Below are 249,201 nucleotides of genomic sequence, written 5' to 3' on the forward strand. Positions count from 1 at the left end.
CTCATGCCTATAATCCCAGCACTTTGGGATGCCAAGGCAGGCAGATCACCTGAGGTCAGGAGTTTGAGACCAGGCTGACCAGCATGGCGAAACCCCATCTTTACTAAAAATACAAAAATTAGCTGGGCATGGTGGCATGCACCTGTAATCCCAGCTACTCGGGAGTTTAGTTGGTTGTGGTGGCACATGCCTGTAATCCCAGCTACTCGGGAGTTTAGTTGGTTGTGGTGGCACATGCCTGTAATCCCAGCTACTTGGGAGGCTGAGGCAGGAGAATCACTTGAACCTGGGAGGCAGAGTTTGCAGTAAGCCAAGATCACACCATTGCACTCCAGCCTGGGCAACAAGAGTGAAACTGTCTCAAAAACAAAAAATTATGTTGCTTATGTGAAATAACAAAATTGACTCTGAACATTGACCTTTTATGCAGCTACCTTGTTTTACTCTATTATTAATTCCAATGATTGTTTGTATATTTTCCTGGGTTTTCTCTTCTTCAACTTTTAATAATGAAAATAATAATTAAAGCTACTATGAATGTTCTTTCCCTGCCTCTAGATGAAATCTTGAAGAGTTCCAGGGATGATCCAGTCTCTTTAAATAACAAGAACACCCTTGACTTTAGTAAAATGCCTATTTAATTCAGTGCAATAATAACAGCTCCCAACTACATTCAAAGTTAAATCCTCCCTTCTTCCTCTCTAGCTTGAGACTCCCTCATGCTTGGATACTGAATTAGGGAGGGATGCATAAATGGCTTTTCTTTTCCCCCATCGTCTTTTCTTCCTCCTCCCCTATTCAAGACCAGAATAAGAGAACTGCAGAGCAAAGACATTATTAAATGTTATTATTGCCTGTCTTCATTTAGAATTTGACACTTTGAATTACTGATGATCCATCTGTGTTGGCTTAAAAAAATCTTAGAAGAAATTATAACTTTCAGGAATACATACAGACCTGTCAGTTGAAATATTAGTAATGGTGCAACAAATTTATCAAGTAAAAATCTTAAAGGTTGAAGGATATTTTCCTAGAACCTAGCAGCAGTAACAGCATAGCAGCCTGGGTTTCTTACAAGTCTCTTTTGTATAAGTAATACTTCCATGGACATATTAATAACTATAGAAAGAGAAATACACACACACATAAGTTTCAATAAAAGACAGCATAATGTTCTTGTGTATATTCTTAGTTCAAACTGTATTTTTTGAACTAATATCTCCTGCTGCTACCAGAGTGGGGAGGGAAACATCTTTTTATCTTTCTGAGATTGTTTTCCAAAGGTAGTTGTCAATTAAAAATATTTATATTCTGGCCAGGTGTGGTGGCTCACACCTGTAATCCCAGCACTTTGGGAGGCTGAGGTGGGTGGATCATGAGGTCAGGAGATTGACACCATCCTGGCCAACATGGTGAAACCCCATCTCTACTAAAAATACAAAAAATTAGATGGGTGTGGTGGTACGCACCTGTAATCACAGCTACTCGGGAGGCTGAGGCAGGAGAATCACTTGAACCCAGGAGTTGGAGGTTGCAGTGAGCTGAGATCATGCCACTTCACTCTAGCCTGGGCAACAGAGTGAGACTCCATCTTAAAAAAAAAGAAGAAGGAAAAAAAAAAGGCTGGGCACAATGGCTCATGCCCGTAATCCCAACACTTTGGGAGGCTGAGGCAGGCAGATCACTTGAGTTCAGGAGTTCAAGACCAGCCTGGCCAACATGGTGAAACCCTGTCTCTACTAAAAATACAAAAATTAGCTGAGTGTGGTGGCACATGCCTGTAATCCCAGCTACTCAGAAGGCTGAGGCAAGAGAATTGCTTGAACTTGGGAGGTGGAGGATGCAGTGAGCTGAGATTGTGCCACTACACTCCAGGCTGGGCAATAGAGCGAGACTCCACCTCAAAAAAAAATACTTATATTCTTAAGACATAGTTCTGAAATTTTATTATTAGAAAGAGCTAGACTAAAAGACTTAAAATTTCCTTTCCCATTACCTCTCCAAGCAGCATAACTATATTTAAATATAGTAAAAATCTCATGCACTTACCATGAGATTAAAAAGTATTATTTTTTGCATTTTTTTCATTTCTTTCAGACTTGAAGAGTAACACAGAAACCACTGAGTCAACTGCAAAGAATACCATTTCACAGGAACAGTTATATCATGGCATTATGATGGAACGGTTCATGAGGGATGATATAATTTATTCCACATTGAGAAAAGTCTCCACATATGATGATGTCTTAGAAAGGCACCAGGAAACTTGTGTGAGAGATGTGAGACAAGCCATCTTGACCCACAAGGAGAGAGTCCAAGAAACTAACAAATTTGGGGAAAATACCATAGTGAGTTCAAATGTTATTATTGAACAGAGGCACCATAAGTGTGATACACCTACAAAGCGGAACAAGTACAAATTAGATTTGATTAATCATCCAACAGGTTACATAAGAACAAAAACCTATGAATGTAATATATGTGAAAAAATCTTCAAACAACCAATTCACCTTACTGAACATATGAGAATTCATACTGGTGAGAAACCTTTCAGATGTAAGGAATGCGGAAGGGCCTTTAGTCAAAGTGCATCCCTCAGTACACACCAGAGAATCCATACTGGTGAGAAACCCTTTGAATGTGAAGAATGTGGGAAAGCCTTCAGACATCGCTCATCACTTAATCAGCATCATAGAACTCACACTGGCGAGAAACCCTATGTATGTGATAAATGTCAGAAAGCTTTCAGTCAGAACATTAGCTTGATTCAACATTTGAGGACTCATTCTGGAGAGAAACCCTTTACTTGCAATGAATGTGGGAAAACCTTTAGACAGATTAGACACCTTAGTGAACATATAAGAATTCATACTGGGGAGAAGCCCTATGCATGCACTGCATGTTGTAAAACCTTTAGTCACAGAGCGTATCTAACACATCACCAGAGAATCCATACTGGGGAGAGACCGTACAAATGTAAAGAATGTGGGAAAGCCTTCAGGCAGAGAATACACCTTAGCAACCACAAAACTGTTCATACAGGAGTGAAAGCATATGAATGCAACCGCTGTGGAAAAGCCTATAGGCATGATTCATCCTTTAAAAAACACCAGAGACATCACACTGGAGAAAAGCCTTATGAATGTAATGAATGTGGAAAAGCCTTCAGCTATAACTCATCACTTAGTCGACACCATGAAATACACAGGAGGAACACCTTCCGAAATGATGTGTAAAAACAGGTATTTGACATGAGAACAAAAGCCAAGTTTAAGTTGGCGATTTAGGATGCTTTAAAATTTCAGGACTGAAATATGAGGAATTGGTGTAATTAAGCCAACTTTTAATTTTACCCATTGTGTAAATAAACATTACATTGATAGCTACTGACTACTAATACCTCCATAGAAAGTACTTAAGATTAAAATCTGGTCCTTCAAGTTAAATTACTTCAGCATTAAGAAAAACTAGCAGCATAGTTTTTTTTTTTCTGGTTTCATGGTGGATTAATAAATTATTCTTCATGGGTATTCAGTGATTTGTAAACCAGCATTTGGAAACTATAACTTAAAATATCACCACCCCTATTTTTTAAATTAAAATTTTATATTTTTGGCCAGGCATGATGGCTCGTGCCTGTAATTCCAGCACTTTGGGAGGTCAAAGAAGGAGGATAACTTGCCAGAAGTCAAGACCAACCTAGGCAACATAGCAAGACCCCATCTCTACAAAAAAGTTTTTAAAAAGTTAGCAAGGCTCCCAGCACTTTGGGAGGCCAAGGCAGGTAGATCACAAGGTCCAGAGATCGAGACCATCCTGGTCAACATGGTGAAACCCCGTCTCTACTAAAAATACAAAAAATTAGCTGGGCATGGTGGCACATGCCTGTAATCCCAGCTACTCGGGAGGCTGAGGCAGGAGAATTGCCTGAACCCAGGAGGCGGAGGTTGCGGTGAGCCGAGATTGCGCCATTGCACTCCAGCCTGGGTAACAAGAGAAAAACTCAGTCTCAAAACAAAAAAAAAAGTTAGCGAGGCATGGTAGCATGCGCCTGTAGTCCTAGCTGTCCAGGAGTCTGAAGCAGAAGGATCACTTGAGCCCAGGAGTTCAAGGTTGCAATGAGCTGTGATCACACCACTGTACTTCAGGTGGGTAACAGAGTGAGACCCTGTCTCTACAAAAAAGAATAAATGTGTTTTTTAATGGGGAAAGCTTTCACATGAGATAAAGTCCAGAAGGTGGAGACAGCTGTATCAGTGAAAAGCCTCCTTTCTGCATTTCTGACCACTGATTTTGCACAGAGGTAACCATTTTTAATAATTTTTGTGCATCCATTTTTAATTTTTTTGTGCATCCATTCAGCTTTTTAATTTATATCCAAGAGAATATAAATACTCAGTTTCCTTTGTCTTTTTAAGCAGAAATGGCCACCTCCTATACAAACACATCTGCATGCTACTTTTATTACATAACAATATAGGCTGGTTGCAGTGGCTCATGCCTATAATCCCAGCAATTTCGGAGGCCAGGGCAGAAGATCTGAACCCAGGAGTTTGAGACCGGCCTGGGCAACATAGTGATATGCTGTCTTTAGAAAAAAATTAAAAATTAGCTGGGTGTTGTGGTGGCACTCACCTGTGGTCCCAGCAACTTTGGAGGCTGAGGTGGATTGAGCCTGGGAGGTTGAGGCTGCAGTGAGCCATGATCATACCACTGCACTCCAGCCTGGGCAACAGAGCGAGGCACTGTCTCAAAAGTAAAAACCAAACAATGTATCATAGATATCATTCCACTTCACTATATAAAGTGCCTACTTATTTTTTATAGTTGCATAGTATTCCGTGGTATAAATGTATTCTAACACTTCACTGTGGATGGATTTTGGTTATTTTCAGTCTTCTGTTTATACAACGTTCAATGAATAGTCTTACACATTTTCATTTCACACATGTAAGTATGTCGGGTAAATTTCTAGAACTGGAATTTTGTGCTACAGCATATATATGAGTTTTTTGTTTGTTTGTTTTTTTGGGGGATTTTGTTTGTTTTTTTGAGACGCAGTTTCTCTCTAGCTCCCAGGCTGGAGTGCAGTGCCACAATCTTGACTCACTGCAACCTCTGCCTCCTGGGCTAAATGGTTCTCCGCCTCAGCCTCCTGAGTAGCTGAGATTACAGGCATGCACCACCATGCCTGGCTCATTTTTGTATTTTAGTAGAGACAGGGTTTCACCATGTTGGCCAGGCTGGTCTTGGACTCCTGGCCTCAAACAATCTGCCTGCCTTGGCCTCCCAAAGTGCTGGAATTACAAGTGTGAGCCGCTACACCCAGCCGAGAGTATACATGTTTTTATTATTGATATTGGCAAATGGACCTTCATAGAGGTTTGGACCTATATGTTTTCCCATCAGCAAGATATGGAATTGTAAGAACCATATCTGGTGCTGAACCATCTTCTAGACCTGGATCAACAGGCCTGTCTGCCATCTGAGGAGCATCAGCTTGTTTCAATAAAATGGCCTAGAAGGACCAGCTGAACTGCACTCCCTAGAAACAGCAACATTTTCCGTACCTGAAGCCAGAGAGGAATCTGCATCTTCTTGATTGGTAGCCAACCCCACCAATGTCTCAGCTGGAGAAGGAGACACCTTTCCACCAATTGCTCTAGTCTCTGACTTAATAAGCCTGGAACTGTTGGATGGATGGGAGTCCTTTTAAAGAAACTAATCCTTTTAGATTATAAAAGATAAAACAAAGATAAAAGGATCAGTCTCTTTAAAAGGACTCATTGCAGTGAATATAATCTTGGCTGTGATCCTTCTGATTGGAATGGAAGAGAACTGATCATTGAGGCAAGGTATTTAGGATGGCAGGGTCTACCATGAATGATAGCATGAACAAACATAGCATTTTACAGGATGCTTGTGTTAGGAGTTAACACATGGCAGGAGACACAACTTTCTAATAAAAATCAATGCATAAGCATTTATTAGTTAAAATTGCTTACGATGTGTTGAAAGCTGAATACCAAAGCCAGGACCACAGTGATTTTGAACATGTTTTATTTTTCAATCTGATAACATTTTATGAAAGTTTTAGTGATTCTGTGTTAATGGATTTCCCATCAGGTCCCTCCGCACAGCCACTTATTCCAGTTACAATCCAAAGCCTAGCACTTAAAATCCTGATTATATCTAGTCCTACCTTATAGCTTCAACTTCCATTTACTTTTCTCCTTCCCATATGGGCTGTGACCAAAGTCAGTATGTTAGAACTCTAGGTTGCAAATAGCTAGAAATCAACTGGGGCTATCTGAAGCCTCAAGGAGGATATTATTAGAAGAATATCAGAGTATCTCATGGAATTCAGGGGCTGTGATACATGCTAACAGTGGACTGGGACCAGGTCTTGAAGGATTTTGGAAAACCTGAATCGTTTTTCTCTCCATCTCTCACCTCTGTTTCTGTCTTCATTCTGGCCCTGCCTTTTTCATCACCTGATTGTAAATAATAGCTAGTGTCAGTTCCATATTTTACATATATTCAGTTTCCATCACCCAGACAAAAGCTGTCTTCTCTTTCTCATTTCCAGTGTAAAATTCCTGGGGTGAGGATTCTTATTTGCCCAGCTAGGTCAGTTGCCCACCCTTAATTGTAGGCAGAGATGTCAGCTTTTGTGAGAACTATACGGATGGAGCGGTGGCTGAAAGCGCAGGAGAGCAGTTCCCAGAGGAAGGGCTTACTGTTTGTAGAGTTCCAAATCTTACCCATTCTTCAATGCCATCTCATAGAATCAGGATTTTAGAACTGAGAAGGGTTTAGGAACTCACCTAATCTAAACCCACAACCACCTTAAATTACTCGTATCCTTTAACTGAGTCACATTTTGAGTACATTTACTCCAAATTTGTCATCCTAGCTTTCCATACACCTGCTTTCAATTGGCTGAATATAGCCACACTTTGCCATTTTAAAGAAGTTTACTTCTTAGATTTACTACTGCTCCTGGAAGCCTTATATTCTGCTTTAGAGCCTACCCACTGGCTTAGCTTGTTATTAGTGCCTGTTTGTTTATTCTGTTTACCCCATATGCACTATTCCCTCCTTTTGCTGATCATAGAAATGTCCCTCCCTAGGGCTGTGGCAGTAGGCATAGTCTCCTGTCTAGATAGACATTTTGTGAGATTTTTTTTTCAGACAGAGTCTCACTCTGTCACCCAGACTGGAGTAAAGTAGCACGATCTCAGCTCAGTGCAACCTCTGCCTCCCGGGTTCTAGCGATTCTCGTGCCCCAGGCTCCCGAGTAGCTGGGATTACAGGTGTGCAATACCATGCCTGGCTAATTTTTTTGCATTTTTAGTAGAGATGAGGTTTCACCATGTTGACCAGGCTGGTTTCAAACTCCTGACCTCAAGTGATCTGCCTGTCTCAGCCTCCCAAAGTGCTGCAATTATAGGCATGAGCCACTACGCCCAGCCTGTTTGATTTATTTTATTGACATCCCAACACTTCTTTTTTAAAAGCTAATTTTATTTTTATTTTTATTTTTTTTAGAGACGGGGCCTTGCTCTGTTACCTAGACTGGAGTGCAGTGGCTCAGTCATAGCCTACTGCAGCCTTGAACTGGGCTCAAACGATCCTCCCACCTCAGCCTCCCAAGTAGCTAAGACTACAGGCTCACACCACCACATGCAGCTAATTTTTAAAAATTTATGTAGAGATAGGGGTCTCACTTTGTTGCCCAGGCTAGTCTCAAACTCCTGGCCTCAAGTGATTTCCCACCTCAGCTTCCCAAAGTGCTGGGATTACAGGCATGAGCCATCGCACCCAGCCCAAACACTTCTTACCCTTTATCTCTGTCTTAGAAATCTCTCCTGAGCTCCATATCATTGTATTCAGTGTCCAACTGGATATCTCCACTTGGATAGCCTATAGGCACTTCAAAGTCAACATGTCCAAAACTCAACTCATAATCTTTTCAATAAAATCTGTATTCTGTAACCCAGGAAGTGGTACCACCATCTACCCAATTCCCCAAACTTCTTCCTCTCATCCATTACCTCCCAATCAGTCACCAAGTCCAGTATATTCTCCTCAGTCTATCTTTTTCTCTCCATTCCCATCAGCAACGTGTTAATCAGCTTCTTAGCACTTTCTAGCTGCTGTAATCCCAGCACTTTGGGAGGCTGAGGTGGGCCAATCATGGGGTCAAGAGATTGAGACCATCCTGGTTAACCTGGTGAAACCCCGTCTCTACTAAAAATACAAAAATTAGCTGGGCATGGTGGTATATGCCTGTAGTCCCGGCTACTTGGGAGGCTGAGGCAGGAAAATCACTTAAACTCGGGAGGTGGAGGTTGCAGTGAGTTGAGATCGCACCACTGCACTCCAACCTGGCAACAGACCAAGACTCCATCTCAAAAAAAAAAAAAAATTCCAAAATGTTTTTTCTATTTGTAATTTGGATTAATCTCTCTATCCTCCCTACTGCTTCTAAAGTAATCATTCTAAAATGTATGTCTAATCAAACCACATTATTGCTTAAAATTCCTCAATGATTTCTCATAACTTTAAGATAAAGGTAAGCCTGAGTAATATAGTGAGAACTTCTCTCGACAAAAATTTAAAAACTAGCTGCGTGTGGTGGTGCATGCCTATAGTCCCAGCTACTAGGGAGGCTGAGGTGGAGGACTGCTTGAGCCCAGGCGGCAGAGGTTAGTGAGCCAAGATTGCACCACTGCACTCCAGCCTGGGCAACAGGTTAAGACTCTGTCTAAGAGAGAGAGAGAAAAAAAAAACAAAACTGTAAATTTCTTAGTACAGACCACTTACTATAGAGCATTTCCTATTTGTCTAGAAGTGGCTCCCAAATTTCCACCCAAGCATATTTTGTGCCAGCTATAAAGATCTTCTGGTTCCCTAAATATTTCATGCTATTTCGTGTTTTCTGGTCTTCACTGGCACAATTTCCTCTTCTGTCCAACTTTTTTGAGATGGAGTCTCACTCTGTCACCCAGGCTGGAGTACAGTGGCACCATCTCGGCTTGCTGCAAACCTCTGCCTCCTGGGTGCAAGTGATTCTACTGCCTCAGCCTCCCAACTAGCTAGGATTACAAGTGCTGGCCACCATGCCTGGCTAATTTTTGTATTTTTAGTAGAGACCGGGTTTTGCCATGTAGGCCAGGCCGATCTCAAACTCCTGACCTCAGATAATCTGCCCTCCTTAGCCTCTCAAAGTGCGGGATTACAGGCTTGAGCCACAGTGCCCAGACCAACTTCTTTTTTTAGTTAGCTCCCACTCATCCTCCCAGATTTAGTTTGCATCATACAAGAAAATAACCTCACAAAATTTATACCTTTCTTGGATGAGCCCTTGAATTCTTGGCTGGATTGACTAAATAAAGAGATAAGGTTTATCCTACAGGATTTGGAACCAGAAAATGACAACTGGGGTTTAAATTTTATAAAATTACTATGAAATCAGTTTGGAAGAACCACATCTCAACATGAGGCAACAGCCAAGTACAGTAACTTACTTCAATTTGCTTACATTGTTACTTGCTCCATGTCCCTCTTTTCTTACCTTGCCATCATGGGCTTAACATCTTCCAAATTAAAAAAAAAAAAAAGGTATTCTTAATCCTTGCCTCGGGCTCTGTTTTCTAGAAGACTCTGGCTAAGACAGGCATACAGTTTAACCCAAGTTTACCAATAAGGACCAATTTCTGTACTTATGTTTCACCTATTAGGGAAACAGACTTCTTTTTTTCCCCTCAATAGACACAAATCTGGGAAGCTTTCATAGTCTTGGAAGCTGCTAGCAGTGGAAGAGGAGGAAGGCTGCCTGGATATGGAGCAAACATAGGAGAAACAGATCCAAGAAATGGAAAAAGAAAACCCCTTGACTCAAGGGTTCATAATGCACCATATCCCACGCTGCCTTATTTTAGCAGAAGCATGACCCAGTCCTTGATCCTTACCCCATTCTCACTCCCCACAACTTCCTAGTCTAGGGCTACCTCCTCCTGCTTTCTCTGACTAAAAATGCCCCTTTCAACTACCAGAAATTGGAACTTGTCTCAAGAGAGAAGCTTGTCATATAAAGGAGAGGAGATTCTCAAATACAGAATATTGTCAATAGACTTCTCTTGAGCATATAAAGAGTATGCCAATTACTGCTCCGCACCTGTGAGGAACACAATTTGAGCAAGATAAATTCTCTTCCTTTAAGGCTCTGATATTCTGGAGTGACAATGCACAACAGAAATATAATGTAAGCCAAACACAAATGCAAACATAGATGTAATTATACATTTTCTAGCAACTACATTAATACAACAACAAAACAGCAAGTAAAATTAATTTTTTTTTTGAGACAGAGTCTTACTCTGTCACCCAGGCTGGAGTGAAGTGACACAGTCTTGGCTCACTGCAACCTCTGCCTCCTGGGTTCAAGTGATTCTCATGCCTCAGCCTCCTGAGTAGCTGGACTACAGGCATATGTCATCATGCCCGGCTAATTTTTGTATTTTTAGTAGAGACGGTGTCTTGCCATATTGGCCAGGCTGCTCTTGAACTCCTGATCTCAGGTGATCCATCCACCTTGGCTTCCCAAAGTGCTGGGATTACAGGCATGAGTCGCCACACCCAGCTTAATTTTAAAATGTTTTATTTAACACAGTTGTTTTAGTCTGTTCTTATTCTGCTAATAAAGACATACCTGGGGCCGGGCACGGTGGCTCATGCCTGTAATCCCAGCACTTTGGGAGGCTGAGGGGGGTGGATCACAAGGTCCAGAGATCAAGACCATCCTGGTCAACATGGTGAAACCCCGTCTCTACTAAAAATACAAAAAACTAGCTGGGCACGGTGGTGCATGCCTGTAATCCCAGCTACTCAGGAGGCTGAGGCAGGAGAATTGCCTGAACCCAGGGGGCGGAGGTTGCAGTGAGCCGAGATCGCGCCATTGCACTCCAGCCTGGGTAACAAGAGTGAAACTCCATCTCAAAAAAATAAATAATAAATAATAAATAAAATAAAATAAAGACATACCTGAGACTGGGTAATTTATAAAGGAAAGAGATTTAATGGACTCACCATTGCACATGGCTGGAAAGGCCTCATAATCATGGTGGAAGGCAAAGGAAGAGCAAAGGCATGTCTCACATGGCAACACGCAAGAAGTTTGTGCAGGGGAACTCCACAGTTCCAATTATGGAACTGACCCCCCATGATTCAATTACCTGCCACAGGGTCTCTCCCATGAAACATGGAGATTATTAAAACTCAAGATGATCTCCGGCTGGGCGCGGTGGCTCACGCCTATAATCCCAGCACTTTGGGAGGCTGAGATGGGTGGATCATGAGGTCAGGAGATCAAAACCATCCTGGTCAAAAAGGTGAAACCTCGTCTCTACTAAAAATACAAAAATTAGCTGGACATAGTGGTGCGCGCCTGTAGTCCCAGATACTCAGGAGGCTGAGGCAGGAAAATTGCTTGAACCCAGGAGGCGGAGGTTGCGGTGAGCCAAGATCGTGCCATTGCACTCCAGTCTGGGTAACAACAGCGAAACTCCATCTAAATAAATAAATAAATAAATAAAACTCAAGGTGAGATTTGGGTGGGAACACAGAGCCAAACCATATCACCAGTATATCCAAAACATTATCATCTCAACATTTAATCAATGTAAACATTATTAGTGAGTTATTTTACATTCTTTTTTTGTACTAAGTCTTCAAAGTGTTTGTATATTTTATAGTTATAGCACATTTCATTTTGGACTAGCCTCATTTCAAGGGTTCAAGAGCCACACGTAACCAGTGGCTACTGTATTGGACTGCGCAGCTCTAGGAGTAATCATGTAAAGGCTTACTCTCATGCATGGTAGACTGTAGTCAGTACAGTGTTAGACATACAGTCCTGTGCTCCAAAAGACCAAGAAGGGAAGAATGAACACAGAGGAAAATTTTCAGACCATTTGTATCTGACAGTATTTGTATGGTTACAGACCTGGAGATGGAAGAACCAAATCAATGACTTTTGCATACAGGTGGACCTTAAGGACTCAGGCTTCCTAGGACAGGCTTTTGGGGAAAGGGCATTCTTTTCTCAGTTTTGAGACCAACAGTCTTTAGGGTGAAAGCTTTGGGGAATATGGTACTATGTTTTGGATATTTATTTTCCCCACAAATTCCATGACTGTTCCTAAACCTCTTCTGCTTCACTCTGCTCAGTAGCATTGCCCCCTCAAACTCCATTTGAAGAGTGGTCCATGTGTGAATGGGTTGGGGAGGGGTTTTCCTAGCATTCAGTTTACATCTCAAGTAAGAAAGGTTATGTTGGGAAAGAGGCAGAAAGTTTTTTTAGCCTCAATTCAGAAATGCCTTCTCATATCTCAATGGAGTAAAAAGCACCTCCTCAATGATATGGTTTGGCTCTGTCCCTACCCAAATCTCACCTTGAATTGTAGCTCCTATAATTCCCATGTATCACTAGAGGGACCTGGTAGGGGGTAATTGAATCATGGGGGCAGGTCTTTCCCATGCTGTTCTCATAATAGTGAATAAGTCTCACAAGATCTGATGGTTTTGTTTTGTTTTTGTTTTTGTTTTTGTTTTTGTTTTTGTTTTTTTAATTTTTTATTATAGGTTTTGGGGTACATGAGCAGAGCATGCAAGACAGTTGCGTAGGTACACACATGGCAGTGTGCTTTGCTTTTCTTCTCCCCTTCACCCACATTTGGCATTTCTCCCCAGGCTATCCCTCCCCACCTCCCCCTCCCACTGGCCCTCCCCTTTTCCCCCCAATAGACCCCAGTGTTTAGTACTCCCCTTTCTGTGTCCATGTGTTCTCATTTTTCATCACCCACCTATGAGTGAGAATATGCAGTGTTTCATTTTCTGTTCTTGTGTCAGTTTGCTGAGGATGATGTTTTCCAGATTCATCCATGTCCCTACAAACGACACGAACTCATCATTTCTGATTGCTGCATAATATTCCATGGTGTATATGTGCCACATTTTTCCAATCCAGTCTATTATCAATGGGCATTTGGGTTGATTCCAGGTCTTTGCTATTGTAAACAGTGCTGCAATGAACATTCGTGTACATGTGTCCTTATAGTAGAACGATTTATAGTCTTTTGGATATATACCCAGTAATGGGATTGCTGGGTCAAATGGAATTTCTATTTCTAAGGCCTTGAGGAATCGCCACACTGTCTTCCACAATGGTTGAACTAATTTACACTCCCACCAACAGTGTAAAAGTGTTCCTTTTTGTCCACATCCTCTCCAGCATCTGTTGTCTCCAGATTTTTTTGTTTTTGTTTTTGAGACAGAGTTTCAATCTTGTTGCCCAAGCTAGAGTGCAGTGGCATGATCGTGGTTCACTGCAACCTCCACTTCCCTGGTTCAAGCAATTCTCCTGCCTCAGCCTCCTGAGTAGCTGAGATTACAGACATACACCACTATGCCTGGCAAAGATTTTGTATTTTTAGTAGAGATGGGGTTTCACTATGTTGGCCAGGCTAGTCTTGAACTCCTAACTTTAGGTGATCCACTAGCCTTGGCCTCCCAAAGTGCTGGGCTTATAGCATGAGCCACCACACACAACCAACCTGATGGTTTTATTTATAAAGGTGTGTTCCCCTGCACATGCTCTATCTTGCCTGCCACCATGTAAGAGGTGACTTTGTTCCTCCTTCACCTTCTGCCATGATTGTGAGGCCTCCCCCGCCATGTGGAGCTGTGAGTCAATTAAATCTCTTTCCTTTATAAATTACCCAGTCTCAGGTATATTTTTATTAGCAGCATGAGAACCGACTAATACACTCAACTTCCATATTTCTAAGAAAAAGAACATTTTCCTACATAACCACAAAATCATTATGACACTCAGGAGATCTATAATTGATTGATAATATTATCTAAAACACAAGTCGCTTCAAAAATTTCCCAACTGACACATCAGAGTAGCTGGGACTACAGGGGCACATGACCACCTCAAATAATTTTTGTATTTTTTGTAGAGACGAGTTTTCCCCATGTTGCCCCAGCTGGTTTCTAAACTGAGATCAAGGGATCCACCCACTTCAGCCTCCCAAAGTACTAGGATTACAGGTGTGAACCACCACACTCAGCCTGTAGTTGTCTTAATGTTTCTTTGTGTTTGTGTTTTTGTTTTGTTTTGTTTCTTGAGACAGAGTCTCATTCTGTCACCCAGGCTGGAGTGCAATGGCCTGATCTCAGCTCACTGCAAACTCAGCCTTCCAGGACCCCCTACCAGGTCCCTCTAGTGATACATGGGAATTATAGGAGCTACAATTCAAGGTGAGATTTGGGTAGGGACAGAGCCAAACCATATATTCTCCTGCCTCAGCCTCCCAAGTAGCTGAGATTACAGGTGCCTGCCACCACACTTGGCTAATTTTTTGTATTAGATGAGGTTTCGCTATGTTGGCTAGGCTGGTCTCAACTCCAGAGCTCAAGTGATCCACCTACCTGGGCCTCCCAAAGTGCTGGGATTACAGGCGTGAGACACCATGCCTGGCCAAGTTAATGCTTTTCTATTTTTGTTTTAAAATATTTACCTATTCTGAAGTCTAAAGATACTTTCCTGTATTATATTCTAAAAGCTTTATAGTTTAAGATTTCACATTTAGGTCTTTAATACACCTGGAATTGATTTTTATGATGAAGTGAGATAGACGTTCTGTTTCATATTTTTTTTCATAAGGGTATCATATTGTCATGGAACCTTCATTGAACGAGCCATCTTTTCTCCATGGCTGGCTGATGTCACCTTTGCCATAAATCCAGATTTCAAGTGATAAACCGTAAAGAAAAGCAAAGAATCAAGTATCTGCTTTCGGTGGGGGGAAAAAATTAGAAAAGCAAACTGTCATAAAAGTTGGGCTAGTGGTTTTCTCAGGAAGTGTATTTGCGAAGAGCCTGACACTTCTTTCTTCGCTCTAATGATGACTTATCTGTTCATAAAAATTACACTTTGCTTTGTATTTCATAATAAAAGGTTAAAAGTAAGCAAACACACACAAAAAAGAATATGGATCAGAGGAGTGCCAGCATCTCCGAAAAATGAGTTCGTGGTTTTGCTCTCACTGGAAAAGCCGGTGGGAGGTGCTATGGTGGGGACGCTGAATCCACCGCAGGCCAAGCGAAGCAGACGCGGCACTTCACCCGGGGGCAGCTACGGGCCCAGACCTTGGTCGGACTGTCCCCGCCAGATAGGGAGCTTACAGTCAGCCGCGCCCGGAATTAAACGACCCGCAGATAGCGGAGCAAACGGAGGGACTGCCAGGCTTTAGCGGGCTCCCAAAACCGGCTCTCACATAAGCAGCACCCTCCCCCTGCCAGCAGAGACTAACTTCCACCCATGCCGCCTCCTCGGAAGACAGGCGGCGTCGCGAAGGCCTCTGGGAAGGCGGTACGTGAGCAGCTGCGGGGCACTCTGGGACTGACTGGGCTCTGGGCGGCTTTTTGCGACTGGCGGGCAGACGTTTTAGGCTGCTTCGGCAGCGCGCTCTGCCCGGCATCCTCAGTCTCCTCGTGGGGAGAGTCCGGGAGCAGTTCCGAGGCCACGGTGAAACCAGGTGGAATCCGAGGTTCGGATGAGTATCCGAGATTAGGGGAAGGCCAGAGAATGGAGTGGGAGGGTTTCGGAGCCCAGGGTTCGGTCCCTGCGATCGCCGCGTCCCCTTCCTTGGTGGGAGCGGCTCCCGGGAAGCGGTTCGTCTCGTCTCCCCTCGCAGGCCGGGTTCCGTTCTGGAGCTTCGCCCTTGGAACGCCGTGCGGTCGGCTGGAACTCCTTCCCGAGGTGGACGGCTCTGCTCTCATTGCTGGCTCTGCCAGGACTGTAGGAAGTGCGCAGTATGCTTGGTAGGCAAGGCACTCCCTGGGAGACAGTGCTTTAGGGCCAGAGAAAGGTCTCCGCTGAAGGCAAATGCCCGCGGAGCGCACAAATCCAGGCTGCACTGAACAAGTCAGGATGTTGCCACTGGTAATTCCGCAGACAGCTGGAACCCATCAGAGAGGAAGAGCCACTGTCATAAGGTCTCTTGACTGAGCTGTAGGGTTGAGACTGGAACTGGAAGAGGGAACTGATCTCGGAGCCCCTCGGGGACCTTGGTTATGTTTGACCCTTTTATTTGCGGGGAGCCGGGATTGAATGAAGTAACTATATCCAAAATGCAGGGAAAACGAAGAAATCATGGAGAGTTTGCCCCATAAGTGAGCGTTATGTAAGCTAGGATCTGAGGTGGTTAACAGTCTGCAGTTTGAATCTGAGAGGAGAAAACACCCAATGTGAGGGAATGGTCAGGTGAGAAAGGACCAGAAGTTCCGGTTCTACCACAGCAAGGACCCAAGTTGCTCATTTAGGTTCTTTGATGCAGATCTCGTCTTTCAAAACTTCTTTCTCTTTCCTAGCCTTGTCATTTCAGCCCTCTGGCCTTCCCTATGAGGAGGAAGATCAACTAAGTCACAGGTGAATAGGAGTTATTTCTCTTCTAAAGTTTAATTTCCTTTGTCAGGGGGAGTCGATATACTCTCATCTCTTCCTTGGGAAAAAGATCTATCTTTATCGAGTGCTAATTATGTGTATGATATGTTATCACTCAATGGTCGGATAACTGAGTAGGGTTAGAAGGTGTAGCCTTATTTTAAAGATGTGTCAGTAACTTCAGGAAAACTAAAACTTTTCCAAGCTTACTCAAAAGGCAAGTAGCATCCTACTAAATGCTACTGAATTACTCAGGATTAGGTTCAGAATCCAGATCTGTAGGACTCCGAGACTCTTGGCATTATGCTGGTGTTTCCCAACATCCCATTCACCTACTACCTAACAATTTTGCCAGACCGATGTACTACCTGTATTGTTCTCATATTTTTTTAACTTAAACATTTTTTTAAAAGTTCAAACTTGTCCTAAGAAACAATATCTGTGAAATTAGGCATTTGATGGCTGCTCCAATAATATTATAGTTATTCTAAGGTGTATTTAAAAATGTTAGTCCATGCAGTATGTAAAATCATCTCGTGTCAGAGACACAAACTACATTGTGAGACACAGTGCACTACATTATGCTCTCTCCTGGATTCTTTTCTGCATAGGAAAGTCCCAGCCACACATCTGAATGTCAGTTATCCATCCTTAGTGTATGTTTTATTCTTATAGATGAATAATTTCACAGAGGGAATGCTCTGCTTTGTATCTTCTCCAAAAGACATTTCACTCCAAAAGACAGTCCTGTTTAGGACTACCTGTTATCAATGTTGTATGTAAAACAAGTAGGAGCTCGATACATTTCAGGAGGTTACTCTCTCTTTGGGGAGTTAATGTGTACACAGGAATAGTCTAACTCTGTATTGTTCAGTAGAGCTTTCTGTGATCAGGGAAATGTTCTGTATCTGTGCCTTATCTGTGTCCACTAGCCACATGTAGCTGCTGAGCACTTAATATATGGCTAGTGCAACTGATGAATGAGTTTTATTTTAATTAATTTAAATTTAAGTAGCCATATATGACTAGTGGCTACCATATTGGACAGCCGGTTCTAGATATTTGAAGTAAAATTTTTTTTTAGACGGAGTTTCACTCTTGTTGCCCAAGTGGGAGTGCAATGGCACGATCTCAGCTCACTGCAACCTCCACCTCCTGGTTTCAAGCGATTCTCCTGCCTCAGCCTCCCAAGTAGCTGAGATTACAGGCGCGTGCCACCATACCTAGCTAATTTTTTGTATTTTTAGTAGAAATGGGGTTTCATCATGTTAGTCAGGCTGGTCTTAAACATCTGACCTCAGGTAATCTGCCCTCCTTAGCCTCCCAAAGTGCCGGGATTACAAGCATGAGCCATCGTGCCCAGCCTGAAATAAACCATTTTAAGGTTAATTGATTTGGTCTTGGAGTCCCCACTCTCCTCCACAAAAACCTTATAGCCTATGTTATAAATGTCCTTTAATTTTAGTTTCTTGGTGAAGGGTAGAGATTCTTTCCAATTTTCAGAGACTTCACAGTTCAAATAAAGTTTCTTGAAATTATCATAATTTAAAGCACATTTAGTTTATAACACTTGTGCAGATGTATAGCTTCTGTATTTTGTTACTATTGAAATATCCAATAAAGCAGTAACTATATAGGATACTCTATAAGCAAAAGTCTTACTATTGTATTATTTTTATTCATTGCAGATAATTTTTCTTCTAGCTCTCTATGTTTTCTTTCATTATTGATGTTTAGACTATTTAAAAATCAGTTAAACACAATACAGCTATATTAATGATGTTTTCAGGACATCACTTCTTACTTTGACGTAGAAATTGATGCATTCACCTTATTTCACTGCTTATTAGAATAGCAAGAAGAAGACATTTTGGTACATAGCTATTTCTGTTAGCTTAAATTCTGTGTCAAATTTATTTTCCTGGCACTCAAACACTAGTGGACTAGTGATACCTTGTTTTCTTTATTCTTTATGCAGGTTAGATATGTGGGATTAGGAGGAAGGCTTAAAAAGAGTATCTTAGAGGGCAGGTAGGGGGAAAAAAGGGTATCTTAAGATAGTTTGCCTAGCTTCTTAAGATTAACAATACTTGAAATACAAAACAATCAAACATAATGTGTGGTCTTTGTTTCCTGGATTAAAGAAAAGCTGTTTAGGATGTTTTTAGGACAGTTGGGGAAATTCAAATATGAACTGGAATGTTAAGGAATTACTAATTTTGTCAGATGTGATAATGTACTTATGTGGAGAATGTCATTTGGAAGACATTATTGTGGTTATGAAAGAGAATGTCATTTGGAAATGTATGCTGAAACATTTGGATTTTGAAGTGTTATGATGTCTATAATTTACTTTAAAATAGTTCAGCCAAAATAAAAAAAAGTACACATACAAGAAACAAATACAGAAAAATGTTAACAGCTGTTCATCTACATGATGTGGATATTGGTGTTCATTGTTCTGTTCTTTCTACTTCTCTGTATGTTTGAAAAAAAATTTTTTTTTTTGAGATGGAGTCTTCACTCTGTCACCCAGGTGGGAACGCAGTGGCGCTATCTCAGCTCACTGCAACCTCTGCCTCCCAGGTTCAAGCAGTTTTCCTACCTCAGCCTCCCATATAGCTGGGATTAAAGGTACCCGCCACTACACCCAGCTAATTTTTGTATTTTTAGTAGAGACGAGGTTTCACCATATTGACCAGGCTGGTCTTGAACTCCCGACCTCAGGTGATCCACCTGCCTTAGCCTCCCAAAGTGCTGGGATTACAGGCTTGAGCCACTGTATCTGGCCTTAAAAATCTTTCTAGTGAAAAGTTGAAAGAGGAAAAAGAGTACAGTCCCCATCCCACAGTAGGGTGGTGAGATATTTGCTGTAAAACACTTGGCTCAGTGTCTGGCACACAGCAAATAACCGCACAATAAATATTCTCTGTGATAGCAGTAAATTTTGAGTTTTTAATAATTCTCTAATAGGCAGATTTTTTCCCATTATAAGCTAGTTTCTTGTGGAGGGGAAAATAAACATAATGGGAAACACCAGTTTAGTGACAGACACCAGTTTCTATAATATTAAGAGGATAATTTATGAAGTCAAGCTACTGATTGCCATGTGTCTCTGTAACATCCTCTTATTATTTTATGCATTAAGTTGTGTTAGACTGTATTTATTTGTATTTATCTATAGTTGATCTTTGAATTTTGCCATACTGGGTTCCTTGAACTGCATTTAGAAACAGTTAATGTGCCAGATGCGGTGGCTCATGCCTATAATCCCAGCACTTTGGGAGGCCAAGGCATGTGGATCACAAAGTCAAGAGTTCAAGACCATCCTGGCCAACATGGTGAAACCCCGTCTCTACTAAAAATACAAAAATTAGCTGGGCATGGTGGCACATGCCTGTAGTCCCAGCTACTCGGGAAGCTGAGGCAGGAGAATCACTTGAACCCGGGAGGTGGAGGCTGCAGTGATCCGAGATCACACCACTGCACTCCAACCTGGTGACAGAGCAAGACTCCATCTAAAAAAAAAAAAAAAAAGTTAATGCATAGCTGCTTTTTTTTAAGGAACAGCCTGTAATTGAGATTCATTTTCCTGGCCAAGGGCTTTGTATCAAGGGAATTATAGAAGGTGGCCCATGGTAACCTTGTCAAAAATTGCTCCTACATTTACAAAGATCTATATTCACTTAAAATAATGAAATATTCTTTAAAGTCAATAGAATTTTGAAGCAGAAAAGGCAAACCTCAAATCTCCATGTTTTTTTCTTTTCTTCAGACAGAGTCTTGCTCTGTCACCCAGGCTGGAGTGCAGTGATGTAGTCTCAGCTCACTGCAACCTCTACCTCCCTGTTTAAGCAATTCTTTTGCCTCAGCCTCCCAAATAGCTGGCATTACAGGCATGCGCCATCATACTCAGCTAATTTTGTATTTTTAGGAGAGATGCGGTTACACCATATTGGCCAGGCTGCTCTTGAACTCCTGACCTCAAGTGATCTGCCTGCCTCGGCCTCCCAAAGTGCTGGGATTATACACATGAGCCACTGTGCCTGGCCTCAAATCTCTTTTTAAATCTGAAGAAACTGAGGCCAAGAAAAGTGATTTGCTTAAAGTTACACACAGTATGTTAGTGGAAGATCCAGGAATAAAACTGTTTTTCCACTTAAAATATTCTGCCAAGCAGATATATTTGGATTATGTAAGAAACCCTATTACAATACATCCTGTACTATATCTCTATGGCATTACTAATTGGTTGTAAACTGGTGTCTTTAAAGAATGTAAATAAATAATTTGTCAGGATTTTGTTTTTATCTCGCTGAAATTTGAAAGTGCTTTTGAGAAAGTTTTAATTTGGACAGTGCATTTCTTTAACATGTTATGCAGGGCCCTTCTAGCCCAATCCAGAGCTGTGCCATGGCAGACCCAAGAGAAGAAGAGACAGTGTCAGCAGAAGCCTCAGGGTTCTCAGACTTAAGTGACTCAGAGTTCCTAGAGTTTCTGGACCTAGAAGATGCCCAAGAGTCAAATGCTTTAGTTAACATGCCTGGTCCATCTTCTGAATCCCTTGGGAAGGATGACAAACCCATAAGCTTACAAAACTGGAAAAGGGGATTGGATATCTTATCACCCATGGAGAGATTCCAGCTTAAATATTTATATGTCACTGACCTGGCTTCTCAGAACTGGTGTGAACTGCAAACAGCATATGGGAAGGAACTTCCTGGTTTCTTGGCACCTGAGAAGGCAGCTGTTTTGGACACTGGTGCCAGCATACACCTAGCTAGAGAACTAGAACTTCATGATCTTGTTACTGTCCCGGTCACCACTAAAGAAGATGCTTGGGCAATTAAGTTTCTGAACATACTTTCGATGATTCCTACCCTGCAGTCAGAAGGGCACATCAGAGAGTTTCCAGTGTTTGGGGAAGTGGAGGGTGTACTTCTTGTTGGAGTGATTGATGAGCTGCACTATACAGCCAAAGGGGAGCTGGAACTAACTGAACTCAAGACACGCAGGCACCCTATGCTCCCTCTGGAAGCTCAGAAAAAGAAAGACTGTTTTCAAGTCAGGCTGTACAAATATATCTTTGATGCCATGGTACAAGGAAAAGTGACCCCTGCTAGCCTAATCCACCACACAAAGTTGTGTCCAGAAAAGCCACTGGGGCCATCAGTGCTGAGGCATGCCCAGCAGGGAGGCTTCTCTGTGAAGTCTTTGGGTGACCTCATGGAACTAGTCTTCTTGTCTCTAACACTGTCAGACCTCCCAGTTATTGATATCTTGAAGATTGAGTATATCTACCAAGAGACTGCCACTGTGCTGGGTACAGAAATTGTAGCCTTTGAAGAGAAGGAGGTGAGAGGCAAGGTGCAGCATTATATGGCCTACTGGATGGGCCACCGAGAGCCTCAGGGAGTTGACGTGGAGGAGGCTTGGAAGTGCCGGACATGTACCTATGCAGACATTTGTGAATGGAGAAAGGGTAGTGGTGTGCTTAGCTCTGCAGTGGCACCCCAAGCCAAAAAAGCCAAATGAATAGAAGGTATGCTTTCAAGAATGTTGATCCTTCCTGCTCCTGCTATACCTAAGCAAAAGAGGACCAGTGTCTGAGCTTGGCTTTTATGGAGAGTGTTCTTACTTTGGTTCTTTCTTTATTTTCACAACCTCTAACCACTTTCAGTCCAGGACCAAGACTCAGGGATAAGTGGGAGAAGATTAAGGGGTTATACTGTCCCTGGAGCTTTGCCATGAATTGCCTAAGAAGACAAATGCTCATCATGGCTGGAACAAAGGTATCCTTTAGTAAACATTGCTTCCTAAGAAAATTCTTCAGTTTCTGATAAGTTGTCCCTATTTTTATTTTGATCAAGGCTTTGTACATTTTACATAATAAAATGAAATGCTTTCCAGGACAGTTGAACTGATGGTTTTTCATGATTGCAGTCCTTCAAAGATGACCACCATATGTAATTGTGTACATGTTATTCCAAGCCTTTAAATACATACATAAACATATTTTTGAATCAGAATGAGCAGACCAAAACATAAACGTAATAAATATTCTCAAAGAGACAAGGGAAGATGAAGTAGAAACAGGAAGTCATAAGAAGTGAAAATATTAGATATGAAAATATCTAATATTAGTTATGAAAAACATAACACATAGCTGGGCGCTATGGCACATGCCTGTAACCCTAGCACTTTGGGAGGCTGAGGGGGGTGAATCACCTGAGGTTAGGAGTTGAAGACCAGCCTGACCAATATGGTGAAAGCCCATCTCTACCAAAAATACAAAAATTAGCTAGGCATGGTGGCATGCGCCTATAGTCCCAGCTACTTGGGAGGTTGACACAGGAGAGTTGCTTGAACTCAGAAGGTGGAGGTTACAGTGAGCTGAGATCATGCCACTGCACTCCAGCCTGGGCGACAGAGCAAGACGGTCTTTTAAAAAAAAAAAATACATGAAGTACGTGTAACATTCACACGTTACAATCTAGCAGTACCACTCCTGGGTATATGCTGGGAGAAATGTACATGTACAATAGAAAATATGAACACAAATATACTTTGTAGTCCTTTCACAATAGCAAAAGCCTAGAAGCTACCCAGGTGCCCATCATCAGAAAATTGGGTAATGTTGTACAGTAGCCAAAACAAATGAGCTTCAGTGATATAAAACAATATGCACGAATATTAACAGCACATTAGGTGAAAAAAGTCCTAAAAATTATATACAGCATGATACCCTTTTTGTAAGGTGAAAACATTTAAAGGAAAATGTAAAGATAATGGAGAGGAATCCCAGTGCATCTTAGAAGGCAGTGGAGGTCTTAGCTACAAACATTAGCAAAGAAGCTAGAGAAAGGAATAATATGGATGTCCACAGGAAGATATGGACTTGTTTTTGGTGACACTACTGGAGAATTTGCAGATGTCGATGCATGGGGAGGGAAATGGCAGGGGTAGAGTGTCCGTATTAACTGGAACGTTTAAGAGCCAGCAGAACGTGGTGAATGTTGTTAGTATAATTCCATTTATACACAAGCTGATAAAACCTGGACATCTGTAGGAGATAAGGTAGGTTGTCTCTGGAGGCCCTTCTTAACTACACAGCCTTATGGACCCTGGAATCTTATGATGACTCTTCACATTTACTGAGTGACCCTTATGTGCCAGGCACTGTGCTAAGCAAATTATAATTAAATCTGTATCCATTATCTCCAGTGAGGGAACTGAGGCCTAGGAGGGTTATATAATTTTCTCACCTGGGTGTGGTGGCTCACACTTGCCATCTTAGCACTTTGGGAGGGCAAGGTAGGAAGATCACTTGAGGCCCCAGGAGTTCAAGACCAGCCTGGGCAACATAGCAAGGCCCCAACTCAAAAAATTAAAAAGCCAGGCATGGTGGTGCCTGCCTGTAGTCCTAGCTACTTGGCATGCTGAGGCAGGAAGATCACTTGAACTCAAGAATTCAAGGTTACAGTGAGCTGTGATCATGCCACTGCAAAAAAAAAAAAAAAAAAAATGTTCCCATGGTTCCGCTGTTTGAAAGTGGTAGACTCCAGGCTAGATATGTCTGACAGCAGTGCTTATGCTTTTAGTCATTACGCTGCAAAGGTTTTCTTGTTGAACCTCCTGGACTGTATGTTATAGGCCCTAGTAAGTTTAGAGTTAAATTGGGAGCATAGTAAGCTGGACTTCAAGGATAAACAATTTTAAGCTAATAGTCTTGAAGAAAAAAACTTGCTCAGTTTCTATAGCATCATCTTATACTAAAAATTTTAAGAACAGGAAAAGACGGTGGCTCATACCTATAATCCCAGCACTTTGGGAGGCCAAGGTGTGTGGATCACCTGAGGTCAGAAGTTCAAGACCAGCCTGACCAACATGGTGATGAAACCCCGTCTCTACTTAAAATACAAAAATTAGCCAGGTGTGGTGGTACCCGCCTATAATCCCAGCTACTTGAGAGGCTGAGGCATGAGAATTGCTTGAACCTGGAAGGTGGAGGTTACAGTGAGCCAAGATCATGCCACTGCACTCCAGCCTGAGCAACAGAGAAACTGACTCAAAAAAAACAAAACAAAACACCACACACACACACACACACACAAACGAAAAACAGGAAAAAGAAAATCTGTTTTCAGATACTGACATCATTGAGAATTTAGTAATTCCTTGAGACTTCAAATTTTTATTTTAAGTTAACATCTGGTTATAACTTTATGGTTTCTCATAAGTTGAGGCATCTTTAGTTGGGATCACCCCAGGATCACAGCTTATTAGTGTTTGTGCCCCCTCAAATTAGTGTGTTGAAATCCAAACCCTCTAGATGATCGTATTAAGAGATGGGCCTTTGGGAGGTGATTAGGTAATGCAGGAGCAGCCCCCACGAATGGGATAGGTGCCCTTAAAAGAGTTCCAATGGAGCTCTTCAGTCTTTCCATCATGTAAGGACAGTGAATTTGCCTCCAAAACTATGAGAAATACATATTTGTTGTTTATAAGCCACTCAGTTTGTGGTATTTTGTTATAGAAGCTCGAATAACTAAGACAATCACTGATGCTGTTTTCTATAACAGATATCTCCCTGATTGAGCCTTCACGTCTAATAATGTCATCTCTCCTTTGTGAATTCTGCCTAACATGTCTGAACTCCAAATTACAGCCCTGTTGGACGTTTGTTTAGTGAGTGCATAAAAGAAAAGAGGTCACAGCAACGCTATTTCTTGATTTTTTAAAAATTGCTTTCTGGGCCAGGAAATGAGTGGCACACCTTAATTGGGATTAGGATCAATTGTTTATAATAGAAATCACCAAAACAATAGTGGTTAAACAAATTAGAAATATAGTTCTCACTTAAAAGAAGCCTAACTATCGTTAGTCCAGAACTGGTGTGGCACCCTGTGATGTCAGGAGCCCAGATTCCTTCCCTCTTGTTTGTCCAGCATAAACATGTATCTTCTTCATAGTCCAAAATGGCTGCCCAAAATCCAGTCACCCATTACACATTCAGCATAAAGTTGGAATAGCAGAAAAGCACCTCTTTAAGGACACTTTTAAAATGTATATTTCTACTTTCACTTACAGCCCATTGGCCAAAATTTGGCCACCTGGTCATAGCTAGCTGCAAGAGGTTGGGATGTAGTTTTTATTCTCAGCAAGCATATGACCTGACCAAAACTAAATTTATGACTGCAAAAAAGGGAGAATGGAGAGATAATTTGGAGAAAATGGCAGAGTAGAAAGCACCAAAAATCTGTCTCCCAGCCTAAACAGCAGCTGCATTGGCAGAATCTATCTAATGTAACTATTTTGGAATCTGGGGTCTATTGAAATCTTGCAACTTCCAGGGGAAGATGACAAATTGTAGTTTTGGTCAATTTCAACTCTTAGAACTGTGGTAACTACCCATTCCCCACCCCTCAGTCCTATGGCAGCAGCTGTGCACATGTTTCTGTGAGCAATTTGCACAGGGCTTGATTTTTTTCCCCCTTCATTTTTCTCTTTTAACCCTTTTTGGGAGCAAGACATTGAAGACTAGGAGATTTAAAAGCAACTGCATATATAAGGGAAACTAGAAAATCACCGTGTATCCTGAGGGGATGTGAAGGATTAGAAAAGACCTGAGTATAAAAGTTTATATCTCATGCTGACTCTTGGGACAGACACAGCCCAAACAATGAAAGAAATGGAAATAAAAAGGAAACCCTGAGGAATGGGGAAAATCTGATATCCAGAGTTACCACATTAGATTAAAATGTTTAGTTTTCAGCCAGGTGTGATGGCTCACTCCTGTAATTCCACCACTTTGGAGGTCAAGGTGGGTGGATTGCTTGAGGTCAGAAGTTCAAGACCAGCCTGGCCAACATGGCAAAACCATGTCTCTACTAAAAATACAAAAATTAGCTGGGCGTGGTGGCTTTGAAGTTTTGGGACTTAGACTGGCTTCCTTGCTCCTCAGCTTGCAGACAGCCTATCTAGGGACTTCACCTTGGGATAATGTAAGTCAATACTTCTTAATAAACTCCACTTCATATATACATCTATCCTGTTCTGTCCCTCTAGAGAACCCTAACCAATACACTGAATGACAGCACATCTGTTTATAGCATAGACGACTATTTTAAGCCCATTGTTGAGAGCTGCTCAGAAAAAAAGATTCCTTTCAAACAGACTGCTCATTGATAATATACCTGTTCATCCAAGAGTTCTGATGAAGATATACAAAGAGATTATTGTTTTCATGCCTTCCAGCACAACATCCACTCTACAGCCCATGGATCAAGGAGTAACTTTGAATTTCAAGGGTTATTATTTAAGAAATATATTTCATAAGGCTGTAGTTGCAATAGATGGAGATTCCTCTAATGGATTTGGGCAAAGTAAATTGAAAACCTTCTGAAAAGGAGTTGCCATTTTAGATGCCATTAAGAATGTTGATATTTTAACCTCCAACCAAGACAACTAGAATTAGAAGTGGAGCCTGAAGATGTGACTGAATTACTGTAGTCTCATGATAAAATTTGAACAGATTAGAAGTTGTTTCTTATGGATGAGCAAAGAAAATGGTTTCTCAAGATGGAACCTACTCCTGGTGAAGATGCTGTGAATATCGTTGAAATGGCAACAAAGGATTTACAATATTGCATAAACTGAGTTGATAAAGCACTGGCAAGGTTTGAGAAGATCCACTCCAATTTTGAAAAAAGTTCTACAGGGATAAAGTGTTATCAAATGGCATTGCATGCTACAGAGAAATTTTTTTTTTGAGATGGAGTTTCGCTCTTGTTGCCCAGGCTGGAGTGCAGTGGTGTGATCCTGGCTCACTGCAACCTCTGCCTCCTGGATACAAGCAATTCTCCTGCCTCAGCCTCCCTAGTAGCTGAGATTACAGGCATGTGCCACCACGCCCAGCTGATTTTGTATTTTTAAGAGAGAGTGTTTCACCATGTTGGCCAGGGTGGTATCAAACTCCTGACCTCAGGTGATCCACCCACCTCAGCCTCCCAAAGTGCTGAGATTACAGGTGTGAGCCATCGCCCCAGCCTGAGAAGTCTTTGTGAAAGGAAGAGTCAGTCAATGGGGTAATCTTCATTGTTGCCTTATTTTAAGAAATTGCAAGGTGGAGCATAGTGGCTCACGCCTATAATGCCAGAACTTTGGGAGGCCAAGGTGGGAGGATCACTTGAGGCCAGTAGTTTACAACTAACCTGGGAAACATAGTGAGACCACGTCTGTACAAAAATTTAAAAATTAGACAGGTGTGGTGGTGGGCACCTCTAATCCTAGCTACTAGGGAGGCTGAGGGGGAGGACTGCTTGAGCCCAGAAGTTTGAGGCTGTAGTAAGCGATGATTATGCCACTGTACTCTAGCACCTGGGCAACAGAGTGAGATCTGTCTTAAAAAAAAAAAAAAAAGGCTAGGCACGGTGGCTCAAGACTGTAATACCAGCATTTTGGGAGGCTGAGACAGGCAGATCACCTGAGGTTGGTAGTTCAAGACCAGCCTGACCAACATGGAGAAACCCCGTCTCTACTAAAAATACAAAAAAAAATAGCCGAGTGTGTGCCTGTAATCTCAGCTACTCATGCGACTGAGGCAAGAGAATCACTTGAACCTGGGAGGCAGAGGTTGTGGTGAGTTGAGATCCTACTATTGCATTCCAGCCTGGGTAACAAGAGCAAAACTCCATCTAGAAAGAAAGACACACGCACACGCACACACACACACACACACACACACACAGAGAAACAACTTTATAACTCTGGAGAGAGAGAGAGAAACAACTTTACGACTTTCTGGACAACAAGAGGGAAGAAAAAGAAGGAAGAGAGAGAAAGAAAAGAAACGAAAGAGGAACTTAACTACAATTCAAGGAACTAGAAAAAGAATGAGGCTAGGGAAAGCAAGAAAAGAAAGAGAGAGAAAGAAAAAAGAATGAAAGAAAAGAGAGAAAGAGGAACTTAACTTTAAAATTCAAGGAACTAGAAAAAGAGCAAGGCCAGGGAAAGAAAGAAAAGAAAGAAGAAATAGATGAACAACTTTACAACTCAAGGAACTAGGAAATGAACAAGGCTAGGGAAAGAAAGAAAAGAAAGAAGAAATAAATCAACAACTTAACTTTACAACTACTTAAGGAAGTAGAAAAACAACAAGGCCAGGTGCAGTGGCTCATGCCTGTAATCCTACCACTTTGAGTTTGCGAAGTTAGGAGCATCACTGAAGCCAGTATTTCAAAACTAGCCTGGGCAACCAAGCAAGACCCTGTCTCTGCAAAAAATTCAAAAATTAACAGGGGAGATTTCCAAGATGGTGCGGTAGGAACAACTCAGGATTGCAGCTCTCAGTGAAGGCACAGGGGGTGAGTCCTAGTCGCATTTCCAGACGGATCTTTTTTGCCCACAGAACGGGGAGATTCCCAGGTGTAGGAGAGACACAGGACGCCAGCACAGCCCTTTTGGCTTGCGCAGCCATTTCGGCCGGCACCACAGCGCAGCGGCACCCTGCACAAAATGCACTGGTCTGGATGCCCTGTTAAACCAGCAATCTGAGATTTGGGAGGGCAGATTAGCATATCCATCTGATTAAATGGAACTCGGACAGTGAGCCAGACCAGGAGATTCCCAGGAAGCAACATTTGAGCCGGTGCAGTGGGTCACTGCATGGGAAATCACACAGATCCCGGTGCCCTATCAGCAGGCAACTGAAACACCTGGGAGAGAGTCATCCATTCAACTTAAAAAAAAAGAGAGAGAAAAAGGGCTCTGAGGCAGGGAGCCGGGTGATCAGGCTTGGTGGGTCCCACCCCCACAGGGACAAACAAATAGGCGATTCGAAACGCTCGGGGTTGAGAGTTTCACTGCGGGCACAGCTGAACCCAGGATGGTGCAGCTCGGTGGGGGAGGGGTGTCCGCCACTATTGAGGCGTTCTGCCCCTACTGAGGTACACTCCCATTGCTGCTGCAGCCTGCCATTGCTGAGGAAACCTGCCATAATAGAGAGACCCCGCCAACAGGGCAGAGCCCATGACAGCAGGGCAGAGCCCACGGGCAATAGGGTGGAGCCCACGGCAGCAGGGCAGAGCCCACAGCAACAGGGCGGACCCTGCGGTAGCAGGGCAGAGCCTAGGCAGGCAAATAGTGACTAGACTGCCTCCTAGCTGGGCAGGACAGTGCAACAGATACTCATAAAGAAAGCCCTAACTCCCCGAGACAGAGCATCTGAGGGAAAAAAAGCGGTTTTCTAAGTTCTGCTGCAGCAGACCTAAACCTGCCTAACAGCCCTGAATGAACAACGGAGCTCACAGCTCAGCACTTGAGCACCTATAAAGTACAGTCCGTTTCCTCAAGCAGCTCCCTGACCCCTGTATATCCAAAGAGTCACCTCAAAAAGGACTGATCAGACTGACATTTGGTGGGCATCATTCTGGGACAAAGATAGCAGAAGAAGAAACTGGTAGCATCCCTCACTGTTCCATAGATGCTACAGGTGTACCCCAGACAAACAGGGCCTGGAGTGGACCTCAGCAGTCATACAGCAGAGGGGCTAGACTGGTAGAAGGAAAACTAAGTAACAGAAATACTTCATCATCAACAATCTGGGTGTCCACTCAGAGACCCAATCAAAAAGTCAGCAACTACTCAGATGTCAGGTGGATAAATCCACAAAGATGGGAAGAAACCAGTGCAAAAAGGAGGAAAACACCCAAAACCAAAACACCTCGCCTCCTACAAAGGACCAAAACTCCTCACCAGCAAGGGAACAAAGCTGGACGGAGAATGAGTGTGACGAAATGACAGAATCAGACTTCAGAAGGTGAATAATGAGAAACTTCCATGAGCTAAAAGAACATGTTCTAAATCAATGCAAAGAAACTAAGAACCTTGAAAAAAGATTCGAGGCAATGATAACAAGAATGGACAACTTAGAGAAGAATATGAATGAATTGAAGGAGCTGAAAAACACAATATGAGAACTTTGCGAAGCATGCACAAGTTTCAACAGCCGAATTGACCAAGCAGAAGAAAGAATATCAGAAGTCGAAGATCAACTCAATAAAATAAAATGAGAAACGAAGATTAGAGAAAAAAGTGCAAAAAGGAATGAACAAAGTCTCCAAGAAATGTGGGACTATGTGAAGAGACCTAACCTACATTTGATAGGTGTACCAGAATGTGACGAAGAGAATGAATCCAAGCTGGAAAATACTCTTCAGGATATTATCCAGGAAAATCTCCCAAACCTAGCAAGGCAGGCCAATATTCAAGTCCAGGAAATACAGAGAACACCACAAAGATATTCCGCAAGAACAGCAACCCCAAGGCACATAATCATCAGATTCACCAGGGTTGAAATGAAGGAGAAAATACTAAGGGCAGCCAGAGAGAAAGGTCGGGTCACCCACAAAGGGAAGCCCATCAGACTCACAGCAGATCTCTCGGCAGAAACTCTACAAGCCAGAAGAGAGTGGGAGCCAATATTCAACATCCTTAAAGAAAAAACCTTTCAACCCAGAATTTCATATCCAGCCAAACTGAGCTTCATAAGTGAAGGAAAAATAAAATCCTTTGCGAACAAGCAAGTACTCAGAGATTTTGTCACCACCAGGCCTGCTTTAAAAGAGCTCCTGAAAGAGGCACTATACATAGAAAGGAATGACCAGTACCAGCCATTCTAAAAACATACCAAATGCTAACGAGCATCAACAAAATGAAGAATCTGCATCAACTAACAGGCAAAACAGCCAGCTAGCATCAAAATGGCAGTAACAAATTCACACATAACAATATTAACCCTAAATGTAAATGGGCTAAATGCACCAATCAAAAGACACAGACTGGCAAATTGGATAAAAAGCCAAAACCCATCGGTGTGCTGTATCCAGGAAACCCATCTCACATGCAAGGATACACAAAGGCTCAAAATAAAGGGATGGAGGAAGATTTACCAAGCAAATAGAGAGCAAAAAAAAAGCAGGAGTTGCAATTCTTATCTTTAATAAAATAGACTTTAAAGCAACAAAGATCAAAAGAGGCAAAGAAGGTCATTACATAATGGTAAAAGAATTGATACAACAAGAAGAGATAACGATCCTAAATATATATGGACCCAATACAGGAGCACCCAGATATGTAAGGCAAGTTCTTAACGACTTACAAAGAGACTTAGACTCCCACACAATAATAGTGGGAGACTTTAACACTCCACTGTCAATATTAGACAGATCAACCAGACAGAAAATTAACAAGGATATCCAGGGCTTGAACTCAGACCTGGAACAAGCAAACCTGATAGACATTTACAGAACTCTCCACCCCAAATCCACAGAATATACATTCTTCTCAGCACCACATCACACCTACTCTAAAATTGACCACATAATTGGAAGTAAAGCACTCCTCAGCAAATGCAAAACAACTGAAATCATAACAAACAGTCTCTCAGACCATAGTGCAATTAAGTTAGAACTCAGAATTCAGAAACTAACTCAGAACCGCAAAGTTGCATGGAAACTGAACAACTGGCTCTTGAATGTTGATTGGATAAACAATGAAATGAAGGCAGAAATAAAGAAGTTCTTCAAAACCAACGAGAACGAAGACACAACATACCAGAATCTCTGGGACACATTTAAAGCAGTCTCCAGAGGAAAATACATAGCAATAAGTGCCCACATGAGAAGAGTGGAGAGATCCAAAATTGACACCCTATTGTCAAAATTGAAAGAGCTAGAGGAGCAAGATCAAAAAAACTCAAAACCTATCAGTAGACAAGAAATAACTAAGATCAGAGCAGAACTGAAGGAGATAGAGACACAAAAAACCCTTCAAAAAATCAATAAATCCAAGAGCTGGTTTTTTTAAAAGATCAACAAAATAGACCACTAGCCAGACTGATAAAGAAAAGAGAGAACAACCAAATAGATGCCATAAAAAACGATAAAGGGGAAATCACCACAGATTCCACAGAAATTCAAACCATCATCAGAGAATACTACAAACAACTCTATGCACATAAACTAGTAAACCTGGAAGAAATGGATAAATTCCTGGACACCTGTGTCCTCCCAAGCCTAAACCAGGAGGAAGCCAAAACTATGAATAGACCAATAACAAGGTCTGAAGTTGAGGCAGCAATTAAGAGCCTACCACACAAAAAAAGCCCAGGTCCAGATGGGTTCACAGCCGAATTCTACCAGACACACAAAGAGGAGCTGGTACCATTCCTTCTGAAACTATTCCAAATAATTCAAAAGAGGGAATCCTTCCCAAATCATTTTATGAGACCAACATCATCCTGATACCAAAACCCGGCAGAGACTCAACAAGAAAAGAAATCTTCAGGCCAATCTCCATGATGAACATAGATGCAAAAATCTTCAATAAAATACTGGCAAACCGATTGCAACAGCACATCAAAAAACTTATCCATCATGACCAAGTAGGATTCATCCCGGGGATAAAAGGCTGGTTCAACATATGCAAATCTATAAACGTAATTCACCACATAAACAGAACCACAAACAAAAACCACATGATTATCTCAATTGACGCAGAGAAGGCATTTGACAAAATTCAACAGCCCTTTATGCTAAAAACCCTCAATAAACTCGGTATTGATGGAACGTATCTCAAAGTAATAAAAGCTATTTACGACAAACCAACAGCCAATATCATACTTAATGGGCAAAAACTGGAAGCATTCCCTTTGAAATCCGGCACTAGACAATGATGCCGTCTCTCATCACTCCTATTCAATATAGTACTGGAAGTTCTAGCCAGAGCAATCAGGCAAGAAAAAGAAATAAAGGGTATTCAAATAGGAAAGGTGGAGGCCAAATTGTCTCTATTTGCAGATGACATGATAGTATACCTAGAAGACCCCATTGCCTCAGCCCAAAAACTCCTGAAACTGATAAGCAACTTCAGCAAAGTCTCAGGATATAAAATCAGTGTGCAAAAATCACAAGCATTCCTATACACTGATAACAGACTTAAAGAGAGCCAAATCAAGAATGAACTGCCATTCATAATTGCTACAAAAAGAATAAAATACCTAGGAATACAACTTACAAGTAACGTAAGGGACCTCTTCAAGGAAAACTACAAACCACTGCTCAATGAAATAAGAGAGGATACAAACAGATGGAGAAACATTCCATGTTCATGGTTAGGAATAATCAATATTGTGAAAATGGCTATACTGCCCAAAGTAATTTACAGAATCAATGCTATCCCCCTCAAGCTACCATTGACTTTCTTCACAGAACTGGGAAAAAACCACCATGAACTTCATATGGAACCAAAAGAGAGCCCGCATAGCCAAGTCAATTCTAAGCAAAAAGAACACAGTGGGAGGCATCACACTACCAGACTTTAAACTATACTACAAGGCTACAGTAATCAAAACAACATGGTACTGGTACCAAAACAGAGATATAGACCAATGGAACAGAACAGAGGCATCGGAGGCAACACAACATATCTACAACCATACAATCTTTGATAAACCTGACAAAAACAAACAATGGGAAAAAGATTCCCTATTTAATAAATGGTGTTGGGAAGACTGGCTAGCCATGTGCAGAAAGCAGAAACTGGACCCCTTCCTGACACCTTACACTAAAATTAACTCCAGATGGATTAAAGACTTAAACATAAGACCTGGCACCATAAAAACCCTAGAAGAAAATCTAGGCAAAACCATTCAGGACATAGGAGTAGCCAAGGACTTCATGACCAAAACACCAAAAGCATTGGCAACAAAAGCCAAAATAGACAAATGGGACCTAATCAAACTCCACAGCTTCTGCACGGCAAAACAAACAGTCACTAGAGTGAATTGGCAACCAACAGAATGGGAAAAAATTTTTGCAGTTTACCCATCTGACAAAGGGCTGATATCCAGAATTTACAAAGAACTAAAACAGATTTACAGGAAAAAAAGCAAACAAGCCCATTCAAAAATGGGCAAAGGATATGAACAGACACTTTACAAAAGAAGACATACACGAGGCCAACAAACATATGAAAAAATGTTCATCATCACTGGTCATTAGAGAGATGCAAATCAAAACCACATTGAGATACCGTCTCACGCCAGTTAGAATGGCGATCATTAAAAAATCTGGAGACGGGCCGGGCGCGGTGGCTCAAGCCTGTAATCCCAGCACTTTGGGAGGCCGAGGCGGGTGGATCACGAGGTCAACAGATCGAGACCATCCTGGTCGGCATGGTGAAACCCCGTCTCTACTAAAAATTACAAAAAATTAGCTGGGCACGGTGGTGCGTGCCTGTAATCCCAGCTACTCAGGAGGCTGAGGCAGGAGAATTGCCTGAACCCAGGGGGCGGAGGTTGCGGTGAGCCGAGATTGCGCCATTGCACTCCAGCCGGTAACAAGGGCGAAACTCCGTCTCAAAAAAAAAAAAAAAAAAAAAAAAAAAAAAAAATCTGGAGACAACAGATGCTGGAGAGGATGTGGAGAAATAGGAACACTTTTACACTGTTGGTGGGAGTGTAAATTAGTTCAACCATTGTGGAAGACAGTGTGGCGATTCCTCAAGGCCTTAGAAATAGAAATTGCATTTGACCCAGCAATCCCATTACTGGGTATATATCCAAAGGACTATAAATCGTTCTACTATAAGGACACATGCACATGAATGTTCATTGCAGCACTGTTTACAATAGCAAAGACCTGGAACCAACCCAAATGCCCATCGATGATAGACTGGACTGGGAAAATTTGGCATATATACACCATGGAATATTATGCAGCAATCAAAAATGATGAGTTCGTGTCCTTTGTAGGGACATGGATGAATCTGGAGAACATCATTCTCAGCAAACTGACACAAGAACAGAAAATAAAATGCCACATAGTCTCACTTATAGGCAGGTGAGGAAAAATGAGAACACATGGACACAGGGAAGGGGGTACTACACACTGGGGTCTATTGGGGGGAATAGCGGAGGGACAGTGTGGGGGGGAGCTGGGGAGGGATAGCCTGGGGAGAAATGCCAAATGTGGGTGAAGGGGAGGAAGGCAGCAAAACACCCTGCCATGTGTGTACCTAAGCAACTATCTTGCACATTCTGCATATGTACCCCAAAACCTAAAATGCAATTAAGAAAAACCACAAATATTAAAAAAAAAATTAACTAGGCATGGTAGTATATGCCTGTAGTTCCAGCTACTTGAGTGGCTGAGGCAGGAGGATCACTTGAGCCCAGGAGTTGCAGGCAGTGAGCTATGATCACGACACTGCACTCTACCTAAGGAACAGAGTGAGACCCCATCTCTCAAATAAATAAATAATCAACCCAAAGTTATCAGAAGGGAGGAAATAATAAAGATGAGAGCAGATATAAACAAAATCATGAATAGAAAACAATAGACAAAATCAATGAAACAAAAATTTGGTTCTTTAACCCAGTGTATGCCAACAAATTAGATAAGCTAAATGAAATGGACAAAATACTAGAAACATAAACATACCAAGACTAGGACTAAATCATGAGGAAATGTAAAATCTGGATAGACTTATATGTCAAAGCCATTTCATTGCACATTGATTACTTTCACAAGTCTGGTTAGATGGAACACACACAAAGCAAGTTAAATGCAGTGGATTTGTTACTTACAGTTACTTACATCAAGGGATAACTGAAGCTTAGAATTCAGGATAAGCCATCTGAAAGACTCAGGAAAGCTACCCAGGGTTGATGGAGGCCTGTCTGTAATGTCTCATGTGCACTGCACCTGAAAGGCCCCAGAAAGCTGCCCACCCCTGGGATTTATTTATTTATATACTTATTTTTGAGACATGGTCCTCTCTGTCTCCCAGGCAGGAGTGCAGTGTCACAATCTCAGCTCACTGCGACCTCTGCCTCCCAGGCTTAAGTGATTCTCATGCCTCAGCCTGCCAAGCAGCTGGGATTACAAGCTGCCCGCCATGACACCTGGCTAATTTTTGTATTTTTAGTAGAGACAGGGCTTCACCACGTTGGTCAGGCTGGACTTGAACTCCTGACTTCAAGTGATCTGCCCACCTCGGCCTCCCAAAGTGCTGAGATTACAGGCATGAGCCACTGTGCCCAACCCATCTGGGTTTTATACCATAGGGATCATGAGGACAACATGACAGAGTGGGCTAAAATGTTAAAGGGCATTCTGTTTCTATGGGGGCAGGAAGAGAGCCTGGGCTCTTCCAGCCATCTCCTTTATCTTGGAATGTTGCATTCCCAGCATATTCTACATTTATCCTTTTTTTTTTTCTCGAGACGTAGTGTTGCTCTGTCACCCAGGCTGGAGTGCAATGGCGTGATCTTGGCTCACTGCAACCTCTGCCTCCCAGGTTCAAGTGATTCTCCTGCCTCCACCTCACAAGTAGCTGGGATTATAGGAACCCACCATCATGCCTGGCTAATTTTTGTATTTTTGTAGAGACGGATTTCATCTTGTTGGCCAGGCTGGTCTTGAACTCCTGACCTCAGGTGATCCACCTGCCTTGGCCTCCCAAAGTGCTGAGAGTACAGACGTGAGCCACCATGCCTGGCCTCTATGCTTATTCTTGAGAACTACGAGTGAGAAAGAGGAGAGAACTAGGTTGCTCCAAGGCCACCCAGAGAATTGTCCTGTACTATTAACTAGTAGTGAGATTGAGTCAGAAATCAAAAATCTCTGATGAAAGCCCAGGATCTGATGGCTTCACTAGTTAATTATACCAAACATTTAAAGAAGCAATACCAATTCTCAAACTTTCCCAAAAAAATTGAAGATAAGGTAACACTTTCTAACTCATCCTATGGGGCCAGCCTTAACCTGACATCAAAGCCAGACAAAAACACTGCAGGAAAAAACAACATACCAATATATCTTATGAACCTTGATGCAAAAATCCTCAACAAACAACTAGCAAACCAAATTCAGCAGCACATTAAAGGAATATACACCATGATAAAGTGGGATTTATTCCTGGGAATGCAAGGGTGGTTCAATATTGGAAAATCAATTAATACAATACATCATATTAACAAATGAAGGGAGGAAAGCATGCAATCATGTCAATTGATACAGGAAAAGCATTTGACAAAATTTAGCACCCTTCCATAATAAATAAAACAATCAACAAACTAGGACTAGAAATACAACAATTAGTAGCATTTCTATATATGAACCACAAGCTAGCCAAAAAGGAAGTCAAGGAAATCCCATTTATAATTGCTACCAAAAAAATTTAAATACCTAGGAATAAATTTAACTGAGGAGGTGAAAGACATCATGAGGAAAACTATGAAATACTGATGAAATAAGTTGAAGAGAATTCCAACAAACAGAAAGACATCAATGCTCATGAATCAGAATTAATATTGTAAATGACCATGCTACCTAAGGCAATCCACAGAGTCAGTGCAATCCCCATCAGAATACCAATGACATTCTTCACAGAAATTTTAAAAAGTCTTAAAATTTGTAGGGAGTCACACAAGACCCCAAATAGCCAAAGCAATTCTGAACAGAAAGAACAAAGTTAGAGGGATCACACTACCTAACTTCACAATATAGTACAAAGCTGTAGTAACCAAAACAGCCTGATACTGGCATGAAAACAGATAAATCAATGCAACAGAATAGAGAAACTGGGAATTAATCACATATCTACAGATAAATAATTTGTGACAAACGTGCCAAGAATGCTTTTTGGGGACAGAACAGTCTCTTCAACAAATGCTGCTGAGAAAAACAGTATCAATATGTTGAAGAATGAAACTAGACTCCCATCTTTCACCCTATACAAAAATCAACTCAAAATGTATTAAAGACCTAAATATAAGACCGGAAACTATAAAACTACTAGAAGAAAATATAAAGGAAATGTTTCAGAATATTGGTCTAGGGAAATGTTTTATGAATAAGACCTCAGAATCAAAGACAACAAATATCAAACTAAAAAGCTTCTGCACAGCAAAGGCAACAACAGAATGAAAAAGCAACCTACAGAATGGGAGAAAATATTTGCAAACTATTCTTTCAACAAGCAATTCATATGCAGAATATACAAGGAACTCAAATGTCTCAACAGCAAAAAAAATGAGCAATCCAATTAAAAGTGGGAAAATGATTTGGACATTTCTCAAAAGAAGATATACAGATGTCAAAAAAAAAAGAAAAAAAATGTTCAACATTACTTAATCATCAGGGAAATGCAAATCAAAACCACAATGAAATATCATTTCACCTTAGTTGGGATGGCTATTATCAAAAAGAGAAAAAAAATCAGAAATGCCCACAGGGATGTGAACAAAACAAAACTCTTACACTGTTGGTGGGAATGTAAGCTAGTACAGACACTGCAGAGAATAGTATGGAGTTTCCTTTAAAAACTACAAATAGAGTTATAAGATCCAGCAATCCCACTGGGACATTTATCCAAAGGAAAGGAAATCAGCATATCAAAGAGATACCTGCATCCCCATATTTATTGCAGCACTATTCACAATAGCCAAGATATGGAATCAACCTAGGTGTCTAACAACAGAGGAATGGATGAAGAAAATGTGGCATATATGCACAATGGAATACTATTTAGCCATAAAAAAGAATAAAATCCTGTCATTAGCAGCAGCACATATGTAACGGGGACATTATGTTATGTGAAATAAGCCAAGAAAAGAAGGTTAAACAATGCATGTTCTCACATATATCCAGAAGCTTTAAAAAGCTGATCTTATAGAAGTAAAAAGTAGAAAGGAGGATACTAAAGGGTAGGAAGAGTTTGGGGAAGGAGGGGATAGGAAGATATTTGTTAAAGGATAGAAAATTACAGTTAGATAGCAGGAATGAGTTTTCATGTTCTATACCACTGTAGGATGACTGTAGTTAATATAGTTGCAGATAGCTAGAAGGAGGGTATTGAATATTCCCAACACAAACAAAAGATAAATATTTCAGATGATGTATATGTTAATTACCCTGATCCGAACACTATACATTATACATATACACTATGTATATGTATACATATATTATATAATATACATACATTATACATATATACTATGTATATGTATAGACATGCACTATACATATACACTGTATGTCAAAATATCACTGACATAAATATGTACAGTTATTATATGTCAATTTTTACAAAATCTCACCAGGGTCCTACAAATTTAGGTACTGTTATTATTCTCATTTTACATTCGAGGAAACTGAGGCACAGATAAATTTATAAACTGGCCCAGTGTTGCATACCTAATAAGAAGTAGTGCACTGATTCAAATCCAGGCAGTCTATCTCTGCAGCTCATGCTGTTTGCCGCTAGTATGTCTGAGAGGTTAAAAACTTAAAAGTCAACGTCTAACCAACCCAGGAATAGTGAACACCAACAGATGCCTGATGAAGGTCTTGAAATACTATCTCCCATTAAAAAGAGCCAGGCTCCTTGGAAAGATGGCTGATTTAAGGTCTGGGTCAGGAAATGAACAAGAGAAACCTAAAGCACCTTGTCATATAGATAACAAAGAAGCTATTGAAGACTCAATAGGATCATTCCAAAAGAAAAGGACTCTCAAGAACCAACTTAAAGAGGCTCCCAATGGCCAAAGATGTGACAATTTGAGCATCAGTAGGGATAACAACAGCAGTAGATTGAAGTACATCAATTATGTTTATGAGTTCATAATGATGCTCAAAAATTGATCATGTTTAGAAGATGATTGGAAATTGCTAAATTAAAAACTGGTAAATACATTTTTTCCTTTCATTCCTATGTGAACTGTATACCTGAATAACTAAATAGTACATGAGGTAAAGTTCCTCTTTACAGAAATAATCCAGCTGCTAAATGACAAAGGAATGATAGAATTAGAGTGTCCCTTTTCTACAACCTCTAAAGTTATGGTGTGATCATAGCTGACTGCAGCCTCCAACTCCTGGCCTCAATCAATCCTCTTTCTTCTTCAGCCTCCCAAAGTGCTGTGGTTACAGGCATGTGGTTACAGCCACTGTGCCCAGCATTTGTACTTAATTTTTTTTAAACTCTAAAAGAAATTGCATTTATAAGAAAATTGATAATTTGAATGACTCAGTGTTTGATGATGTTAAGGAAATATTGTTAATATTTTAGATATGATAATATGTTTTTTTAAGTATTTATTTATTTATTTGAGACAGTCTCACTCTGTCACCCAGGCTGGAGTGCAGTGGTGTGATCTCAGCTCACTGCAACCTCTGCCTCACAGTTTCAAGCAATTCTCCTGCCTCAGCCTCCTGAGTAGCTGGGATTACAGGTACCTGCAACCACCCCTGGCTAATTTTTTTGTGTTTTTAGTAGAGACAGGGTTTCACCATATTGGCCAGGCTGGTCTTGAACTCCTGACCTTGTGATCCACCCACCTCAGCCTCCCAAAGTGCTGGGATTACAGGCATGAGCCACTGCACCCAGCCTAAGTCTTTGTTTTTATTGATGAAATTATATGTTCTGGAATTTGCTTCAAAATACTGTGCAGTGGGGTTGGGGGTAGAGATAAACAGAATTAGCCATGAGCTGATAATTATTAAAATTGGGGGATGGATACATGGAGGCTCATCACTATTCTTTTTACTCTTGTATAGTTTAAAATTACCATAATAAAATGTTTTCTAAAACTAAGTGCCTAAGTTTTGGATTGCACAAAGTACATACTGTTTCTAATAAAAATAAGCAATTTGGTCCAAAATACTTTAGATATTAAAATGTGATGAATCTTATTCTACCACCCATGTCTTTAATGTATGTCCTTTCTGTTGAGAGAGAGAGGAAAGAAGAAAGACAGAGAGAGATGTTTATGGCATAGAAAATGCCAGTAAAGTCAATATCACTTGATCTTAGCCAAAAGGCCAAAAAGCAATGGCTACTAATATCAAGCCAGCTCTTAATGGCCAGGCAATAGTACTACATTTCCTTAATCTATTCACTTACTCACATTCATAAACAACATTTTATTGAATCTCAGATGCCATTGATTATAAATTGTATTATTATTTTGTGTACTAATAAAAAAAACAATGTTTCTGATTAAACTATGGAATGCCATCACTTGTAAGATAGCAATTTTACAGATGTTAAAATATGAAAAAAGCATATATCAGAATCATCATAATACAGTATTTATCTTTTCTGTCAAGCCTCCAGTACTTTCCCCCATCTTCAATTTCAGCTTCCTATTTCACTGGGAAAACAGAAGCACTCAGAAGAGGGCATCCTCCTTCTCCTACCCCCAAATTTGTCCACCTGTTTGCATTCGTACTTAAAAACTTTGCCTTCCCTTTTATTTCAATGGAGATGAATTATCCATACTCTTACTTTGAATGATCCTTTTTCTCCTCAAGGACTTTCCTCCTGTAACTACTAGCCTATCTATCCTGAATTGTGTATTTTCCCCCTACTGGATCTTTTATTTTATATTATTTATTTATTTGAGACGGAGTCTTGCTCTGTCACCCAGGCTGAAGTGCAGTAATGTGATCTTGGCTTACGGCAACGTCTGCCTCCCAAGTTCAAGCAATTCTCCCACCTCAGCCTCCCAAGTAGCTGGGATTATAGGCACGTGCCACCACGCCCGGCTGATATTTTGTATTTTTAGTGGAGATGAGGTTTCACCATGTTGGCCAGGCTGGTCTCCAACTCCTGACCTCAAGTGATCTGCCCACCTTAGCCTCCCAAAGTCCTGGGATTAGGTGTACAGGTGTAAGCCTCTGCACCCAGCCTGGCTCCTTTTAATTAGCACATAAACTTACTATAATTTCTTCCATCTTGATTTTATTTTTTGAGACAGATACTAGCTCTGTCGCCCATGCTGCACTGCAGTGATGGAATCACAGCTCATTGCACCCTCTACTGTCTGGGCTGAAGTGATCCTCCCAACTCAGCCTCTCAAATAGTTGGGACTTGAGGCCAGGCAAATTTTTCATTTTTTGTAGAGATGAGGATCACACTATGTTGCCTAGTAGTTTCAGACTGCTGGGCTCAACCAATCCTCCCACCTTGGCCTTCTGAAGTGCTAGGATTACAGGCATTAGCCACCACACCCAGCCCCACCTTTAAATTAAAAAAAAAAATTAGAACATGTAGAAAAAGGCAACAACAACAAAAGATTTCTGGATCCAAAATCCCTATCGAATGATAGATAGCCTTATTTTTCTGCTCATCTTAAAAACAAAACTTCTTAAAAGTATTGCCTATATTTGCTTTCTCCATTTCCTTTCCTCTCATCCTTTCTTCCAACTCCTATTAAGTTTTCATCAGACTTTATCAAACGTCCACCACTCTGCCAAAAGGGAGTTTCAACATCACTAGTGACCACTGCTACAGTGGTCCATTCTTAGCTCTCATTTTACTTGACCTATGAACAACATTTGAGACAGTGGGTCACTCCCTTATTCCTGAAACACTTCCTTCCCTTGGTTTTGCAGATCTAAACTTTCCTACTTTTCCATTTACTTCATCTACTTCATGGATTATTCCTTCTCAGTCTTCTTTGTTGGACCTTCTTCACCTACCAAACTTAACCTGGTGCATTGTTAGAAGAAACCCTACTGAGTAAGAGCAAATTATTCTTTTAGCATACTGCTTTTACCTTCCAATATTTAAACATTTTGTTTATCCTTTTAAATGAAAATGATTTAAAAAGCGCAGCTCTCAAGCTAGCAATAGAGATACCAGCCCAGGAATCTCCGCACCACCCCCAACAGAGAGCAGCGTCTGATGCCTTCCGGAAACAAGCTCCACTGGCCTTACGGGAAATGTGGTCTCCTACAGATAGTCTACACCCGGGAGGAGCCTAGGAACTCTAGGTGGACAGTTACTTCCGCACACGCGCAGTAGGGCAGTAAGCGGTATTCAATCTTCAAATCGGCTCTGCGAGAAGTGCTGGCGGGGGCTGCTCCCCCAGTCTCTGGACGATACTGTGACTAACCCCAGGCTTGGAGCCGGAGCTGCGAGCGAGGCAGTGAAAGGGTGGCAGGTATGGCTTTGCTGGACTCGGAGGACGTAAGACAAAGGCGGGGACTGGCTTCTGTCTACCCTACCGAAGATAAAACTTTACAGTCTCCAAGTGCAGTGACTTCAGGTTTGGATACGTGGGTCCCGTTCAACTCGAGTAGCTGAGAGAAAGCAAGAGTTGGGCTCCGACTGGCACTGGGTAAATGCATTCCTGCTCTTGTAGGTCAAGGTCACTGTATAGGAGTCTGTTCATCTAACTGTACCTTTCCGGGTTCCAAGAGCATAGTTGGCCCGACGGGAGCAATTTTAAGCCATTTCAAGGGATCCAGTGGAAACTGTAAGCCATTTCAAGGGATCAAGGAAGAAAGCATTCTTGAGAAACTGCTGTGCATTCGAAGGGTATTCTCCAGCAATCATTTGAAGTAAATGTTATCATCATTTTGCATATGAATTAACTGAAAGGTGAAATTACTTGCCTGGACTGACAGCTTAGTAAGTGGAAGAACTGAGATTCAAACTCAGATACATTTTCTTCAAATTTCATTTTTTTTTTTTTTTACAGTATAGCATTCCTGCATAAAACAGAGTTGGGTTTATTCTCCTGAAATATTTGAGCAATGAATGCTGAGTAAATTTCGATTCGTGGTCATTTTGTAGAGTCACTTGGTGTATCTGCAGATCTTCCAGTGCACACTGTGTAAATGAAGATGTGAGTCCCCAGTTTGCCCATTTTACCCTTTCTAGAGCCCCAGCAGTCTAAGCTCATAGGAGATGGTGAGTTCCTAGAGAGAGAAACATTTGGAGTTTAAACAGAAGGGTGCAGCTTAAAAAAAAAAAAAAGTATTCCTGGGTTCCTGACTCCAGCCTTCTCAAGAAAGCCCAACCTAATTTGCAATCTCTTATCCCAGCTTCAGAGCAGAAACCAGAGAATCACAGAAAGGAATCATTTCTAGACATATGGAACTTCAGAGACCAAGCTTTTAAGTTAGTCTTTCCATTCATTTCATTATTTCTTCAGGATAAATTTCTGGGAGGAAAAAAAATAACTGTTTCAAGAGGAACAGTTGGTGTTAGATCAGTAGGACAGAAACATAACACGCTTATCTAAGCTCCATATATTCCGAACAATCACAAGTAGAGATCTGTGCTTATGGAACATGGACTTTTCTGACTTGCAAGAAATGTCATTTTCCCCCACTAGGTGGCACTTTCTGAGGCTGCAGTGTGGGTACTAACGGTCTGATAGAGCAGGGTTCTACTTTACATGCAGTCCTAGTATCTCAGGTCTTTCTGTTCTCTTTCCCATTTCTGCTTTCATAGATTTCTGTCTGAGAGCTGCAGAAAATGATCAACTTCCAGGTAAGGCATCCATCTATTCATCCAGTTGTTTAAATCTCCCAAAAGTCCATATGATCAAAAGGAAATGTTTGGTCAGGAAAAATGTAAACTGAATAAAAGATCAAGTCTGAAAGCAGATATAGAAGATTGGTAAGTTGATATCCAAGTCATAGAGTTTGCAGATAGTTGGAACAAATTTGAGCTGCAAATGTGTACTCAGTCTTCCTGGAAATTGTAGTAAATGGATAACCAGCCAGTTAAAAAGTATTGGCATTGTCCGTGAAGATAAAGCAAAATTATTCTCCTTATAAGTAAACCTTTTCCTGACACGTTTCTTTGAAGAAAATATTTTCTAATGAGTTTTTACATAGATAACATTAGAAATAACATTCACAGCAGCAGACTGCAATAAACATAGCATCAGGTTTCCTGCTACTTTCTTAGCGTATTCCCTAGAGTAAGAACATAGTGCCAGCAGCACTAAATGAACTCAATTTATTAGTCTAGGTATATAGCCTTTTTAATGCCCACCCGGATCCATACGTAAATCTTATACCTTTTCCATTCTGTAGCTATCTTAAGCATTTAATCTTCTACATGAATTTTAATGTCATTGAAATAACAAATATTGTCAAGGTCCATAAATCAGTATGTTAGCTATTCATTTTTTCTGAGACAGAGTCTTGTTCTGTTGCCCAGGCTGGGGTATAGTGATATGATCTCAGCTTACTGCAGCCTCCACCACCCAGGTTCAGGTGATTTTCCAGCCTCAGCCTCCCATGTAGCTTGGATTACAGGCATTCACCACCACACCCAGCTAATTTTTGTGTTTTTAGTAGAGATGGGTTTTCACCTTGTTGACCAGTCTGGTCTTGAACTCCTGACTTCAAGTGATCCACCTGCCTCAGCCTCCCAAAGTACTGGTGGGATTACAGGTGTAAGCCTGTAAGCCACACCCAACCAGATATTCTTATTACAATTGAATTAAACTTAATAGGTTAATTTGGAGAGAATTGAATTCATGACTTATCAATGAGTCATATTTATTCAGGTTTTCTTATAGGTCTGTTATTACATTTTTTTTTCTTTTTTGAGACACAGTTTCACTCTGTTGCCCAGGCTGGAGTGGAGTGGCATGATCTCGGCTCACTGCAACCTCCGTCTCCAGAGTTCAAGTGATTCTGCTTCAGCCTTCTGAGTAGCTGGGCCCACCACCATGCCCAGCTAGTTTTTATATTTTTAGTAGAGACAGGGTTTCACCATGTTGGCCTGGCTGGTCTCAAACTCCTGACCTCAGGCGATTCACCAGCCTCACCCTCCCAAAGTGCTAGGATTACAGGTGGAAGCCACTGTGCCTGGCCTTTTTATTATAATTTTATAGGTTTTATAGGTTTCTTATTTTAATTCTTGTACATTTCTTATATTTATTCTTACATATGGGTTTAGTCGCTATTGAGAATGGGGTAGACCTTTTTTTTCATTATCTCTTCTAATTGGCTGTTTTGGTAAATAGAAAAATATGGTCTTCTCTTGGCTGGGCATGGTGGCTCATGAGCCCCGATTGTACCACACTCCACTCCACTCCCGCCTGGGTAACAAAGAAAGACCCTATACCAAATAAAAGAGAGGAAAAAACATAGTTGCTGCACCATTTTGTAATCCCAATGTACAAGAGTTGAGTAATGTACAAGAGTTTCCGTTTCTCCACATCCTGGCCAACACAGGTCATTGTCTGCCTTTGATTTTAACTGTCTTTATAGAAGTGAAGTGCTGTCTCATGATGGTTTTGATTTGCATTTCACTAATGACTAATCATTAATGATGTTGAGCATCTTTTTTCTCTTTTTTAAATTTTTTTTTCTTGCTTGCTTAGGATTCAGACCCTGATGTTGAGCATCTTTTCATGGGCTTATTTACTATACATACACCGACACATGCACATACAGCCATATATGTATATCCTTGGAGAAATGTGTGTTTACTTTGCCCATTTTAAAATTGTGTTGTCTTTTTATTGTTGATTTTTTTTCTCCCCTCCCCCATTGCTGAATTTTAAGTTATTTATATATTCTAGGTATAAGCCTCTTATCAGATATATGATTTGCAAATATTTTCTTTCATTCTGTGGGGTTTCTTTTCACATTCTTGGCAGTGTCCTATGTAGCACAGAAGTTTTTAATTTTGATGAATTCCTATTTTTATTTTGTCACTTCCACTTTTTCTGTCCTATTTCACAAACCACTGCCTAATCCAAGGTCACAACTTTTTTTTTCTGTTTTCTTCTAACTGTTTGATAGGTTTGTTTCTTACTTTTAGCTCTCTGATCCATTTTATTTCTTTTTTTTATATGATTGTAAGATGAGGGGAGTCCAGTGTCATACTTTTGCATGTGGATGTCTAGTGGGCTCAGTACCATTTGTTGAAAAGACTTTTCTGTGTTGAACTGTTCTGGCAATAGTTGGTTATGTTTAATATGATTTTTGTTACTATCACAAAATATATTTCTGAATCAAGCATGTAAACATTATATATAATTTTCTGCAAACTCAACAATGAACATGATATGATATTAAGGGGCTGCCTTTGTTCTCTTGTGAGTTCTCTAATGATGCACACTTTAGTTTGAAGATGAATGTGCTGTTACAGGAATCAGTGACATTCCAGGATGTGGCTGTGGATTTCACCCCAGAGGAGTGGCAGCTGCTTGATTGTGCTGAGAGAACCCTGTATTGGGATGTGATGTTGGAGAACTATAGAAACTTCATCTCAGTGGGTAAGGATGGTGAGCGGTAACTTTTCAGTGTAACTCAAAATATATCAGTGTGCCGTTCTTTTAAGACTTGTGAAAGCTGGCCAAGATCCCAGCACTTTGGGAAGCAGAAGAATTGCTTGAGCCCAGGATTTCAAGACCAGCCTGAGCAACATTGTGAGACCCTGTCTCAACAAAATTTAGCCAGGTGTGGTGGCACTGCCTATTATTTCAGCTACTTAGGAGGCTAAGGTGGAAGGATCACTTGAGCCTAGGCATACCACTGCATTCTAGCCTGGGTGACAGAGTGAGACCCTATCTCAAAAAAAAAAAAGAAAAGAAAACGTATGAAAGCTGTGGGCATTCTGAAGCATTAATCAGCTTGGCCCTAAATTTTAGTTGTCAAAGATTCTGAATTGAGGTTCAGATAGTCTGCTTATGCTTCTACTTCCCAAATGGAAGGGAAGGGTCTGTTCTGTTTTAAAGCCTGCTTGTCATCCTTTAAGAACTCTGAGACTCAAGGAGGCAACCCGAGTTGTGAGCTGGTTGTTTGCCTAGCACCTTGGCCCCACTTCTATGTTGTTTTCCTACTAACAGGATGTCCAGTTACCAAAACAAAAGTGATCATCAAGGCCGAGCAAGGACAAGAGCCATGGATGGTGGAGAGAGTTAACCCACACCAGAGCTCTCCAGGTGAGTGAGAGAAGGTCAGATGGGGGTGTGTGGAGTTGAGATCCCAGTTGGTCAGTGAAGGACAGGCACCTCTGAAATACTCTTAGAAGCACCTCTTAAAAGCCACAAACCTTTGGCATAACATCATCAGCTAGTTCCCCAAAATCTACCTTCACCCTCACTGTCCCCACACGTGTTCTTTCTCTTTGCTCAGCTGTTGTGTGGAAGGTCGTCCCTTTCCTGTCTCCTCTGGCTTCTCATGCTGCCTGTTTCATCTAGGTCCTTGCTTTGCTTCTGTTCTCTTAAGTCCTAAAACCGTCATTCTTCTTCCTTTCTCAACATAGATCTCTTTCTATTGCTTAGTCCTTACAATGAAGTTAAATTATGTGAATTTGCAGTTTTACTCTACCAATCACTGTCTAACCTTAAGCAGATTATTTTGTAGCACAGTTTCCTTTGTTTATAAAATAGGAATATTAATCCTTACCTCAGGTTTCCTATAAAGATTATATGAGGTAATATATGCAAAACACTTCAAATAGTTGGCACATAGTAAATATTCAGTATATGCTAATTGTTTTCTCCAAAACTTTTAGGGACATCTTGCTCTATTTTGTTTTCCTTTTTTTTTAACTTACTCCTTTCCTTGCATCATAAACCTCATCTTGCATGTTTAGTCTCCCTGATAATTTGGGATATCTGTCTCGTAGCACATCTTTCTGTTTCACTTGCTAATATTGATAAATTTTTGAAATTCTCCAGCTTTTTGTGGCCTTACTAATCTGTCCTCACCCTTTCTTACTGCTTATTCACCTTTTGCTCAGGTCTTCTCTTCCATCTCCATAACTCCCTCAGAAGCCTCATCACTGTGAAGACTAAAGTTACTTGTTTTATGCCAACTCTAGCATCTTTGCCTCACCAACTTTTCATTCCCCTAATTTTACCTGACCTGGCCTTCATGGTAACTAATGTTTTTAATTATTCAATTGACATCCTTATCTTTACATCACAATAAATAATAATGAATGGGTCCCTGCTTTGCACTCTGAAAATCACTACAGTAAGCAATTTGATTTTTTTTCTCTCAATAGTTTTATTTATTTAGTTTAATTTTATTTCCTCTCAAAATAAAATAAAATTTTCCCTTTCTGCAGAGTTAATAAAAGAACTCATTCAAATGATTGACACCAATTAAATATATTTCAGATTCCCTTGATCCCAACTTCTGTTGACAAAGGCAAAATGAATTTTTTTTTAGAGACACGGTCTTACTCCATCACCCAGGCTGGAGTGCAGTGATGCCATCTTAGCTCACTGCAACCTTGAATTCCTTGCCTCAAGCAATTCTCCTGCCTTTGTCTCCCAAGCAGCTGGGACCACAGGCTCATGCCACAGTCCTTGGCTGAATTTTAATTACTCATACTGCATCTAGACTGTTTATGTTACTATTTTACCAATTCCATTCTATTTTCTAGTTTATATTAGATGTTTCTCCAAGATTTATCCAAATTGTTCTTGTTTCTCTTGTCACTCTCCTGAAAAATGTATATTATTCCCTTATAACCTGTGTTGTGATATTTAAATGACTTTTAATGTCCTCTATAACGTAGTCCCATTTTGCTTATCCAGAATGATCCATCTTTTTCCTATTCCATGGGAACTGGGCTTTTTAATGTCCATTATATACAGTTTTCTTCTCTGCATCAATCCTTTTGATTCTGGTCTGCTCCACCTAACTAAAACCAGCATTTTACTAAGTCTGAGTTCAGCTTTTCCTCTCTCATTATAACTCCAGTCTAATCTTTACCTTCTTTGAACTCCCAAGCCAATTCTACTATGACTCTGTCATAAAAAATTGACATATACTGTCTTGGATATATTTTTCTAATCCTTGTGGCTTTTAAGGCATTTATTTTAAATGATAGTTCCTGCAGAGAATGATCTGGTTTGTTTTTGTTTTTGTTTTTCTGAGATGGAGTCTCACTCTGTCACCCAGGCTGGAGTGCAGTGGCCCAGTCTCAGCTCACTGCAATCTCCGCTTCCCAGGTTCAAGCGATTCTCCTGCCTCAGCCTCCTGAGTAGCTGGCATTATGGATGCCTACCACCACACCGGCTAATTTTTGTATTTTTAGTAGAGACAGGGTTTCACCATGTTGGCCAGGCTGGTCTCCAAACTCCTGACCTCAGGTGATCTGCCTGCCTCAGCCTCCCAAAGTGCTGAGATTACAGGCATGAGCCACCACGCCTAGCTGAGAATGATCTGTTTTATGCTGAGCACATAATGGCATTCAATGAACATTTCATTAATTTATCGTTATAGAGCCAGACATTATGGGGGATGTTTCTTTTCTTATTTTTCTTTTTTTTTTCTTTTTTCAGTATCCCTGTCATAGCAATGTGGGGGATGTTTTTTATTCTTCCATTCAACGAGGCTTTTAAAAATGTTGCCTGAAAAGGTTCAAAGAAAGCAAAAATCTCATTACTATTTTCTAAGTGTATGAATGGTAGTTGGAACAGCAAAACGTGTTTATATTAAAATATTTTCCCTGGTGGTCTAGTGGTTAGGAAAACAATATATAAACAAAAAAGTATTTTAAAATTCAACAAGTGAGTATGAAACATTTCTTCAATGTACATTAACGTTGCAGTTGTGTTCTAATTAATTGTCAAAATAAATGGTAGACAGCAGCAGTGACTATCTGAGAAATTAATAGAAAATGGAGCTTAAAGTTTAAAGTATGCAAAATTCGGAGAAGTCTTTTTTTGAGATCATGGAACAGTGATCTTTAGGAATCTTTAGCTTCCTCCCTAAAGAATATCTGAGTTCTAGATAAAATGAAAGGAGATAAGGGAGGGCAAATTAAGGTAGAGAACGAACATGAGCAAAAGATTGAAGTTAGGGGTCTAGAATCCGTGGAGTAGAAGGTATTTGTTGAGGACTAGTGGAACCCATGCTTCCCATGAGTGAATTCACGTTTTGCATAATTCTATTTCCAGGCTGATTATGTTGACTTTTTCAGTGGATTATTGTTGGTAGAGGTAACACAGGATGCTGCTTACCATCAGTTGAAGTAAGAGTGGTAAGAAGAAAGGAACCAAATCCCTAGAGTCAGAAACACTCTATAAAGCAATGTGTACTGGCTGTAGCCCACTACTCAGTCTAGCTCCGCAGAGAATAAGGCATAGAGGAGGAGGCTCAGGGTATTGTACAAACACTCCCCATGGAGGGAAACTTAAGAGTGGGGAATTATGACCCTCCCTCCCCAATTTTTTTTTAAATGGGAACAGATTTGGGATTTATAGTGTTTTGGGGATAGTGAAAAAATGTGAATTCAGGAGCAAAACAGCTTTCTGAAGACCAGTTTGTTAGATTGAAAGAGGATGTAAAAACAGTATTTGCCAAATAGAAGTATAACTGATAGTTGTCATATACAGAAACTCAGCCAGAATAAAAAATAGCAAATAGACAGAATCTATTTGCTATTATTATCCCAAGCTAAGGATGACTTACCCTTGGATAACTTGCTGGACATTTGTGTCCCTGGGCTTACAAGTACAGGTACAAATGAATTCTAGCTCTCAGTAGAGCTGGAGCCATGACTACAGACATGCTTCAGCTGTGGTTTAGTTGGGGTTAGAGGACTGGAGATATGAGAATGTTTAGAAAGGAAACTGATATTGTGCAGAGTGATTAAGAGGAAAAGACATAGTGAGAGAAATGGGGAATTATCCTACCAAGGTGATCTAGAAATTAATTATGTAGTGATTTATATAACTGCTTGCTACCACCTCCTCCAAACCTAGTCTGTACTCTGATATTTTCCCTTAACCCCTTTATCTCCTGTTTTCCTAGTTGTCCTATCCATTAATCAGATCTCCACAATGGGCCATCTTCATTTTATGAGCTAACCCTGCACCCTTGTTGAGCACCCTTTTGACTTCTTTGTACCCTCACTCTACCTTGTACCTATTTTACTGTCTTTCCACAGGTCACAAGCTAAGGCATCTGCTCCCATTTGCTCTTCAGCAGTTTTATTCTTAAAGCTCAGGAGGAGTGAGGCAAATATAAGATTTGTTTCAGAATAAGATACTAGCTTTGAAACTATAGACTGTTTTCTCCATAACATGGTGGGAAAAAGTAACTAGGAATGTTTTGTTTTACTCCTTTTTAGAATCTGACTGCCCTCTTGTTGATGAACCAGGGAAGCGTTGGGAAAGCAAAGACAAGTTTTTGAAGTCAGTTTTGTTCAGGTTCAATAAACTTTTGACTATGGAGAGAATCCACCATTATAATATGAGCACAAGTTTTAATCCAATGGAAAAAAAATCATATAAATCATATGAGAAGCATTTGCCACCTAATTTAGACTTACTTAATTATAATAGAAGTTATGCTGGAGAAAACACTTATGAATGCAGGGAATGCGGGAAAGCCTTCAAAAAGAAGTTTCATTTCATTAGACATGAAAAAAATCATACAAGGAAAAAACCTTTTGAATGCAATGACTGTGGGAAAGCCTACAGCAGGAAGGCACACCTTGCGACTCATCAGAAAATTCATAATGGAGAGAGACCCTTTGTGTGCAATGATTGTGGGAAGGCGTTTACGCATAAAGCCCAACTCGTGGTCCACTACAGACTTCACACTGGAGAGAAGCCTTATGAGTGCAGTCAATGTGGGAAAACATTCACTTGGAACTCCTCATTTAATCAACATGTGAAATCTCACACACTTGAGAACTCATTTGAATGTAAGGAATGTGGGAAAACCTTCAGGTATAGTTCATCCCTTTACAAACATTCCAGATTTCATACAGGAGAGAAACCTTACCAATGTATCATATGTGGCAAAGCCTTTGGCAACACATCTGTGCTTGTTACACATCAAAGAATTCATACAGGAGAGAAACCTTATGGATGTATTGAATGTGGCAAAGCCTTCATCAAGAAGTCTCATCTCCTCAGACATCAGATAACTCATACAGGAGAGAAGCCCTATGAATGTAGCAGATGTGGGAAAGCATTTTCCCAGAAGTCTAATCTTATTGTACATCAGAGAATTCATACATAATATTCACTTTATGAACATGAGAAGGCCTTATGAAATATTTGCTAAATCTTATTAAATACTAAAGAATTCATGGTAAGGAGACATCTACAATTTAAATGAATTTGTAAGAGTAGATTCCCTTAAAAAACAATGCCAATCATGTTCTGGAAGTGATAATAAACTTTTTACAGAAAACAACTATAAATAATAGAACATAAAACTTGAAAATTAAGCATAACTTAAATAATCAAAGAACCAGTGAAAACTGAATTTACCATTCCTGACTTTTACTTTTTATAATAAAATAATTATGCAAGTGAGTATAAAATATATGCTTATACATTATATTAAATTATGCCTATTAAGAGTTTCTGCAGTAAATAACACATTTTTTCTTCCAGTGTTAACATGCATAATTAATCAAGTGAGAAAATGTTTAATATGTAGTATGAATTTCAGTAATATTTTCATCCATTTGCTGGCACTTGTCATGGGCATGACAATGTTACTGAATCTGAGTGTCCTTTAATTGCACAACTGAAGACTTCTTATTAAAATTCGTAAAGATATGCTCCTATGTATGTAAGTACCAGAACAAAAAATTTAACAAGACACTAATTGAGGAGAGAAAGGCACTTGTATTCTGTATTACATGAGTATTCAGCTGAGGAAAAGAATTATTTAAATATGTAAATAAATAATTTGCACTTCAAATATTTCTGTTCTTTTTCATTGATATATCTACATAAGCTGTAAGCATAGCTTAAGTGGTATTTAACTGGAGTATCCTCTGTATTTGAGTTTAATAAAGTAGAGTGTCATGATACTTTGCAACTTTTGGGGAGACAGTTTTGGGGATTTTGTTGTTTTATAGAGACAAGGTCTCATTCTGTCCCTGAGGCTTTATCGCTGTGGCACAATTATAGCTAACTGTAACCTTGAACTCCTGGGTTTAAGCATTCCTCCTGCCTCAGCCTCCTAAGTAACTAAGACTACAGGTGCAAGCCACCACACCTGACTAATTTTTTATTTTTTTGGTAGTGATGGCATCTCACTATGTTGCCCAGGTTGGTCTTGAACGCCTGGACTCAAGCGATCCTCCTGGCTCTCATTCTCCCCTTCAGCTTCCCAAAGTGCTGGCATTACAGGAATTTTTTTTTTAAGAAGTCAATATGCTTTTAGCTCCGAAGGTACCTGGAATTTTCCATATGAACAGCATAGGCATCATTAATCAAGATGAAAACTTGTTAGAAAAGAGCAAGTTTTTCTGCTTAGCAACTTTGGAATGTGACATTTTGTAAGTTCTACATATTCCCTTCAAAGGATTAATTAACCATTATTTAAAGTTTTCTTGCTATTCACTATATTCCTTGGTAATGCCAAAAAACTTTTCTTGAGTGGTGACAAAACTTAGCCTTGAACCTAAATTCAGAAATCAAGCCTTCTAAGTTTAAGCTCAGTTAAAATTATGTTCCATTGTTTTTCTTTCATTAGCCATTTTTTGAAAGAGTAGTGTTGTATAATAACTATAAATGAGTAATAGTGCTGTTTTGAATAAGCATACTGGGACTTTAAAGACCTAAATTAAATCTTGTCTTTCTAAGTTATTTTAGGAGACTATATGCTAATTTCACTTATGAGGTTATTCCAAAATTTCTGGAACCTTCTTTTCATGGAGTTGTCTTCAAAATCACTATGCCAGCTACAGAGGAAAATCTTGGTATTTATAGTCACAGGACATGCCTTTTTCAGCCCAGGAGTTTTCTTATCATTTCCTACATGAAGTCCTCACTTTATCCTATGTAGTGCTTGCCATTTCCATTGTTTCTCTCCTTCCCCTGGCTGTAACCATCATCTGAGAAACTTTCTACACAAATAAAGAAAGAGAGATAGGGGGCATGGATCTCCACTGTTGCTGCATAGTATGAGATGCCCCTGAAAGAGCAGCTGTGTAGGTCAAGGTGACAAGAAGTGTGCAATAGTCTGCTCCAGCTCACTGAAAATAAAATGTAGCCAGGACATTTAAATTGTAATATATCAGGATAATATGTATCTGTTTTCATAATTTTGTTTGCTCCCTTTCTTAGGTGGAAAAAGACAGAATGAAAATATTTCAAGTTCTGTACAAATATAGCCTCCTATCTAGAGACTTCCTATCAGTGACCATTCTTAAACTGTGCAGGATTTTGGCAAAAAGAAAAAATAGTATGCCCAGTTCCATCCAGACATCTTGGATTCCCAGAATAGCCCAGTGGTCTCCAACCTTTTTGGCATTCCATCATTAGGCATTAGTTAGATTATCATAAGAAGCACGTAACCTAGATTCCTCACATGTGCCTTTCACAATAGGGTTCAGGCTCCTATGAGAATCTGATGCCACTGCTGCTCTGACAGGAGGCAGAGCTCAGGCAATAATGCTCAACTTGCCCTCAGGTATTTCCTTTGAGTTCATGAGACCATCAGACAGAAGAGAAACTTGTGTATGTGAATAATGCGTTAAAAGCTTTGGCCCAATTCCTTTTGGAATACCCACAATAGAGGGGCCTTATAAATGTATGGCATGAGTTGTAGGTTTCAGCTAGTATAAACATTTTTAAATTATGCGTCAGGTGTAGTGTGGCTCACGCCTGTAATCCCAGCACTTTGGGAGGCCAAGGCAGGAGGATCAGGAGGTCAGGAGTTTGAGACCAGTCTGACCAATATGGTGAAACCCTGTCTCTACTAAAAATACAAAATTTAGCTGGGCATGGTAGTGTGCACCTGTAATCTCAGCTATTCAGGAGGCCGAGGCAGGAGAATCACTTGAACCGAGGAGGTGGAAGTTACAAGAGGTCGCGCCACTGCACTCCAGCAGATCCACATGGGACTTAGGAATCATATGGGAGAGCAACCCTACCTGTGTGGTGAGTGGAGTGAGAGCTTCACCAGGCTTTCCTCTCTTCTTTGTAGTACCCTTCATTCAGGAGATAAAGCACATCATTGTCATAAGAGCAGTGAGAATTTTGCGTTCATGCAAAATTATAGGGAGAGACCCTATAAACGTGATGAGTTCAGTACAGGCTTCTCTCAAGCCTCAGAAGTTCACATGCACCAGAGAATCCATGCAAAAGAAAATTGTTATTAATGAGTGTAATACGGCCTCCAGTAAAAAAAGGAAATATTCACTTTTAGCAAAATCTAGGCAGAAGAGAATCAATGTGATAATAAAAACTGTGAAAATAGTCAAAGACATTCAACTTATGAAATTGCAGAATAGATAACTACTATAAATGTGACAATTAATTTGGGGATGGGGTGAGGAAGTTTACCCAGAATCTTAAAACTCATAACAAAATTACACATAGGAAATAAACAATGCCAATAACCTAAATGAAAATATTATTTGCCAAGTGTTTTAATGTTACAAAATGTAGAGGGGTTACCATAAGGTTCTGTTTGTAAGGAAGCAAGGAAATTGAAAAGACTGATCTCTTGGCCAGATGGGGTGGCTCATGCCTGTAATCCCAGTACTTTGGGAGGCCAAGGCCTGCAGATCACCTGAGGTCAGGAGTTTGAGGCCAGCTGGACAACATGGAGAAACCCCAGCTCTACTAAAAATACGAAAAATTACCCAGGCATGGTGGTGGGTGCCTGTAATCTCAGCTACTCGGGAGGCAGGAGAATTGCTTGAACCCATGAGGCAGAGGTTGCAGCGAGCCGAGATCACACCATTGCACTCCAGCCTAAGCAAGAGTGAGACTCTATCCAAAAAAGAAAAAAAGACTGATCTCTTATCAAACATCTTGGAGCCACAGTGAGCCCAAAACAAAAACAAAATCACAACCTCAGGGAGAGTTGGTTTCATAACATGACTCACCCAGTGGTAGGAGATTCTGCCAAGAATGCAAGTAATCATGGAGATAAGGCCACAATGCTATTTTTCCTGGGTAATGATGTTCTATGCAATTGTGTGAAATCTTGTCTTATTTGAGACGTGTGAAACTTTCCATTTTAACATCTTTTACAAGGGTATATTAGTTTCTCAGACTGGTTTACCGACCCCCTGTATCAGAAGTACTCAAAGTAAGTACTAAAGTGTAAATAGTACTTCTTTAGTATTTTGTACACAAAAACTTTACTGTATGTAATTATGTGGGGGTACTTGAAAAATGCCGATTCCTGAGCCTCATCCCATATCTACTGAATCAGTCAGTGGGTATAGAGACTTTTTGCATTTACAAAACCTCCTCCCCAAGAGCTGGGCGCAGTGGCTCGCACCTATAATCTCAGCAACTTGGGAGACTGAGGGAGGAGGATTGCTTAAGGCCAGGAGTTCAAGACAAGCCTGGGGAACAGAGTGAGGCCCCTGTATTAGTCCATTCTCATGCTGCTATAAAGAACTGCCTGAGACTGGGTAATTTTTTTTTTTTTTGAGACGGAGTTTCGCTCTTATTACCCAGGCTGGAGCGCAATGGCTCAATCTTGGCTCACCGCAACCTCTGCCTCCTGGGTTCAGGCAATTCTCCTGCCTCAGCTTCCTGAGTAGCTGGGATTACAAGCACGCACCACCATGCCCAGCTAATTTATGTGTTTTTAGTAGAGACGGGGTTTCACCATGTTGACCAGGATGGTCTCAATCTCTTGACCTCGTGATCCACCCGCCTCGGCCTCCCAAAGTGCTGGGATTACAGTCGTGAGCCACCCGTGCCCAGTGAGACTGGGTAATTTATAAATAAAAGAGGTTTAACTGACTCACAGTTTCGTATTGCTGGGTAGTCCTCAAGAAACTTACAATCATAGTGGAAGGCAAAGGAGAAGCAGGCACCTTCTTCACAGGGAGGTTGAATGGAGTGAGCGCAAACAGGGGAAATGCCAGACACTTATTAAACCATTATATCTCATGAGACTCACTATCACAAGAATAGCATGAGGGAAACTGCCCCCATGATTTAATTACCACCACCTAGTCCTGCCCTTGACACATGGGGATTACAGGGATTACAATTCAAGTTGAGATTTGGGTGGGACACAGACCCAAACCATATCAACCCTGTTCATTAAAAAAAAAAAAAAAAAAAAAAAAGCTCTTCCTCCTGTTGCAGGTGATTTTTATGCAAAAGCTGGAGAATTATTCTATGAGATGTTTGGGTAATGTCAAGAAAAACAAAATCTTAGGTGGTACTTTTGCTAGTGTCCTGAATCTACTGGATATGGAAATTTTTACCAACAAATTGATAGAAATCAGAAAGTAAAATACGGGAAACTTGAACTACACATCAACTGGCCCAAGGGAATATTAACAAATGGTTGACAGCACGCAGGACAAGATGGGTGATGGCCACAAATGAAAACTAATGGAGCCGGGCGCGGTGGCTCACGCCTGTAATCCCAGCACTTCAGGAGGCCGAGGCAGGTGGATCACGAGGTCAAGAGATCGAGACCATCCTGGTCAACATGGTGAAACCCCGTCTCTACTAAAAAATACAAAAAATTAGCTGGGCATGGTGGCGCGTGCCTGTAATCCCAGCTATTCAGAAGGCTGAAGCAGGAGAATTGCCTGAACCCAGGAGGCGGAGGTTGCGGTGAGCCAAGATCACGCCATTGCACTCCAGCCTGGGTAACAAGAGCAAAACTCCATCTCAAAAAAAAAAAAAAAGAAAACTAATGGAGTCAAGCAGCCACAATTCAGCTCCAAATAGCAATCTAATAAGGAGAATCTGGAATGGGTCTATTATATCTGAAAAAACAAGAAATGGATTGAGAAGTTCTTATTTTAGAGTTGGATAATAGTTAAATTATCCTTAGTGCGACAAGGATTATATTAAAAACACTAGGATTGGCCAGGCACGGTGGCTCATGCCTATAATCCCAGCCCTTTGGGAGGCTGAGGTGGGTGGATCACCTGAGGTCAGGAGTTTGAGACCAGCCCGGCCAACTTGGCTAAAAATACAAAAACTATTCAGGAGGCTGAGGCAGGAGAATCTCTTGAACCTTGGAGGCAGAGGTTGCAGTGAGCCAAGATCATGCCATTGCACTCAAGGCTGGGCGACAGAGTGAGACTCCATCTAGAAAAAAAGGAAAGAAAAGAAAAGAAATGCCAGGATAAATTCAACCTGTCACTGAAATAATCCACACCGACTCTGGCATCAGCCTATTTAGTTCAAAATATGGAATGGCATAAGTATGCAATTTATACCTTAATCTGAATCTATGTCAGTGGTTCTCAAATGTAGCTGGGCTTCAGAATCCACTCTACAGCTTGTTAACAATATAGTTATCTTGGCTTCCACTTGAGGAAGCTGTGATTCAGCATTTCTGAGGAGGCCTGAGTAAGCATGTAAGTTCCTGGTTTGGGAACTGCTGCTTTATGCACCTTACTAAATGAACCCTGCTTCCTAGTGGCTGGCTTGTTCAGCATCTTGGTTATGGAGAATAAGATGGGGCCTCGAACATCTGGTGAAATTACTGATGCTTAACGGTTTCCTGCATAGTCATTAAGAGAAGTAAAGGAACCAGCCAAGAAGGGGGCTTCCACTCGTGCTAATGACCAGGCAATGACAAGCTGAATTGTTAAAGCAGCTTCTCATCACTCTGCCTCAGGGTGATGAATAGGTTCCACAAGACCTGTTTAAAGAATATAAAAATAATTTTGCACCTGTCAGCAATTCCTCACTGAAAAATGTTTCTGGTACTGGAACATTTTGCTCTATTAAGTAAGAAGTTGTTGGTCCTGGAGCAAATAAGACCCTGGCCAGGCGCAGTGGCTCATGCCTGTAATCCCAGTCTTTTGGGAGGCCAAGGCAGGCGGATCACCTAAGGTCAGGAGCTCCTGGCCAACATTGTGAAACCCTGTCTCTACTAAAAATGCAAAAATTAGCTGGGCATGGTGGTGGGTGCCCATAATCTTAGCTACTCAGGAGGCTGAGGCAGGAGAATCGCTTGAGCCCAGGAGGTGGAGATTGCAGTGAGCTGAGAAGGCGCCACTGCACTCCAGCCTGGGTGACAGAGGGACACTCCATCTCAAAAAATAGATAGGACACTCCATCTCAAAAAATAGATAAATAGGCCCCTATTTTTTTGGCATGGTACCATAGGGATGAGTGAACTAGTAGCATCAAGCGCCCCTCCCAGCTTCTGTAAGGAAAGCTTAAGGTGGGGCTCTGATACTTTTGCAAAGACATTCAGTAAAGTTCAACAAGGAGCAGGCGTCTGCTTCTGAAAACAGGCTGGAGAGCAACAAAGAGACCAAAAAGATTGAGCAGCTGTCAGGAGCAGGGCTACATTGCGTCTATCTGTTCTGATAACACTTTAAGACATTCAATGCCTTGGCTTCTCTTAAACCAGCAAACAGTTTAGAGGTGGGAACCCTTCAGTAAACAAGCCACTGTCAGGAGCAGTCTTCTCAAAAGTGTTTTGCTAGCGAACCTGTCTGGGACTAAGGGAGGGACATTTTGAGGTGGGGATAGAGGGGTCACTATTTTGGCCGATCCACTGCATCCCAACAAAGAAGCCTTCATTTTAAGAATGTACCATTGAACAACTATTGATCAGTCCATATGGGCAGGTAGAAGAGATAAACACTTCTTCTTCTCTTACACAGCCAACACAACACTCCCGACACAGCTGTGGAGGGTTTTTCCTCCGTTGGACACTCTCCACTGGAAAATTTGCCATTGAACGAACACTCGCTGGGCGTCCTACAGTTTAACTCAATTGTAACACTATCTATCTGGAGTTAGCATCAGATCCCACAGGTTAAGGGCTCAGTCCAACACTGCACCCGACTTCAGGCCCCAGTTGAAGGCAGTAGGTTGTACCTGTACTTCTGACCAACTGGCTATCCATCAGAGATCTCACGATCCCCACCTCCAGTTTGGTTAATTTGCTAGAGTGGCTCACAGAACTAAGGGAAACTACTTGCATTTATCCGTTTATTCTGAAGGATATCACAAAGGATACACATGAACAGCCAGATGGAAGAGACGCATAGGGCAGGATGCACATGAAGGTGATGGGAGGGTGGCACACCTGAAGAGGGCATGGAAGCTCCATGCTTTCTGAGTATGTGGAAGGGGCACAGGACTTCCAAGGCCTCTCCAGGTGTACCGCCCTCCCATCACCTCCATGTGTCCAGCAGTCCAGAAGCTCCATGAACCTTGTCCTTTGGAGTTTTCATGGAGGCTTCATTATATAGGCATGATCATTGACCCATCATTGGCCTTTGGTGATCAACTCAACCTTCAACCTGTCTCCCCTTTTTGGAGGTCCAGGGGTGGGACTGAAAGTTCCAACCTTCATGATTCATTCCCTGGCAACAAGCCCCCATCCTGGGGCTGTCCAGAAGCCCACTGAGAGGCACCTCATTAGAACCTACCACTAGGAAATGCTCCTACCACTCAGGAAATTCCAAAGGATTTAAGACCTCTGGGTCACATGCTAAGATTCTCCTAGTCCCCAGTCTGCAATAGCATTAGGAGCTCAGCTCCGAACTGGAGGCAGAGACCAAATATATACTTTTTGTTATATCACAATATCACAGTAGGTTATGCAGGATTCGAATGAACCGTTCTCCTTTCCCTCCTCTGATTCCTCCAGCTGACCAGGGCCATCTGGAACACCAAAATATACTTGGCAAATTCACCAAGAAGCAGCTCAAGCTATGTCTTTATGAAGGCTTTCTCCCAACTTAAAATGTCCTCTTAAATAGGAAATCATCACTTTTGTTATTTTTAAAAAATCCTGGGTATGTTAAACCATGTAAAATGAATGCCTAAGTCCTGAAGGGCTAAGTTTCACTGAAGGATTTGTTTCTCTCCTCTCCCACAGTCCCTGTTCCCTGGATCTTAGAAATGTCACCCTCAAGTGACTAAGATTTTACTTTTGATCTATTTCTCATCTGCCCTTTGCCTGCATACTGATCTTCAGAACTGGAAATGAGCAACATCTCTCAGGCTAGGGTCATCCTGTTCCTAAATAGACTATAAGGGTGTAGCTCTCGGTAATCTTTACTGAGCTTTTTGTGTTTTAGTCCCTCCACCAGCCAGAATTTTGATTCAAATTCCTTCATCCAAACATGAAGAAGGACCCTGGCTTATTTCAAAGACTCTCGGTGGACATAATAATAATAAGTAAGCACTAAATAATAAATACAATTTTATCATATAAGTAGAGGAAAATGGTACATTGAAGGTAGTTGTGTTGGCACTAGGTAGCTGGTACTCTCTCCCAGACTTTTGTTCATCCTTTCCACCACTTCTGAATATATTTTTTAAGCACCTGTATACATGTGTGACGCAGAACCAAGCTTTGCTTAATTTATTCATATTGTTCTAGATAAATGAATTGCAACCTTCCAGACTCAAAGTCCTTGGAGTCAATTACTCGCTTGCTCTTAACATTTCCAGAATGACTCAATAATTACATACAATTTTATCTGTCAATTAAAAAAAAGTCCAGAGTTTCACTTACCAATTCAAATTGACCTAAAACCAACCATGAATTGTCCTTAACAGTCTAATTTGATGGATAGTAAATATTCCTGCACTGAAAGGCATTCATACATTTTTTTTTTTTTTTTTTTGAGACAGAGTTTCGCTCTTGTTGCCCAGGCTGGAGTGCAATAGCACAGTCTTGGCTCACCTCAACCTCCGCCTCCTGGGTTCAGGCAATTCTCCTGCCTCAGCCTCCTGAGTAGCTGGGACTACAGGCATGAGCCACCATGCCCAGCTAATTTTTGTATTTTTAGTAGAGACAGGTTTTCACCACATTGACCAGGATGGTCTCAATCTCTTGACCTCGTGATCCACCCGCCTCAGCCTCCCAAAGTGCTGGGATTATAGGCGTGAGCCACCGTGCCCGGCCGAAAGGCATTCACACATTTAAGAAACATTCAGTGAGTGCCCATCCTGTGCCAGGCAATCTGTTGCATAAAGGCTGGGCTGCTCATTCCTTCACCATGTGCTCCTCTGTGTGAGCTGGAAATGCCTGTCCTCAGTGTGATTTATCCAAGGTTGGCAAGTACCACATCTGTCACTCAGAGCATTTTGGAATTTTAATAAGAATTTTTGAGACTCTGTCTCAAAAACAAACAAATAAATAAAACTCATGTTTATTGTTTCTGTGCTATTCAGAACGCTTGGAATAAAACTGACCTTTTCATCTTGATAACATGCTGTCCTATAAACTATGATGTCCACTTGAATGAATACTGTATTTTCTAACACCAATTTCCCCTTTGTTTTCTGTGGGTTTTCTTGGGAAATAGCCCTTAGATTTTCCCTTACTCTCCCTTCCCATTGAACACTGCTAAGCCAGGTCCCCATCATCCATGACCAAAATACTAAATTTCTTACTAGCATTTACTGCTGTCACATTCTTTTAAAATAGTCTTGATGTCTCTGTCCAATTTTTTTACTGCAACATCCTATTTTGTTTATTCTATAGCTGGCATAAACTTAAGCTTCTCCTTATTCACTGCTTTAAGTCATAAGCATCTACCTAAATTTCTAGGCCTGCATACTTGATCCTACTATTACTGAATGCCTTCCATTAACTCTGAGCTCCAGTTTCTCATAGAAAATGAATAGAGGAAACTATGTGCTCAGGGATTTCACCAATATCCTCAATCATATTTCTTCTTCTTCTTTTTTTTTGAGACAAGGTCTTGCTCTGTCACCCAGGCTGAAATGCAGTGATCATGGATCACTGCAGCTTTAGATTCCTAGGCTCAAGCAATCCTCCCACCTCAGCCTCCTGAGTATTTGAGACTACGGGCAAGTGCCATCATGCCCAGCTGCTTTTAAATTTTTTGTAGAGACAAGATGTCACTATGTTGCCTCGGCTGGTCTGAAACTCCTAGCCTCAAGCAATCCTCCCACCTTGGCCTCCCAAAGTGCTGGTATTACAAGCATGAGCCACTGAGCCTCGCCTCTCCCTTAAAGAGTACTAAATACCACCCAAGGATCCCACATTTTACTAATTAGCCTGCTGCCTGCTTTCCAAGACAACTTGAAAGGCCAGGCCTTGGTATCTGAAGTTTTAGAGCCTAGATTCAAGTCATCTCTCTGCCGGCTTAGCTGGGTAACCTTAGACAAGTTGTTTAACTTCTCTCTGCCTCACTTCTAAAGAACGAGCTCAAAATGTTGTTTAATTTACAGGTTGTGAGGATTAAATGAGTTGACACCAACACAGGACTTAGAGCGTTACCTGATGCCTAAGAAGCGCTCAGTCATTGTTACCAATCATGACTATTTTCTCCCCTTTCTGTAAGCCAGCTGCAGCTCACTCCATTCTTCATAACTTTGCCTCATATTTTATTGAGAGAATAAGACAACCACAAAGAATGCCAGGAAGCTCCCTTCTTCCTCCCACGACATCTACCTGTGTGCCTGCATCTGTACTAATATTCTTTCTTTCCTCTGCCCATTAAAAATGTCCTTGCAGGCCAGGTGCGGTGGCTCACACCTGTAATCCCAGCAGTTTGGGAGGTTGAGGCGGACAGATCTCTTGACATCAGGCCTTCGAGACCAGCCTGGCCAACATGGGGAAACCCTGTCTCTACTAAAAGAACAAAAATTAGCCGGGCATTGCGGCACGTGTCTATAGTCCCAGCTACTTGGGAGGCTGAGGCAGGAGAATCGCTTGAACCTGGGAAGGGGAGGTTGCAGTGAGCTGAGATCGCGCCATTGCACTCCAGGCTACGTGACAGAGCGAGACTCCATCTCAGAAAAAAACAAAAAAAAAAAACGTCCTTGCTGACTCAACCTGTGCTCAGGATCCCACCCTGTTTACCTTGAAGGATTTCTTCAGCTTCACCTTCTTTCCAGCATTGTTCATATCCCCCTCTGACAGCATGCAGACATCTTTTAAAACAAGAGCCAAAAACCAAAGCCGTCCTCAACCCTGCTCTCCTCGGCAGCCTTTGAAAGATGCGATGGGAGAGTAGAAGAGGGTCCCCACATTTCCCTCAAGGGGCTGCTAAGAGGAATAATTAGGTAATAAATGACGTCAAGTCCCAAGCATAGCATCTAGCTTATAGCAACCACATAAATATTAGCCATTCTTCTTGTCACTGTTGCTATTATTATCGTAAGTGTTCATTTCAGTGCTTGCTGCCTCAAAGAGGAGTCTCTTACGAAGATATTTTAGGCACCAATTAGGGTTCCAAATTTAAGAGACAATTCACAGCACTCACTGGAATTAAGGAAAGGATGGTGAATATTGCCTGTTCCCACTTGATCAGCCAGACACTATCTTCCTCTGCCTGCCAGCTGGCGAATTTTAATTTTCTTGCTCTTTTAGTTTTTTTTTTCATTAATACGTCTAATATCAAAGTAAGGCAGGAGACTGGCAGGACTTGCTTTCTGGTCACAACCTGGCTGACCAAAAAAAGATCTGGCCAACAGGACAAGGTGAAGAAACCACTGAAACCAGCAGATGGAGACAAAAGCCATTCCTAGCTGTCCTCGTTACTCATTAGCATAAGACATTCCCACCAGTGACAGTTTACAAATTTAAGAGACAATTCAGCCACACATAGTGACTCACACCTGTAATCCCAGTACTTTGAAAGGCTGAGGCGTGTGGATCACAAGGTCAGGAGTTCAAGACCAGCCTGGCCAAGGTGTCTCTACTAAAAATACAAAAATTAGCTGGGCATGGTGGAAGCCTGTAGTCCCAGCTACTCAGGAGATTGAGGCAGAGAATTGCTTGAACCCGGGAGACGGAGGTTGCAGTGAGCCAAGAATGTGCCACTGCATTCCAGCCTGGGTGACAAATTGAGACTCTGTCTCAAAAAAAAAAAAATTCACGGAACTCACTTGAAGTTTATAAATGCTATGGCAATGACCCAGAAGTTACTACCTTTTTCCTAGAGTTCTAAATAACCCACCCCTCAATTTGCATTAACCTACCCCTAAATTTGCATGTAATCGAAAGTAGGTCTAAATGGGTATAAATAGAATTGCCAAAAGTCCATAGGTTACTGATTCCGGGTGCACTGCCTGTGAGTTAGCCTTGCTCCTTGTGATGGCTATTATTAAGTGTCAGCTTGATTGGACTGAAGGATACAAAGTATTGTTTCTGGGTGTATCTAGGTGTTTCTAGTGTGGCAGAAGAGGTTAACATTTGAGTCAGTGGACTGGGAGAGGAAGGCCCACCCTCAAGAAGACTCACCCTCATTGTGGGTCTTGGCATCATCCAATCAGCTGCCAGTATGGCTAGAAAAAAGCAGGGAGAAGAAGATGGAAGAAGCTGACTTGCTGAGTCTTTCGGCCTCCATCTTTCTCCCATGCTGGATGCTTCCTGCCCTCGATCATCAGACTCCAAGTTCTTTGGCTTTGGAACTCTTGGACTTACACCTGTGGTTTCCCAGGGGCACTTAGGCCTTCAGTCACAGACTGAAGGCTCCACTGTCGGCTTCCCTACTTTTGAGGTTTTGGGACTCGGACTGAGCCACTACTGGCTTCCTTGCTCCACAGCTTGCAGACAGCCTATAATGGGACTTCACCGTGAGATCGTGTGAGTCAATTCTCCTTAATAAACTCACTTTCATGTATACATCTACGCTATTAGTTCTGTCCCTCTATCCTGACTAATACACTCATTGAGGAGTAGCACCGTTCAGTAAAGGATTGCTGTGTAACACCACCAGCTGGCCCTTGAATTCTTTCCTAGGCAAAGCCCTAAGCCTCAATCTGGGGGCTCCTCTGTCCTGCACAAAAGGGTCACACGTTCTAAACATTTCAAAAAACACATTATTCTTTAATTGTTTTAGAATGTGTGGTGTGGTCTTTCTCTACCATCACCTCCTTTGGCCAAGCGGGCTCCTGTGGAGTTTCTAGTGACACTGTGTTTTCCCTGCTGCAACACTCTCTCTTCTCTCTGGACTCATAAGAGCTGAGTTCTTTGGAGATTTGGCAAAGACAGGCAGTTGTCAGAAAATATTTTCTCATTTTATATCTCTTATATTCCTGTTTCGTAATGTAAAAGTGAATGTTTTAAAAAAGATACATAGCCTTCTAACTCCTACCCCTTACCCAAAATAGCCCAGTCTCACATAAGTTTAGTGTCAGCAGATGATCAGGCTCCTGCTATCTCCTGCTCCAGGACAAAGGGTCCTCTTGCTCACTCTTGGCTGCTGCCAGATAATGTCAATCTCTGCTTTCAGCTCCCACGTGCTTCTGTGGGGCCCACTAACATTTCAAACACCTGTCTCATTCAAGATTTCCTTGAGATCAGGTGCAGTGGCTCACACCTATAGTCTCCGCATTTAGGGGGGTCGAGGTGGGTGGATCATGAAGTCAAAAGATTGAAACCATCCTGGCCAACATGGTGAAACCCTGTCTCTACTAAAACTACAAAAATTATCCAGGTGTGGTGGCGCACACCTGTGGTCCCAACTACTCGGGAGGCTGAGGCAGGAGAATTGCTTGAACCCAGGAGGCGGAGGTTGCAGTCAGCCAAGATCATGCCACTGCACTCCAGCCTGGTGACAGGGTGAGAATCTGTCTCAAAAAAAAAAAAAAAGATTTCCTTGAGGCACACACAGGTTGCACAGTGATGCCAACTGTATCCTTTATGTTGTAATACTGGTGTTTCTCAAAGGCAGCAAATAGCAAGAATAAAACCTGGTCCTTATCAGCCTGCACCCTCTTTCCCTCTTCTTTCTTTTTCTTCTCATATGCAGTATTATACTGATGATTAGCAACAGGTTTATAACCGGCTGTGACAACCTTGTCCAGTGTCTGCAGGGTTTTGGCAGATTTGGCAGATTCCTGTGTTTGCATTCTCTTCCGTCTCATGGAGTTTTAATTTGTAGCTGGTTGGCATTCCCCTCGCTGTACTGTTCCTTCCAGTGAGAGCTTACTCGGCGCACGCTCAGTCAACACTGAGGATCTGCCCTCTGAGCCCCTGCACAAGAAATGGAGCCTCCCTAGGCGTGCTGACTGGGTGGGTTGTCCATCAATATCGTGAATGTTTTTAAGATCCTCATTCAAAGTAAATGACAGCGCAGACTTTCTTTGATTCTTGGCAGTCTGCAGCTTCCCTACTTCACTGCTTCCAGAAGCTTCAGACCACTCTTATGACAGGTATTTGGGAACCTCCACTAGCCACAACAGCTGTTCTGTTGGATTGCTTCCAAGTTGAGTTGCATGCTCTGGGTCTTGGGTTTGCAGCCTCCAGGTGCCATGCACACCTGAGCTGAAGGTGCAAAGGGTAGGTGAGTATGGTACCTCTTTAAAATGAAGTACTGCAACAATTCAAAATATAGTGGCTGGGCGCAGTGGCTACGCCTGTAATCCCAGCATTTTGGGAGGCTGAGGCAGGCAGTTCATGAGGTCAGGAGATTGAGACCATCCTGGCTAACATGGTGAAATCCCATCTCTACTAAAAATACAAAAAATTAGCTGGGCGTGGTAGCATGTACCTGTAGTCCTGGCTACTTGGGAGGCTGAGGCAAGAGAATTGCTTGAACCCGGGAGGTGGAGGTTGCAGTAAGCCGAGATTGCGCCACTGCACTCCATCCTGGGCAACAGAACGGGGATGCATTTAAAAAAAAAAGTAGTAGCTCATATCTAATAACATGAAAAATTTTCTAAGACATAGACCTCTCTTGTGGGCTTTGACTCAAATGTGCCTTTTGCAGAGAGGCTGCCCCGGACTACCCTGTTTCTCCTGATCCTTCCCCAGCTTTTTCTTATTTTGAGTATTAGTCAACACGAAATATATTAGATACTCCACTGGGTGGCTCACACCTGTAATCCCAGGCTTTGGGAGGCCAAGGAGGGAGGATCACTGGAGCCCAGGAGTTCAAGGCTACAGGGAGCCACGATTGTGCCACTGCACTCTAGTCTGGGTGACAGAACTAGACCTGTCTAAAAAAAATAATAATAAATTAATTTTAAGTCTCTATATATGTACATACACACTAGATACTATTCATATTTATTTATTCATGTATTATTCTGTCTTCCCCACTAGTAAGCAGCACGAGGGTAGTTTGTGGTAGTTATTTGCAAGGTGTTTAATAATTTTGTTTTTTGAATGTGCAAAAGGTCTTATTTTATCCTGCTGGTACCTCGTCTGGCCTGGCACCCTACTCCTTTGGTGCTCCATGCCTAATGACACGGGGAGAATGGCCTCCACACAACGTGAGAGGCACAGAGGGCCTAAGGGCAGGGGCTCATCCCCCCACCCAGTCTGGGCCACCACCCAGGTGGTGTAAGTAAGGGGATGTGGACAGTCGCCGAGCCCTGGGTACCTTGGCTTGACCCCAGCAGTGGTCAGGGACCCAGGAGGAGCTGAGAAATTGTAATTCTTTCTTTTTCATTCTTTAAAAAAAAAATTTTTTTTAAGCAGGAACCCTATTGTGAATTGCACATGAGAGAGCTCTAATGCCTCATGATCTGAGGTGGAACAGTTTCATCCCAAAACCATCCCTCCTGCCATCTGCGGAAATATTGTCTTCCATGAAACTGATCCCTGGTGCCCAAAAGGTTGAGGACCACTGTCTTAATGCATTCCCATAAGGGTGGGTAGCTCAATGGACTATTTCATCCACTGAACTAACTTTCTTTAATTCTCCAGTTTAGAGTGGGTTAGGGTGAAAACCAGCTTGCTTCAGCTCCCCTAGAAAAACTTCAAAATGCAGGTTAGGCCCTCTGAGGAGTGACTGGACACGTTAATCCTAGTACCTGACCAGGTACTTCCACGATGCACTGAAATTGCTCTCACCATCCTGTAACTAAATGCAAAGAAAAAGACCTTTTTTTTTTTACTTCTCTGATTGCTCCCTTTATCATCTTTTTCTTTCTTTCTCTCTCTCTTTTATTTTTGAGATGGAGTTTTGCTCTGTCACCAGGCTAAAGTGCAGTTGCACAATCTTGGCTCACTGCAACCTCTGCCTCCTGGGTTTAATCGATTTCCCTGCCTCAGCCTCCCGAGTAGCTGGGATTACAGGCATGCACCATTACGCCTGGCTAGTTTTTTGTATTTTAGTAGAGATGGGGTTTCACTATGTTGGCCAGAATGGTCTTGAACTCCTGACTTCATGATCCACCCGCCTTGGCCTCCCAAAGTGCTAGGATTACAGGCGTGAGCCACTGCACCTGGCCTCTTCCTTTCTTTTTATACAGACAGGGACTTGCTCTTGTCACCCAGGCTGGAGTGCAGTGCCATGATCATAGCTCAGTGCAGCCTCAAACTCCTGGGCTCAAACAATCCTCCCATCTCAGCTTCCCTAGTGGCTAGGATTACAGGAGACTTCACCAGGCCTCAATAATCTAAAAAGTGTTTTTATTTTTAGGCAGCAGGATCTCACCATGTTGCCCAGGCTGGTCTTGAACTCCTGGCTTCAAGGGATCCTCCAGCCTCAGCATCCCAGTAGCTGGGATGACTGGTATGAGCCACCACACCCACTTTGCTCCCTTCATCATTTTTTTCCCCCAATTTTTATCTTATTGTGGCAAACAAAACATAAAGCCGGAGAGGCACGGTGGCTCATGCTTGTGATTCCAGAATTTTGGGAAGCCAAATCAGGAATGCTTGAGCCCAGGAGTTCGAGGTCAGCCTGGGCAGCATGGTGTAACTCTTGTCTCTACAAAAAATACAAAAATTGGGTGGGCGCAGTGGCTCGTGCCTGTAATCCCAGCTACTCAAGAGGGTGAGGTGGAGAATTGCTTCTGTAGGTTGTCTATTCCCTCTGATGATAGTTTCTTTTGCTGTGCAGAAGCTCTTCAGTTTAGTTAGATCCCATTTGTCAATTTTTGCTTTTGTTGCAATTGCTTTTGGTGTTTTCATCATTAAATCTTTGCTCATGCCTATGTCCTGAATGATACTGGCTAGATTTTCTTCTGAAATTGCTCTCACCATCCTGTAGCTAAATGCAAAAAAAAAGAAAAGACCTTTTTTTACTTCTCTGATTGCTCCCTTTATCGTTTTTTTTCTTTCTTTCTCTCTCTCTAGGGCTTTTATAGTTTTGGGTTTTACACTGAAGTCTTTAATCCATCTTAATTTTTGAATATGGTGTAAAAAAGGGGTCCAGGTTCAATTTTCTGCATATGGCTAGCCAGCACTCCCAGCATCATTTATTAAATAGAGGATACTGTGACTAATTTATAAATTAAACTTTATCAAAGGCATATATAGGAAAAGGCACAGTCTACATAAGGTTTGGTACTATCTGAGGTTTCAGACATCCAGTAGGGGTCTTGGAACATATCCCCCTGAGGATAAGGGGGATTTACAGTAATCCTTAAGCAATATACCCTTAAACAATAACTCCTCATTCCCCTTTCATCCAGCCCCTGGCAACCACCATTCTACTCTCTGTCCCTATGATTCTGACTACTCTAAATACCTCATAGAAGTGGAATAATACAGTATTTGTCTTTTTTTTTTTTTTTTTTTTGAGGCAGACTTTCATTCTTGTCACCCAGTCTGGAGTGCAGTGGTGTGATCTCAGCTCACTGCAACCTCCACCTCCTGGTTCAAACAATTCTCCTGCCTCAGTCTCCCAAGTAGTAGCTGGGATTACAGGTGCACACCACCATGCCCAGCTAATTTTTGTATTTTTAGTAAAGATGGGGTTTTGCCTTGTTGGTCAGGCTGATCTCAACCTCCTGACCTCAAGTGATCCACCTGCCTCAGCCTCCCAAAGTGCTGGGATTACAGGCATGAGCCACCATGCCCAGCCAGTATTTGTCTTTTTGTGACTGGCTTATTTAACTTAACAGAATGTCCTCAAGTTTCACCTATGTTGTAACATGTGTCCAAATTTCCTTCCTTTTTAAGGCAGAATAACATTCCACTGTGTGTCTGTACTATATTTTGCTTATCCATTCATCCATCAGTGGACCCTTGGGTTGCTTCCATGGTTTAGCTATTGTGAATAATGCTGCTGTGAACATGGGTATCCAAATATCTCTTTCAGGCCTTGCTTTTAATTCTTTTGAATATATATGCAGAAGTGAAATTGCTGAGTTATAAGATAATTCTATTTTTATTTTTTTGAGGAACTACCACACTGTTTTCCACAGCAGCTGTACCTCTTTCCATTCCCACTAAGAGCATAGAAGGGTTCCAATTTCTCTCCTTCCTGAACAATACTGTTACTTTATGTTTTTTTTAATAGTAGCCATCTTAATGGGTATGCAGTGGTATCTTATTGTAGCTTTGATTTGAATTACCCTAACAATTGGTGATGTTGAACATATTTTCATATGCTTATTGGCTATTTGTCTACTTCTCTTCTTTAGAGAAATATCTATTGAAGTCTTTGGCACCCCCGCTATTTTTTTTTTTTTTTTTTTTTTGCTATGGAGTCTTCCTCTGTCACTCAGGCTGGAGTGCAGTGGCCCAATCTCGGCTCACTGCAATCTTCACCTTCTGGGTTAAGGCGATTCTCCAGCCTCAGCCTCTGGAGTAGCTGGGATTACCACACCTGGCTGATTTTTGTATTTTTAGTACAGACGGGGTTTTGCCATGTTAACCAGGCTGGTCTCAAACTCCTGACCTCAGGTGATCTGCCTGCCTTGGCCTCCCAAAGTGCTGGGCTTACAGGTCACCATGCCCAACCTTGCCCATTTTTTTAAACTGGGTTGTCTGTTTTTTGTTGTTGAGTTTTAGGAGTTCTTGCTCTATATATATTCTGCATATTAACCCCCTGTCAGATATATGATTTGTAAATATCTTCTCCAATTCCATGGGCCACCTTTTTACAGTGTTTATATAGCTTTTTATTGCACACAATTTTTTAATTTTTGTGAAATGCAATTTGTCTATTTTTTCTTTCGTTGCCTGCCAAATCCAAAGTCATGAAACTTTTGCTCTATTTTTCCTTCTAAGAGTTTTATATTTTTTAGGTTTTATATTTAGGTATTTGATCCATTTTGAGTCAGTTTTTATCTAGAGTTTTAGATATAGGTTTTACTTCGTTTTTTTGCATTTGGATATTGTTTCCCCTACACCACTTATTATATTTAAACAAGTGTCCTTTCACCACTGAATGCTCTTGTCAACCTTATCAAAATTATTTTACTGTAATATGAGAGTTCATTTCTGAGCTATTTCATTTCAACTGAAAACACTCTTTCCTTGGGTTCCATGACATCACATGCTCCTGGATTTCCTCCATCTTTCTGGGTTGCTCATTTCCAGCTGCCTTTGTGGGCTCCTCTTAATCTGTCTTGGGCCATGCATGCTGTTCCTTGCCTTTAGGTGCCATTCCTTTTCTTCATCTCCTTTTTTTTTTTGCTCAGGCTGGAGTGCAGTGATGTGATCTTGGCTCAATGCAACCTCTGCCTCCTGGGTTCAAGTGATTCTCCCACCTCAGACTTCAGAGTAGCTAGGATTACAGGTATGAGTCACCATTCCTGGCTAATATATATATATTTGAGATGGAGTCTCGCTCTATTGCCAGGCTGGAGTGCAGTGACGTGATCTTGGCTCACTGCAACCTTCACCTCTATGGTTCAAGTGATTCTCTTGCCTCACCCTCCTGAGTGGCCGGGACTATAGGCGTGCGCCACCCATGCCCAGCTAATTTTTGTATTTTTAGTAGTGACAGGGTTTCACCATGTTGGCCAGGATGGTTTCGATCTCTTGACCTCATGATCTGCCTGTCTTGGCCTCCTAAAGTGCTGGGATTACATGTGTGAGCCACTGCGCCCGGCCTAATTTTTGTATTTTTAGTAGAGACAGGATTTCACCATCTTGGCCAGGCTAGTCTTTTTTTTCACCTGTTGGCCAGGCTGGAAGGCAGTGGTACGATCTCAGCTTACTGCAACTTCCATTTCCTGGGCTCAAGCAATTCTCCTGTCTCAGCTCCTGAGTAGCTGCAATTACAGGCGTTAGCTACCATGACCAGCTAATTTTTGTGTTTTTAGTACAGACGAGGTTTCATCATGGTGGCCAGGATGGTCTCGATCTCCTGACCTCATAATCAGCCTGCCTCGGCCTCCAAAAATGCTGGCATAAGCCACCACACGCAGGCTTTTTGTTTTGGAGATGGAATCTCGCTCTGTTGCCAGGCTGGAGTGCAGTGGGGAGATCTTGGCTCACTTTAATCTCTGCCTCCCAGGTTCAAGTGATTCTCCTGCCTCAGCCCCCGAGTAAGTGGGACTACAGGCATGCCCCACCACACCCAGCTAGTTTTTTTTTTTTTTTTGTACTTTTAGTAGAGATAGGGTTTCACCATGTTGGCCAGGATGGTCTCCATCTCTTGTCATCATGATCCACCCACCTCGGCCTCCCAAAATGCTGGAATTACAGGCTGAGCTACCGCACCCGGCCAACTTTTTAAAAATCTAGTAGATGGAAGGTTTTCCAAACAAAAGCACAAAAGTCATGAAGCAAAACTTGGGCAAACTTAATTACATAAAAATTACCGAAGACTCTATAAACCAAGCTAAAAGATAAATGACAGCCTGCCATTATTTTCAACTGCAACATCTGAAACAAAGAAGGAAACAATATCTAGATGATATATAAAGATTATGACAATAACAAAAGCAGAAAATTACATTTAAAGGAGCAAAGATAACAGGAAATTCAGAGACTACTTGATCAATAAGCATAAAAAGGTATCTAGGGAAATTCAATCAAAACAAGAAAAGCAAATTAAAATGAATTTTTTTTTACTCAACAAATTAGTAAAATTGAAAAAGTTTGTGTTACTATTCAATGTCTATGTGAGACAGTTTTATATGCCAACTTTACCGGGTCATGGGGTGCCCAGATATTTGGTCAAACATTATTCACAGTGTTTCTGTGAAGGTAAATTAACATTTAATTTGGTTGTCTTGGAATAAAGCAGATTGCCTTTCATAATGTGGGTGGGCCTCATTCAATCAGTTGAAGGCCTGAATAGAACAAAAGATGCTAACTCCACCCCATCCCCATGGAGCAAAAAAGAATTCTCCAGCAGAGTGACTTTGGACTTGAACTGGAACATGGGCTCTTCTGTTTCTCCAGACTGGTGGCCCACCCTGCAGGTCTCTGACCTGCCAGCCTCCATAATCACGTGAGCAAAGCAATTATATATGTATAATAAGTTCCTGATAGTAAATTATTATATATCAAGAGAGTTATATCAAGATACATAGATATAATCTGCTATTGGTTATATTTCTCTGCAGAATGCTGAATCATATATTATATTAATAATTCAGTCCTGGCTGGGCACGGTGGCTCACACCTGTAATCCCAGCCCTTTGGGAGGCTGAGGCGGGCAGATCACCTGAGGTCATGAATTTGAGACCAGCCTGGCCAACATGGTGAAATCCCATTTTTACTAAAAACAAAAATTAGTTCGGCGTGGTGGCATGCACCTGTAATCCCAGCTACCCAGGAGGCTGAGGCAGAAGAATTGCTGGAACCCGGGAGGCAGAGGCTGCAGTGAGCTGAGATCATGCCACTGCACTCCAACCTGGGAGACAGAACAAGACTCCATCTCAATAATAATAATAATAATAATAATAATAATAATTCAGTCCTGGAAGAAGTGGCAAATGTAAAAATAAAACGAATTCAGGAAATGGGGCTCACTCACACATGTATACAGCATAATAATACTTGGCTGGGCACAGCAACTCATACCTGCAATCCCAGCACTTTGGGAGGCTGAGGCGGGCAGAAGGCTTGAGCCCAGAAGTTCAAGACCAGCTTGGGCAATATGGTGAAACCCTAACTTTACAAAAAATACAAAAATTAGCTGGGTGTGGTGGTGCACACCTGTAGTCCCAGCTACTCAGGAGGCTGAGGTTGGAGAATGGCTTGAGCCTGGGATGTCGAGGCTGCAATGAGTCATCATCGTACCACTGGACTCCAGCCTGGGCAACAGAGAAGACACATCTCAAAAGCAAACAAACAAACATGAAAAAGCATAATAATACTCAGTATTGGATACATTGATAAAGCAGAGGATGTGGTCCAAGGTGGTAGGCTTAGTAATGCTATAGCCTCTCTCTTCCGCCCTAAATCATAGCAATGAAAGAAAAAATATTTTTTATAAATGCTTTATGTTGCTGGGAACCAAAGAATGGCTTTCCTCAGTGGGCCAAAAACTAGTAGTACACCCTGAAAGGCAGAACTAGATTGGCCAACAGTACATGTCAGTCCAAAGATGAGTATACAAGAATCCCAAACATTTGAGGAATTCTAAAATCAAAAAAAAGAGAGGTACAATGGAGACAGAAGAAGCCCCAACAAAACAGAGTAAACAGCGATCAGAATAGTACTTCAGGGTGGTATGGTGGCTCACACCTGTAATCTCATCATGTGGCAGGAAGATCACTTGAGCCCAGGAGTTTGAGACCAGTCTGGGCAACAGAGTGAGACCCCATCTCTATAAAAATAAGAGAAAATACACTTTGGGAGGCCGAGGCGGGTGGATCACGAGGTCAAGAGATCGAGACCATCCTGGTCAACAAGGTGAAACCCCGTCTCTACTCAAAATACAAAAAATTAGCTGGGCATGGTGGTGCATGCCTGTAATCTCAGCTACTCAGGAGGCTGAGGCAGGAGAATTGCCTGAACCCAGGAGGCGGAGGTTGCGGTGAGCCGAGATCGCGCCACTGCACTCCAGCCTGGGTAACAAGAGCGAAACTCCATCTCAAAAAAAAAAAAAAAAATAGATAAATAAAATAAAATAAGAGAAAATAAAATTACAAAACAACAAGACTTTAGAAACATTAGCATCCCCAGAGATGAAAGATGATATAGCATCATAGACATTAATTAGTTAAAGAGCTTGGAAGTTAAAAACTTAGTCTGAAATAGGCTAGGCACAGTGGCTCAAGCCTGTAATCCCAGCACTTTGGGAGACCAGGGTGGGTGGATCACTTGAGATCAGGAGTTTGAGACAAGCCTGGCCATCATGGTGAAACCCCATCTCTACTAAAACACAAAAAGTTAGCCAGGCATGGTGGCAGGCACCTGTAATCCCAGCTACTTGAGAGGCTGAGGCAAGAGAATCACTTGAACCTGGGAGGCAGCGGTTGCAGTGAGTTGAGATCATGCAATTACACTCCAGCCTGGGCGACAGAGTGACTCCATCTCAACAACAACAACAACAACAACAACAAAACACCAACACACACACACACACACAAACTTAGTCTGAAATAAAATATTCAAGAACCACATGGCAGCAGAGAGGCAGGTTAAGTCTATAACTTGGCCCTCCCCTCCTAGGAGGTCACCAGGTAGATGCTGAACTTAGTGAGGACACCCAATCAGCATAGTGCACTACAGCCTAGAACTCCTGGGCTCAAGCAACCCTCCTACCTCAGCCTCCTGAGTAGCTGGGACCACAGGCATGTGCCATAGTGCCTGGCCTTTGTTTCTGAATTTATAAGATGGAGAAAGTTGTACTCAAGGATCTCAAAGGTCTTTTCCAACTCAAAATGTCCTAGAATCTTTGACTCTTTTTTAGTGGAATCTGAGTCATAAGGCAATCAAGCAAAGAAAGCAGAACACTGAACCCATGAAACAACCCTCACTTCCAACGGAGAGCCCTGCGGAGGAAACTGCCCTGCCTCAGTCCTGCCCAACTTCTACTTCATCCCATTTCTTCCCCTTCTGTGGGTCAGCCTTCAGCTCTCTCGCTTCCTTCTGTCATGCCTCTTGTCCCTGTGACTTCTCTGTCTCTTTCCTCTGTGCCTGCCTCAGACACCAGTCACTCATACCTTCTTCCTACTTCATGCCCAGACCACCTTCCTCCTCTGGCCGGTTTCTCTCCTTCCCAACTCTCTGCCTGGACCACCTTCATCCTGGCCAATCCCCCTGCTCCTCCAACCACCTGCCTTCCTCCACTCCCTCTCTCTTCCATTTGCTGCCCCTTCCAACTTGCTCCCCTATTCTCCCATACCCCTCCCTTTACCCCTGCTCCCCCTCCTCACCCTACTTCTTTCACCTGCTGCTTGGCCCTTGGGCCCAGATAGGCCTTCTCTGCTCCTGCTAGGACATCTGTCCCAACCAGCCCTCACCAGGACTGATGATTTCCACACTCCACTGGGCAGGCCCTGTGTCCCTACCAGTGAGAACCTGGCTTGTCCCAGAACTCCTGAGAATATGATTCCCAGCATCCTGGTGCCCCAGTGAACATGGAGAACACTGGATGATGACCAGCAGGCACATACACACACACACACACACACACACACACAGTGTGGAGGGGCACCTCCCTTAAGTCAGGGCCTCTTTTCCAAGACTGGGTTCTCAGCCACCACCATGTCCTGGTTGTCTTACTGCCTGAGGTTAGCGTGTGCCTCCATTGCCATTCCTTACATCAAATTTAAATGGAGATCTTATTATTTGTACAGAAGAGATTCTATAGGGAGTAAAGTGCAGGGAAAATTGCAAGTGGACTCTGAATTCTGATTATTCCTGGTAAGTTCAACACTTAGGTCATGGGCACTCTGACACCCACAGAAACACAGACCATCCTGCACAAACAGTTCACTGTTGCTGTCAGTGAAACGACCAGGTTTCCTTCTAAGTCCTGGGGCTTGCTGCACAGATAGCCAGTGACTAAGAGAACGAGTACTGATGGGAAAGAAGGCTTTAGGCTTTAATTCGGTGCTGCAGCCAAGAAGATGGGAGCTCAGTCTCTAATCCTTCTCCCTGACTGGTTAAAATTAGGGATTTATATAGCAGGGAAGAAGTACAACAATGTGTTGGAAAACAGGAACTAGGCAGGGGTAAGGAAACAAAACCAGGAGTCTGGCATCTCATTGTCTGGATGAGGCAATCTGATGAGTTTCAGTTCTCTGTTACTTTCCAAGAGGACTGAGGGTCTTTTCTGGAGGAAGGAACTCAGATAAACCTAAGTTTCAAGCTTTCTGACCAGAAGGGTCAATTTCTATGTTTATTCAGGGTCAATTTCTGTGTTTATCTGAAAGAATTGTCTATGGGACTGTGGGATCAGTTTCATTACCATTACCCAATACAGAGAGACCAGCCTGGAAGTGTCAGCAGCTGTAGCCTGAAAGTGGTGTGAATGGAATAATCCTAAGAAGTCCTGTTTTCCCTGCCCTTTTATATAATCCAGACAACTCGATTTGGATTGCTTGATTTAATTCTATGTCATATTTATCCAGTGAAGTCCATTTGGTCATAGAACACATTTCATCTTGGGATGAAGAAACTTTTTTATTTTAACCCTTAAGAGCAGAGGACTGAGCTTATCATTTTCCCCAGTCCACAACCTACTTTTAGCATTGGTCTGGGCAAGGTCCCTCTTCTGTTTCATTTGTTTACTCACTTTTACACCCATTTCTCACTTCTACTGCCCTCATTTTAAAAAACTCTCAAAATATTTTGATACGTATTTGTATCTACTCTTATAAAATGTGTGGTGTTATTTTGTGGCTATATCTTTAGTTTTTGCACATATTATGCTCTAGATTTCATTTTTTCTGTCTTGTCACCCAGCACTCTATTTTTAAGATCTGTCGATGTGTGCATATGTCATTTGTGCTTCTAACTTCTGCACTGTATCCTTAGGGTGCCTCCTCCACATTGTCCTCATTCATTTCCCCAGTAGTGGACACACCTGGGTTGCCTCCAACTCTCCACCATGGTGGATAGTTCTGAACTGACCATCCTTATACATGCCTACTTTTGATACATGTGAGAGTTCTCTAGGTAGGTACCCAGCACTGGGAGCACTGGATTGGAGGGCTGAGTTAGAGGAGGAAGGCAGGGCCTACCCTCAGAAAGGCCATCATTTGACTTTCTTGAGTAACATCCAGTTACTGATAGGGACAGAAGGCAGAGAAATTCTAGGCAGAAAGGGCAGGTTCCCAGCAAAAACCCTCAAGCTGAAAAGCCTAAACCATGGTCCAAAGTGAGAACCTCTATCCCTGTTTTCCCGTTAAAACATTGCCTTTTCCTAAATCACAATGGCTGTGCCCTGCCCCATCCTGTGCCTATAAAAAACCCAGACTCAGCCAGTATATGGGACTATGGCTGAATGTTGGAGAGAAGCAGCTTGACCTCAGAGGGATAGCTTGACAGTATAATTTCAGAGAAGAATCTGGCTAGAGACAGCTGGACTCCAGGGGAAGATTATCTATCCCCTGTTCCCTTTTCAGCTTCCGTTTCCAGTGAGATCCACTTTCATTGGCAATAAAATCCCTTACATTTACCATCCTTTGATTCCTTCGTGAGACCTCATTTTTCCTGAACACTGGACAAGAGCTTGGGAGCCACAAGTGCACATACAAAAGGCTGTCACACCGGCCCTTTGCTCTCGCGGGTGGAGGGCAGCTGCCCCATGTGAAAAGGCAAAGGGCCCACTGAGCTGTTAACTCAAGCCATCCACGGATAGCAGGGCTAAAAGAGCAATATAACATGTCCTCTGGGCCTTTAGGGGTCATAGTCACCCCCACCTGGACAATGCCATGGGGCCCACATGGAGTTTGCTCCTGCCAGTACCAAAGCTTCCAGCCAGTTTCAGCACTCATGCACTCCAGTTCCTGCCTGGTTCACTTGTATGCTCCCTCCTGTGAGGAGTTGAGAGTGGCGGGCTGAGTAAACACTCTACCCCTGTCAAGAGTCCCACGAAGGGATCAGGGGAATATTATGCTTCTGTACCATCTCATTTGTATCCCAGGAATAATCGACGAGAATCTATTCTGACCACCAAGGCTTTCCCACTTTAATAATCCACCTGCTGCAGGAAGAGGGAAGGTTTCCAGTGCTCCCATCCAATCTATGATCCCATCGAATGACCCCTGCTCTGGAATTTGTAAGGTTTGGAAGGTGATGGTGGTCTAGAGCATACAAAATGTAGACATCTGATTTTCAGATGATATATTTTGTAGGTGCTTGGCAGCTTTCTGGACTGGTGGCATGGATGGTAAGAAGAATTTACCAAGACAGTGTAGGTAAAGAAAGGCAGATTTATTAAAGTATGAAAATATGTTGCAAGGGTACAATGGGTGGGTCAGCCAGAAAGGATCTGACTGCAAAGAGACAAAGGCTTACTGGGGATTTTATTGGGTGGTGCTGTGTGCTGAGGAGGGCTTTGTATAGTATTGATAATGCCATGGTTATACAGAGATCACATGCAGGTGATAAGTTGGACGCAGGAAGATTGTGAGTTATTTACATTGGACCGTGAAGAAAGGCAGACTTTCTGCCTTTTCTTTTTATTTTCCCTCTATCCTACCGGCCTGATTCCTTTTCCCTAATTAGGACTCTACAATATATTTTTAAAGTTTTTTTGTAGAGAGAGGGGGTCTCACTGTATCACCCAGGTTCATCTTGAACTCCTATCCTCCAGCAATCCTCCTACCTCAGCCTCCCAAAGTGCTGATATTACAGATGTGAGCCACCATGTCCGGCCTCAGATGATATGTTAGGAACAGACATTACTGAGGTATAATTTACACAAAATAGAATGCACTCATTTAAAGGGTATAGTTTTGATACATTTTGATAAATGTATAAACCCATGGAGCCACCATTCAGATACAGAATATTTTCATCATCCCCCCAAATTCCTTTGTGATCCTTTGTGGTCAATATCTCCACCCACCCCAAATCCTCAGGCAACACTAACTGACATTTTGTCCTAAAGATTAGTCTTGTGTGTTCTAGAATGTCATTTCACAGTATTTACCTTTTGTGCTTGGTATCTTTCATTCAGTATTGTTTTTGAAATACACATATGTTGTTGCCTGCAGTGGTCCCTCAGTATCTGCAGAGGATCTGTTCCTGGACGGCCACAGATAACAAAATGCTTGAATGCTCAAGTCCTCTAAATACAATGGCATAGTATTTCATATAACTTATACACATATTCCTGTATACTTTAAATCATCACTTGAATATTTGTAATATCTAATATAATGTAAATGTTATGTAAATAATTGTTATACTGTATTGTTTTTATTTGTATTATTTTTGTTTTGTTTTGTTTTGTTTTGTTTTGAGACAGTCTCGCTCTGTTGCCTGGGCTGGAGTGCAGTGACACTATCTCGGCTCACTGCAACATCCGCCTCCCAGGTTCGAGCGATTCTCCTGCCTCAGTCTCCCAAGTAGCTGGAATTCCAGGCACGGACCAGCACGCCCAGCTAATTTTTGTATTTTTAGTAGAGACTGGTTTTCGCCATACTGACCAGGCTGGTCTGGAACTCCTGACCTCAAGGGATCCACCCTCGTCGGCCTCCCAAAGTGCTAGGATTACAGGCATGAGCCACACCACCTGGCCTTATTTGTATTATTTTTATTGTATTTTTATCTTTTAAAACCTTTTGATCCATGGTTGACTGAATCTGCGAATGCAGAGCCTGTGGGTGTGGAGGGCTGACCGTATTATCAGCAATCCATTCTCCTCAGTGCTGAGTATTATCACGTTGTAATACACCACAGATTGTTTTTTCACTGCACATATTGCTAGATGGGACAGTTTTCAATATGTGGTCTGTCAACTCCAAATCTACCCTTCATTGCCTGCTCAGCATAGTGGCAATGGCCCCTATTAAGCATATCTCATTTGCAATGATGACAGTGTCCAGCTCTGTCAGTAGATGGCGCTGGTAGGACACTGCTGGAGGCAGAAACTTCTGGAGCCTGTGTTCTCCTGTTTTGCTTCTCTTTCTCCTCTAGTGCGCTGCTCCAAGAGGCACATGAATGGGGACATCCATTAGGGTTCTGTCCTAGCTGCGCGTCCCCAGCACGTTCATGCCTCTGAGCTCACAGCCCCAGCCCCAGCCCGGTGCCCACCTCCCATTGCCCTCCCCACATAGACTTTACCCATCTCAGGGTTTGTGCGGAGGCGAGCAGGCCCTGACCCTCTGACTCCCTTTGTGCCAGCTGCCAGCATGGCCCGCCAGCTCCCTGCAGGATTTCCATGGCTCCCAGGCCTTGCATGGCTCTGCCTGAGAGTAGGTTCCTGACTCTGACTCTCCCTGTTACACCTGCCAGCCTTGCCTGCTTTTACCTGGGGTGTTGCCTGCTTATCTGAGACTCTAGACCAGGTCTGGGCTGGGCAACCCAGCATGCTTCTTCACATCACATTCATTTCACATTTTCCATCAAGGTTCGAATCCCAGCTTTAAGGAGAGGGCCCTCTTCTAATTTGTTTCTTTCTTGGGCACTCTCCTTCAGCCTCAGTCTTTTTTATTTTTTTTTTTTTGAGACGGAGTCTTGCTCTCTTGCCAGGCTGGAGTACAGTGGCACGATCTCAGCTCACTGCAGCCTCCGCCTCCCAGGTTCAAGCGATTCTTCTGCCTCAGCCTCTTGAGTAGCTGGGACTACAGGCACGCGCCACCATGCCCAGGTAATTTTTGTATTTTTAGTAGAGACGAGGTTTCACCATGTTGGCCAGGATGGTCTCCATCTCTTGAACTCATGATCCACCCACCTTAGCCTCCCAAAGTGCTGGGATTACAGGCTTGAGCCACCGCGCTCAGCCCTGACAGTCTTTAGAGTTCCTTTACACCTTCAAAATTACTCCTTTGCTAGAATTAATCTTTTTTAAAAAAAAAAAATTTTATTATGTATATTTAAGATACAAAACATGGTGTTATATAAGATGCATATATATAGTAAAATTGTTACTATAGTGGAACGAATTAACATATCCATCATCTCACATAGTTACTCATTTTCTCCCCTGTGGCAAGAGCAGCTATAATCTACTCATTTAGCAAAAATCCTGAATAAAATGCACTATTATTAACTAGAGTCCTGTTGTGCATTAGTTCTCTGTGTTTGTTCATCCTACATATTAACTGCTTTGTATCCTTCAACCTGTGTTCCCCGTTTCCTTCCCCACCACCCCAACCCTAGTAACCACTGTTCTATTCTTTCTCTCTGTACATTTGACTTTTTTTAGATCCCACATATAAGTAAGAACATATATTTTTTTTTCCGTGTCTGGTTTATTTAACATAATGTCCTTCAGCTTCTTTCATGTAGTGGCAAATAGCAGGATCTCCTTCTTTTTAAAGGCTAAGTAATATTCCATTATAGATATATATAACGGTTATATAACTGTTTTATATATATATATATATATATATATATATATATATGTATCAGTTCATCCATTCATCCATTGTTTCTATATCTTACCTGTAAGATAAAAAAAGATAATGTTTCTATATCTTACCTGTATAGAACATTATCTTTTTTTTTTTTGAGACAGAGTCTCATTCTGCCACCCAGGCTTGAGTGCATTGGCGTGATCTCCGTTCACTGCAACCTCCACCTCCCAGGTCCAAGCAATTCTTGTGCCTCAGCCTCCTGAGTAGCTGGGATTATAGATGAACACCACCACACCCATCTAATCTTTGTATTTTTAGTGGAGATGGGATTTCACCATCTTGGCCAGGCTGGTCTGGAACTCCTGACCTCAGGTGATCTGCCCATCTTGGCCTCCCAAAGTGCTGAGATTGCAGGTGTGAGCCACCGTGCCTGGCCTTAGAACATTATCTTATAGATTATCTTATAGGTAAGATAATGTGAATAATGCTGCAAAAAACTTGGGAGTGCAGATATCGTTATGAGGTGGTGATTTTACATTCTTTGGGTTTATATGCAGAAGAGGGATTGCTGGGTCATGTGGTATATTTTAATTGGGGTCATATGGTTATATTTTAATTTCTTTAGGAACCTCCTTACTGTCTTCTGTAATGGCTACACCAGTCTACATTCAATCAACTGTGTATGATGGTTCCCTTTTATCCATACTCTTGCCAGCACTTGTTATCTCTTGTCTTTCTGATAATAGCTATCCTAAAACACGTGAGGTGCTATCTCACCACCTTTTCATGCACTTGGTGGCCATTACTATGTCATCTTTGGAGAAATGGCTATTCAGTTTTTTTGCCCATTTTTAAAGCAGGTTATATGTTTTCTTGCCATTGAGTTGTATAAGTTCTTTTTTATGTTTTTTATTTTTTGAGACAGAGTCTTGCTCTGGCACCCAAGCTGGAGTGCAGTGGGCCAATCTTGGCTCACTGTAGCCTCTGCCTCTGCCTCTGCCTCCTGGGTTCAAGCGATCCTCCTGCCTCAGCCTTCTGAATAGCTAAGATTTCAGGCATGTGCCACCATGCCCAGCTAATTTTTGTTTTGTTTTGAGATGGAGTCTTGCTCTGTCACCCATGCTGGAGTGCGGTGGCATGATCTCGGCTCACTGCAACCTCCACCTCCTGTGTTCAAGCAATTCTCCTGCCTCAGTCTCCTGAGTAGCTGAGACTACAGGTGTGTGCCACCATGGCAGGCTAATTTTTACATTTTTAGTAGAGAGCAGATTTCGCCATTTTGGCCAGGCTGGTCTTGAACTCCTAACCTTGTGATCTGCCTGCCTCCGCCTCCCAAAGTGCTGAGATTACAGGTGTGAGACACCGCACCCAGCCTAATTTTTGTATTTTCAATAGAGACAGAGTTTCACAGTGTTGGCCCGGCTGGTGTTGAACTCCTGATCTAAGGTGATCCACCTGCCTTGTCCTCCCAAAACACTGAGATTACAGGCATGAGCCACCATGATCGGCCTGAGTTGTATGAGTTCTTTATAAATCTTGGATATTAACCCTTTATCTGATATGTGGTACTTTTCTCAATCTCTAAGTTGTCATTTCCTTTTGTTGATTGTTTCCTTTGCTGTGCAGAAGGTTTTTAGTTTTAAATAGCCCCATTTATTTGTTTTTGCTTTTGCATCCTGAGCTTTTAATGTAATCTCCAAGAAATCACTGCCAAGACTAATGTCAAGGAGCTTTCTCATGTTTTCTTCTAGGAGTTTTATGGATTCAGATCTTACATTTAGGGCTTTTACTCATTTTCAGTTGAATTGTGTGCCTGGTATAAGATAAGGGTCTAATTTCATGCTATTGCTTGTGAAAAATCCCATTAATAACTTTTATATTAAAATTTTCTTCAAATTATTGTGTGGTTTCTATATTTTGATTGAACTCTAACAGATACATTAGACATTTGTATTGTTTCCAATCTGGGGCTATTGTGAATGAAGGGTTATATGTTTTCTTGCTATTGAGTTGTATGAGTTCTTCATAAATCTTGACTATATGATTTATAAAGAAGCTGCCATAACAATCTTGTCTTTGGGCAAAAATATGTTTTCATTTTTCCTGCTAAACACCAAGGAGTGGAAATTCAGGGTCATGTGATAAGTACATTTTCTTTTATAAGAAATTGCCAATCCTTTTCCAAAACGGTTACACAACTTTATATTTCCTTCAAAAATGCTGCTCCATATACTCGCCAACACTTGATATTGTCAGTCATTAATTTTAGGCATTCTACAGATATGCAATTTCCTGATGGCTAATGATGATGAGTATCCTTTAATGCACTTATGTATATCTCCTCTTGTGATTGTCTGTTCAAATCTTTTTACTTGAGTTGTCTTATTATTCAGTTGTCATCTGGTTATGAGTCTTAAATGGTATATTTCAAAAAGGGAATAAAATTAATATTTATGATATCCAGTATCTCTTTTAATTTTTATTGTATGGTCGGTGATTTTTATATTCTTTTTTTTTTTTGAGGTGGAGTTTTGCTCTTGTTACCCAGGCTGCAGTGCAATGGCACGATCTCAGCTCACCGCAACCTCCACCTCCAGGGTTCAGGCAATTCTCCTGCCTCAGCCTCCTGAGTAGCTGGGATTACAAGCACGCACCACCATGCCCAGCTAATTTTTGTATTTTTAGTAGAGACAGGGTTTCACCATGTTGACCAGGATGTTCTCGATCTCTTGACCTCGTGATCCACCTGCCTCAGCCTCCTAAAGTGCTGGGATTACAGGCTTGAGCCACCGCGCCTGGCCGGTGCTTTTTATATTCTAAGAAATTATTGTTTGTCATAAAGTTGTGAAAAATTTTTCCTATATTTTCTTCTAGGAGTTTTCTAATTTTAGCTTTTATGTTTAGGTCTATGATCCATATGGAATTCATTTTTGTGCATAAAGTAGGATCAAGGTTTGTATTTTTCTATCGAAATATCCTGTTGCAGCACCATTTGATGAAAAGATTATTGTGCCGGGCACAGTGGCTCACACCTGTAATCCCAGCACTTTGGGAGGCTGAGGTGGGCAGATCGCCTCAGGTCAGGAGTTTGAGACCAGCCTGGTCAACATAGGGAAACCCCATTGCTACTAAAAATACAAAAATTAGCTGGGTGTGGTAGTGCATGCCTGTAGTCCAGCTACTCCAAAGGCTGAGGCATGAGAATTGCTTGAACCTGGGAGGCAGAGGTTGTAGTGAGCTGAGATTACACCACTGCACTTCAGCCTGGGTGACAGAGCAAGACTCTGTCTCAAAAAAAAATGAATTACTTTGACACCTTGTCAAAAATCAGTTGATCTATTAATCAATTTCAGCAATCTCTGTTCTGTTCTATTGATATATATGTCGATTCTTTTTTTTTGTAGATGGAGTCTCACTCTGTCACCCCAGCTGGAGTGCAGTGGCATGATCTTGGCTCACCGGCATGATCTTGGCTAACCTCCACCTCCCAGGTTCAAGTGATTCTCCTGCTTCAGCCTCCTGAGTAGCTGGGATTACAGGTCCGTGCCACCATGCCTGGCTAATTTTTGTATTTTTAGTAGAGACAGGGTTTCATCAGGTTGGTCTCGAATGCCTGAACTCATAATCCTCCTGCCTCAGCCTCCCAAGTGCTGGGATTACAGGCGTGAGCCACCACATCAGACCTATATATGGCTATTCTTAGGCCAATACCATTGTTACTTTATATTAAGTCTTACCATAAGGTAGTATAAGTCTTTCAACTTGGTTCTTCTTTTTCAAAACTGCTTTAACTATTAAAGGTCTTTTACATTTCCAAATACATTTTAGTATCAGCATGTCAATTTCTGCAAAAAACCTGCTGAGATTTTTATGGAAAGTGCATTGTATCTAGGGATCGATTTGGGTAGAACTGACAGCTTAACAATATTATTTTTTAAAGTCCATGAACATGGTATAACTCTCCATAAAGTTGACTCTTTAGATCTTTAATTTCTCTCAGCAGTGCATTTCTTATATTTTGTTAAATTTATCTCTAAGTTTTTCCTGTTTTTAAATGCTAGTGTAAAAAGTATTGTTTTTAAATGTTCATTTTCTAAAGTTATTTTTAATACTGTATAGAAGTAACATTGATATTTGCTTATTGGCCTCATTTCCTGAGTCTTTGACAAATTTATTGTTTTTTTTTCCCTTAGACATTTCTGTGTACCCAGTCATGCCATCTGTTAATAAAGGCAACTTTACTTCTTCCATGTGAATCTATATACCTTTTATTCATCTGTCATACCCCATTATCTTATTGACTAGGACTGCCAGTGCAATGTTGAATAGAAGCAGTAAAATCACACATTCTTTTCTTATTCCTGATCTTAGGAGGAAAGTGTCCAGTTTTCATCATTATGTATCAGATTAGCTCTAAGTTTTTCATAAATGTCCTTTTGGGGGTTAAGAACTTTTTTCTATTTCTAATTTGTCAAGAGGTTTTTTTTTTTCATTATAAATGAATATTGAATTTGGTCAAATTTTTTTATGCATCTATTGAGATGATCACATGATTTTCTCCTTGTTTTCTATTTGTCCTATCATTCTTTGTTCATTTTTTCTGCTTTTCCTACCTACTCTTAGATTGTGGATTTTTAGTATTGCACCTTATCTCTACTGTTTATTGACTAATTGTTTCATTTTTCTTTCTTTTTATTTCTAGTGTTTATGCAACTTTAACCATGGTCTACCTCTCAATATTGTATAACTTCAAATACCATGTAAAAATATAGTATACTTCCATTTTTCCCGTCCCATTCCTTATGTTATTTTTACCATACAGTTTTTATCCATGTAAGTTATTCATGCCAAAATAAATGATTGTGGCTTTTGTTTGTTTTTTGCTCAAAGCAATTATCTTCTAAGAAAGTAAACAAAAAGTATTTTATATTTACATGTGTATTTCTGGTGCTCTTCATTATTTTGTATAGATCTGAATTTTACTTGGTATAATTTTCCTTCAGCCTGAATAATTTGCTTTAATATGCTTTGAAGTGAAAAATTATAGCAACAAATTCTCTCAACTCATCCCTAGCCCCGAGAAATCACTAATTTACTTTTTGTGTCTACAGATTTGCCTTTTATGGACATTTCCTATAGATGGAATCATACAATATATGATTTTTTGCTTAGCAAAATGTTTTTAAGGCAATCCATGTTGTAGCATCTATCAATACTTCTTTCCTTTTTATTGCTAAATAATATTACATTGTATGGAATACCATGCATTTAGCCATTCAATAGGTGATACACATTTTGGTTATTTCCACTTTTTGGCTATAATGAATAATACTACTAGGAACATTCATGTACAAGTTTTTGTGTGGACATATGTTTTCAATTATCTTTTGTATATGGGTTAGGAGAAGAATTGCTAGGTCTTATGGCAACTGTATGTTTAACCTTTGGAGGACCTGTCAAACTGGTTTCCATAGTGGCTGCATCATTCTACATTTCCAAAAGTTTCCAGTTTCTCCACATCCTCACCACCACTTGTTTTTCTCTCTTTTTTTTTCAATCTTAGCCACCGTACTGAATGTGAAGTAATATTTCACTATGGTTTTGATTTGCATTTCAAGTCCAATGATGAATATCTTTTCATGCGCTTATTTTCCATATGTATAGATATCTTCACTGGAAAAATGTCAATGCAGATCCTTTGCCCATTTTTAATTTTTTTATGTATTTATGATTGAGATGTAAGAGTTCTTTATGGAGGCAATGAGTGGGAATCTAATTCTTTGACTTCCACCTTCTGATGGCTGCTCATGTTCTTTGGCTCATTCTCTCCCCTTCATCTATCTTCAAAGCCCATAACACCACATCTCTCTGACCATGTGCAGTTAGAATGGTCTGACTCCCTTTGACCACAGACGAAAAATATTTCTTAAAAAAAAAATTCGAGACAGAGTCTCACTCTGTCATTCAGATGGTAGTGCAGTGACATGATCATAGCTCACAGCAGCCGTAAACTCCTGGGTTCCAGCGACCCACCTCAGCCTCCTGAGCAGCTGGCATTACAGCCACTCTCCAGCACACCCAGCTAATTTTTAAATTTTTTTAGACATAGGGTCTTGCTATGTTGCCTAGGCTGGTCTCAAGCTCTTGGCCTCAAGTGATCCTCCTACCTTGGCCTCCCAAAGTATTGGGATTACAGGTATGAGTGACCATGCCTGGCCCAGACTTCCCACTTCTAAGGACCCATGTGATTAGACTGAGCTCAGATAATTATCCCAGATGATCCAGGATAATCTCCCTATCTCTAGTCCTTAAAATACTCATATCTGCAAAATCCTTTTTGCCATGTCAATTAACATCATCACAGATTTAAGGATTATAATGTATCTTCAAAGGGCCATTATTCTGCCTACCATACCACCATCACCACCATAGATAATGCTTCAATGCAAATTCTTATATGTATCCCTTTAATATATATATATATATATACCAATCTACTGCTTACAAGGTCTGCATAATAATTGGACCAGGTAGTGTCAGATTGTTTCCCAAAATGGCTGCACCCAGTCTACATTCTCAACATTAGAATCTGAAGTTCATGTATCTTCGTGTCCTTGCCGTCATTTGGCATTATCCAGCTTTCTCATTTTTGCCAGTCTCTTGTAGGTATAAACTGATTTCATTATTGCTTTAATTTGTATATTAATATATAATATTAGAAGTTCTTCCTTGTCCTTAATTCACAAAATTACTTATCCTTTTTTTAATCAACTTTACCTTTTACCTTTCAATTTTGAATCTATCAAGCCATCTAGGGCTTATGTTTATATCTTGGTTTAGGTAGGGATACTATCTTTGTCCAGATAGTGAACCAGCTTTTTTTCAGTTGTAGATAGGGGATCTTGCTATGTTGCCCAAACTGATCTGGAACTACTGGTCTCAAAGGATCCTTTTGCCTCAGCCTTCTAAAGTGCTGGGATTACAAGTGTCAGCCAGTGTGCCCAGCTAAATATTCCTAACATATTTAAACAATCCATTTCCCCCTGTTGTTTTAAGATGCTTCCTTTATGTTAATTTTCCAGATATTCATATTTCAATCTTTGGGCACTCTCTTTTTTACACAGATGTTAATCTAGCCATTCATGGACTTGTATTACTGCACATATAGAGTAAGTTTATCTCTTAAAATAACAACTGAAATTTTGATTCAGATTACATTGAATGAGCTGGGTGCAGTAGCTCTTGCCTGTAATTCCAGCTACTGGAAAGGCTGAAGTGGGAGGGTCACTTGAGAGTAGGAGTTCAAAGCTGCAGTGAACAATAACTGTTCCTCTGCACTCTATGCCGGTGACACAGTGAGACCCTGTCTCCTAAAAAAAAATAATAAATGGCCAGGCGCAGTGGCTCATGCCTGTAATCCCGGCACTTTGAGAGGCCAAGGTGGGCGGATCACAAGGTCAAGAGATCAAAACCATCCTGGCTAACATAGAGATGGGCCAAACCCCATCTCTACTAAAATAGAAAAGTTAGCTGGCCATGGTGGCATGCACCACTAATCCCAGCTACTCGGGAGGCTGAGGCAGGAGAATCGCCTGAAGCCAGGAGGCAGAGGTTGCAGTGAGCCAAGATCACGCCACTGCACTCCAGCCTGGCGCCCGGTGAAAGAGCAAGACTCTGTCTAAAAAAATAATAATAAATAAATGATATATAGAGAATTTATGGATTAATTTGTGGAGAGCTACTATCTTTAAACTATCTCATTAAAGAACAGGGAATTCCATTTATTCAGATTATCTAACTTTTTTATTAGAATTTAAAAGTTATCTTAATATAGGCATTACATATTCTTAAATAATCCCTAGATGTTTCATGACTTATTGCTATTGTGGATAATAACTCATACTTTTCATTGCTTTTGGCTGTTATAGAAAAATGCAATTTATTTTTGTAGGTTTATCTTGTATCCAGCAACCTTGCTGAATGCTCTTATTAGTTCTAATAATTAATACTGGGTTTTTTGGGTAGCTTAACAATCAAATGTTATTGCTTTATTCATGTGTTTTTGCAAGGCACTGTGGTGTGGACTACAAAAGGAGGAATGACACATGAAAGACAATAGGAAAGTCATTGTGAGGCAGGATGCTGTACCAAATTTTTAAAAGAGACATCTCACTCTGTCACCCAGGCTGGAGTGCAGTGGCACAATCATAGCTCATTGTACCCTTGAACTCCTAGGCTCAAGCAATCCTCCTGGCTCAGCCTCCCAAGTAGCTGGGACTACTGGCATGTGCCACCATGTGGCTAATTTTTAAATTATGGTAGAGATGGGTCTCACTATGTTGCCCTGGCCAATTTTGAACTAGTGGCCTTAAGTGATCCTTTTGCCTCAGCCTCCCAAAGTGCTGGGATTACAGACAAAAGCCACAGTAGTTGGCCTATATTTTACTAATATTTTAAAACCTATTACTTTGCTCACTTTTCCTTCTTGCATTTCAGCCCTTCCATCCAGGATCATTTCTCCTAGTAACGAACATGTAGGATTGTGTTCCAGACAGTGTTCTGAGATATATTTCTTCTATCTAAAGAACATCCTTTAGAATTTCTTTGGATCTCAGTTTTTGTGGTCTGCTTTTTGTTTTTTAGTGGGCGGAGAGGGGAGGGTGCAGTTGTTATTGGAAGGAATTGCTGGATAGAAGTTCTTAAACTAATGAGAGCATATGCCATGTCTCAGGGAGAGAGCAGCACTGGGAAAGAGGTAAAAGACAGACTTCTGGGGTGCCATGGAGCTAACATATTGATCTTATGAGCCTTCCTTCAAGAGATGGTGCTCATGGGAACTGCAAGGCATAGGGCCAGAGCCAGTGGAGTGAAGGTTCCCTGAGGGCTCTTGGGAGGAGGGTGCCAGCCTTGTGCCAGCAAGCACATGCCATGACAATGCTACACTTCCTTTATCTATCTTCTGTACCCCCAAACCCAGCCCTAGGACAGTGGATATGCCTCAGAATGACTAAATATTAACATACTGTTCTGCTCCCCACTGAGACAAGGAAAGGAATGGGTGCTCCAGGCATCAGTGACTGATGTAGGGTGCAGCACATATCAGTCAACTGCTGTGTTTACTGCTGCTATCAGGTGTGGCTGCAATAAGCAAGCCACATGCCTGAGCAAAGCTGCTGGACCCAAGAACTCAGAAAGAAAGGAATAGTGGGTTAAAAGCTGTGGCCTTAGCTCCATTTTACCTTCCCCTGTCTTTGGACATCCCTTGTGGAGTCTCTGGAAATAGAAGCCTTTGAGGGCTTGGAAGCTGGGGCCCTGGGAGACAGAGCAAGGAAGCTGCCTGGACCAGTCAGATTTCATGGCCCAGGAACATTGCTGTGACCATAAAGTTCCCAAACAGGAGTCAGAGGCCCAGGCCATATCTTTCATGCTTTTTTCTGAAATGTACTGCTCTTTCCTGCCTCTTGACCAAGGCATCCCCCTCCTCTTCTTTTTAGCCACCTGGAACCTTGTTTTCTTCCTCCTAGGATGAAGAACCGTCTATAGAAAGCGACACATGAAACCATTTTCAAACGACTTTAATCATGTTTTGCTGCCCAAATACTGTACATGCAGAAGCCATGTGAAGAATTTTCTCCTCAAGGAAATTGGCAAGAACATTGTACGAAACAGCTGGCAGTCCCTCCCAGCTGTACACCTGCCACCCGGGAACCACAACAAGTTAGGAAAGATGCCGCACATAGAAAATGTATAGAGCACAGATATAAAAGGCTAATTGCTTCTTATCTAAACAGTGTGCTTGTCAGTCCCTATCAGCTATCTCTCTCTTTGCAAGATGCATTTGGAAAGTCTAAAAAAAGGGGTTCTTGCCTTCTGTGAGTTTACATGCTAAAGGAGTTGGTTGAGCTATCAGGCCCACTCTCCTTAAGGAAGCAGCTGCCCTGCCTTCTGAGATGATGTCTGGTTAAAGACACTCTGGAGGGAGGAGTGGTCTTAAGAAGCAAAATACTTTGAAAGGAAATCAGTTCCCTCTCTCCTCCCATTGGAGAGCATTTCCTTTAGAATTCTCAGATCTTCAACTCTCCCGGTGATGTCATCCCAGAAGCAGAAATGAGGACAGACCCAGCCTCATCTGCGGTGGGGACACTGACCTACTCAGGATGGAGCTGAGATTGCGACATCACACCAGCACCTTGAAAACTATCCATTGTAGACGACCCTTAATTATGTCTCATCATCACACAAGAGTAAAAGAGGGAGGACAAACCACGAAGAGAGGAAAGCAGAGTCTGTTAGGATTCCCAGAGTTCTTGTATGAGGCAGCATTTGGATGTAGACCAGCTGAGGGCCTGCACCCAGCCTGGGCATCAGGGGCTGGAGGAAACCAGCCCATGGAGACGGGAACCAGGTGCACCAGGCTCGCAACCCTCATGTGCTCTGGATCAGAGACTTCCAATTAAAACCAGGAGGGAACTATGGAGAGAGCAGCTAATGCTCTGATTTTGCAGATGTGGAAGCTGAGGCCCAGAAAAGTGAGGAGCCTTGCCCAAGGTCACAGTTTCTGGCAAAACTGTACAGAACAGCCTTTGATTCCCTCTAGCCAGCTGTCTCTGTCCAGGTCACTGGCCAATGAGGTGGATGCTTGGTTGCCCCTGGAATTCCCAGGCCCCATTCTGTTAGCCAAGCTGACTGGAACCCAGGCTCAGGGACCCTTCCTAGCATCAGTGTCAACTCCTCGGGAGGCCCAAGGCCCTGTCCTTTTTGGCCAAGTTTCCAGCCAGAGCCCTGGAAGAGTTTCTCAAAGCAGAAACACTCATGCTTTTCGGCAAGCACCTGCCCCAAGCCAGTCTAGGCCCCTGAGAGAATGCAACTTTCTCTCACTGACGTGGCTTCCCTCACAGGCACAGCCATGCTGGGCCCACACAAGCCCAAGCTCAGGGTTTGGGGGAGGGGAGGGAGGGAGAGTTGCTTTGCTACATGGAAAGATTAAGCCCTTTATCAGAGAACAAGGCCCCGCCATTGGGCACACCAACATCTGAGCCACGTTTGTGCAACTCAGCCAGCAGAGTTGGTGCCCAAGGAGGCCAAGTTGCTCTCTTTGGCATCACTGACATTGCTCTGAGATGCTCAGGCACACTTTCAAAAGAACCCTTTCCCAGCCAGACCAGGCCAGTCCAGCCCCCATCAGGCCTCACCTGATTGTGCGGGCTTCCCCTGCTCCTCAATCATGCTTGTTTTGTTTCACCCCAACCTCTTCTGACCTGAGTGAAAAGATTGAGGGAGAAGGCAGGGGGGATGGGTCCACATTTTCATCTCCTCCCTGACCACTCAGTGAAAGACAGTCCAGTAGAAGAAGCAGCATTTTAAAGAATCTCTTTACGTGTCAGGATACTGGAGAAGAAAACTCTGGGGAGTGGAAGAGAAAGGTAGGAGGAGGCAGGGAAGCAGGCCTCTTCTTTTCCATCTCCCTGCAGCCACTGCAGAAACACTGCTGGACAACCTTCCGGCCCTGAATGATGTGCCATCTCTCCAGCCAGGTGGAGAGCAACTCGTCTACAACATCAAGCAAAGGCAGCAATTTCTTGCACAGAGTTTGCACAGTGCTAGAGGCAATCAGAGAGACACAAAAGAGGAGCATCACTAAAGCCCTATTGCTTTCTGGGCTGAGGAAGATGGGGAATATGAGGTATTAGGAGGGCTGGAACTCCAGGGGAAGAGGAGCTCAGCATCTCCGGGGCAGCAGGGCGTGGAAGAGGGACCCTGGTTGCATGTCAGGGCTCCTGGTAACATAGGCTAAGATTGTGCTACATTTCATTTCCAAAGAAGTACCCTTGGAGGTCTTTATTGTCTTTAAAAATGGAGGCTTCTGCTCTCCTCAAGGCTGGCAGTAAAGAAGAGATCAGGAATGCTTCCCCGGTGGGTGGCATGACCATGGGAGGACTGGCTTGACCTCAATGTTCTAACCGGCAGTGATTCCACGAGGCATTTGCTCTATGGGTGTCCTTTCCTGGAGCTCCTGGGTTCTGCCTCAGCCCCATGAAATGCTGGCATTGCTGAGGACTTGCTGCATCCCAAGAACCTCCTAAGTGCTCCTTTCCTAGTAGAATTGGGTGGTAGAAGAAACCAAATGGGGAGTCATTCTGGAGATGGTTCTTCCCTGAAGGATCAAGTTCCGTTTGTCAAACCAAGACATGGCTCCATTTACTGGAGCCTTTTTCATACCAAAGGCCCATTGCAGAGAAAAGGAGTCTATGAAGAAAGTGGGACAGAACGAACAGAGCAGAAATACAAAGACAGACGCTCTGAGTCATCCATCACTGTCCCTGCCCACAACCCAACATCACTGCAGGGCCACTCCTGTCTCTGCTATATGCACAATGAACCTCGCCTGACCAGAGGAGGTGGAATGACAAACAGCCCCATCCTGTAACCACAGCAGGGTTTCACCTGGGCGAGGGGATATCTGAAGCCAGGACACTGAACCTGGCAGTGAGTTGGCCCCAGGGTGGGAGACTTCTGGAGAGACCATGTCCTTTCTTCCCCACCACCCCTCCTCACACAGCAGATGCCCCCCACCCCAGCAAACACCAGGAGTCACACTTGTGCATCCTCCTTTTCTGGGACAGGCTAGCTCCAGAGTGGCTTTTCAGAAAAGCCCCTGCATCCAGGATGCTGAGAAACAGACCCTGATGCCACATTGCATCACACAGACATGTCAGCCTCAAACCACTTTACCCTCTTGGGGTAAAATCCAGGTGGGGATGAGTGACTTATTTGGTGCAAAGGTTTAAAATAATAATTCCCCAAGGTCAATTTGGGGAGGAAATGACCTTCTTTTGGAGAGGCAGAATAGTGGAGTGGGATTGTAGGTGGGCTGACCTACCTACAATCCCCAACTGCTGGGCAGTTTTGGCAGCCAGGGATTGTGGGTAGGTCAGCCCACGTGACCAGCACATCAGGCCCCTCCTCCAGCTAGAACCTCCCCTGTGCTAACCCTTCTCCAGAGGCAAGGGGCACTGTGGCCTGGAGTCCCCCCACTGGCAGGCCTCTCTGCAGGCAGCTTCCCACCAGAAGAATGAGGGTATGGGTAGCCCCCATTTCCTGGGGTGACTGCTGATCTGGGTATCACCACTCAGTGCTATATCAACAAATATCTATACTGTCCTGTGGGTCACTAACAACCCTGTCATCCCAAGGCGTAGAGTATTTTCACACCATCCTGACTGGGACTGCTCTAGAGGTGAACAGATCATAAACAGGAGATTAAAGTGCCCTTTGGCAAAGGAGTTTCCCTCTTGATCCCCCATTAGGGTCGAAGAGGACAGAGCCCTTTGCCCATTTCTAAGAACTTGATAAACATAATGGGCCTGGGAAGAGCATTTTTGCCTAAAGAGAAGACTCAGCCCAGCGGCCTCCTCCCTCTATGCACCCAATGGTCCCCTTCTCTAGTAAGACAAGAATAGAGGCTCAGGCAGAAGCAGGAGCCTGGGAGCTAACTCTGTTCATTTCCTTCCTGCCCTTACCCACTTCTTATCCTGTGGGCAGGCCAGGTGGGGTCCTGGCTTCTTCCCCTATCTTTCTTGGGAGAAGTTACAGGACTCTGACTTCACCCCAACACAGAGCCATGCTAGCCAAGGAGACCCTTTGGGCTGAGATGACCTATCGCAAAGAGCCACCGCCTCCATGCCCTTCCAACTTTGGTTATGAATGGAGGCCCTAAGTCATTCAGGCCCCAAGACCTTTCCACTGCTACCCCAGGTAGCGCACCTCTGCCTCAGGTGCTGGGGCCACAGCCATTTCAGCACCTGGGAATACCGCCTGGGGAGAGGTGGAAAGAGGGCCTTCCCCACACCTCCATTGCCCTGCTGCTTTCTTCCCTACTAGACACAAACCCAAGGGCTACTCCGTCCATCTCCCAAGCAAGCTCTCACCTTTCACCCTAGAGCTGAGGAGGGACAGGGACAGATCTGGACCTTCCTGAGCCAGACTTCAAGATTCCCAGGGGACAGATTTCACAGGGTCCAGTCCAGGCACTGGTCCCCACCAACAGGGCCCAGTTGCCAAATCAAGTCAGGGTTTGAGTGGCTGTGAGAAGCTCCAACCAGACAGAGGTGAGAAAGCAAGCAGAGGCAGGTGGGTGCCTGGGGCAGACAGCTCTGCAGAGGGCAGTGGCGGGGCACAGGAGAGCAGGGAGGCCCAGGGGGGAAGTATTGCTTAGACAGAGCTGGTGATGGTGGCAGACAAGAGTCGGGAGCCAGGCTGCTGAAGCCCAGCTGAGTCTGGGATCCCAGACAGGGACCCTGGTCTGGAAATGCACAGAAACTAGAGCTCCAAATGAACAACTTCATGCAGGGAATCCCCAAATGTCAGACAGGATTCTCAGCAGTGGCTGGGAACAATCAGCCTCAGCCCTCCTTATTCCAGCAAACAGCCCTACCCACAGCACCTCCTTACCGAGTCATGCCCGCCAGGAATGAGCCCCCAAGAGGTCAGGGCCACCCTCAGGGCCTCAGGAGGACTGTCTGCTTTAGCAGATAACATGCCCTCTGTGGCTGTCTGCCCAGGCCCGCTGGCAGAGCTGCTTCGGTGTGGCGGAGTGGGGAGGCTTGAAGAGACAGAAGATGAGAACAAATGCTAAGGGGGCACCTGGCCAGGAACCCTGGAACTGAGACCTCGTGCTTCACTGCAGGAAGGAGATGGTCCCAGTCCCACAGAGAAAGTCATTTCTAAGCCCTCAGCCCCCCGGGTACCCTCTGCCTCCCCGGGGTCCTGGCCAGGGAGCTAGGTGGGCATGCTACATGCTGCAGAATGCATTCAGTGGCAGGAAGAGCTGCCAGAGTGGCTCCGGTGGGGTGGGGTTCCCAGAGGGCCCTCAGTGTGGCCAGCTGCAGCGGGAGCTACATTCCTCAGGAAACAGCGGTAGAGCCGGAAGAGTCAAGAGTGGAACAAAAGACAAGACAGAAAACAAGCGGAGACCACCAGGAGCAGGCACAGGTGGAGAACACACAGGCTCTGCCCCGGGCCCAGGACCAGGCAGCACCGACCAGTGGCCGCATGCCCCACTTCCACCCCTGGAGACTCCTCAGGGTGAGTCGCATCCACACAACACTCCTTTGGGTTTCTTTTCAACAAGATACAAAGAGATGTGGAGACATTTCAGCCCATGTCGTCACCAGGAGTGACTACCCCCAGACAAATGAACAGATAGAACATGGTCATGTACACACGCACACGCGCACGCACACACTACAGTCTCCACTGCCAGCTGGGATGAGCCCAGTAGCCAACAGGCATGCAGCAGGACAAGGGGTCCAGAAAGACACAAAGACTATGTACAGGGGAGACGTGGGGCCAGCAGGCACCCCTCCCCACACGACCATCCTGGCCTCTCTTCCTGACATCCTTAAGAGCATGAGGGGCTGGTGGCACTCTCCAGGGAGGACTGGGACAGGCGCCTGGTGAGGGATCCGAGTGTGGAGTCTGCCACTGAGGAGGTGGGGAAGAGTTTGTACCAGCCGGTGACCACGGCGCTCAGGTCCAGCTCGTCCAGCATGATCTGGGCCATGCCCATGAAGCATTTGTGGTCCATGCGGCCATAGTCTCCCCAGACGATCACCTGCCAGGAAGAAGAGAGGGAGGGACTGAGCCACCTCCCTGACTCCAGGACTGTACAGTAGTCCCAGGAACCTACAAGTTTCAGTCGGGCACAGATGGGACAGAGGAAGCCAGAACTCAGACTGATTTCACACAACAATTTACTGAGCACTTGAAGTATGTTAGATGTGATCCTATGGATTTTACCTAGATTCTTTTAATTGTTATAACAAGCCATGTAGATAGGGGTGCTCTGTATCATTATTTCCACAGAGGAAACTATAGCTCAGAAAGGTGAACTGGCTAACCTAAAGTTGCACAGTAACTTGTAGCAGAGCTGGGATTAGGACCCGGGTGTGTGACTCCAGAGCCTCCCAGCATTACAGACAACAGCCTTCCCCAGGAAGGGGCAGACAGAGTTGAGGACCTGGCCATAGCTCTGGCTGTGCTGCCGTCTTGCCGTGGGACTTGTGTAAGCCCCATGCCCTCACTGCTTCCAGCCACACGCTGGGAGAGAGGAACAGATTCATTCAGTGATTTTCAAACTTACGTTTTCACTGGTGGATCCTTTCCTATGCAGACACCAAAGATTATGCTTCCATTCCCGAGAGCCTAGGGTTCTGCAGTTCTTTTTTCTTTTTAAGAGACAGGGTTTCTCTCTGGCACCCAGGCTGGAGTGCAATAGGTCACTGCAGCCTTGACGTGCTGGGCTCAAGTGATCCTCCACCCTCAGCACATTTAATTGTTGGGATTACAGGCATCTGCCACCGTATCTGGCTATTTTTTTTTTTTTTTTTTGAGATGGAGTCTTACTCTTGTCACCAGGCTGTAGTGCAGTGGTGCAATCTTGGCTCACTGCAACCTTGCCTCCCAGGTTCAAGTGATTCCCCTGCCTAAGCCTCCCAAGGAGCTGGGACTACAGGCTCATGCCACCATGCCTGGCTAATTTTCCGTATTTTTAGTAGAGATGGGGTTTCACCATGTTGGCCAGGCTCACCTCAGGTGATCCACCCGCCTTGGCCTCCCAAAGTGCTGGGATTACAGGCGTGAGCCACTGTGCCCCGCCTATTTTTAATTTTTAAGAGACAGGGTCTCACTCTGTCACCCAGGCTGAGGTACAGTAGCATAATCATAGCTCACTGCAGCCTTGACCTCCTGGGCTCTAGCAATCCTGCCTCATCACCTCGAGTAGTTGGGATTATGGCACATGCCACAATGACCAGCTAGTTTTTTTTTTCACATTTTAAGAGATGGGATCTTGCTATGTTGCCAGGCTGCTCTTAAACTATTGGGCTTAAGTGATCCTCCTGTCTCAGCCTCCCAAGTCTCTGGGATTATGGGTGTGGGCCACTGTGTCTGGCTCTGCAGTTTTTTAAATTTGCAACTCCAAGGCCCCTTGCCACAGAACCATCTCAGCTCAGAGGAGCAGCCCTAGATGAGAAGCTGGATGGCCCAGACAGCCCCTAGCTCTAGCCTCTTCTCTGTTACCTTCATGGCCTCAGGCAAGATCAGCAGCCACCACCATGACTGTTAATACTCACTGAGTAGCTGTTTATCTGTCAGGCACTCTATATGCAATCCTCTGTTTAATCTTCCCGACATTCTACCCATGGCTAATGAGTGCGGAACTAGAATCTGAACCTAGGACTGAGCCCAGAAACTGATCCACCACCGTGCTTTATCCCCACATGACCTAAGGTTCTTCATCTACAAAATGAGCCTGAAGATCCCTCCCTCCCAGGATTAAGAAGGGCTAACAATACCACATGTGCAGAAGGCCTTTGTTGCTCTCAAGTAATTGGGATGAGAGTCACCTGGCCTGGGCTCACCCCAAGCAAGTGACTTCATCTGTAAGAGACTCTGTTTCTGTAAAGTGGAGAGAATCACACCTACTTCACAAAATCATCTGCAAGATGAAATAAGGTCATGTTTGGAAAGCACCTAACGCAAGGCTTGGCACTAAACTGATGTGCAATGGACGTTAGCACCAGGGGAAGGGGGAGGCAGTGGTCACACATGTCCTGGTTCTACCTACCAGCTGTGCAACATGGGGAGCAATTTGGTTACCCCCAAAACCTTGGTTCCCTTATGAATCAACTGGGGACAATAATACCTCACAGGGTTGTGAAAATAAATGAGTAATGCAAATTATTGCACTTACCATGGCACTTGGCACAGGATAAATTATAAATGAAAAACTTTGAATGACAACTTCCAGTCTTTAAGAGTCTACCCTGTCCTACTGGCCCTGTGACGCCCACCTGCAGCACCTTGCCCTGGGGTCCCTCGTCAAAGAGCAGGGCCTGCTGGTACAGGGGATCACAGGTCTTCTTGGTCATCTTTGTCTTCTTCTTAGCCAAGCAGGCCCCATTCTCCAGCAGGTAAACCTTGATATAGGTGGCTAAGGGAGGAGAGAATATATGACAGAGAGGGATCCAGGAAAGACAGCTGTGGACTGCCCATCCCCTAACTGCCAGGTGATCCTGGAGGTGAGCAGCGTGCATGGAATGAGCCGGCCAGTGGATAGCAGGCAGAAGAGGTGACTCAAGTACTGGTTCCTCCATCCTCCCTTACTCCCCGCCCTAGTCACTGGCCTTCCAGGCAAGCTGTGACTCCACTGTCAAGAATCCTGATTTAGACCAAAGGAAGCAGAGGACCTGCTAGACCCAGAGCATGGCTCTATGTCCCTCCCTGTCAGAACCCCATTTCCAAAATCCCTCACCTGGGAGGGATTTGGAGCCTGGTTTGGGGGTGAGGCCCCGAGCTTCAATCACTTCCACCTCCAGCTGGCCGCTCCGGTCCATAATGGCAATGTGCACGTCTCCTGAAAGGAAGAAGAGGGTGAGTCCAGGCAGGGCCAGATCAAGGGGCAGGCCAGCCAGCTGCTGTACTAAATGCCAGTCTGCAGAGGAGGCTACATTAGCACTAGAAAGGGAACAAGATGGCACCAACCACATGTGTCAGAACTGCTTTCAGGAGACCATTTTAAAATAGCTGAGGGATCCCTTGATAGGTCCCTTGGGGTGGAGTGGGGACATGACCTTCAAGGGCATGATTGGGTAACAAAAGATGGCTGCCAAGTCCCCATTTGTGTCTGGCTAGCTGAGAGGCTTCTGTTTTACTAAGCAGAATAGCAAATTTGGGCAACAGAGCTTCCTGTGTCAGGAAGACAGGGGAGGCTGTGGGCTCAGTGGCTATTCTTCACCTCCTTCGACATCTGTGTTGAAACAGCATCCATTTGAAGAGGCACTGAGCTAAAAGCCTGCCCAGGACACGAGGCCCTACCTGACAACGAGGGCCTGCTAGTGCATTACCAACAGAGGAAGGAAAGGTCAGCAGACTTCCTGAGTGTGGATGGCTAAAGAAATCTTCACTGTACTCCCACAGAATAGATTATCCAGCAGAGGGCAATTTCTGTGTGTGGAGTTACATCATTTACCTGATTTCTAGGAACTATTAGCTTTGTTTAACACTGGTTGGCAATATTCAGAATTATGTAGTAGTCAGTCACTTGGAACAAAGTGAAGTCCTTTACAGGGGTGAAGAATCAAAGCCTAGTCCAGAAGAATCAAATGGGCCAGACTTTGGGTTCAGTCACCCATTTTTAGATTCACTGAGCCATCATGCAATTGTTTGTATTTGTATACTAGGGAAGATGGGGATTTACCAATTTCAAGAGACATCCTGGAATCCATCCAGCTCCATCCAGCTATTCCTGACCTCCTTGTGGGGAAGTGGGAAGGGAAGGTCTTGGGAATTAATCTCTAGGTCTCACTGTAACATCACCAACAAGGTGGACAAGGCAAACCTGTCCTTCCCTGGTCTGGAACTGGGGGGTACCACACACAAATGGTCCTGGCTGCCATGGCACATTAGCCTCGTGGAAGCTGGCTCCTCTCACTGCTGCCCAGCCTGTGGCTGGGAAAAGCAGGCTCCCCAGACCTCTAAGAGCCTGAAAGCAAGGGCTGGGAATTAGCCAAATCCAATTCAAGGGCCAAACCCCTGAATTGGGTTTAGCCGTTGAATTGGATTTGGCTAATTCCCAGCCCTTGCTTTCAGCTGACCCTGACCCTCTGAGGGTCCCCATGGACTCCTGTTCCAGCCAGCAGGAGCTCCTGGGCGGGAGCTTTTGAGGGCAGTGGAGTGGAAGGAGTCCTGGCCTGGATTGGAACCCCAGCTCCGCTGCATGACTCACTGCAGGACACTGCGCTTGGCTTCCTCATTTGCTGGGAGGGCCAAAGGTTGAGCACTGTCCTGATGGGGTCTGGGTTAGGCGCTGCTCAAGTCAGACGGATGGGAAAGGGGTGGAGGTGAGGAGGCACCTCTGGAGGAGCTATCCTGGGGAGAAGCTGTTGGAAGCCAACACAGCCAACACCTAAGGGAGGAAGAGGGTAGGGAGGCTCTGTCTGAGAGCTCATGAATCAGACTGAAGCTGACAGGATGAAGTGTAGGCTTCAGGATGTACCATCATCCCTTAGTATCCATTGGTTCCAGAACCCTACCCAACCCCAACCCAGGGATACCAAAATCCTTGGATGCTCCAGTCTCTAATTACAGGCTCATGCCTGTAATCCCAGTACTTTGGGAGGCCAAGGCGGTAGATCACTTGAGATCGGCAGTTCGAGACCAGCCTGGCCAACACAGTGAAACCCTGTCTCTACTAAAAATACAAAAATTAGCTGGGTGTGGCAGCACATGCCTATAATCTCAGCTACTCAGGAGGCTGAGGCAGGAGAATCACTTGAACCCGGGTGGTGGAGGTAGGTTGCAGTGAGCCGAGATGGCACCACTGCACTCCAGCCTGGACAACAGAGCAAGACTCTGTCTCAAAAATAAAGTAGGCTGGGCGTGGTGGCTCATTCCTGTAATCCCAGCATTTTGGGAGGCTGAGGCAGGTGGATCACCTGAGGTCAGGAGTTCAAGACCAGCCTGGCCAACATGGTGAAACCCCATCTCTACTAAAGATACAAAATATTATTTGGGAGTGGTGGCGCATGCCTGTAATTCCAGCTACTGGAGAGACTGAGATAGGAGAATCGCTTGAACCCAGGAGGAGGAGGTTGCAGTGAGCTGAGATCGCACCATTGCACTCCAGCCTGGGCAACAAGAGTGAAACTCCATCTTAAAAATAAAATAAAATAGTGTTTGAATATAATCTATGCACATCCTCCCATACGTTTTATTTTATTTAGTTTTTGAGACAGGGTCTCACTATGTTGCCTAGGCTGGTCTCAAACTCCTGGGCTCAAGTAATCCTCCAGCCTCAGCCTCCTGAGTAGATGGGACTACAGGCACAGGCCACTGCAAACAGCTTCTTCCATATGCTTTCAATCATCTCTAGATTACACTGGTGTGCCGCATAATGACATTTCAGTCAAAAATGCATCATATATATGACAGTGGGCTCATAAGATTATAAGGGAACATATAGAGAAACCTGATATATGGTATTTGATATTGCCATTGCAGATCAAATGGGGAAATGATTGATATTCAGTAATGGTGCCAGGATATATGGTTTTCCATATGAATAAATACATATGCATTTTAAAAGGATATATACCATCTAGGTTTGTGTAAGTACCCTCTATAATGTTCACACACTGAAAATGACTGTACTTATAATACCTAGCGCAATGCCTACACATCACTTCATTTGCATGGATTCAGGGTAGTACTCAGCACACAGCAAATCAAGTTTTACTTTTGGCAACTTTGTGGAATGTTTTTTCCCTGAATATTTTCTATTCAAGGTTGGATGAATCCATAAACACAGAACCCATGGATACAGAGGGCCAAATACACTTCCTAGCTGCAAGGAAGAGCAATAAGAAAATTACCAAATTTTCTTATTGAGAAAATAAGGGGGACGGGCGCAGTGGCTCACATCTATAATCCTAGCCCTTTGGGAGGCCGAGGCGGGCAGATCACCTGAGGTCGGGAGTTAAGAGACCAGCCTGACCAACTTGGAGAAACCACGTCTCTACTAAAAATACAAAATTAGCCAGGTGTGATGGTACATGCCTGCTGAGGCAGAATAGCTTGAACCCAGGAAGCAGAGGTTGCGGTGAGCCAAGATCGTGCCATTGCACTCTAGCCTGGGCAACAAGAGCAAAACTCTGTCTTAAAAAACAGAAAAAGAAAAAAGAAAAGAAAATTACTAACGGGCCTCTAGGTGCCAGGCACTGTTGGGTGTAACAGGTCAAATAAGCCACAGTTCCTAAGCATTCAATTGAAATACCTCATACAAAGCATCTAACAGGAGCTCAATAAAGTAAATTGTTAGACTGTGGAACTCAAGTGGGTATTATTATTCCCATTTTAAAGATGAAGAGACTGAGCCTCAAAGAAGGGAAGTGACTTGCTTAAGATCACACAGAACTGGTGATAGAGTAAACTCTATGACGGCTGATGCAGAGCCTCCACTGAGTTCACCCTTCTGCTGCATGGTCCCGTCACCCCACTCACTCTGCCCTCAATAAGACTCACCCATGGGTGGTGTTGCCAGCGTCTGTCGCCCCACAATCTGAGCTGGTCCCAGCCCATCCAGGAAATCACTGAACTGGCTTTCAGCCCCTAGCCGGGTGGTGGGGAAGATGAACCTGCAGGAGGAGGCAGAGGGGTGCGTGAGGGTGTCAGGGCAACCTGAGGATGAGAGTGTGGCTGGCAGACTGCCATGCTCTTCCCCTAGGGTCCTGGGCACTTCCCTCTGTGCCTCAGTTTCTCCTCTACACAGTATGACTGCACTACTCTGGGTAAGGACAAACAGAACTGTTCATCTCTGCACACTGAAGAAAAATACTTTGATGTCATTTGAGAAAACAAACTAAGAACAAAAACATAATGATGCTGTTTAATCCTTAAGCTCCAGGGACTTCTAAAGTGACCCTTACAAGGCAGGGCTTGATGGACACCTGTGTCTTCACCAGGGCATGTCAATGCCAAGAACCAGAGGCATAGGTTGGAAATTTCAATGCCTGGAACAAGTTACAAGGACTGAGGTTTGAGTTGACTGTAAGTTTGAAATCCAAGTCAAACATGAGGTGGTGCCCAGAACAGCAACTAAGACCAAAATAACACAATTACAGGGTTGAGGTGAATTGCAAGTGATGGCAGTTTGTGGTTGTTCCATGACTGTGTGGGTGTCTAGAAACAGTAACAAGAAAAACTGACAGTGATTGACAGCTTGCCAGGTGCCAATGGTGCATTAAAAGTTCCACATGTGTTATATCATTTAATCCTTACAACCACTCTGTGTGGTAGGAGCTATCACCCAATCTTACAGATGAGAAAACAGAGGCTCCCAAAGGCAAGATTGCCTTGCCAGCAAAACAGAGATGATGCCCAACTCACAGGGCTTTATATGTTGAGGATTAGGGCAGATGAAAAGTTCCAGACAAACAGGAAACATTTAATGATAGTTCCGGTTGCTGCTGTTGTTATCATCAAGGGAAAAGTGCTACTCTTCTCTTGCGCTCCAGCCTAGATATTCTGGGTGTGGTCAGCTGAGAAAGGACAGATGAGGGAGGATTGGCCCTGGTCTGCTCAGGGACTATGATAGAACAAAATTCTAAGAACTAGAAAGGCCCAGGCTCCTGGCTACAGAGATAAAAGCCTGTCCAAGGAAGAATCTCTGCAGTTTGGCCTTGAGTCCCCCTTGGCTAGTGGCAGGCAGGGAGGAAAAAAGCAGGCTGTGTATGCTTATCAGAGAGAGCCTGTGTCTCTCCCCAACTAGGCCCAGCCTCCATCCCCCAGGGAGGGGCTTCAAGGCTCCACATTTATTGGTCATGGTCAACAATAGCCTGATATCACATTAGGACAATGAAATCTGAGACTCTCAAGGTCACAGAATTTTAGGAGCTGGATATAGAGAGTGTGGAGATTGTGAACAAAGGTCATGGAATCAAATGGCCTTAATTCCAGTTCTGACTCCATCACCACTTAATAGCTGTAACCTTGGGTAAGGTGCCTCACCCTCTTCCTCTCCCTGTTTCTCCACTTGTCAAAGGGAGATAATGGTAGTACCCACAACCCTCAGGGTTGTTGTAAGTGTTAAATGGCCATTGTTCCTGGTCTGATCACAGCTGGTAGATCCCAGTGTAAGAATCACCCATCTGAGATGCCCAGGCATACTCTGCACATGGGAAGATGTAATAAATGCTTGAGAGGACTCGCATTCATGGAAGTAGGTGCAGCAGTGAGACACACAATCACTGAATCTCAATCAATGGAGCCACAGAATCCTGAGCCTGGAAGTCACTGGGCTTGAAGCAGAAGCAGAAAATCTTAGTCATACAACTATAATTTCATAGACTTAGATCTGGGGGAATATCTAACCCAGTGACTTTCAGATTTTTTAATGCAACCTACATGTAAGAAAGGAGATTTAACACCATGACCCAGGACAGGCCTGTGTGCATCTATATATAAAAAATGGAAACAAAAGTTCACAAGGCAATTTATTCTTACTTCATGACATACGCCTATTTCTTTCTCTAATGCTGGTTTTGACCTACTAAACCTATTTTACTTCCTGTCTATGAGTCACCATCCATGGTCTGAAAAACATTTATCTAGTCCAATCTCCTTCTCTAAGCGCTAAGCAAAGCTGCTTGAGAGAATGCCACTCATCTGGGCCACAACAGTGGTTTTAGATTTAAACGGATTTTAGGACACTTCCTTTCCACCCTCTCCTCTAGAGCAGAGCAGTGTGTGAGTGGGAGGTGGGAGGTAACGGTCTCTTCCTGAAACATACAAAAGGAATTGATAGCTCCTGGGTATCTGGATATTTCAACGGGAACAACAGGAAAACCTGGGGTCCAACCACGGAGTGTTGAGGGGAGGGGTATGAAGGAAGGCAGAAACACAGAGGACCCAGACGTTTTAGCTGGAAACAAAACAGGGAGGCTTTCCCACCCTGCCCAGTGGCTCTGTGACTGGAGGACCGAGGAGGAGGGAGGGGACCACAGCGCGGGGCTGCACGCACGTGCCGTCGGAGCTGTTGCTGTTGGTGCTCCCGTCCGTGGACTCCCGGCTGCCCTGGCGTGTGACCCGGCTCCGCATCTCTACCGCGATGCCCGTCTCCGTGCTCCGGCGGATGTTGCTGCGCAGCTTCTTGGTGGCCCCTTCTGTGACCCCCCACCCCAAGCACAGAGAGGGAACAAGGTCAGATTATGAATGAGGCTTCTCTCAGAGTCCTGCTGAAGTCACTCTCTTGGTGTGGGGGGATGACGGGGAGGATGAGCAGGGCTCTGACTGGAGGCAGGGGCAGGGCTGAGCTGACCTCAGAGCTGGTCTGCAGCCTGACACCTGGCCCTGCTTAGGGCAGTGATGCTGACAGAGCAGACTAGAAAGATGGCTGCAGGCAGAGTCATGATGGCACCACCGAGCAGAGCCACAGATCCGCAGCTGGGGCCCTCACCTCAACCTCATCAGGCTCTCCTGACTCGCACCTTTCCCCTTGATTTCAGCCCTTGCCCCAAAGGTTAAGTGTGCCTCCTCCCACTGTCTTCTGGAAAGTTTATCTTCTCTGGGATTCTCTGACTGACTTTCCTTCTTCCAGGCACACTTGCAGACCCCATCACACCCAGACCCCACAACTCACCTCTACTACCTCCACAGGCTCTACAGGAAAGCCCCCATAGGAAGCCTCTCTCAAAGAAACCCGCCTTCTCTAGGCAGGGTTGAACATGGAGAGGACATGTGTGGGGAGCTGGCCATTAGGGAAACAAGACAGAGAGGGACTGTTGGGTTGACCCAAATTGCCTTTGGCTTTGAGAAAAGGTCTGCAGAAGAACCCCCAAAGCTGGCCTGTGAGAGCTCACCCCTGTGACTCTGTGCCTCCTGTTCAGAGGCCCTCGACCCCCATATCCCAGCCTCCCTCTCAGCCTTGCAGGGAACAGGGGGTGCTTCCCCTCACCCAGCAGCACACCATCCTGCCTGGGTTTCCATGGCAACCTCCTTGGCATTGCCGTGTGGTCCCTCTAGACACCCTCTCCTCCCAGGTGGGCGGATGGGGGAGACCGGCTGAGGGCTTGCAGGGACTTCCCCCACTGAAGCTTGGCTGCTGGAGGAGCTTGATGGTGAGGAAAGTGGCCTTCAGATAGAAACTGCACACCAAAAGAACCACTTGCTGTCACTGGTTAGAGGCCAAGCTAATTAAGGTGGAGTTTCCTACAGGGAGGGGGAGAGCCCAGGGCAGGACAGGCAGCACAGCCCCTGAAAGCAGTGGGGAGCGGGGAGCTGGTTACTTTGGCAGTTCTCTTCCTCTGCACCCAATGGTGGGCTGGGGAGGGGATGGTCAAGACCCCAGCCTGGGAAAAGGGAAACTTTATTCCTCCTGCTTCATCTGCTTATCTTTCATAAAGTCCCCACTGGAGGAGGGCAGGCCAGGAAGGCTAGGATCACTAGTGAATGGGAGGGTGGGCAGCGGGACAGGCTGAGAACAGGGTGCAGGGTGAGGAGAAATGTCTTCTCTGAAATCATCCCAGCTTCCAGGATACTTGAATAGCACATTCAGGAATCCATGACATCATCAACATGTCTGTGTCTCTCTCTCTCTCTCACACACACACACACACACACACACACACACACACCAGAGTCGCATTAGCTCATACATATTTTTTTCACACAGAGAGGCATAAGCACACATGTGTGAGTTGGAGAAATCACATATATGAATACAGTAATCTCATACACAAGCCTACATGCATTTATATATCAGAGTCACACAGCCACAAATGGTCCTACCAGGTCTTGGTCACATGTACACATGATATACTCTGCCGCCTTTAGTCAAGTCACAGACACATGATGTTCACATGTAACACTTAGAACTGAACCCTCCCATTCAATCACATATGTTGATGAAAACCCACAAATGGTGTCTGACCCACCTCACACACACAGGCCTAGTTAATAGTGCTGGTGTGGGGGTCCTCTCCCTGTCCCTGGTTCCTAACTCTACATCTTCTCTAACCCAGATGGGTCTCTGGCGGTGGAGAGGGGGGTCCCTTGCCTCCATATCTCTTCCCCACAACACACAGCCTGAGGCTCACTTCCTCAAGACCTCAACCCTCCTCTTTCAGTGTTTGGGGAAGCTCTGGACCATTTGGGAGCAAATCTGCCTTCTTAGACTTGTCCAAATCCAATGTGAGACCCTGAGTCGAGGAGTCACAGAATCCTGAAATGTTAGAGATACTTTGGCTACCCCTTCCCCTACATTTCACAGCTGGAGAGCCTGAGGGCCAGGTACTGAGAGAGCTGGGACAAGATCAGCCCCACATACTCCCAGTCTGCTGTCATGCTCTTCTCACTCCCCTCCCAATCCCCCATCTAGTTGAGAGGTGATTCAGCAGAGATTAAGTTCCATGACTTCAGAGGGAGGAGAAAGCTCCTGCAATCTCAGAGATGATCCCTCCACTGGCTTCATACTTGTCCAGTCTCAACCCCTGTTGATCTGAGGAATAACTATATATAATCTCTCTCTCCCTAGAGAAACAAGCCTAGTTGCTTGCAATAATTCTATGGGCTCCAGAGATCAAAAACACCAGGAACCATCCCATCTGTCCCATCACAAACAAAGGAGGGGCAGTCACAGCCTGTACCACCGCTCCCTGTGGCATCTTCTGGAATGGTCCTGAGCCCTTTCTCTACCCTGACCCAGATCTCAGAGTACAGAAGGGGAAAGCTGCTGTCCCTGGTACTGAAAAAATACTTGCTCTGTGCAGGGACTGTGACAGCCCAGGATGGTCATCTGTAGACCCAGCCAGTTGCCAGACCAGAACCCACCTGTTTCCTGGACCCAAAGCTCTGACTCCACCCTCCTCACTGCTCCCACAAGTTAGTGAATGTTAGATCCAGAAGGAAACTGAGAGCATTTTAGCTCCATTTTATAAAAGAGGAAACTGAGGCCCAGTGGGAAAGTAAATTTCCTGAGGTCCCATGGTGAGTTACAGAGCCAGGACTAGCCCTCTAAAGTGAGTTTTTGTAAGTCTGCTCTAGGGTATCATGAGGAATAAACTGGAAGAAGGCAGGCGGGAGGCAGAACGAGAGAGGAGGCCGGTGCAATCATCCAGGCTAGACATTATGGGTCCTGCACTAGGGCAGAGGTTTTGAAACAAAGAAGGATGGGCAGGGCTCTAGCCAATTCACAGTACAGACAGACTAGGAGGACAGAGGCCCTGTGAAGGGCAGACCTGAGCCCAGAAGACCAAGTCCAGGAGAGGAATTCTTCCCCCTTTCACACAGCCCACCCTGCAGGGAATGAAGCCATCCCATCCGTCGGGAATGGGGGCACCCTTCTAGGGTCTTTCCCAGAACAGTTTCCAGAGCCAATGCCAGAGTCTTTCCTCTGGCACCAGACACTCCAACCCATGGGAAGGGTCCGAGCTGGGACACTGGTATCCTCAAGGCATGGGGGCAAAAAATGGAGAAGGAATTCTAGATGGAGAGGAGTGTGCTACAGGGAAGGAGCAGAGGTATGGAGGCTGAGAACTCACTTCTCTTTTGGCTTTACTCCTTTTTTTGGTACAACAGCAGAAAATAAATAATAGCATCCACACTTTGCTGAGTGCCTACACTATGTGCCAGGGATGAAGCTGGGTGCTTTTGCATACTCTATCTCATTTAATCCCCTGGACAAATATGCAAGGCATGTATCATTGTCTTCATTCTACAAACAAGGCAGTAGGCTCAGAGAGGTGAAGTAACTTGCCTTAGTCACCCAGCTAGTAAATGACGGGGTGGCTCTGAACATGAGGTCATTCTCCAGGAACATGCTTTCTCCCCTGGCTCTGGATGCCCCATCAATAAAATAAGTATGGCATACTAGATGATCTCAAGGGACTCTCCCTGCTCTGACATTCAGCAATTAGCTGTTGCACAGAGACCTTCAGTTAGAAGGGCATCTGGGCAGTTCCCCTAGCTCCAGTCCTTCAGCCATGCCCTTGCATACCAAGGAGACAGAGATTCAGAAGCCCCATCATCATTCATCTCTTCTCAAGATGAAAGTTCTTCCTGGTATCTGCTCCAATTCCTGCCTGCAGCCTGTAAAGTCAAGGCAGATCACTGGAAGTTTCTCCCAGTGACTCAGGCCCCTATCCTGGCCTTGGAAGACTAACTGCAAATCACTTTGGGCATGAAGAGGGCTTTGGGTCTGAAGCTGAATCAGCTGAATTCCTGGGCTTGGTCCCTTGAGGCCAGACTCCTGGGGTCCAACACCTCTACAACCTCCTAATCGTAATCTCACTCCTTGGTCCTGTCCCAGCCCCCTCCTTGTCCCAGCCCAACTGCTACATCCCCAAATCCCCATCTCTCTAGTACCAGGCCTAAATTGCATATTCACAGAGGCCACGCCCACTCTAGGGCTCTGATAACCTCAAGCCCCTTCCCCATCTATAATAGCTTCCCGCCCCCCCGCCAGAAACCACATCACAGCTTGATTACTGGAAAAGACCAGCCAATGTGGTCCTGTCAAGGGCTTTGTAAAAATCTATTTTAAGACCTGGAAAAGTCCCCCACCCCCAGCCCCAACTGGGAGCCTTGATGAGCATTCTCCCTGGATCCTCCGGAGCCCCCGCCCCCTCACCATCCCATCCAGCTGCCTATTTGAAGGTTTCTGGGGAAGTTGTTACTCTGAACAAAACAAGCAGGAAGAGATTTTAAAACAAAACCAGCTGGTGTCTGGGCTGAGACCACAAAGTGAAGAGGTTTTGGTGGGTAGAGCTGGCTCCTCTGTGATGTGGGGTCTAGGTATTTCACGAGGTGGTCACCCACCAGGCTGAACATAACTGAGATTCTGCAGCTAGGTGCCTGAAAAAGGATACTGAATTGATGAAGATGGAGCTGTTAAGGTGTCTGTGAATGTGGCTTTGTGATGTACACTTGCACACGAATGACATGTTTCTGTGATCTGGGTCGTGCATCTGTAATCAGAGGGCCGTGACTGTGTGGTTTGCATGACCGGTTTTATTTGTGACCATGCACAGTGTGAATAACTCTATTGTGCTTCCCTGGAAATGTGGGCAGCTTACCAGAGCAACTGAGCGCTTTATTTATGTAACTGTACAAGCTGCATATCTTTGTGTGTGTCTCCCTTGTGCTTTGTAACATATACATGGGACTATAGAACTGCATGTGCCTGGCTATTTGTATTTAGGAGACTGGAAGATTACAGGTGAGACTGAATCTTTTTTTGTTTTTTAAGCCAGGGGTCTCGCTATTTTGCCCAGGCTGGTCTCAAACTCCTGGGCTCAAGTGACCCTCCCTCTTCCACCTTCCAAAGTGCTGGGATTATAGGTGTGAGTCCTGCACCTGGCGCCTGAGAGTAAATCTTGAGGCTGTATGTGTCTGTAAAATTATGGTGTCACTTACACAGTGCCAGGAACATAAGGCTGTTTAATAAATAATGACTGGTTAATGTCTAAGTCTGTGTGTGGAGGCAGTGGAGTGTAAAGATTAAGAGTATCAACTAGGAAGCCCAACTGCTAGAGTCTGAATCCAGGCTCCACTACCTACTAGCTGTATAATTTGGAGCATCTGACCTCCCTTCTCTGTGCTTTGGTACCTGCCTCATAGAGCTCCATGGAGATTTAATCAGTCCATACAAATACTGGACCTCGAACAGCACCTGGTGTATGGGAAGGGCCACAGTATAAGTGTTTGTGGGCATGGGAGTGCAGACCCATCAGGGCAGTCCCTGGTACTCTGTCTTTGCAAAGTATCCCCCTCCCCCACCCCACCGTGTCCCATACCCCCTCACCGGGCTGCGGAAGCTGGAGTGTACTCTTGCTCCACTGAGTCAGGCCCACGATGGCCACCATCTTGGCACCCAGGCTGCTCCGCCGCTTCTTGGCGGTGGTGGTCCCAGTCCCGCCCCCAGCTTGCTGGGATCCGCAGATTTCACCGCTAATGCTGGAGCTCCGTACCACATTCCTGGAGGCCCCAGATGAGGCAGGACCTGGCTCCCCGTTAAACATGGTCCCTGGGGCGGCAGGGCCTCAGGCAGCTCTGAAGGTGGGCAGGAAACAAAAGGATCCCACGTTAGACCTGGATGACTCTACAGCAGCCCACTACTTCCTAGCTACATGACCCTGGGCTAGTCACTTGACCTCTCTGAGGCTGTGAGGTTTAAATGCACAAACAAATGTCAAGGGCATGCACAGGGTCTGGCTTAATAAAAGGGACTATCCCTATTAGCACATGGCTATGTAGAACCTCACAGGTGACCTGGTTTGACGAAGAGTACTGAGGCTGTGGAGTCACATGGCCTGGGCTTGAATTCCAAAGGCCTCTACACGCTAGCTGTGTGACCTTGTGACCAAACCTCTGGGGGTTTCAGTGAACACCTCAGCAAGATGTGAAATAAAAGCACTTGGCTCATAGGATTGTTGTAAGGACCAAATTAAATAATGCATATGAAGTGCCTGTCAGGCTTAGGGTAAATATTCAGTAAGTATTAGTGGTTATTATTTTCATAGAAAATAATAAGAACAGGGAGAAGAGAACTGGGTGCAACCTGTGCAGACTCCGGTGGGGTCCTTCTGTGTGAAGGGGATAGTGCAGAAAAGCTCAAAGCAGCAAGAAAATCACCCCTTACTGCACTCCTGAGAGGCATTTTAGCTTATTCCCTTCGAGCCACCCTTCCATGCATTTTTTAAAACAACTGAACTCATACTGCAAATGTCATTTTATATCCTGGTATTTTTTCATTTAACATTATTATATCATGGCCAGGTGAGGTGGCTCACTCCTGTAATCCCAGCACTTTGGGAGGCCAAGGCGGGTGGATCACCTAAAGTCAGGTGCTTAAGACCAGCCTGATCAACATGGTGAAACCCCTTGTCTACTGAAAATACAAAAATTAGCTGGGCATGATGGTGCATGCCTGTAATCCCAACTACCCAGGAGGCTAAGGCAGGAGAATTGCTGGAACCCAGGAAGCAGTGGTTGCAATGAGCAGAGATTGCACCACTGCACTCCAGCCTGGGCGACAGAACAAGACTCCATCTCAAAAAAACAAAAAACAAAACAAACAAACAAACAAACAAAAAATTATATCATAAGCATTTCCCAATGCCATTAACACTATGTATGCTACCACGATATTCCACTGCATAGAAGCAGCATAACTGACTTAAGTATTTCAATACAGCTACCTCTTAGATGAGGCTCAAGTTTCTCTCCTCTTTCTCTCTTTCCTATCTTTTATTTTTATTTATTTATTTTTTGAGATGGAGTCTCACTCTGTCACCCAGGCTGAAGTGCACTGGCGCAATCTTGGCTCACTGCAACCTTCACCTCCTGGGTTCAAGCAATTCTCCTGCCTCAGCCTCCAGAGTAGCTGGGATTACAGGCACATGCCACCATGCCCAGCTCATTTTTGTATTTTTAGTAAGAGATGGGGTTTCACCAGGTTGGCCAGGCTGGTCTCGAACTCCTGACCTCAGGTGATCTGCCTGCCTCAGCCTCCCAAAGTGCTGGGATTACAGATGTGAGCCACTGTACCCGGCTTCTTTCCTCTCCTTTAAATAAACACAGCAATAAACATCTTTCTCTCTTTTTTTTTTGAGATGGAGTCTCGCTCTGTCATCAGGCTAGAGTGGAGTGGTGCAATCTCCACGCACTGCAACGTCTGCCACCCAGGTTCAAGTGAATCTTGTACCTCAGCCTCCGAAGTAGCTGGAATTAGAGGTGTGCATCATGCCCAGCTATTTTTTTTTTTTTTTTGTATTTTTAGTAGAGATGGGGTTTTACCATGTTGGCCAGGCTAGTCTCAAACTCCTAATCTCAAGTGATCCACCCACCTTGGCCACCCAAAGTGCAGGTGTGAGCCACCGTGTCTGGCCTAAATATCTTTCTACATGGATTTTGTCTGCTTATTTCTTTAGGACTTTCCTCGAAATGGAACGACTGGGTCAGGGGATAGAGAAACTGCTAGGAGCATCCTCAGAATCCATTCCCCCTTTCTGCTTTTTGACAGAGGGCTGATTTGTCCAGGTACCACACACCCCTTGTTTTAGAAGCATATCTGTGAATGGCATTCACCTTGGCAACTCTTATTTGTCCAAGGGGGGAAGATTTGGATTCCATGCTTATAAGAGAGGAGGGGGGTACTCTCTCTTTCTCCTTCTGTCCTCTTTCCTACCCCCTAGAGTGGGTTCAGCCCTAAGCCGAAGCCAGTGCTGCTGTGAACAGACAGCACCCAGACAGAAAGTCTGGGGCCTTCCCTGCCCTGGTCTTCCAATTATGTGAGACAATACATTTTCCATTGCTTACATCACTTTGAATCAGAGCTCTCTGTCACCCCCAAAAGCATCCTACCTGATACCAGGGTCATAAATGTCTTTTGGATTCTTGGAATCTATTGTCAAATTCCTTTTTAAAATAAAGACATTTACTCTCCCTATTAGCTACATTCAACAAATATTTAAGCCCCTAAAATTCCCAGGCCCATGATGAGTACCAAAGATACAGCGATGAGCCAGGCCAACTTGGTCCTGCCCTCCCAAAGCCTCCAGTCCAGGAGGTACACAGACAGTAAATAACTAATTCTACAATTAAATATTTAATGATGGTTACACTAAGTGCTAGGAAGAAGACAGAGAGCCCCGAGGATCACTCTGAGGGAGGGGCTGCAGGAGTCTGTTGCTGTGTTTGGAACACAAGTGGGATCTCTAGCTGTTGGCCTCCAGAGTTTGGTTGCAAAGTCCTATGCTGCAATTGGTCTCCTCTGCACAGGCAGAACCCAAGAAGGCCAGTGGCTCCAGCATGGCCTGCACCTAGCACCCTCCTGGCTCGGTCCTACCCCACAGTGGTTTTCCTGGGGCAGCTGACCATCCCAGGGTTCAGGGCACTTTGCTTGATCCTCTGCCCTCAGGCCTGGTATGCTGAGGGAGTCCACCTTCTCAAAAGGACACAGAAAGGGGAGAGAGAACGGGTGAAAGGGGAAAGGCACCATTCTGGTGGATAAGGAAGAGAGTCCCCAGACAGCTGAGAACAGTCACCTGGTCAGCATGTCTCCTGTCAGCCTGGCAAAGTGTGGCTGACAGCAGGGATGAGTTAAAGCCTCATTTTGCCTTCTTTGTGGCTGCCTGAACTGGTCTTATTCACACTGTGACGTGTGCAGAGTACTGGATTGTATTTCCCCATCCCCATCAACCCTGCGGCTAATGGAAAGTCCCCCTGGACTGGGGCCTATGATGATCTCTTCTTTTGAGTTTCCAATTCTAGTGCCAGTTTGTGTGTTTTTTGGGTATCTACATGGTCTTCTGGTGGAAGGTGGGAGAAGGCTTATCTGATACTGTGACTCTGCCATGGTGCAGATCTAATTTACTCCTTAAAGTATTTCTGGGAGGTGTGTAGTTATCTCTGTACTGTAGATGAGAAAACTGAGTCTCAGAGAAGTAAAGGACTTGTCCATCCAACCCAGCTAAGAAGAGGCAAGGCCTGGACTTGAACCCAGGTCTCCTGTTTCCAAAAAGAGATTATGCTTAGCAGCCCCTGTCCCTTCAACCAAAAATATAGGCCCAGCCCTTAAGCTCAGGCTCTGCCCTGGGTCTCTGTGCCCTTTGAGAAAACTAAAGGAAAGTGACTGTAGGGCAGTAGAAAACCCAACCGGACCATAGCTGGAGAAGCAGAGAGCTTCTCTAGCACAGCCTCCGGGATCAAGAGAGCACTACTCCTGGGGGTGAAACAGGAAGGGGTAAGAGACAAAATTCCTGACCCTGCCAACCCAGGGGCTCATGTTTCCTCATGAATAATAAATGGAATTGACAAGCATTTGGTTTGGCATCAAGGTCACTGCACTATCCAGAGCTATTTTCTCATCTTTAACCATCTAGGGATCAACCAGGGGAACTGGAGGACTTAAAGATGCTTGAGAGGGCCCAGCCTACAGGCCACTCCCCAAAGGGGGCAGGAGGAGCCAGACCCAAAGCACTGGACCCAAGGCCCTAGGACTGACCCTGTGGGCCAGAAGTCCTGGTAGGGTAGGTTAGGAGGATTAGGAATTAGGATGTTGGACTGGAATGTGAACAGATTCCTTATGTGAACTCCTCTGAGCCTCGGCTGTCTCATCTGGGTGTAAAATGAAGGGGTCAGATTAAGTAATCTCTAAAAGTCCTTTTGACTGGGAGAGTTGAGTCTACGAACGCACATTGCAGTGAAGGGCTCAGAATTAGAGATCTAGTTTCTTCTCTGGCAGCCAATCTAGCTCAGGAGGGACATGCCTCAGTTCTAGACAAGGCACCTAAAAGGAGGGACATCCACTGCAGAGCAACCCCTGAGCCATCAGACCACAAGGATGGAAAAGGGAAGGTGGGGAGACTGAGGCAGAGTGGCGAGGAGCGGGCAGGATACAGAACATACCATGTTACATGTTGGTGATTCCAAATGATTGCTAAATGAACTATGCCCCTCCCATGCAAGTCACTTCACCAATTCCCCTGCTTCTGAGCAGAGCAGACTGTCCCTTTCTCAGCCCAGGTCATGGCACCTCAAGGAAGAAAACTGTCCTATGATCTCAGTGACTGACGGAGACCTCATTCTGACGTTCTTCCTGCTGACTCCCAGCTATTACTACAGCAGCAAAGAAACTTCAATTATCCTCCAGGGACACAGCTACTGCCCCTACTCCTGCCAAAACTCTATCCCAGAAGAGACCAATCCCCAGGAATAAGCTTTGTGTTTTCCTTTTGGCCCTTGGATGCTTGGCCTCTACCTTGAGGTCTCAGTATTCTAAAAGGGTCCTCCAAACCCTCTCCCGAATCCTGAAAACAGCAGGCCTCAGGGCCCTGCCAGGCTACCCTGGGCCCCTCAGTCCCCTTAACCACATGTCTAACCAGATTAGAATTTTTCGAGAGTTCGAGGCCACCCCACAGCTCAAGATGAGCCTAGCCACTCACATTTCCAGTTAAGACCAAGGAATGCATCACAGGGGGATGGAGTGTTAGGCTGGAAGGGACTGCAAATAACTGAGGCTCCCACCATCCTCCCCATCCTCTACTCACAGTGGACAACATTAACCTCTCTCTTTCCCATCAAGGTCAGACTTAGCCTCAGAGTCCCTCTCAACACAGGGCTCCAGCACCAGCTGATGAGAAACAGCTGATGAGCTAAAGCTGACTTGCTGTCTGTATTCTAGACTGAGCCTTTCATTTTGCAGAACAGGTAGTCAAGGCCCAGAATGGGGAAAAGACGCACCAGGGTAACACAAAAAATTGGTGGCAGAATCAGAGCTCCAACCCTAAGTACCTTAACTCTCAGGTCTCACATCACCTATCACATGCTCCCTCCCCATCCTTCACCTGGAAGAAAACCCAACTCACCGAACTGATGAATTTGAGCCTGGCGTTCCGCATCACAGGGGGCTGTGCCCCTCCCAACAGCACACCCCTAGGGCATTTACACAAGGCTGCAATTGACTTCTGCCAAAACACCAATTTTCAAGAAATGAAGTGAAGGCAATCAGGGCAGGCTCCCAGGAGGAAGTGATGTGATAAAAAGGTCTGAAAGGGAAGAGGGGAGCTTAGAGGAAGGGCTAGGTGAGACATCTGCCCTTAAGGGCTTCTGGTAGATTGTGGCATAAAAAGACAGACTTTGAAGAAGCTGTGTGACCTTGAGCAAATCATTTAAACTCTTCAGTTCTCCATTTCATCTTCTGTAAAACTGTCAGAACTCCTGGGTTCCCTAATGCTCCTTTAGGCACTTGGATGCCAAGCTGCTGAAGACCCACAACTTTGAGGTTTTTAACACAGGAGATACTCATCCAGGACTAACTGCTAAGGAGCTCTAGACCCTATCCTTACTTCCTCCAACCTCCCTCTGATTAATGGGTCTTTGTTCCTCCCCAGACACTCTATGACATGCCCAGCAGTTGGGGAACACACTCCTGGCTCCACCCCCAGCTGTGTGATCCTGAGCAGGTCCTTCAGCTTCTCTGAACCATTCCCTCCTCTACAAAATGAGCCTAATCGCCACGTGGGCCCTCCCCAACTCTCCCGGCTAGACTGGGGGTCAGATGAGACAAAGAGGAGCAGAAAGGCAGGGTGAATGAAACACATGCTCTGGAGGCAGACAGACAGGTGCAAAACCTAGATCTGCCACTTACAAGCCGTATGATACAGGGCTTCCTTAACAAATCCCCTGAGCCTAATGCTCCTCATCTTGAAAGTGAGGATGATAATGTCTGCTTTAGGATTCTTATATAAAATATTATAAAACAAGAATTGGGACATGCTAAATGATGATCAGTTGGGCAGTTACATTATTATTATTACTAATAAGATTCCTTTACAAATTGTAAAGAATTGTCCAGCTGTTAGTTCTTATTGGTCTGGAGTCCACGCCAGGTGCAACCACATCAGGAGAAGGCCGACAGACTAAGAGAATTGCTTCTCACTGCAGTCCTGAGTGCTCCAGGAGTCTGCGGTCAGGGTCCTGCACTTTTCAGTTGAGATGAGAGGTGACCCATGAAGCTGTGCCAGTATCTCAGCTCCTGACCCCTGCTGGATGCTGGGTCTGGCATCTGAGACCCCTTGCCTAAACCTCATCCAGCACCAGGATGGCCCACCACATCTCCTGTGCCAATATGTGCCCTTGTCAGAGGCTAGTGCCTGCATTCACAGAAAGGGTGGAGGGGCTCCCGCAGCTCTAGCCTTTCCTGTCCCTACTCAGGGAGAGGTGGGCATGGGGATGGGTTGGTAGGTGGCTGTGGTGGGGAAGGCAGTCTGTGCCAAGGAAGCACACCCAGCCAGTGAGGGCAGCACCTGGAGACCACTCCTCTCCTAGTTGTGCAGACCTTCGTCTCTCCCAAGCCGGGCTGGCATACACCGTGCACACACACATACACACACACATACACATACATGCAGGAAGAAACATAGGGTACAGAATTCCAAATGTGTGATCACAAAGACCTGCATCAATAATACTTAAAGACACAATCACATGTGCACACAGATAAGCACACACACCTCCACCAAGACACTCATACACAGAGATACACAGAAGCAACCACAATGACAGCCATAGGCATTCACAGACTCACATGTGTACATACCTGCACACACCCACACACACTCCCCCCATTTGGCCCCTGCCCAGTCCAGAAAGCCAGGAAGAGGCCCATGGCTCCATGGGCAGGGAAGCAGGAAGTGTCTTAGCCTGAGCCATGGGCTCCTTTGGCTAAGGCACACACCCCACCTCTGAGCAGGTGTGTGCGAGCTTGAACTCACATGCACACTCATAGACACCACAGCCCCCAATCTCACTCGCCTGGCCCCCATCCCCACCAGACTGGACAAAGGAACTCATTGGTGAGGTTTGCGGTGAGGAAAGGAGAAGGCTGGCAGGGAGCAGCTGCTGTCACCATGGCTACCAGGCTGACCCACTTCTCCACCCGGCCTGGCCCACCCAGCCCAGGCAAGGCAGGGACAGGCAGCTTTGGGCAGGGTAGGCCCTCTCCCATCACACATAGGAAAGGAGTGGCCCTCTGAGGGCGTGGTAAGGGATGGGTTGAGCACCCCAGAGAGGCTGGATACTGTGTAGGAAGGCAATACAGACTCCAGACATTCCTTGACGGGAGTAGGGTGCTGAAGGCATAGTACCTGCAAGACCTAGAAGACTGAGCCCCTGATGTCCCCCCAGGGCCTCAGGATGCCATATGGGCCCTAGATACATTCTCAGTCACAGTCCTCATGGCAGTGCAAGGGATGGGTGGTCAGACTCAAACCCAAATTCTAAGGACTCAGAACACACAAGGGTAAGGCAGACCCAGGGCTGGGTGAGCCCTGTCTCCCATTCAGAACCAGGTTCCTGAAGTATCTACTAGGGGCTGCTGGGGTCGCAGACATGCCTCCTTCCCAGGACAGGGTCACCATGGGCCTTCACTCAGCTGGGGGCTCCTGAGGACAGGGCTGTGTGTCCTTCCTCAGAACCAGGGACTTAGAAGAACAACACAGCCTGAGTCAGTTTTGGGAGGAGGTAGCCTACAAAACAGGATGAATCTCTCCTGCTTGACAACCTCTCATAGTCTCCCATTTCCTGCAGGACAAAGGAGAAGACCCTCACCAAGGCCCACAGCCCACGTGGCCTGGGGACTGTCTTCCTCTCCAGTTTCCCAGCCCGTCCCATGCCTCTTGCCCCTACTCTGTATTCCAGCCACATTTACTTCTTTTCAGTTCTCAAAAGTACCACCTTGGGCCAAGTGTGGTGGCTCATGCCTGTAATCCCAGCACTTTGGGAGGCCAAGGCAGATAAATAGCTTGAGCCTAGTAGTTTGAGACCAGCCTGGGCAACATAGCAAAACTTGGTCTCTAAAAAAATACAAAAATTAGCCTGATATGGTGGCACATGCCTGTAGTCCCAGTTACTCAAGAGACTGAGGTGGGAGGATGGCTTGAACCCAGGAGGCAGAAGTTGTAGTGAGCTGAGATGGCAACACTGCCCTCCAGCCTGGGTGACAGAGCCAGATCCTGTCAAAACAAAACAAAACAAAACAAAATAAACAAAATAAAAACGCCAGGCGCAGTGGCTCATGTCTGTAATCTCAGCACTTTGGGAGGCCGAGGCGGGCAAACCACAAGGTCAAGAGATTGAGACCATCTTGGCTAACATGGTGAAATCCCATCTCTACTTAAAAAAATACAAAAAATTATATATTTTTTGCGGCATGGTGGTGCATGCCTGTAGTCCCAGCTAATTGGGAGGCTGAGTCAGGAGAATCACTTGAACCTGGGAGGCAGAGGTTGCAGAAGTAATCTGAGATTGTGTCACTGCATTCTAGCCTGGGTGACAGAGACTCCATCTCAAAAAAAAAAAGGAGCCACTTTGTCTCCTGTCTGCCTGACATGCTCTTCTCTGCCCCCACCCCCATGATCTGGTGACCCCATACTTGTCTGTCCTGCCACCTTTGCCTGGCCAAACCCTACTCTTGGCTCAATCCAAGTTTAAAGGTCATTTCCTAGGAAAGTCTTCCCAGATGAGGTTAGTCCCCATAACTCCCTCTGTACTATTCCTGTCTGTTATGAGTTGAATTGTGTCCCCCCGCAAATGTTGAGGCTCAAACCCCAGTCCCTCAGAATGTGACTTGGTTAGGAAACACTGTTGTTGCAGATGTGACAAGTTAAGATGAGGTCATGCTGAAGAAGGGCGGGCCCCTCATCCAATATAACCACTGTCCTTATAGGCAGGTGGCCACGTGAAGACAGACACGGGGAGAGCGCCATGTGCCGATGGAGGCAGAAATGGGAGTGACGCGTCAACGCGCCAAGGAACACCAAGGATTGCCACCTGTCACCAGAAGCCAGGGGAGAGGCATGGAACAGATTTTCCCTCACAGAACACAGAAGGAAGCAACTCTGCCAACACCTGATTTTAGACTTGTAGCCTTCAGAACCGTGAGAGCCTACATTTCTTTTGTTTTAAGTCATCCTGTTTGTGGCACTTTGTTGCAGCTTGCCTAGGAAATGAACAAACTGCTGTTCCTAACTTGTTCCGAGCTTGTCTCCCACACCCCGCCCCCTGGCTGTGAGCTATTTAAAAATAGGAACCCTGTCGTCCTCTTCACCCTGAATCCCTAGTACCTGGCACAGGTCTGGCATATAGCAGGGTTCAGTAAATATTTGTAGAATGAATGAATAGCAACCTAAAACATTAAATTAGCAGTATTTATAGCATTGTGAGTCATTTTTATTTTCTCCATGTGACATACTGTGTTTTCCTGTTACTACTTTAGAAACTCTATTAATGTTATAATAAAGAAAAAACCAAAACCACGTATTTTTCCTTTCAAAACATACATTAAAGTAACAGGCATTTCCACCAATGTGTGCTTTGTGAAGAGGGAAAAGTTCTTCTATCTGCTTGATAACTGCTTTTTATTGATTAATTGATTCCTCCTCATGTCACTAGAGTGCTTTCCAGAGTCAGATTCACAGAGCATGAGCTCTGGGGCCTTGCAGGGTGTAGATTATGGGTGGAAAGGAGCCAGTCAGGGTACACATTCTTCTCAGCCATCTCCACCATTCACCCCCTCCCTTGGCTTGTAAGATCTGGCCAGATGTGGTACCTGTCTCCTTACAGGGACTGTGAAACTTGGCACTGGAGAATACCACTACTCCTGGCCAAAGGTGACTCCCCCAAACAGAAGCAAGATCCTGTCCTCAATGATCACACCATTCAGTGCTTCTCAAATCGAAATGTGCAGGTGAATCACCTGGGGAGCTTGCTTTGATCCATGGGTCACAAGTGGAGCCTGAGATTCTGCATTTCTAAGAAACTTCCAAGTGATGCCCATGCTGCTGGTCCATGGACCACCCAAGGCACTGAGAGATGAAGAGACATTGCTCTGGTTGTTCTGCAAAGAGTGAACACTTCAGGGAGGGGGAGACCAGAGAAGGCATCATCCCAGTAGTTGCACCTCAAAAGATAGGTGAGGTTTGGAAAGGCGAAGTTGGTTCTAAAGGAAAGAGGTGGCAACTCCTGGGAAGGTCCAGGGAGAAAACGTTGTGTTCAGAGGCTGGTGAACAGAGCAGTGCAGTTGGAGAGGAGGTATGTACAACTGTGGAACAGAGGGCTGGAAAGAAGCTGGGAGCAGCCAGTGCAGGGCTCCAAATGTAGGGCTAAGAAGCTTGGTTGTCATCCTGTAGGAGTGAAATCTGACATGATTTAGATGTAATGCTTTACAGAGATCAATCTGACACTGAGTGCAGAATCAGAAAGAAGCCTGACAGCAGGAAGAGCAGCCAGGAGTCTGTTACATCCATGGTGGAAGAAGGGCTGCACTGCTTCAGAAAGTGAGGTGCGAAGAGGAAACGTGGCCAGGAGTCATGGGTGGGGTTAGGGGATTGCCTAGAGTGAGTGAGGGGGCAAAGTAGGGGATAGGGAAAAATGAAATCCAAGGTGATTTACAGGAAGGATGGGGGTAAGAGGTGCCATGAGCAAAGCTTGAGGTCCTAGAGAAAAAAGCCTGGCTTAAGGAGAAGATGAATTCCCATTTTAGTCATGATGGGTCTGAGATAATGCTGCAACTCCCACATTCAGGTGTTGGCCAGGTAAGCCGATTCACTAGCACTCAAGAGAGCAAGGTGAGTGGGCAGGATTTGGGTGTATTCTCCAAAGAAAAAAATGGGGTGTGAAAGGAATGAGAATGCCCAGAAAAGAGCACAGAGTGAGGAAAGATTGAGAGGTAATACTCACAGTTAGAGGTAGGAGGAAGAGGGAATCAACTGAAGGAGGGAGAGTCCATGGTGAAACGTAGGAGAAGAACTCACAGAAGATGCTCTGGGTATACAGATGGCCAAGCTGGAAGCCCTACAACACCCTGATACTGAGACCAAAAAGGAGCCTTTCCAGCTCAGGATGCAGGAGGGAGACTAGGGAGGCACCCTGACTCCCTCCCTAAGGCACAGGGGAAGCCCAGGCCCAAAAGGAGCACAGCTGGAATGGAAGAAGCAGAATTTGGACTGAAAGAAAACGGGGCTGGATGAACTGGGGAGGGTTTGGGGTGCGGTCGGAGCCCAGAGCTCTGAAGCACTTATTCCAGCTCAGTTCTAGCACAGGAAGGACAATTTCCACACATGCCACCACACACACAAACACACACACTTACGTGCCCACATGGCTGGAGAACTCCCAGGGCAGAACAGAGGCGATTGGGAAAAGGTCTTTGGATCAAAGCTTTATTACAGGTGAGCACATAATTTATCATCCACCTGGGACCCTTGTGAGGATGAGCAGGGACAATAATCACAATCATACCTGGACTGCAGGTGAAAATGAGGACTGTGCCAGGCAAATCCAGCCATATGGTCACCCTAGCTGGTGGATACTGGATCCCAATAAGACACACATTTGGTTCCCCTGTTCTCCCTTCCTAGATGGAGTGGGGGACAGCAGAAGAGACAGGCAGGCTCATCCTGAGAGGCAGGGGCCCCCCTCAGGGTGTTGGTGGATGAGACAAACTCTCCCTCACCCAGGCCCACTCTCGCCTGAGCACCAACGCCCTCGCTGGGGGAGACGCGGTAGCACCACGGACAGCGGCCGGCAGCCCGCCTTCCCCCCGCCTCCCTGTCCTCCTCCCCTCCACTCCCGCCCCTCCCCCGCACCGCCCACGAGACCCGATCAATATTTCATGGGGGGAAGGGGCTCCAGTTACCAGCCCCGCGCCAAGCCGGAAGGCGCCGCCCGCGCCCGCTGCCTACCCTAGGGACCCTCCTCAGAAACCTAGCACAGCCTTGGCCCCAGCCCAGACACCGCCCAAAGATGTGCACGCATTCCCTGCAATCCCTCCATCCCCCGGACCATTTCATGGCACAAAGACCCGCGCACACGACATACACCTTCGGTCGGCCGCTCAGACACACCACAGAACAAGACGCACGCTGTACAAAGACGATGACGTACGCAAAACAACAGGCACACACCACACCCAGCAGGCAATCCACCTAGACAGGCAATCCACCTAGACAGGCACTCAGGCACCAAGCACACACATGCACATAAAAGCACACCTTGTGCATCAGACTCACATGGCATAGAGATGCAGCTACCACAGACTCATACACATCACACAAACCCGTGACACACCCTGCCACACACACAAACTCACACGCTGCACAAAAACTCCCTCACAGAGAACCGCAGACATATCGCATGAAGATACATTCACCACAGACACACACACACAGTGCACATACAATATACCCTCAGAGACCCTCAGACATATCTGTGAGCTACAGAGCTACATTCGCCAGGGATACACACACACACACACACACACACACTCTCTCTCTCTCTCTCTCATATGTACACAAACACATTATGCCTTCACGGAGACCCTCAAACATTCACCATGGATACACAAGCACACACCCCACACTTTACCCAGGCCCTCCATCCTCCTGGAGCCCAGGCCACTCTTCCCACTGTGAACATGGGACGAGGGAGGGGGCAGACAGGATTTCCCTCCCTCCTTCCCATCTGCCTTCTCTACTTTGGCCCTGCTCGTGGGCCCTGAGGATGAATCCACTGTGTCCTCTGAGGCCCCCTGGGATCTGCTGTGAGTTCCCAGGGACAGGCAGTTGACACAAAGCGGTGGGCACAGTGGGGAGTAGAAGAGGGACCTATGAGACTCTGAAGCCTCCTGTTTCACTGTCCCTGAGCCCCAAGCTCTGGGACATGAAGTCCCCGGGGCAGCTTTGCCCTTACCTGTGGCTCCCAAAGCCTCACTGCTCCCCAGGCCTCCCTGAGAACTGTGTTACACATGGGAAGCAGGAGAACTGTGGGATATGCAGTCTCTCTACTCCCCCCAGGAGGTCTCAAGTCCTGGCCTCAGAGATGAGGTAGCATCCTACCACATCCAGACACCCCATATCCAAGAGCCCCCATCCCAAGCAGGTTGTGAAAACGATGGCACAAATTATCCTGCCCACCCTGGGGACCCTGTCTACTGGGAAATCATGGCAGGATCCTCCAAAAGAAACCCAAGCCAGGGTTCAAAGTGAGCAGAGGAGAGCAGGCCAGTACAGCAGGGGGAGACCTCTAGATTTGTCCAGCAGGTGAAAGGGATCTTCAAAATTATCTAGGTCAACTGTGCATATTTCTGAAATCCCCATACCATTTCCCAATTTTGCATTAAGTGCATAATACTGTGTGCCACCTCATTGATTTTTGCCAAATCTACAGGCTCCTAGTCTGGGTGCAGTGGCTCACGCCTGTAATCCCAGCACTTTGGGAGTCAGAGGTGGGTGGATCACAAGGTCAGGAGATCAAGACTATCCTGGCCAACATGGTGAAACCCCATCTCTACTAAAAATACAAAAATTAGCCAGGCATGGTGGTGTGCACCTGTAATCCCAGCTACTGGGGAGGCTGAGGCAGGAGAATTGCTTGAACCCAGAAGTCAGAGGTTGCAGAGAGCCGAGATCATGCCACTGCACTGCAGCCCAGTGAAAGAACTAGACTTCGTTTCAAAAAAAATAAATAAATAAAAACACCTACAGACTCCCTGTATTGTTTGCTACTTCTTTTCTTTTTCTTTGTTGAGATGGAGTCTCACTCTGTCACCCAGGCTGGAGTGCAATGGCAAGATCTTGGCTCACTGCAACCTCTGCCTCCCAGGTTCAAGCGATTTTCCTGCCTCAGAATCCTGAGTAACTGACACTACAGGCACATACCACCATGCCCGGCTAATTTTCGTATTTTTAGCAGAGATGGGGTTTCACCACATTGGTCAGGTTGGTCTTGAACTCCTGACCTTGTGATCCTCCTGCCTCGGCCTTCCAAAGTGGTGGGGTTACCGGTGTGAGCCACCACACCCAGCACTTATTTTCTTTAAATTGACACTTTGGCCAGGGACAATGGTGGCTCACACCTGTAGTCCCAGCTATTCGAGAGGCTGAGGTAGGAGGATCACTTGAGTCCAGGAGGTCAAGGCTGAGGCGAGCCAAGCTCAGGCCTCTACACTCCAGCCTGAGCGACAGAGTGAGATCCAGTCTCCATAAAAAAATACACATTAAAATAAATAAATTGACACTTTTAACTTAAATGCAACTATTTTCAACAGAAACCATGTTATTAGTATAAATGGAAAGCCAATATCACTTTTAATAAATAGAAAATGATGATAAAACAAATATAGTAAAAACAAAATTACATTATTATGTTTTAGCTACATGGAGTTGCCAGCCAATGTTCTGAGCCTAGCCTCAGAGCTCTCTGTTAAAAACGGAGGGCAGCCAGTGTTGGAAAGTTGTTAAAGACACACTAGAAATTTCACTGACACTTTCTCCCTTGGACAATCTTGGATTTGGTAGTGTTGAAAGGGAACCAACTTTCTCACTATGTGAGCCAGGGTTATGCAATGGCACTGAAAGTCATCCCGGGTCCCACTCCACACACTGGGAAGCTCTAGGCTTGTCCACCTCCTGCAGGAGTTAGAGCACAGTGGCCAGCTAGTGCCTTACTGCTGCAGCCCATTCTAGTAATAACAACCCTTTAGAGATTGCTTGGTCCTTTCCTATTCACAAACTGTCATAATGGCCACCATCTAATATGAGTCTCAGAGCAGGAATTATCATCCCCATTTCTGAATGAGAAAAGTGAGGCTCAGAAAGGATAAGAGATGTGTCCATAGTCACAGAGCCAGCTCCACAGGGCAGATCCACAAGTCAGAGACTTGACGCCCACCCAGACACCTTTTATACTCTACCTGCATCCATCTATCCCACAGGTGGCAGTCCTTGCTGGGCAGTGGGGAAAGAGAAAGGATGGTAATGTGCTATCTGCCTGTGAGACCCTCACAATCCCAAACAGCAAGCAGGCAAGTCAGCAAATCACTGAGATTAAGAGAGGTGAAGAGCTTTAAAATCTAGCCTGTAAATAAATGCCTGAACTGCAGTTTCCTTGTCTGTAAAAGGAGTTGACAGGCTGGGTGTGGTGGCTCACACCTGTAATCCCAGCACTTTCAGAGGCCAACATGGGAGGACTGCTTGAACCCAGGAGTTGGAGACCAATCTGGGCAACATGGTGAAACCCTGTCTCTACAAAAAAAATATGAAAATGAGCGGGATATGGTGGCATGACTCCATACCTAGCTACCAAGGAGGTTGAGGTGGGAGGATTACTTAAGCCTAGGAGTTCAAAGTGTAAGTGACAAAATGTGACCCTGTCTCAAAAAAAAATTAGCCAGGCATGGTGGTGTGCACCTGTAGTCCCAGCTATTGGGAGGATTATTTGAGCCTAAGAAGTTGAGACTGCAGTGAGCCATGTTCAAGCCACTATGCTCCAGCCTGGGCAACAAAGTGAGACCCTGTCTCTAAATAAATAAATAAATAAATAAATAAATAAATAAATAAATAAATAAAATGGGAGCAATAATAGTACCCATCTTATAGGGAATGAAGGTTAAATGAAATGTGTGAACGCAATGTCTGGCACAGAGTAAGTGCTAAAAAAATGTTTATTACCAGGGAAGTACAAAGAACAGAATCAGTACAAGTCAAGAATGAGTGACGGGGGGAAGGTGGGGTAGATATAGTTTGATTTTTTCACTGAGGAAAAGAATGAGTATGTCTTGGAGGATGAAGATTGTGGTGGGGAAAGACTCTTCTGACTGCTCCTGTCTTCCTCTTCCCTCTCTCCTCACTCCAAAGAAAGGTGAGAAAATTCAGGCTTTCCTCTCCCTCCCTCTCCTCAGGCCCCTAAATGACATTTGGCAGGTTTTTCAGATCCTGTTCTGGGCACTGCTGCCCAAGAAAAGTCTCCCCTGTAAGTCACAATTCCAGGCCTTTTTTCTCCAGCTGCTGTCCAGATGGAAGGCTGGGGCTCAGGCCCAACTGCCTGCACCCACCTTGGCACTCTAAGAATTCCAGATGTCTTTGGAAGTCCTTGCCCAGCTAACAAAGATGCTCCTTCACTGAGGGGGGCACTGAGAGCCACGTTTGCATGTCTCTTTGATCCTTCCCAGTAGCTACAGATGATTGGACTAGGATGGGCACCTGCCCCATTCTGAGCCAATCAGATCCTCTCCTGGGAGTTTGGGATTGGATCTGCCAAGCCCCACATTGTCTCTCTCCATGTGGCTGAAACCGAGAGACACAATACTGGAAGTATAGGTGACTTGGTATCTGAAAAGGCAGAGATGTTCAGTTTGTGGAGACAGAAAGGCAAAGACGGCCAACAGGGTCCAGAGAATAGCTGCTTCAAGTTCTCTTGGCCTCCAGGTCCCGCCTTCCTGAAGCTAATGCTTTTCCTTCCCCTTAGTTCCTGGGAATCCCTTGTATCCTCATAATAAACCCTTCTTTATTACTGAAGCTGGTTTGAGTGGGTTTCTATATATAAGCAAAGACCTAATTAAGACAAGAGAGAAGCTGGGAGCCGGAGGTACGCAGATGAACAATCCTGAACAAATAATCACTGAGCCCAGGTCAGTGGGAGACAGCGAGTAAGAGATGTAGACTTTGCACAGATGTGGCCGAGGGAGGGTGGGCTAACTCTCCCCAGGGAGGGGTGGAAGGGCTCTGCAGATTTCACAGCAAAGGTAGCAACTGGGCTGATTTTGAAGAATTAAGGACGTTCTCCATGGAGACAAAGTAGGGGTGGGGAGGCATTACAAGCAAAGGGAACAGCAAGTGCAGATGCACGGAGACTCAAAACAGCCTGGTGTGTTAGAGGGACTGCCAGGAGTTCAAAGTGTGGTGGGGAAGCAGGGGAGACAGGCAGTCGGGCGCACATCATAAAGAGCTTTGAATACCATGATAAGAAGCCAAGGCCTTTTCCTGTCAGTGATGGGGAGCTATTGAAGTATTTTAAGTAGCAGGGGGTGACAGGGTCAGTTCTGTGTTTTAGAAAGATTGTTCTGGGGCTGCCTGGAGAAAGGGCTGGAAAAGGCAGGCCTGGAGGCAGGGACCAGTTAGGAGGCTGCAGCACTCCTCATCCAGTTCCTTCACTCACCCAACAGCTCCCTGTGTACCTACTGTGCACTGGGGTGAGGCAAAACAGGATTCCTGAGCCTACAGAGTCCATAGTCTAGCATGAAAGAGACACGACGGAAAAACGATTCGAGTGCACTGAACGTCATGAAGAAGTACAAGGTCCTCTGGAGTGGGGTGCTGTTTACTGTCTAGTTTTTAGGCTTCCCTGCGGAAATGACGTTCAAGCTGGTATCTATCTGAAGGATAAGTAGGAGTTAGCAGGGCTCCGAGAGGGGGCGTGCATTCCAGGATTGGGGACAACACGTGTGGAAGTCCTGCAGCTGACGAGCGGGAGAGTGGCGGAAGAAGACACAAAAAGGTAGGCAAGAACCAGATCCCACAGGGCCTCAGAGACTGCGTCAGTGCATCTGGCTTTCATTCCAAGAAGGCTTGGAAGGGTCCTAAGCAGGGAAATGATACAATCCAACGTTTATCCTAAGAAGATCATGAAAGAAAGCGGGGAAAGAACAAATGTCAGGAGACCAGGTAGGAGGCTGTCACAGTGGCCCAGGTGAGAGCCAACAGTGGCCCGGAGGAGGCGGTGGGCAGCAAGAGGGTCTATGGACTCAAGGCAGAGATTCAGGAGGACTAACAGGACTTGCTGAGGACTGGCTATGGGGGTGCAAGATGGGGAGAGGGAAGTATCCAGGGGAACTTCCAGCTTTCCAGCTTGACCAGGTGGGTGGATGGGGTGCCAGAGATGAACCGGGGAGCCTAAAGACAGAGCAGGTGCAGGTGGGAGAGTCCAGAGCCGGGTCTGGACCTGACCTGAAGCTGATTGTGAGACATCTAAGTGTGGTCCAGGTAGCAGCCACACCTGCAGATTGTTGGGGCTTTTTTTTTTTTGAGACAGGGTCTCACTTTGTCACACAAGCTGGAGTGCAGTGGCACAAACACAGCTCACTACAGCTTCAACCTCCCAGGCTCAAGCGATCTTCCCACTTCAGCCCCCCAAGTAGCTGAAGTAGCTGGGACCACAGGCTACCATGCCCAGCTAATTTTTGCATTTTTTTTTTTGTAGAGATAGGGTTTTGCCATGTTGCCCGAGCTGGTCTTGAACTCCTGGGCTCAAGTGATTCGCCTGCCTCAGCCTCCCAGAACTTTGAGGAGGTGTGAGCCACCGCACCCAGCCAGACCTGCAGATCTTGAACCCAGAAGAGATCATTAAAGTCAAGAGTGTAAATGAGATTACCTGGAAGGTACGAAAGGAGGGGGCAAAACAGTGGGAAGAGGGATTGGGGCAACTTGAGGAGCCATGGAAGCAGCAGGACCTAGGGGCAGAGTGACAGGGGGCTCTGAGCTTGGCAAATCAGAACCATGAAATGCAGAGGTTACCTTCTCTCAACCCCAGAAGGCACCAGGCTCTGGCTCCCCCTCTCCTGGCAAAGCATCATGCCCTTAGCCTGGATTCTTCCCAGCTGCCACAGCCCTCCCTTCCCCACTGCACTTCTTCCCCTTGGGCAAACTCTAAGTTATCCTTTAAACTCAGTGCAGGTGGCCGCTCCTCCTAGGTGGAGACTTCCTTGGTGTACTCATTGCTCTGCAGTTGGACAACCTGGTTTTGAATCCCAGCTCTACCACTTGATAGCTGTGTGACTTTGTACAGATAACCTCAGTTTCCTCATTCATACCATGGAGATGATAACAGTACCTACCTCATAGGGTTATTTGAAGATGAGTGTGTAAAGTGACGGGCAGAACTAGCACACAGTATTCACTAAGTAAGTGTTATTCTTATTAACGTCCCACCTACCTTGGGACGGTTAGTCATGCCCTCTACCTCACACTTGGGAACTGTTTGCAAGTCTGTGTCTTACCCTGCCTCTTCCTGCCCTACCCGATTGGTAGGGCTATATAATATGCAGAGCCCAGTGCTAAATGAAAACGCAGGACCCCTTGTGCAAAGTTACTAAGAATTTTAAGATGATGTCAGCAGAACATTAAACTAAGTGTGGGGTCCTTCTAGGCACAGGGCCCTGCATGACCATAGATTCTTGAAACCAGCCCTGCTCCCACCCGCAGCCAGCCCTGGGCCTGACCCAGAGTTGATGTCAGCCCTCACACAACAGAGTAAAAATGCCAACTGACATTGAAACAGGGCTTTTATGATTTCCACGTGGAACCGCACTTTATCCTTTTCCTAGATATAACATTAACTCCATTTTATAGTTGAGGACATCAAAGTTCAGAGATGGGTATGCCTTCCCAGAGATCGCTCAGCTCAGGAACTGCAGAGCTGGGATGTGAACACAGACCAGCCTGGTGCCAAAGCCCTGCGTCTTGCCCTCTGGCTCCCCAGGGAGGTTGAGAAAACCTGGCCCCAAGGGCTGAGCTTAGTCAACAAGGCTGCGATGCAGCTTAGACCGGAGAGAGGGAGCTGGAGGGACTGGGACCGGCCCCCCTCCCTCCTGGGGCCAGCCACATAAACAACGGGTTCCCTGGGACTGAGGCTGCGGCACTGGGAAAGGGGTAGGAGAGGGCAAAAAGTCACTCTCAAGAAGGCTCTGCCTGAGGGCCACAGACCCTAACGTTCTGAGGAAAGCTAATCCTGCCTTTTCTGCCTTAAACCCTTTAGGGATTGCCATTGGCCCCGGCATAAATTCCCAAGTCTTTAGTATCCTGCTAGACTAGGAAATCTGGCTGGGCTGTCCTGGGCCTACCCACACTGCCCTCTCTCCACCACTCCAAGCCTGTTCTCACCATCACCAGGGCCTCAGACACACTGTTCCCCTCCCTCATTCCTTCTTTGCCTCTACAACTCCTTGGCACCCTTCATGACTCAGCTGAGATGTCCACCTCCAGGAATCTTTCCCAGACTACAGAGGGCAGGAGAGCAAATTCAGTGACAGGTTCCAGAGCTCCCCTGAGTCCCTCCTTTCTACACATGTCACATGTGTAATTACTTGATCTGGGTCTTGACCCCACTAGAATGTCAGCTCCGTGAGGGCAGGGGCCACCTGGCGCATAGAGCCTGATTTATCAGAGGTACCTGGTGGACTGAATGCATCATCCCGCCACAGAGTTAAGAGGGCTGGGCATTCTTCCTCCTTTTTTCTTCATTCCTCCTGGACCCTCCTTTTCTTGTCTAGGCTTCTTGACCTCAACCTATGAAGAGCCCAAACTTGCAAGGGGAAGAGAACCATCATACAGGATGCACCCTCCACTTGCCAACCCTGGACTAGGTACATACAGTACATCTGGTTACTACATTTAATTCCCTACCCACATTCCAGATGGGGTGGGGCAGTACAGGTAGAAATTATTCTTCTTTTCCAGAAGAGACTGAGACTTAGGAGTTGAGGCCACCTGCCTGAAGTGGTAACAGTTTGGAGGCGGAAGGCATTAGATTTTAATCCTGTCTGTCTGATGCCCAAGTGCCTGGTCTCTTCTCTGCCCCAAATCATACAACCCCTGTGACTCACCATTCCCAGCAAGCTCACCTCCAACCAGAGCTCTCTTGTTTCTAACCCCCGCCTTCAGTTCATACACACCCCAGCTGGTAAAGCTCTTCCGTCAGGTCAGCGATATATCAGTGTAGGAGACAGCCCCACTGTCAGTGAGAGGCCAGTGTAGAAGTCACTCCTCCCTTGGGTCAACAAAATGCCAGTGTGGGAGAAACACCCCCATCATCAGCAAAATGCCAGTACAGGAGATGCATCCTGCACCCCAAGTCAGCAGATTGCTAGCAGGAGAGACAGTGCCACAGTCAGCAAAGGGCCAGTGTGAGAGACACTTCCCTCCTCTGCTGGAGCCCATGATATGGACTGGGCGGGGGTGTGGTGGTACACACAGAGAGCTCTCCAAGGTGGTGCCCCTGGAATGAGAGGAGGCACAGAGGCAGCTGTTGCCTGGGAAAGGTTGTGGCTGGGGAGTGGGGCAGAGTCAGGTGAGAGTTCTCACATGGCACTAATGAAATCAACCACCAGCCTGCTCCCCCCTCCCCAGGGACCCTCCAGGCTCCAGCTGATGCAATGCCCAGGCCAGATAATTATTTTCTTCTCTCCTTAAAGGGCCAGCTGCTATTGCAGCTGCAGACATCACCCAGACTCCTGACAGACCCCACAGAGCTCAGCATCTGGGCAGGAAGTTGGGAAGCCCAGAGAGTAGCAGCTTTAGGCCTGGGCTCCTCGCAGTAAAATCCAATTGAAGTCCAGAGACCAGAAGCGTCGTTGAGCAAGGAGGGAGGGAGAGAGACTAGTTAAGACAGTGACACAGGCCACATGCCCTGAGAGAAGGATCGTGGTCCCTGCTGGGTCCTCAGCACCTGGCTCCTGCACACCGGCCCCAGCAAGTACGTGGCACAGGGGTTGCTCATGAGTTCAGCAGTGATCTGCTGAGCCCTCCTGAGTGCCAGGCACTGTGCTGCGCAGCTCAAATCCACCATTTCACTCACTCCTTCCTGTTACCTACATAGCAGCTGGGTTTGTTTTACTGAAAGAGTCTCAGAGAAGGGAAGTGATTTCCTCAGTATCACACAGCCAGAAAGTGGCAGAGCTTGGGTTTGAAGCCAAGTTTAACCAGCTCTGGGCTTCATACCCTGCAAGGGGTCGGGTAAGTGTAGAACCCCAAGGCTGAAGTCCCTAAGCAAGGCAGTCAGGCACAGAAGGCAGGAAAGGGGTCTGTGAGCACTAAACAAACACCAAAGGGCATGGGGCTTGGTTTAAGCACAAGTTGCATGGGCCACCTCCCCAGCACGTTCCTGCCCAACCCACCCACCCCTCCTCCTCAACCAAGAATGCCCCATTAAGCTACCCACATGCCCCTAGGGACAGTTGGCAGCTGCCTGATTACAGACTAATTGATGGCTAGCAGCAACTGTGGTGTGGGGGGGGTGGGCAGGGAGATCGCTCATTAACCCCTTGGTGACCAGGCCTAATCCTCCTCCCATGACTTCAGGCCCCAAACCCAAGAAACCCAGACTGAAGAAGTCATTATGGATAGAGGACAGAACCAAAGGGGCAGCAGCCTGCTTCCCTACATCCTGATAACATCCCTGGGGCTAGGGTTGGACACTGATATTCACCCAGGTGTCCAAGTCCTCAAGGGCCACATTCAAACAGGCCCCAAGTGCCAGTGCCAGCTAGAGAGCCTTGGTATGCCAGTTGCTCTCCCCATTCCAGGATCCTTCCTGAGCTTTCAGGACCAGGACACTGAAGAAACCCACTCCTCAGGGCTGAGTTGTCCAGAGGTGATGGGGACACGGGGTCCAGGTACCCAGGCCGTCAGTCAGGGAAGAATCCTCCCCATGAATGACAGCGTGCCCAAGTTGCCCATCAAGGGTCTTGCCAAGCCTCCCTGGACCCTGGGCTCTGCACCATTCTGCTGACCAACTGCTTTCCCAGCTTCCCAAAGCCCCCTCCTCCCACCCTAGGGCTGGAGTGAGCAGCACTTTTTTTCTTTCATGGGCCTCAGGGTCGGGGAGCGGGGCGGGGGGGGGGGGGTCCTCTGGCCACCACAGCAATGTCACGTTGGGAGGAAAAAGTGACTGCTTCTCAACCAGGGCACAGGCAGGAGGGAGAAAGGTAGGCTGCCTTCCAGCTCCCTTTCCAGGAGGGATTTTAGGCACTTTCCAAAAATGCCATGCCAGGCAATGCTATTGAGGGTCCCAGGAGCTCTAAGCAGCGGCAAAGAACTCAAGACTCTGGGACCCCGTCCCCATTTTCCAGGCTTCCCCAAACACCCCATGTCCCTCTCTCATCCCTTAGCCCCAGCCCCAGAGCTCTCTCTGAGCACCCTGTGCTCATCCCCCCCACCCTCGCCCCTGCACAAACACACACATCCCTACGTTGCGCTCCAGGGCCAGAGACCCCCTCCCCCCGTGGTCCTCCAGACCTCTGCAGCCCCCTCCCCACGTCCACTCCCAGGCAAGCAAGGCCTGCTGACTTACCCGGAGGTGGGGCCGGGGTCCAGACAGGGAGGAGGGCTCCGCAGGCCGAGGCGGCTCCGCAAGGCGGGGCAGGTGCTGCCCCGGTACCCCGCCCCGCGGACCCGGCAGTAGGCGCGGCCCGGCCCCAGGCGGGCGCGGACTCCGAGTGGGTAGGCACGCGGGGCGGGGAGGGGCGGCGAGGGAGGCTCACGGGGGCATCGCCCGCCACCAGGGGGGCAGCTCCGCTCCACCCGCCTGCGCTGCCGGCTCCGCAGCAGCCACCGTTCTCAGTCGCCGCCGGGTGCAAAGCCCAAGCTCTGGCTGGCGGGAGGCGAAGGGGAGGCGGGGCCTGATGGGGGCGGGGCCGCGTGGATGGGCGGGGTCAATGGGCCGGGCCTCGGTGGTGGGCGGGGCCTAGGGGAATCCGGGACGTTTGGCTTGCCGGGTTGGGGGAGACCTGCATTAATGAGGCATCGAAGAAGCAGTGTTTGGGAACGCTTCAGGCCTCTACAAGTCCCTAAGACGCTCCTGCCACCTGCCCGGCCTCCTCTCTCCACCACCACCCCATCTGTTCTTTCTCATCCTTCCTTCTCTTTGGGGCACCTCCCAGGACCTCACAGGCACCGCGGTGGCCTCTGCCCTATCCTGGACCAGTTCCAGGAACGTCAGATGGTGAGAAGAAACGACTTACAAACGTCAAGTCCATCTTACAGATGGAAAAACTGAAGTTCAGAGAGGAGAAAAGACTTGCCCAAGTGCCTGGTATGAAGAGAAAGACTATACTGTCCCTTTCAGACAGAAGGATGTAGAGTGGCCGGCCCCGAAGCCCAGGTTAACCTCCTTGCCCTGCACTCTCTACTTCATCTAGAGCAATGGTTTTCAACTTAGGGCGATTTTGCCCCCCAGGGAACATTCTACCATGTCTGGAGACGTTTTTGGCTTTCCCAATGAGGAGGTTGCTACTGGCATTTCATGAGAAGAGACCAGGGATGCTGCTACACGCCTTCCATGCACAGGATAGCCCCCGCGCCAGAGAATTGTCAGGCCCAAAATGTCAGCAGGTTTCTGAGGCTGAGAAACTGTTCTAGGGCTTGGCATCTGCCTAAATAAACCTCCAAATGGACTCCTGGAGGCCTGGGTTCTTCTGCAGCCGGGGAGGATATTGTATAAAGTCTATCCTAGGGTCATGCCTGCCCCAACTTGTCTATTTCACCTTGCTTAGGACTGGTCAGTTCCACTCTTGGGGTTCGTGGTTTTGAATTCCACTCATTGACAGAGAGGACAGAATAATTAATATTTGCTGGAGGCATGTAAAACCAGTAGTCTCCCTGCTGAGGGCATGAATGAAAATGTAAATGGGGGCCTGGTACAGTGACCCAGGCTTGTAATACCAACGCTTTGGGAGGCCAAGGTGGGTGGATTGCTTGAGGCCAGGAGTTCAAGACCAGCTTGGCCAACATGGTAAACCATATCTCTACTAAAAATACAAAAATTAGCCAGGCATGGTGTCTGGCACCTGTAGTCCTAGCCACTCAGGAGGCTGAGGTACAAGAATAACTTGAACCCAGGAGGCAGAGGTTGCAGTGAGCTGAGGTCACACCACTGCACTCCAGCCTGAGTGACAGAGGGACTCTGTCTCAAAAAAAAAAAACTAAATGGGGAGGTGGAAGGTGGGGAGAAAACAAAATTATTGGGATTAAGGCCTCCTTCTGGGGATGGCTAGGAGGCATAGTCATCCTATGCCTTCCTTCTCACCTGGTCTGTGAGAAGCATAAACTGAGGCCCCACAATGTGAAAAGCCTCAAAGTGGGTCGCATAGCTGGTCAGAGGTGGAGGTGGGACTTCTGATTTTATTTATATATTAATTAAAGCTTTGTCATCATCTATTCTACTTCAGGCCTAGGCCTGGAACTAGGGCCTGGGTGGTAGAATGATTGCTCTAGAGCAGCAAGGGGGGACTAGATTAGGGGAGGCAGGATAGAGGCCAGGGCAGGACCTGGAACAATGGTGGAGGTGAAAAGTGGGAGTGCAGAGAGGAATCAGGTTTCCCCTGTGATCCTCGCTGGCACCTTTCACAGAGACACATAAACCAGGGGCTCCTTTTGTACATCTGATGAAAACTTTGCATTATTTCTGGAGAAATGTGCAACATACAGTTTGCTTATAATTTCAGTAACTCCAAACTCCAAAGTTCTATACTGACTACCAGAAGGATTGGATGGGAGGTGGGTGGGGAAGAGGGTTGATTCTTAAGTGTATATAGAATAAACATACAGGAATAAAAAGTCCAGGAAGAGGCCGGGTATGGTGGCTCACGCCTGTAATACCAGCAGTTTGGGAGGCCAAGGTGGGCAGATCAGGAGTTCAAGACCAGCCTGGTCAACATGGTGAAACCCTGTCTCTACTAAAAATACAAAAAATTAGTCAGGCGTGGTGGCTCATGCCTGTAATCCCAGCTACTCTGGAGGCTGAGGCAGGAGAATCACTTGAATCCAGGAGGCAGAGGTTGTAGTGAGCCAAGATCACACCACTGCACTCCAGCCTGGGCAACAGAGCAAGACTCCATCTCAAGAAAAAAAAAAAATTCAGGAAGAAAAGTAATGAAAAGGGATTTGTTTTAGCTGATACTAAACATACTATAAAGTCAATGTATTTAAAACAGTATGGTATTGAAGCAGGACTAGACTGATCTGTGGAACAAAATGGAGAACGGAAATGGATCCAGACCCACAAAGGAATTCAATCTATGATAAAGATAGCACTTTATAGCCCAGCACAGTGGCTCATTCCAGTAATCCAAACACTTTGGGAGGTCAAGGTGGGTGGATCACTTGAGACTAGCCTGGGCCACATGGCAAAACCTTGTCTCAAAAAATAACACAAAAATTTAGCTGGGCATGGTTGCACACACCTGTAGTCCCAGCTACCAGGGAGACTGGAGTGGGAGGATTACCTAAGCCTGGGAGGTCAAGGCTTCAGTGAACTGTGATCACGCCACTGCACTCCAGCCTGAGCATCAGAGCAAGACTCTTGTCTCTAAATGAATGAATGAATGAATAAAAGATAGCACTTCAGACAAATGGGAAGGGGGTCTGACAGGGAGTGGGGAGGGGAGATAAGCCTTTCAACAAATGGGTGGAATAACCAGCAAGCCTTTTAGGGAAATTACAAAAAGCTGTGCCCTTATTCTACACAGAAATAAATTTCAGGAGGAGCACATATTTAACACCATAATGTATCAGAAAAAAAGTCATGAGTGAATATTTTAATAATCTTGGAGATAGAAGACTTTCTAAGCATAATGAAACCTAGAAGCCATAAGAGAAAACATGGAAATATTTGACTACAAGACTTCTATACAGAAAAAATGGCCATAAGCCAATGTGAAAGACGAATGACAAAACGGAGGGGATCAATCTTGGTTGTCCTCCACTCTGCCCCCTCCTGCCCGCCAGCCCCTCCAAGCTAAGATGGATGAGCAGGAGGGACGGCTGGGGCAGTGAGAGCCCCAAGCACCTGGCAGAGGCTTCTCCCGTGGCACTCTGGCCAGCGCCCACATGTTCAGGGGCCGGGAAGCCCCGGAAACCCCAGGCGGGCCATCTGGGTCCTCAGCAGGTGCCTTGGCACAGCAAAGCCAAAGTCCGCCTGGAGGCTGCTCACCACTTCCCTCGAGTGGCCATCCTGGGTACTTCAATCTTCTGTTCCTGCTCATACCCCTTCTGAGTATCAAGGCGAGAATTTTAAAATAAATAAATAAATAACAACTAATTTTTTGAGGTAACTAACCATGTCCCAGGCATTGTGCTAAACACTTAACCTAGCATGTTTCATTTTCCCCTCAAGACAACTCTTCGAGGTAGGTCCACAGTATTCTCATCTCCATTTGATGGGAGCAAACTGAGGCTTGGAAAAAAGTGACTTGTCTAAGTGGTGGCACCAGGATTTAATGCCCCATTCCTGGCCTCAACTCTTAATGTATAAAGCCAGTCTTTGGAAAAATGCAATAAAACAAACTTTTTTGAGGTTTACCTTGATCCAGGTCTTTTGAAGGTGCTGGAGATTCCGAATTGAGGAAAATAGTCATCAGAGATGACAGCAGAGAAACACTCCTGATACAGCAAATCCTGATAGCTGCAGATGAATCATTCACCCCGGGAAGGGGTGGAGGCAGTGGGGAGGGATCCAGTGGGGCTTGGGGGCGGAGCAGTGATCTATGTGCTCTGAGTTTGGGGGTAGGCCACAGACGGAGCTGAATAAAGTAAACCAGGACCAAGCTAAGGAGTTTGGGCGCAAAGATTTTTTTGAGAGGTTTTCCATGTTTCACTTGGTTGGGTCTAGGGACAGCCAGCATGCTCTGCCTACCCAACCTGCCTCTTTTGCAGATGCCTCCCCGCCCCAGTTCAAGGTGCTCTCAGAAACTTGGAGTCCCTCTTGACTCCTTCCTCTTCCTCACTTCAATCCACTTAATTGTCAGGGTCGTCCAGTCTGCTTCCCCAATACTTCCTGGGTTCACCCACTTCTCTCCATCCCTCTTGCCTCTCCTCTAGTCCAGCCTGCCTTTCTGTCACTACTGAATTCAGCTGCTGCCAGTGACTTGGTCTCACCACCTTCAAACTTTTACACAAGAGAAAGCCTTCTAAAACAAATGTGACCAAATCCCCTCTCCTACTGAAAATACTTTTCATTGATTCATTCAATAAATGTCAAGTATTAATTATATTGTTATGCAGCCCTCATCTGGGATGTCCCACAGTATCTGCATCTAAACACATCCAGAATAAACATCTCCCCTCCAGGCTTCCCTGTCTTGGTGAAGAACATCACCACCCAAATCTTATTATATGTTGAGTATTCAAGATATAATTATGAGCCAATCATGGAATTTAAAGCCTATGGGGGTGACAGACATGAACCAAATGGCCCCCTAAATAATTGTGTAATGAAACCTGGGCTAGATGCTATGGGAGAGCCTGACCTAGCAAGGGAGATCTTCGAATGCTCCCCAAGGCATCCCATCTGAAGTTTGAATAGCATTCAGCCAGGTCAACAAGACAAGGATGTGTTAGAGCTTACGCAAAAGCCCTGCAGTTGCTTCTCTGAGTTTCTGTTTCCAGATCTCCACAGAAGGTGAGCAGATGCTAGTATCATGCTTCCTGTACAGCCTGTGGAACTGTGAGCCAATTAAACCCCCCCCCTTCTTTTTTTGCCCAGGCTGGTCTTGAACTCTTGATCTCCAGTGATCTGCCCACCTCATCCTCCCAAAGTGATGGGATTACAGGTGTGAGCCACCAAGACTGGCCTCCTTTTTCTTTATAAATTACCCAGTCTCAGGTATTTCCTTACAGCAATGCAAGAACGGACTAATACAGTTGGCAAATAAGTGATCACCACAATCATCCCATCTATGAAATGGTAGGGATAGGAGATAGCTAGATTATTTTTAAGGTTTATTCTGGTTCAAACATGCATAGGATTCCAAGTGTTGAGGTCAGTAGGACTCCAGAGACAGAGAGAAAAATCTATGTGTTCTGAAAGACTTGGCAGAAACTCCTTGGAGGCTATTTGTTATTCATTCATTGTCTTTTACTGAGCAGCTACTCTGAGCCACATGCTGTGTTGGGGGTGGTAGGGTAAACAAGACCTACCCCCAAACCAGTGTGGTGGCGCACATCTGTAATTTCAGCTACTCAGGAGGCTGAGGCAGAGGATTGCTTGAGTCCAGGAGTTCAAGGCTGAAGTGATCTGACTGTGTCACTGCACTCCAGCCTAGGTGATGGGGCAAAGCCCCATCTCTGAAAAAAAAGAAAAGCCCAGGTATGGTGGATTACAGTTGGTGATTATGTCTGTAATCCCAGCACTTTGAGAGGACAAGGCAGATGGGTTGCTTGAGGTCAGGAGTTCATGACCAACCTAACCAACATGGTGAAATTCTGTCTCGGTGAAATTCTGTCTCTATTAAAAATACAAAAATTAGCCAGATGTGGTGGCAGGTGCCTGTAATCCCAGCTACTCAGGGGGATGAGGCAAAAGAATCACTTGAACCTGGGAGGTAGAGGTTGCAGTGAGCCAAGATCACGCCACTGCACCTGGTGACAGACCAAAACTCCGTCTCAAAAAAAAAAAAAAAAACAAACTGAAAGTCAGATAAAAGAAAGCTCCCTCCTCTTGAATTTTTCACTTTAGGCTTTACCATTGCACCCTCAGGGTCCATTCCAGGAACAAAGGCCCAGGGAATAGCAGTTGCGTTTCCTAGGTTCTGCTGAATTTTCCTTCTTCTCTGAGATCCTTCTTCCCAATGTTCCCTCTGGCCTCATCTTCACGTTCTCTGCCAGGGCTGGGAATAGGGTCAGAGAAAAGGCACCGAGGGCACAAAAGTAGGGAGACAGTCACTTATGGGTCATGCAACGTGCTCCTGGCCCTCTTCCCACTCACACCCCAACTCTAGCTTTTCCCTGTACTCTGCTGGCATCTTGCTATCCCACATGTGGCTTCCTCTGTTAACAGTGAGCCTTGCCAACACTTGACTGAGGAAAGTTTGCTCCTGCTGACAAAAATGTCGCCTCCTCCTGGAAGTCTACTGCTTTCTCCAGTCATCCCTGCCCTTCTCCCTAAGCCAAGATGGTGCCCTGTGCTCTAACAGAATGGTGAAGACTGCACAGTGGTTAACAGGGCAGGCTTTAGCTTCAGAGCCCTGCTGTACTGTTTATTATCTGTGGACCACTCTCTGAGCCTGTTTCCTTCCACATGCCTGAAATGCAATGCTGGCATCACAGGGGAGTTGTAAATATTAAATGAGAAAATGTATGTGAAGTGAACAGTAGTGACTGATACATATACCAATCCGAAACATGATATAATAAAGACTGGAAAATAATTAGAATACATAAGCAGTTTAGAAGATGCATAAACAATAACAATAGCTACCACTTACAGTAAGTGGTTATTGTTTATACTTCTGAAGTGCTTGTGTATTCTAATTATTTTCCTGCCTTTATCGTCATTATATCATAAGTTTCTGGGAGCAAGAAGGAAGAAGAAGAGGAGGAAGAAGATAAATGACATTTAACCAGCATTATGACATGTCTGCTGAATAAATAAAGAAACGATAATTTCATGGGAAATGTTCTGGGCAAGAAATCTGGAATCCTGAGATCCAGTCACATGGTCCTAGTGATGGTACAGTTTCTGCCTCGCTCACATTCACTTTAAGGAAAAGCTGCCCAGACCACAAACCCTGCTGGACCATTCTTTAAACCACTTGGCCCCTCCAGCTTCTAGAGTTGAGCAGATAGGGCCAACACCAGAGTCAAGGGTCACCATTTCATATATTCGCTGCTGACCTCTGACCAATGTTGTATACTATGGTGTGAATGTGTTCCCCAAGGTTCATGTGCTGGAAACTTAATCCCCAATGCAACAGTGTTGAGAGGAGGGCCCCAGGATGTGATTAGCTTATGGGGGCTCTGCGGTCATGAATAAATTAATGATGTTATTGAGGGAGTGGGTTCCTGATAAAAGGATGCATTCGACCCCATTTTTTCTTCTTTCTCTTTCTCTCTACCCCTCTCTCTGTCCCTCCTCATGCTGTTTTGCTCTCTTGCCCTTCACCTGCTGCCATGAAACACACAGCAAGAAGGCCCTTGCCAGATGTTGACCCATCAATCTTAGACTTACCAGGCTTTAGAATTGTAAGAAATATGTATCTATACTTTATACATTACTTAGTCTCAGATACTCTGTTACAGCAGTACAAAATGAGCTAAGATAGCCTAGCACAACAATCTAAGATGGGCCAATTTGAGGCTTTCTTGAACCAAGGAACAGAAAGACATTGTTGACCAGGCACAGTGGCTTACGCCTGAAATCCCAGAACTTTCAGAGGTCAAGGTGGGAGGATCAGTTAAGCCCAGGAGTTTAAAACCAGCCTGGGCAACATAGTGAGACTTCATCTCTATAAAAAAAATTGTTTTTTTCTTTTTTTAATCTCTTCATCCCAACTTCAGTAAAAAAAAAAAAATTTTTTTAAGTAGCCAAGCATGGTGGTACATGCCTGTATTCTCAGCTACTTTGGAGGCTAAGGTGGGAGGATCACTTGAGCTTGGGAAGCAGAAATTGCAGTGAGCCGAGATCACATCACTGCACTCCAGCCTGAGTGATAGAGTAAGACCCTGTCTCAGGAGAAAAAAGGAAAAAAAGAAAAGGGAAAGAAATTGTCAGGTGACAGAGGAAGTTCAAGTAGAGAAGTCAGAGACAGCTAGGTGTGTTGCCCAGCTTGGGCAACGTGGCAAAGCCCTGTCTCTACAAAACATTAGCCAGGCATAGTGACGCACGCCTGTAGTCCCAGCTACTTGGGAGCCCAAGGCAGCAGGAAGATTGTTTGAGCCCGGGATGTGGAGGCTGCAGTGAGCTATGATTTTGGCACTGTACTGCAGCCTGGGTGACAGAGCAAGACCCTGTCTGTCTCGCTCTCTCTCTTTCACACACACACACACACACACACACACACACACACACACACACACACAAAGTCAGAGACAAGTAGGTCTTGGCCAAGAAAGCCATGTGCAGGCCCAAATAAGAAGGAGCAGAGACCTGGCCAGATACGGTGGCTCACACCTGTAATCCCAGCACTTTGGAAGGCCAAGGCGGGCAGAGCAACTGAGTTCGGGAGTTTGAGACCAGCCTGATCAACATAAAGAAACCCTGTCTCTACTAAAAATGCAAAATTAGCTGGGCATGATGGCAGGTGCCTGTAATCCCAGCTACTCAGAAGTCTGAAGCTGGAGAATTGCTTGAACCCAGGAGGCAGAGGTTACAGTGAGCTGAGATCACACCATTGCACTCCAGCCTGGGCAACAAGTGAAACTCCATCTCTAAAAAAGAAGGAGCAGAGACTAAGAGAAGGCAGAAGCCTGAATGTAGGTAGAGGGGGAAGGAGCAATCTTGTCCAGTGATGAGGAGGGTCGAGGAGATAGTGAGTCCTAGTCCTGTGTCCTTCCTCCTGCCTTTCAGTACAAGAGACTCCTTTGTACTTGAGCTAAATTAGGTAGGCTTCTGCAGCCCAATAAGCCTGACTCTACTGTGCTATTCTGTCAAGTCCCTGCCCTATCTGAGCCTCGGTCTGACTAGATTATCACTAAGGTCCTCTCCAGATCAGTCTTCTTTCTGAACACTGTGTAGAGGGAATGGTTTTTAGGTTGTTGGCACCTGAGTTTCGTGTTAGTTACAGACTGCCACTGACATCCTGGCTCCCAAAATAGCATGGTGGCTGGTTAAAGAGCCTGTTAGAGGATCCCGCACACACCTGGCTATGAACCTGAGACCTGCTGATACAATTCGACTCCTCCTTCGATTGTATCTTTTGTTGGATCACAAAGGAACTGAGGAACCAGGGCTGATGTTTCTCCAGTGTCTTTTGGCTGCTGAATACCCTACCTGCCTCCTTAATACTTTTCTGGACCCACTTCAGCATTTAGAGGATTTCAGTGCCAAGTCTGCTCAAAAACAAAAGTGCCACAAAATTTATCTTCCTGGAGTGGCCCCCAGGAAGAATTTGAACAAAATAAGTTTCCTTCTTTGGTATTAAGATTTCCTGCCTTCCAGCTGTTTGGCTCTGAGCCTGGGCCCTGCCTCTTCATCCTCTGAAGCTAACAACTATGTGGATAATAATACTCTCTTGCTTTTGTATGGTGTTTTGCACTTTTCAGAGCATTTTCACGCTTATTATCTTATTTGATACAAAAACTCAGGCAGGATGGACAAGAAGGAGAGGCAGAGGACAATACGTATCACTTCTCCCACTCCCTCTACCCTCTTAAAACAGATTATTTAAAAATTATTCCTATGCTTTTTTAAAAACAGGTGGAATTTTTTATTTTTATTTGTTGAGATGGAGTCTTCTCACTCTGTCGCCCAGGTTGGAGGGCAGTGGTGCAATCTTGGCTAACTGCAACCTCCCCCTCCCAGGTTCAAATGATTCTCCTGCCTCAGCCACCTGAGTAGTTGGGATCACAGGTGTGCACCACCATGCCCAGTTAACTTTTTAAAAATTATTTGTAGTAGAGATAGGGTTTTACCATGTTGACCGAGCTGGTCTCAGACTCCTAACGTTAGGTGATCTGACTGCCTCAGCTTCCCAGAGTGCTGGGATTACAGGTGTGAGCTACTGCACTGGTCTAAAACAGGTGGAAATATTGAGATTGAACTTGATTAAGTGACTTGCCTAAGGTCACAGAGCAGGTTGATGGCTGAGTAGGATCTATAAGGTTTTATAATCAAGGATCACACTTAATGTTTAGTCATTTTCTCAGGACCTGCCTAACCCTATTTTGCAAAACACTGCTAGCCATGGCAAGGGACCTTGAAGAAAAGTCATGTTCTTGACATGTATGCCCCTTTGGGGCCTGGAGGGATCATTCGTAATCTTAACCGTGTACCCCCTACAGAGACTCAGCTGTCCCAAGTGGCTCAGAAAGCACCAGGAGATCACAGAAGTAAGCTAGGTTGGATGTAAGGGTTTCATTATAGATCCTTGGGTAGTGGCAAGAATAAATTGCTGGAAAACACTGTTTTCTTGTTTTTCTTATAGAACTCCTGGTGGAAGACAGAAAGATTGAGAACCATTAGTCTATCTCTCTCTCAGTATCTCTAAAACAAGGAAGCAGGGCCAGATGCAGTGACTCATGCTGGTAATCCCAGCACTCTGGGAGGCCAAGGCAGGTGGATCACTTGAGGTCAGGAGTTCAAGACTGACCTGGCCAACATGGTGAAACCCTGTCTCTATCAAAAATACAAAAATTAGCTGAGTGTGGTGACGCACGCCTGTAATCCTAGCTACTTGGGAGGCTGAAGCAGGAAAATTGCTTGAACCTGGTAGGTGGAGGTTGTAGTGACCTGAGATTGTGCCACTGCACTCCATCTTGGGTGACAGAGCAAGACTTCATCTCAAAAAAAAAAAAAGAAAAGAAAGCAGAGGCAATAGTCTCTGCCTCTCCTCCCTCCCTAAACGCTACTCTGCCGCAAGGACATCCTTCCCTGGCCCCTCTGTTTTGGGCCTCCTTGCCAACTGTGCTCATCACTGCATTCCTACCAGGTCATTCCAGAGCCCATCCCTCTCAGTTATAGCATGCAGTCAAGTTATCTTGGGAGGCAAGCAGCAAGCTCTCCATAATACAGTTCTAATAGCTGGGGCAGGAGAGGAAGCAGAAGGGAGTAGCAGCTTTCCCTGTGCTTGCTCCAGAGTCAGTGCTCACCCCTTGCCCACTGCCCCAGCTGAAAGCTCAGTGGGCAGCTCTTATGGTATTACCCAGCACAACTACTGCAGATGCACAGCTGGGAAGTTAGTAATTGCAGTTAGCCCATCTGATGGCCAGGGCAACACTGTGTCACTTCGGGTGAAGACAAGAAGACAGAAATGACTGGAATTTCAAACAGAGGGAATTGGTTTCAGAGAACTGGTTAGAAATATGTTAGAAAGCCTGAAGGAGCAAAATGGGTAAAGTGGGGTAGACTAGAGATGAATAGATGCAAGAAGTTCTACCACCCCAAGGCCTGGAGGATCAAAAGGGAAAGTGTCACTAGACCCAAAAGTGCACTTGTTGCTGACACTACTGGACCACTGTTTTTGCAATGATGCTGGTAACAGAATTGCCAGAGGTCATTGGGGCCTGCAGCTACCCACTTCTGCCCCCTCCATACCACCAACACTGCTGGAGCCTGGGAAGGAAGCCACCACTGCTGGAAATGCTGAAGGTCGCCGAGCCCATGACAACAAGCCACTGCCAGGGTCTCCAGCAGCAGCAGAGAGAACAATGGCTTCACCTCTCTTCCCATCATCCCCTCTCCAGGCTCACAATTTCCCACCTGTACTTCCCATTGACCAAATATGACAGGAAGCCAGCTGGCAAGAGGAGTCTGAGAAATGTAGTTTTCAGGGTCTAGCATGGGAAGGATAGAGTAGAGCTCAAAGCAAACAGGCAAATGACTAGTGCAAATACTATTGAACCTTTCAGTTAATGTGTGTACCTTAAAGGCCATATGTATTGGACATTAGCTGAAACATTCAATAGTATTTGCACTAGTCATTTGCTTTATTTCTCCATTTTTCCCTTTCTATTTAATAATAGGCCCTGGTTTCCTTTCCAGAATCCATATATTTCCAGGAAGCTAACTCCTTTGGGTAGAGCAAGGCTGAGCCAAATCAGGGCACTCAATCCACTGGCCAGAATGACGGGTTAGGGTGGTCATGTGAATTCAGCCAGTCCAAATCAGAATGAATCTCAGGATTTTTGCTGGGAAGGCTGGCACGTGGACTCCCTCTTCCTTACTAATCACAAATGAGGAAACATGCAGGCCCAGGGAACTGTTGACAATCCTATTGGGACAATAAGGGGAATGAAAACCAAGAAGAAAGTAGCCTGGATGAACTAGAAGATTTTTTTTTTTTTTTTGGCACATATGTAACTTACATGCTGTAGCCACTGCTTAGAGCTCCGGCATATTTGATCAGGTGCACACTCCTCTGGGTATCTATTATCTATCACAAAGCAAAACTCGGGTCAGGAGCAGTGACTCATGCCTGTAATCCCAACACTTTGGAAGGCTGAGGATAGAGGATCAGTGGAGCCCAGGAGTTTGAGACTAGCCTGGGCAACATAGTGAGACCCTGCCTCATTAAAAAAATAAAATAAACACCAGGATCACACTACCAGACTTCAAACTATACTACAAGGCTACAGTAATCAAAACAGCATGGTACTGGTACCAAAACAGAGATATAGACCAATGGAACAGAACAGAGGCATCAGAGGCAACACAACATATCTACAACCATCTGATCTTTGACAAATATGACAAAAACAAGCAATGGGGAATGGATTCCCTGTTTAATAAATGGTTTTGGGAAAACTGGACCCCTTCCTGACACCTTACACTAAAATTAACTCCAGATGGATTAAAGACTTAAACATAAGACCTAACACCATAAAAACCCTAGAAGAAAATCTAGGCAAAACCATTCAGGACATAGGAGTAGGCAAGGACTTCATGACCAAAACACCAAAAGCATTGGCAACAAAAGCCAAAATAGACAAATGGGACCTAATCAAACTCCACAGCTTCTGCATGGCAAAACAAACAGTCATTAGAGTGAATCGGCAACCAACAGAATGGGAAAAAGGTTTTGCAGTTTACCCATCTGACAAAGGGCTGATATCCAGAATTTACAAAGAACTCAAACAGATTTACAAGAACAAAACAAACGAGCCCATTCAAAAGTGGGCAAAGGATATAAAGAGACAATTTACAAAAGAAGACATACATGAGGCCAACAAACATGAAAAAATGCTCATCATCACTGGTCATTAGAGAAATGCAAATCAAAACCACGTTGAGATACCATCTCATGCCAGTTAGAATGGCGATCATTAAAAAATCTGGAGACAACAGATGTTGGAGAGGTTGTGGAGAAATAGGAACATTTTTACACTGTTGGTGGGAGTGAAAATTAGTTCAACCATTGTGGAAGACAGTGTGGCGATTCCTCAAGGACCTAGAAATAGAAATTCCATTTGACCCAGCAATCCCATTACTGGGTATATATCCAAAGGACTATAAATCGTTCTACTATAAGGACACATGCACACGAATGTTCATTGCAGCACTGTTTACAATAGCAAAGACCTGGAACCAACCCAAATGCCCATCGATGATAGACTGGACAGGGAAAATGTGGCACATATACACCATGGAATATTATGCAGCCATCAAAAACGATGAGTTCATGTCCTTTGTAGGGACATGGATGAACCTGGAGACCATCATTCTCAGCAAACTGACGCAAGAACAGAAAATGAAATACCACATGTTCTCATTCATAGGCGGGTGTTGAACAATGAGAACGCATGGACACAGGGAGGGGAGCACTACACACTGGGGTCTGTTGGGGGGAGATGGGGAGGGACAGCAGGGGGTGGGGAGTTGGGGAGAGCATGGGGAGAAATGCCAGATATAGGTGAAGGGGAGGAAGGCAGCAAATCACACTGCCACATGTGTACCTATGCAACTATCTTGCATGTTCTTCACATGTACCCCAAAACCTAAAATGCAATTAAAATAAATAAATAAATAAAAATAAAATAAACACCAGGAGGAGGAGGACAAAAAAAAAAAAAGAAAGAAAAGAAAAAGAAAAAAACAACAAAAACAAAAAACAACAAGAACAACAACAACAAAGCAAAACCAAGCAAGACCAATTTACAAGCATCATGGAAAACTCTGGAAGAGAAAGAAAGTTCTACGGATCAGTCATCTTTCCCATAGTCATATCCTAGACAGCTTTTATGTTTGTTTGTTTCTTTTATTTTTTTTGAAACAGAGTCTCACTCTGTCACCCAGGCTGGAATGCAGTGGTGCCATCTCGGCTCACTGTAGCCTCCGACTCCTGAGTTCAAGCAATTCTTCTGCCTCAGCCTCCCGACTAGCTGGGACTACAGGCGTGCGCCACTACACCCGGCTAATTTTTTATTTTTAGTAGAGACGGGGTTTCACCATGTTGCTCAAGCTGGTCTCAAACTCCTGACTTTAGGTGATCTGCCCACCTTGGCCTCCCAAAGTGCTGAGGTAAAGGCGTGAGCTACTGTGCCTGGCCTTAAGAAAATATTTTTTACTGTACCCTCAAAAAGAAATAGATTTTTTTTTTTGAGACAGAGTCTCACTCTGTTGCCCAGGCTGGAGTGCAGTGGTGTGATCTTAGCTCACTGCAATCTCCACCTCCCAGGTTCAAGTGATTCTTGTGCCTCAGCCTCTCAAGTAGCTGGAATTACAGGTGGCCGCCACCACACCTGGCTAATTTTTGCATTTTTAGTAGAGATGACATTTCACCATGTTGGCCAGGCTGGTCTTGAACTCCTGACCTCAAGTGATATGCCCACGTTGGCCTCCCGAAGTGCTGGGATTACAGGCGTGAGCCACCATGCCCGGTGGAGAAACAGATTTTACACTGTAGCCAGAACACACGTATACAATTGAAACAAAAAAATTTCATAGTAATTTTCATAGTACCCTTGTTATGTGCAATTAATTCAAATTTTCAAATCCATTCAACTTTTAAAATAAAAGATAAAAATGAGAAAAAAAGCTAGTTACAAACTTCTAAATAATTTCATGATATATTAATGATTCATGACCTGCAATCATATTTGAAACACATTGTCCTTAACCATGCCATTATCAATTGTTGTAAAACATAACTCTTGATTGTATGCATCCTAACCTTGACTAACTTTTCTGCTTCTTTACCCATATTCTCTGTCTTCCTTTACCCCGAGGGAAAGTCACAGTGTCCCACCTCCTATCAGAGGCCAACCTCTCCCCTGACCTGTGCTTAGGATCCCAAGAACTTAACCTCTGCATATACTCTCTCATTTGCATTGTCAATTTCTTCTGTCTACTGGAATATTTCATTTGCTCCCTTGCTCTAAAATCTGTATCTTAAAACCAAAATGAAACAAACAAATGAAACTTCCTCCTTTGGCTCTATTTCAACTCCTGCTTCCTTGAGTCAAACCAGAGTAGATATGGCTCGGTGGGACAGGAAGCAGAACTGGGGTGTAGAGGCGAACTCAGTAGAAGGGATGAGAAGCTCGACAAGAAGGCAAGTAGTGGGTGTGGAAAGGAGAAGAGAAGGAATCGAGACTGGTGTGATTGAATAAAAATCAGAAGTGGATTTTGACCCCAGAAATGCTTTCCTTAAGCACATCTCTTGAGCCTCCTTCTGCTCCCTGGTTCCCAAATCTCTGTTGGAGCCTGGACTCTGGAGTTGGGTAAGTTTAGATGCAACACCAGTTCTGCCATTTCTGAGCTGGGTGACTTTGGAGAGACTACATGTCTTCTTTAAATTTTCTCAACTGAAAAAAAAATTCTCATCTGTAAAATTAATCTAATAAAACCTGCCTCATTGAATTGGTCTAAGGATTAAATGAGATGAACACATTTTAGCTCTCTTCTTTTTTTTTTTTTTTTTTTTTTTGAGACAGAGTCTCACACTGTCGCCCAGGCTGTAGTTCAGTGGCGCGATCTTGGCTCACTGCAATCTCTGCCTCCTGGCTGGGTTCAAGCAATTCTCCTGCCTCAGCCTCCAGAGTAGCTGGGACTACAGGCATGCACTGCCACGCCCAGGTAATTTTTTTATATTTTTAGTAGAGATGGGGTTGCATCATGTTGGCCCAGATGGTCTTGATCTCCTGACCTTGGGATCCACCTGCCTCGGCCTCCCAAAGTGCTGGGAGTACAGGCATGAGCCACAGTGCCTGGCCTTTAGTTCTCATTATTATCAAGGCCTTCCCCAAGCCTTACACAAAACCTTACTCCCATCTAATAATATTACCATAGTGATCACTTATTGAAGAATTCCTCTGTGCCAGGCAAGGACCTGACAAACAAGAGTTTCCAAGTCAAGAAAGATTCCCTGGTACCTTCTCATTACAAGGTTTTTTTTTCCCTCTAATAACCTTTTATTTTATTTATTTTTTTGAGATGGAGTCTCACTCTGCCACCCAGGCTGGAGTGTAGTGGTGCCATCTTGGCTCACTGCAACCTCCATCTCCCAGGTTCTAGTGATTCTCCTGCCTCAGCCTCCTGAGTAGCTGGAATTACAGATGCCCACCACACCAACCAGCTAATTTTTGCATTTTTAGTAGAGATGGGATTTCATCTGCATGCCTCAGCCTCCCAAAGTGCTGGGATTGCAGGCATGAGACACCGTGTCTGGCCTCCCTTGAATAACTTAATGAATATTATATTATGGAATGCCTACCATGCACTAGAGAGTGAACTGGCTTACTTGCATTCATTCATTCAATGTTGTTGTTTAGGTACCCATTGTTAATTAAGTACCTACTATGGTACCAGGCACTTACTAGGTGCTGATATTACCATGACACACTTAGCCCTGAACCTTGAAGGACTCACAGTCTAGCCACAGTGTAAGTGCTATGTAATGAGGGTATGTATTTGAGGTGTTCTTTCCTTGTGGCTTCCTTGGTCTAGCCAATCACATCTTTGGCTTCACACCCCATCACTGCCCATGGTTCTGATTCTGACTTTTTTTGGCTTGTACTTGGAACCCTATCTTCAGGACACACTTTGAGTTCTCACTCTCCATGTGACACCCAGGATTAAGAGATAAGGTAACTTTTGCATTCCCAATCTCTTCCTGCCTGGGATCCCCCTCCAGAGGGAAGGAATTCAGCAGATGTACAAAAAGTAGATGGATAGCTGGTCTGGATTTTAAACCATCACAGTTTCAATATTTCTCTGTCTTAATTCACTCATAGTCCCCTAATTGCCAAATCCAACTGATTCTTTGACTCTTTGTAGTTTTTTTTTTTTTTTGAGATGAAGTCTTGCTCTTGTCACCCAGGCTGGAGGGCAGTGGTGGGATCTCGGTTCACTGCAACCTCTGCCTCTTGGGTTCAAGCGATTCTCCTGCCTCAGCTTCCTGAGTAGCTGGCACTACCGGTGCCCACCCAGCTAAGTTTTGTATTTTTAGTAGAGACAGGGTTTCACTACGTAGGCCAGGCTGGTTTCGAACTCCTGACCTTGTGATCTGCCTGCCTCAGCCTCCCAAAGTGCTAGGATTACAGGTGTGAGCCACTGCACCCAGCAGACCTTTTGCAGATCTTTTGTCTCTTTCTCTCTTTGTGGTATTACATACAACTTTCTTTGTATCTTTCACCTCTCCAGCTCAGAGAGGTTAAGTGAATGGAATGGGGACTCAAACTCAGTTCAGGCGAACTTCAAAGCACATGCTACAGACAATATTCCATGCTGCTTCCCAAAATGGACCAATAGTCTAGACCTATGCTGCCTAGTATGTACTCATTAGCTGCATGCTATGGTTTGAATGTCCCCTCTAAATCTCAAGCTGAAATTTAATTGCTATTTTAACAATGTTGAGAAGTAGAACACTTAAGAGATGATGAGGTCACAAGGGCTCTGCCCTCATGAATGGCTTAATGCACAGGAGTGGGTTAGTTATGAAGGGAGTAGACTACTGATAAAAGGATATGTTTTGCTCCCCCCCCCGCCGTCTGACATGCATACTTCCTCACCATGTGATCTCTTCTGCCGTGTTACGGTATGGCAAGAAGGCCCCCACCAAACGTTCAGCAAATGCTAGTGCCATGCTCTTGGACTTTCCAGCCTCCAGCACCGTGAACCAAGTAAGGTTCCTTTCTTTATAAATTGCCCAGTCTTTGGTATTTTGTTAGAGCAGCAGAAAACTAACTAAGATACTACATGTAGCTATTTAAATTTAAATAAAATGAAATTAAAACTTCAATTTCTTGGTTGCACTAACCATCTTTCAAATGCTCAACAGCCACATGCGGCTAGTGGCTACTATATTGAACAGCACAGACATAAAGCATTTCCAGCACTGCAGAAAGTTCTGTTAGATAGTGGTGGTTTAGATAAAGGTTCTGTCCTCTGACTTCCTTACCCTCTTTCCCTTTATTTATTCTCAGGAAGTGGATAGACATTGTTTAGTCTGTCTAATTCTCTACTCCTAATCTTCTGAGAAGTGTCACTTCATAGAGTTACAGTGGATACAACCATGTTTATGTATGACCTTGTCCCCCTCTCCACAATGTCCACTGCTGGACATTTGGCCAGAGCTAGCTCAAACAGGAGCTCTTCCTCCCAGAAATTTGGAATTGAGCCTAAGAATCTAGTCACCTGATGATTTTTTGAATGGAGGCAACCTGGGACTCATTGGATACCATGTTTTATATGACATGGATTGGGAAAACTGGTCTTCAGAGTGACAAAGCAATGACAAAGTGGTCACACATATTGGGGAAAGTTGGATCTAGGTATTCAAAGGATGTGTCAGGGCTCTGTCTCCCTCTTTCTCCAAGTTCTGCCTTCCTCTGTGATGCCTTCATTCTCAGACAGGCTCTCTCCATGAAGCAAGAATAATGGCCGCTCTCAGTTCCTCATAGCTCAAGATCTTCAGAATAAAAAACCCCATCTCTCCTACATCTGTATTTCAAATCTTTAGGAAGGCTTTGCTTAGCTTAGTTCAGGTGATGTGCCCATCTCTTCAAAAACTGTGATCTGTTTTAGCAAGATTTCCAAGAAAACAAAGCCTGAAGAAGGGATTAAGTGCTAACGCTTTATGTGAGAGGCACAGCCCTGGGGTACTAAGAATTAGGGAGAAGAGAAAGTGGGAAGAGAAGAGAAGCAATGGAAGGAAATGTTTACTACTTCACAATGAGCTGTAGCTAGTCTCTTGACTGTCAAGAGACTAGCTACAGCTCATTGTGAAGTAGTAAACATTTGGCCATACAGAATATTTCTCTAGACAGGTTGTATGGAGAAACTGTATCTTGAAACAGCCCATTAGAGGGAGGAAGGAAGAATGAATAGTTACAGCTTGCTTCTTCCTGTCTCCCATTCATTCATCGTTTGCTCTGTGGGTAGCTAAATCCTCTGTACTAGGTTGCTTCATTGGCCCCTTCAGCAGCTGCTCAGGAAGCCAAATCCCACGATTTGTGAGGTGGTGTTTATCAGGGTCTGGGAGTTGCAGAAGCCATAGACTCCATGTTTGTAACTAGTTGGTCTCAAGCAGCAGAATTATGAGGCCTTGCTTAGATTTGGTCAGCTATGTCTGTCATTGAGGTGAACCAAGTGGTTAACTGTCTGGGAGCCAAATTACTCCAAGAGGCTATGAGGAGGCACTGGGCCAAGATGTGGGAGATTGCTGATTGGTCAGACTGGGTCATGTTCCTACTCCTGTGGCTAATGGGGTACAGAATATGTACTATGGTAGGAAGCATCCTGTTCTCTTTCCCCTCATGTTAGTTCAGATTCCCAGGAAATCAAACACCAAGACAGAATAAAATGCAATAAATTTATCATGAAAAACACCTGTGAGAGGAAATGGAAGACTGAGAGCCATCACACAGTGATGCAGGCCTGACCCTGAGTGAAGGACAGAGGGAAGGTGTTCAAGGTGGAAGTGTCTCAGGCTACAGTGAAGTTCTAAGGAAAGTTTGGCAAGGTTAATGAGGAGTCCTTGAGTCAAAGTCATCCATCAGAAGAGTATCACTTATCCCAGGAACAGTCCTGTCCTAAAATCCCCATTGGGCTCAGTTACTGGCTAGAAGCAACCTATGGGAAGTAACACCTCGGAGTAAAGGACAATGGATTTCAAAGCTCAGGGTGGATTTCAGCAGCTGGACTGTTGGTATGTTACAATTTCCCCAGTCACAGATCTGAGAAGCACATTCTCATGTCCACATACCTTCCCAGCCTAGCCAATGCAGAGATGAAGAAGGGTACATTCTACAATCTTTATATAAAGAAAAAAAAAGTAGGCTCGGCATGGTGGTTCACGCCTATCATTTCAGCACTTTGGGAGGCCGAGGTGGGTGGATTACCTGAGTTCAGGAGATCGAGACCAGCCTGGCCAACAGAGTAGAACCCCATTTCCACTGAAAGTACAAAAAATTAGCTGGGTGTGGGGGCGGGCACCTGTAATCCCAGCTACTTGGGAGGCTAAGTCAGGAGATTAGCTTGAACCTGGAAGGCGGAGGTTGCAGTGAGCCGAGATCGCACCACTACACTCCAGCCTGGGCAACAGGAGCGAAACTCAGTCTCAATAAAAAAAAAAAAAAATACAGTGCCATTACCAGTTGAAAAGGCAAGGGGTATTCAGCATGCAAGACAACAAATGTCCACCCTGTGGCTTACAATGTTACATATCCAAACCTGAACTCATAAATTCTCCATACCCTAACTCTTCATCTGGAGACTACCATCCTCCCAGGTGTGGCACATGGGATTCATATTAAACACCTTGATTTTCTTCTTCCCAAATCCTCAATAGCCAATCGACAGTCAAGTCCTTTCAGTGTTTCCTTGGCAGTATCACCTCAGCATTTGTACCCTCTTCCCTCCATTCTCATTGCTGCTGATGTGATCAGGCCTGACCCTCATTATATCTTGCCTAAACAATTGTAGAAGTCTCCATATGGTCATTCTGCAACTCCATTCCACCTTACTCTCTTTTCCAGATTGCTCTGAAGCATAGTTTTGATTATGTCACTATCTTTTGTAAAACCTTCTACCACTGGGAATGTAATATGACATAGAAGCTATGGAAAACAGTATGGTGGCTCCTCAAAACAAACAATTAAACATGGAATTACCATATAATCCAGCAATTTCACTATGGGCATATATCCCAAATAATCGAAAGTGGGGACTTCAACAGGTATTTGTATATCACTGTCCATAGAAGCTTCATTTATAGTAGCCAAAAGGTGAAAGTAGAATGGTGGTTACCAGAAGCTGGGGGAGAAGGGATAGGGCGTTAGTGCTTAATATATACAGAGTTTCAGTATGGGGTACTGACAAATTCTGCTGATGGATACACAACATGAACAGGCTTAACGTCACTGAAATGTACACTTAAAGATGGCTAAACTGTTTAAAAGCAAAACAAAGAACTTCTACCACTCACTTCCCATAGCAGAAAATAAAACCCAAGAGCCTTAATTTAACCATAATAATGTATCTTTCCATATGATTCTTCTTTCATTCCCTCTTATTCTGTACTTCCTCAACTGATCCCTCACTTCTATTTGCTCTACCGGCTGCCTACATATGGCATGCTCTTCCCTAATTCTACTCACTTTTTAAGACCCAGTTCAAGGTTCACATGCTTGCAAATCTTTCCCAAACTCCTGCTATTATTTCATATTAAGTGGAAGTAAGCACGCTCTTTTTGAACTCCAGCAGCACATGAACTATACCTCTCTTTAGCACTGCTTTTCTTTTAGGTCAAAGAAGGCACACAATGAGACAGAGGGGTGTGGCTTAAGGAAGTCCAGCTGGCTGTCTAGACAGGTCCCATTATAGTGCTAGAACCTTAAGGAATTTACCATGATACAAGAACTGATCTTTAACCTTGCAAACTCAGAAACCTGATTTTAATAGTAAGCAGAGAGTTTATTTCCTGGGGGCAGGGAAGGGGTGTCTTGTATTTGCTAAGCTCACAGAAACTTTTACATAAAGAGGAATCCAACTGATCAGTTGCAATGAAAAATACAATTATCAAAAGAACTGGAATCCTCTAGGTGGCAGATCATTAATTCTGTCCCTATCACCAAGACGCTTGCTGCGTGAACATAGAGGAAAGCATGTTGATCTTAAGAAGCATTTTTAGCCGGTGCGGTGGCTCACGCCTGTAATCCCAGCATTCTGGGAGGCTGAGGCGGGCGGATCACAAGGTCAGGGGTTCGAGACCAGCCTGATCAACATGGTGAAACCCCATCTCTACTTAAAAATACAAAAATTAGCTGGGCGTGGTGGCATGCACCTGTAATCCCAGCTAATTGGGAGGCTGAGGCAGGAGAATCACTTGAACCCGGGAGGTGGAGGTGAGCTGAGAGTGCACCATTGCACTCCAGCCTGAGTAACAGAGTGAGACTCCCAGCTAGGGTTGGGGGGAAAGAAGCATTTCTTAGCTGAGGCAGTCTGAGATATTCTCATCCACTACAGAGATGACATGGACAAGGAAATTCTAATGCTTAGTGGCTTAACTGATATGAGGCTTAGAGGGGCAATGGTTAGTGCTAGCCTTTGTGACTGCCTTGTTTTGGGCTGCCATGGCTGAGTAAGCCCTTTTGTTCACAGAATCTCTCTCCAAAAAGGGCACAGAATGGCTGACAAGATTGATTAGGTTCCGTTTATTAAATTACAATCATATCTGCCTTCTTGAGATTCCTCTCATATGACCTAGATCAGAGTATTTTTTTTTTTTTTTAAGACAAAGTCTCACTCTGTCACCGAGGGTGGAGTGATCTCGGCTCACTGCAACCTCTGCCTCCTGGGTTCAAGTGATTCTCGTGCCTCAGCCTCCCAAGTAGCTGGGACTACAGGCATGTGCCACCATGTCCAGCTAATTTTTTTATTTTTAGTAGAGACGAGGTTTCGCCATGTTGGCCAGGATGCTTCATCTCCTGACCTCATGATCTGTCCACCTCTGCCTCATAAATGCTGGGACCACAGGCATCAGCAACTGTGCCTGGCCCAGAGTATGTTTTGTTTTTTGGTCATGTTTGTAAAAAAAGGTCTTGGCTTACTCCTACAGACAGTGAATTTCATGGCTGCATTAGTCTGCTTAGCTAGCAGGTTATGCTGCAGTAACAATGAAAACAATCTCAGCGGCTTACAACAAAGATTTATTTATTGTCCACACGACATTCCACGTCATGTCTGTCAGTTGTGGCTCTGCACATCATTCTGGGACCAAAGCTGAAGAGGTAGCTCTATTTAGGACATACTGCTCTTGTATCAGAGGAAAGATAATATGGTAAAATCATAAGATAGCTCATAAATTTCTGCTGAGAAGTGGTTCATGCCATTTTTACTCACATTTCACTGGTCAAAACAAGGACAAACTTGATGACATTAGGGGGAAAAGTCTTTCACCCAAATCTCCTAGGGACAAGCTAGATAGAGAGGGCTTTAGAAAGGGAAGGGCAGAGACCATTGATAATACAGTCTACAGCAAGGACTAATATTAGCCTCACATGTACCAGATGACTGCTATCAGTTATAGCATTGACTATTAAAATACTGAAATACTCTAGTACTGTCTGGTAAGTAGCTGCTGTACCTCCAGGACCCTAACTGGATTTCTAATTCTGCTTGTTCAATGCTTGAGCACTACTTGTTGTTAAATATATTTAACATCATTCTTAGCTAATTTCCCCTAATATGTAGATTTTTATTTATTTCTGAGGGCGACCCAATTTCCAGGCTCTTGGAAGAGAATGGACTGCAGCCCCTAAGTGCAGTCAATACTTAATTACAACGATAATCATGTTTCCTACACATTTTTACATTTCTCTGGTAAGCATAGCATATGCAATAATTGCTCAATACATACTTGTAGAAAGACTTACGTAGCTTTTTTCCAATAGCTAATTTGTCTCTCTACAGTCTCAACATAGTATTTTCTTGAGTCTCCCTGTTCATAATTGTATGCCATTTCTGAAGTCTGAAAATGTCATTGTTGTTATAAGTAACTTTTTTTTTTTTTTCTGAGACAAGGCCTTGCACTGCTTCACCCAGGCTAGAGTGCAGTGGCATGTTCATAGCTTACTGCAGTAACTTCTTTATAACACTATTGCAGTTTACAAAGCACTCTCACATTATTTCATTCACTCTCCCTACATTACCAAGAGTTAGGAATTAGATCCTTTTACAGATGAAGAAATTGAGACTCCCTGAAGTCAAGTGTCTTATAGTTAGGTTTTGTTAATTTATTCATCAAATATTTATTGAGTGCCTAAAGCACATTTATTGAAATTGGATTTGAAAACAATTTTCCTGAATTTAAGGGTTTATTCCACTATTCTCAATTACTTTATCACCAGGGTTATAAACCCACAGGTAGTGAGTAACAATATGTGTAGATTTTATTGAGGACCCATGCAACACATGTCACAAAAGCTCCAAAGTAAAATTCAAGGTTACCATCAGCAGAGGCAGTCATTCCTCTCTGTGCTTGTTACCTCATGCACTAACTCTTACTGTAGGTAATTCCATTCAAAACACATTTGATGACTATTCCTATAGGTTTTGAAGTTATTCGGATTGGGTTTTGACAGCTACTAGCTGTGGGGCCTTACTTAGATCAAGTTACTTAACCTTTTTGAGCTTCAGTTTTATCATTTGTAAAATGGATAAAATCCTGATGCCTTTGGACCAATGGAAATGAAAGAGATAAGTGAAAAAGTCCATGCTCATTGTAGCTGTGGTTTTCAACTGCGTGATAAAGATTTAAAATCTGCATTCAAATGAGAACAACGTCTATGTCGAAGTTACAAGCTAACTATTCTTGCCAAGTACTGTTCTTTATTTTGGAGGGTATCACTTTACAGTTTGGTGTCAAATGCTCTCTTTTATGAATTTAAGGCGCCAGTAGCTGTCTACTTGAACAGCATGCTTCATCTGGCACGCCAAGTCGACCTTCATCCTCCAGTTCTCCCCAAATTAAAAACCCAAATACACACGTATTATTTCCTAAAATTCAAGCGCACACGCACACGCACACGCCCCTACTTATTTACTAAAATTCAAGCTCGCACCAAAGAGAGTCACAAGGATAGAAAGCCAGGTGGAGGTCACCGGGCAACGCCTCCAGATCCCCCGAAAGGGGGTGGGGTCAAAACTCTCACATCTCTTTCCGCCTCACTCTGTCGTCGCCCCTTCCCAATCCTCGCGAGACTTCAAGCAGCTCAGCTTCTGCGCGCAGCCCGATACTAAGAGTCTAGGCCCAGGGAGGGGGAAGGGAAAAGGAGAGACCGTGCAAACGGCGTGACCGCCATCTTGTTTGTGCCCCCGCTTCGCGCGCGCTCCGTTCTCCGTGACGCACGCTTTCCCCTTCCTTCCGCCGTGCCTGGGCCTCTGCATTGCCCGACTCTGCAGGAGCGCGGGGGCGGCTCCTGCTCTTCCCGGACTCCCGAGCAAAGGCGTGTGAGTGTGCGGGAGCTTCCGTGCGAGGGAGGGTGAGAGGGGAGCGGCGGCGGGGGGAGGGGCAGCGCTTCCCGCCTCGGCCGGAGACCTCACTTCCTCGCGCGGCCGTTGCTGTAGCTCGGTCCGGCCTGCTCGCCGCCATGTTGTGTTCTTGCCAGCCCCGACGCTGTCGTCCCCGCCGCCGCGCTCGTGGGGTCCGTGCGCCTCGTCGGCCCGGCCCGCGGGCTTTCTCCCATTGGCGGAAGGCGACGGCGGGGGGGCTCGCTCGTGATTGGTTGGTGGCGGGGAGGCCGCGGACCTGGCACCTTATTGGTCGCGCCGGCTCCGGCCTAGGGGGTGATGAAGGAATCTGAGGCTGCAGGGATGCGCGCGTCTTGGTCTAGGGCGGCGGGGGCAATGACCCCCTGCGGCGCACGCGGGGGTTGCGGCGCGGGTGCGAGCCTAGAGGCCTTAAGGGGGAAGAGAGGGTGATGGCCTGGCCGGTGCTTTGGGGGTAGCCTGGGCTGTGGCCTGGAATGGGGGACATTCACTTTCATAGGTGCTTTTCCTGATACATATGTAGCCCAACATGGGGTTGTGCAGGCCCTCAGGGTTCCAGGCCTGGAAACACCGAAGCCCAAGTGACCAGCTGAGAGATCTTCGAGATCCAGGGGTGCTAGTGTGACCCAGTTTGGAAGTGGCCCTGAAGTCCACGGTGTGAGTGCATGGTATGGGGAAAAAGGCATCAGGGCTAGGGGCATAGATGAAATGTAGAATCAGATCAGGGATTTTGCCGGAGAGTGCAAGCATTTAAACACTGAGGTGTGGTTTTTTTTTTTTTTTTTTTTTTGAGTCGGAGTTCCGCTCTTGTTACCCAGGCTGGAGTGCAATGGCGCGATCTCGGCTCACCGCAACCTCCACCTCCTGGGTTCTGGCAATTCTCCTGCCTCAGCTTCCTGAGTAGCAGGGATTACAGGCACGCGCCACCATGCCCAGCTAATTTTTTTGTATTTTAGTAGAGACAGGGTTTCGCCATGTTGACCAGGATGGTCTCGATCTCTTGACCTCGTGATCCACCCGCCTCGGCCTCCCAAAGTGCTGGGATTACAGGCTTGAGCCACCATGCCCAGCCGGCGGATGGCTTCTTAAGGAACAGGACTTGTCAACACTTTCTGGTTCATATTCCAAAATTTTTATTCCAGTCAGAGTCGTTCCATTGGACTTGTTGGGGATATGTTCCTTTTCCACTGAATCTTAATCATAGTTATTTATATTGCTTTACATTTGCTCCTCCCAATGTGTGAGGAGCATGGAAACACATTTATGTTAAACCTCTGTGTTTTCCTAATTTGTTTTTTCTTGTTTTTGTTAGGTTGTCCTTTTAGTTTTAGATGTTACTCTTCTGTTTTCATACCAAATTCAAGAAACTTCTATGGTTTTCAAATGTATTCAGTTTTATGTGAATGCAACTAAAGTTTCTGGAGAAGGGAATTGAAAAGTAGTAGAGGAAGAGAATTGGTATTTTGGGGCACATTTTAACACCAGTAGATAGGCATTATCATCCCAATATTGCAGATGAGGAAACTGAGGATCACACAGGTTAAGTAGCTTGTCTAGTGTCACTCTGTAAGTGGTTGAGCTGGAATTCAAACCCAGGTTGCCTGATGCCAAAGCCTGTAATTTTATCTTCTGCTACATTATGCTGTCAGCATAAACCTCACGGATCAAACTTCCAGATAATTTTATATTTCCAAGTGGATCGTCTACTTTGATTTCTGGGTGTTGAGAGTGTATTAAATGGAAAGCTATAATTCGTAAGAATTTGTTGTGCTGCTTAAGTATTTAGACCACAGAATTGTAACTATATAGAATATGGGTTCTTCAGCTAGGTATTCAGTCATATCCCTTGGTTTCTATTGTGTAAAGGAAGATTTACAAAGTAAATTGCTGCATTTTTCCTGAACCCAGGTAGATAATGGGGAAAAAATATGTACAGAAACTTGAAATATCTGCATTCCTTAAAACCAGGTTTCAGAATATATTGCAGATAGGCTTTCTGTATATGAAAGTAATTTATGCCAAGCAGTGAGGAACTACTACATGCATAGTGTAAAGAGCTCACTGAAGTGGTTTTCCAAACATCACCAGTTCCTTAGGGTGTCTCCAAATACCAGGACCAATTCAAAGCCTAGTGCTTTCTTCAGACTGTGGGATATTGATTCTAGGATATGCTTATCCTGAACAATGTGTGAAATTAAGACTGGATGGGACAAAATATTTGCAGTTCCAATTTTGCATGGAAACATTTGAATCAGGTTTTGAGGGGAGACCAGTGAGTTGGAGGTCTTAATTGCCTTATGTCTTGATGTGCTTAGTTGAAGCCCTCCCTCATCTTTATTTGCAGTAACATTTCATGTGGAAGATAGAGGCAAAGCTACAAGTGAAAATAGGGTTTGCCATGCATTTTGTACATTGGTTCTTTCAGCCGCCTTTGGCTCGGTCATCAAGTTAACAAAATATGAAGAATGATGTAGATCTGTAACTTAGTTTCTTTTTTACTAAGGCTAGACAAAATGAGAAAAATGAGTGTGTATGTATACCTTTATTATGCAGCAGGCGTTTCTGCAGCAACCTGCCCTTCAACATTGTTGGCCACTTTATTTCCATGTTAGCCCCTTACACCCATGGCCATCTTGTTATTTCTAGAGTTGACCACTCTAGAAATCTTTAACTCTCAGGAAATCTCAGTAGGTCTGAGTTTATATTTAAAACTTGTGAACCTCAGCTCCTTCTTTTTGGGGGGATGGAGTCTCTTTCTGTCACCCAGGTTGGAGTGCAGTGGTACGATCTTGGGTTACTGCAACCTCCACCTCCTGGGTTCAAGTAATTCTCCTGCCTCAGCCTCCTGAGTAGCTGGAATTACAGGTGCGCACCACTACATCCAGCTAATTTTTGTATTTTTAATAGAGACAGAGTTTCACCATGTTAGCTAGGATAGTCTCGAACTCCTGATGTTGTGATCCACCTGCATTGGCCTCCCAAAGTGCTGGGATTATAGGCATGAGCCACTGCGCCCGACCTCAGCTTCTTCTTATAAGCAGAAATCATACTAAGCTTTATACTTTATAGGCTGTGCCCATGTCATCTTATTTAATTCTTGTGACAAATAATTCTGTTATCTCATTTATACTACATACTTTGTCTTTGGTCAAAACTACTAGAGGCTGGACATGGTGGCTCATGCCTGTAATCCCAGCATATTGGGAGGCTGAGGTGGGTGGATCACTTGAGGTCAGGAGTTCAAGACCAGCCTCGCACATGTGAAACCCTGTCTCTACTAAAAATACAAAAATTAGCTGGGTGTGGTGGTGGTCACCTGTAATCCCCGCTAATTGGAAGCTGAGGCAGGAGAATCGCTGGAACTCGGGAGGCGGAGGTTTGTAGTGAGCTGAGGTTGTGCCACTGCATTCCAGCCTGGGTGACAGAGCAAGACTCAGTCTCCAAATAAAGTAAAATAAAAATCCCAAAACTGTACTAGAGAATATTTTATGAGGTATTTTAATCCCCTTTTTATTTTCAGAGAAATGGAGGCAAAGCAAAATGACGATTCAGACCACAGGATTGTAACCATTTATGGGCTCAACCCATTCTATGCTGGGGAGCTATGTGGGGGCATCTTTTTTTTTTTTTGCGATGGGGGAGACAAAGTCTTGCTCTGTCACCCAGGCATGAGTGCAGTCATGCGATCTCAGCTCACTGCAACCTCTGCTTCCTGGGTTCAAACAATTCTCCTGCCTTGGCCTCCTGAGGAGCTGGGATTATAGGTGTGCACCACCACACCCAGCTAATTTTTTTTAAATTTATTTTTTTCGAGACAGAGTCTCGATCTGTCTCCAGGTGCCAGACTGGAGTGCAGTGGTGTGATCTGCAACCTCCACCTTCCAGGTTCAAGCAATTCTGCCTCAGTCTCTTGAGTAGCTGGGACTATAGGCATGCACCACTACGCCCAGCTAATTTTTGTATTTTTAGTAGAGACAGGGTTTCACTGTATTGGCCAGGATGGTCTCGCTCTCTTGACCTTGTGATCTGCCTTCCTTGGCCTCCCAAAGTGCTGGGATTACAGGCGTGAGCCACTGTGCCTGGCCCAGCTAATTTTTGTATTTTTAGTAGAGAGTGGGTTTCACCATGTTAGTCAGGCTGGTCTTGAACTCCTGACCTCAGGCGATGCCCCCTTTGGCTTCCCAAAGTGCGGGGATTATAAGCGTGAGCCACTGTGCCTGGCCAAGCTATGCAGGGTTTGTTTTTGAGGTAATTTTGAAATTTACATCTTTTAGTTCAAAGGTACTGAGCCACTAAGGATTGATGAATCAAATGCAAGAATAATATAATTACTACTTCTATTGAGTGCTTACATTGTACCAGCTAGGATGTAAATGTATTATGTACATTTATCCTCATACACTATGAGGTAGACAATATAGCCACGCTCATTTTTACATGTGGGGAAACTGAAGAGTTAAGTAATTTGCTTAAGGTCTCACAGCCTGAAAGTAGCAGAGCCCAGATTCACACACAGATTTGTAATTTTTTTTTTTTTTTTTCAAGACAGAATCTGATACTGTCGCCCGGACTGGAGTGCAGTGGTACGATCTTGGCTCACTGCAATCTCCACCTCCCGGGTTCAAGCGATTCTCCTGCCTCAGCCTCCCGAGTAGCTGGGATTACAGGTGCCCCCCTCCACCTCCAGCTAATTTTTTTTATTTTTAGTAAAGACAGTTTCACTGTGTTGGCCAGGCTGGTTTTGAACTCCTGACCTCATTTGGTTTGCTGGCTTTGGCCTCCCAAAGTGCTGGGATGACAGGCGTGAGCCATAGATTTGTGATTCTTAATTCTTTGTAAGTGAAGCCCTTACTCTTAAACACTGTGTCAACATCATAGAATATTTTGGGAAAAGAGACTGGACACAGTGGCTCATGCCTGTAATCTGAGCACTTTGGGAGGCCGAGTCAGGCGGATCACCTGAGGTCAGGAGTTTGAGACCAGCCTGCCCAATATGGCGAAACCCCGTCTCTACTAAAAATACAAAAAATTTAGCCGGCGCGGTTGTGAGCGCCTATAATCCCAGCTACTTGGAAGGCTAAGGAAGGAGGATCACTTGGAGGGAGAGAGAGATTGCAGTGAGCTAAGATCGCACCACTGCATTCCAGCCTGGGAGACAAGAGTGAAACTGTCTGAAAATAAAAAAAAAACAAACAAAAAAAACCCCACAAAAAAATTATGGGAATATTATGGATAGAGGAAAAAGTCTTGGCATCTTAGCTCAGGGAGTGAGTTTAAGTTCTTTCAGGCGTGTCCTTTGTACTGAGGCTCTAAAAGAGTGAGATGACCTTGACAGGGTAACTTGGCTATGCAAGGGCAGAGCTAAATCTTGCCCAGTTCACTGAATTTCCACACAGGTGCTCATTCCACTGGTTAGCATTGCCTGTCCTGTAGAAGCATTGACTTGATGGCAGAGATGACTTTAAGTGACGAGTTTATCTCAGTCTTGGGAGTGAAAATGGCAGAGGACATTACTAGTGTCACAGATGACCTTCTTGAGGTTTATCCTGGCCTCAGGCATGCAATCAGGAAGAACATTCCTCAGCCAGTAAGTTGTTCTTTTCTGTTCTGTTTCTTGTTCTCAGAGGAAACTGATTGTGACTTATCTGATGTCTTACAGTCTCTCTTTTCATTTTGTTTATTCAGTTTTTAATGCATGCAATGTCACAATTTAGGAAGGCTACAAGGTCATTTTAGTGTTTTCCTACAGAGACTCAAAGCACTCAACATAATTTAAGGAGATTAATTGCAGGAGGAAATGGATTTTTAAAACTTTGGCCAAAAAGTGCCTTTGGGAGGGGACAGTATTAGTTGCTGATTAGAGTCAGACCCAGGGAAGAATTCTGTCTACAATGCGTTTACCCTGTCTGTGTGCTGGGGCAGGCTCTTGTTTCTTCCTCTATAAAATAACGGCAATAATACCAACCTTATAGGGTAGTTAAGAGAAATGAATATAATAGTGTGTGGTAGATGTCTGTCACTTAGTGCACCTTAATAAGTGAGAGAACACATTTTCATTTTAGAACACCATAAAATCTGTCCTTTCAGCCAGTTACAGCTTCCTTGATGGGCAGGGGGGAGGCCTTTTATAATTGTATGATCTGTTATATACAGTAAGATTTCCGTACGGGAGAACGACCACTTGACATGAAAGACATAACCTAATTTAGTTGTGCTGTTGTGGTTTAGGAGCCGATTTTCAGTGGATCAGTGTGAGGTCAATCTTACTTCTGAATGCACAAAGTAGTAGGATCGTTTGTTTCAGGGAAAGGTTGTTTCCTCATCTCTTTTGTTGATCCCCGAGTGTTGAGTGGTAATGATTGCAATGTGATGAAAACTTTTTCATATTTGACAAATAGCAATGATGATTAAAGTCAGAACAACCAGTGTTTTCATTCTGACCAGAGGGAGAGATTTGCATTATAGTCAGTCATTTAAAATTTTCCTAATGGTAGAAATTATCAGTTGAGGTAGGACTGTTAGTTTGGTTTGTGTGATTTGTAGTCACTTGAGTAACGTTTTCTTTGAAGTAAGCAGGAAAACAGCATTGTGGAATGGTTCAGGAAAAATCTCTTTGCCTGCAGAAAATTTTGCCAGGTTGCAGGAATTGTTGCACCCTTCCCACACTTCTCCATGTTTCAGCAGTTATATACCTGATAGCAGTGAGACAGCACCTGTAGTCATTTTCAGTATTGGGGTTGTATTTTCCATTTCGGTATTTTCAGATCTGCAGATAGATTACTTCCAAATTCACTACTTTCTTTTATACAGTGAGGACTTTATATTGTATAAACTTGTAGTTTAGAGAGTGGTACTAGAGTTTAATCTTTGCATTTGAATGTTTCCAGTAGAGTATGTTTAAATTGAAATACTCATGTCTGGCTGGTCACGGTGGCTCATGCCTGTAATCCCAGCACTTTGGGAAGCTGAGGTGGGCTTACTAAAAATATAAAAAATTAGCCAGGCATGGTTGCGGGCACCTGTAGTCCCAGCTACTTGGGAGGCTGAGACACGAGAGTCACTTGAACTCAGGAGGCGGAGGTTGCAGTGAGCTGAGATCGTGCTGCTGCACTCCAGCCTGGGTGACAGAGTGGGATTCCCTCTTCAGAAATACAAACAAACAAACAAAAATCCGTGTCCAAGGTACTATATATAAGGTGTCCTATTTAAATGAATACCCTTTATTTGTTTATTTATTTGCCAGAGTCTTGCTCTGTCACCCAGGCTGGAGTACAGTGACACGATATCGGCTTACTGCAATCTCTGCTTTTTGGGTTCAAGGAATTCTCCTGCCTCAGCTTCCTAAGTAGTTCGGACTACAAGTGTGTGCCACCACACCTGGCTAATTTTTGCATTTTTTATAGAGACAGGGTTTTACCATGTTGGCCAGGCTGGTCATAAACTCCTGACCTCAGGTGATCCACCTGCTTCAGCCTCCCAAAGTGCTGGAATTACAGCACCTAGCCTGAATAGCCTTCATTTAAAGTCAGTAGTATATTCTTAATAAATAGGATTCAATAATTGTTCTATCCTTAAATACATTCATGGGTATGAACCATAGTGATCTTGAGCAGTGTTTCAGTTATAGGAATGAGATGACTCATAGGAAATGATATTAAGAGTATAGAATATTTTGTATCATGTCATTGTCTTAAATATGTGAGTTACTGAAGGTTTTCACAATCCCTGATTACTGTTACCCTTGGCCTCCTGAGCTGTAAATTGTCCAGTGATCACTATGAAGTGAGATTCTTTGCCCACTGTTAAGAAGATATATCCTTTTAACATTGGCATGATCTGTTCATTTTAAAAGGAAGAGAGAAAGGGTTAATAAAGTCTATATTGTCTGCACAGTTGACATCCTTGTCATTTTAAACTGTTTTAAAAATTATTGCTGTACCCTGAAGGTAAACAGTATAGAATTTGCTCATTATGAAATGACAAAGTTGGGGCCTTTTAAGAAGCCAAGGATGCTTGGTTGGCAATCATTTAGGAGGCAAAGGATTGCTATTTATGGTGGTATTTAATGTCATTTTCAGTAGTACTAAGTTAAAAAGGAAAACGCCATAATATGTGTAAAACTCTAACCATTTTGGAAAGTTGTCAGAATACACTTGCCTGTAGCCTTTTTACTCAACTAAAATTTGTAAGTTGGTTTAGAGAAGCATTTTCCAAGCTGTTCCACTGAACATTAGTTCTGTGTTGTGCTAATCGGTGTCCTTTGGGGATGAGAAAAGGATCCTTGACAAAATCATGGCCAAAGTGAAATGCCTTTCTTTATTGTAGAATTATTATTCAGAGCCTTGGTGCTTATGTGCCTGTGACCCTTCAAGAGAGAAGATGCGTTATGCAGTGTTACTCAGACTTACTGGGTCATGGACTGCTGTTTGTGAGAACACCTAATAAACGTTTCATGTTATGACTGTTGTGTGGTGGAGCCCAGTTGAGCAGTTCTGGTATAGTCTATGAATAAGAAATGAATCATTTTGCATAAGATAGCTTGGTAATTGTGGGAAAGGATTTTTCTGAGAACAAGATACGTCTTCAAGGTAACATAGACACTTAGGGATGAATGTGATTTCAAAGGTCGTCTAATCCAATTGCCAATAACAATAATAATAGTAGCAGGTACCATTTTTTGAGTACATGCTATTTATCAGGCATAGCACAGTGTTTTTGTTCTACATGCTTTATTAACCACTGGGTCTTACCAATTTTTAAATCTTCTTTATTTTTCATTTTAATTAATTAATTGTTTTGAGGTGGGTTCTCACTCTGTTGCCCAGGCTGGAGTGCGGTATGATCATAGCTTAATGCAACCTTGATCTCCTGGGTTCAGGTGATCCTCCTGCCTCAGCTTCCTGAGTAGCTGGGACTGTAGGGATGTAGCACCATGCCTACCCAGCTAATTTTTTTATTGTTTGTAGTGACGAGGTTTTGCTATGTTGCCCAGGCTAGTCTCAAATTGTTCGGTTCAAGTGATCTTCCTACCTTGGCCTCCCAGAGTGTTGGGATTATAGGTGTGAGCCACTGTGCCTGGCTTATTTTTTATTTTTTATGGTCTTTTTGAGATGGAGTCTCACTCTGTTGCCTAGGCTGGAGTGCAGTGGCGTGATCTCAGCTCACTGCAACCTCTGCATCTCAGGTTCAAGCAATTCTTCTGCCTCAGCCTCCTGAGTAGCTGGGATTACAGGCGCATACCACCATGACCGACTAATTTTTGTATTTTTAGTAGAGACGGGATTTCCTTATGTTGGCCAGGCTGATCTTGAACTCCTAGACCTCAAGTGATCTGCCTGCTGTAGCCTCCCAAAGTGCTGGGATTACAGGTGTGAGCCACCACACCTAGCTTATTTTTTATTTTAGAGACAGGGTCTCACTGTGTCCCCAGGCTGAAGTGCAGTGGCACGATCATAGCTCACTGTAACGCCAAATTCCTAGGCTCAAGAAATCTTCCTGCTTTAGCCTCCCAAATAGCTAAGACTACAAGTGCGTCACCATGCCTGGCTAATTTTTTATTTTTTAATTTTTGTAGAGACAGGGTCCTGCTTTGTTGTCAAGCCTGATCTTGAACTCAGTGTCTTCACTACTGCATTTTCCAGTAACCAGATAACTTTACCATCCTATCTTCCACGTTAGTAGGTGGTCTAGTGTGCTGGCATCCTCCCACCCTGTCCCGTACTCCGGCTTATTGTCCACACTATACCCAGTGGTAAGGAGCTAAAGAATCTTAAACATGGGGCTGGCACCATTAGAATTACACTTTAAACATGGGACTGATTGTGCCAGTCCCATGTTTGAGACTCACTGGTTCCTTATTATCATTAGAATAAAGTTCTAGTATCTTAGCTTTGTCCAACCCTGTTTACCTTTCTTTCTTTTGAGAGGGAGTTTCTCTCTCTTGCTCAGGCTGGAGTGCAGTGGCACCATCTTGGTTTACTGCACCCTCTACCTCCCAGGTTCAAGTGATTCTCCTGCCTCAGCCTCTCATGGTAGTCTGCCACCACGCCCAGCTAATTTTTGCATTTTAGTAGAGATGGGGTTTCACCATGTTGGCCAGGCTGGTCTCCTGATCTCAGTTGACCACCCAAAGTGCTGGGATTATAGGCATGAACAACTGCCCCTGGCCTCCCTTTCTAACTTTACTAGCTGCTTGCTTCTGGGCTGCTGCTATACCAAACTGCAGCCCTTTCAGGAAGGTAATGCTTTCTGTCAGCTTCAGGCCTTTGCACATGCAGTTTGCTTTGTCTAACTTGGCTTTTATTCTCAGGATTTTAAATCTCCCAAGAAGCTTCCTCTGACCAGCCTAAAACTTACTTAAGTCCTGGGTTATGTGCCATACTTTTGTCCTCCAGTAGCATTTTGCATTTGCCTGTGTTGTAACTCTTAATGTACAGCATTATGATTGTCTATTTTAACATTCCTCTTTCTTAACAGTAGACTTTAATCTCCTTAAGGACAGGAACTGTGTCTTGTTTAGGATTTCCAGAGGTTATTTAGCACAGCGGCTATGCTTATAACAAATGAAATTATCCTAAGCCTTAAAACCTTGCAAGATGTTTTAGTGCAGGAAACTGGCCTCAATGGGGTTAAATAACTAGCATGAAGTCACTCACCTGAAAAGTGGTGAGGAGGGATTAAAATCTAAATCTGTCTAGCTGCAAAGATTGGGCTTTTTTCTTGCGTCTGCTGCTGCTGCTGCTGCTGCACATGGCTGCTCTCTCTCTCATGTTGCCTTTACACATCCCTGTCAAGTGTTCAAACAGCCACTTCTAAGGCAAGTTGTGTCATCTTTGGACAGCTCTGAAAGCTGAAGTGGGTCCTTGCAGAATAATTTCCCATCCATTGGTCTTAATTTATGCTTTGGAGAATATAACTTATTTTCAAAAAAACAAATAATTCAGAATTTATCATCCTGTTAAGGTTCATTTATTAGTTTATTTCATTCCTTCATTCACTGAGTAACCATTTACTGAGCACCAGTGCAGTGTTCCTTTATTCTAATGATGTGGTCTTTGCTCAGAATGTTTCTGGGCCTTTTTTGGGGATTATCTTCAGAACTTCTGTCAGATTATTTTGAAGATGTATAAATACATTTTTGTTTGTTGAACCTTGAAGGTGGATTTGATTTCATCTGATTTGAGAAATAGCTACTAGTTGTTCAGGCCCAAGTTGGGTAAAAGATAATGGGTCAGAAGTTTTAATCTGGCAGTCCTCAATTTTCTTTGATTTGCTTAGAATATATATATATATTGGAGATGGAGTTTTGCTTTTGTTGCCCATGGAGTGCAATGGTGCCTGCAATCTTGGCTCACCACAACCTCCGCCTCTTGGATTCAAGCAATTCTCCTGCCTCAGCCTCCTGAGTAGCTGGGACTACACATGCCTGCCAATATGCCTGGCTAATTTTTTGTATTTTTTTTAGTAGAGAGGGGGTTTCACCGTTGGCCAGGCTGGTCTCAAACTCCTGTCCTCGTGATCTGCCTGCCTTGGCCTCCCAAAATGCTGGGATTACAGGTGTGAGCCACTGCGCCTGGCTATAATTTTTTTTAAACTTGAACCAAAATTTAAAATAGAAAGATTTGACATTAAAACAATCTGTCTTTTACTTCTTCTAAAGAATCTGGGCTGGGTGCAGATTATAGGCTCACGCCTATAATCTGCACCCAGCATTTTGGGAGGTTGAGGTGGAAGGATCACTTGAGCCCAGGAGTTTGAAACTAGCCTGGGCAACATAGGGAGACTCCATCTCTACAAAAATAAGAATAAAAATTAGCTGGACATGGTAGCACGTGCCTGTGGTCCTACTTAATCAGAAGGCTGAGGCAGGAGGATCACTTGAGCCCAGGAGGTAAAGGCTGCAGTGAGCTCTGATCATGCCACTGCCCTCCAGCCTGGGCAACTAACTCTGACTCAAAAAAAAGAAAAAAGAAACTCTTATTGCAGTGAACCAGGGTTCCTACATGGCCCTTTTCAGTTGGAGCTGTGCAGTGGTCACTCCTTTAGATGGGACACACACTTGCCAGTTTTCCTGAGTCCCTGCTACTCCCTGTTATTTCTCTGACACGTGGCTAGAATCAGATTTGATTTATATCTTTATGCTTTGGGGATTAATATATGTGGATAAAAATAAGATACTTGCTGCCTTCAAGAAGCCCTTCTCTGGTAAAAGAAGCATGTTATCATCTGTAAAATAGAGTTAAATGTATGTAAAAAAAGAAAGGCTTGTTAAAAAAATAATAATATGTGTACATGCTATATAAACAAATGTATATTTAGATATTAATTGGGCACCTACCACATTCCTGATAATATGTTGAGTGCTTTCACTTATTTAAGCCTCAACACTCCTGTGAGTTGGTGTTATTTCTTCCATTTTACACATGAGGAAGTGAGCTCAGAAATAGTTAAGTATCTTGGCCAATATCATACAGCTAGTAAGCAGGTAGCTGTAATTCAAAAATCAGTCTCCCAACCAAGAGCATCAATTCTCACCTTACCTTCTTTGAGAGTATTGAAGCTTCAACCATGTAACCAGAGTTACTGGTTTTGTCTCATTATGAGTTGAGTGTTTTTTAGGGTAAGAAGATGCAGTTTTCTGGTGTAGAGGGCTGCTGAGATCCAGAACCAGGGAAGAATGTTAGCTGAAATCCTAGAGGTTCCATTAGGTTCTTAGTCCACAGTAAAGACACGCAGGAGAAGAGAAAGCTATAGTAAGTGAATGGATTCAGCTGCTAAATGGAAATTCAAGAATAATTTGAGTTATCTTCCCAGTGTGGCTTGAGTTCTAAGGTATGTGTTGATGAGAAGTAAGAGTTGAAGTGTTTTCCTTGCAAACTGCCAAGTACTGATGCTGAAGACCTTCACAGAGTGTCAGAGGTCATGATTGGTTTAATCTCGTATATCCAGTGCAGAGTGGAAGGGCCAGCTTTTGGAATAGTGATGAGATGTTCGCTGCGATTAGTGGTGAAAAGCATGGGTTTTCAGCATAAAAACTGGAGAATTTTATGGCACCTGGCAGTCTTCCCATACTGTCCTTTATGGCTAAGGAATTGCTTTCTGCAGGACTGCAGAGTGTGCTAGAGATAGAAGAGAGGTATTTCCTCAAAGTAGCGTTAGGGCCTTAAGCAGGTCTTTTCCCTCTCTGAAACTTAACCTTCTGTAAATCAAGGAGGTTGAATTGGATGACATTTAATATTTTCCATTTTTTCAGTGCTTATTCAGGCATAGTACAATATGCTTTACATATATTAGCTTGTTAAATCCTTACAGTGGCTCTCTGATATACATGGTGATATCTATACATTATAGTTGAGGAAACTGAGGCTCAGGGTTAGTTCAGTGTCATATAATTAATAAGTAGAGTCAGAATTTGAAACCAACACTGCCTGACTTCCAAGTGCTTAGTTGTTTTGCCATATTGGCACTAAGAATCAGCAAGATTATGAACGTGTTCTCCCTATTCTTCTGCCTCCCATTTCCACCCTTCAGATGAGCTTCTTTGCGTTGTCAGCTGACTGGCCCTCAGGTGTTCTGGGGTTAAGAGAAACTCCAGTACAGGTAAGGCCAACAACTAGCTTGTTGGCCTTCTGCCTTTTCTTCCCAGGCTGGGAATAGCTATTCAGAATCTGCAAACTTTTGAGAAAAGAATTACTGTACCTGTAACACATCCTGTTAACATACCAAACTCTTTATTTGGATGTCATTGTGAAATTGTCTCACAACCCCTTCAAATTTTAACAGTGTACTCTTGTTAATGATTTATTTAGTTGTAGTTGTTTCATGTCCTTATAAATGTGGTTTGTTACTGGATAAATGTTTCTAATAATTTAGTAGCAAAATTTGTAACAACTTACAGGGTACTATTTTGTCAATATTTAGCTAGGTCTGTAACTGGCAGATCAAATTTAACAATCAGATTTTAAATTTTAATATTTATTTATTTGTTTATGTATTTGAGATAGAGTCTCACTCTGTCACCCAGGCTGGAGTGCAGCAGTGGGACAGTAACGGCTCATTGCAGCCTCGACCTCCTGGGCTCAAGTGATCCTCCTGTCTCAGTTTCCAAAGTAACTGGGACCACAGGCACATGCCATTACACCTAGCTAATTTTTGTGTTTTTTGTAAAGATGGGGTCTTGCAGCTGGGCGTGGTGGCTCATGCCTCTAATCACAGCACTTTGGGAGGCTGAGGCGGGCAGATCACCTGAGGTTGGGAGTTCAAGACCAGCTTGACCAACATGGAGAAACCCCATCTCTACTAAAAATACAAAATTAGCCGGATGTGATGGCGCATGCCTCCAGTTTCAGCTACTTGGGAGGCTGAGGTGGGAGAATTGCTTGAACCTGGGAGGTAGAAGTTGCAGTGAGCCGAGATTGCACCATTATGCTGCCTGGGCAACAAGAGCGAAACTTTGTCTCAAAAAAAAAAAAGTAAAAAAGATGGGGTCTTACTATGTTACCCAGGCCGGTCACAAATCCCCGAGCTCGAGTAATCTTCCTTCCGTGGCCTCCCAAAATGCTGGGATTACAGGCATGAGCCACCACACCTGGCCTAGATTTTTAATTTTTAAATTTGTTGAAGTTGGATAATGGTTATGCTATCTACACACGCATATATATGGCACCTAAGAATTTCCCTGGATGTGCCCTGAGGTGCTCCATGTCTTGGTAAGCAGTGTGGTGCAGTGGAAAGAGTACCACTCTAGGTGGGACCGTAGATTGAATCTAAATGTATGGTTAGGGGTGAGTTTTTTAACTTCTTTGAACCTCTTTCTCACAGGTAACAGGGAATTGTAATGAGAATTAGAGGGGTAGAGTCTGTAATATGCCTAGCACAGAACCTGGCACTAGTTGGTGTTCAGAAATGATTTCATTTCATCATGGGAAATGAATGGAATGTATGTAGAGAATGGCAAAGTGATAGGACAGACCACCTTGCTTCTATTTCGGGTCCCTACTAAATCTCTGCAGGGATGAATTCTCATGTATGGTCAAATCAGGAATTTCTAGAAAAGATCTCATCCACCTAGCAAAACAACTATGTTTTTCAGTAATAGGATGTTTAGCTTTGATGGGAGGAAGCAGATGCAAGAAGATTGTTAAAGGCCTCAGGTAATGAATGGTAAGATGTTTGTATTTGAATGTTTTGCAAAAAAAAGAAAAACATACTGATTGATTTTTACCATGTTAGGAGCTACCTCTTAAAAAACCTAAACAGTTGGTCCAAAATCCATAAAAAAATCTTTGACTACCACTGGTAGACTTCAGTACCCTGGAATGTTTTCAGTAACCACAGTGAGACAAGTAAGAATACTTATAATATCTCTACTGAGATCAACTCTGCTGTGCTTATCCTTAAAAATATGGGGCTGGGCATGGTGGCTCATGCCTGTAATCCCAGCCCTTTGGGAGGCTGAGGCAGGTGGGCGGATCACCTGAGGTCAGGAGTTTGAGACTAGCCTGGCCAATGTGGTGAAACCTTGTCTCTATTAAAACCATGAAAATTAGCTGGGCGTGGTTGTGTACACCTGTAATCTCAGCTATTTGGGAGGCTGAGGCAGGAGAATCGCTTGAACTTGGGAGGTGGAGGTTCCAGTGAGCCAAGATTGTGCCACTGCACTCTAGCCTAGGTGATAGAGGAAGACTCTGTCTAAAAACAAAAAGAAGAAGAAGATATGGTAGAAGGGTGGGGTGCGGTGGCTCACACCTGTAATCCCAGCGCTGGAAGGCCAAGGCAGGTGGACCATTTGAAGTCAGGAGTTCAAGGTCAGCCTAAATGGTCAAATGCTGTCTTTACTAATACAAAAATTAGCCAGGCGTGGTGGTGGGTACCTGTAGTCCCAGCTACTCAGTAGGATTACTTGAACCCAGGAGGTGGAGGTTGCAGTGAGTCAAGATTGCGCCACTGCACTCCAGTCTAGGCAACAGAGTGAAACTCATCTCAAAAAAAAAAAAAAAAAAAACAAAACAAAGGGAGAAAAATATTTGTCCTCAGCTAGCACAGTGGTTCATACCTATAATCCCAGCACGTTGGGAGGCAGGGACAGGAGGACTCCTTCAGCCCAGGAGTTCCAGACCAGCCTGGGCAACATGATGAGAGCCCCTCTCTATCAATTAAGAAAAAAAAGAAAAGAAATACAAAAATTAGCTGGGCAAGGTAGCACATGTCTGTAGTCCTAGCTACTCAGGAGGCTGAGGTGGGAAGATTGCTTGAGCCCAGGAGGCAGAGGCTGCAGTGAGCCAAGATCATGCCTCTATACCCCAGCAACACCCAGCTTGGATGACAGAGCCAGAGCCTATCTTAAAAAAGAAAGAAAGAATTTATCCTCTCTGATGTCAAACTCTGTGACTGCCCTAAATAAATTAGTTAGTTCATCAAATTATAATGTGCTTTTAATAATATATCATCAGCCCTCTGCATCTATGGATTCAGCCAACCGTGGGTAAAAAATATTTTTTAAAAATTATGTCTGTACAGAACATGTTCAGACTTTTTTCCTTGTTATTATTTTCTAAGCAATACAGTATAACAACTACATACATAGCATTTACATTTTACTAGGTATTATACATAACCTAGTGATGATTTAACGTATATAACAAGCTGGGCAAGGTGACATGCATCTGTGGTTTCACCTACTTTGGAGGCTGCGGTGGGAGGATTGCTTGAGCTCAGGAGTTCGAAGCTGTAGTGCCCTGATTATGCCGGCATAGCCACTGCATTCTAGCCTAGCAACATAGTGAGACACCATCTCTTAAAAAAAAGTATACATGGGAATGTGCAAGGGTTTTATGCAAGTACTAGACCATTTTATATTAGGGACTTGAGCACCCACGGATTTTGGTATCCATGAGAGGGTTGGCTGGGGAGTATCCTGGAACCAGTCTCCCATGGATACCAAGGGATGATTGTATTCATTGATTTCTAACTTCTTTGTCATTCCCCCTCCCCCCCCTTTATCATTTTATTTCCTTCTTGGGTTCCTGGTTGACTTTCTGGAAATGCCACTGTTCCTACCATTGACTTCATACATTACCTTAAACTTTTCCTATTTAGTTTGTGTTTTAAAATAAAGTGCTTTGCCTTGATACCAATCTGTGCTTTTAAAGTGCCACTAACATAATGACAGATGCCTTTTAGAAATCTTGCAAACTATCGTATGACCATTGGCATCATTCTTTGTTAGTGTTAAAGAAGCTGCATTTTCTTTGGATTAGCCGTACCTAGTTTTCTTTTTCTTCTTCTGTTAATGCTCAACAGAAAACTGAAGACGTTCACAACTTTCCGACCTTGTGCACATTGCTTCTCTGATCTATTGCCATAGGCTACCATAGCAATATCTTACAGACATCTTTGATGGCCAATCAGAAGCAGTTAAATTACCTTAAATTTTTTAAATGGAACTCTGACAGCCAATAAGAAATCCCGTGGGTGGGAACAGTAACAACCCTTTGGCTTGTTTTTAAGAACAATTATAAATTTTCAGTATTCTGTTTTAGAAGCACATGATGTCCTAGTGCAACTGCTATGTGCATCTGCTGGGCATTTCCACACCTTAGAGTTCCCCATAGTTTGAAGTCTGAATCTGACCCCTGTTCTGCTTCTCAAGGTAACTTTAAAACAGGAAGTGTACAAAAGAGGTAACTGATGACGTGAACAGCCAATCGTGGCTTTGTGTTCTTAGCCAATAAAGCAGTTCAGCCAATGGGACTACTGTGGAGGCAAGGTTTGGTGTCAAATAGCATGCTAGATTGAATGCCTTTGACTGTTAAAGTGGAAGGAGGCTGCAGGGCTTCATTGGAGCCTCGGAGTTTTTCACTGAGGCAGGGGTCAGCTGAAAGACAAAGAAAAATGGCGAATAGTTTGTTGGGGGGTGGGAGGACAGCTGTTCGGGTTTTTACTGGAGTGGACATTCCAGACTCAGGTTTCTGCATCTCCTGCTGCCTTTTGTTTCCTCCGTCCTTTGGGGGGGAGGGATAGGAGTGACTTAAATTCTCCCAGTCCGAGGAGGTATAAATAACTACATGTAAAATTAATGCAGTTCCCGGTAAGTTTAATTCTTTGTTTTGTGTTGAAATGATAGAAACTGTTTAGCCTCAGAGAGTGTAGACAAGTTGCACTGTTCAGAAAATGGCCACTTTACATTCCATGCATACCTTTTGGTGCACCTAGAATACCTTGCTGTGTTTAGATGTTGCATGTCCTTCAACTAGGATTTCTTTCCTAGTTGGGTATCGACAAGATCAGGTACATGGAGAAAGGCTAATCGTTTTTCAGGGGCACACAGAAGCAAAGCACTTTTCTCTTTGCATTGGGTAAACTTAACTGTTTTCCAAATAATTTTCCTTTGTTCAAGTGCACTGAAGCTTTCCTACGGAATAAGCTGAGTTGTTTTAAGAGTTTTTCTATTTCCACGCACTTTGTTGACATCTGTGTTTTCAGAGATGGAAGCAACACTGTCGCTGTTAGAAATTTGTGTGAAAATATGATTTGCACTGCTGCAGGTTCTAATGGTAAAGGCCCACATGCCAATGTGAAAATTTCCCATAACTTTTTTGATTTACCTGTCTAGCTCTAGATTCTTATAAGTACTAATTAATGTAGTAACAATCTTTGTTTTTAATGCACATTTTAGCTTAGAATGCTGGTGAGAAACATTTTCACTTATATTGACAGTGACAAGAGCAAATCTTTTTCCACAGATTTCACACATTTTGTCAGGTGTTAATTTAGTTCTTTAAAATGATATGAGCAAAGTGCTTTTCATTTTTCCATATGAAATATTTAAAATCCTGCAGTTTGTGAATAGGAAAGTTAAAAGTATAGGCACCCTGTCTTTTGCCCTTGATATATATATATATTATATATATAATATTTATATATATAATATATATATATATTTCTCTTTAGTGATATAAAGGTAATGTAAGTTGCTAATCAGTAACCAGCCAGTTCTTATGAACAGTGAAATCTTCAATCCCACATACTAGGATCTGTAATAACCTGATTTTAAAAAGCAATTCTTTGTTTTCTTTTTATTTGCAAATACGGAATGAAGGTCATTGGAACATTTCTGCAGCAGACTCAGTGTGGAGCCGTGAGCCAGCAGCACTCAGTCTCTGGGTAGGGAGAAGGAGAAGGCCCTATTAGAGAAGTTTCGAGGGTGTTGATTTGCCTTCTGTAGCTTCCCCTCTAAAAAAGGATTTACCTGAGAGGACTGACAGGACTTAGATTTGGGGTTTTTGGAATTGGAATGATATAGCAAGTCAAAGTTCCTGGATGCAGGCCTCTGTCGTTGCTTGCAAAAGTGACCTTGAAAAATTGCCGAGGAGTTGAAAGATTGAAGGACAAAGTTTGTTTATACAAATTTGGACTGAACAGCTCTATTTAAGATGAAAAGAGACTGTACTTCTGATATTCAAGTCGAGTGGTTAGTAGGAATATGTTATAGATTCAAATTAGGAATTCTCAGGCAATAAGACAATAGGGCTGCTTTCATTCTTTCTCCCACTCTTTTTACTTCCCTCCCCCAGCAAAAAATTCTAAATTCTTTTGGTATGATGGTTGAGTGAACTGCCTAACAGATTCAGAATTCCTTGCATGCTACCTTGTCTTCTTTGTCATCTAGAGGGTTCTTAGTGAAGGGGGTATTTTAGGAGTTCAGAGTAGTTGTATTTATGAAACTTTTTGGGGGTTGAAATGCTTATAATAAACTGTTCATTCTGGTAATTTAAGTCCTAAAAGAAAGAAGTATGTGTTAAGGATTACATTTTAAGAGGTAATTATTTTGATTTAAATTTATTTTTAAAAGTCATTGATTATTTATATACTATCAATTGTTCCAGGTTTTATATATGATTTAAAAAACAGTTGTAGGTACTGAATTGATCCTATTGGCCCTAGGAGAAGTCCTGCAGCAGGGGAGGCAAAAGTGAAGGTGTGGTACAGTGTGAGGTTTAAACCATAAACTTAAGAACTTTGTGGATTTGGGTTCTTGGAAAGACGCCCAGCCACTGCCTCTAGCCTAGGTTCTTCACCATTTTTGGATCATAAACTCTTTGAGAATCTGACCCACTACCTGGAAAAATGCACATGGGCATGCCTGTGCAAGACCTTTGGTGACTAAGATATTTTCTAGTGTTTGTCAAATGGTGTTTAACACTTTAGCCAGATAAATGTTTCCTAAACAAATGAAGAAAACTTTGCTTCCAGAAAGAGCAAAGACCTTCTAGAGAGCTAACTGTAACTTAGGGCATCGGTGGCTGTGTGTGTAAGTGGGGGAGGCTTAGATGGGGTCTAGAGATGTGGACATTTATTTGCTCTGATCACAATATTTGAGGCAGCATGGTACAAACCATTTAAATTCAAGAGGTCTGTGTTCAAGCCCTAGTCACCTTTATCACCAGCTTTATAGGTTTGGGCAAGTCAGCCATTTAGCAGTTAGCTTCCTCACAAGTAAAAATGGAACCTAAAAATAGTGCCTTCTTATTTAGTGGTGAGTCTTGAATGAGATCATGTATGTCAAAGTACTTTGTAAATTGTGAAGACCTACATAATGTTAGTTGTTACTAATTCAGACTATTTGGGTGGGGGATGAAAAGTTTATGAAGGAACGTATAGTATCAAATAAAAAAATGCCAGTATTTTAATATTTTTACAAAGGAGTTAGTTTAAACCTGACACATTTCCTTTCAAACTGCTTTCACCTGTATATTCATATTTATGCTGACATGACCCTATTTCTTTAATGCATACATTCAGACCATCAATCCTTTACTCATCAAGATTTCTGTGAAAGAATTTTAACCCCTTTGACAAATTTTAAGGGCCTCTCAGAATAAGATGAAACGGGTATGCTGATTTTTAAAAAGTCTTGTTAGATATAGGAACGTCTCAGAATAAAATCTGGGAGCCAGTTCCTTTTGCATTATGAGATTTGTGTTATAATGCAGGTAAGTTGTAGTGGTTGCAGATGTTTACCAAGCAGAGTTTACATTTTTAGTATGTATACCAAATATTTATAAAGTAAACTGGAACCATTTTTTGGTTTGCTTTGTGATTATCCTTTCTTTTAGTTTTCAAGCATGGGAGATAGTTATAGCCTGCAGTGTAGTAAGCAAGTAAATGGTAGATGAATGCTTTTTTGTTGTTGTTGTGGCAGATAGGGTCTCGTTCTGTTGCCAAGGCTGGTGTGCCAGGCTGGAGTGCTGTGTCACGATCATGACTCAATGCAGCCTCCATCTCCTGGGTTCAAGCAATCCTCCTACCTCAGCCTCCTAAGAAGCTGGGACTACAGGCATGTGCCACTGTGCCCACTTGATTTTTTTTTTTAAATAGAGTCTGGGTCTTGATTTGTTGCCAACTCCTGGGCTTAAGTGATCCTCTTACCTTGGCCTCCCAAAGTGCTGGGATTACAGGCTTGAGCCACTGTACCCAACTGTGGGATGAACACTTTTAAAAAAAGAAATGATTGATCTCTCATCAAAAATCTAAACACTAGCATAAACTTCACACAGTTGATACCTACTATGAGATACCGTCCTAACATAATTGGTGGAAACTCAAGGGGGTTTCTTTCTAATCTAGTCCTCATGCCTAGTGTCATTTATTTTTAGGACTTCCTTCTCCCCCCAGGGGTGGGGTTGATATTTTGTGATCTGTTTGATTTCCTGTCCTATTAAGTCACTTCCTCTTGGGCATGGTCAGTCAGCACTGGTGTCTGCTTCCTATCTGTGCGTTGAAAGAGTCATGTTCAGACAGAGTGAGGTTTGGCAAAATTGATATTGGCTTTACCAAGTAAAATTTCAGTTCCAGGGATGTGTAGGTTTAAAAATAGCAATCATGGTCACTGAGCTTTTGTTCTTAAAACAAGAAAAGGCCTCTTTTTTTAAAGAAGATACATACTTTTGTGGGGGTTTCAGTAACCCAAAAAGTGTATTAAAAGCTGATCATGGCTGTTTTCATGAATGAAATTATTTTTGCTTATCCTTATACTGATAATATATGCATACAGAGTTTGAATACTCCTGAATTAGGCTGATGGGAATCACTTAGGGATCTAATCCAGTTCCCTTTTTGCAAAGTGGGGAAATTGAGGCCCATTGAGTTCAAGTGTCCTAATCTGTCTTGAAGCTTTTTCGAAACTGGCCTGTACAAGTTTGGAGATTTGAGTCCCACTCAATTTTTTGCATGTTTCTTTTATTCCTCTAGGTTGTTTTTACTTTTTATTTTTCATGTTTCTTTTCCTTCTGGCACTTTTATATAGGTTTGCTCTTTGGATATAGAAGGAACAGAGAAAATGGGTCATGGAAGAGGTTCAGAAGTCTTTACCTGAAGTGGGTTGGTTAGAAAGTCTGCTGCAGCAGACTTAGTGTCCTTTGGGATCGCCTCGACCAGTTGCTTATTCAGAAAGCTGAGAACCGGCTAGGAAGCTAATGGTGCTCTCCTGTGAGGTATTCCAGAGAGCTGGGTTACTTTTATGCATTATGAGGAAGTAAACTAAGGTATACAAACACATCACCTGCATGCCAGTTAGTATTTTTTGTTTTTGTTTTTCTTTACTACATTTCAGGAACAAGATGATTCCCAAGCAAGTGTGAGCCTTGCTCTTAAAGTGAGTCCGCAAGCTAACCTATTTAATAAACAAAGATTCCAGGGTTATTTTAAGCATTTGACAAGACTAAAATAGGCATCATTGTTTATATAACACCCAAAATAATATCTTAACTATGCTGACTTTAGTCTTTCCCATTAGCAAAGTGGTGTTATTTGTCTACCTGTTTGTGTGTGTTTTGGTTGTTTTTGTTCTTATCTTTATATTTTTTGATAGACCATAATGTACTTTAACATTTTTAATTTTTCTGAAGGTGATGACCTTCATATATTTAGATAAAAGTGATAGTTCATTGAAAGAGTGTGGACTTGAATTATGTAAGCTATGTAATATTTAAGTTCTAAAGTTTACTGTGACTGAAAATTATAATAGACATAGCTGGATAGAATATACCTCATGTCTGAATTTCTCAGAAGTTTAGTTTTCTTTCTTTTCTTTCTTTTTTTGGAATCAAGGTATTGCTCTTTCACCCAGGCTGGAGTGTAGTGGTATAATCATAGATCACTGCAACCTCAAACTCTTGGGCTCAGGCAGTCCTCCCACCTCAGTCTCTGAGTAACTGGGACTACAGGTGCATGCTACTAGGCCTGGCTAATTAAAAAAAAAATTATTGGCTGGGTGTGGTGGATCACGCCTGTAATCCCAGCATTTTGGGAGGCCAAGCCAGGCTAATTACTTGAGGTCAGGAGTTTTAGACCAGCCAGGCCAACATGGTGAAACTCAGCCTCTACTAAAAAAGCACAAAAATTAGCCTAGCATAGTCCCAGCTACTTGGGAGGCTGAGGCATAAGAATTGCTTGAACCGGGAGGTTGCAGTGAGCCGAGATAGTGCCACTGCACTCTAGCCTGGGCAAACAGAGTGAGACTCTGTCTCAAGAAAAAAAAAGAATTTTTTTTTTTGTAAAGATGGAGTCTTACTATTTTCTCTGGCTGGTCTTAAACTCCTGTCCTCAAGGGATCCTTCTACCTCAGCCTCCCAAAGCACTGGCATTTACAGGTGTGAGCTTCTGTGCCTGGCTAGTTTTCTTAATCTGTTCTTTCTGCTACTTCAGTATTGGGGCCCACCTCTTTATAATGTGGTCAGGTTCTATTTGTATTATCACTCTTCTCTCTCACTTGAGGATCCCAGAGCCAGACCCTGCTATTCAATAATTGACCAAAAGTTTTTCTCTGCTTACAATACTTATTCTAAATTACATTACTGTCAAGCACCTGCAGTGAAAAAGGGCAATTGAAGGATAAGGAATGAAGGTAAATTCCAGTATAAAGGAAGAACTAAAGAAAAAAACACATAGTAAATGTTTAACTTTAAAGCAGCATAACATTGTGACCTTGTGTTCCTTAGTTCAAAGAAAGAAGACTAAAATAACCACAGCAAAAAGCAGTGCTAATTCACTTGGTTATCCTTTCTTCTTGGAAGTACTACCATTTTGATCTGTTTCCATAATTTCAATTACATGGAAAAACTAAAGGGAATACCTGCTTGGCTGAAAATATCCAGATAAAATGAAATTTTCTTCCTCTGCCTAAGCTATATAGTTCTTACCTTCAAGGAAATGCTAAAGTTGGATGCTTTTTATACTTCCTTTCACTAATTGACCATGCATGCATGTCTTTTTTGTGGAGACTTTAAAATGTATACAAATAAAACTTTACTCCGAGACTGATGATGTTTATCAAGTATTACAAACTGATATGGAAAGAACAAGCAAAACACACAGAATTCAGAGGAGGGGAGACCTTGGCTTAGGAATGAAGGGAAGCTGTTTAACTGGGTGTTGGACTCAGTGAGTTAGGGACAAGGGCATTCCAGGCATTGGGAGCAAAAAGAGCAAGATCATGATTCAGAAAGTACTTCTTGGGTTAAAGAGAGAAGTAAATGGTCAGCTGCTCTAGAGCATAAGGAGATGAGTTAAGGACAGGAAGGGGTGCTAAAAGAAAGAAGTGTAGAGAAGTAAGTTGGTTCAGATGTTGAAGGGCCTTGTTTGCCAGGCTAAGAAATTTGAATGGTCTCTGCTTGACATTGGTGACCATTGAAAATCTAGGGTAGTAGAGTGATATGGCATTATGAGAGCTGCGCTTTTGTAAGATTTATTACACATATGTATGTAGAATGAATTTGAGAAGACACTAGAAACTGAATAACTCAGTCACTTCATATGATAGGTTCACAATCGTTACAGAATTATTAGGAGGTTTAAAATAGGTAGTAACATAAAAGGCTTAGAATTGTACCTGGCACGCAGTGACCCGTGATGAGCATGGGCAGTCATCATCATCATTGTTATTACATGGAGGCGATGAGAGTCTGAACAGAGATAGTGGTAGAATGAAGAAAGGTTAGAAGATGGCCACTGTTGGACACTGTTACTACAGCATTTAATAGCTGATTAGAATTGAGGAACAGAGGAGAAAAGGAATTGCAAAATGATACTGAGATTTCAAGTCTGGGTGACTGGAGGATAGAAACGGAAATTTAGGAAGCAAGTTTGGGGGGAAAAAAAAGATAAGATTTGATCTGGGGCATGTGAGTTTCAATTCTGGGTAGCTTTCTGGTTGTAGATGTCCAGCCAGGCAGCTTGTACATGCAGGGCTGAAGCTTTGGAGAAATATCAAAATTAGTAATATATATTTGAAATTTAGGCTCATAGAGATTATAGCTGAACCTAGGAGACAAACAGGAGGGAATCAAGAAAGAGAATCGACAGAAGAATAGTGCTACATATCAAAGATGGAAGCACAAACAAGGTCTGATTCTAAAGTTGATAAATCCAGAAATGAGCATGGTGGAGTCCTCTAGGTCGGTGTTCTCTAAGCTTTTATTGGTTGCACACCCCTAGTATCTGAGTGTGCAGTTCCCATCTATGAATTAATATTCTTTACTCCAAAAAGTTACTTGCTTGGTTTTTAAGTGTTAGTTTAGTAAATAGAGAATATCTGTAACTCCCTTTAATCCAGGCATATACAACAAGGTAAGGGTGTCATTGTGAGCCTACATCTTCCTCGCAGTACTAGTTCAGCTAAATGAGAGCGTCAGTATCAGCTCATAGGTTAAATATTTAAGAAGCTAATATTAACATTTTCTCTGTGTGCCGTGATAAGTATTTTACTTATCAGGGCAATACTGCATTAGAATCTGGTGACCTTCACTTGCTTTGAAGATGTACAAATATTTCCTTGAGATTAGTACGTACACCACATCTCCATTCGGTACAAAGACTGGATTTTATTTGCTGAGTTGCATTGGGGTTAATCTTACTGATTTTAGCTTTGTAAAATCTCAAATGGCAGCATACTGCATGAAGCTGACCAAAAATACATATGTAGGAATTTGGCAGCATTTGCTGAGCAAGTAATTTATAGCCACATGATCATTATAGCACCAATGAGCAGCACACATGATTAATTACCAGGAATGGGACTAGCTTCATCTGTAGGATTTAGCAGAATTTTTAATACAAGACACCTATATTTAGTTTCTAGGCTACGTATGTTGTAGTTATCCTCAATCTAAAAGTCAATAAGAAACTTTTCTCTAGAGATAGTGGTAAATTTCCAGCCATTTTTCCTGGTTATTTATAATCTGAAGTCCATGATTATTTTCCTCTTGGAAATTCACTGGCCAGATGTCCATGAAGCTCCCCTTAAAGGTGGTTAAGCAGTGTAATAGTATGCAGTATTTATATGAAGCATAGTACTTTACAGTTAGTGATTTCATACTCATTCTCTTATTTGGTATTTACCTAGTGTAAGGACAGACGACTATCATCCCCATTGTGAGGGTGAGAAAATAGAAGGCAGAGCCTAATGACAAAGGCTTTTACTCTTTATACTGCACTTTCTTACTGTTTATGAAAAACAGTCTATAGCTATGTCCATCTTAGGGACTAATTCTTTCTCCTATCTTCCCTTTTTCCTGTACTTGCTGGAGAAGCACAGAACTCCTGAAATGCACAGAACTTTCCCAGAGTTATCATTGAATCTCATATTATATGCTACTTAACAGGCTAATCATAAAGGGAGCAAACATACAGTCAAATTGAATTCCCTTCAAAGTGTTTGTCAAAATAGGTGAACACAGTCACTTTTTGGAACAAAGCATAGTACAAGTAGGTAGATAATTTAAAATTGAGCACTGCTCTCTTTAATGAATTCTAAATTCACTAAGGTCAGATAAGTAGTTGAAGGACTTTTTCCAAATAGATATGTGCTTAGAATTGTATTTGGTGTTCTGTGGTGTTCCTTAGCTATGCGAATGCACACTTTGTGGTATGTATTGAGTAACTCCCAAATTTGGTTTCTCATCTTGAACCACAGAGATTGATATTTTTAGATGAGTCATGGTGTTCTTAAATAATCAGGTGCTTTAGATTTCCTAGCTGTGATTTATAATTCTTGCTTACCCCTAGTGAGGTGCAACAAAGGAATTATGATTTCTTGGAGAAATGGCTGGATAATTAAGATAACATTATCACCACGTTCACAATGTAGCGGCAGCTATAATTTTGAAACACTATATTAGAATTTAGCCAGGTGATTCCTCCTATAAGTGGGTAACAATGGAAATATCTCCAATAAAGCGGCTGGTCTAAGGCTGTTCTTCTGAATAATAGTGAAAGGATAGAGTGACTTCCCATCACCAGGCTACCTGATCCTTTCTATTGGTAACTAGATGACCTAGTCCCACTCCCTTGATGCAACTGCAGTTTAACAAGCTTGAAAACGTTAAGCTTTCTTGTTTAAGCTTTCTACTTTGAAATGTGTAAGAATCTGGGCTGGGTGCAGTGGCTCTCACCTGTAATCCCAGCACTTCGGGAGGCCAAGGCGGGCAGATCACGAGGTCAAGAGATTGAGCCCATCCGGGCCAGCATGGTGAAACCCCATCTCTACTAAAAATATAAAAATGCTGGGCACGGTAGTGCGCGCCTGTAGTCCCAGCTACTTGGGGCGGGGGGCTGAGGCAGGAGAATTCGCTTGAACCCAGGAAGTGGAGGTTGCAGTAAGCTGAGATTGTGCCACTGTACTCCAGCCTGGTGGCAGAGTGATACTTTGTCTCAAGGAGTGTGTAAGAATCTGGCATCTTGATTTTTTGGAGTACTTTTTCCAGGAGAATGATCGGGAAAATGAAAAGTAAAAGGGTTGGTGGATTCATGTTCCAGGCTGAGGAAAGCTATAGGTTCTTAAGTTTTGAGTTTTCTTAAGAAACTTGTCTAGGTACTTGTCCAGGCATGGTGGCTCACAGCTGTGTAGTTTTTGTTATCAATTCTAAAGTAAAAGGAGAAGATTTAATGAAAGAACACAGAACTGAGAATCAGAGGATATGAATTTTAATTTCAGCTGTGGCATACAACTTGCCCTGTTGATTTCGGCCAAATTCCTCAGTCTACCTGGATAAAGTATCTTTATCAGATGGGAATATTTGTACCTGTATTGTTTATCTTCCGTGTTTATAGTGAGAAACATATAAAATAATGTGAAGCTACTTTAAAAAGTGTAAAGTGTGTACAAATGTAAGGGATTAGCATAATTATCTCAGTCACTTTGCACTCTTTGAAGTAGTCTTTATGTTCTCAGTTCCTGACAGTTGTATTCATGAAGGTGAGAGATTTAGAGTTTGGTTGGCTTAGAAGATTTGTCTCCTTTCATGTCCTATTCCTTTCTTTCTTCTCTTTTAAACATTTAAATCAATGCTAAAAGACACTAAGCAGAGGGAAGAATTCACAGTGTGTCTGAATGAGCAGAATCTAGACAACTAAATCAATACAGCCAAGCTCATATTGACATTCTTATAAATGCCCTTTAGGTTTTTAATTTTCTGAAAATTTTCTGCCTCCCTCATCCCTCCAAATCCCTGGTTTTTAGATGTATTAACTCACCAGCACAATCTTCCATTTTTCAGTGGAACCTATGATTAGATAATTGTCTACATTTGTGCTACATTTTCCAAAGTAGAACAAGTTTTTCTCCATCTCCATGCTTGTGGCTCTTCTATTGGATTACTGCACAAAGGTTACTGCACAACTGAGGACAGATACTTAAGAAGGAATTTTCCCATTTGTCAATTTCAAAGAAAACCACCTAGAATGAGGCCAGGGATACTTGGGGTCTTAAAATAGTTCTTGCCCAGGCATAGTGGCTCACACCTGTAATCCCAGCTCTTTGGCAGACCAGGGTGAGAGGATCACTTGATCCCAGGAGTCTGAGACCAGCCTGGGCAAGTTAGCAAGACCCTGTCTTTACAAAAAAATTTTAAAAATTAGCCAGGTATGGTGGCAAGCATCTTTAGTCCCCGCTGCTCAGGAGGCTGAGCAGGAGAGGATTGCTTGAACCCAGGAGGTTGAGGCTTCAGTGAATCATGATCACGTCACTGCACTCTAGCTTGGGCAACAGAGCAAGGCACTGTATAAAGAAAACAATTTTTTAAATTAAAAAAATTATTGAGGAGCCTGTGTTGTTCATTCGGTAGATGTGTATTGAATCCCCACTGTGTGCAAAGCATGTTTGCCTTGAGGATGTGCCAGAAACAAAATGATATGTCAGACAAACTGGGGAAAAAATAGGAGCATGAAAATTTTAAGGTTATAAAATAATAGGCCTCCCAAAAAAGATAATGCGTCACATAAATCTGAAGCAAGTGAATATGCTAATTAGAGAAGTAGCTTTGTGTCCCAGGAATGGTTTCTTGGGGAACAAAAATTTTGTCATCACTGATTAGTGAATGAATGGGTATACAGTATTTAATTTCTTTACAGTTGTACTGTAAAGGCAAGCTTCTTATCAATGCTATTCCAGAAGAAACTTAAACATCCATGAGATAATCTGAGAAATTCCAACTTTCCAGAACATGTTCCCTTCCTGTTCGCTTCAGGACCTCAGATATAGATGAAAGTGGGCAGAACTCTCTTTAGAGCTCAAAACAGAATCTTTTGCTTGGACAGTGGGGCCAGGTTGAGTTGGGAGCTGCCTGGCCTCCAGGTTTCCTCTACCCTCTAACGTAAACAAGATTCCTTTCACAAGACAAAACAGGCATGTACTCCTAGCCTGTGGAATTCTGAGGTATCCAAAGAGATGGTGATGGTGGTGGTTGTGGTTGCTGTTTTGTTTTTTGAGACAGGATCTCACCCTGTTGCCCAGGCTGAAGTGCAGTGGTGCGATCATGGTTCACTGCAGTCTCCCAACTCCTTGGCTCAAGTGATCCTCCTGCCCCAGCCTCCTGAGTAGCTGGAGCTACAGGTGTGTGCCACCACACTGGCTAATTTTTTTCCCCCCTTTTTTGTAGAGACAAGGTCTTGGCTGTTTCCCAGGTTGATCTTGAACTCCTGAGCTCAAGCAGCCCTCCTGCTTTGTACTCCCAAAGTGCTGAGATTACAGGCATGAGCCACCATGCCTAGCCCAAGGAGACATATTCTAAGAATTTAAATGTTTTTGGATTAGTATGGAGGGAAAACCTAGTATCCCCATTGATTATTGACACTCCCAGGGATTTAAATTTGGATCATTCCCAGTCATTTTCAGCTTGAGTTCTTTGCTTCTTTGGAACTAGTACATTTGTTCCAAATTTCATAGTTTAAAGGGCTTTAAAAATTATTTCGTGTTTATGAAAGAGATGGGAGAACGTCTTTCTCTATTTTAATATGTATTTCCATGCATCTGAAACTATGTTTTTTAAAGAAATGTGTTAAAAACAAAGTAAGTAGTCTAAATTGTAGAGAGAAAGAAGCTAGTTGGTCTTTAGGCTTGATACTGTATCTGGGACTATTCAGACGAGTAGTCGGTGTCTTGTCCAGCTTTGAGCAGTCATTATGATATGATGCCATCTGGCATTTGTATGAAGCTTACTATTTTTTGAGGCCTTCTAACATGTGTTTTGCCATTTATGTGTTTCAGCTGCCCTGTGGGATGTTTCTATAGATGAACAGAGAAGTTTCTAAGAAGTTAAGAGATTTGTTCAAGATCATAGTTTGCCAGAGAGCAAGAACCCCCAGGTCTAATACATGTTATTTATTTATGTGTTTACCTTGTGCTTTACTGCCCCCAGCTGTTCACAGCTGAGTATTCATAGGTGCTGCTGACGCGCCTAGAGGCATGCAAAGGGAAGTGATCCAATTTGAGACTGCTCATTTGTCTTAATAGTTTGAAAATACATATACTTTAAAACAGTGCAGAAATGAGAATGAACAAGTTATGATAAATCAAGAGCAGAATTTTAGAGTTTTTGCTTTTTTTTTTTGAGATGGAGTCTCACTCTGTCAACCAGGCTGGAGTGCAGTGGCACAATCTTGGCTCACTGCAACCTCTGCTTCCCAGGTTCAAGCGATTCTCCTGCCTCAGCCTCCCGAGTAGCTGGGACTACAGTTGTGTGCCACCATGCCCAGCTAATTTTTTGTATTTTCAGTAGAGATGGGGTTTCACTGTGTTAACCAGGTTGGCCTTGATCTCCTGACCTTGTGATCTGCCCACCTCAGCCTCCCAAAGTGCTGGGATTACAGGTGTGAGGCACCGTGCCTGGCAAGCTTTTGCACTTTGACTCTATCATTTATTGTATTGTGATCTTGAGCAAGTAACTTGATACCCAACCCTTTAACCTTAACTATAAAATTGGAATGATATTGATAAATTTAACACTGAGTTAGGTAAGAGTCAATTGAGGGTGATGTATGTGGCATGTATTTTATGCACTCTAAAGCATGTAAGTTGGCATCTTTGAAACAATCTTCAGAATCACACTTCTTACCTCTCCTGGACACACAAACACAAGGTACTGCCAGAAACTGGGCAAGAGATTATTTGTGAATCTCAGAAGGGACCCAGTAAGAAAATGATGCTTTATTTTAGAATATGACCTAACTTAGGCTACAGGCACTCTTTCTGGCTCTAGCTCATGTCACAATTCCTTTTCAGGATTGAGGCCTGAAAAACCAGTTACTCACCATTCTTCCTACAAGGATTTATTTACTCATTAGGCTGGAGGGTCAAAGAGTCTCTTCTGTGGGGCAGAGGGGCTGGCCCAGCTTGCTTCTAATTGAGGATGAATGGTGAGAGAGGCAGAGGAGCTAAGTAACAGTTTTGTGATCTAGGACAAGCTTCTTGACCTCTGGTGTCATTTTCCCCATCAGTAAATCAGGGGGTAAATAAAACACCTAACAGTGTTTTAAAACAAGGTCAGCATATTGGCTGGGCGCAGTGGCTCACACCTGTAATCCCAGCACTTTGAGTGGCCGAGGCAGGTGGATTTTGAGGTCAAGAGATCGAGACCATCCTGGCCAGCATGGTGAAACCCATCTCTACTAAAAAATACAAAAATGAGCTGGGCATAGTAGCATGTGCCTGTAGTCCCAGTTACTTGGGGGACTGAGGCAGAATTGCTTGAACCTGAGGCGGAGGTTGCAGTGAGCTGAGATTGTGCCACTGCACTCCAGCTGAGTGACAGAGTGAAACTCCATCTCAAAAACAAACAAACAAAAACAAGGTCAGAATGTTATCTGAAACTTTTTCTTTTTATTTATTTTTTCTTGAGATAGGGTCTTGCTCTGCTGATCAGGCTGGAGTGCAGTGGCACAATCATGTTTCACTGCAGACTTGACCTCCCAGGCTCAAGCAATCCTCCTCCCTCAGCCTCCCGAGTAGCTGGGACTACAGGTGTGGGCCACCACACCTAGCTAATTTTTTATTTTCTATTGAGATGGGGGTATCACTCTGTTGCCCAGGCTGATCTCAAACTCCTGGGGTCAAGCGATCCTGCCACCTTGGCCTCCCAGAGTGCTGGGATTTGAGGCTTGAGCTGCTGTACCCTGCTGAACCTTTTTCTTAAAGGGCCAGATCTTTTAGGCTTTGCGGCTATGATTTTTGTTGTAACTCTTTAACTCTACTGTTGTAGCGTGAGAGCAGCCATAAACAGTATAAACCAATTAGGGGCCGGGCATATTGGCTCACACCTGCAATCCCAACTTTTTGGGAGGCTGAGGTGAGTGGATCACCTGAGGTCAGGAATTCAAGACCAGCCTGGTCAACATGGTGAAACCGCATCTCTACAAAAATACAAAAATTAGCTGGGCGTGATGATGGGTGCCTATAATCCCAGCTACTCAGGAGACTGAGGCAGGAGAATTACTTGAACCCAGGAGGCGAAGGTTGCAGGGAGCTGAGATTGTGCCACTGCACTTCAGCCTGGGTGACAGAGTAAGACTTCATCTAGAAAAAATAAAAAATAAACTAATTAGGGTTGCTGTCTTCCAGTGAAACTGTTTCTAAAAACAGGCTATAGGCCAGATTTGGCCTGTGAGCTATAGTTTTTAGACCCTTGCTTTAGAATACTTCACTAAATACTTGACCCTTTTTCTCCATCATACAAAATACTGATAGTGTTTTATTGCTGTCATGTATGCAGGGATGGTTTAAGTTTGAGCATTAATGAAAGGTTGAGGAAGAATGTGTGATGTTACATACCATTTTCTGTTCCACAGAAATAAGTTTTCAAATGTTCTGTTCATGCCTTCCCATCGCTTTCATTGTTTATACCAGTTGCTGTGCCTTCATTTTTTTCTAGTTATACTACAACTGTATTATGATCTGGCCCCTGTTTCAAAGATTATATTGTGCTAGATACCAAATAGAAAAATACATGTTTTTGAAGGAAAAGTGGGTCTTCTGTCAGTTTGAAAGTGTGTCCTTGTGAACAGATCTCGAAGGAGAGCAGTGTGCAGCCACTTCCAAGCCTTAGTCTTTTAGGAAGCATGTTTTTCCAGTAGGCACTTTGAACAGCAGCTTCCTCTTATGACAGACATACCCTCAAACATCAAACTTAGCATTAATCAGAGTTGGGGAAGTAGAGCTGTGTTATTTATTCTAATATTATAGTAGCAAAGACTGAGACTATTTAGTAGGCTGCCGGTAAATATGACCAGATGGTATCCAGCTGTGTAAGAGTTTAGAACGTAAGTATTAAGGTTTCAGGCACTAAACTTAGTCCTTTCTTGCATGACTACATAAAAACCTTAGATGAGCTTCAATAGAGACTATTTAACCTTCTCTTCTCTCTAGTCTCCTTAGCTTCCTTTGTATTCATTCATCTATTACATCTTCAAATAGTGAAGTGTATGACTTGCTCACCAAACCACCAGAGACCCCTCTGGAATGTGTTCAGTATACATCATTCCCGGAGTGGCTTGATAGAGTGACTGGCCCGTGGTCACCAGCTATTAGGCAGCAAGCAGCCAGTACACAAACATAGGTCTTTTAATTTCCAGATCAGTGCTGTTTTTCTCCTTGTGAAATTGTCAGTTTTAGATTGGTTTTATTTTGGAGAGTATAAGCCTTCTTAAGACTTGAAATGCTTTTTAGCTATTGTGATTGATAATGGCATAAGTCCTAAGGTCCGTCTGTATAAACATAAAAACCAAATTGTCTGTTAGTAAATAAACCCTACCCCCTCTTTCCCTCGTCCATCCATTTATTTTTTATTAATATTCTTCCTTTCTCTGTATCTCATAATCATTTAAAATACAACATTCTACAAACCTTAGCTCATTTAAATGAAGAAACCTAGAACTAACCTCAATAACTACTTGAGCAGTACTGGAACATAAAATGCTTGTGACAGTGCTGCCACTAGGGCAAAATACAGGTACATCTTGCAGATAGTGTGAGTTCGGTTCCAGACCACTGCAGTAAAGCTAACATCGTAATAAAGAGAGTCACGCAAATTTGTTGGTTTCCCAGAGCAAATAGAAGTTATGTTTATATTATAGTATATTAAGTGTGCAGTAGCATTATGTCTAAAAAATATCTTAATTTTAAAATACCTTACTGGTAAAAATGCTGATAATCATCTGAACCTCAGCAAGTCATAACCTTTTGCTGCTTGAGGGTCTTGATGATGAGGGCTGCTGATTTATTAGGGTGGTAGCTGCTGAAGGTTGGGGTAGCTTTGGCAATTTCTGTGGCCTTTTTTTTTGTATGTTTGTTTTGTTTTGTTTTTGAGATAGAGTTTCACTCTTGTTGCCCAAGCTGGAGTGCAATAGTGCAATCTCAGCTCACTGCAGCCTCCGTCTCCTGGGTTCAAGAGATTTCTCCTGCCTCAGCCTCCCGAGTAGCTGGAATTACAGGTGCCTACCACCATGCCCAGCTAATTTTTGTATTGTTGGTAGAGACAGGGTTTCACCATGTTGGCCAGGCTTGTCTCGAGCTCCTGACCTCAGGTTATCCACCTGCCTTGGTCTCCCAAAGTGCTGGGATTATAGGTGTGAACCACATTGCTGGGCTTTTAGCTTTTTTTTTTGAGACATGGTCTCACTCTGTCATCCAGGGTGGAATGCAGTGCCATGATCTTGGTTCATTGTAACCTCTGTCTCCCAGCTTCAAGCCATCCTCCTACCTAAGCCTCCCAAGTAGCTGGGACTACAGACACATGCCACCATGCCCAGCTAATTTTTGTATTTTCTGTAGAGACAGGGTCTCCCTGTGTTGCCTAGACTGGTCTTGAGATCTCAAACCCCTAGACTCAAGCGATTCTTGCGCCTTGGCCTCCCAAAGTGCTGGGATTATAGGCATGAGCCACTGCACCTGACCATGAATATTCTTAATGGAATTTAAAATGATGAGTCCTGTCTAGAAGGTTTTCAGTTTACTTTACTCAAATATGTCTGAGGAATCCCTGTCTTTGACAGCTATAGCCTTGTGAATGAAGTGTTTTTACGTTTGAGACAGTCTCACTCTGTCATCCAGGCTAGAGTGCAGTGGAGTGATCTCGGCTCACTGCAGCCTCATGCCTTAGCCTCCAGAGTAGCTGGGACTACGGGCATGCACCACCAAGCCCCGCTAATTTTTGTATTTTTAGTAGAGGTGAGGTTTCATCATTTTGGCCAGGCTGGCGTTGAACTCCCGATATCAGGTGATCCATTCACCTCTGCCTCCCAGAGTGCTGGGATTACAGGCATGAGCCACTGCCATGTATTTCTTCAATAAGAAATTTCGACTTGAATGTTGAAATTACTCTTTGATCCATGAGCTGCAGAATGGATATTGTGTTAGTAGGTATTAAAATATTAATCCCAGCCCAGCGTGGTGGCTCACTAACAATATACTTGGTCATCAAAAACTCTGATGGAGGCTGGGTGCAGTGGCTCACACCTGCAGTCCGAGCCCTTTGGGAGGACAAGGTAGGCAGATCACCTGAGGTCAGGAGTTTGAGACCAGCTTAGCCAACATGGTGAAACACTGTCTCTACTAAAATTAACAAAAATTAGCTGGGCGTGGTGGCATGTGCCTGTCATACCAGCTACTCGGGAGGCTGAGGCACGAGAATTGCTTGAACCCAGGAGGCGGAGGTTACAATGAGCCAAGATGGTGCCAGTGCATTCCAGCCTGGGTGACAGAGCAAGAATGTCTCAAAATAAAAAACTCTGATGGAGATGGGCAAGGAGATTAATGTTTTTTGTTTTGTTTGTTTGTTTTTTGAGACAGATTCTTGCTCTGGTGCCCAGGCTGGAGTGCAGTGGTGCAGTCTGGCTCACTGGGTTCAAGCAGGTTTCCTGCCTCAGCCTCCCGAGTAGCTGGGATTACAGGTAGGTGCCCGCCACCATCCCTGGCTAATTTTTGTATTTTTAGTAGAGACAGGGTTTCGCCATGTTGCTGAGGCTGGTCTCAAACTCCTGACCTCAGGTGATCTGCCTACCTTGTCCTCCCAAAGGGCTCGGATTGCAGGTGTGAGCCACTGCACCCAGCCTCCATCAGAGTTTTTGATGACCAAGTATATTGTTAGTGAGCAGTAGTATTTTGAAAAGAATTTTTTTTTTTTCTGAGCAATAGGTCTGATTAGTCAACCATGTTGTAAACAGATGTGCTATCATCCAGCTTTGTTCCATTTATAGAGCACAGGCAGAGTAGATTTAGTATAATTCTTAAGGGCCCTCGGGTTTTTGGAATGGTAGGCTTCTCCTCGGTAGCTATAAAAATTCTTGATGGCATCTTCCAGTAAAAGTCCATTTTTTCTACGTTGAAATTGTTTAATGTAGCCAGTTGCGTCAATTATCCCAGCTAGATATTCAGGGTAACTTGCTGCAGCTTCTACATTAGCACTTAATGTTTTGCCTTATACTTTTATTTTATGGAGATGGCTTCTTTTCTTAAACCTCCTGAACCAACCCCTGCCAGCTTTCAACTTTCTTCTGTAGCCTTCTCACGTCTCTCAGCCTTCGTAGATTGAGGAGAGTTAGGGCATTGCCCTGGATTAGGCTTTGGCTTAAAGGAATGTTGTGGTAGGTTTGATCTTCTATCTAGACTTCTGAAACTTTCTTCATATTGGCAGTAAAGCTGTTTGCTTTCTTATCATTTGTGTGTTCACTGGAGGAGCACTTTTAATTTCCTTCAAGAACTTTTTCTTTGTAGTCACAGCTTGGCTGTTTAGTGCAAGAGGCCTAGCTAGTTCTTGGTCCATCTCAGCTCTTTTTTTTTTTTTTTTTTTTGAGATGGAGTCTTGCTCTGTTGCCCAGGCTGGAGTGTAATGGTGCCATCTTGGCTCACTGCAACCTCTGCCTCCTGGGTTCAAGTGATTCTCCTGCCTCAGCCTCTTGAGTAGCTGGGATAACAGCCACCATGCCTGGCTAATTTTTTGTATTTTTAGTAGAGATGGGGTTTCAAGACGGGGTTTCACCATGTTGTCCAGGCTGGTCTCGATCTCCTAACCTCAGGTGATCCACCTGCCTTGGCCTCCCAAAATGCTGGGATTACAGGCGTGAGCCACCACTCCCGGCCCTGGCCTTTATTTTTCTCAATCTTTCTTAAATGTATGTATAGCTCATACTTATTTCAGTGTTTAATATTAGAAGTGTCTTGATCTTTATTTAGAAGTTTGGTGATGTTTTTGTGACCAGAAATATGTCATAGGAACTAACTCTTACTTATATCAGTTAGCCTTTGCTAAAATTGGTTTTTTTCTATGTTTGGCTTAAGTTGCAATTTCTAGGAGTGTATCGAAGACATTAAGGGAGGACTTACTCTGCTTTAATTGGAAGCAGAATTGGTCAAGAATTGAGTTTCATTTTAGGGGAGCTTTCTGTGGTCTTTTCCCCTTGAACAGTTGTTATGATGTTAGTTTCAGGTATTGTCTCCCAACAACATCTGTTTGGTTTTATTTACCTCAAAGGGCTGTGTCATGGGTTTAGGCGTGTCTAAGGAAGAGTTTAGTATAGAGAATGAAGTACATGCCAAGGAATTGAGAGCTGAACTGAAGTCTAAAGGTACTGAGTTTCAAAAACCAGGTCATATTGCAATAAAACCTTAGATTTCTTTTTATTTATGAGGTTGATAATTTTGATACATCCTGTTGTTCCATGCCCAGGCATATCACTAAGGGAAGATTTGGCAGGCATGGTACCTGGTTAGAGCAAGAGCTTGAAAGATTTCCAAGATAATTTTAAAAGAGGAGCACTCTGATTTTGGGATGTTTTAAAAACTTCTGAGGTCTCTTTAAGAATGATAAAGAGTAACTGGATATAAAGAATAACAGCTAGATTGCCCACTCTTGAATGGTCTGATTAAATCATCTCACTTCTGCATGATTTTCTCCTTATCTTTTTGCTAATGGATGTCCAGGCAGAGGTATTTATCCTCATCCTATTTACCCATTGTCATTAATATTTCAGACTTTGCTAATCTATCCTGGTCACTTTTCTGAAGAGGTTCTGACTTTCAAAAGATTTACACTTGGGAATGGTCTGCACCCACCTCTTACTTTTAAATTTCCAGCCTTTAAGTCTGCCTTGAAGCTTCCAGGACTGTCTTAGATGTTTTTATGTGTCCTTTCTGTCATCCCCTTTTATTTTAAATTCACTTCAGTAAGTCAGTTTCAGGTAGATTTCTGATTGTAGTCCTTGCTCTAACATCCCAGAGCTCACTTATTCTAAGCTTACTGAAATAAGCTTGTATAACCATTTCCTCTGGTTCTTCAGGCAATTCCAATAAGTATTTCAGGGTCAAGCTTTCCAAGATTCACTTTTTTTCTCAGAAAAGCCATACCCAGCAACTGTCTTGCCCCTCCAGTTAGGGGTAGTTATCGGACTGTGAGGGATCCAGAGATGAATCATATGCAGATCCTACCCTCAAGGAGCTTGTATATCAGGAGGGGAAATAAGACATACACACTGATGTGTATGTCACACAAAGTATCCTACAATGATTGTACAGGGTAATATGAGGACAGAAAGAGAGGTGCAGATCAGGGACTTCTTAAGGCTCCCAAGAAGGAGGGACCATTTCCAGAAAGCAATAGTGAAGACTTCCTGGAGAGATAGTAACTCCGTTGAGTGCCTGCAGTCCCAGCTACTTGGGAGGCTGAGGTAGGAGGATTGCTTGAGCCCAGGAAGTAGAGGCTGCAGTGAGCCAAGATCATGCCACTGCACTCCAGTCTGGGCAACAGAGCAAAACCCTGGGACAGATTTTGCAGAGAAAGAGTGTGGAGATCCACCTTTCTCAGCCTCCTGAGTAGCTAAGACTTACAGGTACGTGCCACAATGCCTATTTAAAAAAATTTTTTTTTTCTTTTTTGAGATGGAGTCTCGCTCTGCTGCCAAGGCTGGTGTGCAGTGGCATTATCTTGGCTCACTGCAACTTCCTCCTCCGAGGTTGAAGTGATTCTTTTGCCTCAGCCTCCCAAGTAGCTGGGTTTACAAGCATGTACCACCACGCCCGGCTAATTTATTTTGTATTGTATTTTTAATAGAAACAGGATTTTACCATATTAGCCAGGCTGGTCTTGAACTCCTGACCTCAAGTGATCTACCACCTCAGCCTCCAAAAGTGCTGGGATTACAAGCATGAGCTTGTAACCTAAAGAGTTTTTGTTTTGGAGACAGAGTATGACTGTGTTGCCCAGGCTGGTCTCAAACTACTGGCCTGAAGTGATTCTCCTGTCTCAGCCGCCAGAGTTGTTGAGATTACAGACATAAGCCATAGCACTCGGCCTCCTCTTACTTTTAAATACACTCTTTCCCTTATTATCCTAGAAGATGAACCCAGCACATTTTCCATAGGCTTGTAGATGTTGTAAATGGACTACTTCTGTAGCAGAATCAATTTACTTGCAATTAATGCATTAAAATAAGAGGTGATGATTAGCTAAGGTTGCTTTATTATTTTTCTTCTTCTCCTTCTCCTCCTTCTTCTTCTTCTTCCTCCTCCTCCTCCTCCTCCTCCTCCTCCTCCTTCTTTCTTCTTCTTCTTTTCTTCCTTTTTTTTTTTTGAGACAGAGTCTCTCTCTGTGGCCCAGGCTGGAGTGCAGTGGCGCGATCTTGGCTCACTGCAACCTCTGCCTCCTGGGTTCAAGCAGTTCTCCTGCCTTGGCCTCCTGAGTAGCTGCGCCACTATACCCAGCTAATTTTTGTATTTTTAATAGGGACGGGGTTTCACCATGTTGGCCAGGCTGGTTTCAAACTCCTGACCTCAGATGATCAACCTGCCTTTGCTTCCCAAAGTGTTGGGATTGTAGGCATGAACTACTCTGCCTGGCCTGCTTTATACATATATTTTTAATTATTAGGGTGTTTTTAAAGCTTCATGCAAAGAATGGATCTGCTTTAGGGAAAGCCTTTTGAATAAAACTACTCACCTTTTCCAGGAATTTACGTTAACAATTTATATTCTTCTGAGAGATATTACTAATAATATCTGCAAAGATGCTAGAAAACATGCTCCAAACCTTTTTCTCTTTTCCCTGTGGGAAGATCTTGTGTCCTTCAAAGGAAGAGGACCTTTTCTTTTGAAGTCAGGAATTTATAAAAAGAGTTTGCTGAATGGAAGAATCATAAAGGCCATAACTCTAAAACCTAATGTAAAGAAGAACAGTTATAGAGCTGTCCAAAGATGGGAAAGAATGTCTTACAATAAGCCAGTTTCCTGGAACTAGAGTGTGAGGCACTCAAATTCTACCTTAAGTGGCTGGTTGACCACTTAAGGTAGAATCACCTGGGGTTAGACAAAGGTTGAAGAAAAGCTGCGAGCATCTTATGAAGAGGTGGACCTGAGTGTCTCATTACGTCTTTTTTTTTTTTCAGTCCTAAAGTTCTGTGATGCAGTAAAATATAAAGAATATTATCGACTTGTATTTTTTGCCTTTATCTGTTTGGGGTTTCCTAATGTAGATGGGCTTCTCAATTTTAAAACTTAACCTTTAGTAAATTTTCAGTTCAAAAAAAATTTAATAACTTCTCTTTTGTACTTAACTTCCACTACCACAGTATGTGGCTCTGAGCCAGCCAAAGATCATGATCTGTTGACTACACAGATGTTTGGGGGCTGATCATGCCTGCACATCCATAGTTGGGATAGTTCAAAATTTAAAAGCAAACTGCACAGATGGTTCTAGAACTGCTTTTTGAATTGAGTACCTTTATAATGTTTTGGGGGCATATCAGAGGACAGCCAGAACTTGTTATCAGACTTTTAAATTGTACAGATCTTTGTACTCCAACTAAACCTACCCATCCATTAACAAGTATATGGAGATATCATCCTCGCAACTGTGCATCTTTCTCCTTTGACCTTAGCAATTTGCATGGCAGATTGTGCCAAGAGGAGGCTTGTCCATGGACCCATACAATAGAAGGTTAGATTCTTTTTTTTTTTTTTTGAGACGGAGTTTCGCTCTTGTTACCCAGGCTGAAGTGCAATGGCGCGATCTCGGCTCACCGCAACCTCCGCCTCCTGGGTTCAGGCAATTCTCCTGCCTCAGCCTCCTGAGTAGCTGGGATTACAGGCACGCACCACCGTGCCCAGCTAATTAGATTCTTTTAAAGTTTCTTGATAATTATTTTTATTTCCAGAAAGATATTTTTGTTTGCCCCATTTGAAAAAGGTTAAATTGAGTCACTCTCTTCATTGTCTTGAGTACCTTGTAGGAAACTATTAATAATGATAAATAACTAAACTTCTCTAGATTATCTTAATTTTGTTGTTGTTGCTGTTCTCAATACATCTAAGAGAGTACCATATAGGACATGTGTATTGATGATAAGTGAAAATACAGGGGTCTTACTTGGTTATTTAGGACTTAAGATTTTATCTAGTCATTTTCAACTGTGATTGAACACTTCCCTTTAACTCCCTTCAGAAACTCCAAGATCATATTGCATCCCAGGTACTAGAATTTCTGTTGATGTATAGAGCTGTTTATAGGCCTCTAGCACCAGAAATTGGCTCCAAACCTTTTCCCATTACATCATCACCCACTAATGTCATTACACCAGAATGAAATCTGCTTTGAAGCTCGTATTCTTGTTTTCCTTCCATTTCATTCCCCTCATCATTTCCTTTAGAAGGAAAAGGGAAGAAAAAAAATCAGACCTGTAAACATTTAAGGGTGAATTGGACATCCCCATAGGCTAAACCCTAGAGTTGTCAGCTTTCATTCCATTCTGCTGTGATAGTGTTCTGCCCAGTGTGTATCCACATGGAGCCTGGAAAGTAACAAGTATGTTCATGTGACAACTGGCTTTGGTGCTTTTCTTTCAGCCCCTCAGAATTAGTTCTTAATGACTCACATAGATCTCTGCCAGCATCCTGTCACTGGCATGTTAAACCTTTTCAAGTAATTCCTCAGAATAGAAAGTCTTAGGAGAGCACTAAGTTTCTCCATTCTTTGTGTTTAATTAAAACTGTTCTTGCATTTAAATATTTGCTAGATACGCGCTTAAGACATTACAATACAGGTTGAGTATCCTTAATCTGAAAATCTGAAATCCAAAACTCTGAGCCCTGACATGACGCCCAAAGGAAATGCTCATTTTGGATTTTGGATTTTCAAATTTGGGATGCTTAGCCATTAAGTATAGTGCAAACTTACTCCAAAAAAAAAAAAAAAAAAAGGCCGGGCACGGTGGCTCACTCCTGTAATTCCAGCACTAGCACTCCGAGAGGCCGAGGTGGTTGGATCATCTGAGATCAGGAATTTGAGACCAGCCTGGCCAACATGGTGAAACCCCATCTCTACTAAAAATACAAAAAAAGCCGAGTGTGGTGGCAAATGCTTGTAATCCCAGCTACTTAGGAGGCTGAGGCAGGAGAATCTCTTGAACTTGGAAGGCGGAGGTTGTGGTGAGCTGAGATTGTGCCACTGCACTCCAGCTTGGGCAACAAGAGTGAAACTCTGTCTAAAAAAAAAAAGTCAAAATTCCAAAAACTTCTGGTCCCAGGCATTTCAGGATTTCATTCAGATAAGGGATACTCAACCTGTGTTATATACAGTTACAGCTGACATGGGACTCCTTATTCGTCTTCCTTCCTTCATCACAAAAAGGTTGACTAAATGCAGGTTCTCACCCTCTTTCTCTATTCTAATTTTAATTCTCCTTTGTTTTTTGTTTTTGAGATGGAGTCTCACTCTGTCACCTGAGCTGAAGTGCAATGGCCCAATCTCAGCCCACCGAAACCTCTGCCTCCCTGGTTCAAGCAATTCTTCTGTCTCAGCCACCCAAGTAGCTGGGATTACAGGCATCTGCCACCATGCCCAGCTAATTTTTGTATTTTTAGTAGAGACGGGGTTTCACCACATTGGTCAGGCTGGTCTCGAACTCTTGACCTAAGGTGATCCACCCACTTCAGCCTCCCAAAGTTTTGGGATTACAGATGTGAGCCATTGCACCTGACCTCTCCTTTGTTTTTTTACCTGTCTTTAAGGCCTCCAGTTGCCAGTGTGCTGTGTTAGGCTTTGTGTCTAATAACATGGTTCAGGTTAGGAAGGAACTGGGAAGAACTGGCAAGTAGTTTCATTTCAGAGACTTCATGTTTCCTTCTCAGTTATTAGGCGTATGTCCTTTGAGGCAGATTTGCCTGAGATTAGAAGGAATCATCATCATCAGGAGCCGTAGAGAAATGGGGCCACAGTGTCTGAAACAAAAGAAGAAACCTGGCACACGCTCTCTCTCCCTCTCTTTTTTTGAGACAAGTCTTGCTATGTTGCCCAGGCTGGTCTTGAACTCTTGGGCCCAAGCAATCCTGCCTCAGCTTCCTGAGTAGCTGGAACCACAGGCATGCACCATTGTTCCCAGCTCGGGTCTTATTTTTTAAGACTCTGGGTTTACATTTCTGTACAGTATTAATCACTGAAGACTTTTAATACAAAAATTTGCTGAAGGCTCTGGCATGGAGTATGAGAAGCCACGAGTACTTGAAAACGCTTTGGAGGGAATGGCATTGAAAATTATGGGCTAGACTAGGGCAATAAAGTACTTTCCTCACCCCATACACAGAAGCCCTTGATTCACATTAGGATTTCAGCTTACATTTCTAGCATCTTTTGATTTTCTAGTTGGAGCTCTTCAGTAGTCTCTATGGTATAAGCTATGTAGAAGGAAAACTTTCTTCCCAGTGTTTTTGTTAGGATGTAAGTCTCTGTTAAAATCTTCTTAGCACAATTGTATGCCTTATCAGACTGAAAAATTGAATAGATTCATACATCCACAAAGATACAAATGCCTAATCTGGACAGAAAATCTGAGTTTATTCTTCCTAATGTGTCTTATGTATGTGTTTGTTTTCAGTTGTCGAAATGTCCGCAGAAGGAGGATTTGGTGGTACTAGCAGCAGTGATGCCCAGCAAAGCCTACAGTCCTTCTGGCCTCGGGTCATGGAAGAAATTCGGAATTTAACAGTGGTGAGGAAGAATGAGAAACTTTTATTAGAAACTTTTAAAGCATGTAAAGAGCCATGGGAAATTAACCAAAACTCACACTAAAGCATTTTTAATTTCAAGCACATTTACAAAAGTATAGTTCATCCCTGACCTATGGGTAGGAAAATGAAAATATAATTTGCCTTGTGTGAGTTAACTACAAGGGTGCCTTTTATATTTCAGTGATCTTCCATAGGCTTGTGGGTGTATAGTGGGTACTTTGATTTGGAGGTAGTTAATGTGAGACATATCCTTTAGGACTAGTAGAAAAACAGATCTCATCTTCTTTCAGTAGCTGTAGCTCAATTTCTTAGACCTGATTTAGTGGCCCTGCCACATTTCTAGAACTTGGTAAAAACTATTGGGCAATTTATTCAACAACAAATCTGTTGTGAGCCAGGAACTCTTTCCAGGTGTTAAAAGATACACTTTGATCAGTTTCTCAACAGCTGCATTTTTGACATTTTGGGTCAGTTAATTCTTTGTTGTGAGGGGCTGTCTTATGCATAATAATAGCATGTTTAGCAGCACCCCTAGCCTCTACTCACTAGATGCCAGTAGCACCTCTCCCCCAGTTGTGGCAACGAAAAAATGTCTCCAGACATTGGCAAATTTCCCCATGGGCAAATATCATCCCCTGTTGAGAACTACTGACTCAGAAGAATTAAATATAACCTTGGCCTGTGAGGAGCTTACAATCTAGTAATTACCACCAGAGTCATTTAGTCAATAGGTATTTATTAAGTACTTACTGAATCAGGCACAGTGATGAGTCCTGAAGAGGTAAAAGTCAAGGAGCACAGAGGACATAGTGCTTGTTTCTTTCTAACTCATCAGGGAAGGCTTTAAGTAAAAGGAACACTGTTTTTGGGTCTTTTTTTTTGGGGGGGTGTCTTAAAATATGAGTTTAGCATTCACCAGATGGGAAGAATGAATGGGGGAGTTTATCTTGGGCAAAGACAAGGGCATGCATAAAGACTTGAAGGCCCAGAGTTATAGTTCCTCTAACTATAAGGTTGAGGAACAAAGACATTTAGAGTGCATGGAGGTTACTGTGTATTTATTGGAGGTTGAGGGAAGAAGTATGTGGTATGAGAATGGTAGTGGAAGGTGAGGCAGGTTAGAATTGGAATATTTTCATAATACAGTTGTCATGTCCTTCATGAAGAACGTTCATTAGGGTGTCATTTTAACACATACTGAAGGAGCTCCCTATGTTGGCTGTATCATTCCTGCCTTGGAAATACTAGCATCCTGGCAGAGCAGACATTGCCTTCTTTCCTGATCTAGAATTAATGTTGCAGTTGCTTAGGGTTAGTGACCTTTAACCTCTGACATTACAATGTCAGTTTATTCATTCACTTAACAAATACTTATGCACCAACTAAGGCTATTCTAGATACTGTGGATACAGTAATGAACCAGACAGGATCATTGCACTTATGGAACATATATTCTGATGAGACAGGGTAATAAACAAGTAACTAATGAAATAACATAGTATAATAAATGCTCACTGACTTCAGGGATAAAAAGTAATTCATGTTTTGGATATACCTTTGGGTCATGTTTGTTTATAGGAAGAGTTTTCAGCAATTGAACTTGGCTTGGCCTTTCTCAGACTGGCCTGGGTTCAGAGTGGATTTCCACTAAAAAGTCATTGTTTCTCTTCTGCAGTCTAGGTAGTAGTTATCCAAACTGTCTCAGATATAAAAGAGAAGGGAGGAAAAAATGAAATTATGAAGTCAAATGTGGGGTGTTTTGTTCATATTTTAGGGGGATAATCTCATGATTAACCTTACCAGCTTTTGGTGCTGGGGTCAGCCTGGTGTAAAACGGATGCCCTCCTGGGGTGTGGTGGGACGGGGCTGATCGAGCAAGTCTGTGCCACAGCTTGAGCCGGGAGACATAAATCCAGGATCAGGCAAGTGGCCAGATAAACTCTTGAGGTTTAAGCTCAGCACTTAACTTTTCTGTTTTGTTGGACTTTGATTTTTTGTTGTTGTTGTAGTAAAAACATAAAATTTTGCTCCTTACCTACCCATTTTTAAATGTACAGTTTAGAAGTGTTCAGTATATTCACATTGTTGTGAAACATCTCGAGAATTTTTTCATCTTACAGTACTGAAACTTGACTCTGACTAAAACAACCACCATTCTGCTTTCTATGAATTTGACTATTTTTAATACCTCATAGAAGTGGAATCATATTATACAAACAGTCCCCTACTTATGATTCAACTTAATGTTTTTTTCCACCCTAGAAGGGTTAGAAAGTGATGTGCATTCAGTAGCAGCAGTACTTTGAGTACCCATTCAACCATTCTGTTTTTCACTTTCAATATATAAATTATGAGATACTCGACACTTTGCTATAAAATAGACTTTGTGTTAGATTTTTAGCATTTAATCTGTGCCTTTCCAGAACTCAACAGTACTTAAAACCAGACTTCTTCAGATATGGCAGGGCTACTTAGGTTGACACCTGATCTAACAGATTAAAAAAAATTCCTCATGTTTAAACTACCCAATCATAAGTAAAACTTATGAGAATGTTCATAAGGTGTTGTGATCTCAGACTGGGACACAAATTGTTCCAAAAAGAAGTAATTGAAGTTTGCTGGCTGATGTATTTCATGATGTGTTAGAAACACTGTCCTCAAGTCCTTTTGGTTTGAGTCCTGTAAAAGCAATTTATCTTTCATTTTACCTTGTTCTTACAACACTTAAAAGCTCTGCCGTTGTCTATAAATCCAGGTGGTGTTCAGCTGGGATCGAAATTAGTTAAAAACCATACCAAGATGATTATGCACCAAAGTGATTGTGTAAAATACTATATTCCTGCTCAGCAGAGCTCTAAGAACAATAAATAACAGACTTTGCCCCACTGGGCCTCTTTGAAGGTGGGGAAGAGAAAGCTAACTTTGTCTTTTTGGAGGTGAGTTGGGGGTGGGTGGGCAATGATGCTGAATTTCGAAAAGAAAAATCTAATTCTGTACTTACTGTCTGCATCCCATTCAGCCTTCAATTAACTGTAATTTAATGCCTAGGTCACTTTCTTTTAATTGGCAGTTTCACCTTTTTATTCCTCAGTGCCTCCTGATTCAGGGATAACATTTCTAACATTACAATCAAATCAGATAACTGTTTAAACAAACTTGGTGGTGAAGACTGGGGGACTCTTAAAAAACAGGTCCTGTGCTGTGTGAGCCCTTCCCATAGAGCAGTGCTTCTCAAACTTTATTTTCTGTATTAACCACATGAGAGAGGATCCTCTTAAAATATTGGTGCTGATTTAGTAGGGTAGGAATGGAACCTGGGATTCTGTGTTTGAGTTCCCAGGTGATGTCATTGCTGGTCTAAGGACCTCACTTTGAGTAGCAGGGCTGTAAAACAGTAGTCCTTAACTCCCACTTAGATCACAGTAACAAGGGGAGTTTTCAAAAAACATAATGCCAGTACTCTACCCACTAGAGCAGGGGTCCCCAATTCCCGGGCCACAGACTGTATGGGTCCATGGCCTGTTAAGAACCTAGGAACCAGGCTGCACAGCATGAGGTGAGTAGCTAGTGAGCAAGCATTACCACCTGAGCTCCACCTTCTGTCAGATCAGCAGCGGCATTAGATTCTCCTAGGAGAATCTAAGAGAATCTAGATTTAGATTCTCCTATTGTGAACTGCACATGTGAGGGATCTAGGTAGCATACTCCGTATGAGATTGTAATACCTACCCTGCCCATCTTTGGGAAAATTGTCTTCTACACAACTGGTTCCTGAGGTTGCGGACTGCTGTCATAGAGTTCCTGATTCAGCTGGTCTCCAGGAGACAGCTCAGGTATCTTGTTTTTCAGGTGATTCTAACATGCAGCCAAGATTCAGAATCACTGTTTTCAAAGGGTGGAGAATCTTGACTTTGCCAGAGTAGGCCTGGAAAAGGTTTCTCTTTATTATTTGAAACTCTGGATTTTCCTTAGTGCAGCCCAAGATTCATTGACTTTTCTTTGGCTCCAAACTCTCATTGAGTGAATTCAGGTTTTAGTTCATCTTGAAATGCAAGTTTCAGATGGCAGCATTTTTAATGTAGTTCTTTGGTAGTGGTGAGGAACATGAGAATGTTCTGAGAGGTAGTTTGCTCTTCTGCCTTACTGACGTTAACTCCCAAAAGTAGGAGGGGAAAAAGTATGTCATTTGTTCTTAAAATTGTAAGTATCAGTATTGGGAGAAGATCAGTATCGGGAGAAGGAGTTAAGGAGTTAAATGTTACTCACCTCAGTTATGGTACCCAGTGAAGTGGGGAGCATGAGTTGAAAGTCAGTTTCGTGGGCCTCAATCTACTGATTGTAAAGGCCTTAATCCTTCCATGTAACTAGAAAGCTAGGATAGGATTATAGAAAACTGGGTGATTGTCAACAGGGATGAACCATACACACACCTCAGTATCCACTTTGACACAGTGCCCCTTGAGATCTCAAAGTTTCAGGAACATGAAAAAGTAGTTTGTCACAAAGAAAAGCTTTGAGAAAGGGATTAAAGCAGAGCTTATTATAAATTTCTGCCTCATTTTACATCTCTGTAAGGTGGGAGTGATCTCTTGATCCTTAACTTTCGTTGCTTTTGATTAAAGAATGGAAATTGAAATAGTAAGACTTTATTACTCTTTCAGTTTGGGGAAAGAGGTCTTTTTTATCAGCTTTGGGCTTTAGTTAAGTAATTATGGAACATTCTTGTAGAAACGATATTTAAAACCAAGCCAAATGAGAGCACACTTGCAAGAGAGCTAAACACAATCTTATGCTGTATGTATTAGCCTGGGAGGCTTTGCAAAGCATTCTCTGGCATTTCTGTGTAGTGTCATCATCTTTTGTGATATGCCATACAAGAAGGAAGACCAGTGGTTGATTTCTGGTATTAAACATAAAAAAAAAAAAAAAATTTAGGATCTGGCCCCAGCCCAGTATTCTCCTTCCTGCTTCTCCCCTCTGTACTCAGATCATAGATTTAAAACTTAAATAGGCTGTGATTTTTTTTGTATCTCTTTCTGTCTTTGTTGTTCTCTCTGAATAACATTCTTACACTTTTTCAACAGGCAAATTCTCAGCATCCCTTAGACACAGTTCAGATGTCATCCCCTTCGTGGAACATTTCCCAATCCCTCACTCTCCCTCCATTGCTAGCTGGTTGTTCCCTTCTTTGTGTCCCTGTGGGATTTTATATCCCTCCCCTCCAGTATTAGATAGGGGACTATAATGTTTTCATGTGACTGTCTCTGACAAACAACAAGCTCTTCAAAGGTAGGAGTAGATGTGTGTCTTTTATTTCTTTCTTTTTTTTGTTTTATTTTGTTTAATAGTGATGGGGTCTCACTTTGTTGACCAGGCTGGTCTCGAACTCCTGGTCTCAAGGGATTCTCACACTCAGCCTTCCGGAGTGCTGGGATTACAGGTGTGAGCCACTGTGCTCAGCCTACATGTGTAATTTTTGCACAGTAATAGGTACCATATATTTACTGTTAGTTGAGTTGCTTGAATCAGTAAGTGAAAGAGCAAGGGGGAGAAAAAAATAGAATGAATGTGCCCTATTGTCTCCTTTTGTTGAAAGTTTAATAAACTGAACTTCTAAGTCTGTTACTCCAGGGTTAGTTTTAGTAGAGGCTTCATAGAAAATATTGATACCTAATTTAGAAAAGGAAAAGATGAAAAATTGGTGTTTGAAGTTTATAGAGCAGAGTGGTAGCCAAGCAGCGTGTTGGGTTTGTGTGGGAAAATTAGATGTCTTGGTGTACATTTTACCTCAATACATTCTCTTCTTTCTGCAGTCGTAAAATAGATTCTGGGAAGACTATTGATGTTTTTTCAAAATACCTTTTTTGACATATATTTGAGATTTTCTGTTGGTCTTGCAAAAGAAAGTTCACTGATGCTTGTTAATTACATCAAATCTCAAATAATAGCTACTCATTCCATAATGTGAGGATGCAAATTCCCAGGTGAGCATATTGGGTTTAGTGAGTCACATTTCAGACCACTTACAGAATCAATCATTTGACACCTAGTCCCAGTAGAGATTTTGCTGATTTTAGCTAATATCTGCCTTTGCACCTTTCTCTTCATTGCAGCTCTGAAACTCAAAATTGATTTTTTTCCTAGAATTGCATTTAAACGCAATGCATGCATTTAAATACCAGTAGTTTCAAAATAAAGCCAAAAAGGGCTTAAATTGCAAATTATTGAGTAGTGCTGGTCAAAAAAGCCCTTTGCTAAATTCTATCCGGAATGAAGTTATGTGGTCCTCCCCCACTCCAGGACTGTTTTTTGTTGTTTTTTTACTTTGTCTCCCAGATCCCTTTTGTTTACATGCCTGTTTGTTAAGAAAAAAAATAGCACAGCTGTTCCTAAAAGGCAGCTGATAAATTCACTCTCATCCTTTTTCTATGCTCCTCTGTCCCTACTTGAAACAAATTTTGGAGACAAAGCCATTGCTGCTGTGATGAGAAAGAAGCTCTCTTCCCCAGTTTCTGTTGTCAGGTTAGTCCAAACGTCAGAAATGGCCACTATCAGCTGTAAAGAACTATGGGTCACTGTGGTCAGGTGCCCCTGGCATTGCTGTTACAGACTAGTCACTGAATGGAAGAAAGAACTGGCAGTTTAGAGGAATACCCCTGAGACAGAAGTCTCATTTTAATCTGCATATTGCAGACTGGTAAACTTACTTGGAAAAAAGAGAAGGTGCTCAGAATGTCCTTCTACGTTGTGCTGACGCAAACAAAACAATCGTATTGCTTGGGGCTACTTTTTATGAGGGCACTGTTAGAGGCCATCCTCACTTTTTTCTAAAGCCCATTAATTGTTGGAAGACCTGCATGGCTTAAGTAAAGAATAATTTTCATTTGACGCTTGTATTTTCTTCATTTCATCTGTACTTCCTCTCCTAATATACTTCCTGAAAGGAGGGACTAAGCCCCAGAGTGTTTCCTACTGCCTGCCATGCCACACTGTTGATTGTCCCCACCATTTATGCACCTCTTGTTGTTCATTTCAGAAAGATTTCCGAGTGCAGGAACTCCCACTGGCTCGTATTAAGAAGATTATGAAACTGGATGAAGATGTGAAGGTGAATTCACATTCATTTTTATTATTTCTTATTGAAGCTATGTGATGGGTAGGTTATTGCTCATTTCTCTAGAGCTCAAAGTTTAATTAAACAAAAACACAAAAAAATCACTGTCTGTTGCTTTGTTATTCGGTTCCTGTTTAAAATTGTTAAGTGAGCCAAAATTGAACAGTTTTGGTTGCTATATGGGTCATCCTGAAAATTAAGGATATCCTGGTTTTAGATGTTGAAAAAAATAATTGTTGTGGGTTTTTTTTGTTGTTGTTGTTTGTTTGTTTTTAATCAGTTGATCCCTCCCAGCTTTGCTTTTTTGGAGTGTTTTACTCTATCACCCAGGCTAGAGTGCAGTGGTGCAATCTTGGCTCACTGAAACCTCTGCCTTCCAGGTTCAAGTGATTCTCATGCCTCAGCCTCCCGGGTAGCTGGGATTACAGGCACCTGCTGCCACATCCAGCTAATTTTTGTATTTTTAGTAGAGATGGGGTTTCACCGTGTTGGCCAGGCTGGTCTCAAACTCCCGACCTCAGGTGATCCGCCTGCCTTGGCCTCCCAAAGTGCTGGGATTACAGACGTGAGCCACCACGCCTGGCCTTTTATTTCTTTTTGAGACAGGGTCTTACTCTGTCACCCAGGCTGGAGGGCAGTGGCACAATCATGGCTCACAATCATTACCTCCCAGGCCCAAATGATCCTCCCACCTCAGCCTCCCAAGTAGCTGGGACTACAGATGTGCCATCATCTCTGGCTAATTTCTAATATATTTTGGAGTGGGGACAGGATTTCACTATGTTGCCTAGGCTAGTCACAAACTCCTGGGCTCAAGCAGTCCTCCAACCTCAGCCTCCCAAAGTGCTAGGATTAGGCGTGAACCACTAGGCCAAGCTGGTATTTCACAGTTCCTTGCACAGTGTAGTATATACATGTATTACCAAATCAACAGGACAGTACCATTATCTTAGCATCTTATAATGTATATTTTGTTGATCTAAACTCTTAAGAAATTTTTGATAATGTGTCTACCTTTTCTATCCTTTTGATCTGTGAGTTTATTTTACATGAGTAGTACTTGTGAGGGGGTACGCTTGGGCTTGGCTATTTCTGTATTCCTAGGAGTCCATCTCCATTAAAGATCTCAGAGAAAGAGCAACTGTCTCTTTACCACTCAAAATTAATAGTCTTTTGTATTTGCACAGAAAACTAACAATTGATAGCAATTTTCCCTTTTATTAGCTCCTTTCTTCCTTACGGTAGCCCTGTGAGATTTGATATAATAAGAATTATCAGTTCCATTTTACAGACAATGGAAATAGACACAAAGAGGTTAAGTGACTCACCCAGAGTGATAGGACCAAGATCTTATTTCTCATCTACTGCTGCTTTAACTCCAGAGCCCTTTCTGTGGCTGTAGCCCGCACAGACTACCTCACCAAAGGCTGAGAACCTTATTTGACCAAGAGCTTCAACTTTGAAGTCAGACATATCAAGGAGGTTTATATGCTTGAGCACTTACTATGTACCAGGCCCTGTGCTGGGTCATGTATTACCTCATTTGATTCCCACAATAAAACTGGAAGGTTATCCTCTTTTTCAGTATGTACAAAACAAAGCCCAAAAGGATGGGAAGCCTGCAGTTTTACCCAAGTCCATCAGCTTTCGAGCTTATTCTCCTTCCCCATATTGTTTCTCCTCAGATTAGAACCTAAACCCTACTGACTCTGGCTATGGGAAAATCACTTCATCGTTCTTAAACCCTGGTTTCTTTGAAAGGCTATTGTAAGGGTAAGAAAGCACCTTGCACAAGGTTTGGCACATGGTAGGTGCTAATAAGTATTCTTTCTCCTTGCTCCCTTGTTGCCGGCTTTGTTCCTACTCATGGATTTATTTTACCTTGGACTCTCTGGAGCATACCACCTCATTTTTTGACCCTTGCCCCATAGTTTCATGCCAGGCAATGAGGCAAGAGACAAACTGGTTTGAATGACTTACCGGTGATTGACAGGGAGGGCCTGTGTCTGTTACAGATGATCAGTGCAGAAGCCCCTGTACTCTTTGCCAAGGCAGCCCAGATTTTTATCACAGAGTTGACTCTTCGAGCCTGGATTCACACAGAGGATAACAAGCGTCGGACTCTACAGGTATTATTGCAGACTTAGATTGGGAAAACTGGGGTAAGCAGTTGCCTTTGCCTGTTCTCCTGTGTGGCTTTGGACCAAAGATTATTGTTGTTCTTTAGCCCTCTATCAATTGGACATGTAATTGGCATCTCCACCGTTGGGAGGCAGACTTACCTTTCAGTCATGATTGTGTTTCTCCACCAAAAATTTAATTCTGTCCTGATTTTCACAGCTTAGTGGCTGAACTCCTTTCTGTTGGTGACCCCTCACTGTAAACAGATGCTCAAGTGATAGAGTATTTACCTGTTTCCAGATGTAAACAGTTGCTGGTTGGGATCCTTAAGAGATTCCAGGAAAAGACAATTCCAGGAAGTATCAGCAGTCTCACTAGCTTCATTAGGCTTTTTGTTCCTTGTGTTGCCTTCCTGGGGAATCTTTTTATTTTTTCTTCTTTTTTTTTTTTTTTAAAAAAAAAGTTAATTTTAACCAAGGAAATCAACATTCATATTGTATGCAGAGCCCTTGGTTCTGGAAACTCTCACTCAATAGCCAAGCCCTAGCTCTTAGAGGAAAAGTTTCCCAGATACAAGACGAAGGGTGTAACAGGTACAAAATAGTGGCAGTATTTTAACAACAAAGCCAAGAAAGTAAATTGTTTTCTCTTCATCTCTCTTTACCTACAAAGTAGAAAATGCATGTGTTTATTCATTTATTCTAAAATTACTCAACTGAACACCCATAATGTGCCAGACACTTTTCTAGGCTCTGGGGATTAATGATACACAAAACAGACCAAAATCCTTATCTGTTGGAAGACTGCATTCTAGTACAGCTTGTCAATGGAGCATAAAGTTGGGATTTGTTTACGTTACTATATGAAAGTTTTAAAGCAAAAAAAGGTAAAAAACACTGAATTTCAGTAAATGATAATGCATGTTGAAGAAATTTATGCTGCCTTGAAGTTAGTCTGTGGATCTAGAGAGAGCCAGTTAAAGCTTCCTTCAAGATCAGTTCAGATTAGAAAATAAAATAGACAAAACACTTGGACAGACCTTCAGAAAAGAAGATAAACAAATGCCCAATAAACCCATGAGAAGATGTGCAACATCCTTAGTCATCAGGGACATACAAATTAAAACCACAATGAGATACTGGTTTACACCCACTAGAATACCTAATATAAAAAAGACTGACAATACCACAGTTGGTGAGGAAGGGGAGTGTCTGAAACTCGTATATTGCTGGTCAGAATGTAAAATGGTAAAGTCACTTTGAAAAACTATTTTGCGCTTTCTAATAAACATATCCCTACTCTACAACCCAGCCATTTCACTCCTAGGTATGTACCCAGAAGAACTGTGGCCATTCTTACATAAAAGTGCTCTTAACCTTATTTATACTACCCCAAACTGTAAACAACTCAAGTATCCATCAATATAGGAATATACAAGCAAATTTTGAGGTATTAATGAAATGGATTCCTGCTCAGCAATAAAAAGAAACATACTGCTCCATACAACATGGATAAATCTCAAAGGTACTATGTTAACAAAAGGAACCAGAGGGAAAAAATTATATAGTGCATGATACAATGCGTTATTACCAGCTGTGGTGATGATAGAAATCAGAGTTGTGGTTGCCCTTATATAGGGGAGTGTGGAGAAGGATATTGAAAGGGCTAGAAGGAACTTTCTATATTTATTTTTTGAGACAGGGTCTCGCTCCGTGGCCCAGGCTAGAGTGCAGTGACGCAATCACAGCTCACTGCAGCCTCAACCTCATGGGCTCAGGTGATCCTCCCACCTCAGCCTCCTAAGTAGCTAGGACTACAGGTGTGTGCCACTGCATCTGGCTTAAAAAATTTTTTTTTTTTAAGAGATGAGGCCTTATTATTTGCCCAGGGCTGGTCTCAAAACTCCTGGCTCAAGTGATCCTCCTGCCTCAGGGAATTTAAAAAGCAAAATAAAAATTTTAGGAAGACCAATTTAAGTATATTTATGTTTCCAAAACATACTAGAACATTTAATTATATAGTGGAGGTGTTTATTATTTTTCTTTTCCCCCTTTATTCCATCATTAGATGAGCCATTTAGATCGATTGAGTAGGTGACATCAAAAATGTGACACTATGTTGTAGTCATCTTAAATGAGTCCTGGCAGTCTTAAGATGTGCCCTGCTTCAATTGGGAGGGTTTATCTTCAAGCTGGTGGTTGGCATGAAGGATAGACTAGAGTTTTGCATTTCAGTGGCTTGAGGCCATCACAGATACACGGGAAGGAAAAAACAGAAAATTTCCATCCCCTCCTGTTTTGTCTGATGACTCACCTTTTAAGGTGTGGTATATAGAGTTTGCTAAGGATTTCTGTTAGTGTGTTGACATTTTCCCCAGCATTTTATTATGAAAAATTTCAAATATAAGCAAAGTTTACAATGAATACCTGTATACTTACAACCTAGATTCTACCATAAACATTTTACTATGCTTATTTTATTCCTGTATCTGTCTGTCCCTCTATCCATCCTTCAATTCATCTGTTTTTCAGTGCATTGTAAAGTTTACTTTCCCCTAAATATTTTTTTTTTTTTTTTTTTTTTTTTTTTGAGACAGAGTCTTGGGCTGTCTCCAGGTGCCAGGCTGGAGTGCAGTGGTGCTGTCTTGGCTCACTGCAACCTCCGCCTCCTGGGTTCAAGCAATTCTCCTGCCTCAGCCTCCCAAGTAGCTGGGACTACAGGCACGTGCCCCCACGCCCAGCTGACTTTTGTATTTTTTTTAGTAGAGACGGGGTTTCACCATGTTGGCCAGGATGGTCTCGATCTCTTGACCTCATGATCTGCTCACCTCGGCCTCCCAAAGTGCTGGGATTACAGACATGAGCCACCGCGCCTGGCTTCCCCTAAATACTTTAACATGCATATCATTCACTAGAGTTCAGTGTTTTTTCACATATATATATTTTTTCCTTTGGCTTTAAAATCTTCAGTAAAGCACACAAATCTTAACTATACATGTATGTTGGGTTTTAGAGTAAAAATATTTTAATTATTCAAAGAAAGGAAGTATTACACTTGGGAGAAAACCCCATTAGAGCAGGTCTTGGTTTCAGTATCATTAGCCATCTTGACTCCTATGTTCTCTCACCTCTCCTGCCACTGTTCGTAGTAGAAGTTATGAATATCAGAATTCTCACAAGCTGTGGTTTTTATTTGGGAATTCAAAATTGCAATGATATGGTTTAAGCATTGCAGTTTTGAATTCCCAAATAAAAACCCTAGCTTATGAGAACTTAGTGTATATAGATCCAGTGACTTGAAAATGTTGCAGAAAGTTATTGAATTAAGATTTCACCTAAGAAATCTAAAATAGATTGTAACTACTTGTGAAGCAAAGGGATTATTTAGGGCCTTAAAAAGGTTATAAACCTAACTTTGCTAACCCACGGAATGACCAGAACCCTACTAATTGAGATTACTAGGTTTGCACTGGAGGATGATAATTTGAAAATCGCAGGGAGAGGATCAAGCAGGAGTAGCAGTGGTTGGAGGCTCAGATACCCCATTTTAGAGTGTGTGTTACCTGTATCTTTTTTTTGTTGATGGTTGTCCACCAAGTCTGATCATTTAAAGTATGAGTTTGGCTGTGCTTATTTCAGCTATAGAACGGGCCATGGGTGTTTAGTTTGTGCTTATTTGGAGGGTATAAAGCCAAGCGAACTAGTTTTCTCCCCAGGCTAATTTTTCACTCCACTTTTCTTTGTTACAGAGAAATGATATCGCCATGGCAATTACAAAATTTGATCAGTTTGACTTTCTCATCGATATTGTTCCAAGAGATGAACTGAAACCTCCAAAGCGTCAGGTGAGCTGTGCATGCATTGCTGTTGCTGCTGACTGAAGAGCGCTCTGCATACTGGTGTCAGATACGTGCCTTTTCCTCTCAGCACAAGTCATTTGCTGTTCCTTTTGCTCTTTGTCTCTAGACCAGATTCATTCTTAACATCTCCTTCTGTTACTCATTTCTGGATACTTTTAACTCAGTGCCTTTGAAGTGGTATTTAAATGAAGATAGACAATGAAAATGAAAGACTTTAGTTACAAATGGTAAAGTGAAGCTCATTTTAAGGTATCTTAGGAAGTCTTAGGAGTCATTTAGAGCTCTTCATCTGGGATGGGAGAAAATTCCCAGAAAGTTATAGATTTTAGATTTTTAAGAAACAGCTTCTCTGTGTGCACAGTGGTATTTGGAGTGAATGGACTATGTTTTCTCTTCCTCTGTATTGTGGTTCTTTATATCTTTATGTAGTGCCCTGACTGCACACTAGAATCACCTGTTGGGGTTTTAAAACTATCAGTACCCAGGCTCTACCTCACATCAGCTGAATCAGAATCTCATGATGGAGCCCAGGCATGAGTACCTTTTAAAACTCCCTGGATGCTTTTAATGTGTAACCAGATTTGAGAACCACCACTTGAGCTGTTTTCCCATCAATCACAAGAAAGAATGTTAATGTCTGCCTTCCTCTCTCTTCTGTCTGCCTCTCTCCAAAGATCACACTAGTTGTTTTTTCAGCACCTTGGGTGCATATAGCTCCTAATTGTGATTGTAATAGACCTCTGTCCTGTAGAGCTCATTGTTTTAGGCATGCAGATTGCATGATTCACTAGGTGTAGTAGAGACACTGGGAAATAGTGGCAGAATCTCACAGTAGCAAAGCTGTGCCTTGTTGTGCTTTCTTTGTTATATAAAACTTTAAGTATTTTTAATGAGTTATTTCATAATATATTATCCTTAGAAATAGTCATTCAGTGACAACCATTCTCCCCATGCCGGCCTGAATTAATAACCAGTTAGAGAAAGTCTAGAAGTGAACATTTATAATTCAGAGCTAATGAACATTTATAATTCTGACCCTGCACGGGGGCCTTTGGATTAGCAAGCCCCCTGTCACCGCCTTACTAGAGTAGGGTGTGCCTCACTGCGTCTCCGTTCTTTTTGGGCAGTCTTTGCTACTGTAAACATCCTTGACTGGAAGCTGTAAGGTGTTGAGAGGAGCTTTCAGTCGGATGTTTACAGCGGCAGGCTGCCACGGTCATCCCCAGCTGCGCATCGGCTTTGAAACATTGCAGGTTTGTGCCCATAGGCTCAATTTCTCCTCTTGGGGTCCTTCCCTCCTCTCTCAGAAGTCACAACCACAAGAACTCAGTCCATTTCTCTTCCTTCAGAACAAAGAGTATCACACAACTGCTTTCCTTGTTGAAACTGTTATCTCCTTGTGTCTATCCGAAGCCCCCTTTGAAACAAGATGGTGAGCTCTGTGATGAAATCAGGCCTTGCTCACTCTCATTGTACTAACTCCTTGTTTTCTATGGGCTGCCCGCTGAAAACACTGGCTGGAGAGAAGGGTCACATCCTGCCAGTTCCTCCAAATTCCTCAGTGCTTCTGGCTCTCTCGGGGTGTCACAGATCCTTATTACATCTTAGCCAGACTCAAAGTGCTATGATCCATCTGCTTTTAAAGAGTGTGTGTCTAGCTGAAACAGCTTCTTGTTGCTTGGCTTTAGTTCTTTGTAGGTGTTCAAGCCATTGATTGGCATCGTATTCGGGACAGCTGCTGCCTGGCCTTTGAAAGGTTGAGATTGCTGAAAGCTGGCCTGAAATTCTAAGATAGCATTTTTAATCCTCTGTAGACACAAAGTTTTCCCAAGCTCCAAATTGGCTGGCACTTCTTAAAGTCCTTGAAAATGCCTACTCTCCAAAACCCACCCTTTCTGAAGGAAGCAGCAGTTCACTCTTGCCACTAAAGCAAATGTACTTTTTTCCAGTCAGGGCTGGCTGCGCAACACTGTAGAGATGGCCCTAAGATGTGATGCTGCTCTTCTCTGGCACTGTTTGTCAGTCTAAGCTTCTGGAAAGATTCTAAGAGCCAGCCCTCTAGTTGGGGAGGCCTCTACTAAAGTTGAGCAAGTGCCCCATTCTGGATTGATGCAGTCATTAAAGGATTGTTCTACCACTTGGGCCAACTTCCCACTGCTGGGAAAAGGAACTAGCCAGAAATACTGAATTGTGAATCTAAGGCCCTTGACTTCTCACAGATGCTTGGGAGTTTTGCTTGTTCTTCAGGGAAGCAAGTAAAGACTGTTTCAAAGTAGGAGGTAGTTGAGGCCTGACTTCTGCCCCACTAAAGCTATGAGTTGAAAGTTCCTGCCCATTGAAATGTCATTATCTTTTCACCCATTTCTTTAAACAAAGCATAATCATTTTCTTGCTAGCTTGACCTCCATTGGCCGATGAGTCTTCATAATGCAGCAGAGCCTTAGATATGCCTTCTTCCATTCCAGCGATTTGAGAACAGTTGTACCTTGTCCTAACAACACAAACCTAGGTGCCTCCACTTGATACTCCCAAGTATCCTAGATACTGTCTAGTTCATAAACGGTTTAAGAGGATATGGTAAGCAGCATAGGTGGAGCTCTTGACCTGCTCTTACAGCTTTTGGCAAGAGGTATTTTGGCTTCTGGAAGGGGTTTTTAAAGGTTTTGCTTTTTGTCTGACAAAAAGGTCATATTCAATTACTAGATCAGCTGTAGTCAGGGTTAACTAGAGACTAAACAATCACAGGTCAGGACTAGAAAATGCAGGTGTCTCCCTGCTGCCTAGTGTCCTATACAGCTGGTTCTGGGGCTCTTAGTCCTGTATACCGCTCGTTACCCAAGAGCTTTTCCAAATTAGGTCTGGATTTTAGTGATTTGTGTTTTTTGTAAAATAAGAAGGGAGATCTCAGTGGAACATAAGTACCTTGAACCTACTTCAACAGCTTTGCGAAGAGCAGATGGCCTCTGTTTCTTGGCTGAAAAGGGTATCAGTATTTTAGCCTTGCCACAGCCAAGACCTCATTTCCAGGCTGACATTTATTTATAATGATGAGAAGTCGGGGTTGGAATGGAGTTGACGTTGCCATTTTTAAGTCTTCGTGGAAATTGAGACGTAGATGAAAATGAAAGGGAATCTCCTTTTCCTTCTGCCTCAGCATAATCGTATTGAGGGTTAAAACTGTTTGGGTCTGAAGCACAGAATATATTAACCTAGAAAGTCAGTTCATGTTTAAGGACTTGCTTAGAAACCCAAAATGTTACAATTATCTCCCTAAGCTAGGTAAATGGCTATTCAGTAACCATGTCATGCAGAGACCCATGTTTCTTAGGGGCTAGATATTGGTGGTCCTAGTTTTAGTATCCTGGCTCCCAGTCATCAGGCAAACAAAGAATACCCAGCCCTGTTCCACAGGGACACCAGCTGCTCCCATACCGTATGGCCACAGAGTCCTAGAGGTACCAAAAGAGAGTTTGGAGAGACTTTTTTCTATTGGTAACAGCCGTTGCATTCAAGAGAATTTGTCATACCACCAACTTGGATTCAGAGTATTTTCCTGCCTCTAACTGTCTGCCTGTCTAAATAAATCCATTTATCATTCAGCAAGCACTTATTGAGTGCCTACTTGGGAATGCGGGGGATAGCAGGGAGCAAGAGAGCTAGGCTTTGCCCTCATGGTGATTACATTTTAGCAGAACAGATAGTTAATTTGACATGCAAGGGCAAAAATTATACTATAGGACAATACGGTGGAAGCACAGTTCAGAGCACCTAATGTAGTGGGGGTAGGGTCAATACCAGCTTTGTAAATGCTACTTTGGGGAGCTTGAGGCAGTCCACAGGGTCTGTGTACATTGAAGAAGTGTCTTCCTCTTTTCTGGAACATGGCAAACTTTGCCCTGAATAAGGATGTGAGTAAATTTAGCTAATATTTTTACTCAAGACAGCCCAAGTGGTTCGTGTTTTTATTGTTTTTGTTGTCGCAGGCAGGGGCACCATGTGTCACAGGTCACTCCGGATCAGACGTCGTTCTGTGTCAGTGGTCAGGGGCTGCCCAACTCTGGACCCTGTGGGCTGTTACCATGCTGTAGTGTGTGTAAACATCCTACACTCTCAGCTGTGAGCTCAAGGTGGCTGGGAGAGGGTTGTTTACTCCTTCTGCCATGGAAAACATCAGCTGAAGAAGAAACAGTCTCCACTCTGCAGATCGGACAGAATGCGACCTCCCTAATCAGCCAAGGCAGTACCCCAGCGGAGAGCTGTCCATCAGGCCCCCTGGGTTGCGCTTCTGTGGCTAAGTACAACCAGAACCAGATGTGAGCTGGATAGACATGCCCTCAGTGACCACAGAGTTTTCAACAAGCTGTGAAAAGCTGGGTACTTGCCTACCAGTGCTCTTGATCCTGAAATTTGATTCCGAAATTTCCGCCCAGTGCCTCTTGAAGTGGTGGGGATAAAATGAGAAGAAGGCTGCCTATTTGGGAGATTGGGACCAGGCCTAAGAGGCATGATGTTTGGGTAGCATCTTCCCAACACTTAAAATTAGCATTGTTCTCAGATCACAGGCCTTGACAGCATTTACTGACAAGCACTGCTGGTTCACGGTTTTTAGTTAATGGTAATTATTTGCCCGTTTGCAACTTATCATGCAATGGGTGATTATTTCATACTTCAAAAATTGGCTGGATGTTTTGTGAAGCCTATAGGATCTGTTATATTTAGTTTGATTTAGCATAACTGGTCTCTTCGAATTCCACTTCCCTTTGGCTTCAGATGTGGAGAGCTCAGCATTCAGCAGGCAACTGCACATAGCCTGTTTGGGGGAAGAGTGGAAATTCACTGTGGCGGCTGCTGAGTCTGTTCTTTTCCTCTTACCTGTCTCTCTTTCCACCCAACAGGAGGAGGTGCGCCAGTCTGTAACTCCTGCTGAGCCAGTCCAGTACTATTTCACACTGGCTCAGCAGCCCACCGCCGTCCAAGTCCAGGGGCAGCAGCAAGGCCAGCAGACCACCAGCTCCACGACCACCATCCAGCCTGGGCAGATCATCATTGCACAGCCTCAGCAGGGCCAGGTCTGTGAGCTGCTGAGGATGCCCATCCAGCAAGACAGTGTCCCGTAGGTTTTTGGATGGGCAGAGCTTGATCAGGGCAGAGGCAACCAGATCATTATAGAGCACTGCATTTAAAGTCTGGAAACTGGAACTTTTCCCCAGATTCAGTTCCTGGGGTGAGATGTCACCCTAATCTCTCTGAATTCTGTTTTTCTCAAAGGTCAAATGAGGAAAGCAGTGGACAGTATGTTCTCCAGGATCCCTATTAGCTCAGAAATTTTAGAAGGCAAAAAAACATGTCTGTAATGCCTTAGGAAGAGTAGTGGGATCTCTGTAGCGGTACTAAAGTGAACTCCATGCCTACTATGCCAGAAGTGGAACTTGTGCCCTTAAAGGGAGAGATTAGGTGTCATTGCCAGGTTGCATACTCCTCCCCATCCTTTCTCTGTCCCATGTTTGTGTCAAGTGACCTGCTCTTTTTACGATAGTAATCAGAGGACTCTTTCTCTCCTCAGTAGTAGTGTTGAGAGCAGTAGCATTCATGTTTGTTGGGGGTCATGAGAGGCTGCAGAGAACTCTGTACTATGAGCTCTGAATACACATTCTCTGTCAATCATTATTAATTCATCAAACACTGAGCATCCTCTGAGGGGAAAGTCCTGCACTATGTATTGGGGATACAGGCATGAATGAAATAGTCCATATATTCAGAGAATTCACAATTTAGTTGTGGATGCAAATACTTAAAGGTTGTACCACCACATGGGAATGTGTACAGGGTGTTATAGGAGCACATCAAAAGGAGTACCTTGGCTTAGTGCAGTGGCTCACACCTGTAATCCTAGCACTTTGGGAGGCCAAGGTGGGAGGAACCCAGGAGTTTGAGGTTACAGTGAGGTAGGATCGTGCCATGCACTTCAGCCTGGGCAGCACAGCAAGACCTTTAATTTTTTTTAAAAAAAAATAGGTGGTAGGGGGGTGTGATGGCTCATGTCTATAATTACATCACTTTAGGAAGCTGAGGCAGGAGGATTGCTTGAGCCCATGTGGTCAGGTCCAACCTGGACAACATGGTGAGACCCGGTCTCTACAGAAGATTCAAAACATTAGCCAGGCATGGTGGCATGTGCTTGTGGTCCCAGCTATTTAAGAGGCTGAGATGGGAGGATTACTTGAGCCAAGGAAGTCAAGCTACAGTGAGCTGTGATTGTTCCACTGCAGTCCAGTCAAGGTGGCAGAGCAAGATCCTGTCTCAAAAAAAAAAAAAAAGAAATAGGGGAGGGAATGAGTATCTAAGAAAGATATGAAGGAGGTGTCAGATGATGTTCCTAAAGAGAATAAAATGAGTGTTAGGGAATAGTGGAAGTTAATGAAAGAAAGCGGGGAAGGATGGTATTGCCAGTAGAGGACACAGCACAGCAAAAGCTTAGAGGTGAGAAACTACAGGGAGTTGTGGGAAAGTAGTTGGCATAGGGCACCATCTAAGCAAGTTTGAAAAGACAGGTAGTGAACACATCCTGGACAACCTTGTGTATTCTAATAAGGAGCTGGATTTGCCTAGAAGAAAAAAAATGGGGTAGAGGTAGATTAATTGATTTATTCACTGATGTTTTTTTAAAGATAAGTTCTCACTTGGTCACCCAGGTTGGAGTGTAGCAGCACAATCATAGCTCACTGCAGCTTCAAGCTACTGGGCTCAAGCAATCCTCTTCAGCCTCCTGGGGAACTGGGACTTCAGGCATGTGCCACCACACCTGGCTAATCTTTCAATTTTTTGTAGCGATGGTGTCTCATGTTTCACAGGCTGGTCTCAAACTCCTGGCCTCAAGCCATCCTTCCACCTTGGCTTCCCACAGTGGTGGGATGAAAGCATGAGCCGCCATGCCCAGTTGGGAGGTATATGTAAATAATTATGATTTGGCCAGGTGCAGTGGCTCACACCTGTAATCCCAGCACTGTGAGAGGCCAAAGCAGGAGGGTCATGCGAGCCCAGGAGTTCAAGACCAGCCTGCGCAACATGGCAAGACCTTGTCTCAAAAACAAATAAACACACAAAGAATTAAAATTAAGTGTGACGCACAACTGCCAGCTGAAAAGATGGTGGCTTCCTAGAGAGCTGGCGGTTGATTTGGAGGGAGGCTCAGGCTACACTATATAGGAGCCATGGAAGTGGCAGAGCCCAGCAGCCCCACTGAAGAGGAGGAGGAGGAAAGAGGAGCACTTGCTCCAATCCTGAAGGGGCTGAGGACCAGGCAGTGGGGGCACAGGGGAGTGTGGGCAGCCACAGTGAGGAGTGAGGCTGCCAGTGCTGATGATGGGAGTCCCAACACTTCAGGAGCCAGCCCTAAGTCCTGGTAGGTGCCCCCAGCAGGCCTTGAGGCCCAAATTCGAACACCAAAGGTCAGCTGTCCAGAGAATTTGATTGTCTACCTGGACCTGTCAGAGGAAATGTCACTGCTAAAGCTGGAGTCATTCAATGGCTCCAAAACCAATGCCCTCTACATCTCCCAGATGATTGAGATGTTCATGCGGACAAAACACAAGGTCAACAAAAGCCACAAGTTTGCTGGTGGTGGTGAACAACGACACGGCCTGGCTATCTGGCCTGACCTCCAACTCCCGTGAGCTCTGCAACCACCTCTATGATCTGGAGACATGTCTTTATGATCTGGTATCCTGTTCCACCTTCAGTCTAGAAGGACTTTTCAGCCTGATCCAGCAGAAAACTGAGCTTCCACTCAGAGAACGTGCAGACCATTCTTCTACCATACGTAGTCTGCACCATCCTTGTCTACATCCGCCCAGCCAGCCCCAGTTCTCCTTGATGGAGCCCATGAAGAAATGTTCCAGTGCCCATATTTCTTCTTTGATGTTGTTTACATCCACAATGGCACCAAGGAAAAGGAGGAGGAGATGAGCTAGAAGGACATGTTTGCCTTTACAGGCAGCCTGGACTGCATGGCAAAACTGTTGGCTCACCCCTGCAGTGGCCCTGCCAGAGCCACACTTCCTACATCCTGCTTGAGGAGGAGGATGAGGCCACTGAGATTGAGGCCACTGTCTGAACCATCCCTGTACATCTGCACCTTCTTGTGCAAGGAAGCTCTTGGCCTAAAGCCTTAATTCTTAAACCAGGTTCCTTGGGACCCCCAAGGGGTGCCAGGTGGCACCTAGGGTACCTTGCAGGGTCCTGGGAGGGAAACTTAGGATTGCAGGAGGGATTCTAGGAACTCTAGATGCCCATCTTCTGTGTTTCCCAGCCCATTCCCACTCCTGGTTTGTCATGGATAATTTTTGTCCTTCCTTGCGTGATTTTTGTCATCAAAATAAAAATTGAGACTCGTTAACAGTAACAACAACAAAAAAAAACTAAAAATAATCATGAGGGCCAGGCACAGTGGCTCATGTCTGTAATCCCAGCACTTTGGGAGGCCGAGGCGGGTGGATCACCTGAGGTTGGGAGTTCGAGACCAGCCCGACCCACATGGAGAAACCTTGTCTCTACTAAAAAGTACAAAATTAGCAGGATGTGGTGGTACATACCTATAATCCCAACTACTTGGAAGGCTGAGGCAGGAGAATTGCTTCAATCTGGAAGGCTGAGGTTGTGGTGAGCCAAGATTGTGCCATTGCACTCCAGCCTGGGCAACAAGAGTGAAACTCCATTAAAAAAAAAATAATAATAAATAACACATAATTATGATTTTAGGATTTATTCCCTGCTCATTTACTTATCCATATAACAAAAAATTAGTGCCTGTTTTATGCCAGACACTGCTAGGCAGGAGTCGATCAAAGATAATGGCTGCTCAGTCACTGCCTCAAGGCCTCTACTACACCATGATGCCTAAGGGACCTTCTTTGGCTAATGCTTGTGCCTCTGCAGTGGTGAGAGCTTTACCTGCCAAAGGCTTTATCCCTTTACAGACTGAACTTAGAGGGAGTCTGCCAAGGGCAGACTCTGGTTGGCTGATCATTCTAAGAAGCTCATGGCTATTGTGCCCTGACAGCAGGGCACACCATACGTGATTTGACAGCTGCCATGCTAACACAAGCCCTCATTTTCCTGAAATGATTTAGAAATACCTTGAAAATCCTCTTGGGAAAATTGGGTTGATATAGTACAGTGATGAGTTGGCAGCATGCATTTCTTTTTAGTCAGCAAGAATTTCATCTATCCACTTCTTTGCCAACCCAGACCTGCTCAGCTTGGAACTGAGAAGGCTTGTGAGGATGGTGAAGTTGGTCCTTCCCAGCATTTCCTGGCTGTTCTTTCACCATCTTGCTGCTTCAGGGTGGCCTTGTGCTGTGTCACACCTCCCTGGACCCATAGTGATGGCTATTTCAAGTTGAGTGCAGGTATCCTTTGTAGGACAGAATACGTATGTATTAAACAGTTGGAAAGAATGAATATTTTGGTAAAAATGAATTCTGTGTTTTCTGTCATAAATTGGAAACTTATTTCTGGAGGTTTGGGAATAGGCTGAGTTGAAAACTGTGGTACCAGATGTTTTCTGTTGGCCTAGCCCACTGCATGTACTTTTAGAACACCTGGCTGTGTTTCTTTCCTGCCCTTCTCCAGTTTATAGTAATTTCTCCTTAGTAATTCCTTGAATCTCATCTGTTGTTCACAGAACACATCCATCCCCTTCCCTTGTAACTCTGGGTGCATACTTGTAATTTTCAGTAACCTATGCAGTCAGAATTAAGAACATCAGAATAGCAACATCAGTTGAAGTTTTTGTTTCATTGAGACTTCCATAGTCTTCTTACCGAGGTGATTAATTCAGAGTAGGGAGAGATAGTGACAGAATTCAAGTCAGGGTTTGGGTGTACAGGTGTAGTTCAAAATGCTCCACCACCCCCTCTCCATCACTACCATCACCAGATGAGCCAGATGTGCTCACTTCTCTAGGTCACCTCTAAAAGTCACAACTAGTACTAACGTTTTGAGATTTGAAAGAATGACCCTTTTGGCAGCTTGTGTCTTTAACGTCTCTTAAAAGAGTGCATTTCATAGGACTACAGCCGTTAAGTGTGTGTTACAGAAACAGAATCTGCTAAGTCATACATTGGGCAGAAATTTCTTAAATCCGAGAATGTTATTTTTAGAGAGTTAGAGTTCTTGCTTTCTTAAATTCTATTAATTTGGGGTTGACTTAGGTAAGAGTCTGTGTCTTAACAGTGTCCAGTGAGTTAGCAGTGGTTGCTCTCCTGTGGGAAGGCATACTGTCGTCCAGAGCAGCCATCTGGTCAGTGTGGGCAGGAATTGCTCTGCAGCTTGAATGGGGTGAGAGCCAGTGTGCACTAGGGCCACCCTTGGAGATGCACCCCTGTGCTTTATTTTCCTCTCAATGTCTTATATACCTAAGAAAGAGCATATGATCCTGAACTAAATAAATTCATACGAACTCTTTCCATGTAATGTTATCCTCCAAATTCACCTGCCCCAGACTTGACTTTAGCTCTTTCTGAAGTAAACTGTCATGGTTGCTTTTAATTTTTTCTGTATTGTATGTGACTTATCATCACTAACAGGCCTGTGAAAAAGTTGCAGCATTCAGGGCACAGAGATTTATGTTTGGGACGCATGCTAATATTGTGTACTATGAGCCTAAAGATATTTTTGGCTTTCCTTTCATTTTGGAGAGTGACTTTAGCAATGCTCTAAATCCAAAGGATTTTGTAGGTTGAGTATTACTAATATTGAGATGAGTTTAGGCATTCATGGAGAGGGTTTGCTCCTGGCAAATTGCTCGTTATTAATCTCTTGGTAATCCTGTAGGCTCTGAGCCTGAACTCATGCAGCATTCTCATAACTCTTCCTTTCAGACCACACCTGTGACCATGCAGGTTGGAGAAGGTCAGCAGGTGCAGATTGTCCAGGCTCAGCCTCAGGGTCAAGCCCAGCAGGCCCAGAGTGGCACTGGCCAGACCATGCAGGTGATGCAGCAGATCATCACTAACACAGGAGAGATCCAGCAGATCCCGGTGAGTACTGCTCTGAGGTCTGTCTTCATGACTTTGTAGAAGGAAATACTTAAAGTTATGTATATATATTTAAACACATGCACAATACTGGTATTTTTTTGTTTGTTTTTTTTTTTTTCTGAGATGGGGCTTGCTCTGTCACCCAGGCTGAAGTGCAGTGGTTTGATCTCAGTTCACTGCAACCTCTGCCTTCCAGGTTCAAGCGATTCTCCTGCCTCAGCCTTCCTACTAGCTGGGATTACAGGCGCATGCCACCACGCCTGGCTAGTTTTTCTGTTTGTAGTAGAGACAGAGTTTCACAGTGTTGCCCAGGCTGGTCTCAAACTCCTGACCTCAGGTGATCCACCAACCTCGGGCTCCCAAAGTGTTGGGATTGCAGGCATGAGCCACCATGCCGGGCCCACATACTTTTTATATATATGCGTGTGTGTATGTTTTGTTTTTAACCTATATACTTAGTGTTCCTGACCACAACGTGCTTCACTGTGTTTGTTCCCTGCTTTCCTTTAATGCAGGTTCAGGTTCACCACAATGGGTCAGCTCCTCAGTTTTCCCTCATTCCACCTACACAGGAAATCATTGTAACCACTACCCATGGCAAGGCCCAAAGGCCCTGTGAGGCAGTCCTGTCTTTTGATTAGCAGAGGATAAGAGGGAGGTGTATAGGAAAGGCCATAAATACACTTGTTGCATATTCATGAGTCAGTTCCCAGTGGAGCCTGCAGTAAAGTGTATTTTTGGCTTTCATATAACTTATCCATTCCTTTACTGTGGACTGCTGCTTCCTGTGTGCCTTGAGGGATTTCATTTCTTAGATTTGTTGGCTTTTTTACTTGTACTCCTTCTTTTGTAAAAATATGTCTTTGTCTTAACACTTGCAGTCTGTACATTGGTCATTTTACCCCCAAAACTGGTAAGTGAGTGAAACAGAGCAGTTCTGTTTCCTACCCTTTGCCCTTTCTGTCGTAAATGAAATGGAGGCGGGTATAGAAACTCACATAGACTTGGTTAATCATTTCCGCTGTGAAAATTCTAAAAGCATCCTTAGATCAGTTTAGGAATTGTTATTCATCTGAAGTTAACATAGTAATAGACCAAGAGAAAGCTTAGGAAAGTGGAGTGTGTATGTCTCTTTCTCCACCTCCCACGGGTGCTCGATATCCATAGATTGCAGGTGACTGGGCTCTGCCTTGCTTCATTGTTTGAGTCCCCAACCCCAAGATTGCTGTTGAGTGGTTCTCATTTTTGCAAGTGAAGGCACCACCACAGGTTCATTTAAGCAGAGAAGAGTTCCACCTGGCAGATACTTTAACGCTCTGGGGCACGGAGTGTTAGCCCAGACAATTTGTGGCAGAATTCACTATTTCATCTTCATTGGTTCAGGCACCTTCTGTAGGAGTCTTCATTTCCATACTCTTTAGGCAGCTAATTGGAATGTTCCCAACAGATGAGCTTTAGGAAGGAATCTTTATTTCCCTTTCAAAAATCCAGAGCTTATTTTCTCAGTAATCAATGTAAAAAAGCTGTGAGGATCCCCAGACCTGGCCTGCCATAGGGGAATGAGAGACGGATCATCACCAAATGTCTTAACCTAAGCCTAAAAGGAAAGCTTCTTGCTTTTGTTGAAGAGCTGCTTGGAACCATTTGGCTCAGAGCTTGTCAGTCACATTTGGGTTTCTGCAAAGAGCTATTCCCAGCTAGAAAATTTTACATCCTGTGGCTGTCAGTATACCTTCTCCCACTCCTGGGACAAGGCTTTACTGTGGACTGCTGCTTTCACCTTGTGATCCCTGACTGGAGTTCTGGGGACTTCTGGGACTAGCCACCATCAGTGTCTGTAGATGAGGTTTCCCAAGCCTCCGCCCAGCTGCCTTCCTCCGCACAAGCAACTTAACATTGTTGCCAGGAAGCTGCATTATAGGATTTAGGTGGGGAATTCAGGGTTGGCACCACAGCCTCCCAGCAGCTTCTCTTGGCATATTCTCAGGAAAGAAATAACTGCAGGTCATAATACTCTTGCCCTTTCTCCTTTGAACCAGATTTTTAGTGGGTTTAGATTGTGTGTCCCTGAGTCTTAACTGAAGTGAACAATTCTGGAATGGTCTACCATGAACTTCAGAGGTAGTTTTTTCTTGGTAGTTCAAATTCTGTGAGGCTGGAAGTCTCAGAGACGCATTTTGATTGAACACCGCATGCAGGAGTGAAGCTTCATCCATTAGCATTTTCCTCATGGAAGGAAGAGTCCTGCAGTGAAGTTATTTCTTGAAGGCCAGAGGGAAATTTGCTCCAGAGCAGAGGCAACACTTGCCTGTTAGCTGCAAGAAGCTCCCCCTTGCAACAAGGGTAGGCCGGACAGCCAGGGCAGGTGGTTTCTGGGGCCCCCAGATAGAAAGACCTAGGTATCCATGCTCCCCAAATCCCTTTCATTTCCTCTAAATCAGGGGCGTGAAAGTCTGCAGTCCTCTTCTGCTGACCATTATCTTTGCTGAGCTACGGTTCTCTCACGTAGTAACTGCCTTGCTCCTCTTCTCATCCCCAGCTCAAAGCACTAATACTTTTATGTTACACTGGAGCGTTAAGAGCCTGAGTTAAGGCTTTTAGCACACAATTAAATGCAGCATGTGGTATTATTGTATTATCTGAGATTTAATCCTAAGCATGAGAGACTCTAAGGGCACTTTTGTAGCTTTAGTTTCCCATGGTGGGGTTTTCTGTGAAAGGTTTATTGATTCTACTTCCCCTTGGGAGGTGTTTGGCCAGAAGCTTGTGCTGATCACCGAGGATCCTAAAAGTCCCATAGACCCCCGCGGGCCTAGCTCCTGGGGACAGAGATGGTTAAGCAGGCCAGCTGCTGCCTCCAGGAGGTGCAGCATGGGGCAGAGCAGTGTGAGGGCTGTGGCGTGGAACGATGGCTGCCTGCTTTGGGCTCCTGGCGGATGCTTGATCTCTACAATATTGGGAATTGTGGGAGATGGGAGGGAAAGAGGCCCACACTTAATGTACAGGCATTCTTACGATGTCAGACAGATAAATTCCTAAGATAAACTGTGATCATGTAGCTAAGAGCTAGCAAATAATGAGCATACAGCCATGCTGTTCTCACCTTTGTGACAGGATCTTTTGGGAGTTTTTTCTGAAGTCTGTTCAGGGAACGTCCTCTCTGCTGTGTTGTGTGACTTGTGGGATGTGGATACTCTGTTTTTGCTTGTTTTGACCTCTGTTTAAAGGGGACTTTTTTCAGGGCAGGCTTCTTTGGAGGGCTTGAGGGGTAGGGGGCAATCACCATCTCTGGTCATAGAAAGTTTGCGTGTTTGAGATTATACTCAATGTCTTATGGTCTCTTTGTCTCTGCCCCTGCCCTAGGTGCAGTTGAACGCCGGCCAGTTGCAGTATATTCGCTTAGCCCAGCCTGTATCAGGCACCCAAGTTGTGCAGGGACAGATCCAGACACTTGCCACCAATGCTCAACAGGTATGTGCACCAGAGACACAGGCTTGTGTTGGAGACCAGCAGCAGATGGCTTCTGACTGGAAAGGAGCGCTGAGCACACAGCTCTCTTGCCACCTCATCCTTCAGCCAGAGGCACTGCCTCCACATCCTCCATATCTCTTCTGCACTCTAAGAGGCATGGGTGGTAATTAGAAGATCAGATTCAAAGGGTTTTCTCTTACCATCTGGTTCTCAAGGGGCAGAGAAATGCAAGTCATGGGGGAGCCTCGAAGGTGCCTGAAAGAAACCTTATAGGTGTGCATACCCATTAGACCCGGGAAATGTTTGACAGACTTCCTGATTGTCAGGCTGAGTTTCCATCTTTAAACCCAAGTGGCTGTTGTGTTCTGGCACCCTCTGTGCCCTTTGAAAAGCTTGCTTAGATTTTATTCCCACGTCCTCTTGCATCCCTAACCAGAAAAATTGCCCCTCTCCTCTCCTCTTGTGCCCTACAATATTGATGGCTATGAGTCACAGGTGGTGAGGGGGCTGCCTCCCTGGGCTTGGGGGTATTGAGGGATGTGGGCATCATTTACACAAGATGGGGAGGCTGCTGGTTAAGGGGAGGCATTGTTAATGGATTCTTTTGCCTCAGACCGAAAAAAAGCAGCGATCGTTTAAGAGCTGTACCCGTCTGGCCCAGTTGCATTTCTGGTGATGTATCTATTGACAGTGGTGACAGAGCTAAGTTTGTAGAGCAGGTCTCCGAAGATCTCATTTGGGAAAATAGGAGGAATGAGCCAAAAGCAAGGCTTCTGAGTTCCATATAGTCTCTGGGATCATTAAGGGCTCTTTCTGTGCCCACTCCCTGGCTTACCTAAGGACTTGGCTTTTTCATAACTGATACTCACACCCTTCCCCCAGCCCCTCTTTTTAACCTTGTAAGATTCTTCCCTGGGATCCAAAAAACATAATGGCATGGGAATGGGAGGAAATGAGAAGGAAGCTTCTTGGTTTCTCAGAAGTCAGTTTGGGGATGAGCGCGGTAGCTTACACCTGTAATCCCAGCACTTCGGGAGGCCAAGGCAAGTGGATCACTTGAGGTTGGGAGTTTGAGACCAGCCTGGCCAACATGGTGAAACCCCGTCTCTACTAAAAATACAAAAATTATGTGGACATAGTGGTACATACCTGTAATCCCAACTACTCAGGAGGCTGAGGCACAAGAATCACTTGAACCCAGGAGGTGGGCGTTGCAGTGAGGCGAGATTGTGCCACTGCTCTCCAGCCTAGGCAACAGAGTGAAACTCCATCTCTAAAAAAAAAGAAAAAAGAAAAAAGTCAGTTTTGGGAACAGAACTAAAGCCAAAAAATGGGGGAGGATGGGGAGAAGCAAGAAAGAGGTGGCTGAGGGCAGTGCAGATCTCCATAAATACAGGTTGTAATTGTGACAACCTAGTACCTAGTAGGCGCTCAGTAAATGTTTGTTGAATGAAGCTGAATGAATAATATGTAAATAAAATTTAAAGGTAAATGAAACCTCAGCTAATATGAATGGCAGTCCTGCTGTCCACAGAGCAGTTAACCTTCTTACCTATGAGGAGTATTTTCCATTTGCCTCAGGCTCACTTATTTATTCTGCAGACATTTCTGGAATACTTACTTTGTATGGGGTCCTGCCCTCATGCAGCTTCTAGGCTGTTTGAAGGAAAGGGACCCAAAATAAGAAGGAAAAATAGTAAAAAATAATTGTGAAGCCTTCTCTACCTGTTCCCTTTCTTGTTCTTCGTAGCCTCATGGGTAGGCTTGCAGGGGTTGTTTTTGGTGTTGGTGAGGACATTTCAGAGGACAGTCCTTGCCTTGCAGGCTGGCTGTGGTGATTCCAGGAAATGGTACACAGAGGACACTGCAGGTCAGATGTTCCATAGAAACATGTGTGTGCACACCGCAGTCTTCTTTCTAGTTTACCAGTAGTTTACCAGGCTGCTCCCAGCAGTCGTCATTATACATGCATCTACATGTCAGTAAATTTATCTAAAATCCATTTACAGTCTACACGTAAGATTTTAAGTACATGTGATAAATGTTGTCTTTGTTCCACTCCCCCTTCCTCCTCCCCTCCTTTGGCCCAGAGGGCTGTGCAGTGCCTCTCTCGGAAAAAGTACTTCGTAGGTTTGCCATGAGGACTGCTGGGGCCAAGGCCACTTGCTCGCCAGGGTGTTTCATATTCCAGTCAGATGATCTGGGTGATACGGGTTTGGTTTGGAGCCCACCTTCCAAGAATGAAAGAGACCACTCACCGTTTTGTCTGACACTTTGCACTCCGCCTTCACTGGCTGAAAGACTGACTCTGAGGACTTCTGCCCCAAACCACAGCACCTAGGAGCTATGTGTTCTGTTTGAGCTTCAGACCTTGAGATGAGTGGGTGGTTGAGGAAAATAGGCAGACATTAGAGAGATGGGTGTGGGAACCATATATTATGTGTTTCAGGATTCTCTGGGTCCCTTTGTGCTGCCAACTCTTGGGGTAGCCATCAGATCAGTGCTAGGAGATTAGGAGGGGCCTTTGCTTTCTTACTACTCATTGAGCACCTGCTGGGCACTTTATATGCCTTGTCTCATTTGATCTTTGTGACCCTCTTCTGGGTGGTGGGCTGGTGGATCAGAACCGTAGCTGACATGTCAACTCTGCCCTCTTTATTCTTACAGATTACACAGACAGAGGTCCAGCAAGGACAGCAGCAGTTCAGCCAGTTCACAGATGGACAGGTAGGGTACCCAGCCTGGGCAGGGGCAGAGGGAAGGAATTAGGGGGCAGGGTAGCAGGTAGTATCTGGGTTTGGATGGTTAGGGCGACTCTACTGTCCTCTACTAACAATCAGTGGATAGAAATTGTTAAAACAAGTACAGTATTTAAATCAGGGCATCTATCCTTTAGTTTTATAGACTTAGTGGGAACTAAAACTAATCTTAGATATGTAGCCTCAATTGCTATTTTACAGATGAGTCAACTGAGCCCTGGAGATGAGAAGTGCCTTGTCCACGCTCCCTTAGCTGTTCATTGCAGAGCAAGGACTAGAGTGCAAGTTTCCTGTTTCCCTCTAAGAACTAGATTTTTTTCCCCCCTAAGCCATGATGCTTTTTTAATAGCATGGACTGTTGAGATGCAGGGAACGTGTGACCTCTTGAGCTCTCTGGGTACCTGAAATTCAATAATTTTCAATCCATGCAAGGAGAGAATCTTCCCTTTTCCCTCTGCTTTCCCCTCACAGTACAGTCCCAGAGACCACTGAGGATATGATAGGATGACATGCCCAAATTTGTGCCCTCTGCTGCTCAAAAGGGAGAAGAGCTGGCGTCAGAACCCACCTCTGGCTTCTGCCAGCACCACATGCTAGGCTTACATATCAGGGGTCCCGTGAGGTCTTGGCTTTGATTTCTTTGGGGGAGCACCTGAGAAACCTAGTCAGTTGACCCTGACCTTCCTAAGTGGCTGTGTGAGTATTTTCTCCACCCTTGGAGGGTCTTGACTATAGTAAGTGTTTAATACCAGGCCACTTCCTTAGCAGGGCCCATGGAGAAAATTCAAATTCAGTTTAGCTTCAACCTGAGCCAGATACTCTCAGAAAAAGAGGAGAGGAGAGGGTAATCCTACTGCCCCTGCCAGTGTAGATTACCAAGAGATGGGGAAATGCTGACTTCCAAGCTGCTGGTACAGTGGTTCGAATTGCTTGTGTTTGCCACAGAGGAACAGCGTGCAGCAAGCTCGAGTCTCTGAGCTAACGGGAGAGGCAGAGCCCAGAGAAGTGAAAGCCACAGGAAATTCAACTCCCTGCACCTCTTCCCTGCCCACCACACACCCCCCCTCACACCGGGCTGGTGCCTCCTGTGTCTGCTGCTCCCAACCCCAGCAGAGCTCCACATCCCCTCCTCCTTCTGACGCCTTGCAGTGGGTGGTGGTTGAGGTATCTGGGACCCCCAACCAGCTCGAGACCCATAGGGAGCTGCATGCCCCTCTCCCAGGGGTGACCTCACTCTCTCCTCTCCACCCCTCGCAGCAGCTCTACCAGATCCAGCAAGTCACCATGCCTGCAGGCCAGGACCTCGCCCAGCCCATGTTCATCCAGTCAGCCAACCAGCCCTCCGACGGGCAGGCCCCCCAGGTGACCGGCGACTGAGGGCCTAAGCTGGCAAGGCCAAGGACACCCAACACAATTTTTGCCATACAGCCCCAGGCGATGGGCACAGCCTCCCTCCCCAGAGGACCCGGCCGACCTCAGCGCCTCCTGCAGGCTAGGACACTGGTGCACTACGCCCCATGCCCGGGGACCGAGATTCTCCAACTGAAAGATGCAATCTTTTTTGTTTCCTTTTTTTCCATTTTTTTCTCCAAGGAATCAATATTTCAATATGTTGAGCTGTGTGTCCAATGCTATGAAATTAAAATATTAAATAACATATTTATGGCATTTTCTTGAAGAGTGTGGTTGAAGAAATATTTCTCCTTTTGTTTTTCTTTTTTTTGGGGTTCTTACCGCCACTTGTTTTTAGGAGCGAATCTTCCCAGGGGTGTATGGTATTTCTTGACTCTTGGAACAGCTGCTGCCCCCAAGATTTGCCATGTTGTTCTGTTCTACCCTCAGATGGAATTAGGTGAATGTGTGTAGCTGCTTTTTCACTAGTGGTCCTCTTCCCATCCCTTGCTCTTACCCTAGAGCTCTGTGTATTTGCATCCAGAAGCCATGGAAACATTCCTTGCATTTAAGAGACAGATGTATTTCCCATGGAGAATGAGTGGGTTCATTGCCACACTCTTTTCTCCCAGGGACCCAGGAGACTAAGGACTTTGTGCATTTGCTGCCCACCTCCCCTTTATTTTTTAAATGCATTAAAAACTGTGCTAGTTGCCTTTGCATGGACTTCAAACTGCATGAAATGCAATAAATCTCATTTTAGATAATTGAGAGTCTGGGTTTCTGTGTCTGGGGGCATTCATGGGGCCACTTTGCTTGGAAAGGTTCATTTGCCCTCAGGTTGGGTATCTGGGAGAGAGGGCCACCCTTGTGAGAAGGGCATGTTCAAGCTAAGCATGTCTAATTCAAACTGCAGTCCTTAGCTGATTTTTTTTTTTTTTTTTTTGTCTTGCTCTATTGCCCAGGCTGGAGTGCAGTGGTGTGATCACTGCTCACTGCAGCCTCAATCTCCTGGGCTCAAGCAGTCCTCCCACCTCAGTCTCCTGAGTTGCTGGGACTATAGTCAGGTACCACCATGCCCAGCTAATTTTTTAATTTTTTATTGGTAGAGACAGGGTTTCACTCTATTGCCCTGGCTGGTCTTGATCTCCTGGGCTCAAGTGATCCTCCTACCTCAGCCTCCTGAAGTACTGGGATTATTCAGGCATGAGCCACTGTGCCTGGCCTACCTCAGCCAGTCTTAAAAGTGAACTTCATCAGAATATATTTGCTGCTCAGAGATGCCTGCCTGCTGGACTTACTAGATTCTCACCCGTGTATCAGATTGAGCTGTGTCCTGCTTGGTTAAGGGTCTTTCTCATGAAGAAAGCTGGCTCTATCAAACAAAGCCTGGGGTAAATCCTTCCAGTCCTGCCTGGCACAGGCTGGCATTCAGCTGCCTGCTGTGGCCATACCCATCACCTGCTGTGGCATGACATCTGCCACAGAGAGCAGCCCAGGCCCAGTGTCCGCCAGGAGTTCTACAGCCAAGACCTGCTTCCTGTTAATTGAAGCAGGGAGAATAGAGAGCGCATTCCACTTCTTCATTGGCCACAGAGGCCAGAGATGAGCCATCTTCATTACCTCCATCATGCCATCCTTCCAACTGGAAGAAGCTGCTGTTGACAGAAGAACAGTGAGCTGGGTACCAGGAAATGTAGGTATTTGCCCTAAAACCATGGACAACTCCCTTGTCTTTGGGACTGTCTCAATGGGTGAGGTGGAAATTGGGGAAAGGCTTATATTAGATGGCTTCAAGTCTGAGCCTGATGCTTTTATGATTTTCTCACCAAATATCCACTGTAAGACATGAATTGGGTTTCAACGAGTAGTTTCAGGTAACTACTGCCCTCTGATCTTTCTTCCTCCCAGGAGATTCCTTAGATCTCTGGGATCTGCTTAAATACGTTGCCTAGATTCAAGTCTGGCCAACTCTGCTCTTTCCTCTAGATGGGCAGATTGTCTTGATGATGGTGGCTTATACTCAAGCATCTATTTCATTTCCTTAACTATACCTCTCAGTCCATAAGAAAAAATTGCAATGAAAACAACATAATGAAATAATAAAGTAGGACAAATTAGAATTAGGAAAAATATAATTGAGTAGGAAATCAGGATTACTAGAAAACAAAAACATAAATATCATGGTTATAGAAACCTATGTAGTTGTTAGAGTTTTTTGACCCTGAGCTTCCTGGCCACCAAACCAAAAGAGATAAGACCAGATGAAGGATTCACATTATAAAGGAAAAATAACTTTTTTTTTCAAAAGTAAGTTTTTTTAGCTTTAAGGTTTTGGATACATGATACTGTGTATCCAAAGGGTAAAGCAGGTAACAGTTCATCAGAAGTCAGTAAGTCTGACCCCATAACACTGCGTCAGGGTCAGCTCCCACATGCTCCTGACTCCCAAATCAGTCCCTCCTTCTGTATCTAGTTATCTTCATTCTAGCTCTGGACTTCTTTTCTAAAGGGGGTCTTCTGGACTTCCCAGCTGTCCTGAACTTGGTCTTAGTGAGACCTCATATAATCAGCAAGTTTTCTCTGATAGCTGTGTGCCCAGCCCTGCATGCAGGGAATGCAAGAGGGTGAAAGTGAAGTGCAGAGGGGCCCTGAGCTTGGAGAAAAGGCAGAAGCTCCACAATTTAATTTCCTGGTGCCCTGTGTCCCACCTTGTTTGTTCTTTGGTTCATTCCTGAAAACCCAAGTGTGATTGGAGTTTCAGGCCAATGAATGAGTTCCTATTTCCCCATAGACTTCTATTCTTGTTTTAGAGATGTTTCGATCAGTTGTGATTAGCAAGCAGCTTGCCTGCTGAACACTTTCTCTTTAAATTGCCCTGCCAGCAGGGCCCATCCTGGTGTAAACAAACCCTTTTGTGCAGCCCAAGAGAGCCCCTATCTAATACCCAGCACGATCCCCTTACATCCGGAGCACTCTTTAAACATTTTTCCTAGCACTTGCAGCATCCGTCCTCCCTCCCGTTGATCTTCACAGTGACCCTGCAGGGGACACAGAAAGGCATCATGATCCCTGTGTCAGAGATGGAGCCATGGGAGGGCTAGTGAAGTGCAGTGACTTGCCCAAGGTCACTCCATGAATTAAGGGTGGAATTGAAACCAAAACACTGATCTCCTTACCCCCTGTGCATACACGGTTGCTCTCTGGCCAAAGGTGACGTGTATATGTGTAAGAAAGAACCAGGCTATTGAAATGCGAACTATCCCCTTTTGTTCAGTCTGCCTGAACTGACTGGCCAAGCCCTGAGTGTACGTGAAATAAATAAAGCAGTTGGGTCTAGTCTGGGGACAGCTGCTGTTGGGATAACTCTCCACAAGGATGACCTTGGAGATTGGAGACCCCTGGAATCAGGAGTGGATGGTCTGGCTGGCTTCCTTGCAGCGCAGGTCTGCGGAGGCCACAAGGGGGCAGCATGCAGCCCTCACCTGCATCTCTGGGAGGTGCCCTGTCGTCATCCCAACCGGAGATAATTCTAGGAACTAGTGGGAGTATGACTGTCCCCTTTCTTAACCCCTTTCCTGATAAGACCCTCTCACCCTTTGAAGGGAGGGTCCTCCCTAGGATAACCGTGAGGGCTGGAAACTGTACCTTCTGCAGAGTATTGCCTCAAGGTAGGTGGTCAGATTTTAATAAGGACTTTCTGACAGCTCAAGTTGGTTCAAGGTCCTTCTTATCTCCCCAGCTTTGTGTCTTTTCGCTCTCCTTTCTCCCACCACCTCCTGTACTCTATGCTCCTGTCATACCCAATTACTCACTGATTTCTGAACTTACTTCCACATTTTTCAGAATCCATCAAGGCCCAATTTAAATGGCCCTTGCTGAGAAAAACTTCTAATTCCTGGGCCAGAGTCAACAAAGACCTCTTCAGTGCTCCCATTCGAACTTCTACAACCTCTGTTATTAGAGCTCATCTCCAGTCACTCCGCAGATGTTTCTTTGGCACCTTCTGTGTGTCAGACTTTGTTTTAAACATTGTGAATACAGCTTAAAACAAGTCTGACTTCTCTGCTACCATGGGACTTAGATTGAAGATTGAGTTGAGGGCGGGAGTTGAGTTGGGAACGGGGGAGAGAGGCAAACATAAGACCAAGTTAGCCTCTGAAGAAACGCCTTGTCCCTCTTCTGGTTTGGACTGTCTTCCTCACAGGTAGTCCTCCAGGCCAGGGTCATCTCTGCACCTCCAGAGCGCAGCCCAGAGCCTGGCACCAAGAGGGTAACAGTTACTGATGAGCGAGTGTGAACACAAACCCATCCTTGACACTGCACACATTCCCAGCTATGCTCATCTGCTCTCACTATGACATTTTTTTCTTGTTAACAATTTTTTTATTGAGCTCTGATAATATGCCAGGCAGGAGTGTTCGGTGGAGATTATCATTTCAAGAAATTTCTGTCTAGGAAAATATGTCTAAGGCCAGGTGTGGTGGCTCATGCCTATAATTCTAGAACTTGGGGAGACTGAGGTGGGAGAATCACGTGAAGCCAGGAGTTTGAGACCAGCCTGGGGAACATGGTGAAACCCCATCTCTACAAAAAATAAAAAAATTAGCCAGGCATGGTGGTGCATGCCTGTAATCTCAGCTACTTGGGAGGCTGAGGAGGGAGGATCACTTGAGCCAGGGAGGATCACTTGAGCCCAGGAGGCAGAGGTTGCAGTGAGCCAAGATTGTGTCACTGCACTCCAGCGTGGGCAACACAGTGGGCAACCCTATCTCAAAATAAAAAGGAAAGAAAATATTTCTAAAGCTTGGTACTCATGGATTCTCATTTCACCTTCACATCCTTATTAGGTAGGCATTCTCCCTATTTTATAAGCAAGAAACTGGAGCTCAAAAATGTTAAGATATTACCCAAGGGCACCAGCTGGTTGACTGGAGCCAGATGCTCCTAGAAGCCTCCTGTCCCAGCTGGCCTATCCCGCATGGGTTTTGTCCCCTCCATTTGTGATTATTTTCCTATAAAGAATGAACTCCATTTCCCACTAACTCCTGGGTAGGGACCTAGCCTTTGTCCCTCAGCTCCAGCCATCTATAGGCCTCAGTGAGGTGGCATCTGACCTCCCCTCCAGAGCCGGGCTGCTAGTGTCTTCCCCAGCTTGGGTGCTGTTCTACTGCCATGGCTAAGGAAGAGGTGACAGAAGGACAGTAAGGCTGGCAATCAGTAGGGAAGAATCTGAGCTGGGCCAGGCTGGGCTGGGCTCCTGAGTCTGGCTGGTGCTGAGGAGAGGTCTGAAACAGTCTGGCCTCCCTCCGGTGCCTGAGCCTCCAGCCCCACCACCCGCTCCTTAGAGTCCTGGCCCTGCGCTGTGCCCATCATCTCTGTGAACTCCCAGCCCCTCCCCCAAGCTCCTGTTCCTCTCTCTTTCTGGGAAGGGCTGTGGAACAGAAGCTTTCTAAGATCTTGTGTGTGTCAAATGTCTTGATTTTGAAACTTAAGTGACAGTTTGGCAAGGTATGGAATTCTAGGTTCACAATTATTTGCCCTCAGCACTCTGAAGATACGATTCCATTGTCTCTTGGCATCTGTTGTTGCTGATGAGAAGTTTACTGTCAACTCAATTATTGGACCTTTGTAGATAGGCCATCTTTTCTCTCTGGTGGCTGTTAGAATTTCTATTTATTCTTGATATTCTACACTTTGACTACAAGGTGTCTAGGTAGAGTTCTGTTTTCTAAGATATCTTACTAGGTAGTCTGTGGACCTTTTACATCTAGAAATTCATGGATTATTTTTGGCAAGTTTAGTCACTCTTTCCAATATCTCTTTTTGAAACCATTAATGCATATGCTAGAGTTTCTCATTCAATCTTCTATGTCTCTTTTCTTTCATCTGTTTAATCTCTATTCTGTGCTTCAGTGTGAAGGATTTCCTCACTTCTAGCTTCTAATTCATCAATTCTCTTCAGATACATTTAATAACCTATTTACTGACTTTTTAAAAAATGTTAGTGACTTTAGTTTTCATTTCTAAAATTTCTACATCTGTTCATTTCTACTACATGTTTCTATTTGATAACTTTCTATTCTTGTTTAGTAGATACTACTTCTTCCTTTATCTTTTTGATGATTTTAACTGTATTAAATTTCCTTTCAGATTGCTCCATTATCTCTAGGTCTTTATGTATAAATTCTCCCATGAGGGGTATATCTCTCAAGATATGGTGCTTCTAATCTATTATGGAACTTATCCTTGAGATTATTTTCAGCACATTTTCCTGACCGTGGCCTGGGATATAGAGACCACCCTAAGGGAAGATTTCTCAGTTGTATGTGCCTAAGCCACATGGACGTGCACCACCCTCAAATCAGCTCTTATAACAAACAGTATCTTGGTTTGAGATTTTTGCATGGCCCGGATATCAGATCCTGAGCCACAACCCATGTGGACAGGCTGAGGTGTCACACTCATATGAGTCCTCTTTCTGCTGAAAGCCAGGGGCCAGGCAGCTAGTAGACAGATTTTAATCCTGTTCATGGCAGGCAGCACTTTCCCAGACCCAGCTTTAAGCAGAGAGAAAGCCTACTGTTGCCCCTGCCATTGGTGAGGTTGGCAACTATACTTCCCACCCTCCAACCCCTCCTCAGAAATACACCTTCAATTCCTGCTTGCCACCTCTCATGTATGCCCTTACACAATTCCCCATTCTTGCTTTTGGAGCTTGAATATGTACTTTTTTTCTTTTGATTATCAGTTGGCCATGGTGGCACACACCTATAATCCCAGCAATTTGGGAGGCCAAGGCTGATAGATCACTTGAGGCCAGGAGTTCGAGACCAGCCTGGCCAACATGGTAAAACCCTGTCTCTACAAAAAATACAAAAATTAGCCACATGGTGGTACACATGTATTCTCAGCTACTCGAGAGGCTGAGGCAGAGGATGGCTTGAACCCAGGAGGCAGAGGTTGCAGTGAGCCAAGATCACACCACTGCATTCCAGCTTGGGTTACAGAGCAAGACTTGATCTCAAAAAAAATTTATTTTTAATTATTTACCATTTATCTTGCTTTGCACAGCTAATATTTCAAAAAGGAGGAACTTAATAAGTGTTTAATCATTGTTACCAATTACTGCAAGGATATATTTTTAAAAAGAAGAGAAGTATAAATAATTTATATAAAAAAAGGAAAAAGGAGAGTGTTTAAGCAAGCTTGACCTGGGAGTCCTGGTCTCTGAGCCTCCCATCCCTGTCACTGAGTCTCTAGCTTCTCTTTGGAGCCCCCATTCTCCTCCCTGAATCCCATCTCCCTTACCAAGTTGTCATCCACTTTCTGAACCCCCTTTCCTGCTACTCAGTCTTCAGCCCCTCCTACTCACATCATCTCCCTCCCTGAGCCCTTGTCCAAGTTTCTCCCACCAGGGGAGCATGGAAGTTCTTTTCCACTGCACACTCAGCAACTCAGAAAAGTCCTTTTCATTTTTCAGCCAACTCCACTGTTCCAGTGGTTCTCAGCAAGAACATAGAGTTAACCAGCAGGAACACAGCACTGTTGCCTTCAGCGTGGTCTTCCAGGGGTAGAGGTTAAGGAGGAAGAATCCTGAAGGCAGAAGGGGACCGCTGCAGGAAGGGAGGGCTTAGACCTTCATTTCCATGCCCCTTTCTCCCTCTGTCTCCTCCCTGTGGGCCCCCTCCAGCCCTGAGGATCAATGGGGGTTCACTTTCACTGAGCTCAGCAACACTGCTCTCTCCCCACTTCCTGTGGCTCTGAGCTGACTGGCCTGCTTGGTCTAGGCTGGGGGCAGGTCAGTGGCACACCCAGATCTTGGAGAAAAGAAATTCCTTGGGCCCCTCCAGCACCTCTTGTCTGCTGGATGGGCTAAGTCTCTTGTCCTTTCTGGGCTGCATAGGGAGAAGGCAGAAGGCCCTCTCTCATACTTCCTCCTGCTCTCAGTAGAGGTGGGTTCTCAGAGGTCACTAATGTGATGCCATCACTCACTGAGCACTCTCCACTCTAATCCCCTGCTAGGATGCCTTCCTAGACTGAAAAGAACTGCTAGGACCAGGGAGTTCCCAAAGCATCTCCCTGCTCCACCTCCAACATGTACCTGAAGAGCAGTAAGACGAATGGGTCACGTGTGTACAGCCCCCTGCATAGTCTCTAAGTTTCTCATGCATTATTGCATTCAGCCCTGATAGCCAGGGAAGGTGGGAAAGAGGTGGAGTGACTTGCCCAAGGTCTCCAGCTAGTCCTCAGGGGGAGCTAGGACTGGAAGCCCAGCCATGACTTGTAGTTCAGGGCTCTTTCTGTCCCTGGAACTGCCAATCTCCCCGGGTGCTGGTGCCTCCCACTTCACCCATCCCAGGCTCTCTCCTAGGGAGCCACAGCCTCTGCAGCACGTCCAGCCTCAGGGCCTGGCTGGGCTCCCTGTTTCTTATCAGGCCAAATTGGACCCTTCAGCCTGGCATTGAAGTCCTCCTGCGCTCCCCTGGCTAAGCTTGCTTTTCCAAATGCTCTGTAACATCCTCCCATCCCAACACACACACACACACACACACACACACACACACACACACACACACACAATTACCGTAGCACTGGGGTGAATTAAGAGCTATACAAGGCAAATCCCTTGACTGAGCCTCAGGCTTCTTGACTGTAAATGGGACTGTGAACAGTATTACCACACAAAGTTGTGGGGATGCTGAAATAGACGATGCAGGCAAAACCATCCTGCCCAAGGCTTAGGATTTACTGCAGGCCTCATTCATGGTAGCTGCAGGCATTATGGGTTGTACTTCTCTGCGTCTCTCCCCGTCCTCCCCACTCCTGTCCCTAAGAAAGCTCCCTCTGTCATTGCCTGTGGAGACTTCTCCCTCCTCTGACCTCTAGCAACCCTTGGAGCTGTAAGAAAGCCTAGGGTCAGGTGACTAGCAGGCAGAGAGATTTCAGGAGGCAAGTGCGTGGAACCCAGGCTTCCTCACCTCAACTCTGCTAGTGCACCTCTGCTCCAAAGCTTTGTATACAAGATTTTGTCTATAAAAAGGATGCCACTGCTGATAAATTCTGAAAATTGCTGACTTAAACCACCCCACTTCCCACTCCAGGAAAGGAACCTGAGCCCTTGGTTGACCTGGGGTCACAGTGGGAGTCACTGACAAGGCTTGAGCCTAGCCTGAGAGACCGTAGTCCCAGCCACTTCCTGCCCCCCATCCTTTCAGAGCCAGAAGCTTGATCCCTTAGCATGAGTAAGTTCTAGAGAACAAGGATTGGCCATGTATGGTTATCCTCAGCTCCCAGCACCCAGTG

The 249,201-nt window shown here is 43.9% G+C and overlaps 5 protein-coding genes and 1 pseudogene across 67 annotated transcripts in view; 5 read left to right on the forward strand and 1 right to left on the reverse strand.

Annotated features, from left to right (window-relative positions):
• ZFP69 (ZFP69 zinc finger protein) overlaps positions 1-3,530 on the forward strand; it is a 20,678-nt gene extending 17,148 nt beyond the window's left edge. For all 4 annotated transcript variants that reach the window (XM_009000971.5, XM_009000972.5, XM_035250986.3 and 1 more), the window contains one exon: positions 2,098-3,530. In XM_009000971.5, the coding sequence (XP_008999219.3) occupies positions 2,098-3,236 (1,139 nt within the window). In that variant the 3' untranslated portion in view covers positions 3,237-3,530. The remainder of the gene's footprint in view (positions 1-2,097) is intronic.
• An 11,627-nt stretch (positions 3,531-15,157) lies between these two features.
• On the forward strand, positions 15,158-22,431 carry EXO5 (exonuclease 5). Of its 10 annotated transcripts, none has more exons than XM_078331353.1 (3): positions 15,158-15,445; positions 16,447-16,504; positions 20,454-22,431. In XM_078331353.1, exon 3 carries the CDS (start codon positions 20,897-20,899, stop codon positions 22,052-22,054), a length of 1,158 nt encoding a protein of 385 aa, XP_078187479.1. In that variant the 5' UTR covers positions 15,158-15,445; positions 16,447-16,504; positions 20,454-20,896; the 3' UTR covers positions 22,055-22,431. The 10 variants fall into 10 exon arrangements, with proteins under 10 accessions (XP_078187479.1, XP_035106880.1, XP_054115173.1 ...); XM_035250989.3 differs by having other exon boundaries at positions 20,903-22,431; XM_054259198.2 differs by lacking the exon at positions 15,158-15,445 and adding an exon at positions 15,501-15,897.
• A 20,952-nt stretch (positions 22,432-43,383) lies between these two features.
• Positions 43,384-54,036, forward strand: ZNF684 (zinc finger protein 684). 14 transcript variants are annotated; one of them, XM_078331354.1, is made up of 6 exons: positions 43,384-43,535; positions 44,076-44,287; positions 44,834-44,872; positions 47,498-47,633; positions 48,198-48,293; positions 52,445-54,036. In XM_078331354.1, the coding sequence occupies exons 3-6, from the start codon at positions 44,858-44,860 to the stop codon at positions 53,341-53,343; spliced, it is 1,146 nt and encodes a 381-aa protein (XP_078187480.1). In that variant the 5' UTR covers positions 43,384-43,535; positions 44,076-44,287; positions 44,834-44,857; the 3' UTR covers positions 53,344-54,036. The 14 variants fall into 14 exon arrangements, with proteins under 14 accessions (XP_078187480.1, XP_078187483.1, XP_078187484.1 ...); XM_078331357.1 differs by having other exon boundaries at positions 47,498-47,624; XM_078331358.1 differs by having other exon boundaries at positions 44,076-44,222; positions 47,498-47,624.
• A 39,822-nt stretch (positions 54,037-93,858) lies between these two features.
• Positions 93,859-138,545, reverse strand: RIMS3 (regulating synaptic membrane exocytosis 3). 4 transcript variants are annotated; one of them, XM_009000989.5, is made up of 8 exons: positions 138,255-138,545; positions 120,221-120,400; positions 114,655-114,902; positions 108,877-109,018; positions 106,380-106,492; positions 102,613-102,714; positions 102,152-102,291; positions 93,859-99,912 (listed from the first exon to the last, which is right to left on the reverse strand). In XM_009000989.5, the coding sequence occupies exons 3-8, from the start codon at positions 114,869-114,871 to the stop codon at positions 99,700-99,702; spliced, it is 927 nt and encodes a 308-aa protein (XP_008999237.1). In that variant the 5' UTR covers positions 114,872-114,902; positions 120,221-120,400; positions 138,255-138,545; the 3' UTR covers positions 93,859-99,699. The 4 variants fall into 4 exon arrangements, with proteins under 4 accessions (XP_008999237.1, XP_035106906.1, XP_054115183.1 ...); XM_035251015.3 differs by lacking the exon at positions 120,221-120,400; XM_054259208.2 differs by lacking the exon at positions 102,152-102,291.
• NFYC (nuclear transcription factor Y subunit gamma) lies at positions 132,600-240,662 on the forward strand. Of its 35 annotated transcripts, none has more exons than XM_054259201.2 (12): positions 163,532-163,784; positions 194,365-194,462; positions 199,939-200,039; positions 208,008-208,120; positions 215,177-215,248; positions 217,270-217,383; positions 221,124-221,219; positions 226,130-226,303; positions 232,115-232,273; positions 235,637-235,744; positions 238,412-238,471; positions 239,449-240,662. In XM_054259201.2, the coding sequence occupies exons 2-12, from the start codon at positions 194,389-194,391 to the stop codon at positions 239,878-239,880; spliced, it is 1,503 nt and encodes a 500-aa protein (XP_054115176.1). In that variant the 5' UTR covers positions 163,532-163,784; positions 194,365-194,388; the 3' UTR covers positions 239,881-240,662. The 35 variants fall into 35 exon arrangements, with proteins under 35 accessions (XP_078187490.1, XP_054115176.1, XP_054115180.1 ...); XM_054259205.2 differs by having other exon boundaries at positions 239,761-240,662; XM_054259207.2 differs by having other exon boundaries at positions 239,764-240,662.
• LOC144576980 (BRISC and BRCA1-A complex member 1 pseudogene) lies at positions 228,305-229,481 on the forward strand (annotated as a pseudogene).
• Positions 240,663-249,201: the final 8,539 nt, after the last annotated feature.

The sequence above is a fragment of the Callithrix jacchus genome, chromosome 7 (assembly GCF_049354715.1).
Source record: "Callithrix jacchus isolate 240 chromosome 7, calJac240_pri, whole genome shotgun sequence".
NCBI lineage: Eukaryota > Metazoa > Chordata > Mammalia > Primates > Cebidae > Callithrix > Callithrix jacchus.

Coding starts and splice junctions, on each gene's coding strand:
- EXO5 (XM_078331353.1), top strand. CDS start 20,897: ATGCAGGGCCCTTCTAGCCCAATCCAGAGCTGTGCCATGGCAGACCCA.
- NFYC (XM_054259201.2), top strand. CDS start 194,389: ATGAACAGAGAAGTTTCTAAGAAGTTAAGAGATTTGTTCAAGATCATA. Junction 221,220..226,129: donor TGAAACCTCCAAAGCGTCAG/GTGAGCTGTGCA, acceptor TCCACCCAACAG/GAGGAGGTGCGCCAGTCTGT. Junction 232,274..235,636: donor GAGAGATCCAGCAGATCCCG/GTGAGTACTGCT, acceptor CCCCTGCCCTAG/GTGCAGTTGAACGCCGGCCA.
- ZNF684 (XM_035250990.3), top strand. Junction 47,634..48,197: donor CATCTCAGTGGGTAAGGATG/GTGAGCGGTAAC, acceptor TCCTACTAACAG/GATGTCCAGTTACCAAAACA. Junction 48,294..52,444: donor CCCACACCAGAGCTCTCCAG/GTGAGTGAGAGA, acceptor ACTCCTTTTTAG/AATCTGACTGCCCTCTTGTT.
- RIMS3 (XM_054259209.2), bottom strand. CDS start 114,871: ATGTTTAACGGGGAGCCAGGTCCTGCCTCATCTGGGGCCTCCAGGAAT. Junction 109,019..114,654: donor ACTCCAGCTTCCGCAGCCCG/GTGAGGGGGTAT, acceptor GGGGGGTCACAG/AAGGGGCCACCAAGAAGCTG. Junction 106,493..108,876: donor AGCAACAGCTCCGACGGCAC/GTGCGTGCAGCC, acceptor CTCCTCCTGCAG/GTTCATCTTCCCCACCACCC.